The 263,866-nt window shown below is 45.6% G+C and overlaps 2 protein-coding genes and 2 non-coding genes across 4 annotated transcripts; all 4 read right to left on the bottom strand.

The window, feature by feature from the left end:
- Window positions 1–16,230: 16,230 nt before the first annotated feature.
- On the bottom strand, window positions 16,231–16,301 carry Trnag-gcc. Its single transcript has one exon. It is a non-coding gene; the product is annotated as a tRNA-Gly (tRNA).
- A 4,228-nt stretch (window positions 16,302–20,529) lies between these two features.
- On the bottom strand, window positions 20,530–38,806 carry LOC121597069. Its single transcript, XM_041922562.1, has 3 exons — window positions 38,622–38,806; window positions 37,267–37,396; window positions 20,530–22,074 (listed from the first exon to the last, which is right to left on the bottom strand). Exons 1-3 carry the CDS (start codon window positions 38,702–38,704, stop codon window positions 21,745–21,747), a joined length of 543 nt encoding a protein of 180 aa, XP_041778496.1. The 5' UTR covers window positions 38,705–38,806; the 3' UTR covers window positions 20,530–21,744.
- A 1,269-nt stretch (window positions 38,807–40,075) lies between these two features.
- On the bottom strand, window positions 40,076–256,795 carry LOC121597072 (protein sickie-like). Its single transcript, XM_041922567.1, is given in 21 exon segments — window positions 40,076–42,231; window positions 42,305–42,560; window positions 42,645–43,800; window positions 43,880–44,435; window positions 44,509–44,637; window positions 44,712–44,795; window positions 114,518–114,669; window positions 114,756–114,997; window positions 117,820–117,846; window positions 118,479–118,817; window positions 119,047–119,191; window positions 119,279–119,814; window positions 138,967–139,946; window positions 139,949–140,912; window positions 142,696–142,840; window positions 144,197–144,333; window positions 179,425–179,575; window positions 181,225–181,351; window positions 217,289–217,459; window positions 253,705–255,290; window positions 255,332–256,795. Coding segments are annotated over 21 exon segments (9,651 nt in total). The 5' UTR covers window positions 256,500–256,795; the 3' UTR covers window positions 40,076–41,631.
- Trnag-gcc lies at window positions 191,359–191,429 on the bottom strand. The gene has a single exon. It is a non-coding gene; the product is annotated as a tRNA-Gly (tRNA).
- Window positions 256,796–263,866: the final 7,071 nt, after the last annotated feature.

Here is a 263,866-nt window from a genome sequence, read left to right as displayed (position 1 = left end):
CTTTTTGCGAAAATCGCAGAAGTTTTTGCGAAAATCGCATAAGTTTTTGCGAAAATCGCAGAACTTTTTGCGAAAATCGTAGAACCTTTTTGCGAAAATCGCAGAAGTTTTTGCGAAAATCGCAGAAGTTTTTGCGAAAATTGCAGAAGTTTTTGCGAAAATCGCAGAACTTTTTGCGAAAATCGCAGAAGTTTTTGCGAAAATCGCAGAAGTTTTTGCGAAAATCGCAGAAGTTTTTGCGAAAATCGCAGAGCTTGTTGCGAAAATCGCAGAACCTTTTGCGAAAATCGCAGAACTTTTTGCGAAAATCGCAGAACTTTTTGCGAAAATCGCAGAAGTTTTTGCGAAAATCGCAGAGCTTGTTGCGAAAATCGCAGAAGTTTTTGCGAAAATCGCAGAACTTTTTGCGAAAATAGCAGAACTTTTTGCGAAAATCGCAGAAGTTTTTGCGAAAATAGCAGAACCTTTGCGAAAATCGCAGAACCTTTGCGAAAATCGCAGAAGTTTTTGCGAAAATCGCAGAAGTTTTTGCGAAAATCGCAGAAGTTTTTGCGAAAATCGCAGAAGTTTTTTGCGAAAATCGCAGAAGTTTTTGCGAAAATCGCAGAAGTATTTGCAAAAATCGCAGAACTTTTTGCGAAAATCGAAGAACTTTTTGTGACAATCGCAGAACGTTTTGCGAAAATCGCAGAAGTTTTTACGACAATCGCAGAACTTTTTGCGAAAATCGCAGAAGTTTTTGCGAAAATCGCAGAAGTTTTTGCGAAAATCGCAGAAGTTTTGCGAAAATCGCAGAACCTTTTGCGAAAATCGCAGAACCTTTTGCGAAAATCGCAGAAGTTTTTGCGAAAATCGCAGAACTTTTGCGAAAATCGCAGAAGGTTTTGCGAAAATCGCAGAAGTTTTTGCGAAAATCGCAGAACTTTTTGCGAAAATCGCAGAACCTTTTGCGAAAATCGCAGAAGTTTTTGCGAAAATCGCAGAAACTTTTGCGAAAATCGCAGAAGTTTTTGCGAAAATCGCAGAAGTTTTTGCGAAAATCGCAGAACTTTTTGCGAAAATCGCAGAAGTGTTTGCGAAAATCGCAGAATTTTTTGCGAAAATCGCAGAAGTTTTTGCGAAAATCGCAGAGCTTGTTGCGAGAATCGCAGAAGTTTTTGCGAAAATCGCAGAACTTTTTGCGAAAATCGCAGAAGGTTTTGCGAAAATCGCAGAAGTTTTTGCGAAAATCGGAGAAGTTTTGCGAAAATCGCAGTAGTTTTTTGCGAAAATCGCAGAACTTTTTGCGAAAATCGCAGAAGTTTTTGCGAAATCGCAGAACTTTTTGCGAAAATCGCAGAAGTTTTGCGAAAATCGCAGAAGTTTTTGGAAAATCGCAGAAGTTTTTGCGAAAATCGCAGAGCTTGTTGCGAAAATCGCAGAACCTTTTGCGAAAATCGCAGAAGTTTTTTGCGAAAATCGCAGAACTTTTTGCGAAAATCGCAGAAGTTTTTGCGAAAATCGCAGAGCTTGTTGCGAAAATCGCAGAAGTTTTTGCGAAAATCGCAGAACTTTTTGCGAAAATCGCAGAACTTTTTGCGAAAATCGCAGAAGTTTTTGCGAAAATCGCAGAACTTTTTGCGAAAATCGCAGAAGTTTTTGCGAAAATCGCAGAAGTTTTTGCGAAAATCGCAGAAGTTTTTGCGAAAATCGCGAAGTTTTTGCGAAAATCGCAGAACTTTTTGCGAAAATCGCAGAAGTTTTTGCGAAAATCGCAGAACTTTTTGCGAAAATCGCAGAAGTTTTTGCGAAAATCGCAGAAGTTTTTGCGAAAATCGCAGAAGTTTTTGCGAAAATCGCAGAAGTTTTTGTGAAAATCACGGAAATTTTTGCGAAAAGCGCAGAAGTTTTTGCGAAAATCGCAGAAGTTTTTGCGAAAATCGCAGAAGTTTTTGCGAAAATCGCAGAAGTTTTTGCGAAAATCGCAGAAGTTTTTGCGAAAATCGCAGAAGTTTTTGCGAAAATCGCAGAGCTTGTTTGCGAAATCGCAGAAGTTTTTGCGAAAATCGCAGAAGTTTTTGCGAAAATCGCAGAACTTTTTGCGAAAATCGCAAAAGGTTTTGCGAAAATCGCAGAACTTTTTGCGAAAATCGCAGAAGTTTTTGCGAAAATCGCAGAACTTTTTGCGAAAATCGCAGAAGGTTTTACGAAAATCGCAGAAGTTTTTGAGAAAATCGTAGAAGTTTTTGCGAAAATCGCAGTAGTTTTTGCGAAAATCGCAGAACTGTTTGCGAAAATCGCAGAAGTTTTTGCGAAAATCGCAGAAGTTTTTGCGAAAATCGCAGAAGTTTTCGCGAAAATCGCAGAACTTTTTGCGAAAATCGCAGAAGTATTTGCGAAAATCGTAGAAGTTTTTGCGAAAATCGCAGAACTTTTTGCGAAAATCGCAGAAGTTTTTGCGAAAATCGCAGAAGTTTTTGCGAAAATCGCAGAAGTTTTTGCGAAAATCGCAGAAGTTTTTGCGAAAATCGCAGAACTTTTTGCGAAAATCGCAGAACCTTTTTGCGAAAATCGCAGAACCTTTTTGCGAAAATCGCAGAAGTTTTTGCGAAAATCGCAGAACCTTTTTGCGAAAATCGCAGAACTTTTTGCGAAAATCGCAGAACTTTTTGCGAAAATCGCAGAACTTTTTGCGAAAATCGCAGAGCTTGTTGCGAAAATCGCAGAAGTTTTTGCGAAAATCGCAGAAGTTTTTGCGAAAATCGCAGAAGTTTTTGCGAAAATCGCAGAAGTTTTCGCGAAAATCGCAGAACTTTTTGCGAAAATCGCAGAAGTATTTGCGAAAATCGTAGAAGTTTTTGCGAAAATCGCAGAAGTTTTTGCGAAAATCGCAGAAGTTTTTGCGAAAATCGCAGAAGTTTTTGCGAAAATCGCAGTAGTTTTTGCGAAAATCGCAGAACTTCTTGCGAAAATTGCAGAAGTTTTTGCGAAAATCGCAGAAGTTTTTGCGAAAATCGCAGAACCTTTTTGCGAAAATCGCAGAACCTTTTTGCGAAAATCGCAGATGTTTTTGCGAAAATCGCAGAACTTTTTGCGAAAATCGCAGAACTTTTTGCGAAAATCGCAGAAGTTTTTGCGAAAATCGCAGAAGTTTTTGCGAAAATCGCAGAAGTTTTTGCGAAAATCGCAGAAGTTTTTGCGAAAATCGCAGAAGTTTTTGCGAAAATCGCAGAACCTTTTTGCCAAAATCGCAGAAGTTTTTGCGAAAATCGCAGATCTTTTTGCGAAAATCGCAGAAGTTTTTGCGAAAATCGCAGAAGTTTTTGCGAAAATCGCAGAAGTTTTTGCGAAAATCGCAGAAGTTTTTGCGAAAATCGCAGAAGTTTTTGCGAAAATCGCAGAAGTTTTTGCCAAAATCGCAGAAGTTTTTGCGAAAATCGCAGAACTTTTTGCGAAAATCGCAGAAGTTTTTGCGAAAATCGCAGAAGTTTTTGCGAAAATCGCAGAAGTTTTTGCGAAAATCGCAGAACTTTTTGCGAAAATCGCAGAACTTTTTGCGAAAATCGCAGAAGTTTTTGCGAAAAATCGCAGAAGTTTTTGCGAAAATCGCAAAAGTTTTTGCGAAAATCGCAGAAGTTTTTGCGAAAATCGCAGAAGTTTTTGCGAAAATCGCAGAACCTTTTGCGAAAATCGCAGAACTTTTTGCGAAAATCGCAGAAGTTTTTGCGAAAATCGCAGAAGTTTTTGCGAAAATCGCAGATCTTTTTGCGAAAATCGCAGAAGTTTTTGCGAAAATCGCAGAAGTTTTTGCGAAAATCGCAGAAGTTTTGCGAAAATCGCAGAAGTTTTTGCGAAAATCGCAGAACTTTTGCGAAAATCGCAGAAGTTTTTGCGAAAATCGCGGAACCTTTTTGCGAAAATCGCAGAAGTTTTTGCGAAAATCGCAGAAGTTTTTGCGAAAATCGCAGAAGTTTTTGCGAAAATCGCAGAACTTTTTGCGAAAATCGCAGAAGTTTTTGCGAAAATCGCAGAAGTTTTTGCGAAAATCGCAGAACTTTTTGCGAAAATCGCAGAAGTTTTTGCGAAAATCGCAGAACTTTTTGCGAAAATCGCAGAAGTTTTTGCGAAAATCGCAGAACTTTTTGCGAAAACCGCAGAACTTTTTGCGAAAATCGCAGAAGTTTTTGCGAAAATCGCAGAACTTTTTGCGAAAATCGCAGAAGTTTTGCGAAAATCGCAGAACTTTTTGCGAAAATCGCAGAACTTTTTGCGAAAATCGCAGAAGTTTTTGCGAAAATCGCAGAAGTTTTTGCGAAAATCGCAGAAGTTTTTGCGAAAATCGCAGAACCTTTTTGCGAAAATCGCAGAACTTTTTGCGAAAATCGCAGAAGTTTTTGCGAAAATCGCAGAACCTTTTTGCGAAAATCGCAGAAGTTTTTGCGAAAATCGCAGAACCTTTTTGCCAAAATCGCAGAACTTTTTGCGAAAATCGCAGAACTTTTTGCGAAAATCGCAGAACTTTTTGCGAAAATCGCAGAGCTTGTTGCGAAAATCGCAGAAGTTTTTGCGAAAATCGCAGAAGTTTTTGCGAAAATCGCAGAAGTTTTTGCGAAAATCGCAGAAGTTTTCGCGAAAATCGCAGAACTTTTTGCGAAAATCGCAGAAGTTTTTGCGAAAATCGCAGAAGTTTTGCGAAAATCGCAGAAGTTTTTGCGAAAATCGCAGAAGTTTTTGCGAAAATCGCAGAACCTTTTTGCCAAAATCGCAGAAGTTTTTGCGAAAATCGCAGATCTTTTTGCGAAAATCGCAGAACCTTTTTGCGAAAATCGCAGAAGTTTTTGCGAAAATCGCAGAAGTTTTTGCGAAAATCGCAGAAGTTTTTGCGAAAATCGCAGAAGTTTTTGCGAAAATCGCAGAACCTTTTTGCGAAAATCGCAGAAGTTTTTGCGAAAATCGCAGAAGTTTTTGCGAAAATCGCAGAAGTTTTTGCGAAAATCGCAGAAGTTTTTGCGAAAATCGCAGAAGTTTTTGCGAAAATCGCAGAACTTTTTGCGAAAATCGCAGAACTTTTTGCGAAAATCGCAGAAGTTTTTGCGAAAATCGCAGAAGTTTTTGCGAAAATCGCAGAACTTTTTGCGAAAATCGCAGAAGTTTTTGCGAAAATCGCAGAAGTTTTTGCGAAAATCGCAGAAGTTTTTGCGAAAATCGCAGAATTTTTTGCGAAAATCGCAGAAGTTTTTGCGAAAATCGCAGAACCTTTTTGCCAAAATCGCAGAAGTTTTTGCGAAAATCGCAGATCTTTTTGCGAAAATCGCAGAACTTTTTGCGAAAATCGCAGAAGTTTTTGCGAAAATCGCAGAACTTTTTGCGAAAATCGCAGAAGTTTTTGCGAAAATTGCAGAAGTTTTTGCAAAAATCGCAGAAGTTTTTGCGAAAATCGCAGAAGTTTTTGCGAAAATCGCAGAAGTTTTTGCAAAAATCGCAGAACCTTTTTGCCAAAATCGCAGAAGTTTTTGCGAAAATCGCAGAAGTTTTTGCGAAAATCGCAGAACCTTTTTGCCAAAATCGCAGAAGTTTTTGCGAAAATCGCAGATCTTTTTGCGAAAATCGCAAAAGTTTTTGCGAAAATCGCAGAAGTTTTTGCGAAAATCGCAGAAGTTTTTGCGAAAATCGCAGAACTTTTTGCGAAAATCGCAGAACTTTTTGCGAAAATCGCAGAAGTTTTTGCGAAAATCGCAGAAGTTTTTGCAAAAATCGCAGAAGTTTTTGCGAAAATCGCAGAAGTTTTTGCGAAAATCGCAGAACTTTTTGCGAAAATCGCAGAAGTTTTTGCGAAAATCGCAGAAGTTTTTGCGAAAATCGCAGAAGTTTTTGCGAAAATCGCAGAAGTTTTTGCGAAAATCGCAGAACTTTTTGCGAAAATCGCAGAACTTTTTGCGAAAATCGCAGAAGTTTTTGCGAAAATCGCAGAAGTTTTTGCGAAAATCGCAGAAGTTTTTGCGAAAATCGCAGAAGTTTTTGCGAAAATCGCAGAACTTTTTGCGAAAATCGCAGAACTTTTTGCGAAAATCGCAGAACTTTTTGCGAAAATCGCAGAACTTTTTGCGAAAATCGCAGAAGTTTTTGCGAAAATCGCAGAAGTTTTTGCGAAAATCGCAGAAGTTTTTGCGAAAATCGCAGAAGTTTTTGCGAAAATCGCAGAAGTTTTTGCGAAAATCGCAGAACTTTTTGCGAAAATCGCAGAACTTTTTGCGAAAATCGCAGAAGTTTTTGCGAAAATCGCAGAACTTTTTGCGAAAATCGCAGAAGTTTTTGCGAAAATCGCAGAAGTTTTTGCGAAAATCGCAGAAGTTTTTGCGAAAATCACAGAAGTTTTTGCGAAAATCGCAGAACTTTTTGCGAAAATCGCAGAAGTTTTTGCGAAAATCGCAGAAGTTTTTGCGAAAATCGCAGAACTTTTTGCGAAAATCGCAGAACTTTTTGCGAAAATCGCAGAAGTTTTTGCGAAAATCGCAGAAGTTTTTGCGAAAATCGCAGAAGTTTTTGCGAAAATCGCAGAACTTTTTGCGAAAATCGCAGAACTTTTTGCGAAAATCGCAGAAGTTTTTGCGAAAATCGCAGAAGTTTTTGCGAAAATCGCAGAAGTTTTTGCGAAAATCGCAGAAGTTTTTGCGAAAATCGCAGAAGTTTTTGCGAAAATCGCAGAAGTTTTTGCGAAAATCGCAGAAGTTTTTGCGAAAATCACAGAAGTTTTTGCGAAAATCGCAGAACTTTTTGCGAAAATCGCAGAAGTTTTTGCGAAAATCGCAGAAGTTTTTGCGAAAATCGCAGAACCTTTTTGCGAAAATCGCAGAAGTTTTTGCGAAAATCGCAGAACTTTTTGCGAAAATCGCAGAACGTTTTGCGAAAATCGCAGAACTTTTTGCGAAAATCGCAGAAGTTTTTGCGAAAATCGCAGAAGTTTTTGCGAAAATCGCAGAACTTTTTGCGAAAATCGCAGAAGTTTTTGCGAAAATCGCAGAAGTTTTTGCGAAAATCGCAGAACTTTTTGCGAAAATCACAGAACCTTTTTGCGGAAATCGCAGATCTTTTTGCGAAAATCGCAGATCTTTTTGCGAAAATCGCAGAACTTTTTGCGAAAATCGCAGAACTTTTTGCGAAAATCGCAGAACTTTTTGCGAAAATCGTAGAAGTTTTTGCGAAAATCGCAGAAGTTTTTGCGAAATTCGCAGAAGTTTTTGCGAAAATCGCAGAAGTTTTTGCGAAAATCGCAGAACTTTTTGCGAAAATCGCAGAAGTTTTTGCGAAAATCGCAGAACTTTTTGCGAAAATCGCAGAAGTTTTTGCGAAAATCGCAGAAGTTTTTGCGAAAATCGCAGAAGTTTTTGCAAAAATCGCAGAAGTTTTTGCGAAAATCGCAGAAGTTTTTGCGAAAATCGCAGAAGTTTTTGCGAAAATCGCAGAAGTTTTTGCGAAAATCGCAGAAGTTTTTGCGAAAATCACAAAAGTTTTTGCGAAAATCGCAGAACTTTTTGCGAAAATCGCAGAAGTTTTTGCGAAAATCGCAGAAGTTTTTGCGAAAATCGCAGAAGTTTTTGCGAAAATCGCAGAAGTTTTTGCGAAAATCGCAGAACTTTTTGCGAAAATCGCAGAAGTTTTTGCGAAAATCGCAGAACTTTTTGCGAAAATCGCAGAAGTTTTTGCGAAAATCGCAGAACTTTTTGCGAAAGTCGCAGAAGTTTTTGCGAAAATCGCAGAAGTTTTTGCGAAAATCGCAGAAATTTTTGCGAAAATCGCAGAAGTTTTTGCGAAAATCGCAGAATTTTTTGCGAAAATCGCAGAAGTTTTTGCGAAAATCGCAGAACCTTTTTGCCAAAATCGCAGAAGTTTTTGCGAAAATCGCAGATCTTTTTGCGAAAATCGCAGAACTTTTTGCGAAAATCGCAGAACTTTTTGCGAAAATCGCAGAACGTTTTGCGAAAATCGCAGAACTTTTTGCGAAAATCGCAGAAGTTTTTGCGAAAATCGCAGAAGTTTTTGCGAAAATCGCAGAACTTTTTGCGAAAATCGCAGAACTTTTTGCGAAAATCGCAGAACTTTTTGCGAAAATCGCCGAACTTTTTGCGAAAATCGCAGAAGTTTTTGCGAAAATCGCAGAACCTTTTTGCGAAAATCGCAGAAGTTTTTGCGAAAATCGCAGAAGTTTTTGCGAAAATCGCAGAAGTTTTTGCGAAAATCGCAGAAGTTTTTGCGAAAATCGCAGAACTTTTTGCGAAAATCGCAGAAGTTTTTGCGAAAACCGCAGAAGTTTTTGCGAAAATCGCAGAACTTTTTGCGAAAATCGCAGAACTTTTTGCGAAAACCGCAGAACTTTTTGCGAAAATCGCAGAAGTTTTTGCGAAAATCGCAGAACTTTTTGCGAAAATCGCCGAACTTTTTGCGAAAATCGCAGAACCTTTTTGCGAAAATCGCCGAACTTTTTGCGAAAATCGCAGAACCTTTTTGCGAAAATCGCAGAACTTTTTGCGAAAATCGCAGAAGTTTTTGCGAAAATCGCAGAAGTTTTTGTGAAAATCACGGAAATTTTTGCGAAAAGCGCAGAAGTTTTTGCGAAAATCGCAGAACTTTTTGCGACAATCGCAGAAGTTTTTGCGAAAATTGCAGAACTTTTTGCGAAAATCGCAGAAGTTTTTGCGAAAATCGCAGAACTTTTTGCGAAATTCGCAGATCTTTTTGCGAAAATCGCAGATCTTTTTGCGAAAATCGCAGAACTTTTTGCGCAAATCGCAGAACTTTTTGCGAAAATCGCAGAAGTTTTTGCGAAAATCGCAGAAGTTTTTGCGAAAATCGCAGAAGTTTTTGCGAAAATCGCAGAAGTTTTTGCGAAAATCGCAGAACTTTTTGCGAAAATCGCCGAACTTTTTGCGCAAATCGCAGAAGTTTTTGCGAAATTCGCAGATCTTTTTGCGAAAATCGCAGAACTTTTTGCGAAATTCGCAGATCTTTTTGCGAAAATCGCAGATCTTTTTGCGAAAATCGCAGAACTTTTTGCGAAAATCGCAGAACTTTTTGCGAAAATCGCAGAAGTTTTTGCGAAAATCGCAGAAGTTTTTGCGAAAATCGCAGAAGTTTTTGCGAAAATCGCAGAACTTTTTGCGAAATTCGCAGATCTTTTTGCGAAAATCGCAGATCTTTTTGCGAAAATCGCAGAACTTTTTGCGAAAATCGCAGAACTTTTTGCGAAAATCGCAGAACTTTTTGCGAAAATCGCAGAAGTTTTTGCGAAAATCGCAGAACTTTTGCGAAAATCGCAGAAGTTTTTGCGAAAGTCGCAGAAGTTTTTGCGAAAATCGCAGAAGTTTTTGCGAAAATCGATTTCGCAGAAATTCTTGTTCTGCGAAAATTTTTTGCGAAAATTGCAGAAGTTTTTGCGAAAATTGCAGAAGTTTTTGCGAAAATCGCAAAAGTTTTTGCGAAAATCGCAGAAGTTTCTGCGAAAATCGCAGAAGTTTTTGCGAAAATCGCACAACTGTGAAAATCGCAGAACTTTTTGCGAAAATCGCAGAAGTTTTTGCGAAAATCGCAGAAGTTTTTGCGAAAATTGTAGAACTTTTTGCGAAAATCGCAAAAGTTTTAGCGAAAATCGCAGAAGTTTTTGCGAAAATCGCAAAAGTTTTTGCGACAATCGCATAATGTTTTTCGACAATCGCAGATCTTTTTACGACAATCTCAAAAGTTTTCACGACAACCGCAGACCTGTTTGCGGCAAGCGAAGAACTGTTTGCGACAATCGCAGAAGTTTTTACAAAAATCGCAAAAGTTTTTGCGACAACCGCGTTTCCCGTAGTGGAACAAGATGCTTTCAAACGTGCAACTACACATTCGGTAGCATCTTGTTCCACTACGGGAAACACGAGTAGCACAAATACCTGGGTGATACGCTGGGTGTGTTGGTACATTTGTAAGGTTCTAACTAGGCTTGGGCAATTTGATTCTTTCAGTGAACGCGTGCGATGTAGTTCGTTCAGTATGATGAACTGAACGCGTGCGGTAGGTCAGTCGTTCAATTGGAGCTAACTACCCTTTATTTTAAATATCATGTTCAGTTTTATGGAAATGTTAATGCAAGAACAGAAAGTTACTGCTTTTAAGGCTGCATTTTTAATTATAAATACAGTCAGTCTGAGATACGCGGTTTATGCATAACTAGACAACTAGGTTTTTACATTAAACCATTTATGTATCACAATTCATGCAGAATTTTTTAAAATTTCTGGGTTTTAAGAGGTTCTCAAATTTTGACAAAACAGTAATTTATCTTGCATATGAGAATCCTTTGAGCCAATTGTACTGATTGCACACAAGAACTTAGAAAACGTAGCTCGAGAACAGACTGTATAGCCTTAAGTTGATTTGTAATGAAAACTGATCTGAGCGAGGAAAATCTACATGCTATCTCTTTTATGTTTCTGTGCGCTTAACGAGTTCTTTTTGTGCGACTGAACTAACCGAACGCGCGTGCGGCAGTATGCGACAAGAGTTCTTTTTGTATGGTAGTGTGCGACTGAGCTAACAGAACGCGCGTGCGGCAGTGCGCGATAAGAGCTCTTTTTGTGCGGTAGTGTGCGACTGAACTGACTAAACGCGCGTGAGGCAGTGTACGACAAGAGTTCTTTTTGTGCGGCAGTGTGCGACTGACCCAACTGAACACGCGTGCGGCATGTGTGCGAATGACCCAACGGCTATGAGTGTTCTTTCTCACTCAGTGTTGAATCAGTGTGCGGCAGGAGTTCTTTTTGTGCGGCTGAGTGCGATTGATCAATCTGACCACGCTAGCAATATGTGCATTCTTTCTCGCTCAAAGTCCGATCGATCTTCTTGTATGGTTGTGTGTGATAAATTCTGCCGATCCAAAACGAGTGTTTTTTTTTACTTCGTTCAGGCTATGACACCGACAGTTATCTTGCATCTTGTTCGGAGCACATTTCAGTTAGATCTGTATGCGTGCGGAAGACCTACCCGCTCACTTTTTCGCGTGCGGCGATCAACCGCACAATATAATAAACTTGGGTAAGTGTACCAATTATGGCTGTAATATGTTATCTAGATACCGATTTTACGCCTGTAAAAATGAGTATTGGGTAAAATTTAAAACTTCTTCATGTTTTCTTGTAGCTTACAATGTGTAGAACATGAGATTATTTTTTATTTTCACTCAGTTTTTATCAAAATACTAGAACATTTCAATTCAAAATTGCATCTCAAGGTATCAATTATGGCTATAGTGTTCCTAGCAATTCGCCATAGCCATAGCATTAATCGCACGATTGATGAGGCTAATCCTAAAAAAAAATACTTTCGTACACTTTTCTGATTACACCGTGCTTAGACACACGCCTGACAATTTTTCATATCACCTGGAAGCTATACCGAAGCCAGCAACCGTTTCAGCGCTATACGAAGAGGAGCACAAACCAGGGTGGTCTGTTAGAATTTGTTTGAATGAAGAATAGTAGCCGTAGTTCAACTATCGTCTGACCAAGATACTTCCGGCCAAGACTAGCACTAACTATCGCTCAGGGAAGAACAAGAGCGCATTTGGCAATAAGGCGACACGAGCGGCTTCAGATTTCGCTTTCTTCGTATGAAAGTCATTCAAGGCCGTATTATTTTGGTGAAATTGATTCGATTTTATTCTACTAATTATTCCACTGATTACTGATTCGAACACTTTACAAATACATAAATGATGCTTAAAACACAGATTGCGAAAATAACAACGAGAAGCCCGATTTGTTCACTTGTAAACTACGCGCTACGACCAAAACGACAGTGTCAACAAAGCGTCTATAGTATACTGCGATATTTGGTGCACCAAACGTTAGTTGTACCAAATATAGACTTACGGAAAAATGGCATATTTTCGATTGAATAATGGTAAATTTTGATAACAAGTCGTTAAATAACTAATATTTTGCATCAAAATGATGATTTTGAGATAAAATTATGGTTAGGTGCTTGAGAATCGCTAATATCCTAGAGTGCTGCGTTTAGCAAAATGGTAAGAGATACCAAAAATCTTGCCAACACATTTTAAAAGGGTGATATTTAACAAAGGGAAGTGAGCAGCACGGAACTAATGAAGCACAAATGTGTTAAAATGTTCATATTTGAAATGAAAAATCCTTCCGTGGTTTTAGAATGCAAATAGACTGTTTTAGAGCGAAAATAGCGTTCGTTATAGCCATAATTGGTGCTATAGCCACATTTGGTACACTTACCCTATATGAGCGAATAAAAGAGAGAATAAAAAACACTAATTTTTTGGCGCTGTGTTGAAGTAGCCTATAGAATTTAAATCTCCCACCAGGGAACAAACCAGTAAAACAATATGTCAAGGCAGAACAAAACCAGAGGCAAATTTTCTCCTTTAAATTACAGGATGTACAGCTACGAATTATATCAACTTACCACCAATGTTCCGAAAACTTCTGTGCGTAGCATATTTAATAAAAAAAGAATGCATTTTTTCGCACGCACATGGGGCCTGATAGGTGAAATATAATATTACGTGTGCAGCTGTTTCCATTCCGGAAACTAATGTACGCCTGGCGCTATTACTGAAATGGATATCAATCAAACGCTAGAGTCCGTACAATTTTACCAAGAATTTACTAAATGCTGCTCTCAAAAAGGACATGCCCTCACAAAAAAAAAGAAAAATGAAAAAGGATGAAGCTCAACTCGACTGTTTGCAAATTACAGCACCGTGTAATTTCCGTGCAAAGTGGCAACGCAACGTACATTGAATCGAACGCGAAAAGATCACTTTCCAAAAAAGCGACCCAAACGCAGTATTCGTTGAAAATCGATCGGAAATTGGCCTCCATCCATCGCTCCATCCGAAGTAGGAAGCTGCCGGCACAAAAATTTCACCTTTTGCCAATCTGTCATCATTAGTCCATTGGTCGGTCGGTCGGAATTGTCGTGCCGGGCTGTATCGATCGTCCGACGGCGTGGTGATGGTGAGATAGATGGGTTATTACCACCTGCGCCTGAAAGTGAATAGTAATGTCATACCGGGGTACGTACCGAATTCATTCCTCAATCCCCACGGCTCCCATTTCACACAGTCTGCCCGCCGGCCAAACCAACCCTCCCACCCAGGCTGGCCAATTTCGGGCTGATAATGAGTGGGTGAAGCCAGGCAAAGTGAAGCGCCGGGAATTTGGGACCCCCCAAATGAGGGGGGAGTTTCGTCGTATTCGTTTGATTTCGCGGCATCCCGGCGACACAGTAAATCACATCGCCTGAGTGAAGCGCCCCAGCAAAGTGGTCCAAAAGGGGGAAGAGAGTGAAAGCAGTCCAAGGGTGACAGGTACTTCGGGTGGTTTGATTTTCGGATGCGAATGCAATGAGCTGCAGATGGGATGCGTCTGTTGGAAGCGAATGGTGATGGTGGCGGGTACCATGTAATTCGAGTGGGGAAGTCATTTTGTACTGTGAAAGGGGAGCAGAAAACAAGGATCTCTCCATTTGCGGGAGGGTTGAGATCAAAGCAATATATGAAAAAGAAAGGGAGAGGGAGAGTGTAAAAGCAGCTTCGTTAACCCTTACAGTGTACAAAACTCACGAAAAGGCTCGTGGATATTTACACCGAAAATTAATTTGTACCATTGTTTTAACTAATATCATGTTCACTTCACCGCTATACCTAATCTAAACACCATTAAAACATAAAAATAATAGTTTCAAATATCCGTTTTCTATCACTGGTATCCACTAGCAATACAGCCACGCCCAATCAATCGCAGAATGAACGGAGCTAATGCTTCTAACATTTTACTTTCTTACACCTTGCTGATGACACCGTGTTTCGACACACTTCATATCACCTGACAATCCTTTATATCAGCTGTAAGCTATACCGAAGTCAGCTACCGTTTTAGCGCGATACGCAGAGGAGCACAAATCAGGGTGATCTGTTGGAATTGGTTCAAAAGAAGAATCGTAGCCATTGTCCAACTATCTTGAACTTGATACTGCTGGCCAAGACTTGCCTTAACTAACGATCAGGAGCGCATTTGGCAAAAGAACGTGGCGAGCGGCGTTCAGATTTTGCTTTTTTCTAATGAAAGTCATTCAAGACTGCATCATTTTGAGGAAACTTATTCGATTTGATAACACTTTACAAATAAGTGAGACTTAAAACACTGCCTAACACTTAAGCTTGCAAAACTAAATAATGAAAACCCCGATTTATTCACTAGCAAAGTACGCACTACGACCAAAACGACAGTTGTAAACAAAGCAACCATGGTGTACTGCGATATTTGGTACACTGCTGTTCAGTTGTACCAATTATGGACATACGGGAAAAGCACATTTTTGATTAAATAATGGTAAATTTCGACATGAAGTCGTTAAATAACTAGCATTTTGCATCAAAATGATGAGTTTAAGAAAACACTATGGTTAGTTACTTCAGTATATAATTTCCTACAGTGCTGCTCTTAGCAAAATAGTAAGAGAGGCCAAACGTCTTGGCAACACATTTTAAAATGGTGATATTTAACAAACGGAAGGGGCCAGCAAAGAATTGGTGAAGCACAAATGTTTTAAATTGTTCATATTTTTTTAATAAAAAAAATCCATCCGTGGTTTTAGAAAGCAAATACAGTGAACCCTCTCTTATTTGAGAGACGATGGGACTGTCGAATAAGAGGGGGTTTCAAATTACAGAGGTTGAAAGTGAATGAAAGGTCCATACAAGACAAGAAAGAGACAGAACATTTAGTATGCAGCCTTAACTGTTGCTATAGGAAACTGCGAACAGAATCGCTAATTTGAGCATACATCTTTCAATAACCATGGCAGCACCATACTCAAATAAGAGGGACACAGATTTCAGAGGTTTTCCAAATTAGAGGAACAAAAATGTACTGGAAATCAAGGGACTGTGCAATATGTTCAAATAAGAGAGGTTTTTCAATTTGGAGAGGTATCAAATAAGAGAGGGTTCACTGTAGACTGTTTTAGTGCGAAAAGAGTGTTCGTTATAGCCATAAATGGTACTATGACGACGACCGACTAACCGATGTGACAATTGCTTAGGCTGCTTAGATGTAAACAACTTTTCCAAAAATAAATTGCGAAGGAAGTGTGAGGCAAGTTTTTGTTTGAATAATTGGACAAAACACGCAGGAAAATCATTTTATAGGTTTTCAAATAGCAATGGTTTATTTTATACTTCCCTGCAGTTAGTTACTGTTTCTGTTTCGTGCGCCACCTTCAAGGGTTCACCTCTCACTAGCAAGATGACAGCTTACCCGCCAAATCAGGATTTCCGATAATGAAAGCTAAGCTAAAATCCCGCCCGTTCCGTTGCTGCGAATTATGAGCGATCCAGTGGCGAATCCTATCAATCTGCCATTCCCTCCAAAAATGGGGGAACAATCCTTTCGCCTCTTTTGTCCAGCAAGTCCCTTGAATTCTGGCAACTGATTACAACCGCCCACCGGTAAACACCCTGGTACATCTCCGGGGCAATGCCCGCACTTCACCGGTCCACACGCATACGCCAATATGTCAAATCAGCATCCTCTTCGGTCGGTAGGCTCAAATCGGACTCTTAATACCTAACCACGCGCACATGTGTCACTCTTTGTAGCAGGGGTAGGAATTATTGGGGATCGTACTCAAAATCTCCAATAATTCGACCATAGACAGAAGCAGAAACCTACTGACGCATACGCATACATGCACACACAAACACACACGGCAAATTGGCATCCAAAAAGCTGCGGGAGTGCGTTTTCGATCTAGTGGGCAGGAGGCCAGGTGATGATGTGTGGGGTTCAATTCGCGGTCCGTGCATCGATGCGTAAACGCAGCCAGATATGCACTTTCCATTGTCGTCATTGGATGGGGCCCGAACCGTAAAGTGTGGAAAGGAGGGTAGAGGAGCTCACTCACTCAGACAAGCTGGCGATAATGATGTTTGCGAATAATGTTGCTATGACCGGTGTGCAATGATGTTGATGATTATGGACGGTGGAGCAACCGGCTAGGAAGATCCGCTTCCAAGTCAGCGGTATTTGGGTGGCATTTAAGGTGTGTGCAACATTGTTGAACGGAGTTTGGTATCTCTGGTTAGTAAGCGAGACATTCAGGAAATACGAAATAAAAGAATGAATACGAAAAGAGGCAAAACTCGAAAAAAAAATTAAAGAAAAAGGCAAATATATCAACTGCATCGGCCGGGAATCGAACCCGGGCCGCCCGCGTGGCAGGCGAGCATTCTACCACTGAACCACCGATGCTTGTTAGAGAGAGGGCATCTAATTACCGTTTTGGTTAGAGATTACGCTTCCCGGAACTGAGCTCCATCTGATGCGTGATACAGATCGTGACGGGAAAAAAGCCATTAGTGATTACAATGCTTCGGATGAAAAGTTAGAAAGTTAGATTTTTATCATTTTTAAATTAATATATTTGTTTAAGTAATGACACGCTGTACATGTTTTAAAAATTTTTACTGTGTACCTAATTCCAGTATAACATAGAAAAACTCTTTTTTGTCACACACTGTCGTTAGAGTCTATTTTTAACCCCATCTTGCTTCTGCAGTACAAGCTTTCTCTGACTATTGTATTTGTACGGAACCAAAGAAGACAGAAGATATTCGGAAACATCAATTTTAAAGCACACAACTCTCACTCTCTATCTTGTCCAATCCCTCTTATCGCTAGTAAATACATGACGACATGAAATCCCTTTAGCTAATAATCATTTCCTTTCCCCCTTTTCCGATCGTTTCTAGCAGCTGCAATGGGGGCCATAGATATGCGTCTTTCATCGACATCTTGTGGGCATCCGATAAATTAGTGAGCCAGCGCAGCCAGCCAGCCTGCATCAGACAGACGCATGCAAAGGGGACAAACGCCACATCGCGCCTTCCACCGTATGGTGTGATTGATCAATCGGTTTCCGGTTCGATTCGGATGGTGGCTGTGCGAGATAATGTGGAAACACGCGTGTTTAAAGTGAATTGGAAGAGACAGCCAGGAAGACGGTGACACAGCGCCATCAAAGGGCTATAAATCAAGCGGGGATGAGAGGAGCAACCACCGCCAACCGCGGCCATCGAAGGAGCTTTGGGTGGCATCTTCACACTTTGTACCAGGCTGGCTCACGAATTATTCGGTGATTTCCGGTGTTATCATGCATTGTCATTGAAAGTGCACGTCAAGATTCACGCCTTTAAAGGGAGAGCTTTTGAGGAAAAGGAAGAATTACCTGGTCGTATTGTTTGTTTTAAACAGAATTAGAAGTTTTAGAACAAGTGCAATGCAGACTACTTAAGTTAATTAAAGGAAGGCCTTCAGCCAGAAGTTAAGAAAATGTCCGTCAAGTGAAGTAGAAAATATACGTAGGACAGGAAAAAAAAAGTTGAAATGAATTGAGAAGCGAATGAAGCCGTTATGATAATGCTACGCGCTAAAAAATATGTATTTTTAAAATGTTTCTTAAAAAACATTATTTTTCCTAAAATCTCATCCTAAAATACATGAGTACCTGAAGGCTATCATAAATTTAAAAAAATAACAATTTTAAGTAATGGCTTATTAGTTAGCATGTTTGAGTTTTTAGGATTTAACATTTTAATTTATAAAACTGTTCACAACTTTTCGCTCAAAATATTGTTGTAAGAGACGTGAGACTTGAGACATAAGTGTCGATTATCTGATTCAAACGGAAATGTGTCAAAATAAAAAACGCGCTACACGAACTGAAACGAAATCGGTATTATACAAGCTTGTTAGAGACTTCTTTCGTTGACTAGAGACATTGCTACCAAATTGATCTGAAATGGATTTGTTTGTCAAAACAAACTGCAACGCGTAACGCAGGAAGTATCGTACCAATTTATAATTATTTCTACATGTGGCATATTATTGTTCTTTAAATGTGTTTTGCAATGTCATGCAAAGTAGCGCTTGTGGTATGATTTCCTAATTTCTGTGTATTTTGTTCTGAGTAATTTCTGTGTAGATTGTTATTCCCACCCTTTTTGCAAAGAAAAATTACAAAAAAAAACCCTTTGAATGTAATTACATGCAATTCGTGTGGTTTAAATATATGTGTTTAGTAGTTAAACCGTAAAACAAAACGCTTTCCGTAGCTTTAACCAGACGGAAAGATGTTTGACAAAAAACGGTCTCCGTTTGAGTCAGGTAATGCAAATGACCTTCGTTCAGTTCGATGTATCAAACCAGAGACAAATCGAGTGCCCTAACGCGGAGCATAATAGAAAATGAGCATTTTTGCTACTTTTTCTCAAGCAGTTGAGTCACATAATCGGCACTATAATGTTGGAGATTATATAAAAGTAATTTAATAAAAACTTAATTTTAGAAGCGAACCAGACCAATCGGCTTAAAAACACTATTAAATTTGAATTAATGTTTTATTTTTCAACTATCAGTATTTTACGCTTATTTACTGCTTCATAGATTGTTTAAAACTGTAAATTTATCATAAATGAAAAAATATGTACTTATAAACAGACAAAATAATAAACAAAATAAATATGCGTGAAATTGGCAAATTACCGAGCCACCCTGTATTATTACCCTCCCCGAGCACGTGTTGTTGACTGTTTGTTTGCTACTCCTGTAGCTCTCTTTCACTCCACCGTGCGTGACGCATCAACACCACACCGGTAGCAGAGCGACAGATAGTGTCGTTTCCTTTTCGCACACATTCGCACGCACCATGCTGCTCTAGCGCGCAGCCTCCTTTAGTTGCTGCGCCCCTGGTACAAACAGTCACGAGTTTAAGGCGAATTTCGCCGCTGCCGCGTGTCGTCGTCGTTTGCTGTGTGTGTGCGCGCGCGCGCGTTGAACTACCTGCTCCAGCTCATGCGCGCCTGGTGGCGGTGGTCACGAGTTTAAGCCAAAATCCGCCGCTTTCTGCGCACACACACAGCCACGCGCGCGCACACGCACACGCGATCGAGCACGGAAGCGGGTTTGCCGCACTCGAATCCGTTCGAACAAAACCGAACAAAGTACCAGGAGCGCAGCGTTTGCAGGAGGAAGCTGCTCGGTAAGGCACAGCGAGCGGGTTGGTGTGAGTTGTTCAGCAGTTCCGCAGTTCAGCAACTTCCCTATACATCGCTTTCTCAGTGTGCGTGTGTGCGTGCGTGTACGTCGTAGCCCCGCGGGAGGTCGAAATCGCAAAATTTTACCTTAAACTCGTGACCACAAGGAACGGGAGCGCATGGATTTTAGGAGGTAACGCTGATCCGAACGCGCAGCTGGTAGAGTGTGTGGAGTGAGAGAGAGAGCGAAAGAGAGCAAAACGCACACGAGCTCTCGGTTGCGCGTGGAGATGATGTTGCGCTGAAAGCGTGTTCGGAATCAATGCAAACTGTTGTCACTTTCTTTCGGGGGTTTTAAAAATAGCTAAAAAATAGATAATATTATTTACAATTGAAATAAGAAAGAGGTAATGCTTCATTTTCCTTTATTTAGCATTATGGTTTTTTTTAATGTATTTTGTTGTGCTTTCATCGTCAAATAGACATTGTTATGTTTATGATATTAACAGCGCGTATCGTAATTATATATCCATTAGATCTTTTTTTTACAATTAACTTTAGGCCTAGATGATATATACAATGTTTCTACGATATTTGTAACATGCATTTTCATGACTTCACACTTTTTGGCGATATTTTAGCAAACATTTAACAAACATTTATTTGCAAATACCTGAAATTTATACAAATATAAAGCATCTAAACTGTACTTATGCTATGCTGTTGTTCTAGGGTAAATGTACCAGTATTGGGCAGGTTAGTGCAGCAGTTTCACAAAAACTGCTCGTACACTTACAATTTGTATTACTTGTCATGAAAGTGACATTAGTTTGAACGATAAACAATCGTATTATGTTGTGCTATTTTTTATTTGTCAATTTAAATGTATTTTTTAGAGATAGTCGTGAAAAGGCAAACACTGTTTTTGTTCCTATTTTCGGCAGTTTGGTCCTATTTTCGGCAGGCTGTGCTCCTGTTTTCGGCAACGCGTATACGGGTCGGTAAATGTTTTAATTAATGCCAATAGGTAGACAAAAATGATTAAAACAGTTTTACACTCTCACTTTTCTAAGATTGGTGTTGAGAAGTACTTAAATTATTAATTATTATTACCCATTTTGGACATTTTGGTTGCAATTTTTACAGTCATTTAGATTTGAGTTACAAACAAATTAGGCATTGGAGAAATGAGATTGCCTGACGGTGGTAGAGTACGGCTCCGACTGGCTTACAAATTATTATTTTTCTCTCATGTTATTGGATTCTTTAAAGTGATATTGGTGAAATTTGATACAAAAAATGTGAGTTTATGTGTCGACATACGCGTTGTAGTGTTCTGATCAAGTTATAAATGAATATTCAGCCAAATCAAAAATGTGTTATTGTTTCAAGTTTCGGCAGGAGCCTACAGCATTGATCTGTCAAAAATGAACATTTACCGTGTACCTTTTTTCGGCAGCATTTAAAGAAAAAACTAACTTGTTTTTCGCGTTTTTAAAATTCCAAGCGGGCTAGAATAACTGCTGCAGGCATAGAATCTTTCATAAAAACCACACTTTCATTGTGATAGTGCTCTGGTTCTTTTAATAATGAAACCTGCCGAACTATTGGGTGACAGCAAATCTGCCGAAATTGTGTGAAATTGTGTGAAATTGTGAATACCGTTTCATCTTGCTTTAGTATCATTTTCTGTAAAAAAAATTATTCAAATATTTCTATTTCTCATAATTTTAACCAATTCCTCATCTCGAATTTTTGTGTGTTAATTTTGATTGATGCATTGACGGTATATTTCTATCAGCTTTAGTATTCTATCACGAATGCCCAAGCAAAACTCCAAATTTTTGAAGGTCACTCCGATTTCGATTTTGGTTTGTTTTTCGCGCTTGAACTTGAAACTTGAAACATCTCATCTGTTTAGAAGTAAAACGATTACTTCTGGTAAAGTACCCTCTAGCGGCCACAAAGGGGAACAATTCCCAAAGGCATAAATAACAACTTTGTTAGCACAAATCAACAAGAAACCTCATTGCCACAGTATAGTACAGTGAAATCTTACCTCAACAAATTCCGTTTGAGCAGCAAATCAACATTCAAATGCAATAAATTCCCAGCAAAACATTTCTGTACTTGTCTGCGCGGCAGCAGCAGCAGCAGCAGCACCCACGGCTCGTGTCGCATTTAGTGTTATTTTTACACCCATTTAAGTTCTCCCATCTTGCTCCCCACACACACACACACAATCGCTTCCTATCTAAAAACCTAATCCACCCCTCCACTGTGTACCGCACTGTCACACTGGGCTGGCTCTCCTAAACAGGGCTTCGCTGCCCTCCGTAAATGAAGTGCTAAAGATGTCAAACAGCGGCGTTAATGCAACGTGAATTATCAATTAACATTCCTCCACTTCCACTTCAGCTGGCTGGCTGGAGCGGCATTGGGACACAACATTTCAACGTTGGTTCGTTGTTCAATGTCCGTTCGCTTCCTTCGGGTTTAGAAATCCGCCCAGGCACGCTCCCGGAGGGCAAGCGCACTGTCGCGGTATGACTCATAACTCACTGGACAAATTGATCGCAGATCTGCAAAATGAACGGGCGCGCGCGTGTCTTGTCGTGCCGGGCCGGAAACACGGCCACGGAAAATGTGTGTCATAGGCGTTACCGCACCATATCCACCTCTCCCCCCACCGCCTTGGCCCCAGCTTGGCCCCGTTTTTGCACGCCCGCGTAGGTTTCGCTCCGTGGCTCGCGGCTGCTCCAAGTCCTCCACAGGGATGTCCAAACGCTGACCAGTTCCAGTTCCCGAGCTGCCCCGCTCGCCGGTGTGTGGAGAGGGGGTGGGGCTGCAAGCTCAGACACACACACACACAGCGGCCAAACGCGAATCGTGTGCAATAAAGTATTTGGGCGGCATTCCTTCTCCCCCTTGTTTCGGGGCTGCACTCGGGTGGGCACTTCAGCAACATTCAGTTGATTCATTGGCGCTCTCTGCAAAATGAAAATGTTACGCATTAGGAAAGAAAATCAGACAGCGTGATTGAACTGGCCGGGTTTTGTTCGCCCGGATGACGAATGAACCGGATTTCGCGGGCGGGCGCGGCGTCATTCGGGCGGGTAAATGAATTAATCGATCGAACGTTTTGAGTGGTTTGGTGGCTCTGGAGGGACCGAAGGTTGGCAAGAAGGGTCGGTTTTAGTTGAGTGTATGACACAATAACAAAGCTGCATAGCCCGGTGGTTGGCATACATTAATTCGGAATCGGTATGGAACGGTGAATCATATTTGTCCGACTTACTTTCATGATCCATTCTGGTGATGTGGATTTGTTCTTTTGATTTCAGATGCTTAGGCGAATAGTCTGGATTTGGATTTAAATTAAATGTTACATGTACATTTCTAAGGTCTTGGTTCATATTGTATTTTTTCGATTCAATTTAGGAGCTCTCTAAAGTTCCAGATATTGTGCAGGCTGTTCCCCGTAGGTATGAGCGTTCAGAGACATGCGGGTTTTCTATTGGGATAGCTCTTACAATAAATTGTACCGATTTAGTACACGAATTATCTTTTTTAGTGGAGTTATCAGACATTGTTGTGCAAGACAAAAATAGCAAATTGGCTGCAAAAATCATATCAAAAATATAATATTGTGGCTGAAATTATTGATATTAAACAGAAATTGAAGGTACAGGCTGGCATCATCTGTAAGCAGTAAAACTACATTGTTGACCTCAGTTATTGCAAGCCACAAACACAACTTAAAACGGAATTTTATCTCAAATCATCATCAAACAATTCTTGAATTCAACCTAACTCCAATGCTTAACGTCGTCGAACTTTCCTAGCATATATCAACAAATACTGAAGGACTCTAATGACTTCAAATCCGGAGAAGCTACAGGCCTTTCATATGAGCTAATGAAATAAGGCAAATTATCCTTTCATTATTCCAGAACGATCATAGCCCTATGGAATGGAGCTGAATGCTGTTGAAGGCAAAAACGTAGCTTTTCTAAAAAAGTATTTGAGCATACTTTAAGGGTTTTAATGGTTTCAAATGACCTTTGAACACGTCGTTCAAATAGCTTCCCAAGCTATCTCAGGTGATGTACTTTGATGCATCGTATGACTGTAATTTTAACGACTCGTATTATGTCACGAAGACATGCTACAGAAATACGACCATTTTGCTTGTTCAAAGTGATCCCATGAATGGGGCCCTTCACGATTTTAGTCAGTTTTTTATAGGGAGTTTGACAGTTGGAGGCTGAAATCATGTCAACACTCCATACAAAACCACATACAAAAGTAGCCTACGATTTTCATCCTAGATTATTACAGCCTCAAAGTTAGAAATATATTCGAGTACTTGCTCGAAAAAGAGACAAAACAAGGCTTATTCCAAGGTGCATTAAAGAGATCAGATGGCGGAATCTAGAATCAAAGTGTATGTAAAGCAGGTGGTCTCATAAGGCTGGAAATAGACGAATCGAGATCGCCGCGGAATCGCGAAAATCGCGTATGATTTGAGCTGTCAATTCTGTTATAAAATCTGACAAATAGGCGAGATAATCGCGGTTCGTGTATTTAACCATCCGAGGTCTGGGGACGATTGAATATGCTAACATGATTTTTTTTAATCAATTTGCGAATCAAATTATTTATTTCACTTAGTTTATGCAAAATAAAATACAAAACTCGTTTCTCGACATGAGTTTTCACAAAAATCTACCAGAAAAAGTAAAAATAATCGGTTCGCGCTACCGCGAAAATCTCAGCAATACCGATGTTGGGTATCTCTGCGAAACAGCAGGCGCGATTGGAGGTGCGGAAGATTTGACAGCTCAACTGTTCTACAACTGTTATAAACAAGGCGCGAATTTCGCGGTACCGCGACGATCTCGGTTCGTCTATTTCCAGACTAACATGTTTTTATAACCTAATTCTAACATCACTTTTTGACAGGACGGGTGAAAACTTTTGCTCAAACAGGCTTTCTGGTAGTTTGACGAATATGTTGTAGTTAATAGCAACCTCAGAAGTCCTGCAATAGTAAAGTAGGCTTTGGTACACTTGTAAGGCTACGACACAGAATAAATTTAGTCTACATTCTCCTTTCTTACGAACAAGAAGTTCCAACAGAATACACAAAATACTCTTAAAATCAGAAACAAATCAGCCTTCTAAATACATGTACCTGCTTGAAATACATGTAAATGCATGTTTCGAGAGCTGCTCGAAAACTGCTATACAATGCAAACAGCTGAATTTTTGGCCTACGATCTTAAAAGGAAAAGGGGCCCAATAATAGATTTTTTGTTCGGAAAAATAATACTGTGACCAGTGTCCGTTTTCAGCAGCAACCGAGATCGTGCTACCATACTTCTATATCAATCCATTGCAATTGTTTTTTGAGAGTTGAACAGGAAACCGGGATGCATTCATTTCGAAAAAATAGTAAACAAGACAGTATTTCAACATTTACTTATGTCTTAGAGACGCAGTGTCAAGGAACTCGAGTAGTTATATCTACTACTGCGTGGCCATCCTGTACAATGTAGAGCATTGCGGATATTGGAGTCTCTTCGGTAATGTCTTTGCAACACATTAACCGCCTAACACAGGAGTAGACCATATTCTGTGATTATTGTCCACCCAAACGGTCTTCCTGCTCATGATGCCATCCATTATCTTAAAATGTTAAGCTCCAACCATTGGTCATGAAACTTTCATGATAGAGAACCAATCCCCGATGAGCATAGCTCAGTTCCTAGCAGTATTTTAGTTTGGGGTATTATCTAATCTGAAGCCTTCACTGTTTTTACCATTATCTCTATGCCCGGGGGGACCCGTTCTTACCTTGGATTCCGATCCCTATACCCAGTGTTTGTTTCCATTTTAGCTTCTTTCTCAGGTACAAATGTATTTTTAATAACTGTGCCTTACATCATAAACGTCGCTTTGAATACGACTAAGAAAATGCTGAAATTCTCTTCCATAATGAACATTACTGAGTGGAATAAGAACGTCCATCTGACTCCAAAACCATTCCATAAAACCAACACCCTCAATGTCTCTCTTCCTGTTAGAGACTCCGAACATTAGCCCAAACATTCCATCTTTAAGTGCTTGTTTAGAAAAATGCATACGTATTACCGTCGAGGACTGTCCAGAAATTTACCACAAAAGAATTTGGTCCCAGAATTTGGTGGTCTTGCTGCGGGAGACCCCAAACCCCCTTGCAACCTCCAACCCTCTCCTTAGGTGTTGGCTGCTGATCAGCTGCACACAAAAGGGAAAGGAAGTCACGCGTGTGCATAAATCAAGCACGCGTGTGCGCGGTAGGTCCACGGTGTGCAGGAGAGGAAGGCGCAAACCGTGAACCGTAGGAAAATTCCTAACTAATTAACAACTTTTCAAAACGAAAAACTCCCCTACTCAAACGGGAAAAGGTGTGTGTGTGTGTGTGTTTGTGAGTGCGTGATAATAAAATTAGAACACTCGTACGAAGTTTGGAATGCAATTTCCCATCACTTTTTCCTCAATAATATATCGAAGTCGTTCGAAATGGAGCGCGGAAGCAAATATGCAACCGAAAATAAATACTCCCAGAGTTTTGGGGAGGAAAAATATTAATTAGAGGTTTATGCCTCTTGGCGCAAGCAGCCAGAGGACACATGTGTCACGGGGGTTTTAAAAATAGAACTAATCCGTAGTAGAGAGCCACACAAAGAAGAAAAAAAATGCCTTCAGGAGGGGAAATTTATGCGCCTAGCCGTGCGGCCGGAAAGGCATCATTTGTTCCAATTTCGATGTAATCCGCCGGCTCTACTTCTTCATTTTCCTAGTCACCTCGCAGTCTTGGTACGCACAGCAGAAAATTCCCATCCGTACCGTCGATTTCTCGTTAAAACAAGCTTTTCGTTTCCACCATCAGTTTTCCATTTTCGGTCCGCCCGCGGGTACGAATAAACGGAAAAAAATGTACGAAATCCAAACGACGATTGATTTTTGAAGTGCGAGTACACCGACACGAGCCGCAGCGTTTAATGCTCATTGGCCATTAAAAGTTTTGCACATCAAAATCGAGCCTTTCGAAAACTGGACAGGCGAGTGGTGAGGACGAAAGAAGCAAAAAACTGGGTCGATAGGCTGGTGTGTCGGCTGTCCGGAGAAGGCCGAGCGCGCGCGTGGACACAATCCGGCCAAATCGCCCAATGAATCTTTCATTCACTCCCGTCCGCAATCGATCGGTTCAAAGTTCGAAAACGATGTTGTATGTTTGCTTTATTTAACATTCCTCTCTCTCTCTCTCTCTCTCTCTCTCTCTCTCTCTCGCTCTGGCTCTCTCTGACTCCTCAACTTTGTTTCAACATTTTCTTGAAGTCAGCATAAATTGGACTCCTTCCCACCAGCGGATAATGTTCCTGCCAGCTGCCAACAGGAGACTGCGTACAGGAGAAGAACAGGAGGAGGAAAGGGACTCTTTGAAGCTGATTCGTCTCTCCCGCGTTTCACCTTCCATCTCCACCCTGGAGCGCTTTGGAACGCATTTTAATCGAATCGAATCGATCAAAAGCTTCTCGGTCTACACTCAGACGCGAGCGAGGCGAACGATGGATGGATGGATGGGATTATGCGACCTACGGTACGGCATGACACGGCACACGATACCGCTACACAGTCACCCACGGTACACGGCTGGCCCTTGGCGTATGATTTGGCGTGAAATAAGCGCAAAAAAAGGCTGAATGCGTATTGCGTAACGGACTCGTATTGGACACGTGGACGTAAAATGAATATTTGGACAGCAAAGTGAAGGAATTAGGGATAGGAACTTTCAGCAAGCGGGAAGAAACATTCGTAAGGATCGTTGTTTATTCTACTTTTCCCCGTAGCCGCTTTTTTTCATCTACTTTCTTATCGTATTTTATTACCACCCCGCCTCGCCGTCGCATTTTTAATGGCAGAATGGCAGGCTGGCACAGCGCTCGACGAACGGGAAGTCAGGCGCGTTTGCACGCGATTCATCACCGCGGCACCGCGAATGGCAGGCGCACGCAAGGTGCGAAAGGGCAACTTTCACACCATTATGGCCGTGGCGCGCGGTTTTCCATCGCGCGAACGGACCCAACAGCGGACCGCCGCTTTTCCATTGCCCGCCACGACCACGACACGAGAGCGCGTTGGCGTCTTGCGCGATCACGCGATCGATGGACAGCGGCCAAATCAGTTCGGCCCAAATCGGACCGGTTCTCAACCGACCGTTTGCCGAAGTCCGGGCCGTGTGGCCGGTGTGGGAAAGCACATCGACATCAGCACTCCGTTGCCTTTCATCTTTTCTTGCCCAGTTTGCGGATGATGAGAACGAGCGTGATAAGAGTCCGTCCCAAGCACAGCCCAACGCGCAAAGTACACACTGCTGGTGTTGTTGTTGTGGCGGTTTTGCGCTGTGGTCGTGTTCTACAACAAGTCAACGTCAAATGTGTGCGGGAAGGGTGCAGTAAATTAATCTTTTGATGTTTTTTCTCTTGTGCTGTTTAGCTAATATAATCGCTATTGCTTCGTGTAACGGGCAATGAAGTCACTTTATTTGTTCATTTAACATCATTTAGAAATTTTAGTGATTAATTGAAAACGTGTTGCATTGTAGTGTATTTAATTTTAATTCAATTTTAGTAAGGTATTTCAATGTACAGTGTCAATAGTTTGTTTGGACTTTTCAAGCAAAGCATACACAAGAATAAGTTGAACTTACTATGTTTGAAAGAATATATCAGGCCTTCATCAGCATCCTGCCATGAGGCAAGCTAAGGCGGCGCTCTAACACCATTCGAACAAGATCTGTTCGATGTCTTATAGACCGGGCATGATGGCACTGCAAAACGCGCTATTTTTTCATCTTCAAAATCAAGCATTTTCATAGTTTTAAAACATAATCAGCTACTGGGGAGAAGATTCAACAAATAATTTGAGTATTAATTCACATCAATAATAGTAAAAAAAAAATCGTTCTAAATTTATGATGAAAATGTAAACAAACGTCCATGCCAAAACAAATACAGTGCATACACATGATGCATTATGTACACGTACTATTTTTTCGTACGTTTCAAACCTGCATAACTATAAACTTCTTATATTTGGCGTAAACGTCCTGCGCGGACATGCCGGCCTATACAGGCTTTCAAGACTTTATTCAATACCACGTAGCCGGATAGTCAGTCCTTACTACGGGGAGATGGTCCATTCCGGGCTTGAACCCATTACGGGCGTGTTATTGAGTCGTCCGAGTTGACGACTGTACCACGGAAACGCCCTGTATAGTTAATGTTATAACTGATTGTGAATTCCATTAATTATAAAACATTATTGTTAACTACTACAACTACTTGACCAAACATGACAATGCCCGGAATTGATTTTACCTACTTTAGCTTTGCAGCGTTTGACAGTAAAAGTACGAACAGCACAGGCGGGTATCGAACATCACTTACTTACTTACTTATCCGGCGCTACAACCGCTTTGCGGTCTTGGCTTGCCTCAGGAGTGTCCGAAACCGCTCACGGTCTTGCGCCTTCGTCTGCCTGTCCGTTATCCCGGCCTTAATGGCGGACGCCTTCACGCCATCTTGCCACCTCAATTTGGGCCTACCATGCCTCCTCTGTCCTTGTGGACGGCCGTAAAAGACTTTATGGGCTGAGTCGTCCGTTTCCATGCGTACAACATGGCCAGCCCACCGGAGCCTGGCGAGCTTGATACGCTGTACGACAGTGAGGCCGCCGTAAATCTCGTATAGCTCGTCATTATAGCGGCTCCTCCATTGTCCTTCCACACATACGGAGGAGCCAAGTATCCTTCTGAGCATCTTCCTCTCGAACGCGGCTTAGAGGGTGTCGTCTGATTTAGACAGTGTCCATGTCTCAGAGGCGTATGTGAGTACAGGAACTATATACGTACTATAATAGTCCCAGCTTCGTCCGTCGCGGTAGGTTCTTTGAGGTGAACTGATTTTTCAGGCTGTAGAATGACCGGTTGGCAGCCAGCATCCTTGCGCGCAACTCATCTTCCATGCTGTTATCGTTGCTGACCTTTGACCCAAGATAGGTGGATTCTGGGACGTCTTCAAAAGTGCGTTCACCTATCTGTACATCCCGCCTACGTAGATTCTGAATATTTATTGGTATTGAACATCACAGACAGAATCAAAGTGACATGGTCGACACGATATATGTTTGTCTTGTTTGGTGTATGACAGTGCATCGTCCTGATAGCTTTATGAGTTTGTTTCGGATTGGATTGGTGCCAGAGCGCCGCCAACAATTGTCAATCCAAACATATTCCTCTAGTGTGGAACAATGTACCTAATATCTAAAACGATTTAAAGTAAGCATATTTCGCTGACATCTGTTAAGTACATTAAACCACTCATAGGTATCACGTGAGGTATCAACATAACTGCAACCTGCAGTCTGTGTAAGAGGACGTTGTTCATACAACCTATCTCAATCCCGAATAGCCAATTCTGTGCAGTGCCTCTATGAAGCTATACTCATGATACTTTTCTGTTGTTTTTGTAGCAGTTGAAGCGATACAAGAGATTGAAGATACGGTCCAAAGAACACGCATTACGCCAGAAGGTTGGATCAAACAGAGGGCAATGAGGAAATTAAAACATAGACGAGTCATATAGAGTATAAGATATCCTTACTGAATCCCAGTCTCGTCATTCAAAATGATACCAGACAATCAAGTCCGAGTCATTGTTTCGTTCAAATCCCACATGGATAGCCACAGTACATTTTATTTGTGCAATTAGTAGCATACTCACAATGGTGATTGACACACAACGGCCTCAGCTCGAAATATACATTCATCCCATATTTAGTGACCAAAGTATGGCTAAAACAGTTTCAGACGACACATTCATAATTCACCCATAAATGGGTTTAAATGCCCAAAACTCCATGCCTGGACAACAGCATATGGCCCCATTTCTAGTACTGGATGAACTATGCGCTCGACTTCAATTGTTGATCCAAAACGGCTTTAGATGATGGGCATTAGTTACCTTTAGATGTTACCTTGACATCCCGGAATCAACTAAGATCATTGTAACACATTGTCACTGTTCCAACTATGCACTTCATTGCCTGTATGCACTTCCGGGGAATCAATTTTACCCATTTTGAGCTGCTCAGTGTTGTCTCCGGTTTGTCGCACGTGTGCAAATCCCGTTTTAATATTCCTTCCATCATAAGGGATTTTCGCAACTAAACAGCTTAGCCTGCAAATGCTTCATTCTCGCTCAACTACTCACTGCCAGGCAGCAGGATAAGCCATCGACAAACCACAGAGCTGGGCCGTGTGTAAAGGCAGCAGAGGCCAAATTCAATCAAACCACCACGCTTACACTCTCTCCCAACTGTGGTATGTCAACGCATATTGGCGTAGGCCAAGGGAAGGGACTTAGCTTTGAAGCAAGCTTCAATTAATTTACAACAATCCGATCCGTGTTCGGGGCTTCGCATGAGTAAATGGTATTCATCAAAACATCGTCCACGTGTATTGCCCCCCCTTCTTCAAGGACTCCCTCCCTGCAGCCTGAATTTAGGGACGCAAAAAATGGAGAATCGTAGGGGTGCATTCGAAAAAAAAAACAAACGAAAAACAACTGCTCGGTACGAGGTTAACGTTGAGCTGTTCATTAAAAAAAGAGAAGCATTTGGTGCGCCTATCGTTACTCGACCGGATTTCAGCCAATTCTCGTCGCATCAAAGGGAACGCAGTCGTGTGTTTTATAGTACGAAAATTTGTGTGCGTTTTTTCTCCCGTCCAGAATGCGGAATGCCTCTAAAGCTTGTGCTAGGGGCCCTTTTTTGTGCCCCCTCCTCCCATTCGATGAGAGGCCCTACAAACAGAGTTTGATGTGTTTTGAACTCGCGTGTGGTAAAATGTGAATATTTTTCACATACATCCCGCGTGAAGCTTTACTCAACAGAAAGCGTGGGGGGGGGGGGCGAAAAAACAAGAGGACGCATAACTATATCTGCACACACACACACACACACACACATATGCACACGGTCATGTGGATGTGTGAAAAATAACTTTCCTTTTCACATCAACCACCCAGGATGTAGCAGCACGAAGGGCATCCGGCACGAAGGGACGGGAAGCCTGTTTGCGTTGCTTGTTGTCGTCATGCAATTTTTTGATTTAGACTGACACACACGCTCTTGAGGTGCGATTAGAGGTTGCGGGAGCATTGAACATTCCATGTTGGTCTACTTGTTATATTATCTCCAACACCAGGTTGACTAATAAAGTCGCACTTTATGGCGTTTTACATCATTTCCCATCGAATAAAATACTCACAATGAGCTTTTGTTGTTATTCTGGACACAAATTCACGCTAATATTTGGGAAAATGGGGAAAATTGAGGAAACTACACAAAGATACAATTGATTTCTACAGTAAACTAGTTATCGCTAGTTCTACAGTAAGTTATCGCTTGAAGCATGGCATTTTCTATCGTTTGATGTATGAAACTGCATAACCCTTACATAAAAACAAATATAGTGTCACTTTGTTAAAAGAGCACTAAAAAGATTTTCAAAATTTTATTGAAATTGCCTTTCCTAATTATCTGGAAATGAGTGTTCTCTGGGACAGCATTCCGTATTTAATACTCCAGTATCAACAATAAACAAAAAGCTTCAAGATACAGGGTTTCCCACGATTTATTGGTTCTCGTAAATGTTTGGATTTGTCTCACGATTTATTCAACGTATCCTACAGATTATTGGATCGTACCTACGATTTATTGGAAAAAATATGGGATGAGTTCAAAAATTTGTGTGAAACAACCAAACGCCATTGGGCAATCCTGTAGCCCCAACAAAAAATAATTTCCCTTGGATTTGTACTAAATTTCTCGCTTATCGAGATTTCCTGAATATGTACAGGGCGTTCGGGATAATTTTGACAGTTACATTTTTGTTTATAACTCTTGATCGAGTAGGCATAGGAAAACAAGCAATACGTCATTCGACAGCTAAAAGTGTACGGAACAAGCAGCGAAAACATCCCGTGATGATAAAAAAATGCCAATGTACTCTTGTGGAAGCGGATCACATGCATCATGATGATCCGCGCCGGACGCGACAACCGCAACAACATGCATCATGCGTGCAGTGTTCGCTGAACACGGTGAAGGCGCTCCGGAGTGAGCTGGGAAGAAAACAGCGACGACGACGAAGCGGTGGCAGCACGAAAACCACAGCCTCAGCGGCGGGATTGCGTGCGGACCGACGCTTTCCTGGCTGACCTCCAGGTGCGCGTGATTGAAAATCCGGGGATCGGAATTCGGCCGTTGCCACGTGAGATGCGGGTGGCACCATCCACGATGAAAATGGCCCTGAATGACCATTTGAAGCCTTGGATCACGAGAGTGGCCAACGGCAGACCGTTTACGTGTTCCAGCAGGATTCCGCTCCGTGCCATACAGCCTCCAAAACGATAAAGTGGTTGGCGGCCAATTTCAACGCCTTCACCGCGCCGAATGTGTGGCCTCCCAGCTCCCCGGATATTAATCCAATGGATTATTTCGTGTGGGGCGCGGTGGAACGAGACACCAACAGAACCTCCAGCAACACCAAGGTGGAGCTGATGGCGAAAATCAGGTCCGTTTTAGCGGCCCTACCCCGCGAAACTGTCGCCAGGGCTTGTTCCCGGTTCCGGAGACGGGTGGAGGCCGAGATAGAAATAGAAGCCGAGGGCGGATATTTTGAATAAAATAAATAAATTACATGGTAAGCTACTATTTCTAAAACAAAAACAAAATTTCCCCAATGATTTATTTTGCCATAAGTTTTCTTTCTCCGTAGGTGACTGTCAAAATTATCCCGAACGCGCTGTACATATTCTTTCACTTTCAGTTTTATCGCTTACATGCGTCTTTCCGATTTTTGTTAAAAAAGATTGTTAAGTTTTCGAAACCAAAAACGAACACTTCACTTCGGATTTCTTATCCGCTACCTCTAATCACTACTTCAGGAGAGAATGTGGCCTAACAGACCAGCAAGTGTGTATTATATATATATATATATATGTTTTATTATTGCACTAAAAGCTACCCAAAAGCCTTCCGATGCAGCTTTCTCTCTCTCTTTCTCCCTTTCCATTTTTAGCATATTTGTGTACTTTTTATGGCCCTTGGTAGAGCGCGCACACGCCTCTGAGCAGCACTCCCAAAATCCAATCCGACATGCGTTTGACGGGTTTATAGCGCACGACTGCTGCCGAAAAGAAGGGGGGTAGAGAGAAGAGACGGAGGTGGAGTTATGGCAGTAAATAGTAGAAGCCGAGAGTGCCACAGTGCCGCCACTATTTGTACATTCATTCAATAAACATACAGACAGACGCACGCACATACGGTCGCGTCGTGGTGTGCCCGTACACGCCGAAATTAAAACAAATCCCAAAGCGGTACTATAAACCGTCACCCACACCCTCCACGAACCCGAAGTTTGGGAAGGGGGGGGGGGGTGAGATGACGTTTGATGTCCACGACGGATGGGCAGGTCAGTTGGGGGAGGATGGGAAAAGGGGGTCTAATTCTGCATCCCGCACTACCACCGCGTTCGAAAATGAAAAGCTAACAACACCAGACAAAACATCCTCCTGTTTCACGGCTTTCTCTCTCTCTCTCTCTCTCTCTCTCTCTCTCTCTCTCTCTGTCCCCATCCCCATTTACTGGTTTTCAGTTTCATATGTACAGATTTTGGGGCTTTTTTGTTGTAGTTGTCCAAGTGCCAACTACCAATCCCCCCCCCCCCTGTGACACGTGCCCACCACTGACGCCTTTAGCCGCTATTTGAACGGCGCGCTGTTGCACATTGCCCGCGTCGCGATGACTGTTCATTCCTCTAGGTCTCCCCTCACACCCGTCTTTTGTGCACACACGGTCCCCGGCAGCCCCAAAAGCAGCCGGCAGTTTCGGGCAGTTCGGAGTGCTGCGTTCATTAATTCACTCGTACACCCCTCTCCCCAACGAAAAAAAAAAATGACCCAGCCGGTCAATTTTCCTGTCCATGCCATGATGGAAGCTGCAACCCAACCAACACATCGCCCGGTCAAAGCGCCCGTCGGCGCGCAAACAAATGCTGTAAAAGCGATGGCAACGATCGGTCCCGGCCAGTGCGCCATGCACGGGACATCTAAAAACGAGCCACAAAAAAGTGAGAATGAATTTAACAACCTTTACTCTGCACCATTGGATGGCGGTGCCCAACATAAACCCAACAACAAACATGCAACCCCAGGCACATGCAACACAGACACGAGAGAGAGAGAGAGAGAGAGAGAGAGAGAGAGAGAGAGAGAGAGAGTAAGAGAGATCTAACTGGATTGATTGTTTGTTTGTTAAATAATAAATATTTAATCACACTATTTTGTACTACCCAAAGGGGCGGGGGGGGGGGGGGGTAGAGGTGGTGGCGGAAGAAGATGTCGCGCACCCGAAGCTGTCCCGAAATCGAACCAATTTGCCTTCAAATCCCACAGTATGTTATACACTATCGTTTGTGTAGCAGTGTGTTTGGAGAATGAGAATAACCCAAGAGCTAAGGTGAGGGATTGGGACACTTGATGAGGTTGTTAGACTTGGACCTCACCAAGAAGAAGTTCACCTGAGTGACCCGTTCGGAGCAGAGGTGTAAAAGAGCTCATCGAGCTCGTTGTCTATTTCGAGAGCGAGCTCAGTTTGGCTCTGAGATAGGATGTAATCGAGACTGGAAAAGGGCAGTCTTTTAAAGAGGGAAGCCTAAAACGAAGAAGAAGTAGAATAAGAAGAATAAGAAGAAGAAGTATAAGTATAAGTAGAAGTGGAAGAATAAGAAGTAGAAGAAGAAAAAAGAAGATGAAGAAGTAAAAAAGAAGAAGAAACAGAAAAAGAAGACGAAAAAGAAGTAAAAGAAAAAGTATAAGAAGAAGAAGAAAAGAAATAAAAATGAAAGAGAAAAGTGGTAGTAGTAGTAGACGTAGTAGTAGTGGTGGTAGTAGCAGTAGTAGAAGTAGTAGTAGTAGTAGAAGTAGAAGTAGAAGTAGAAGTAGAAGTAGAAGTAGAAGTAGAAGTAGAAGTAGAAGTAGAAGTAGAAGTAGAAGTAGAAGTAGAAGTAGAAGTAGAAGTAGAAGTAGAAGTAGAAGTAGAAGTAGAAGTAGAAGTAGAAGTAGAAGTAGAAGTAGAAGTAGAAGTAGAAGTAGAAGTAGAAGTAGAAGTAGAAGTAGTGGTAGTAGTAGTAGTAGTAGTAGTAGTACTGGTAGTAGTAGTATAAGTAATAGTAGTAGCAGTAGTAGTAGTATAAAAGAAAAACAGAAAATGGAAGATATGAGGAGAAGGTCAAAAAGGAAAAGGAGAATAAAAAGAAGAAGTAGCCGTAAAAGAGGAAGAAGAAGTGTAAAAATACAAAAAGAAGAAAATAAAGAAAAGAAAAGAAAACTGGTAGTAGTAGTAATAGTAGTAGTAGAAAAAGAAGAACAAGAAAAAGGAAAAAATGAGCAGAAGGACGAAAAGGTAAAGGAAGACCATGGGTAAGAATAAAAGCCTGAGCGATCTGAATGAATTTGGCAAATGATTTTACTACCAACGAAGAGTTTTATAACTCGAATACGATTCAGCTCAGGTAGCTCACTGCGAGTGAGCTATACCTCGAAAGAGTGAATGAGTTAAATCTCATTAAATGTTGTTAAATGAGTTGGTCGCTTTGACGCATTTCAGGCTTCGAGAGGAGGATTTTGTTTTGTATTAATATATTAAGAGAGGATACAATATCGTTACAACCGCCCCAACCGACTCAACGCACTGAAAAGAACGAAGATTTCCTAATATCAACTCAACTGAACTGGTTTAAACAGGTAGAAAAGCCCGGAATTAAAGTAGAACTGCACACACACTTCCTTCTTTCAATATAAATTCTTTCCCCCCCAGTAGACCACTCTTCCCAAAGCGTCCCACTCCAGGAACCATGCAGAATACTTCATCTCCCACCCACTCCTCCCATAATATTGTCGCCGCGCCAACCGGGAGATGTTGTGTAAAACTTCTTCTTCTTCTTGTTTGGCTCAACAACCGATGCCGGTCAAGGCCTGCCAACACACTTGTGGGGTTGGCTTTCAGTGACTTATTGATTTCCCCCCATAGCAGGATAGTCAGTCCTACGTATGGCGGCACGGTCTATTTGGGGTTTGAACCCATGACGGGCACCCATGTGTAAAACTAACTGTCATAATTGTTATGGCCACGATGAAAGTTTGCAATATAAATTATAAACTTCCACCACTTTGCCTCACCTTCAAGTCTTTCCCCCCCAAGGGAGAATCTTTCCCTAAAAGTGGGACACACTCTGGCAGGTATGGGAGCAGTATAGAAGAGCGGGCTTTTTTGGAGGACCTTCTTTACCCACCGCAAAAGTTGCCTCCCGCCCTTGACTTTTTATTAATATTTAATCAGCAACTCGATTTGCATTCGAGTTTAAATTTGAATGAATATTATAATCGAGCGATTCCGAAAAGCGCTGGCTGCGGGGAAAATGGTATTTTTCGGTGCGGTTTCTTCCTACTTTCAGCTGGCGAGGTGGTGGTGTTAACATCCCTCCCTCCCCCCGAACATGTAACCACACAATGGTGTCGGTGCTCCTTGTACGTTTCCTGGTGAATTCACCAGGCGCATCCTCTCCATCCAACACCGCACACAGTGAGCGTTCGCCGGGCGTAGAAGAATATTCCATTAGGTGAAACGAATTAAATTCCCGCCGCAGTCGATTTCATCTGCTTTTGGAAATGAATTTTCTTGCCGCAGAGTGAGCTCTGGCGTGCTCTACGAATCGACAAGACGAAAAGGGCTTGCAATCTAGGCCACATTCCTTTTGCCAACCGGAACTGCTTCGCTAGTGGTTGGCCGTAGCCGGCGGCCAAGTCCTTCCGTCGTCGAGCAACAGCTCGATTTTGCCCCCCCCCCCGCCGTCCTGGGCAGGACAGATAAAAACACAGCCAACGCTCCACCACCACACGCAGAGCTCAGCGACGAGCGCTGGGTTTACGACGAAATAATTGAAATAATTACCAATCCATTAAAATTTAATTACAATTTAATTATATTTAGAACACAGAAAATGTTACCTCGCTCTGGGGTGACTGTGACGTTGGTGTCATCGTTTCCGGTGCCCGACTCGGGGGAGTGAGGTCTTCTGAGGGCGACTGACTGCGATTGATGAGGATCGACAGTCGTCCGCCGAACGGCACAGACCATCTGGAGGGCGGGCCAAGAAAAACGACAAATAAATATAGTAACAAACCAACAAAAAAAGGGCGACACAAAACAAAGAAGCTGTTACACAGCCAAGGATCCGCACGGCCTGGTCGGACTCGTTTGGTGGTTTTTGTGGCTTAAATCCGTTGCAGAGGGCAGAATAATCGATAAACTGATTGGTATGCAGAGCTTTCTTGCGTTCCGTTGGGTGGGTGGTGGTTGTGGTTTTGACGGAAGAAGGTGCGGTTCACATGAACGGGGGAAAAGGAAAGCCAGCAATCGGATTGAGGCGCCACTCAATCAAGAATCGGCATGAAGAAATAGACATGTCCACCATTCCACCACCAGCGCCTAGACTACCAAAATCTAGTGGCAAAAAAGCTCCTTTTTCCCTAGACCCGGAGTCTGCTGCCGAAGGTTAGTTCATTAATTCTAATAACGGCATTGACAATCGGACAACTATTTGGTTTGCTTCCCATTTGGAACGGAGGGGGGGGGGGGGGGGCAGTAGATTGGTCATTTTTAACCCACAAACGGATACACACACATTCGCCTAAATAAGAAAGAGATGTGAGGGTTTTTGTTGTACCGCAAAAGGATTGGATACGTTTTTTCTCTCCCCTTGCCCAACCGTCCCTTTTTAATCCACAGACGGGCTGTGTGTTAGGGGAATCACACTGGCTGGCTGGCTACCATCCTCGTATAATGCTGTGGTTAAGGGTGGAGTGGAGTACGTGCCACCCATACGCAAGCGTATTATACAAACGAAGTGAAACATTTGGGCGATTTTTGTCTGCTTTTTTGTCGTCCAAAAAAAAGGGGGGAGGGGGGGAGGGGGAACACACATTGGACTGGCTGAGTCAGGAGTCATCGATACAATCTTCGATCTTTTTTGATTGAGGAAAGGATGTATGAAGATGGAGTCTTTTCTCTTCCCTCCCACCAGCAAACCCTCACCAAGGATTGATTTGCATTTGTTGCCAAATTTAACAAACCCCAGAGAAACAGAAAGGAACGGGAACCTTTTTTCCTTTGTTATATCCTGATGATGTGTTTATCTACTGACGTCCTTTAGATGGATAGCAGCAGGAAGCAGACTACGGCTTTCCCAACACCAACAAAAAAAGGACATATTATGAAGAGATTATTAGTACCGACTGTTTCGGCTTAAAACCTTTTCCCTTTTTTTATTAGATAATAGAATGAAAATGGGGCAAAAGCTTACCTTTTTTGCTTGTTGGAGGACAGCACGAGCAGCACGTTGAAGGAGTAGAAGTTAAAGGTTGATAGAAGCGCCATCTCCATCATTGCTTCTTTGTGTGATATTATCGTTTCCTCATTCACTTTAGTGGACACTTGTTTGCTTCTTTTGTATTTTTTTGTATTCTTTTCTTTAATAATTTAATAGCTGTGTGTGATTGTGTGCTTTCCCGCTGTTCGTTTTTCACCATTTTTCGTTTGAGTTTTGTCATTCTCTTCTCTTTTCCAACTTCTCACTTCGATCTCTTGCAGTTTTTTTTTTGTATTTCATCCATATCTCGTACCAGCTTTTTCTGTGCTTCTTATCACTCTGTTTGATTTCATTTTATGGGGGAAGATTATCTGTTTTTTGTTTACTTTTTTTTAATGTTATGTGGTTCTGTTGCTTTCTTTTAGCATAGTAAAGTTAATTGTTGCGTATGTTGGTACTGGTTTGCTTCCTTTGCGGCCTTTTTTTCTGAAAGGGGTGTTACATACACGTAGTACACCAGCAGTTGTCAGTTTCCACTGCTTTGAATCATTGTTTCAGAGCAAGAACTGTTACTTTTACTTTCAGTTGCAATGTCATTATTTTGTTATCACGAGTTTTATGAGTGTAATATCGTTTGGTTGTTTGTTTTGCTTTGTGTTTTTAGCTTGGTTGAATGATTATCCGCATTTGATGAGTAGTGTTGCTTGGGAGTACGACATAGGTGGCAAAACGAATCCGACGGATGAACCCAGTCAGATAAGAAGATGAAGAAGAAGAAGAAGCAGTAATTACAGCTACGACACAAAACACTTTCGTCGCACGAAAACAAACAAAAAAAAAACTCATTGCAAGCCGGCGAGCAAAAACGAGCAAAACGGGAAACTCCACAGTTAAGAATTATGCTACACTTATTGTACAAAACATGGAGCGCGCAAAGTAACCGAGTGCGTGTGTGTGTGTGTTTGTAAAGCTCCACCCCATACTGTGCTGTTCCCGTCGTAAGTATTGAAAGGGGATACTTATTGGTGGTAGTGGAGAAACGCATTTTTTTACATTAAAGCTTTAAAAGCGACAAACAATCGAACGAGCTTTAGCATTAACGAGAGAATACACACGCAGGAAAGGAGTGGGTATTAAGGGTGAATCCAGGGAAGGAGAGGATTTGTATATGTGTATCAATGTGTTAGCACGTTTCGGTGTTACGCTTTGCACACAACGGCTCCTTAGGAGGAGAGGAGCTTTTTTGTAGGGACTAAATTTCATACAGCTAGCTAGAGATGAAACGTGCCACACGCCAGCACGAGCGCAATTGATTATGATATTATGTATATATTATGTTTTATAGTAGATAGGTAATGTAGGTTACCCCTTTCGTATGATATACTGCTTGCCACTCTACTCCGTCGTGAGTAGCCGCGGTGTGCTTTTTTTTGCGCTGCGCGTGGGTATTTTTAATGTAAAAATGGGATTAACGTTAAAGAATACACTTTGCTGGTTGTGATAGTGCTATTTACAAACGGAAACACATACACCTAATACCCCCTTTTCGCTTAGCTTGCCTTTTTTCCCCCTATTAGGGAATTCCTTTGCCTCTAAAGCACATTCCAAAAGTCTACGGGCGTGTGCCTCACAACAAGTGCACAAAAACGTGGCACCAAACAAACCGAGAGGTTAATTATTTGGGGGATTTTGGTGGTTTGGGGGGAAACGTGCTACAGTAATGTGATGTGTCTGTGTGTATGGTTTTCCTTATCATGCTTAAGCTTACTTTACGGTTACATCCACGCGACACGACATACTGACTGTACAACATTAAATGTATGCCTAACCACACACACTCTATCTCTCTCTCTCTCTATCTGTTCTCATCGTCGTATTTTGAAAAGTTTGTCTCACAATTTAATTATTGTTTCCGTTGAACGCAATTTGGTTGGTGTGTGTATGGCTGTTTCTGTTGGGCCCTGAAACGCCCCAAATCCGTTTTCGCTAATGGGAGGCAGTATTTTTTGTTTCCAATAAATTTCGTTTAACTATTACACACAAAAGTTCAGTCACGCGGCTCCACACAGCGCTTATCAAAAAGTAGGTGGCCGGTTACAATCAATCAAAAAAAGTTTCCCTTTTTCCCACTTCGATCCGATCGCGAAATCAAACGCGATCGGTTTCACCACCCGTTTTTTTTAAAACAGTTCAATTACAGCAATTGCGCCTGCTTTGTATGCAACACGCATTACACGCTCGCACAGGTTGCTTTCCATCCCCGCCACTAGGGTGCGCTGTACACATCGGTGTTTTTCGCTTTTTCTTTTTTGCCTATGACATGATTCACGAAATAAGTGACTCCTTTTTCTCTCTTTCTCTCTACCTGGCACTTTTGCATGCATGACCACCTTAACCCCAACCCCAATCGTCCACGCGCGCGCGTGTGTGTGAAATTGATATCACAAAATTGCAATTTACCACCACGCTCATTTTCCATGTACCCTTACACCCTTCGCTTTCTCTCTTCCTTCTGCTCTCTTCTCTCTCGAGCTGTTTTCGGTGTTCTGGAGTTTGTTTTTTGGTCCTGATTTTTCATCAACCACCACACTCTTCTCCGCCTCATACCCCTGGCTACATTGTTAATTAATTTAATGGTTTCACTTGCGTTAATGAGCCTTCATAATGACACGAAACGGCAATGATGACACAACATTCTCTCTTGCACTGGCCGGGCCTTTTCATTAGCATTACCGATTGCAAACCGGTGTGTGGCCAGCGAAGTGAAATTAATTAATAGCCTTTTTCACGCCTTTTCCACCCACCAACTGTGCGTTTGGGTACATTGGGAGAGTACAAACATGCAGTCCCGCAGTGAGTCTCGGTTCAGAAGGAATGCCCAAATGCAACTTTGTAATCGGTTTCGTGGGGTTTTGAACTCGAAATCGAATTCTCCTTTTCTCTCTTTCTCCTTGGTGTTCTTCTAACTAGTGGTGTGATCATGCAATGCTGGTCCCAACCGCTCCTACTCCGCACCGGCCGAGCTGTCGTGCGTCATGTTCGAGTCCAGGCTGGCACAGTCCGAATCCTGCTCGGCATTCCCATTGTAGTTTGCTGCCTCCTGCAGCCGCATCAGCATGTTCAGCAGCGGGTCCTGATTTTCCGCATTGCCCGGTGCGCTCGCCTCCAGCCCGACATCGTCGGCCGTAATTTGGCGCAGCTGCGGCACCGTCGTCGGTCCGACCGGCCACGGGTACGTCTCGCGTATGTACGTGCACGGATCGACCCAAGCGCCGCCGCGCCGCCCGTACAGCTGTACACCTTCCCGGACCGCATCCATCAGGTACGGCGCCAGATGGTAGTTCCACACGTCCGTGAACCATACCTGCGAGTCGGGCAGATTCATCGGGCAGGAGAGGAAGAGCCGCGGGCCGATCGTTACATCGCTCGAACTGTGCGTCTCGAGGAAGCTGTTAATGTGCTGCCAGACGGTGGGCAACCATTTGAGCACCTTTTCCAGCTGGGGCTGCTGCTGCTGGTTCTGCAGCTCGACCGAGAAGAGCTTGCGGCGCAGGAAACGCCCCAGGAAACCTTTCACCGGTTCCATGTGGTTCGCCGTCAGGACCTGTAGGAGGAGAATTGTGTAAAAAGATTAAAAAAAACCGTTTTTAAGAAAAGTTTAGAGTGCATTTACTAACCCATCGGAAGTTGTGGTGCAGCTGGAGGTTGGTCGTGTTGCAAGTGGCTTGCGACATTGTGCCGATAATGCACGGCAGCTTGGCAGCAGTGGCACTGAGTAGACAGGAGAACACATCCCCCAGGGCGGACGCATGGTGCAGATTGTCCAGGATGATCACTGCCGGCAGCTCCTCGGCCGCACCGTTGGACATTGAGGCCTGCTCCGCGATGTGTCCAAGGTATTGCTGCAGCTCCTTCGAAGATTTGTGGTCGACACTGTTTAATAAGACAAGTAACGCAGAGAGCATTTAGTATAAGTAACTAGAAATATTAATATTCTCAATGAACAACTCCACTTACTTGAACGTAGCGATCGCTTCGATCGGATTATCCCGCCCAGCCCTCGCCACCAGAAACTCGGCCAACTTGCGCGCCAAATAAGACTTTCCAGTCCCGCTCGGTCCGCACAGTATCAACCGCCGATGCTCAGTCAGCAGCGAAATGTACCGATGCACGATGTTCCGCAAAATCAAACTATCAAACGCCAAGCTGCCGACGCCCTGCAAGCAAATGTACAGCGTCTTCACGTTCCCGATAATGTACCCGCACGGCAGCAGCTCGGGGAAACCCATCTCCGGTCCACGCTTTGCCTCCCCCAGATGGTACGACGTGATCGAGTCCGTATTCAGCCCCAGATTCGTGCCCGGATCGATGCGCGACAGATAGTCCTTAAACGTCTTCCGCACAATGTAGTCCAGATTCTGCCAGGTCGTCTTGCCCGAGATGTACGTGTACGCGATCACGAACTCGTTCGTCTCGACGCCGCTGCCGAGCGAAAACGAGCCACCCCGCGGATGGCCACCCTTCTCACCGGCCTCGCCCTTCTCCTCATCGTCCGGCGATGAGTGGTAGTAGTTATCACATTCGTTCATCTCCTCCGCGTACTTCGGGAACGACTCGGGCTGGCCGAGATACACCGCGATCGAAATCTTCTTCCCATCGACCGGATCGGCCACATCTTCGGCGGGCGTGGTCAATATTTCGTTCACCATCGCGGCCCGCTCGATCGTGGGCGACAGTTCCGCGATGATGGCCGGGCTGAGCGGTGCTGGCGGTGGTTCTGGCGCCGGTGCCGGCGGAATATTGTCCTCCTCCGTTTCGTCCAGGTTCTGGGGCAGCTCGAGCGGTGCCCGGCCGATACCGTTGTCGGCCGCCAGGCTGTAGCGGCGCGGCTCACCGATCGAACCGCTCGGGCTGACGGGGCCGAGCGATACTTCGCTGCCGGCGAGCGAACGGGTCGTGACGAGCCGCTGGAGCCGCTCGTTGTTCTGCTTCAGGTTCATCATCTCCTGGCGCATCTTCATCACCGTGTCCTTGAGGCTTTCGAGCTGGGAGGCGGAGCTGAGCGCTTCGAGCCGGATGTCGGTGAGGACGAGATCCTTCTCGCGCAGCTGCTTCTTGAGATCTTCCACCACGGGGTTACCGTTCAGCTCGACGATCGCATCGACGGGTTTGGCTGTTTGTTTGGAGGGGACAAAGAAAAACACTAAATTAGTACAACATTTTTAATACAAAAGGGAATCTTCTTCACTCACCATTGTCAATGACGGTCATCGTTTTGTGCGGACTGCCTTTGGTTGGTGACGGTGGCGGCAGCCCTGCGCCCGGTGGCGGTGGAATGCCGGCCTGCTTCAGCCCCAGCGCGCTCGTCGTGGTGGTCGTCGTCGTTGTGCCATTCTCCAGCACCGACCCATGATGGTGATGGTGGTGATGGTGATGATGATGATGGTTGCCTGCTGCACCGTCCGGCACTGTACCAGCTGCTGCTGCCGTCGCCGCCGACCCACCGCCATTGCTGCCACCCGCCGTCACGTGGCGATTGGTTTTGGAGATTTTGGCATTGCGCGAAAAGGCTTTGGTAAAGGAGCTGCGGAGCCAGCCCTTCTTCTTCTGCTTGCTCTTGTCCTGGGCGGAGCAGCCGGAACTGACCGAATTCAACGAGCACATAGAGTCGGAGCTATGGTGCCGTTGCATTTCCGCACCGGCCGGCGCCGCGGACGATGCTCCACCGGTGGCCGTTTGTCCACCGTTTGTCGCACCGCTGCCACCGCCACCGATCGTGGTCGTCGTTTTCGTCTGCTCAGCTGCGATCTACAATGAGCAGGCAAATCGTGTATTAGTTTTTGTTTGAAATGTAAGCTTGGATTGCATTTAGAACACTTACCGCCGATCCGTTGACCTGCCCATTAACTTGTACGCCCATACTCTGCATATGGGCGGTAGTTAAACCGGCCTGGATCGATTGCTTCCGCAGCAGCTCTATCGTTTGCCGCATGTCCAATATTTCGCTATCCTGTTTTTGGAGCGAAAGCGAAGAAACTCAATTAATGCACACATAATACACACAACTGCTGTTAAGATACGAACCTTTTTCTCCGTCGTCGCCGTCAGCGACTGCAGTCTGTGGGTCATGTTGGAGAGACTCTGCTCGAACGCAGCCACCACGTGAGCCTGCGGTGCGAAAAGGGGAAGAAACGTCAATTAGTGTCAGCCAGGGTATTGATTCGATATTTTTTGTAGCTTTAAAAAAGGGTTCATCATCATGGCCTCAGGGGTGCTTTGTAACCTCCAGAAACGATCACATTATGAGTTCCTCCTTTGTCGTAGTGCTGTAGGATGAAGAAAGAGCAATGCGCGGTGGACCTGTCGGCCTGTTGCATCCAACGACTACAAGAGGGAACTGTTTTGGTGGCCACTTCCGTCTCGTTGAAGGGTGAAAGTTGCATCAAACGATCGATAGCTGACATCCTCCGATCAATTAAAAGATAAATTACATGATCTTTTCCTACTAAGTAACCTTTTGAATTGTGGAATAGCCAATTGATTTCCGACGTAAGACGTTCAAACGACGCTGATAGACAAGATGGAACAAAGCAGCAAGCATCAAAAGAGTATACAGTAAGCACAAAACATCGTAGATGCCCTCCTCCTGGGGACACATGCCCATCGTATCCATGATCATTAAAATCATCGCACACACACAACGGCCCATATCACACAACGAATTGAAATGTGTCCGAGTGCTCACTTCACCGAGCTGTCGGCACGAAATTGCTTACGACCTCCAGAGGCAACCCCCAGAATTGGACGGATTCTTGCGCCTTGCCATAAAAAAAAAAAAACATTACTCTCAATTAGTATTGATGGGGTGTGAGAGAGAAACGATCGCGCTGCTGGGCCCATGATTGGATTCGTTGGTCCAATGGCCCACCAAGACCACAACCACCGTCCCCCGAGAGCGCAACCACGCATTTATTGATGGTGACAGATGTATGATATGCTGGATCGGTGGACCTTCTGCTCTCTTCTCCCACAGTGGACCAGAGGTCCATTAGAACGTATTCTTCTGGTTTTGCTGTGAGATTGAATATTTTATCCAAGTCGGCAACGAAGAAAGACATCCCCCGGCACTTGTGCTGTGATACTGAGGTGTGGGCCAAGGAGAGGTTGCTGGTTGGTTGGTCTTTTCCCATCGCCAACACAACACACACGAGTTGGACGCTCAAACCGCTACAATTGAATTTCCATATGAATAGAAGACATCAAGTGACGGAGAGCATCATCATCATCATCATCATCGCCAGCAACAAATGTGTAAAATGTGACCCTTTAACAACATCCCTTCTCCACCAGCTCTCCATCATCCCCATCAACCAGCTCCAACCTCTTCCGCAATGCACCACAGGCAAGGAAAGGGGAAACAAAAGCATCTTGAAGCCCCGAAAAGGGGGAAGATTATTTACTAGCACAGTGTGTACTTGGACAAGTGGTGTTGTGTAGTGGGATTAACGCATTATTTTTGGGAACAGCATTCAATTTTTGGGAGAGGAGAGTTTACAGGGTGTGGACAGAGCACTGGGCAGACCCACCACAAACACCGAGGGCGAGAGATATCACACACCATCATCTTAATAGGATGTTGTTGTTTCAATTTAAAGCTAGATGGAGAAGGAGAAGGTTCGTTTCGTGCTCGTGGCGCTCATCTTGTAGACCACCAGTCCCATAATAATGATATAAATTCGGTTGAAACTGTTGCCTTGATGGGGGAAGAGGAACTCCAACAACTCCTCAATGGATAAGGCGTCGCCGTGAGAACTTCTCGTGTGGAGTTCGTGGTTTAAGCAATGCACTCACCAAACTAAGCCGGAAGCGGTGTAATCGGAGCGCAGACAAATAGGATTTAGTTTATTGCATCTTCCCCATGCCGAAATTGGTTTGTTGCTTCATGTTTCTATTTATCGTGGGGTACAAAAGGTGTGTGTCCAAAGCTCCGTTTTTTACCTCCCATTTCCTGCAAACAGACAGCTAACGACAATCTACGATCTCTCGCCCGAAGCAACACCTGCTCTTATCAACTTCTGTAGGCGCTTCTCCTCGGTTGAGATAGCATAGGCGTTGCTCTTTTCATGTTTTGTTGAATCGTGTCCCAAAAACACATCAGACTAAAAGGGGTCTACTATACCGGGTTCAAAAGCAGGTCAGTGTGTATATGTGCTTATCTAAATCCTTCCTAATCGCAACGAGTTGCTACATCGCAAAAGCAACACTCATTGCACCGAGGCATTAGGCACTGTTTAATTCAATATTTGGCAACATGATCGCGTCCAGTTGCAACTGTAGCGTGATGGCTAGAAGCACTCCCAAGCGCTTAATAGAAACTTTGCCTAGAATGTACACTTCAGTTCTGCTCATTCTGTGCTCCTCCGTTTCAAAGCTGCTACCGAATCATTTGTCCATTTGAGAGGATACCTAGTGATGGAGAGCGCTTGAGGGAGGTTGTTTATCATATAGTTTCACCACCATCGCTTCCTCGTGTAACAAGCCAGCGAATGCCACCATACGAAAATTAATAACTTTATCCCTCGAGGGGCACACCAGGCCAGCCAACCAACCAACCATCTCTCATTCATGGGAACATATTTCACCAGTCAAACGGTACCGCGACACCTAAGGGCACACACAAAATACCGGCAAAAATCGCATACACTCCCTGCTCTTCTCCCTACCATTCTCCTGCAAAATTGCAATCACTCGCGCAATCTGCCCGGAGTCATTATATGGGACGCGTATTGAGCGCGTCCCAGAGCACAGAGCTCTCTCTGTCTCGCTTTGATGACCCGCTGGCATGGAAGTTACTATTGGCGTGTTCGCTTCCACGGCAGTTCCATTGCTAGGCCGTTTGTCCCACCGAGGGAGGGATGGAAAGGGAAGCCAGGCAATGGAAATTAATTTGCCTGGAAAATTTGTTGCAAATGCAATTATTTGCTTCGGGGCGGGTTTTTCGCGTTTTGGCGCTTTTGGCCCGAGCGCATATGGTTTGGCGGCATTCCGTGCCCACTCAACCGAATGGGCCGATTCTTACCTTCAATGGGCGCGGTAACTATTGGAGTTGAGAGTTGAAAAGAAGGGGAAAGGGAAGCACGATTTCGATTCCGGAGCAGTAACAACAAGCAGCAAAAAATGTGTGAGAAAAGCCGCCAACAATGTTGCCGACATCAAAGCACACGCTACACGCAACCAAGCCCGCCTCGAGAGTTTGGCGACGAATGCAATAAATTGTGTATTAATTTGTTGTCCCAAATTGAAGGCCCAATTTGTGTGTGTGTTCTCGCTCTGAATTAATTTGTCGCATATTTTTCGTACGCTAATCACTTCACGAGACAGAACTACCACACAGCGAAGTGTGATCAAGATGCGTAAGTAATGTCTGTCTCGGTGTATTCTATCCAGCGTGTGTCATGCTATAATCTCCGATGAAGCTGAGAAAACGGGGAAAACTTTTGCCACCCGGATGAAGATTTCACGTGGAAGCCCCCGTGGTGTGTGTTGGTTTCCTGGGGAGTTTGTGGAAACTTTTGCTCAAAGACACCAACAACACGCTCACGCTTGCTTGGTCTGGGGCTCGTTTCGCAGCTCCCGAAAGTTCGACCTATTCGGTGAGCTGGTTACCGATAAGATAAGAACTTTGAAGAAGTCGTTGCAGGTGTGAGGCATAAGCGACACGTTACATCTTGGTAGTTGGGTGCCTAGCAGGTGTATAGCACCCTTTTCGGGGGAATTTAGGCGAAGGTTAACTTAGCTGCGATAAACAAACCACTACGGATGATTACTTTTACAAGGTATGCCGCTCCAAACCTAATCCTGAAACCCACCCAGAAGACCATTTCAGGAGTAGCATTTTGTTGGATGAAACTTTGTGTGAGACACTCGTTGGGAGACAAGGCTTGTTTGTTGTTCAAAATCACGTACGATGAACGCTCTTGCACTAAAGCTGACCTTAGAATTTAGGCATGCAATTCATTAAATGGGAGTCCACACATTTCAAAGAAGAGCTCCAATGGACCTCTCCAGCATAGCAAAAGCTCTCCCTTTTACACGGCTGATTGATGGACCACCGCCAAGAAGAAAGTCGACTCTACAAGATCTCCGCTCTCCCCTTTTCAAGAACCACGTATCAAGTTTAATGTCGTATTTTCCATTGTTGCTTGCGGACACAGGGGGAAGAATCGACTCCACCATCAAGAAATGCATGTAAATGCGTCCCAAATTGTCCGTCTCCTATTTTTCCACACTGGTGAAGGGTCGCGGTCTTCTCCCTCGGAGTGATGCTCGGAATTTTCCCCGTCCCGGTAAGACGATACCTTTCTCCACTTTCGATCGTTGAGCGTCGTCACACACGTCGTGTACATTGCTCCTCTCAAAATATGGAGAGGAGGTCACACAAAACAAAGCGCGAGTCCGCAGGTTTGGATTCCCTTTTGGCCCTTTGAAGCATTCGAACCCGTCGGCAGCGAAGGCGGCATCACATGCAACCACATTCGAGCAGCTGAGGACTAATTGGTCCACGAAGAAGAAATTCAGGTTTTGCTCCTGCAAAACACACATCGGCCGCTAATCAGTGTCGGGTTTCTTTCTGGCGATCATTTGCGTTTCCCCACAACCGATTAGGAGGAAGCCGGGGGGAGAACACACACTGTGCCCTCCCCGGTGGCAGTTGCCCGGAAGATGTTGACAACGAATTACTGTGTGACACAATCGTGTCTCGTGACCTCGAGCAAACAAAGAGCGAAAGTTGTGCGCGTACACTTTTACCTTCGCCGTTTTGTGTTTCAACAAGCCAGGCCCCGAGAGACGTTTGACGTTTGGAGGGACGCACTTTTGATGGTGCAATAAAATGCTTTAGTACTCGCTTTAATCGACAACAAATTAGGTGCTTCTGTTTTTCTCTCCCAACTTTGTTGAAAGCCTTGTTGAAGGCAGCAAACAAACGAGCTCGTGAGTGGTTGAATCGGTATCTTTCCAGTCACATCTGCTCTCGCCCACACGTAATTGTGCGCTACACAATAACCATTTAAATCACTCATCGAAGGAACACACAGGCACACGACGGGGCAGTCGTTTTCGATGGGCATTAAACAAGACTACTAAAACACACTATTGCTTGCTGTTAGAAGCACCCAAGTTGTTGTCGCCAGTTAGCTAGCTAGGAGGAGTTGGCCAGTCGTTCCGCCACCGCTACGCTATTTGTCTTTACAAGCAAAGAAGCGCGCGCATACGAGCGACTCCTCTGGCGTGTCAACCATCACACACACCTCTTACTCTCTACACACACCATTCTAAAAGATGCTATAAATAATGGATCGATAATTCACCAGAGCACACGCCATAAATTACACGCTTACGCGTACACGAAAGGCAAAAGCTCTCCCCGTACACAGTCGATCGGTAGGCAAATGGAATGGAACCGAGATTTGCCTCCACCAGGCCAGGCTCTTGTCTCTCGTGTCTCTACTACTCACAATCGTAGGATTGGAATTATGGACCAACTTTACACCAAAGCCGAACGGTTCCATCCGCACGCCGTTTCCAGTGATCGAACTCGATCACCTTCGATGAATTCAATTTACAACTTCCAATCTGTTTAAACGATTATTGGGCCCGTATGGGTCCCGCGAAGGCGCACACAAACAAAATGGGCAGGGATTTGAAAAGATTCCCTCACCGGTACGGGTGTAGGAGTGCCTAGTCCTGGAGTGCCTAGACAATCTCCAAAGCGGCACCCGCCAAAGGTGGCAAACACATTCCACAACACATGCCACGCCATTTCGCGAGCGCCTCACTTCAACCCCCTAGACAGCGAACAGGAAGGAGGAACTAGGCCGAACTGGGCAGACAGTTTGCCGTTTGATTAGGAAAAGGGAGTCCTCGCTTGCAGCCCACCTCGCCCATCGTCGATCGAAATTCACTTAAGTGAAAATTGATTTATCAAACGGCATATTTGGTGCGTGTGTGCGCGCGATCGTGAAACATCTCACACCCCACCGCTGGGAGAGAGAGAGAGGGATCGTGTACCGCTGCTTATCGCCAATCGATTGAGGTTTTGCGTGCGTGTCTGTACCGCCGCCCGTGCAGTTGGAACTGGTTTAGCGGGCCAAAACAAGGGCCTCTCCACGATATCCACAAAAGCTGTTGAGAGCAGTTTTCACCCCGTACCGCCGTTCGTCACCGTTAATTGAAAAGCTATGTTCGCGATCGATCGATCGATCGCTCGTGTTCGCTGCATATGCGCGCTGCATCGGGCTGTGGATGTCTGTGATCGAGTTACGAGACCTCACGCGGTAAGTCGGGACACCACCACAATAATCATCAGCAGCAGCAGCAACAACACTACCACAGCCACCACAGAAAAACCTATGTTTCCGATGAAGTATTGCAAATTGAGTTATCTGGCACCTCGATTGGGTACGCTTGGGGTGGGAGGGCCAACTCTCCACTGCCCAAAAGCTACAAACGTTCGGGGGGGACAGCATACAAGATCGCACAGGGAAGATATCATAAATTACAAAACGCGAGCACCACACGCAGGGAAATTAAAATATCCAATCTATCTGGACATGCGATCGAACGCTGAACGCACTTCCACAAGAGCAAGCGCGGGCTTTACAGATCTTCCGTCGGTTCGGAGGGGGGGATCAAGCCTCACAGGAACTGTAGAAGAAGTAGAGGACAAAGTGCGATGTATCTGCTATTCTCACTGCAGCGATGCTCTAATGCTTTAAGACCCAAAGAACTTGAGCTCTGTTGGAGTAATTGGAGAGCACAAGGACGGCAGAGTGAGAACTTCTGGAATATCCCAAGGTATTTCTGGTAGTCACGGGCGAAGCAAGTTGTCGCAAGGAAAAGACCCGCATGTCTTTTTGTAAGAAATTGGAGTTCCTGGCTAGACGAAGGTTGACATTCCCTTGCGGTCAACCTCAGAGACCCAGGTCGGGTGTGGTTTTGTACGAGCCAGAACCTTTCTCGTATCTCTCCTCGGTTCTATGTGTGTAGTGTAACTTTCATCAGTCGCATGGTCGCATTATAAATACTCGAACGTATTTGACCCACCACTGTTTCTTGTTGTAGTGACGGGATAATAAATATCATTCGCCTGTTCCCTTTTCCCCGGATGCAACGTACGGGCGTGTGCGCGCACATGACAACCACCCCGAGAGTGGTCGCCGCACCCCGCGTGACTTGACTTATTGTTTTCGCTAGTTGGCACTTGATTGTACGATAAATTAGAGCGCGAGTTCTAAATCCCTGCCAAGTCTTGGGGTGGTGGTGTGGTGGTTTTTGGGAAATAGAATGCACACCCAAATGTTGTGTAACCGCAAGGTCTTTTAGCTCAAGCGATGCAACGCAACACAACAGCGATGACGACGACAATAGCGCGCTTGTGCTGGTTTTGTTCGGTACACAAGCGATCAACACGGCACGGCACCGTTTTGTTTCGAGTCTATCAATTATCCGGTTAGAGCACCCCCTAAAAACTATGCTACTAATCCTTTTCGGTTCAGGACAGGGAGGAGGTTCTGAAACCATTCTACAACAACAACCTCAAAACATTTCGACCGACAAATTTTGAATGAGCCGCAACAGCAACCGCAAATATTGCGCCACACAGCAATTGTGTCCTTCCCTCCCTGTTTCGGGCAGATGCGGTGATGGTGGACAGAAGTTAATTGCTAACAACGAACGAGCATGTTGTGAAGTTGCCTGCTCCTTCTCATCATCCTCCTCCGACGGCCAATGATTCGGTACCGAAATGGTCAGATTATCGGCCGTAATCAAGGATAATGGTCAGCTCCACTTTTCTCTTTGCACACACAACACACACGCACAACAGTGCATTCGGTACCGGGGTATGTGTGGTTGTATGTGACAACGAGTGGGTAATGTTAATGCAAAATGGTCACAGAGCCACAACCTCATCTCTCCACACGCACCTTTCATCGAAAAAGCCAGCTGCTGAATAGTTGAGGTTGGGAGGCTTCCCCAAACACCCAAACATCACAACCAAAAAGGATGTGCAGCATCATCATCATCATCATCACGCTCATTACGATACGATTTTTGGGGTTCAAATGTGGACACACATTCGTTTTGGAATTTGTGGAATTATTTAGTGCAGATTCAGACACCCCAAAACCGAAGTTCCCAAACACACCTCACCCAATCAACGAACGCTAATTGTTGGGTTTTAAATTTTACTGCATAAGTCGATAGGAATGCCTCCTCCTTTTTAATGACTATTTGCATTCTCGTGTGTATCGTAGCCCTTGCACACGCAAATTAAAATGGCAAATTAATTGCTGGAATTAAGCGGATAACCTACAGCAGTATCAGAGCAGTGTGCCTTCTACCTGATCACAGGGGATGGGCGCAATAATGCTGGACACATTAAAATTGATCTAATGACCAAATATCATCCTCCCAACAAAAAAAAATCCCGAAAACAGATACACGCTCACACGTGCAGTAATAATAATAATCTTTTGGCAGGTTGTGCCGCTCTCAGAGATCGGCCGGGGAACTGTGCTGTTGCGGGGTTTGCTTGCAAATAATTACACAGTCTGCGCTCCCGGACACCGTTAGCAGTGGTCAGCTGTTCTCGAGGCGCGTATTTGCGTACATCTACAAGGCCGCAGCGTCACTGCTTGCCTCTCTCTGCATGCTTTCGCGTCTTATCGTGCGCAAAACAGGGCAGCTGCTCTGTGTGTTACGTCGTTTGCATCATTTGCGTTTTTTTGCTCGAATTTCACATTGCATCAGCGTCTGCCGTTTTTGTTGGCCCAACATCCGCACAAGGCGGCACAAGGTGTTTTCGGTGGCCAATTTTATGACCGTTACACACGACCGGTGTTTTACGATGGCATCCGCTTGGTCGCCATCTCATCTTGCGGCTTCTAGAGCGATGATGATGCCGCTGTTCTGCTTCATTTGCTATGGTGACGACTGATAGTAGCGCGACGGCTGTACACTGTGTCACTGTTTACTAATTAAAGGCAAAGGGATGATGCTGCTGGTCGTAAATCCCGTCCAAAAAGGCTCCCAAAAGGCTTCTTCACTGCTTCCATAAATGGAGCGGAGTGAAAATCTTTCCACTCATAAAACCGAACGGTGCATCATCATCATCATCAGTAACAACACTGGACAACATGATGGACGTTTAGCACCTACGGCCAATGCCTAAAACGGTGTGCGCCAGGCATTAGATAGTGTGCCTCACGAAGGTGTCAAACTGAAGCCTTTTCCGAAAGGGAGGCGAGACGTTGTGCGTAACAAAGCGTGGCTTTCCGTAGGTTTGAAAACATCTTCTCTTCGCGCGTAGCAAAACCACACACACACACACACACACTTCACACGCGAATCACGCAACCCTCTCGAGCGGAAAAAAGGGAGCATCGTGAGCTCCGAAATCGTCCAGAGATTTCCCGTTTTGGGAAGGGAAAAAGAAACGAACAATCGATGAATTGGGAGCTTTTACTTCACGCCAATCTTGAAGTCGATCGATGGGATTGATGGATTGGCAGTTCGGGTTGAGTGCTACCCCCTCTGTGTGTGTGTGGTCTCCAAAACACTCCCACACAAACGTGTCTTTTGGTCCGGATAAGGAGGGTGTGAAATGGAAACACTTTTAAACGGCGGTCACGGTGTGGCCCACAGCAAGTGGTGGTGACGAGCCACACACGCATTTAACACCTGTGCCGAGTGTTTCGGAACAAGTGAACCCATAAAGTGAGGAAGGTAGGTGTATTTGGCGGAAAATTGATAGACAAAAATGCGATGAAGATGCGGGGTGAAACGCTTAATGGAAGTCAACATGCACGCGACCGGCAACGGTTATTATGAGTCTGAAGTAGCATTTATCATTCGAGACAATTGAGGTACGTCGATATCATTACGAAATCAATAAAGGATTTTGTCGAGAATTTATTACATTTTTTCCATACATTTGCATCAATTTTTAGGATTTCTGGCGTAAAAACAGACCCAAAACCGTTGAAAAGGTTATACTTTGAAATTGTTTGCATAATCTAAGGCGAGTTTAAACATTAGATCACCAAATTATGCAAACTGCTGTACAAAAACTCCAAAATTTATGCAATTTATTTTAGGAAATTGCCTTTTTAATTATTGTTTAACTGATAATTAACACAGACTTCAGTTTAAAAGCCATTAAGAGACAATTTTGGAACCCAAAACGATTGAACTTCGCCGCAAAGGGCCCATCTAGCTTGTGTAGGACAAATAGATCGATAGTGAGTAACCTTGAAATTGCTTTGTTTACACACTTGTGCCCTTGTTTCCGGTGCGTTTAAAAGGTTCCGGCTGAAAGAAACACACCATTCTCACACGCACCTACCAAACAACCCATTATGAATTGGAAAACAGAGAAAAACGTTGGGCCAGTGGAAGATAGTTTTGTGCGTTTCTCACGCCCACCTTAACACCAGATGACAGCACATTACGGCGCCCATGTTTATCTAGCAGCGTCATACACCAACAAGAGCGACAGAAGAATAATTCCCCTTTTCTCTCGACAAAAAGACAATTAAACAGCAAGACTGAATTGCAATAAAACAAATTGTACAAATTCCTCCCATTTCTTTTCCCCCTTTGGCACAAAGCAACATGGAATGGACGAAACTTTCACATGCTTGCAGGCGAAATTGTGACGATTTTTCCTTCCCCAAGCGCCCTGTGGACACCACGCGTTCGCATCATGGCAAAGACATTAAACATAAAACACACAGACACACACACACACAACCAAGACTGCAGGTTGGAAAATTTTGCACACCAACAGAGCGAACAAACGCGGAAAGATGCGGGTCACGATTTTCATTCCCCCACCACCACCACCATTGCGCTCCCTCTGCCACAGACTCAAGACGGAATTATTTGCACGAAGACGAAGACAAATGTCCCGCCAGTGGATGAACAAAAAACAAAAAAAAAGAAAATACATCACACTGAGCAGTCCTTTTCGGAGGGGGGGGGGGGGGGTATTTCCGGGTTTCACCCGCAGCCGCCTTTCAGTTTCACTTTTATTCCTGTCGCCCTTCGGCGGGGCGGCCCCGTCCCAAAATGGTAGTCGGTGGCGGTCCGTCGTTTGTGTCAGTGATTGGAAAATCGTGTGGCATCTCTCTCTCTCGGCGCGGGTGATTTTTCTGCAATTTTTCAATCCCATCAATCGGACGGAAATAAGGCGGCAGCAGCAGCAGCAGCGCACACTTTCAGCGCTAAAATGAGGTAAAAATAATGAGCCCTTAGCAACCGTGAAGGGCTTTAGAGCTCCCTGAGTGCTTTCTACAGCCTCTAAGCATACAGAAAAGGGTCTCTACGTCCGGTTGTTGATGCCTTTTTTTAATTTAATGGAATGGCTGGACCACTCACAACCAACCCCCTCCAAAGCGGAAAGGGATTTAAATCCGCCAAATGATGACCTCAACCAATATGTGTGCCTATCACCAATTCCTTCTGCCCGCACGCGGTCGGTCACACGGGGTTCAGATATTGGAAATGGAGCTGTGGGTTGGGAACCTAAACATACGTGCCAGCAGCACGTAGGAATGAAACGGAGAGAGTGCGCTCCGGGCGCGTCCCTTTGGCACACGATCTGAGTATTGTTTATTTTCCACTTAACCACCACTTTTCACGCTAACGGTCATTATTCAGAAGCTTAAACAAACATCCCATTCCCGCGCGACTTTCCCATTCCCTCACGAAAACGGGGAACAGCGAGAGAGAGAGAGATAGATCGGCCATTCATTGCGCCAATCGTGCGACACATGGCGTCTCTTTTCCCATCACCCTCACCACCGCCCACGCGTTGCCCACAGCAGCGGGAAGAGCTTTTTCGTGCTACAGATCTGATACCCGTGCTTGTTATGAATCACGAAACGTTGTCTCCACGCTCCCCCCAAGGGTACTCCTGCCACTAGCAGCACAACCAGGCAGGCCAGACAAACACACCATTTTTCATCTGCACGTATGGTGCGCGGCTCATTCCGTCTCCATCTTCAGGAAGATAAATAATGAGAAACAAATCAAAGCCTTCAAAGACCCCCTCATGTACATATACATACACTGTGAGGATTGGTCCATTTCGCTGCTATTACAACAACTAGCTACAAACGACTGATGGCTTTCCTTCGCCTGCGTTGGCATCGCGCGGGTTGGCAGCTGCTGAGAGCTGACGTTGCAAGTATTGCTGCCGTGAGTGAGGTATATAAAACCGTTTAGGCGAATATCACTCGGCCCTATCTAAAACAGGACTTACAAATACGCGAAGGGTTATTAGATTGAGGTCATCCGCTTGGGGTGTGTGTTTTAACAGCACAAAAGGACAGCCTGGGCTTCGCCCGGGTTTTGATTACATTTACAACACACACACACACACCAGTTTTTGCTGTTTCACACCATTTAATTCTTCACAAGGGTAGGGGAAAGGGGAGTTACTAAATGGAGATTTGTTTTACTGGTCTCTCCTTGTCGAAAGCGTCCAACAAACGCACTCCGACACGTTTAGGGTCAATGTTAAAAGCTGGCGACACAGCTCAGACCTTCCCGCTTTCCTTGCCGATAAAAGCAAAACAGCGAATGGGACGACTGCCAATTTTGTTGTCAACCCGTTCCCAACTCCTTCCCAATAACAGCGACTAACATAATCCACACGTCTGGAAAATGGTGCGGTAGTTGGTTGGTGTTGTCTCGTTTCATATTCAAATCACGCGGACACGCACGCTGACTGTGCACGCTTTCACTTTGCACCTTTTACTACCACCGGACCCGGGGACACGGGGTAGAACTTCCTGTGTGGGGTTGTCACTGTGGAGCGCGTTCTAAAAGCCTGAAAGCGTGTAATAAAACTCCGTACAGCGTCGGGGGAGAAAAAGGTTAATCACATTTGATGTCGCGCCTTTAAAGTGCGTTGTGCGGGCAGAGGCAAGCATGTTGAGCACGATTTTTGAAGCCGGATGAACGGTATATACATTTTCCGTTTTTGTACATCCACAAGGTTGTAAAGTGTGCTACTGCTGCCTTTTCAGGTTGCGAGCAATAATTGTGACATTGAACTTCACAGGTGAATGAAGATATATGTAGACAATCACACACAGCAGTGACTTAATTTGCACAGCAACGTTTTATCACACCGAATTTATTGCAATAAATCAAACACGAACCAACCGATATCGTTCATTTCAGTTTCATTTTTTGCTGCCTTTAGCTCCCTCCATACTTGTTTCCCTCAATTTCCTACAGAGTTACGTACAAGTTGGTTGGTTCGCGTACCACTGTTGTCGCAACAGCAACCATTGATAACCGAGTGCGATAAGAAACGATTTCAGTTTTGCATGCAATTTAACAACACAAATCACAACGACAAGACTGATAAGCCCGATTACAGGGGCCCCTTCCTTGTATTGCGTCAGTTCCAACATTGAACCATTGGGTGTGCAAATCGCCCATTCAAATTGCCAATTACATCAAAACAACAGTAAAGCACCCTCTGGGAAAGTTGTGCCGGGGAGCTTGCAATTGGCGTTGGGCACCAGGTCTTACCCGGGGGTGTGTTATGGCAACTTGGCACAGCGAGTGAGTGAGTTTTGTAAGTCGTGACACCTTAGCCTTTTGGGGTCGTTGCTGGTGGCTAATAAAGACATTAGACACGGGGCATCTTGACAGCACCCGGGAAGCACTAATAACAAAACAACAACAAAAAGGTTCACAACTTTCATCCAATTTCTATCTCCCGGGTTTGCTGTTGCTAACATCCTCTCCGAGACATACATTCAACTCAATAAATTGGGAAGGCCCACTTTGTGCTCTCCGTGGCACTTTCAGTCCGAAGTTCCGGATCCGGCAGAGAACGGCTCAGGTTCGGCTTAATTTAGACGAAGTGCCCTCGCTCACATTCCCGCGTGTGGGTCGTAAATCTAAATCACTTCATTCGTCGTGATTCCCGGTCGCTACATCGTATTACTAGATATGCATCCTTCACTAGCAAAGTGCTGGGGAGTGCAGCCCCATCCGTAATGTGATATTTGTAATTCATCCCACTCACACTGTAGAGTGGAACGTTGGGTGGAAATCGGATCACAAGGCGTAGAGAGAGAAGGAGGAGGGTATAAACCACATCCCCGCGACCCGATGCGGCGTACGGCTCAATCATCAGCCTGGATCGGAAACATGTCAAAACAATGTGGCTGCTGGCTGGTTCGGAATAGATCAAGAGAGAAATGGTCTGACACTTCGTAACCGATCAGCCTATCAATCGGTTTTCGATCGCAATCTACACGCAGAGGGAGAGAGAGAGAGGGGAAAAGACTGAAGGCCTTTCTTCACGCATCCGTTCCACTGGCGGATCGGTTTAACATTTTGCCACCCCGCAATTCGGAAAAGGGCCGCCACTGACACTCTCTCAAGTGAAGCGGAACGACCCAAATGCCCCAACTTCCTCTAACTCTAGACTACGGATGTGAAGGGGGGAAGGTTCCGAGGAAGAGGTTCACCTCACCTTAACCCTCAAAGCGGAAAGCGGCACACAATTGCTCGCTCTCTCTCCCTTGAGCACAGCCTCGACGGAGGGGCTTAGGTTGCAAATTTCTAGCGTGAAACACGACGAGACAAACTGACGCGCGAGCGCACTCCGGCGGCATGAACGCAAAGAGGAAACATTAAAAACAAAAGCATTCAATAATACCAACAAACAAGCAATCCAACCCTGCCTTGGGGTCTTGCGTCGGCGACTTCAGAGCAACTGCGCCACCGCGGGGCCGCGATGTTGGTTCGGGATTTTCGTTTTTGCGCAAATCCGTCAAGCGCGCGCATTACGAGCGTGAAGAGATTTGCGCGCGTGTCACGTGGCGCGACGACTGTCACGCTATTGAATCGCGACCGCCGCAGCCACCACCACCGCTGCCAAGATCGAAGACATCATATTAGACGTGTTGGGTAGAGATCGCATACACCTGAAGACACACAGGCAAACACACTTTAGAATGCATGTCAGCTGCAGCGCATTAAACCGCTGCTAGGGGGAACGAACGATCGGAGCACCAAGATACGCCCCAGGAACCACCACCATCGTCGTCATCGGGGTGGCATCGGAATAGGTTGTTTACACACCTTCGGGATATCGTTGGTATGGGTTAGCAGCGCGGCAGAATGAAGATTTCCCCACACATCAAAATGCACACCATATGCATCCAGCCGGTTTCGGCTCTCGGTAAAGCGTGTCTGAACTCTTACAAACTGTGATGATAGACCTCCGCCCAGTCCGCCATGGGTGCGCACGGGGATCGTGTTGATTATATGCAAATGGGTTTTGTGGGGCATTGGGGAGTCTTGTGATTCTTGATTTTTTCACATTGGCTCATCACCTTACAGGCGACCACCAATCACTCCTAAACGACCAGTGTTGTGGAGGTTTTGGAGCACGCTTGATCAAGATTTTTGTTCCGTCCCTTGCAGAACACCGTTTCAGCTTGTGAAGTTGTGACAGATTTCTGAGAATTTCTGAATATGGGGGTCTTCACGATTCTAGTTAGTTTTTTGTATGGAGTTTGACAGTTGGAGGCTGAAATCATGTAAACACTCCATACAAAACCACACAAAAAACTACCCTGCAATTTTCAGTCTAGATTATTCTAGCCGCAAAGCTATAATTAGATTCGAGTACCTGCTCGAAAACACGGGTTTGTTTACATTTATCCCAAGGTGCATTAAAGAGATCTGGTGATGGAATCCAGAATCAAAGTGCATGTAATCCAGGTGGTCTCATAGCATGTTTTATAACCAAATTTGAATATCACTTTTTGACAGGATGGGTGAAAACTTTTGTTCAAACAAGCTTTCTGAAGGCATGACGAATACACAAAACACTCTTAAAATCTTCATTCAGAAACAGAAGCGATAAAAATCAGTCTACTAAATTCATACACCTTGGGATAAGCCCACCTGTATATTATACCCACTTAGATAGTTGCTCGAAAACTGATATACAATGCAAAAAGCTGACAGGCTGAAATTTCAGCCTACGAGCTTAAAACGGAAAGGCCCCCTATGTTGGTTTTTGGTCTACAACATAGTGTTGCTTCTTTATGTATTTTTGACAATTCTTGATGTGTTTTGAGATGTGTGGAGGATGCTCTGTTCTTCATTTGAATTTGAAGTTTGAGGCTCTTCTACGTAGACTTCAAATTCTGATGTTTCTATCTACACACACAAAGTAAACCTTTCCATGAGATGATCCTAACATTCGATTCACGGACCTGTCTTTCACCCTTTTCACATCTCTTGAACCGTTCGCCACATGCACATTATATGTGCTGATGCCCATTATGTGTCTTTCATTCCACCGGGTTGATTATTTTGCACTGTACCTACGCTGTCCAATTGCGAGACGGTCGCGTCATCGCAAGTCACAAGCCGCTCACCACAGTCACACACTAATGAGGTGGAAATTTCGCCCGAAAGCATAATCGATGTTACGATCCTCCAACCTCCCTTCGGTGCCGTTCAAGAGCATCAGCAGAGTGGATAAAAGCAAAAAAAAACCACACCACAGTGTGTGCTACCATTTCGCAGCTTCCAAACGACACCACGGTACAACAGAAATACTCATCTCCACACGCGAAAAGAAAGCCTTCCCATTCTTCTTGCGTTTGGGGGGTAGGGGGACATAGAAAAGTGGGAAAAGAATACAAGATGATGGCTCCAATGGCAGGTTCTCCCTATCCACATTCTGCTATCCTCAAACGGTCCGTCCCTCATGGTGCACACATTGGAGTGTTAGAATGCTATCGCTGTGTATTTCACCATCGAGCGGAACCCAACAACCAACACACTCTCTCTCTCTCCTGCCTTTTAGTTGAAGCTTCCTGACCTTGGAGGCTGCTATTTCCAGCGAGAAATGACTGAGAGTGAGACCTTCCTTCCACCATACACTGCGGCGTCCGAATCGAAAAACTTAAATGAACCATTCCATTCCGTACGACGTACGTATTGCAGAAGATGCCACAACAAAAGCAGGAACCAGATGCCTTTTTCTCCCGCGAAGCTTAACAGTAATCTCGGGGAAAGAGGAGTTGGGAAGTTGTGCTGTGGTCCCCTTTGTCCATAAAACTGGCAAATGGCTATTAGAAAAACAACGGTACAATAGTGCTCGGGATGAATTCTGGGCCCGCGCATGGCACCACACCAGAAGGGCGAGGGCCGCACAAAACCGCAAACCACCAATAGACGCAGACAGACAGACAGTCAGTCAGACAGTCAGTCAGACAACAGCAGCAGCAGCAGCAGCAGCAGCAAAACGCTTCGACATAATTGACTCCATCTATATAATCTCGCCATTATCTCGCGGACGGAAAATCGCCTAAAGGTTCGAGGGAAAAGGAACAACAGCAAAAAAACCAACCAAGAGGCAAACGACGAACCTCACGATAATGATAAGCACGCAAAAGGAAGCGACTGCTGCACACACTGCTGCCCATAAAGCATGAGCCTCAACGGCAACGATAACACACACAAAAAAACACATGACGGATGAATTTGGATTGGCAAAGCCCTGAATGGCCTGAAACGGAGTGGCCCGCCGTTACTGCTGCCTCCGTTCGCAAATAAGATAGCGATTTAATAAGGTTCTTCTCATTCACTTTCGGTCGGATCGAAATTTAAAACATCGCACACGCTCCTTTTTATCTGGATGGAATTTTATAGCCACTGTTGTTTACAGCGGAGAAAAAACACGATTAACTATCGTCATGTAAATAGCTTAATTTCAAACCAACAGCATCTCCAAAAGGATGAGCGCGTGCTATAAAATGATTGGAACGCTCCACGCTTTTCATACCATTTTACCTTTTTCGGGGGGTTTTTTGGTATGCCGGAAGTTGTAAATCGGGCAGTTTTTTTGCTTCTTCGTATGTAACTTCGCGTCTCATTTAACCAAAACACGATTCTCTCGATCGATAATCAAAAGCGATAAAAGTTTATGATAGCAAAAATGACATCATCTTTACCCCCATCGGCTTTCAACTCCCAACGAAGTGATTTTTGCGGTTTAAAATGAAAAGGAAACACCTCAAATGATTCCCCCATCAACACCCGAACCACGTTTGTGGGGTAGGAGGAGGTGCGTAATCTTGCTCACACACAAACAACCATACACGTACCGGTTCAAACCTGCACACAAGTGGCGAAAGAAGTAACAGATTTCCGTTGCAGATTGGTTGCGGTACCAACAACCCAACAACAGTGGATCGCATTCAGAAGATTACCGAAAATAACGTGTGCCAACGAGGCGCGCGCGCTCGCACGCGTGCGTGGGCTAACAACAACAAAGCGAACGGATGGAATGGAACGAACGAACAACACTTCAACGCGGTCAGCGTGAACTTCTTCGCGCGTTCTGGGAAGGGGTGGAATTTTGAAAATAAAACAGCTTTCCGCGAATGTCAGAATCTTCAGAACGCTTGGAAGGAAGTGAAGAAATTCTACGAAAACCAAAGTCAATTAAACGGTTTTGCCAAAAGCCGGGGCGCTTTTAAATGTGAATTCTAAATGGTTTTCGATGTCCACACCAGAAGGAAGGCCTGTCAGTTTGGTAAGACATTCAACTGAAAAACAGGAAATGCCTAACACTGTGTAAAGGCCCGCGCGCGTGTGGATGCTGTAGAAAATACTACATCGCCGTAAAACATCATTAGTGGCAGAAGGCACGCACGCATGCAAAACCGGAAATCGCACAGTGTCCAGTTACACTTGCACAACACGTGTCCGGTGTACTTCCAACACCGCCAAAGCGGTAACTGACACCTTACACCAAAGCAAAAGGGTCAAGTTACAGCTCGTGAGAGGAGTTCGCAGTCCACAGAACCTACCGCGGCTGAACCGCTACTTACAGAGGAGGCACATACATGAAAATCGATCGTTCGGAGGTTGCATTTGGATGATGAAGTTATCGGCACAGTAACTCATAACTCACCTGCGAAAGAAATAGAGAGAAAAGTAGGATATTAAAGACAAGTTCATTAATGTGAAGAGACAGTCTACAGTCTACATTGTATGGTGAGAAGTAACACGACGAAATGTCAACTACACGACGCTTGTTACGAACCACGAATCTCGGAAGAAGATGAGACGGAGGACATCAATTTGTTCCAACACACTCGGTGTCTGCAGGCCTTTGGGAGTCACTGTAGGTTCGGTGACAGCGAGGCACACACGCAACTTGAACATCTTCGCGATCATTATGCCCACTCCCTTTCTCCTTCTATCGTCACGTAGTTCGTAATCGATGGAAGACACTGCACCCTTAATGACGCCATGCAAGATCTGTCTGCTGGCAAGTGTCAAGAGAGTTGATTACCCACGATCGTAAAACACGCAATTGGCCTCAACATTGTGGTGAAACGATACAACACGAAAGGAAGCAATGTATGATCATCATGATCATATCGATCTCGTAGGAAGATGCTCTTCGCGCGGCGTTATAGCTCTATACTCCATTGGATCATACTTGACATACGAGTGCACAACGAATGCAACCTCGCACTCACACACACACACACTTCATGAGAAAAAAACAGCTGATGATGATGATTAAAAAATTGTTAACTGATTGTTTTTGCTGCTATCGTTATTTCGTTGTTCGCGCTTCTGTGGCGCGGAGGTTCAACAATTGCACTCTGCCCACTCTGCAAACAGGCAAAAACCACCAGACGAAGAGAGGGAAATTACGAGCAATCAGCGATTATTGTTCTGTTTATTGTTTTTGATTGCTTCTAATTAGCATTCAGCGTTTATTGGAGAGGAGGGCCTTCGATGTTTGTGTGCGCTTCTCCGTTCGATGCGTTCATGATGTCTAACGGACAACGGCATACGGGCGGATATAGGAGTAGTTACGTAGCAGTGGCGTCCGAGCGATGGAAGGAGAGGTCAAGTCGTCTACGGAACAAACATCTTTAATTGCGTAATGTTAATCGTTAGCTTCCTCTTCAAGAAAACCTCATTTGGAGGCTCGTGTTTCATGCTACTACCCCGGGAGCTCCAATACTCCTGTGTATGGAGTCTGCATGGAGCACAATCCACCTTTCCCGTCTGAACCATGATGGAGATGCAATTTGTTGCAACAAAACAGTATCGCCCACCCGTTCCGGTTTGAGATGAATTTGTTTTAACGAGAGATCTCCCGTCCTATCAGCGCGTACCAGCACGGAAGCGGAAACACCAACGTAGTACACGACACTGTGTTGTCATGTCATGCCAGAAAGCCGTTGACTAGGCGAGCATGATTTGTTGGCGAAAATAGTCCCCCTATCAAGTAGCACTATTGTGTGTCCCCAACCGGGTCGGAAAGTGTTACCGATTCTCCATGATGCACACCACCACGATGCCCGTCCCACAGCTGTGCACATCCTTTCCGGACAAAATTGCCAATCCAAGAAGCACATGCAGCACTGAAGAACCATGGGATGTTGTACTTCTTCCCACGCAACGGCAACTCTCGTGGAACTCATCAACCACGCGACGACCCACAGGCGGGTGTGCGTAGGTATTTTTTGATGGATGGTTTCGGCCATCCAAAGTGTTTGTTACCGCCATCGGGAAATGAAATGACGGACGTTGATACGTTTGTTGAAGCGTTTGAAGCAGCAGCCCCGGGACACATTTCGAAGACGATAAATTGCAACCGTGACAGCCATGCCATGGGTTGGTTTGACAGCTTCCATCATGGGCCGTAGAGGGGAACTGACACACATTACCCGGCCCAAACAAACGGCAACGGCCAATTGACAAGAGCCCTGCAACAGTCCATCCGCCTCGTATGATCTATGGAAACGTCTATGGAGGAGAGCCACAGCATTTTATCGTTTGTGCATTAAGGTTAATGACGTGCCAGAGGAAGAGTGGTGAAGCCAAGCAAAGACAGAATTAGCTTGCAGCATACACACACACTCGGGAAAATGAAACCCTTTGACACTCTCGCAAACCCCAACTGTAGTTGCATCTTCACAGTATCTTCTTTTGACCCAGAAACACACCTGGAATAGCCACTAGAAGCACCTCTTATCACGTTTTTAAGTGTGTTTTCACTACTATTGCTGCCACAGAATCGTTAAATGGAGAGTCATAAATTGCGCCCCAGTGTTGCGTGAGCCTCACACGCCACAACGGAGAAAACGTTAAGCAATTCCTTACTACCATATCTCCAGCCAGTTACAACAGAAATGGACCACGGAGACGGAGGAACACCCCTGTCACCATAAATTACATTCGCGTTTGGATACGCATTTCGTGCCCTTATCTCTGCCGTGAGCTGGCCATCGTTTCTACTGCGATCTGCTCTATTTGCAGTGCTGCTCCAGTAATCATCCTCACCACACGCCCGAGGCACGGGCGAGATTTCAACTGCACGCAAAGGATCGGGTGCATTACGACTTTGCGAGTTCGTGCGTCTATTTCTGCGCGTCTCCCAACTCCTACGCGCTTGCGAGAAGGGGTTTTTATTTGCAAATGGGGAATTAAAAATAAAACACTCTTCACATGCGATGTAGCCTTTTGCTTCACATTCTTCTCTCTTCAGAGTGGACACCAGACTAGAAGATCGCTAGACGCGATGACTACGCAGCATCGTGTGTCTCTATATCTGTTCGCGATCGTAGTCGTAAGTGCCACGCCGGTGACCCTTTAGAACGAAGTGTCCAGAGTGAGAGCGTAACAGCTGGAGTGAGTGAGTAAATTTAGCCATCTCATGGCAGGCTCCAGAAGAATTTAGTGTCTATAGCCCTCACCCCCCTTCACTGCAAACAGCCGAATGCGTAGGGCGAACGCCTCAAGGGGTGATGTCAACAGTAACAACAGCTCGCACTCGTCCACGCGACGCGTATCTCCCTCCGATCGGAAAGCACTCGTGTTCTTAATGTTCTGGCCATTCGGGTGTCACGCGCGCTGATTGCAATTCCCAATGGAACTGACTGTGCTTGCTCCCTCTCCTTACCACATAGACCACATCACATCGCGAGAAGTAACTGACCTCCCTCTACGCCTACCACTTGAAGCTGCTGTACACTCTGTCACCATGCTGGCAGCTAGACCAGGAGAGTACGACCCAACACGTACCTTGGCGTTTCTTCTTTGACCAGCGCGCAAAGGAGTTCGATTTGCCGTCGTAAAATAACAGCCATTTGCCAAAGTGTGGAAAGAAAACGCACATTTGCGCCCTCGACATCTTCTCTGACACGCTTAGATGAGGGGGGAAGACACACACACACCGTGGATCGTGAACAAATAATCAAACGTATCATCGACGTGTGCAGAAAGAAATAATTACTCCCGTTGCCTTTTCTACTGCACCAGCTCTCTTTGGCATCTTTGGAAAGAACGCAGTAGACGAAGGGAATATGGCAGAACGGCAACCAAGACACGATCAAGTCCCACGCAAACTCTTCCAGTTATTGATCACATAGCAAGACCGTATGACAGTGAGTGTGTCCATTTATCTCAGATCCTTGACCATTGACCACAGAGAGTCTGTCCTTGCAGAGGTACTCTGGTTAGTCTCCCCACCTGCATTGAAGCTATTCAGGCGACTCAAAACACACTTCAATGTGTCTGCATGTTCCAACCACATCAGATAGAGCGAGCAAGATCTGTACGGAGATGGAAAAGGCCATTCCGCTAATATGTTGCACCTCCCGATTTGCCGATAATTAATTAAACATAAAGATATTGGACGATGGGGGCCGCATGTCAAAGACAACAAGATCCCGGGCGCTAACCTCCGCCCATCAAACTCAAACTTTTTTTTTCTTATGGATTCGTTTATTTCTCCTCCCGCTAATTTGCCTTCACGAACATGTTTTACGTTTTGAAAGATTTATCTTTGATTAAATAATTTGGCATAACTGATGGGTGTTAGCGTTCAATAAGCCAATCGCCCTACTAGGCTCACTCACGTACCCCAATTAGTCTCGTCAACTTGAACGCTTAACACGGTGAAGGCAGCGCGTTCGGCTCAGTGGACCATACCACCTTTAACACCGCCCCAAAAATATATTTTTGGACCTTTTTTTTGCTTTCTTGGGTTGGCAGCAAGTGTGCGTTTGTGCTGCCTGATCGTGTGTCACCCATCTATGGGGATCGTTGGACAAGATCGAGTTTTATGCTTATGCTACTGGCCCCCGTCTCGTTCGCTACTGTGACGACAGTGTCAAGCGACCGTTAATGTGCACCACACTCAAGCGCGAATCGTACAAAAAAGGCGTATGACGATCGTGCCATTAATTATTTGGTCGTTAGGCATATTTAGGGTGCTTTTGTACAGGCATTTCAAGCATAATTTCCACAGCGTCCTGTCGGTTAGCTAATAAATTTGTGCTTAAGTGTATCAGATCGCAACAACTTTCCAAAACGCATTACGTTTGGTGGCATTGACTGTTGTTTTTGTTAGACTTTAATTCCTCAAACCTGTCCCAGTAGGGCATTGAAGCCATCGAAAAGTTTAACTGAACTTGTTGGGTTTAAATGAGTTTCCTGCCTAAAAAAAACGATCTCCAATAGTGGTCTGGCTTCAGTCGCAAAGGGAGAAATACGGATCGAACACCAACAGAATTGGTAATTTTTTTGGCATCAATGTCAGATTTTCAGGGGCTTATCGGGTCGGTTCGTCGGTCCATTTACCTGAATAAAGCTAATTTGCGGTCGCGGTGTCGCAAAAGGAAGTCAAGCAAGCGGCAGACACAGAGCAACAGTTCTGCAAAAGGTCACTTGACCACCGGCAGAAACCGCACTACATTCGGCCACCAAAAAGGTGCATCGCATCGTGCAACGCAAAACGGAGGCGAACCTTTAAAAACAACGCGAAACCCTCACTTTTTCTCCCCCGGGGAAAGGATTATTTATTTCGTATCATTTGTATAAGCTCGACGTAGGGAGCGATAAACATTGCTCAAAAATGTTCGAACTAACTCAGCACGCGCGCAAGCGCACACACTACACTGTCCGGTTGGTTGATTATTAATCCTTCACAGCTGCGTAGTATTAATCCTCCCCTGGTGTGAAACATTCAACACTGTTTAAAGGAGAAAAGCGGTTAACTGAACAGAATCAGCAAAAGCAATTGCAGTCAGAGAGGGCAGATGAATTACACGATAATTAATTCGATTATCATAATTTCTACGGTTTTTTAGCAAGAACTGAACACAAAAAGAAAAAAAGATGATCACCCGCTGGGCAGCACACTACCGTTGTTTCGTTACTGTAGCTTCTTAAGGAGTATCTTTCTGGTGCGAATGAACTTTTTCTCCAATTATGACTAATTAATGGTTATTTTTCTCTAAAGGAGAAAGGTCAGCCATCAAAAATGAATTACTTGCGCATTTTATTCGATCACCTTTATTTATCACACAAATCACAATCAAATTAAGGAAAGCATAATCGTTGGAGCACTAATTTGAAGCGTTAGTTTAATTGGTTGGAGGATTTTCTTGTGGAAATTGCTTCACATTGAAACCCAACCACCCGCTGGTGTGTCAATTTATTCACTTTGAGGTGCCCCCCAATCGTGCACGGCACCGTTTTCACCATTTTTTTCCTAAGCGCGCATAGATTTGCATTTTACGATGTTTGCCCCACGACAAGTCAATACAAATTCAAATAAAATCATTAGGGACAGATTTCCATTTGCCCTGTCCGAAGTGTGATCTACTTTTTTTTGTTTGTTGATGCTCTAGCACCAAACTCACCGTGATCATCGTGATACAGCTAATTTAACGATCTTTTTTAAGGGCTTTAGGGGTGAGGTCGAAAAGCGTGCCGTAACATTGGCCTCAACATACATGCTAACACTTCTTTTTTTTTAAATACAGCTTTAGTGCAGAATGACATTGAGAACCACTCTTTACGGTCGAGAAACGAGCATGAAAATCATGCATCGCCATTCGATTACCGGGCCACGGATTGGTCATCGAGCGCACGCCTCTCCAAAAAACCATGGTAGATCGTCGTGTGCTGGTGGCGCTAATCGTCCCTAATCCATTCGCGAGGCCATCCCCAATACGCGAGATGGTGTCAGAAGTACAACCTACGGACAGACAGAAACATCTCTGAACAACTAAATCAAAAACACCACATCCGCGTGTTTTGGCCCTTCGGTCCACCGGCTGCTGCTGCCCACTCCGATCGGTGTTTCGTGTCTTAGTGGACTGTGTTTGTTTATGTTTACAACATCGTCCCCACACTAGTGGCCTTATCTGCTGCTCCCTTAGTTACCCCATGATGTGCCGTTCTATCGCTTGTTTTTTTGTTTTGTGAGCGACACCGACCGGGCAAAGTATTACAGTATTCGAGCCCTTGAGCAGCGATCATCCCAACGCACAGATGGTGCTGCCTCTTCTACTTCAAGCAACGCACAGCAGTACCGAGCAATCTGCTACCAAACGGTATTAGACATAGAGACATGGAGACATAGAGCACCGTGGGTCGACATTCGGGGACAATAGCAACACACACACAAAAAAGCGATGGGGAGCGATACAAAAACATGAGCTCACCAACAAAAGATCCGATTATGAAACCAAAGAAATCTGCCCCGTCCACGCACAGGAAAGAAACCTTATGGTGCAGCCTTTAAATGGGAGGAAGCCCTTTGGAAACGAAACCCAAATTAAATGGCCATCGTTAATGCCACCGAGAAATTGCCGCTTTATTTTTTAAAGCTTCATACACACACACACGCACCACTGCTCCTGCTCCTTCACTGCCAAGAAAGTCTCATTACCAAAACAAAGGTTCAAAACTTGTTAAACGTACAGAATATTCCTACACAGCACGCCCATGTTGTGTACGCACGAAGCAATAATAAACAAAACCTCCGCTCCGGGGAGAGTAGATCTGGCACGGGGAGCTATGCTTGTCGAACATGTTGAAACGATCGAGCTAAAACAAACCACGAAGCGCCTTTTTTATTTCCATCTCTCACGCCCAAATCAAGATAAATGAGGAAAAGATCAGCCCATTTTTGGTCAAACACAAACTGCACGAACTTGTTTGGGAGTTTTTTTTATTTTTTACTGGTTTGCATGTTCTTGCTACCCCCCAAAAGGGACCTTCGACCTAGTGCAGTGTGCACACTTCGTCGTTCGTAAAATAGACCGCGGGAAAGAAGACAAGCCACCCAGTTGTGGGTCGTTAAAATCATTTCAAAATTGCTCAATTACGGTGTTTAAGGGTATATGTTTGCGGTGGCGCCACTACGTGGTGAGAGCAAGAACATGCCACTGTGTGGACATCTTGCGGATTGTACAGAGTCTGCTGGAATGCATTTTTATGATCATATTTTAACCTCCCCGCTCTGTTCGCGAATGTCCCCTGCAGCGAATGCATTTTCTTAACTATTTGGCGCCTAAAACAGGCGACCTTTCGGCAGGCGGTGCGCAGTATCTGTGCATGCCAAATTGCCATTGCCGAAAGCCCATGTGTTGCTGCAGCTTGATCTTCCCGGGTGACACCAATAAATGAAGCTGGCAAGCAGGCAGCAAGAAGCGTCATAAAATCTCTGCTTCGTGTAGGTTCGGTACAGTAACAAAATGTCAATGAAAAGAACAAAAAAAAACACACACACGCACGACCAGATGTTTTTCCTTTTTCCCCGTTCCGAGCGGCAGCATCTGGCGCGGTGGTTGGATCGTTTTTGCCGTTCCTTTCTTTCCCATCTCCTTTGACCATGTGTCTTCCTCACCTTCGCGGCAAAGGTTTTTATGAGATCGAAAACATCAACAACAAGAACAACAGGAGCGCATAGGATGACAACTGGAAAATGATACTAGCAGGGGGGGGGGATAGAGCAAGGCCAGGGAAAACCAGAAGCAAACCTTCAATACAAATCCCATTGAGCTGGCTTAAAGGTGGTTTGGAGTAAACACAAAACCACACGTATTTCACATGCACACATACACGTATGCAAACATAGGTGTATGTGGTGCTGTTGCATATAGGTGCAGCCACCAGATGGTTGCAAGCCGCGCGCATTCGAACCGCGCAATAGAGGCAAACGATGGAAGTGAAAACAAACCGATCGGCGATCGACGGTTCAAGCAGAAAGTGCTGCAGCATAAGCGTTCTTTTTGTAAGCAGAGCTGATCGGAAACGAGGAAAAAAATGCATCGCACCGTGAACTGTGGTGAAGCACAGCGGGCAAAAGGTTACGAGACAGCTGTTCTAGGTCGTTTCGGGCCATTTTTTTTTTGGAAGCGCAATCAAGCATACTCTCCCGTGTGCCATACCGCACCACCATGTGCTGACGACAGTATGTGTGAAAATCTTTCACCACAATACCTTTTCACCACCCTTGCTGGTTCGGTTCCTCGTCTACGGTGGCGTTTAACTCTTTGGAGTGTGTATTTTTTCGCACGTCAGAAGTACAAGGTAAACAAGGAGTGGGAATATGCAAACAATGCCCTCCTACAATACTGTCACGTGCTGTACAACGAGATTGTACGGTCGAAAGATCGAAATTATTGCAAGAAAGGAGGAACTCCGTGATAATTTTGAATGCCTTGGGTCTTGGGGAAGTCAAGAATTTTTAATTAAAATTTAGTTAATAACGAGTTTGAAACTGCAAATTGCTCCTAGATCGAATAGATATGCTAGTTACTCCCTCAATCAGGAAGTAAGCCACATAAAGCCTTATTAATGGCTTGTTAAGCACCAATGACTTGATTTCTTGACTTGAATACAATTTCAATCCCGTTAGGAAACGATAGTTTCCTTTCCAGATCAATATGGACAAGTATCTCAAAAGAATCAGTCACTCTGTGTTATCTTACTGCATCAATTACTCTATAACACATTAATTGGTTCCTTCCTACCAACCAGTTTGCTGTGCGAAGGCTCCAAACACAATTATAGCCCCCCCGTGAGACCAATTTTCTACCAGACACTTCCCATGAGCTCCTTTCGGTGGTATGTCCAGGGGTGCCAACCCAACCGAGTGACATATGCAAATGTATCCCCTTTCTTATGTCGCTGTGACATCGACTTCAGGACACACTTTTTTCTCTCCATTCCACAATCTCACACGCTTAGGAAGGAAAATAGTGACCAACGATAAGCAATAACGACGACGCCACCGGGTGTGAAGGGTGAGGCCAGCAATTGACATGCTTTCATATTACCTCTCCCACACACACACACAGTGGTGTCTGAATTACACGCACGATATGGTGGCGGCGCTAGCCGATAAGTGGCGTTCCTCGTATGGCGTCGATCAAGCGGCCCTTGCTCGGCTTTCGGCCTTAAAGGACACGCATACGAGCGTGTGTGATTGTGCATAAACGGTGCGTAAAATGCCACCCCGCGCTATCAGCTGACATGTTTGCGGCCGGTGCAAATTAATGCGTCCCAGGAGAGTTGGAGAGTCGAGCGTATGCCGGGCGGGGCTGGTTTGTGGACTGTGGAGGTTAATGAATTCAATTAGGCAATCATTTGTATCTTTCAGCTTCCTCTGCACCATGCACTCGCGCCTGCAAGACGGCTTCGAGACCTGACGTAAGAGCAACGCGGAGGGGTCTAATACCGTACGCGCATACAGCGCGATCGATCACACTTGTGCGATCTAAGCGATCTGGTGTGTGCGGCCGATCAATCATACGTAATGAGCCGCCCGTGTCTTTCTTGGGCGATCGTGCGATCTCTCGCGCAATCGTAATGATCGAGTCTTATTTCCCTCGCGTGCATGTAATTGTCCAAAATCGTTTTAAGATCTCGCGTCAACTGTCGGAGACCGTGTGTGTGTCAAATTGCTTGACGTACGGCATCCAGTGCACGACATACGTACAGGTCGCAACCCTTCTATGCTGGGAGATCACACATAAAAGCTACCACAAGACAACAACAACACCAAAAAAAATCCCATTAAAATTTCAATAAGCACACAAGAGCATTAAATCGCTCAACGGGGAAGATCACCGGGGTCGTAGAAGCGTGAGCTATTTCCGTTCTTTTTTTTTCGTGTGTCGCTCACACCCTCCCCAAAACAGGGGAAATTTGATGAAGCGATTTCACTAGAAAAAAGGGTTACTGAACTCTCGTTTGTCTCCCTCTTGGTTTCAACTCAAAAAAAAACCTGAAACCACAACAAGTGGAAAACTCCGAACTAACTACCGCACAGAACGGAAATGATCTCCAATTAAACTGCATTCCTCAAGAAAAAACAAATTCCAAAAACGAACGAGCGAGCGCGCGCGCGCCTTCAAGCAAGTCTTGGAAATTGAGCCGACACAGCGGACCGAACGAAAACATAACCTTTCGTGATCATAAAATTCTCCATCGCAATAGGAGTGTCGGGGTTGGGTTTGTTCCTCTTCGCCCGACATTTACACGGGGTGCGAGAAAAATGATTCCGTGAGAACGGAAACGACAATGAGGCAGCAGCAGCAGCAGCAGGAAGCAGTGAGAGTATATTGAGAGAGGACACATTTATTTGGAAAAAAGATTCCGCTGCTGGGAGGAGAATGACACAGTTGCGAAAGAGATTCCAGGGCTTTCAACTACTTTTGATTGTCGATGAGTGACGGATTGGTTTGAAAGGGTGTTGAGTTTCCGAAATGCATCCACGCAAGAGCGTATCTTCTTGGCAGCTAATGAAGATGTCACAATGCACATTATGGTTTGTGCTTCTGAGGCCTTCTCTCTGGGGATCTATTTAGAGCTGCATTGCAAAACGATAAGAGTTTCCCGCGTAGAGTCATGTTTCATAAAACGACCCTAATGACTAAAACGTAAGCGTAAGTTCTTGCGTCAATGATTATCAACCTCTCAGGAATAGGCCCCTATCCATTCATACAGCTCCAAAACTAGTTCCGACCTCCCATATAGATGACTGTCAATTGACCTGCAGCACTCAACAAAGCCACCAATCGGGTAAGTGTATCGAGAGATAAGAAAGCGGGGAAAGCCCCACCAGCTTAGCAATCGAACTAACACACACCGAAACCCAAATCAGCAAACAAAGAACGCCAAGGTGAACCTCGCCCTCGGATGGCCATTAGAAGGTTGGAGCGGGCGACCGCACAACGCGTGACCTTATCTTTCCCTTCCACCATTTCCACAAAGTTGGAGTGTTCCGGTGGGCCTTGATAAAATAGTGCAAAGGAAATGCCTTTTTTGGTTTTCAATTTCCCTTTTCAACCCATAGACTCCACACACACACACACAACCACACTAACACCGACCCCGTTTGAAGAAACGCAGTCTCAGCCTTCGATCGTGCTTGTGCGAAACCACCCGCAGCAGCAGCACCAGCAGTGTAAGCAGCGCGGGGTACCAAGTTCGACACAAATCGAGCTAGCAGCAAAACTGCCACCAAACCGAACAAGACTCCGATAAGACTACTTACATTTCTCGAATGCACTTGAGCAACGGTGCGGTGCGCAATGCCGGAAGAAAGCACGACCCTAAATTGGAGCAAACTCGGGCGAGCTCGGTTTCGGAATGTAATCAATTCCAGTGTGTGTGTCGATGCCGAGATTGCGATAGGTACGGGTAACTAGAGTAACACGAATGAGGTGCAACGAGGAACAAACAAATCGCCACACAAAGAAGGGAAAAGAAAAGAAATACCAAACGGCTTCTTCGCTGTTCAGAGATTCGTTTGAGGTAATTGAGTGCAACTTCTAGAGGGGCTCCTAAAGAGGGCCCATAGCAAACTGCTCCGTGTGCTTGTAATGATTGTGAATTTTAATTTAATTTGTTTGGAATTGAGCATATGCTAATTGCAGCAGTACCGAGCTGTTCCACCAACCAGAGGGAAGGTCAGAGCAGCGTATCGCTGCTTAAAAAGCATCAGTGTTTGGCATCAATTACATTTGCGGAATTACGGTTCCCTCCAAGACCTTTGGCTGTTTTAAGGTACACACTGCTCGCTTGCTTTCAAGTTCTCTTAACCTTTCTCATACGCTTCGTCGAGCACTGAGAGCTGAGTGTTCTCAGCCATGGGGCAGCAAGAAGAGAACACACCGGTGGCCATGGGTCGTTGTGCATCGGAAATTCGAACGGCACACGCAAGGAGCTGGGAGACGACTTGTGGGGAAGAAGCACCGTTTAACCGACCGTGTGTTAGCTCTTCTCCATTTTTCGTAAGGATCGTTGCCAACTTCTTGCTACATGAATATGCATTTGCCAGCGCCATGTCCATGTGGAACGGGGGCTAGCCATTAAGATTCTGCCGCCGACGGAAGAGAAATTATTGGATCTCCCAAGTGCATCTTCCTACTTCCGGATGCTACACACCACGGGCATAGCCGCACACAGGGGACCAGCGCCAAGCGCTCCATCCAAAAACCATACTGGACGTACGCCAGCAGCAACCCGTACCATAGCAGGAAAAGGAAATAAATTACTCCATGGGTCAAAGATTTTGATTTGAATTATTTATATCCCACCACACGGCCAGTGAGTGTGGGCACACCGCAGCACAGCACACAGATAGGTTAGGAGGTTTTTGCAGACAAAAAAAGTATCCTCCAATGAATGTGAAAGCGACCTTCCCCGGGAGTCACAGAGCGCTTGCAGTTCTCCAATTTTCGTTAGCATTTGTGCATGCTCGTACCAGATATGGAGGCAGCGATATCGAGAAAGGTGTACTAACTTCCATTTTTATCCAAATCTTTCACCCCCGGAGAGAGAGAGAGAAAGAGGGCTTACAGAGCCAACATCTTTTTAATCTACGATTGATGGCTTCTTCTGAGATACCTGAGATTTGCTTGGGACCGGCCAAGAAAACAAAACCGCCCACAATGCCTTTTTAGGATGTTTTAGCCCCATCCATAGTTGCAACCATCCGGCGTAAGAAAGTCTACCATATGGTGGAACTTTTCCTTTCATTGTTTTATGGCACACACTGGAAAGTCTCTTCCTTTCAGTTTTTTGGCTATCTTAATCTCTTTACAGCGTTCCAACTACCACTTTGCCGTGCTTGGAAAACTCATTTGCATTTACTCGTTTGCAACGATCGCTTTGTTTTGTTTGCTGCTTGAATGGAAATAGAGATGAAAGACAACGTTGGAAATACGATTCTGCGCTGAGCTCTTTTCGCCTAAGCGTTACGACGTTCAATTCGAAAAAGGAATAAGCTTCTAATAGAATAATGTTTATCAGTATAGGAGCTCCAATAAGCTTCCACTGGTGCTGCTACTGATGGCGAAACAATATCTCAAGGATTAACTTGTCCCACACAAACATACAAAATACAAAATAGACACGCTCTTCTAAACGAACTCGGGCACATCATAAAGCCGTCATAATACCCCGAATAAATCAGATCAAAGCTCTAAACGAGCGCAGAATTAAATCGCTAGACACTCCCTTTTACCTAAGCCTGCCAATATTCAGTCAGCAGCTTTGCCAACTTCATGTATAGAAGCTCTCCCGCGGTGGGAGAAATTGGGAACTCAAGCACGCGCGCACACAGGATTAACACCAGCTCCACTACTCACCTCTTTCATCGCAGGGCAGCTCTGCCGGTGGTCTTTCCTTATAGCCAGCTCGTACCACGGTATAACCGGTTTGCTGCGCAGCGTCGTCTGACAACCGACTTTGTAGTTCAGCAGATCGTCATCCACCTTCACCACCAGATCCTGATCGTTCAGCGATGACGTCGACTTAGCACCGGCACCGAACTCATCCTCCTCCCCACACATACCCCCATTATCGCTCCCAGCTCCACCCGGACCGTACCGCAAGTCTTTCCCCGGATGGCCGAGTGTAGCGTACCGTCGGATGTACCCATTCGGCCGACTCCCCAACATGTTCGTACTAATGTCCGCAAAGTTCAGCAACTCTGCGCTGGCATTCTTGTGAATCTTCAGGTAGCAGGCAACGCCATTCCCACCACTACTCGCACCATCGTAGCTCGAGTCGGTATCGCTCGAGATGCCACCACCGTTCCGGTGCAACATCTTCGGCTCCTCGTAGATGATGTCCGTTCGGGAGTTGGAGTGATTGAACGACTTCCGGTACTGGAGCGAATGAAGCGGAGGTACGGCGACAATCGTCTTCGCAGGGACATCGTACAGAAAGGCCGATCGACTGCTACCATTGCTGCCGTGATGCACCGGATGCGAGTAGGTGGACGAGTTGGAGGACCCATTGTCCAGGCTTTCGGGTGTTGTCGAGCGATAGCTCGAACGGATCTTCCCGTACGACTGTGGACTGTCGGGACGCATCCCATTGGTGTATGGTGGCGGCGGGGCGGCAAAGTACAAAGGCATTGGAGCAACCTGCTCACCACCTTTGCCGGACACGTCCAGGGCACGCGTGCGCATCATGTTGAGCTCGTTGATGTACTGCGGGCTTTTCAGCGGTGGGAGCGAAAAATCGTACGCCAAGCTCTCGATGTACTCGCTCGACTGGGCGAGATTGAGGTAGTTGCTAGTCGTGTCACCGACCTTCAGCTCCAGGTTGGCGGCGCTCCTCGTTAACGGTTTGAACGTTTCGTACGTCAGCGAGGAGGTGTAGTAGATGTCGTCATCTTCACGGTACGGTCCCGTGGGTGGTTGTTGCTGCTGTTCACCGCTAGGTGGCTGCTGCCCATCCTCTACCTCACCGTCACCCACCTCCACCTCGACATCATCATCTTCGGGAGTTTCCACACTGCTGCTCCGATCGTCACTCACCGTCCGCTCGGAGGATGTGCGCGGCGGAACTGGCGGTGGCATTGCGATGGCCGTCGCCGAAGAGCTCTTGTAGCGTAGCTGCTTCTGCTGCTGCCCCTGCTGTAGCTCCTGCCCATTCTCATGGCTCTGCTCGCCGGCAGGACACTCAAACAGTGGCCCCGACTCGGAGGGCTTCATCACCGGCGGCACGACACCGATCATCGTCGAGCGCCGCCCGGACAGCTGGCCCGGTGCCGGTGCATACTGTTCCGCGCGGCTCTTGCTGCGCGTAAGGCCACGGGTGCGTATCGTCGCGAAGCCATCCGGTAGCTGCGACTTCACCATTGACATTTCCTTCTCACACCGTTACACAGCACGGCACGGCACTACTAATCCGGTAAGGCACAACACACAGCGTCGCAGGCACGAAAGAGGACTCCTCGGTTGCAAACATCGATTAAGGCGGTTCATTTGGAGCACCCTAAGACACGGGGGGAACGATTGCCTGCGGCACACACTCAAAGCACACTTGGACAGCTTCCTCAGACACAACACGATTCGTACACTACACTACACCACTACAAGTTGAGAGCGAAAAGAAGATTATAAACACATGCAACGCAATGCAGGAACGACCAGCATCACTTCTAACAAGGCCCCGGGGATCAATGCCTCTCCAAGAGGGATGATTAGTTTCAATTTGATTAATTAAAGCCAATGTTCGAAAATTGTGTCGTGATAGTCGTCTCTTTCCTCTAACGATGCTGTTCTCATTTATTGCTGTGTTCTTCAGCCCTCTGGACATGTTTATTTGGCCACCCAAATCATCAATCAAGCAACGATTACTGTCAAATGTCCACACTGTTGTCCCCTGCCGCACCTTTCGCTGGTCTCTTTTCGTTGGGGTAGAAAAGCACGGCCCATTGTCGGTTGTAACAACAACCAATGGATGTGGATGTGAGAAGCAGCGCAGTGTAAAGTGATCGATTTTAAGAGCCTACTATACAAGCGTTGTACGAATGAACGACCTTCTTCCTTCTGCATATTCACTCAACCTACACACAGCAATGTACGGTGTTCGAGCAGATGTAAAAGCCTTCGTTATCGAATTGATGGATTTATGATCGTCACTTTCCAAATCGAACAGCCCTGGACGGAAAAAAGAAGCATGTGAAGAGAAGCGACCGCCATGAAGCGGGAGCTGACACAACCGAACAATTCAACAACAAGCCCGTCCCCGAGTGGCGATCTTCAATCAATCTTGGTATACTATACTGGGGTTCACCTCTCTTCATGCTTAAATCCGTGTCATGTAAATTAATGATTTGAGCTACTTTGTACACAACGCTGCAGTCCTTTTTTCAAGGCAATAAAGCAGAACAAAACATGCACACACACACACACGGAAAAAAAGGAAATGCATCCGCTTTTGGGTGTTCCCGTTTCGTGCGGTGGTAGGTTTTCGAACCCGAAAATTGGAACGGAAATGACTCGTGTTTCCTTGGGCCTGAAATTCGGAGGCACAAACAACTAGGACACAAGGAATCTACTGCAGGCAGTTTTTCACTGTATAAGGCACTTTGTTGCCATTCGTTTGGTGGTGGTGTCCTGTCCATTTCCGACAGGACCGAAACGAATTCTGTCGATATTGAAGTTGAGCTACTCTCCAAAACAACAAAACACAACACACACACACGTGCTCTGTGTGTCTACAGCAAGAGGCAAGAACGAGCAGTAAACTTGCAAACTATGTAACATCTAGCACGGCAGGTTCACACGAAATGTTCCGAAATTGATCTTTTTTCCACTTCCCAACCAACTTAGACAAATGCTATTTCCTGTTGCCGTCAACTCGAGAGTTTTCAACGTCTTTCTCTCCCTTATTCACACCCTCTGTGTGATTGATGTTGACACTTGTAGTAACACAACGTTGGTGTCACTCCCCCGAGCACACCCATCTGCGTTTGCAGATGTTTGAAGTTTCATTCGAACACGAACATCAGTTTGTGAGAATCTCCCACATCCGACACCAACGTCCAGCGTTAGCATATTTCTTCCGTCAGTTACTGACAACATCCACAGATGTCGAGATTCCTTCATCATTCTTCAATCGTTCCAGCGGGACGTCCCAGCGCAAGCTGCTGATACTGCTTAATCACTTCACTTTGTTTAATCTACGCATGAATCAGACCCATTCTACGTTCACAAATGGCAAACCATAATAACCATAACCATAATTCAAGCCGCAGTAATTTGCTAGTCGTTAGTTTCAAAAGGCGAATCTCGATGGCCCGACCAGGCTCTAATCGATGACCTTGTGCAGCAACCAGCCAGCTTGGTAGTTACTGCCACAGATGTTCTGAGAGCCACGTCTCCTTCTGTTCAGCATAGTCTTAGCAATCATCATCATGCCAGTGACAAATATAGAAATGACAAACCCAACTTCAGGCACGGTTTTTTCCCACATAAACCATGTCCTCTCCCTGTAAGGCGGCTAATATCATCTATTCGAAGGCTGAATAAACAGGAACCCCTTTTTTTGCTTGCTTACTTGCTTTGCTTCTATTACGTAAGACTAGCTACGGTTTGTTTGCATATTGGGGAAAAAAACCCCGCTCGGACTGTGTCCATGCGAAGTTTTGTCCCTGTTCCAACGTGCGACTGATAAGGCTGATATAGAGCGGTAGCTTCACCGTACGCACTACAGTCGCTCTCGCCCTCCGCAACTATTTACGCAGCTGTCAGTGTTCGTCGTGTTCGTCTTATCAGCCGTGCCCCGTCTCTGCAACGTGTGTTTGACCTCTATGTAATCTTACTTCTGGTTGGTGGCGGCTTGCATCTTCCTACCCTACGCACGACGCGACGGTCGATCAGTTGATAAAGAATGGAACATGATGCCCTTTTATAGTAAAAAGGCAATATATTACCGACCGCCTGCAGGATCAATGTTTCACCGGTCGAGCGCAACAACGGAACGAACGCCTCAACAATCACCTGCCAGACGTTAATGTGCGCGATTAACGCACACTCATACTGTTGTGGCAGGTGCTGCTCACCATACTCTAATCTACAGCTGGTCAGCTACGGGAAAATTGATGCTACACCAAACCGTTATGCAGTATCTTTCGCGCTCCGTGGACATTGTGGTTTGAAAGCCACCCTTCACATATGTTAACTGGACTGATCGGACGATCACGCGCGCACATACATACAAATCACATCTTCGTCCAGACGGCCGTATTTATCGCAACCAAACCATCGACTCCATCAACGTATTGACATTCCCACAGTGCGAGAGGAGTTCAACAATTTCACCATGACCGTGGCCCTGTGTTGCAGGCACGCGATCAGAATTACCAAACTACCCAACCACATTGGTGCTCCTCTTTCTTGCCATCGCATCATCTCATCGTCCGTTGCATACAAAGTAACAAAATTGCCTCCAAAGATATCGCTAACCCGCCAAAGGAGGCTCTAACGCGAACGAAACCTTTTACTCTACGTCGGCTACTCGACCAAAACCCGTGGTTATCGCGATGACCGGGACTACATGCGAGGAATTACTTCCAGAGGGAGGAGACGTTGCCACAGGTCTAGGCGCGCTTCTCGGATGCATAATTAATTATGTCCGAGAGTGGTTGGTTCGGAGACCCCGCCTGCCCGGAGGCTTTCAGCTGTCCAGTAGGTCACGAAGAGGTAGACCATTTCTGACGTTTATTGGACGACACTAGGAACATGATGGAGAAGCGAGCGCCTGGATTAAGAGGTTTTATAAACACTAGCTTCTCGCGCCGAAAGGCATGCGCTGCAGATCTGTCGGATCTGACTCGCACTTACTATCACTTTGGACCTCATCTTCCATGCAGAAACATTGCGAGAACACGGCTTTTAATCAGCCTGTCTTTTCCCCACCCGGAACATTCTTGTTAAGTCGAAGAAGCTATCCCAACTTCCCGAGGTGTCGGCCCCTTGGGTGCTTTAGGGCTTTCGACACGCTTTCTATTTAATCATATCCAATTTACGCGCGTGTGTGTGTGTGTGAGCTTGTTCAACCATTTTGCTCGTTCGCACGCCGTTTTATCTTCCTCTCAGGGCGGGACACTGCTGGACACCACCGCCAAAGAGTGAGAGTCTTCCCTCGGGCGAACTCTTCACGACGAGGAGTGGCCACTTCGAACAGAAACAACAGGAATGACAGTGTCGGTGGTGCAGAAAAAAACCCTCCAAAGAGCACACCTCCCGCCGATAATAGACATTAGGAGGGCCGCCAAAAAGGCCGACAGGCGTATCCCTTCTTTTCATATAGTGTGGCTCACAGGAAGGCCTCACACAAACGCGGCCGGCATGCATAAACAAACAAAGTAATTAATTACAGATACCTCACCACCTTTCCATCCTTTGCTGAAGCCCCTTTTCCCTCTAACCGGCCCCTAGTAAAGCCATGATTTCAATCCGTGAGATTGCTCTTACTCCATCGCCGATGATGCTTAAGCTTCACCTTCATCATTATATGCGCTTCATTTGCCTTTTTGCTTGGATCCGGCCGATCCTTCGACGAGGGCCGATTCGGTGCGCAAAACCCATCAAGAAAATGACCACTAATGGGACCTCCGTTTTTCTTCTTCGCTTGCTGTCCGTCCCTCCACCTCGGTTCGGTCGCATCAAAGCCGAAAGCCACACGCAAAAGTGTAATATGCTGGGTTGCCTTCGCTCTGCCTTTCGCTTCCCGAACGACAACCAACTCCAACAGGTTGATAAGAGCGAAGAAGCCACACCGCACAGCACAACATCGCAGAATGCGAATTGACAGTTCCCAGAATGATGTCAGCCAACCAGCGAATGACTGCGGGCAACTTCCGGGGCAGCGGGCAACATCGTCGGCCTGCCGTCCTCATCATCTCTGTCCGCCGTGTGCACTTACAGTCCCGAGAGCTGCGTGTGGTGGTGGAACCGGTTTTTAGGACAGAGCACACAAGATGCTCAATCAAAACCAGTCGCCCCGGCCCGGGCCCGGCCGTACATGGGACCTGAGGAGTTGCGAACGCGAGGCTGGTGTCGAATGCAACTGTTGGCAACTTGTTTCACTCAGCCCAAACACTGACGACCCCCACCGGCAAAGGCAAGGTCGTCCAGCAGCAGCAGCAACACCAACAAGAATGTGTTGTAATTTCGTCACACGGTTTGGTGCGGGCGCACAACCGCCGCGAATAGTTTTGTGAATCATGTAAATTCCCCAACCAGTGGAACAACGGGACAAGCAACTCCAAGGCAGGGTTTCTGAAGTATCTCAACACTTTAAACTCGTAGAAACAATTTCAACAATGTAAATGATATCTTGAATGATCTCTCCAAAGATATTTGGACCTCCATTTGGATGTTGGAAGTTTCCAATGTTGAGTTCACAAGAGAACCCCTGTAAGACCGTGGTATACACACCACCACTCTCTGTATTATGTTTCTTTATGTTGGCCCCCACCCGAAAGGGCAGCACAGCGATATGACTCATAAGCGCTGGTGCAGCGTAATTCCCTCCAAGACTTCTAGTTTCCTTTCATTCTTCCACCGCAACCCCCATATTGGACGTTATCAGGAATTGGTAGCCGTTCGATGACTCCGACGAATTGGTCGACGAGATGCTATTCCAATCAATACATTAAAAGGAAGCTGTTTGTGCTCCACAGCAGAGAATCCAACATCTCCAAGTCGTCATCAGCAAGAAAAAAGCGTATTAATTATTCATTATGCTGCTCAATCACACAGCAGAGCGGCGCACATGAAAATTTTATTTCCATTTCCATTCTTAGACCAACAAAACATGAGCGTTCCTGTTCGTTGTTTGTGTGTTGTTCTGGTAGCAACTCCAAACACAGAGCTGCGCAATAAAAAAAGCACAACCTTGTGTACGTGACTTGTACTAGAGACGGTGGTTTATTTCGAATCGCCCGGTCCACTACCGAACAACGCCCAGCGCCATTGACACATGACGACGTCTGTAGGGCTCGCTTGAGAAGGGGAAAAAGTGAAATAAAATTAGCGTATTTACAACCTCAAGCAGCTCTCTCAGCTCAGAAGTCAAGTAGCCGGAGTACTTTAAGAAAAAAAAGCCTCACCTGGGTGTGAGAACGAGCCAACACATAACGGATAACAATGCTCATTCTATTGCCAACACACGATTTTGCACCTCTTTTTACTTCGGTGTAACCTTCACGGCCCGTACTTTCCCACACCGCACACATGTGAGTAGGGTTGTTGCTGTTTGCTTCGCTATCTAAAGCCCTTTTTTCTGCGCTATCACTCTGTCTGTACGCTCCCGCTTGCGCAATGCTTCCGTTCCCTTGCGAGCTTAATGTTTGCTGTTTGCTGTCTGTCTTCCACTTCCACACTAAAGCTTCAACAAACGAACAACCGAGCACTGAGAACTTGGGCAGTAGTGGTTGAAGAAAAACGCTACGTTAATGAGAAACTGCCAGAGCGGTGTGTAGAAAACCTCCAAAATGTAAAAGGCAAACAACTCGGAAGGAAGGAAGTAAGACCCTAATGAATGGGCATGTTCGGCAAGGCGCCAAATTTGAGAGATTTTTCAGCATCGTCTGGTGCCTGCAAGTCGCCCAGTTCTACGATGATGATGATGATGACGATGGTCGGGGGCCTTCCCCAGTATGAATAATATTCTACTTATTTCAAGCCACGCAGCGCGATGTACGAATGCGTTTCGAAAGACTGCGGAAGCTGCCCATGAATGTACGGGTTTCAGGCCAGAGAGCTGGCAAAGCAACACGCTTTAATTACATTAGCGTCGATACTGACATGAGCGAACGACGTGAATCGATTATTAATTAATCCGTCAACGGACAAAAATAACAAACATGATCGACAGCAGCAGCAGCAGCAGCAGCAGCTACCAAACGGAGGTTCTCGTTTCCTTTTTGCTGATGCAGCTCGAAACAGAGCTCAACAGCAAACAGAAACCACGTCAGAAACCAGTCATGCTCCCCTTCACTGCACAGCACATTGGACACCGAACCAACCGGACACCAAAGACACCGGTCCAACATGGGAAGGGAGGACTCGGTTTATGGAAAATGGACGCGAGCAACGACTCCACATACGCCTCTCGCACGTAGGACGACGACGCCACATTAAAGCTATACATACACACACCTTCCGAATCAATTCGAGAACACATTTTGATCGGGCAAACCTCTCATTTTGTGATCGAAATGAATAAGTTTGTTTGCATTAATGTTACGGCTCCACTCCTCCTCGCTCAAGAACTCAAGGCACACACCACTTTTGCTTTTGTTCGAGCTACAGCAGCAAGGGTCCTGCTGTGCACATAGCTGGCCACACACCATATGGTCAAGCCAAATGAAGTGACCCACAGTGTGTCCGAAAACAAATTCGACATAATTGACTTGTCGAATTCTGCGCTCCTGCCTGCTTGAAGTGTGTGCGTGTGTTTTGCCTCGGTACGACCCAGATACAAGGCCCTCTCGGTCGTAGAGGCGTCGCAGTTTAGGAGGATCACCCCAGGTGTGTCCGTAAGAGCGATAGAGATCGAGCACGGGGCACTCGAATTCTTCCAAACCCAATGCAAATGGGGACATGTAAATCGAGATGCCAACGCACCTTCAGAAGCGCAAGAAAATCAATACGATCGATCAGAAACTCGATCATCTCTCGCACAGCCTTTCCAAGACAAACCCGTAAGCGTGTAACACCGTAGGTTTGGGGCGGGCGTAAAGCCGTGTTTTATTTGAACTGAATAATGTAAATATCAACGACACCATTTATTTGCATTTTTCGTTTCCAACTCCAACAACTCCAGCTTTTTTTCGGTGGGAAGATATCCAGCTGTGAGGTGTGCTACAACATACCACCCAATAAGCGAAAAAACAAAACAAAACCCATCACCCGAGGTGTCGCGCGAAAACGAATTCAATTTCCATACGTATGTGCCCGTCGCGCACATTGCATTTGTGGGGGTTAGTGTTAGACGAGCGCCCATCACTGTATTTAAATGGCTTGCCTTGGCTTGAAACCGGGGAGTGGTCCTCTAGCTCCATCCACCACCCGGTTAGGTTTGTAAGGAGGTTGATTTTAAATGTTTATGGAACACCCTTGAAGTACACATGGCAAATGACGACGTTTTCTTTGTTGTATTGGTTCCGTCGACTCTCAAATGAGGTTGTTTTTTGTTTAGAGTAGCCTCTAGCCCCGCCAAAAAAACAAATGATAATGAGTCGGTTGGTTAATTATGATTCGCTTATCACCATCAAATGCTGCGAGTAAGCAAGCAATCATTCGAATGGCTTCTTATCTCCTCGAAAGACTGCCCGAAAACTTGTGCCCCCATCACGAGCACGATTGACAAACATTTACAAGTGAAAAAGAAAGAAAATATCAAAGAGCACGCAATGAAAGACAAAAAAAAAATACAACTCTAACTTCCATTGACAAAAAAAGCTCCTTCCAAGCTGATTCCAATATCAGCAAACACAAGCGACCAAAAAACAATACCGAAAAGGTTCGTTGAGATTTGACACATTTTCATATTGTTTGCAGCCGGTCCCGCAAGAGTCGGAAAGTTCGCTTCATCTCAGGAATTTTTCATTAAAATATTTGCGCCTCCAGGGGAGCGGGCGATCCATATCTAAATCAATAGCTTGCCTAAAGGGAAATGGAATTATATTTATGCCTAGCTTCCATCGCCCGAAACAAAATCAACAAAATCCAATATTCAACGGCAAATTCCAACGTCTATGGGTCTTATCAAAGCATCCCCGACACCCTTGCATACACTCCGCGAGGTTCTTGATCCGCGAAATTTGAATAATCAGTTTAATATGCACGCTGACAGGTTGCCCCCACTGGGTTCGTAGCATCTCTCCTCTATCTTTCTGTTTATGAATGGGATGTTTTTTTTTTCTTCGGGTTTACTTTCAGGTGCTACCCCATACCCCTTGAAGAGAAGAAACTGATCCAAAGGAGGAGCATGCGAGGTTCTAAGGGATGCGTGGCGGCTGTAACCGGCCAGATGGAACTCGTCCGCGGCCAGATGATTATGCTCCCGCAAACCGAACTGATGTTTATTTGTGTATAAGCAAAGCAATCCATGCTTTTTCCGTACGATTTAAAGGTAACAGCAGTAGCAACACAACATATGTTTTCCAAGAGGGTCAGCAGCCAGAGTGTGAAGTGAGCAGGCACCCTTACACACATAAATATGGATAGACACGCGGTTCAATGACCGAATCAACCACTCGGACGAGTCAAGTAAGGTACGACAGAGCGCGAGCGTAACGAAATCCAGCGCAAAGAACCCAACAGTCTCTACGCGTCTGTATGTCCGCCGAAAGATGGGACACGATGGAGGAACTGTACGAACAGGGAGTGGGTTATAAATCATAAAAATCATTTCAGTTCACTCGGGAAGGGGGAAAAAATCAGCTCTCCCTCAAGACCATCACGATGGAACCAAACGTCAAGAAAAGTGCACTACCGGCTTCTACGATGCTTCTACCCTGATGCTTCCGAACATCACTCCACCGTGTGCAGACGGTGGCGACGAACGGTGGTTTGCAATTATACAAGACCTTAACCTTAACCACAACACCGCACAGGGAGTTGGAGCACAGCTCGGGCAAAGAAGGGCGAGTTGCACAAAGAATTAGAAATGAGTTTTCCTTTGGCTGGCGCCAGACCAGTTGGAGCTTTTCCCCCGTTCCCCATAGAAGGAGAGGCAGCAAAAGAAGTCAAGAAAATGACACACCACACCATCATCAACAACAACCCCTTTCCACGATATGCTTTGTTGGTTTTGGCGAGAGTGTAATTGCTGATTTATTCCGGAGTGTTAATGCGATCTTGAGATACAAACGCCCCTCATCATCAGAAAGCAACACAAAACCACAACAACAAAAAACACAAGAAAGACAATAAATTGTGTTGTAAAACACCGCAATTAGAAGGTCAAGCGCTTCTGGGTTGTGCTGTTGCGATAAAAGAAAAGGCTACAGACGGGATAAATGTTCGATAAAAACACAAAAATCCCAAAATAGATCGACTTGAAAGCTCACGCGAATTAAGACACTACTTCCCGACCCGCCGAAGAGGTTGAACGATATATGAGTGATAATTATCTGTTGTACGTTATGTGTGATTCAAGAGGGAAACCCAAAATAGCACAATCTCTATAATGGAACAACACCATATTTTCCAAATGATTATAAATTGCTATTTCCTTTCAAAAAAAAAAAAGGTCTTATTGAGGGCGAGAAGTTTTGGCGACCCTTATCAACACTTGATCACCGGCAACAAAAATGGTCTTTTGCCCAGAGTGAGCAAACCTTTTCACCGATTTATGGACGCGTGCAATATGAACAACCGGATGCCTTTCATTTCTCCGGGAAGGGATACTATCATCCCACACGTCTTGGGGGACATTCTGGGGGAGAGCTAAATTGCCATCAAACGGACCCTGTCGATACGGACTGCCTGTCATTGTTGATTGTGGAATATAGCGCCAAACATTATCATAACCGTACCATCTGAACCTCGGCCAAGCTCTGTGGTTCAAGTTCGAGTGGTAAAAGTACTTCCGGCGATTGCCTTTCCCAACGGTTAAAGCTCACTGCAAAAAGACATTGGAAGCTCACCATTCGGTTGGCTACAAAAAAAATGAAGCGGAATAGATTGGGCGGGTCTCGGCAGGAGCGACGAAGCGATTTGCATATTGCGGATATGATACACATTATGCTTCGGACCGCAAACAACATACGAAGGAAGGCAAAAACATGCTCTGTCGCCGCTGTGACGATGGTCAAGACATGCACAAATCGGACAAATCGTATCTAAATTGAATGTAAAAAAATCCGAGAGCTGACCCTTTGTAACTATAAAAAAAACGGAACAGGAAACACGGACCGCACAAATGCCCCAACATCTTGGAATTGAAACATCTTCTTTCTTTGACCACTATTGGAGATAGAGAGCAGGAAGAAGTCGGTGGTTTTCTGACGTGTTCGCCTTGCCGCTTGGATGCTGTTTTCCGTACCGTTGATGACGATGATGATGGCTTGCTGCTGATGCTGGTCAGACGTCTTCAGATTCAATTAGCCCATCGTTTCGCTTCATCGCACATTAAGCAACTCCAGATAGAAGCACACACAAACGCAAAAAGACAGGGCAAAAAGAGTCGCGAAAAAGGGGCACTGTTGTCAAGATGAGATGACGGTGTATGTGTGAGCTGCTGTGACCATCCATCTGCGAACAAACGTGCATGTTGGAATAATATCAACCCTTTACATCGCATCCGGTCAGATCCGAATCCATATCAAAAGGTTCTGATGCTGCTGCTGCTGCTGCCACTTAGACATCAGAAAAAGATCAATCGAAACGATACGAGCACCCAAACACTACACGCCCAAGAGTATTGGCAATTTTTCATCGTTTCGATGGGCTGGCGAACAGGAATTCGTTGCACACATCAAACAGTGCTCAAGAGAACGTGGAATATAAAGCCCAGAGAGAGAGAGAGAGAGAGAGAGAGAGCGAGAACAGAGGGTTCGTATTTATGTTTGTAATTGGAATTGTTGCGATGCAGCATATGGTCGCATACGGTCCCGCGGCTGATGCGACCTCAACGCAGCTCGCGATCATGGCGAACACACGAACGCGGATGGAGGAAGATGCGCACAGGGAATGGAATGAATAATGAAAATAAATAAACACGATCACCCTTCTTCACCGTGTGTCTCTGTCGTGCACTCTCCCTGCTGCTGCTGCATCGTTTGAGGCATAACTGCTCGAAGGGAAACACGAAAATCGAGCGTATGCTACGTCAAAAACCCATAAAGCATAATGCGGTTACTGCGAGATACTGTCGACTGTGGCTGTGTTTAATTCCTCTGTGCCCTCGCCCAGTGCCTACTGCATCACACACCCTCTCAATTTATGCGTATCCGGGATATAGCTCTCCCTTGTCATCCTTCTGCCTCACGGTTTATTTATCCTACATCAGACACCGGGAGCCCTCCTGTTTGGTTGCGTCCAGTTGGCCCACCAACCAAATTCCTTCTGACTTCAAAATATTGAATTCTTTCCTCCCAGAGTTTTCCACCAATGAGGCGCAATATTAACGTTTCATATTTGGGTCAAACGGTCTCGCCAACTCGCCCGCTCGCTGTCCGGAAGCGGTTTTCCGCTGGGGTCAGTTGGATATGAATTTCCTTCGGCCGGCGTGGCGACGGCGGCTGCAATCCAGCCTGCCGGAAGCGATCGGTCAATATTTTTCAGGCGCGAGTTGACCACGCGCCTCAAGGAGGGTTAAAATGATGCCGGATGTGAGGCGGCAGTGGAGGCTGTGAAATAGATCCAGGCCACCTTCACCGTACGTCTCGCGATGTTCCCCAAAACGATGTTTGGAGAGGGATGTGGTTTCACCCGGATCAAAGGGTGGCGTCTTCGCGGAGGTCTCTTGCCGCCAAATGGTAAACTAAACCCCCGACGTACAGCATCGTCCGTAAGAGCTTGAATATGATCTTGCGGTGCAGCGAATTGCTCTGAGGGGCAAACATTAAACTCTTTATTGCAACGGCGAACGGCAGCAGCATCCTCTTGTGTGTTCCAAGCATCTATTTTCAACAGCCTTTCCCAAGAGCCGTACATCCCATCCCAAGTCTACAGGGCCTGCTCACAGCTGGAGCTCGAACAAGATGTTTGGATCTTCCGAATGCAATTTGCACACAAAACCCTTACAACTCAGGGCAATATCCAATCGCCTTCGAGGTGATGACTCGTCCAAAAGTCATAAAATAAAGTCATAACACGCAGCAAGACAGAGAGCGAGCAAAGCGAGGATTGCACTTTTCGTGCTGCGTCCATTGACCGATCCGGTAAGTTCTTACCTGGACGGGGCCGATGTGCGCTTTTCGTCAGCACACCAAGAAGCATAAATCATTCGCTCGGGCGCTTGTGGAAAAGTACCAGCAAAGAACCAGGAGAGCACAAAATGCAACTAATAATTGCGGATGAACCTTGGTGTGTGTCTCTTTTAGTTTCCGAACTCGAGCCAAACTTTACGGCCGTTGCAGCTAGCGGAGGACACCAACATGACCTTTACCGTAAATGACGACACAGGAATACCTAAATAAAATGCTGCTTTTCTCCACCTTTTTTTTAATATCTCTACTCAGTTGTGTGTGTGTTTAGGGTGTAAAATAAAGCAAATAAAAGAGCAGAGATCGCGTTAAGGATCTTCCAATAAACCTTCTTTTTTTTTGTTTTTTTGGTTGGAAGACGAGTTCCCCCTTGTTTGAGTTCACCCGTGTACGAAGAAATGATCAATCAAAGACTCATAAATTTAATCGTTTTTCCTTCTACACACACGCACGACACGCATTGGGCAGTTTGAGAAACGCAAACAACACCCAATTCCCCGGAGATATCGGTCTGGTACGATCTTCCACTGTTATACCCTGAACATGATCAATCAGGAGGGGAGAGAATCATAAGCGCGCATTCTACTGAAGCCAACGCTCCAAACTCCAAGACTACCTACCGGAAAAAAAGGTTTATTGTGGTAGACACAAAATAAATAAAACATTACAATGTTCGATGTTCGGTGCTGGACCAGAACGATTATCCAATCTGGGACCAATCCAGCTTCCTGACAGCAGGCTCGTTTGTTCAGGAGCAGCAGCAAATCTGGCTGCCGAAATCTGATGCTTCTTGTTCTGCCGTGGGCCCCAGATTTCAAACCGATAAGCACGCTTCATGTGCTCATGTGATGGAAATCAATTCCTTTGATTTTATTTGCTCCACCAGTTCAGAAGATCTCCAAGCGCTCAAATAGAGTTCCTGAAGGAAGTTATCGCTATCGTAAGCGGTTGGGGATTTTACACTGGAACGACCTCATCATCTGCACTCCAACTTCTAGAAGACCCGGGCTTTAAGGGCCCCGGCTGTGACCAGAGCGTGGTACGAATCGATCACCACACCATTTCAACGGCAAACCGGTTTTAAACCTTCCCGGACGCAGGATCATCAGCGGCCAAGCCACAGGCCAGATCGAACGACCTCCAAAACATCCAAAATCAAAACATTACTCCCCTTTCGTTTTCTGGAGGTTTTCCGTGCGTACGCTTGTAGTCAAGATGTCCGACATACACCGGGGTCGGCTTCCTGAAGTACCTGTCGGCTGGAACGCTCGTCGTGGTTCTTCTTGGACGTCTTCCCTTTTTCTTCTAATCTCTTCCAATTTGAATAATAGTGGTGGCGACGTGTACAGAAGAGGAAGAGCGTTTCCTGCTCCGTAGCACTCCAACTCGGGGTGTATTCCACTTGAATAATTGACCAACTCCTTCAAAAAAAACAAGACGGACGGATGGAAAGGAGATGGAGACAAACCGAACAAGATGTAAGAGACCAAAGAGACAGAGAGAGAGAGAGAGCGACTTCGTATCACAACATAATTTACAATGGCTTAAAGAAAACGCATTAATTGTAGACAGAGCAAAGCGAACTCCAGAAAAGGAGTCCCCTACTTCTAGGCCCTCTAATGATCTGAACTATCCTTGGAGAGGTTGATCGAGACCGGTGGTGCTTGTGCTGGGTCTGTTTCGATAAAGTTGGTTTCCATCTTTCGTCGATTCTACGCGTTGTGTGACGCGCGTGTTCTCGTATTCCTGTCATTTACGCATCACGTACTCGTAGAACCCGCGCACCAACACACACAGCAAACGCGAACGCATAGATCGATCGATCGGTATAGCAGAGTGGTGGTGGCGGTGGTGCGTACACACACGCGCGCTCTTCCACCCCAATCGCCACGTTACACATCCAGGGGTTGTGAACGATTATGATCTTCCCGCGGGACGATTTCTGTGTGTGTATGTGTTGTTTCAGTGTGTGTTTATGTGTTTCTCGTTCGCTCGCTCGCACAACTTCTACGACGATGACAGCAATAAAACGTCGAGCACAGCACGCTGAGAACACGGACGGCAGGGCACAACACACAGCGGCATTATCTTCTTTATCATTGCTCTATCTCTTCCGCGCTCGTTTTTGCTCTCATTCTCCCGCACACTGGAGATCTCGCGCGGGAGAGCGCCAGTATCCGGTAGAATTAATCAGGCGAACGAAGCACGCAGGGTTACGCACAGCCACTCTCGATACGCGACCGATTGTCGTCAATTATTGATGAAATTAACACAGGCCTCTCTGATGGCACCAGACGGGTAGCAGCGTGAAGCAAGGGGCCCTCGCCCTTCCTTTTGCTTGTTTCTTCACCCTTTGTGTTGTTGTTTTTTTGCATCATCATATTCTAAAGCACTCACGGCGGCCTTCAATCATAGGAGAATGATCGTCAGCAAAAAACTAAAAACACACAACACTACACCGCTGTAGAAGAGACGCACGGCTTCAACGCTTCTCACTCAAACGATCCGGAGACAAATCAATTTCAAGGTAACACACGCCTTGCACGATCACGAGCGGGAAGTTATCACGAAACACAACCACCATCGCAGCACCTCTACCAGCGTGCTCATCATCAAACATCAAACGATCGCGCCCTTCGACGACGAGAGCCCTTCAACATTTCAACAACACGCGCTGCACATTCCGACTAAATTCTTGGAAGAAAAAAGCTAGCCAACATTTGAGCCAACACAATGCCACTTGCACAAACAGAAATTTGCGCCTCTAATGCTGCTGGGACCCGCATCACAAAACACACGATACACACGAAGCGATCATTCTAAGAACGCGGGACTTGGAGCGCGATCGCTTACCGCGGCGCTGCGCTTCTTCCAAGAACACTCCGAATCTTGTTTACAAATTATACACAAATTGTGACTTTTTTCTTCTTCACACAGATCACTAAACGGTAAAACGCAGCACCACAACATTACCCATAATCGGCGTGAAAGTAAAGCTTCGTTCTTGAAAACGTAGAAAAACAACGACGCGACGTACAGCACACACCGACGGACCGTGCGTCTTAACGCAAGAAAAATAAGAAAGCGAATAACTGTGTGTACGCTGTGTGCGGTGTACCGGAGCTGTGCCGGAATTGTGACCAGCTGCCCGTGGTCCCATAGTGCAGGGGTGTGCAAGAGAAACAACAACAATATGAGGGCGAAATTTGGCAGTTTATTAGGGTGAAATGTATTATTAATGGGATTTTTTACTCAATTTAATATCAAAAAATAGTTGATGATTTAGAATTATTACAGCAAAAAATTAATGAATTTTAAATATTCATTGATTGATGTCAACCCACGAAATTCTGCTAAATGAAGAGTTGCTAGCCCCTGCCGGTTGATCGAAAATTGAGAGAGCTGTTTCGTTTCTCTCTCGCACGCTCTCACTGTGCTTGCTTGCTGTCCTCCTTGCGCTCAGCAAACATTGCGCTAAAAGGGCATGTGCGCTCTCTTTTTCTCTCGCTTGTTGTTCGAAAGGGAAAAAAGAGAGCGTTTCGCATTTTGCTCTTTTTGGGAAGAGAATGATTTTTAATTCGAAAATATAACACACACACTACGATGCACGACGCTACACACACAGGCTTACAAAACTGCTCTTTGGATTCAAAACAATGCCGTACAGGCGTGTACGATCGTTTCCTGTTCCATTTAAAACTCAAATTAAATCGTTTAATAATTTTTAAGAGTCACAAAGAGTGGAGCTTAAAAGGAATATTATACTTAAATTCCAAACGTTACCAACAACGGAGCGAATAATGGATCGAGTTGTGCATAAAGCATGGTGCACATACATACAATGCAACATACAGTTTGCCACAACACCCTCCGGGGCTTCCCAAACAGAACAAAAGTTCGTCTAGCTGAGAAAGGGGAAAAACCTGCGAGCTTTTCCGCCCGAGTCTAGACAGGCCACAGACGACACACGGGCCATGTCCTTTACTTTTTGCACATAGCAAAAGAAAATGTATGCACACCTCTACCACCCATCCGAGGGCCCACCCGTCGGGGCACCGGTTCTATTATTTACCGGGCAAAGCGACACATAAAAACGAGGGAAAGCAAAAATTAAAAGCCATCCTTTGTCGTTTGAGGGCAAATAGGAGAAAAAAAACCCCATGAAAAGGACTGCAGCAAGAAGAGGAAAAACGCGATCGGTTGTAGAATTTCTACGCAAGTGTCTGTGTGGTACTGCAACATTGTTCCCGCTGGTGGAAAGCTGAAGAAACTCGCCTGCTGCAGTGGGGCAAAAGTTTTATGCAACACGTACACGATGATGGGTCGGACGCGGGCGGCTGTCGCTGTGTGTTTGTGCGGGTGCGCTATGTTCGTTTGGCTTTCGACATAAAATGAGTGCGAGCATAAAATGTGACACACGGTTGAACGGCGCGCAAATGGAAAGAAGACACTTTCTTTCACTACAAATTTTGGGCAAAAATTGGAAAAGATCGACTAAAAAGTAGTTATGCTCGCCGGTCTCCCGTGGTGTCAACGACTTTTGCTGACATGCATTTATAGTTTTGCCTTTGGCAAGCGACACTCTCACGTTGCCTGCAATTGGATGAAAACCCCCCCGCCGCAATTTGCATAATCCGTTTGCCGCACAGCGATGCAGATTAGGTAGGGTTATGTTCTGCACAGGCCAACGACGCCTTGCAATCCAACAAGAAAGGTGGCAATCGTTCGTTCGGGATAGAATTTATTGTTTTACACAGCCCAACACAGCTCGGTGTCGGGGTGAACGGATAGGAAGAAATTGATTTTCTTTCGTGGGGCAGAAAATCAATCCGAATCGTGTTGCTGTCTGGAACGGTTCGAGTGGAGAAATAGAACGATGTGCAGTTAGCCGCTCCAAAGGGAAAGAAAGCGAATGAAACTATTGAAAGAGGGATTTTTTTCCCCTTCTCGCTGTTATCTACTGCATGTACCACTTTTCCAGCTGGATGGGAAATTAAAGTTCGTTTGCCGGTTGCACTATGGTTTCTATTGGATATTTTTGCTTTAAATTATTTTGTATCTCAAAGAATCAAAACTACATTTTTTAATTTCAAAGCATCATGTTTTATAATTAAATATCTCTAATATGATACTAATTGGAACATCATGCTCATCATCCGTTTGTCATTCCACTGCTGACAGTTTGTTCCCATAGTCCAGTAGCGCTCATGGCGCTCTAAATGGTCCGCATGTGTCTGTATTAGGAGGCGTCTTGGCCCTTGCTAGATACGGACAGATCTTTGCCGGCACAAACCACCCCCTTTCTCCGTTTCACGCCCGGCACGACCCTCTCATACACCAACACCAGCATAAACGTTGCGCTATCAGGCAAAGATCGCGCAACGGAGCCCGCAGCAGCGGCAACAACATCGGCGACGACGGCGGCATTCTCGAAGTACGTGAGCGGCAACTGCAATTGCGGCACAGTGGAACTATGTTTTTTTATGTTGTCCCCCGGCCTACCGTTCCCCGTGGCATTTGTGCAACATATTCTATCCGGTAGGGCTCAACACACACACACACACACACACACACAAATTGCTACTGCTGTGTGTGTATGCGAGCTAAGCATATTTCTGCCCTGCGCACCGTACCGGTAGCAAAACAAGAAGCAGCATGTCTAGAAGGTCCAGGGGGAAGGTCTATGAGGCTAGGCGGATATGCTCATGCCCTCGTGACACACACAGTCACTCCCTGCTGCTACTGCTACAACCGTGATCGTGCTGCCAGCAGACGGTTATGCTGGCGGCAGATTGTGTTGGTGCTCGATGCTGTGGTGATGCCAATGCACTCCCACCGCCGCCACCACGTACAATGTGCAGTGCGCAGCGTTTGGAGAAAGTGGGTGTGAAGGTTGTGTTGCGGTCTCAAAATGGTATATCAGATTAACGGTAACACAAACACACAAACAGCCGCAGAAGATATGTGGTGGTGATGATGATGATGAAGATGAAAACTAGACAAAGCTTCTTCTACACCGTTTTTTTGGGGGTAGAGGGGAAAGAAATTGAACGATTAGTTTCTAATACAATTTCATCTATGGCTGCCATCGCGCAAACGCTCATTAGACGCAGATTTGTTTGCCCATACATGGCAGTGATTGGAGCAGAGAGAACACAAGCGAACACAACATAATCGATGCGCTGATGCGTATTAAATCCGAAATGGGCTGTACGGACGATAACAAACATCCATTTTAACAATTCCCTCGTTAAGCCGCGTTCCCGTACTAAAATGCATAAAACATGCGACTCGATCGATCGAAAGACATTTACTGTTTCGGTGCCTCTCGATGGGGCTTCTGCTTTAACTTACCCACCCCGAGACCGGCCTTTCCTCCGTCGTGGTTCGTGTTCGGACCGCTTGACACAAGCGATTCACACGTTCCTTCGAACGCCTGCGGCTACAAAATGCAATGTAACTAGGGCAAAATACTCACCTGGAAAGAGAAATACGAGAGAGAGAGAGAGAGAGAGAGAGAGAGAGAGAGAGAGAGAGAGAGAGAGAGAGAAACGGCATTAGATTACATATCTTACATTTAATTAGATGTTGCATTGAAGGGGTGAGCGGAAGGGGAGAAGATACAATTTCATTCATCGGGAGGGTGGCTGTTTCTAATGCTTTCTTCTACAGTTTTATTTCCACCCCAAGGCTGTTGAGCTGTTGATCGCATAGGCGATCGCCAGCCTAATCTTTAATTGATGTTAATTTACTACTCGAGAAAGCTCGCACACTCGCACAGACACGCTATATACACACACTAACACACACTTATCACGCATAGGGATGGACGCAAAGGTGGTGCGCGGGTTTGTTAATTTGAAATCTAAACTCATCGCTATCACCACCCCGGTAGTCCCCGCGCACGATATTGGAGGCGCATGGCCGAGTTGCTAACGATGTTGACGACATCAAAAACCCGAAAAGGCGGCACAAACACTTCCAAGTGATCGATTTAAGATCAGTCCCGCTTTTTGTGATCGTTTGACGTATGAATGCTTCCATTTGACATTTCGCCGCCGGTGGCCGCTGTTTGTGCGTTTTATTCTTCTTCTTCTTTCGGTTTTGGAAGGGGGACAAACAAATTATCGTCCGCCAGGAATCCATTCGGACAGCGTTGACAGCGGTGGCAAACGATAATCAATCAACCATGTGTGTGTGTGTGTGTGTGTTTCGCAGGCGAACTTTGGGCGCCGAACGTGTCGTTCAAAGAGGCAGAAAGGTTCGTGCCTGAGTCCATATCCTGGTCACGGCACCAGGGCCACATTCGCAATGACCTTGGGAAGCTAGTTTGACAAGATCGGAGCTGCTGCTCGCGCCACTCTTCGTTCGTGCCGGGATGCAATAATTCGATAAAATTGAAACGATTTTATGGAACTGCGTGTGCTTTTGAAAGCTTGCGACAGATGCCCGAGGGCTGATATGAAATCGCCCGCGTGTGTCGCCCGTTGAAGTCTCCAAATTTGATTAGTTGGTTGGTGGGTTTTTGTTGTTTTGCTATAGTGTTGCTTTTTTAAGCTCCTATTCGAAACCACGTGGTACCTCTCGTTGCGCAATGGCACTTGTTTATTTTTTATTCGGTGGGAGTGTAAGTGTAAACACGGAACTGTGAGTGAGTCGATTTCATTGTTCGGATTCAGCCCTTACGGTTCAGCTTGCCAAACACTTATCACATTTGCACCGCTCTCGGTCGACTGTTGGTCGTGTCTTTTTGGGGTGCGCGTTTTTGTTTGTTTTCCTTTGATTTTTTCAGCCTTCACGTCAGCCAGTGGCGCCCAATAGCGGAAATGGTTTCTGCGACCGAGCTGCTCGGTTTTGATGATGTTTGGAATGCTTGAGCACGCACCGGCGGGGCGTTAGTTTGGTCGGTTGATTTTGGTTCGGGAGAGGGCTTTTTGTTCGCATAAATCGTCATCTTGTCTTCACCGCCGAGACCTTCTCGTCCAAAGCGCCCACAAAACCATTCAATTGCGGGCAAGAGATTTGCCGCACGTAATGGTGGATTATTCGTGACCATTATTTACACGGCAACATTATGATGCGCCCCAGTATTTGGTGCCGTCCAACACGACCGGGCGCAGGGTTGATGGTACCGGGGACCGTAAAAGGCGTTAAATGCAATAAAAGCTACATCAAACAAACTCACCTGCAGTGAGACAGAGAGACGACGGGACGGAGACCATGCGATCTCCTAAAATGGGGTTGCCATGGGCCATCGGGTAATTTATTTCGGGATGACAACAAACCAATCCGAGCTCCAAAAACGCGACGAGTCTTTTTTCGCAAAACAATTTACACATTTTCACACGTAAATATTGCGAATTCGCAAGGTATTGTGTGTGTTTGTGGTATGGCTTGATTGTCTGGAATTTGTTTCGCTCGTGCGGTTCGCTTTAATGGGTTGTATTGATTTAAGGGGGTACGGTAAAAGGTAAACTCCGGAAACTTGTGCTTTAATTTTTATATTGAAAGGCAAAATGGAAAGTTCCAGCCTCAAATGAAGCCCTCTGCCCATTCCCGGTAATGAGCTAACGCTAATAAAGTCATTTCAAACGCCGCTCAAACCGCTGGATCGGAAGATCACGCTTTTTTGTAACGGATAACGAATGCAACGCCGCCGCCGCCGCCGGTGGACGACTGCAATTTACAAATAATCCCCAATTTCGACCCAGCGGCGCAGCCTCCACCCTCACCAGGGCTATTCGTTTTCTAGCCACCTTCTTCGTCAGTTTCTTTTCGCAAAAATAAAGCAAGACCCAAAGCAGCAAAGATTTGGCGGCGCTAAAGCGTGACTTTACGGGGCCGGCACGCAAATCGGTCGCCCGAACGAGGTGGTAAAGGTTGGCATAAATGCAAATTGGGCCCGTGCGCGATAGCGAAACTCCGGACATCCACCTTTCACCGACCTTTCGGGAAAAATAAAACACACACAGCGAGCTTTTCCACTGGTTGGGCTGGTTGGGTGCTCCTCGTGGGCCCCAAGGGCGGCACGACCGATGATCGATAGCCGACAAGGAACTGCTAGCAGCGTTCGATAGCGTCCACGCATAATTTGCGCCGTCCAGAGTGGCGCGTCGTGACCGAAGGCTTTCCATTTCGTTGACCAGGTCGCAGGTTACAGCAGCAGTACTTCGAAGCTCCAAGAAGTCTCCAATGTCTGACATTTCATCCACCGTGCGTCCCTGTCTTTGTGTGTGGACTACACTCCCCCGGAGGTGCTTTTTATCTCATCTCCGCGCACTGTGACCTGAGCCTCAGCCTCCGTCGTCTCGAACAACTCCAAGAGCAGCAGGCACACTTGGAACGTGGCAAATTTTCCGCGACTTGTGTCATGAAATATGCATGCGGTGTGCGCCTTCATGCTTTCAGCCTTTCTCCAGTTCGTGCGGCGGTGCAGCACCATTTGCCGTCGTCGTCTTTGCGCGGTAAGAGTCACGGATTTTCGTTACAAGAAGTTAACCACGCGACACAAAGTCGTACACTCTTGTCGGGGTACGCGCGCGGTTTTTGCGCGAATTGTCAAGCAGATGCAAGAGGCACGGGCGCTAGGCACTGGGTGTGAAGATGACATCGTATGAAAATTGTCAACACGGTTCTGTGAGCACGGTCCTTTGGTGGGAGCTGTTTAGTTTGGAGAGCGTCCCCCGGTTGGTGTTCTTGGAAGTGTGGCGAACTTGTGTTGTCGAGCACGGATGACATGTGCTTGCCCTATTCCTTGCTCTTCCTGTATCATAATCTTGACAACATTGACTGGGTATGTTTCACACTTTTGTTCTCATGCACCAGCACTCGAGCATTAGCATCAGCGCGAGATGATGCACGCGAATGTCTGGAGATGTTGTACAAGCAGAACAACGGACGACTTCGTTCTTATGCCGTGCTCTTATGTTTAAGAACAGCAATCATATCAGTACGGAATTCAGCACACACGCGAGAAGGCAAATCAGAATATCCTAAGCACAAAGGTGAGACACACCGTAACCTTGCCCACCTAACAAGGCGTGACCTCCAAGGCGTTGCTTTTGCGAGTCATCCATGGTCATAGGTGCAATTAAGGAGCAACATTACTACTGCTGCTGCTGCTGCGCTCCGCGCTCCAATGATGCATAATTAATGTGAATGATCTAAGCCGGCACACACACGGTGCTCGTTCGTGTGAGAGATTTTCCAACACCCTTATCGAGACCTCCCTGCATGATCACGCTGCACATCACCGTGTGCACCGTGCAAGATTGATCGATTGTTCAGCCCGCAGGGGCATGAGGTGAGTCGAATCGGTGACCTCATCGTAGCTGCATCACATCCCAGCGTACCTACCGCGAAGGGGCGCGTTTTGTGTCATTAATCTTGGATCTCATGAATGAACAATCGGTATGTGCATTGAAGTAGTTAGATTGGATAAAATTAAACTACTACTCGAAGAAGTAGGTTAAAAATAGCTCCAAAAAAACAAGATCCCAGCATTGCCAGGAATTCCAACATCACGCCAGGATTCACACCCCAAACGCAATCCGATGAAACACACTAAATATGTTTATGTGCTCCCTCTTTGCTCTCCCTTAGTTGACTTTATTCGAGCGATTCGTAAGGTCTGTGGCATTTGTCATCTGTCGCAATGTGTGCCAAAATTAGCATTTCATATATGCCAACGGTAATGCTTCCACAGTGTGTCAAAGTCCCCTTCAAAAAATCCTCGTTCGGGTTGCGTTACAACGCTGGTAGGTACCCGTCCAAGACCTTTCTCTCTCTCTCTCTCTCTCTCTCTCTCTCTCTCGCGGTGTCTCGACATTCATGATCTTCATTCAAACGGGCATTCCCTATACAGCTAATGTGCTCTTTTGCTACGGAAGAGATGGCCGTTTTCCATGTTTCATTACTGTACAGTGCCCGCACATCAGCACCACCGGGCTGCTGCGGGCGATGAAATTGAGCCAAGCGTATGGGTGTGTGAACGGATAGAGAGAAAAGTATGTCTTTATAAGCAGCGTGATAGCTTGCAACGAAAGATCCCTATCACATTACAGTACAGAAACAGGTGCATCCCGCTGGGTAACCCCGCTGGGGCGAGGATGCTCCCCGGGCACGACCACGGGACGCTGGGGAAGATCTAATCGAAGAGCGCCGCTGCCGGGCGACAACGCAATGCAATGCAGTGCCGTCGCCTAATTTTCAGCAAATCACCCCCTGTCGTTCACACGAGCTGGCGAGTTCCAGATGTAGCGAGGCGAAATGAATTTGTTACCGCGGCTGATCAAAAGGTGTGGGTAAAGATATACCGATCGATACGAAGGGGAGTTCACCTCGCGCGAGAGGTAGATTGGATTAAATTTTGATTAAATTTGTACGTGATAGTGAAGAAGTTCCATTTAATATGCGCTACATTGGCTATGTGCAAGAAGTAATTTCCATACGGTAATGTCATCTATACCATAATGAAATTACAAATGGATTTAGGAATATCTCACTTTAATCCATTATGCAGAACTTCCAGAGCATCGTTGTGTCATAATTCTCACAAAATAAGTCTCCCAACAGATGATCTATAAAATAACTTTACACCCGATCACGATGTACGATTGAATTTCCCAGCCCAGCAAACACGACATAAACACATCACTCTGCCAACCATCATCTCGTCAGCCACTCCAGGAAAAACCGACGGAATGTAGGTCATACACTGCCACACACCACCCTCCTCAGGGTCCAGCGATGCGAGACGAGTTGGAAAACAACGAGAGTTTCAATTTTCCACGCACAACGGCACAACGTAGACAATCATACCACCATATTGGCCGGGTGGATGCGGACAGGAAAACAAAACGTCAGCAAAAGTAATCACGCCCAGCAAACGCATCCCACTACCAACGCCTGAAGGCGAAATGCAATCTGTGCTGCTGGAGTACAGATTTTACTATAATGCTGCCATTAGAGCAGTGGCATGTGTTGCGGACTAGGGTAGATGCAATGGGAGACAGAATGCTAACGATGCAACCAGGGGGGAGGGAAAGGAGGTGCACAATATGGGAAGCTAATGTAGAAACCATTCGGTAGCAACTCGGTTCAACAGCTGGAGGGCACTCCGAAGAAGCGGTTCGATAAAACTTTGATTTGAATCTCGCTTGACGCTGTGTGCTCGAGGGTATCATCTTTGGAGCAGGCAAACAACAACGAGCGTGATGACACGACCCATCAGCAGAGATTTAAATCGCGGAACCCCTTTTAAGGGTACTTTTCGCGCCGTGAGACAATCGTGAACTTTTTCAAGATGTTCAACGATAAGCTTGAATTGAGGTTTGAGCGCGCGTTTTTCGTGCATGACGAGCAGCTTGAAGGGAATGCTTTTACACCAACAGGTTTATGAACACCGGTAGCAGATATAGGAAACAGATTAGAGCCAGAAACTATTACACCTCACTTTGCTCTAAAAGCTCCATTCCAGCCAATCGATCACACCCGTCAAAGTGAACACAAGTTCCCGTCAACGACAGTGCCAATTTTCCACTCATTTGTCAACGGATGTCGTTGTGTTTCGAACATCATTTCCTGTCTCTTCTGCCTTTGCCTTCCGGATGTATGCGCTGAAGGATTATCGGAAGCCAGTCTAGACCGGTGGCCGGTGGAGTTACGATGCAGTCGGGGCATGCCCAAGAGTTTATGTAACGATTATCTGTTACATCAGCCCGCGAACATCAAGGCAGCAACAAGGGCAGCTGATTATCGTCGACAGACAACACGCGCGCGCGTCACGAGTCCAAAAAGACGGGATAGGTTTTTGGCACTGTTCCAGAATGTCTGCCCGAGCGGGGAAAGGTGAGGTGCCAATGCTTGAAATAAACCAGACACATACACGTCTTCCCGACGTCCGATTGACAAGTCACCGGGGGGAGTGCTTTCATGCTGTTGCTTCCCTTCCGATGCTGCTTTTCGTGTGCAGTAACGGACATTTTCCCACACTTTTCGAAAGCGCAACAGGTCAACGATCAAACTGCCGGGCGCCGGGTGGATGATGTGGTGGTGATTGTGATTATTTATAAAACTGAAACCTCATCCCGGTTATCATCCCTGTTGTGATGGCAGCGACTACTTTCCTTCCCCAAAAAATTGCACCGATCGGCGGCGGATTCGATAGATGGATGGGCCTAATGATTATGGTTCGCCAATCTCACCATAAGGGGAGAAAATCATCGTCAACCGTCAATTATAGACGTTAAAGGTGGAACACACATTGCACATCTACCAGATGCATCGGCAGGTATCGTAAAATAGAGACGTGAAAGTGTGACAGGACAGTACGTTCGCCCTGTAAGATGTATTTAATTGAGACGCTTGCTATTAGCTTGAGACTCTCACTCTCTCCCTTGTCTTTTTTTGTAACGAAAAGGCCTTTAAAATGTTTTGTATCATCGTGGAAGAAGAAGGTGTAATTTTCACTTGATGAAAAATAAGACTTCCTCAAGATGTCCATTCTGCAATCGTGTGCGATTTAAAAGCTAGTCCCAATCATTACCACACCACACTGTTGCACACCTGCACCAATCACGGCTCGAAAGGAGATCTCGGATCTAGGCGCTCCGCTAGGGGGCGCTCAAAATGGTAAAGGCGTTTAAGTGGTGCATTTATCATTCGGCGTCCGCTTAATGGCCGAGTGCTACAAAGTGTGTGTGTGTGTGTTGCAAGTGGAATCAGTTTCTGCGTAGGGCTTAGGGCATTAGGGCCTCCCCTGATTGGCGGAGATAATCCGCATGCCAAAGTACTTGCGGGTTGTTGAAATGCGGCCCTTCCGGAAAGTAGGTCAGGCCGGAGTTTAAAATCCCGAAAGGGTTCTAATCCACCCGCGGGTGTCTACCGGTTTTTATCTTCATTTCGGAACTCTCACAAACTCTCTGAAGCGTTCATATGGCACCGACCAGGCACGGAATGAGCAAATATACACACACCCATTGGACCGGATTCGAGGAGCTTACAAAAGCCTTGAATTCCAATCACACAAAAACGGTAGGACCCGAGAGGCCGCACGGTGTGGTGTAACGCGATCAAAATGCTCAGGTCGCCTTCAGTTGTTAGTTGAACTGTTTGTGACCGGAGTGAAAATGTTGAACAATATTGGCAGCACAAAATTGCGGCAGTGTGAATTGAATTCATTCAGCTCGGCTAACCCTCAACCTCCACGGGATAACTCACAGCTGTTTGTGCTGGGGCAGGGCTTTGGAGAGTTTGTGAAAAATATTTACAAAACCCACCTGGGCATTGGTAAGCACAGGTGAGCGATCAAATGACATTCGATTAGCACCTGGGAGTGAATTATTTGGCTTGCCCGGTCGTTATTTCGATCGCACAGAAGACCTTGAACGGGTTGCGCATTTCAACGTGTGGATGCGTGCCCGGGGATACAAGTCACCTCATTGTGTTGGCATTCGCAACCGGTAGGAACTACTCGATGGCTTGACGATTGACGACTTCCAGTGAGCGTAATGAGATCTCGTTTGCACAGAACAGTATTCTTCATTCATTCATTTGCAGTGGTCGATTGAAGATACGGGACATCACAAGCGATGTATGTTATTCCCAAGATACCAAGATGCAAGGAACATTATGAAGCATCATTGAGGCTTTGCTCCTCTGAACCGGCTGCTTTGTCCCCGTTTCCATGCTGACCAGAAATGGGAGAGCACCGGGAGTGCAGCGATGTTCTCGTCCTCCAATCCCTTCCTTTATTTTAGCTGCCTCTAACTCTAATTCGAAAGCATTAGTCGGATCGATAGTCATCGATGGTGGAGACAAGACCAAGACTCGTTTTCTCGCGTGTCCTTCGTAAAGCATCGGAACGCGCAGCACAAAAGCGCTGACCGTTATAGTGACATTATCAGTGTCATGGTGGCTGTTCACAACTCTTCTCTTCGTCCCAGCAATTCGCGTGCCTGCGTGATAGATGAACAGCCTCACGGCCGCACCACAGCTGCAATAAAAACGGCACTTTTCGCGTACGCGGGTTTCGGCGAGTTCGTGACGCCTCGGTACGGGTCGGAAGAAGCGATGCTGCGCGATCACAATGCACTTTGACAAAGGTATGCGATACACACGGTGTGTTTGGCTGTTGGCTGGGCAGCAACGTGTGCAGCACCGTTTATGGGCAATGCTTCTAATGCTGCTGGTTGGGATGCGGAATGTGAAGTAGGGGCCGTTTAAATGACCATCCAGGGAATGTTCGCCGTTTGGGTGCGAACAGGGAAAGGAGTGGGAAAGGGTGGCAAAAAATGCGCGACTGTGCGTTTGCGTTGTATGATGTGAATCGATCAATGACATTTATGGCCGGATGCAAGTACACGCCGGTGAGAAACCGGCGGAGAAGGGAAGCGCTTTGGTGTGTCTTTTTTTCTATTGAATTCTGTTGAATGCTCCGTCTTTGTACCTCTCCAAGAAGGAAAGGTGCATTATGCGAAACTGCAACCTACTTCCTGGGATTCTTTTATAGGTTTCAGGTTGTTTGCTGTGAACAAAATGTCTACGTTTTTCGCTAACGGAATTAATCTTTATATTTTGAGTAACTGAATGAAAAAAACAAAACTGGAACTTTTTGATTGTGATCAATGATAACAGTTGATTAGCTTGCAAAATGATCGATAATTTATTGAAAGCTTAAAGACACAAAATCTTGGAATCAGGCGATCACCAAACGACTTAACTAATGACCATTTTTTAAGATCTTACCAGCAGACTTATGTAAAATTCCATTCCAATTTGGTCGAAATGGAACAAAACCCTCAGCGTCATTTGTGGCAGTCAGGGCGCGCAAACCATTAGACGGAGAAACATATAACCAAACACTAATGCCTCCTTCAGACTAAACGAAATAATGATAAGCCTCTGGACGATTTACGAGACCCCAAATGGGCCAGCCAAGCGCTTGGCGTTCTTCGCTACCGGTTGGAACCGTTTTCCTGCCACATATGCTACCCGTACAAGTGGTGCGCGCCAGCAATGCTGTCTTTCCAAAGGATTACGAAAAGAAAGCAGTCGATTGAGAAACGGACTGTTAGCAGTGCAGTGGGAAAGGAGGAAAAAAACCTTCCAACTGGAAGTGGAATTCCAACTCGTGCAAACTCCCCCGTGCTGATCGCGCTCTGCCCTCCGAGAGCTCCGAGTGCTGAAGTGCTAAATTAAGCGTTCGCTGAAATCAAAGAGCCCCGGCACGATTGAAATGGAGATAGAGAGACGCGAGATAGATGATAGATGGGGAATTGATTTCATAACTTTTTGGGACGGCTGTGTGGGCGGCCACGCAGCGTTTCGATTTCGATCGGCAGCTGGACGACCGGCGCGTGCAATGTTTGCTCAGTGGCACGCTGCAAAACCGCTTCCGTGTGGTATAGTTTAGAATTCCGGTACACAAGCGGGTTTATGGGTGTTATGGGAGACGGCAAATATTGCCAAAGCCCACTACAAAATGCGTAGCAGTGGAGCTTAGGCAATGTTTGATGGCATATCTGAACATGAACGGAGAAGTTCATTTAATGAAGAGACGTCCAAATAAACTAGATATGATACATATAGTAACATATTGCATGACAAAGCGCCCTCAAAGATCTTATTCCTACAGCATACATGAAGACATGAACAGTCTAGCAGGGCTAAGAGTATCGTTAAAAGAGAAGAACAAAAGGCAAATCAACAACTTTATGCCAAAACATAAATCAATCATAGTTCATCGCAGCTTGGTTGTAGTTCCATCTGGCGTTGAAACATAACAGAACTTCAGGATGCTTGGACATTTCAGGGATTAGCAACCATTATTGAACCATTTTGATGTTTTAATATTTATTGATATGGTTGTTATTGTGTTTTGAAATTGGGATTCACTCTACGAACTAAGTAACATATAATTGTTCTTTTAAACAATTTGCAGCATTTTAATCGATTTTGAGATATCTGGAGATATCTACTTCCAATATTTCAACATATTGAATCCAATTTCCCTTGAACTTGAGAGATTGTTAGCTCATCCTGAAACCATCACAAAACGATGGCAAAACACTGTCCGCTCTCATCATCAGAACGAGATCAAAGCGTATGTGCTACACCGCAACCGGCTGTGACTATTTATTGACAGTTGTTGAATAAATTAATCATCATAATGCTGTCCTGTTATCAATAGCCGCAGCCGGAGCAGCAGCAGCAGACGGAGAAAGAATAACATCCACCGAACATGACACAAGTGTGCTCGGGATCTCAGATCACTACCCCTGGCTACCCTGGGCGGTATATTGCTGTCCGAGTTGCAAATGTTGTGCTCCCCGAAGCGGAACATCACAACTTCGATCGATATCACGCTGATGTATCTTCTTTTATTGCCGGTGGTAAAAATGTTACTTCTGCTCCGGTGAAAGCTATGTTTAGCGAATTCGTGCTGCGATTGCGCTGGTATCTTCACTAGAAATCACGAGAACGAGAAATAGCGAACACAGCAGCTGCCCTCCCTTGACAACCTTCGGGGGAGCAAAATCGCGATAGATTTCTATAATGCCACCTATAACGATGCTTCTGTTCCCCTTCTATTTTGCACCGTCATCGGCGGTAATGCTGTCCGAGCGACCGATGCCGATTGGATTGGGGTATTATTGTGACATAACCTATGACACCCACATCTTTTCGACAAAGAAGAGGTGAACCTATCTGCTCCAACCTTGCCTCAAATTGCATCCGATCCGATCGGGCTTTCTAGTGGAATTTGAACCATGCAGTTCGAGAGATACACTCGAAGAACCTTGAAGTTGACGAGAGATATGTCGCCTCCATTTGAAGCAATTTGAACTGCAAAGATTGCGCTACACTGTTTGCAGCTTGTTGTCGCCCGGTCGTCATCGGTTGATTGATTGAAATTTCAAATTAGATCATGCGCTCGTTACGATCACGATCACCACGAGTGCGGTGGCTGTTCGGTTGGCGATTGCTTTGATCTATACAGTTTTTTTTTGTCGGCTTGAAGGACTTTGCCAACGATTACCCGGTAATGGTAGGGTGAGAATGAAACGGCCCCTCCACTAATGCTAGGCAGAATGCAGTAGCAATCCTTTGGATGACCTTGGGCTTCTATCCAGCCGAAAAATGCTAAGCGCTAAGAGGGGTGGTCTGAGACAGTTCGTGCCATTTCGGTTGGGAATGTTTGTGCCTGAAGGCTATCGGTACGTTTTATGGGCACTTTTATTAAACGTTTTAATGAGCGCTTAATGTGCTCTTGAGGAATGCTATCTTCGTGATAGAATGGCATTTAAACGAGACTTGTAGACTGTTGCAAGTTGAGTGCAAAAGAATGACATTTTACATGCTAATTTCAGCTTCAAATACTCAACGCTCATATAAAACCGTAAAATTAATGCAATTTTGCATTCACAAAAAACAAATTGCATAACTTTAGGCGTTATTTACATTCAAAATTGTTTCAGGATTAGCCAAACGACAACTTAGCATTAAAAGGGTAACGTAGAAGCCAACAAAGCTCGTTTGTTTAAATGTATAATAATTCAACCTTGTTCAATGCTGATGCATCTTTGCTGCCGTTTCCTTTAATTGACAAACCATTTCACCTGTCAAATTAAAACAAAAAAAAAAACACATCCCTCCATCGGCAACCATCCATCCAATGAGCTGCATCTGTCGCCGTATGTAGCACCAAAGTACAGCAACATTTACATTTCCATCACCATAACCATCACATCGTGTAGGAAAAAGGGGAACTCCCCAGGAAAAAAGGCCACGCAGGTTCCAAAACCAACCGAACTAATTGCGAAAAGCACCATGACCATACTCGGGACGTAGCGGAAGGCACCTGTTTTCGCCCCGTAACCGCCAAGGTCAATGTGATGGTGTTTTTGTTTTTTTGTTTTTGTTTCGCCAGCTCCATACGCAATCATTAACGGTCGCGATACGGACGCGAATGTTAGTGTCCCCTCGGGGGTTAATAACAACATCAACAACAACAACAACAACCACCAGAAAAAAGGCCGTCCCAAAAAATGAGAACAACGCAATGCCAAAAGCGAACCAAAAGGGTAAGATAAATAAAACGGTCAATTGAAACGGAAACCCGTTGCGAAACATTGACGACAGCAAAAGGGAAAATATTGTTCAACCACGCAACTGGGAGACTGTGGTGGGGTTGAGACGATCAAGCTGACCAAAGATGGTCGTCACCCTCGGTTCGGGCTGAAATGCGATTTATGTGACATTCCATGCTTGTGTGCCGGAGCACTGTTTTTTTTTTATTATGACTTTCATACTTATGCTCATGCCCGTCAAAATCGGTGAACCGGTTCGGGAGGCCGATGTTTATTCAGTAAAGTTGTTGCAGGGTGCTCGTTCATATGTCGTGTGCAAGTTGTCACCGAAGAGTCTTGGAGGTGTTTATTGGGCAAAAATGTGTCCCCCCCTCACAAGATAAAAATGTGTTTAAATTCACAAAAATAATACGATAGCCCGGGGCCAGCCCATCTGTTAATGGGCTTTAAATTATCGGAACGTGGTGCTGGTGTTCCCCTTTCCTTATGGCGAGCTCATTATCGATGCGAAGAACTACCTAAATCTGTCCGAAAACCCTTCGCCAAAAAGTGCTGGCAGGAATTTACGTGCACGCACTCATAAAGCGTCGTAAAATCATAAAATCATAAAATGAAGATATTGCTAATTTCAGCGTAATTTAAGTGCAATTTAATTTTGCAATCAACAACAACAACCGCTGCCCGTGTGTGACCGGGGCTCGAGCATCTCCCGCTGTCACTCGAGCATGTGCTGGCGTGCGTTTGCGTGTCTCCTCTTCCTTGTGTCCTTACGACAAAGCTTGCGAAAATAACCCACCCAAAGGGAGATGTGGTGGCAGCATGCGAAAAGGGATTTTTTATTGCTCCCTTCCACTCATTACAGCGTCGTCCTCAATGTCTGACATTGCTGTGCGTTTTTTTTGGGTCGAATTTTACCATTAATAATGCTGAATGACTAGGTTCAGCGCGTGCATTTCCAACACCTTTTCTGCGACCGTGTGGAGCAGCAATCCATTGAAACAATGCAGTGCTCCTGCCCTGGGTGTGTGTGTGTGTCCTTTCCCCGAGGGCGTGTGTTTCGTTTTTTAAAAACGTCACGGAAATTAAACATTCCAGCCTGTCCCGCACAAAAGGATGCTATAGCTGAGCCATTCCTTTGCAGGTTAACCGTTCCCAATGCGTGGCGGGAGGAAAGAATGTCCAAGAAAGCACGAAATACCTGAACGAATATGAGTTCGGAGCGTTATCGTTCGTGTGCATGGCGCACCGGTTTCCGTTATTCGTGGTTCGATCGCCCCAAAAGCCCTTTCCCGCGCACGATAAGGGACGATCGATTCGATGAATCCCGGACCCGCGGAAACAGGTTTTTGTTTCGGACCGGCGGAGCAGATTGTCATCCGCGTTTTATCAGTGGCCGGGTGGCAAAAACCCAAACGGGGTCACGCGAAAGAAGCACCAGAAAGAGGCAGTTTGGGGTCAGTTTGGACGGCAAAAAAAAAATCCCCCGCATCATTAGGCCGAGCGTGCAAGTAGGTCGAATTAATTACGTTACGGAAACGGGGGTTTTGTTCTTCTAGAAGTGTGGCGAGTTAACGAGCGTTGACTGGGAAATTGACCCATCGGTGCTCCGTAGCCATCGACGAAGTCAATCAATCAATCGGGCAACTAAAGAGTGCCGTTTGTGGATATTAGAAGGATGGGAAGGGCTTGGCACGGTACGCGATGGTGCGCTGCAGTCCCTTTGGTTCAGTGGAGGAGAATAAAGGCCTTCGCTGAGTGACGTGGATAGAGCAAAAGGGTCAAAGCTGCATAGTGCAAGTGCAGATGGCGCAAGGTGCAGGGTTTGCAGGGTTGGTTTTGTGATTCATTTTTTGTGTTTTATTTTTATTTTCTGTTTTATTTATTGAGACTATGAATCAATTTACATTAATTGGATTAAAAAGGGATATTTCTTTATCACATTTGAATCAAAGTAGGTCGACAATGTAGCTTAAAGGCCGGGCTACATTGATCGTACTCCGTAGTGTAATTTCGATTTTCACTAGCGCATCTGGCGGCGGCTGTCGGAAGCATTTTGCCAAACAATTTGTAGCCGCTTCAGAAACTATGTTGTTTTTCCTTGTTTTTTACTAAAACTGGACTGAAAAAGCTATGCAATTGATAGATGAATATGTTGTGCAACTATTTCATCCATTTTCGCTTAAAAAAATGATGAAAAAACCAATTTAAATTTGAGATTCGGTACGACCATTCCCTCGACGGCCAAAAAAAGGTTCGGTCTGCCGCCGCCAGATGCGGTAGTGAAAATCGAAATTACATTACGGAGTACGATCAATGTAGCCCGGCCTTAAGAACTAGTTTAAGCAATTACAATATGTTAAGGCCGGGCTACATTGATCGTACTCCATAGCGTAATTTCGATTTTCACTAGCGCATCTGGCGGCGGCTGACTGAAGCATTTTGCCAAACAATTTGTAGCCGCTTCAGAAACTATGTTATTTTTCTATGTTTTTTACTTAAATTGGTCTGGAAAAGCTATTCAATTAATAGATAAATATGTTGTGCAAGTATTTCAGCCATTTTCGCATCAAAAAACGATGAAAAAACAACTTAAATTTGAGATCCGGCATGACCATTCCCTCGACGACCAAAAAAAAGCTTCCACCAGCTTCCGCCAGATGCGCTAGTGAAAATCAAAATTATACTACGGAGTACGGTCAATGTAGCCCGGCCTTTACAGTCATTTACTCAAGCATTTATCAGTCGTTTATTGAAGAATTTGAAAAGTAAAAAAATAAAAGGTATTTTTGTCATAATAATCTTAAAACTGCTCAAAAAGATTATTTTTAAACATTAAAACCTACAAAATGATTTTGAAATGGTAATTGGTGATTTTTTCCCTGAAACATGGATGTCCTGAAAAACCCTTTAATGTACCACTTTTGTTTACTTACAGATATTAATGATTCTCTTTTTCTTTCCAGCCATTGGTATTATATTCGCTTTTTCGTAACATATTGACCTACAAGTTATTTACTTAGAGAAAAAAAGCCAACACAGGGCAAAGTGTTGGAGTGTAAAACTAAAGGTCAATATACCCATTCCCATAACGTAACGTAAAAAGGGATAGAAAACGTTAGTATTGGAAACCACACAACAAACAAAAAACCTCAGTAAAACGTAAAGTCAACCTAGAAAACATGTTCAAATTTGTGTTGCAAAGCGATTGAGAAAGCAGCACAAAAAGAACTGCCTTCCCCCTTGTGCAGGAGAATTGCATGTTCGCATGTTGGCGCAAGACGAACGATAAATCTTCGTTACCACGGCCCAAGTACAAGCTGGCTGCGCTGTGTTTTCTGTTTTGGGGCGGTTTTTTCACTGAGTTGTTCTACTGAACCTAAAATATAAAAAAAACCCTCCCCTCGCTATGCTCGATTAGCAAGCGGTCAGCTCAAATGGTTTGGGCGAAAACGAACGCTCTCCCTCCGCAAGAGAAAAAGCGGTGGAAAATTAAAATTTATTTTCACCCCCCAAAAAGCTGCACTGCCCTTTGTGTTGCTTGCAAAGATTTATAATCTGATGTGATGTTTTTTTTTTGTTGTACTGTATTTTGCACTGCACTGACCGAGATTGAACTTGGGAACAAGGCACAAAAAGCCCCCCCCCCTCTCTCTCGCAATACGTTTGTCTTAATATTTTGCTGACAGCCCGAATTTAAACTAGAAATCTTTATTACGGGCGAATTTACGTTAACGCCGAAAGCTTTCCATTCCAATTTAGCACATTAAGAGTGTAGTGGCCGTTAAAAATTAGCCAAGCCAGGGTAAGGCATTCCACCACACGCGAAGAATGCTTCGCCAGGTGCTTTTTTACGCCTTCCATTAGCGGGTGAAACTTTCCAACTTTTCACCAACAAAAACGGTGAAAAACTCTTCGCAAACAAAGCACGATGCTTTCTCCTGCGAGACGCAAAACTAGGTCGAAGGATATATCCGCATTATGGGGATGTCATTTAACGGGAAACTAACAAAGCTCCTTTCTCCGACAGCAAAACTATTTTTTAGTTCCTTCTCAGAAAAAAACTTCAAAAAACTTGGGAACTTTGAACCTGAACGTCAGTTTCCTGTGCATTTTCAAACTTTCGAAACGGAGTTTTAAAGCCCGCGAGAGATACTTACGTTTGTTGACAGCTGGCTGGAAAGACTCATGACCTGGTCCCGGGCGTCCGCTAGTTCGCGCTTGAGTCGACGCACCTCCCCTGCCTGCCGTTCCTCGGTCGACCCGTACAGGGACGAGCCGCCCGATAGTAGTGACGCCTGACTGCCATGCACTGGGCAGAAAAAAAACAGGGGCAAAAATAGGATCCGATTAGAACAAAATGACGATCGAACGCACTTCCGCACTACCAACGCTTACCGTCATCGTTCTTCTTCGGGTAGGTGAGCCGACTGCCGGCACTGTTGCCGGCGTGGGTCGGCGAAAGCAGCCCACCGAAGCCGCGCGTCGGTGGTGTCGGTGAGGTCGGCTGACTCCACGGTACCATGCCACCGTTGCCCGGATGCACGACCGTCCCCACCGGCAGACAGTAGTACGGTTCAATCTCCACGTCCGGGCCGCGGCTCAGCATCGAGGGATACATTTTCTCCGACTTGGTCGATCTGTATTGGGTGGAGAAACGGGAAAGCGTGAGGGGAGCATGTAAGTTGCGGATGTATTTCGGTGTTAAGAAGTCGATCTCGCGGTTAATGTCGTTACGGGTATTACGCGCATGAACATGATACACACTACGCAAGAGGTTGTCATATGCAGATTGCAATGGTTAGGAGAGATAGCGAGAGAGAGAGAGAGGTGAAACCCTCCATAATAGAGATGGAAATGAAATGTGTTTAAACGGCCAAGAAGATGGCATATGAAAGCTGGACACCAGAGGACAGATGGATTTAGTAGATGGCATGCAGCAAACAGGCACCACAAACGATCAACATTCGACTTGATGGAACTGGAAAATGGTCTTTGGAGGAAGGTTTTGAAGTATGGGGCAGAGCAGCAGCAGTGTTAGCGAGTTGTGGTTGTTGGTGACGACGGTATGCGAATAAATATTTAAATCGCAAACAGTTATTCAGATTTTGAACTTCTGCTGCGCTTTGCACCGTTTCCCAGGGTAAAGGATCCTGGGGCTTGAACTACCACGACGACGACAACCACGACGACGACAACCACGACGACGACGCAATGCGACGCAAACATCTATAAATGGTCAGAACGAAACTGGGGGGGTTGAGTCGTAGCATTTTCCTCCGGTCGATGTAGTCCGTCCCGTCCATCACCCAGCGAAGACCGGGCATGGTTTGGGTCACTTTGGTTGAGGTCCGCTCGCAGCTCCAATGTCCAGTGGCACAAACACAGAACGGAGTTCACATCTCGAACTTCTCCGTCCAGGCGACTGTCAAACATCTCTCTCCCTCTCGTCAGCCACATTTATGATGTGGCGTAATGTAGCGTGTATGCTGGCAAACGGAACCGGCCACCGTAGCCCACCATCATCGGTACGTAAATAAGCGGCCTCAAACGGGGCGAATAAATATTAAAGTGACGCGACATTAGTGACAAGGAAGGGGGAGGGTAGGGTCAATATATGCGAAACGTGTGCACGGTCGTGGTGAGTGTTCTGGGCTGGTTGCGGGTGGCTGCGGGTTCCGCTTTTGCGTTTAATGAGAAAGTTAATCGGTGTCGTGCAGACACCCAATATGGGACGTAATGTTTTGCGTTTTGGCGCAAGGCTCTAAGTGGAAGCTTCGATGCTCAGCTCAGGAGCCCCATTTCGCCCCGTCTGCTGTTTGGGGTCTGTTGGGCAAAAGCTAGCCAATCAATACGTTGGCGGACGAAATAACTTCATCAGACGCCCTAACCTTTCCAAGGGGCAAACTCCACCTCCAATAGTCTCATAAAGCGCCGACAAGCCCGTCTCCGGCATGCAATGTGTTTTTTGTGATCGTCAGCTACTTAATACGATTTTTACGACCCGATGAGTTTTACGATGACTTTAGCTGCTCGTCTCCCAGCATCTTCTCGGGGAAGTTACATTAGCGTCCATTGTTCATGTAAAAACCGCTGAAACCGGGAATGCCGGAAAATTCCAGCCCATAGCCAACGGTTCAGCGCACAACATTGACGATCTTTGGACGATGGTGCGGCAAAAATGGCAATAATCTGCACAGGACAAACTCAGACATTCTTTCCAACATTTCATGCCACTGTCCACAAGTACCGATGCAGTGTACGAGTGGAGAGAGGAACAAAATGCAACCCAGAAGAGAAGAATAATATTATCCAACTCATAACTGGGAACGGCACGGCAAGCGAGTCGGGAGCATCACGGAGCAAAAAGTAGAAAAAACCCATTTAATTCCTTCCATTGTCTTATCACGCACTGACTGGACCGGGCACACGGCCGGACGGTCGGTCGTCCGATGCACAATCCCGTCCGTCCGTAACAAGCCAAGGCCACTCAAAATGCAATAAAACAAAGTAAATTTAATTAAAAACTTTTTAATCTTATCACACCCACAACACTCTGCTGCTCCGTGTGCCCGTTTTCGTATGATGGGAAAAGCGTAAAGTCTTCATAGAGGAGCGGAGGTCCTACTTTAAATTCAGCTTCCACGGAAGACTGAGCAGCAGTCCTTTCGCAATGTCTTCATTTTGTAGGTGCTCAAACACACACACACACACACACACACACACACACACACACACACACACACACACACACACACACACACATACACCCAGTTCCGTTGACTAGAGCACGTTATCGATCAACCCCCCTCACAGTGTGCGGGCAGTCGAGAAGAGCAGGTGCGAAAGGCGAAAGTATTGGGAGCTGCTGGATATTGATTGGAACGCAGCAGGCACATCACCGTCACGTGCCTGTCGTTTATCCTTTTTGCGTGTGTGCATAATTCATAGCCCGATAGTCAGTACACCTTGGCGGGCGTTGGGAGAGTGCGAGATCAGTGCGGAAGGCGCATCGCCATAATGACGGCTGTCAATCGGACTGCCAAAGGTGGGCAGGAGAATGAAGGCAATGCGTCGGTTGTGCGAAAACAGAGTAGTTGATTAAGTTCCACACTTCAGGAAGCAAAAAAAAACTGCGAAAAAGAAAACATCCCAAACATCCCAATCAACCCCAAAAAAAGCCTGCCATACTGCCACGTCCTGCTGCAGTGGGAAATACATTTTTCCAACAGTTGCCACACGCTCCTGCGTATGTGTGTGAGTGTGGTGAGCTGTGTGAGAAGGTCTGTGAGTCGTGTGAGGGGCATGCTATGAATGTTCATGGACCATATATCGATTTCGGTGAGGTCGTATGGGGTCGTTTTTTGTTGTTGTTGTTGTTGTTGTTGGTGAATGCTGATGATACTACGACCGAGTTGGTGTTTTTTTGTTGGTTGCAGGTAGGTTAATAAACGGTATGTACCTGGGGTAGGTCCTCTCTTTCAGATAGCTATCCAAGGGAGGGCGTGAGAAGAGAACGAAACAAGAACGGCATATTAAAGGTGATGCGAGTGGTGATGACACTTGCAGAAGTCTTTTGCGGACGGAGTCCACGGCACGCGTGACTAGTAGATGCAAAGCGGGAAAGAAGCGGACAAATAAAATCCACACTCTACGACGGTGTCATCTAGCTGCCGGAGCAGCAGCAGCAGCAGCAGCACCAGATGGCATCCGGTGGAGCAGGTAAGCGAACCGAACAGAATAAACATAACCATAATGTGTGACAACACAGCCAGGCGGGTGGAGAGGGAGTACACTAGGAGTTTTTGGAGGTCCTCCAACGAGGACACACGAAGTTGGAATCGATTTTTTGGTGAGCAAAACATACACAAAAGATGCACAGAGCTTAGGAATAGGACATCGCAAAGAAGCAAAAGAGAAAAAGAGTATCTTAAATGAAGCAACAAAACACGTTTAAAGCGCAAAGAATACATTGAGAAGAACCTAAAATTGCCTTTTCTTCCAGAAGACTGACGCTGGCTGAATGTCTGGGAACATCTCCCAACAACACTTATACTCCTTGGGAGACTAAACGAAACACACAAACACAACCGGAACCACACCTCGGACGCGGATAATTACCTGATGCTGTTGCTACGGTTCAGCCGCGGACTGTTCATGGTGGCCGACTGTTGATGCAGATGCGGCTGTTGCGTTTCGCCGCGCGTATGATGCAGCAGCTTGTGCGGCCGGGTAGCTGGGCCGGGCGAACCGGTCACCGAGGCGGCCACCGCCGACGACGGGGCCGTCCCGTGCGCGATGGCATCGAGCGTGGTGTCGCCCTCGGACAGCCGGCTGCTGGCCGTGTTCGAGTGCTTGAGCCACATCGCGTACGAACCGTAGTCGGGCTTGACCTCCGCGTACGTTTGCGTGTCCGAGAGGCTGCCGTCCGCTAGCTTGGCGGAGGCGCGATTGGACATTCTGGTATGGTTAGGACAGTAAGGATACATAGAAAGTTGAGGAAGTTGTCGTCGCAAAACCAAACAGCGAGTCGTTGGAAAGCCGTATCGGAGTGGAGTTCGTTTAAAGGGAACGTTTAAAGGAAGAGAGAAAAAGAGACAATGATGTTAGTTCGGTTAGGTTGTGATGCAAATGATGCCACTCGGTTAGCAGGGTGAAACGGGATTAGTCCAGGACAGAACACACAAACCTATGCTGGAAGACATGCATATCTAAACCGGGCTTGGGCAAACTGTGCGTGCCGGAGCCAAACCTTTCTTTCACCGACTGGCTGAGCTGGGCCGCGCCGGGTCCCGTGAGCGAGAAGCTGCGATATTGGGGATGTTGCTGGACTTCTAAAATGAAACGGTCGAGAGCGAATAGAAAACGGATTAGAGCTCGGAAGTTGTCAGCAAAAGAGTGCATGCGACGACTAAACTTACTAGCTTGGAAGTCGGCGGTGGTCGTTTGGGTGCCGCCGGACACCTTCAGCTTGCTCGAGCGCGGCACGGCCGAAACGTGGGCCGTTCGTCCACCTTGAAGCAGATTTTGTCCCTGTTGCTGCTGCTGCTGTTGCTGCTGGTGCTGTTGCTGGTGTGGATCTACACCGTTCGCTCGTTTAATGTAGCCGAAGCTTTGCGGTACACCGGCCGCCGATTTGGCCCGACTCGAGCCACTCTTCGACGATGGCGTGCTGCGGCGTGACTGGCCCGGGCTGGATCCGGTCTTGTCCTTACGGCCGCCGGTCGGGCTGGGCGGCTGGGAACCGTGCTGGCTGCCCCCGTTGCTGCTGCTGCCACCGTGCCCGTGCCCGTGTGGGCCCGGTTCCGGCAGCTTGCCCCAGTACTCGCGCCCGTTCGGTCCGACCGTGCTGCCGCTGCTGTGCCGCGCGCTCTTGCCGTTGACATGTCCGGAGTGCTCCATTGCCGGTGGGTTCGTTCCCACACTGTCCAGATGGTCGCCACGGCTGCTACGACATCTGGTGAAGGGGACAGAGAGAGAGAGAGAGAGAGAGCGAGAAAAATCACATTAGTTATATGCACACATCGCTGCACTTGTCAAATGGGGCATGAAACAACAGGAGAATGGAGTACACGCGCGCGGGTTATAAACGATATCTGCAGAAAGTGAATTATCCTTGCGAAATAATTAAACGCCCGGCCCAGGATGGAACCGGAACTGCTGGAAAAGGGAAACGCTGGCATGCATCGGTCATATGTCTTCCGCCCCACGGAAAGCCGCCCAGCTTTGGGTCCAGCCTTTCCAGTTGTTTTGCATACGAAAACACAACAAGCGCCTCGGGCAGAAGGAAGCGATAGTGGTCCGGCGTTGAGCGTTCTCTGTTTGCTGTGTATGTGGTACTTATTGCCTTCACTGGCCACCGTGTACGACGGCTCGTTTTGATACATTTCCACCGAGTCGCGACTGTCCACTGTCCTTCCCATACAGGCCTGGCAGGCTGTGTGTCGTTGTGCTAGCTCTTTGAGTGGAAGATTTAATGCCATTTCGCCTGCTCCGGTGTATGGAAAGTCGCGGGATGTTGTTGCGCTGATAAAGCTTAATTTAATTTCCCCTCCGGACCGTGCGCGAACATTGTGTGCGCCGTTGTTTGCATGTGATAAAACCCGAGTTTGTATGAGTGAAGGCAGACACATTAGGGCCGTCAAAAACGGCAAGCTCGGCTCGTTGGGAATCATATTTGATGGCTTGTAGAAGAAGGTAGGACCAAAATTATGGGAAGAAGTTTTGCTAGTTAGTTTGAAGATAAAGCAAATTAAATAAAAATAAAATAGTTCATGTAACTATTTTTAACTCGATACAAATTCAAAACATGGAAAACAAAATCGATTTTTAGGTGCTTTCTATTTTGAACCCTCCTTTTTGGCACCGAGCACTGTACTCCAATCAGCCCGAGCGCTATGCAATCTGCACAACACACAATCACCATGGGCTGTTTGCTGGACACTGGGTTGCGATTTTAATATTGCATTGTTGGTATGAATTTCACTTGAAACTTTTCATGTAGAATCTTAAATAAATGATTTCTTTTCCACCGAAGGAAAGAGGATCGAAATTAACTCTCTAGACGGAAATAATAGCACAAAATGACAATGAAAGGATAAAAGACTGGCCCGTGCTGGCATGGTGACTACAGTTACAGTTGCTACTCTGGAAGACGCCGACAGCAAGCGGTCGATAAAACGTCGTACCGAACACGCCTTTCCCCATTGATGAATATTTAAAACCGACACTGTGTGCGCCTGGCCCTGGGTATTGCCACTATTTGCACCATCGGGGGGGGGGGGGGGGGGTTGGACGAAGCCGCCGGAAGACGTTGAACGACGAACCACGGCTTGCCGCCGCTTTTCAAACAACGACAATCTGACAATCATGCTTGCCGGGTGGCAGCATACTAATCAGTGCGATTTACATGCGGTAAACAAGCCGAACCATGATGCCGCTCGCGATGCGATGAGATGGGTCGTTTGCAAATGAGATATCGGAAAGTGATGCCCGGGATCCGTTTCTTACGGCAATAGGACCGAGTGATCACGCATACACATTTGCATGCATTACGAGGTCGGAAAAGCAAATCGATCCGCTTTTAATTGCAAAATCACTTTGACTTTCAAAGTATTACAAGGGTGAACGTGAAATGTTTCATCGGAAGTGATTTATTCGAGGATTTAATCGAGCCTGGTGTCATGTTTAAATGATCTGTGATGTGATGTTTACCTAGGGAATTCTGGTATTAAAATCAATCAATGACATTAAAGGACCAAAAAGAACCACAACGTTTTCGATACATATTTCAACAAAAATCCTAAACCAAAAGCTTCTCGGTTGTCCCAGGTCAGGAGCACGGGCTAAAAACTCGGTCAACAGCCACCTCCATAGCTACACCTCCAATTCTTCACTCACGCCATGACGATACAAAAACAGCGCAGCAGGCGTCTGGTGGTCTTTTATTTACAACCAACCGCAACACACCCATTTCACGCGAATGATGGCCGTGCCAAAACGCAACCGAACGGGGGTTGTACCAAAAGCCGCCGCTCCGGAACACGGAACGAATTTATTAATGCGGATAATCCTTCAACCCCGTCTTGAAGCCATCGTGTTGGCTTCTTCTTCAACGGAGCTCACACAGCTCAGCTTTGTTCCGCCTAGACACATCCCCCCCCCGCCCCCTCTGCAAGCACCAAGAACAGTTTCTGACGAGACGGATTAAATCGCCTGAAGAGTTGCGGGCGGAGTAAATATTGACCTGCACAACGGCTTTGCCGCAGCCCAACGGCTTCACGGAGCAATTCCCTTTAATTAGTCATCCGCGTGACAAGCGACTCGCGTCTGCCCTTCAGTTCCAAGCTCCGCCACATTCTTAATTGAAATTAATGGAGACGCATGGTACGGTGCGCGGTCTCCTTGTCGCTCGATTGCTTTGCCCCAGGAGCGAGAGGAGTTCGTCTTATCACTATCGGTTCCTTGAATTGTGCTGCATATTTTTCAATTCTGTCATTCATTTTTTTTGTATTTGTATTGCTTCTCTCCCACTTCTCTGGTTGCTTCTGCTCTGCTCTGGCCACAATTCCCGAGGCAGGCGCGTGTTGTTGTCCGCCGGCCACCACCAAATGGAATTGGTTCCAATTAGGATGGAAATAATTTAGATTACATTGGTGCGCCGTCTTGTTCCCGCTTCAAGAGGTTTCTTCTCTTTCGTTTTATAATTCCAACCCAACACTTCGATCGTAAAGCATGGTTGAAATTGAAATGTTTCTTCAGATTGCCAAAGTGCACTTTCCCAGGTCTTTCTTTCTCTTCCTCCCGCTGCTGATTGCACTGAAGTGCATTGGCCAAGTGGATCCACTCATGGGGCAAGTCGGTCGATAAAGTGCATTACGTTGGTCTGGCCTTGTAGAAAAAGAGCTGCACAGAAGCTACCGTCCCGTGGCTAAAATTGTACGAAATGGAAGGAATCTTAAGGAGGTACGTTCTTGCGACTAGATCTACAAGTTCGCCAGGCAAATAGTCAAACGCTACAGTCGACCGATGTTTCCCATTTTTCCTTTCGCAATTGGTAAAGCAATTTTGTTACGCGTTTTATTTTCACGCACGCGGTGAAGTTTGGGCAGGCCGGGGAAGCGCACAGGAAGAGATTCTTTGATTCGACCAATTTATTTCGCTCATCACGCCACCCTTAAGTGCTGTGGGCTGGGTGGACACTTACTTCCCCCAAACTACCTCTGATACTCCACCGTGTGGTTCCAGATTCGGTTGAGCTGGAAGTGGTTTTAAAAATGAAAAGTGTCTTTTGAGTTGTTGTGGCTCGTTTTTTCTGCTTTAAAGTATTGCTTTACTCGTTGCCCGAGAGCGAAGTTGGCCAAAGTTGTCAAGTAGCGGAATGTAATTTTCAATGAAACGGTTTCAGCGTTTTGCTCACACAGGCAGAAGTTTGTTTGAGATTTAGAACAAAACGAACCAACTTTGACAAAAGCATGCGGGCACAGCGTTACGTTTATGGGAGGTTTGTAAATCAAGGCAGATTTTCGGTCCTTAACAAGCCGAAGTGCGGAAGAGATGACAAGAAAGTATTGATTTTTTTTTTATTGGTGTAAAAAAAGACTCTGATTTTGATTTAAAAAGTAAATTTGAACAAAATAAGTAAATATTCATTTTAATGTATGCATCCTGCATGACAAAGCGCCCTTAGTTATGCAATTTGCTAAACAAATTAGCTCTATCGAACTCCACTTTGAAGGAAAAGCAATTAAAAATAGTAAATTCTATCTAATTTGATTGCAAATCGCTTATGGCGATGGTTACATTTTAATTGTCTTTCCTACCAACCCATTGAAAAAAGCCAAATCCTCTCAAAATAAAACTCTAAATTCATCGATTGCTCACTAGTCTGGGCATAGCGTTAACCCACACCAGACAGAACCGTTTGATTGGATGGTTTGGAGGGCTTTTCCTTTTTACGATCCCGACCAGCATCGATTTGACACAAACCAGGATACTGCGATGCGGTACATGGTCGTCGAAATGCTATTAAATCTGAAAAAAAAACGATGTCACCAACCGTGTGTGTATTCTGGTTGGTTAGAGCGCGTCTGTCTGTAACTTCCTCTCAATTTGTTTCTGAATTGGTGAGCGATGTTGTAACAGACGACGGGGAGGTTTTGGTTTGGATTTGCACATTGTCCGAATGGGTAGTTAAATTAAAGTGGTTTAGCTGTTTTTAAATGGAAGCAAAAAATGGAAGAGACTACAAACCACAACACTTCTCAATAATCTCATATAGGAAGGCTGTAAAACTCATCAACGCGCACAACGGTGGAGCAAATCGAACGGCAGCTTCCCCTTCCGTAGTGTTCGTATCGTTGGCGCTCCCCTCAAAATGGATCAATAAAAATCGATACCTCTCATCAGTAGGTAGTTGACTGTGTACAAACACCCTTTTTATAGAAAAAAATAAAAGAGCAGTATGCAATAATAACATTTTATCGATAGCTGCTACATTTCCTTCCGTCTGCTTCTGGAATGAGCATTTGAAGTGCTAATTAAACTCGCTCGATGCATTGATCCTCATTGGTTTTTGTCGGTCAGCAGGATGTTTTAAGGAAAAGATTACAAAAAGGATGCAAAAGGATCGGGTTGTTTATGGTGCAAAGAACAAAAGGCAGTAAAGTGTAGCGAAACGGCGGGAAAGACCAGGCACGGTTAAATCCAATTAACGGCCAACGCCGCCAACGAACCGGCTGGATCCGGCGTCATAAATCATATGCAATTCATGCATACAGGATAATCATGTCCACCGCAAACAGCAAGCGTGACACACACACACACACACACACAGTGGGACACTCGAGCCAGCCAGCCCGGATAATTCAATAATCCGTTCACGCGTTCCATAAATCATAAACGAACGGTCCACACACCGTCCAGCGACTCCATTTCCATCGAGCCGGGCAGTATCCATTTTCCCGGGGTGAAATTTGCCGTAATTAATCGATGCTGCGTGTTGCATCGGCCGCCATCCGACGTCGACAAACGTCCACAAATTGAGCTGCAAGCAGGAGGAAAACACATGGCAAAAGCGTGTAGCGGAAAGCGTGACATAAATCATCTCGAGAATGTTATTCCATTTTCCACTGCAAAATCATATGTTTTTTAAGCGCCTTTTGGAAAAGAAGCGAAGGGCTTAATCTGTGTTGCTGTGGCTTATTGCCACAACATTAAACATTGCCACGGTTGCCAGTGCCCACCCTGTGCTGCTGGCGCTGCTAATCGGGTTTGAAATGAAGCCGGTCGGTGAGATAAATTTTCGTTTCATTTTCCACGAGATTAGATAAAGCAAGGCAGGGTACGGAGCAAGGGTGGCGTAAGAGGAAAATCAACAACAGAGCTGAATTGAAAATAACAACCAAACACTCTTGCTCACTCATTCTCCCTTTAGCTTCACGTGGGATAAAGCGAAACAGCTGAAACTTCTTTCCAGAAAGGATCATAGGCTCGTAAAATCCTTGCCGCTGGTCGGACAAGGTTGGTTAAAAATAGGCCAACCGTTTGGTCCAGGTCCGAGGCTCATGGGAAAATTTTCACTCCCACCTCCCCCAGTCGAGATCGCTTTCGAGGGATTTGTGGTGGACTGGTGGGTTCCGTTTTTTTCCCCATTTCCACCGTTTATTGAAGTTCAATTTCGTACCTAGCGCTGCTGCGCCGGCCGAGGCTATCGACCCGAACAGGATGAGCCTCTCGGCTGCTTCATAATCGAGAGTGAATGATTTGACTTTTATGCTTCGGCTGAGGCGACCACCGTCTCGGAAGGATTGGTTTCGGCCGGTTGCGGTTGTGGCAAAGGATTAAGGAAAGGAGGTTTTTTTTGGTTTGGCCTAGTATCAGTGGCCCGTCGGTGTGAATTTGTGCAAGTGTCCGATCACTTTATGACCATGGAGCATGGGGGTTGAGCTTTTTTACGATCCAATTGGGGGATTGGGGTTTCGGTGCTGTTTGGTGCTGTCCGACTAAATTCGAGAGAGCTTTAAATAAACACTCGGGATGCTTTTAACGAGTGCGTAAAGTTGAGGGAAAGGGTTTTGCGATAACGTAACGTAAGCAGCATAAAACATGCAGACAATTTAACAGCAACATTAACTTGCGAGCCGGGTTTTTGCTTCAGGATGGGGTTTTAATGGCTTAGAAAGTCTTATCCTTTTGGTTGGAGATAAGCAACCGGTAGACGAAACTGCGGTAAGACAGTTTTGTGATGCGGATTGCATAATTGTACGGAATTTCTACTTGAACGCTTGAAATAAACGCCTTAGGTTATGCAATCTGCTCATATATTGCTGCTTAACTATACAATCTTTCCTGTGTTGATCCTGTTCGGCGACGAATGTACAACATAAATGTGTTAAATAATGGCATTAAACTTCCAAACATGATGAGTAACGTCTTCGCCCAATCGGTAAGTGTTTTCTACTCGAAATCTAATCCAAAAAAAGATGATTCATTTGATTTGCGTACCATATTTGGCAACTGTACGCTCCTGGCACGATTTATGAACCAAAGCCATAACGCTCTCGCTAGACATGATACGGCCAGCGTCTCCCTTTCTCACATTATGAAGCTGCAATTACGAAGAAAAACAAGCTCGAGAGAGAAAGCACCTCAGCCAATGGCTGCATAAATCTACCTTCAAAGACGTTCTTGCCGTTCTGGGGGCTTCAATCCCGCGGAGGACAGCAGTATGTAAAAGCTTTAAATTTTATTCGATTGCCACGAAGCCACCGATGTCTCGAAAACAATGTTGCCACAGCCAAATTTTATCGCTGGCCTCAAATTTGATCACACTTTGACAGCACACCTACTGCTCTTCTTCACTCGTGGGAAGGTATGTTTTTATTTTGTAAGAATTTAAATAAATTTACTCCCAGCCCTTGGCTCATGGCACCGGCAGTAGTCCTTCCGGACGACACTCCATATTGGCGGGTGGTTCGTGGTGTGAAGGTGACGAGCTCGACGAGTCATGCGGCCCTTTTTCCCAAGCACCACACATACACACACCTGGGCGCTAGGCCGGTGGTTTGGGGTTGGCTAAAATATACACCAATCTTATTTACATAGCATAATTTACCAGACCCGGCTGCATTCTCCCTCCCGTCTCACCACGGCTGACTCACGCTGGCGATAATAGGGCTCCTGGGCAACCTGGTAGACCAAGCATTACCGTCTTGCCATGTTTACCGCCTTCAGCGGTTTGACGTACTCCTTTCGTGTGTGTGTGTGTGTCCTACGTGTCTGTATACGTGTACACACGGCACAGAAAAACGATCCTCGGCCGCCGCAACGAAAGGAGCGAGAAGCAGCGTTTGCAATTAAAACTGGGTACAGTGTTTTTAGTGGAAAAGAGTTTTCCACCCGCTTTGAGCGTTTGGTTGCATTGCCGGTTGTTTTGTGTGTTTGGGTAGGTAGGACGACGGTTACGTAAATGTTGTTAGGATTAAGTGAAATGATTTAATACTGGATACTTAAGGGAATTGTGGGGATTGTGGAACACGGGGGCAGTAACTACAAAATGTGCAACTGCTTCCTCATTAGCGCTGCTAATTAAGGTAAGCACAGAAGCGACTTCAGGTTTGCTTTTCCAAAAAAAATAACACGAAAAATAAAACAAAACAAGGAACTTCTGCGTTGCCAATAGCATACATTCAGGCGTTTTCCTTTAAATCACTACTAATTTTATGAAAGTATGCAATATGCATTGTAAAATACCTTGAATTAGGCAATCCGCTGGGTATTATAAGTTCTTTAGAATCGCATTTAGGGCTTATGAAGAGCAGTTTCACAAAATAATACCCCAAAGCAGATAAAAGAAATGATAAAAATATTCGTTTCGATCGATTTTTGACTGCAAAGAAATGCCAGTTGCTTTTCCTAGAGCATCGCACAATCCGACCATTTGTTCTTTTCTTCCTTTTTGAAAGCACACCCACACACGCTCTGCTCAGGAACTCAGCATCGCTCGGGTCCAGGTCTTCTACCATCTTGTGCGATTTTCCTCGCAACTTCTCGCAATCGAACCAACGGACGCAAAGACGTGCCAAGAAGATATGGAAACCGTGTCGTTGGCGAAACTGAGCAGCTCGCTTCAAACGCGGCGAAACGCTCGGGGAATGGATTTCATTTCCGGACGCACATCGACTCACACACACACACACAAATTTGCACATTCACAACCACAGACCACCACAGAATGTAAGAAAAGGACGAACCAGTATACACAACCAAAGCGTGGGGGAAGAAGGCTGCTTGGTTTACGAGCAACAAAACAAAGCTATAATTCAATTCCGGCGTCGACCCGAATGCCTCGCGCTGCTCGACTTTCAAACTCTTGTGCCTTTCCTGCCACTTCTTTCCGATCTCCTCTATCCGATTTCCATCTGGCGCGGAGTACAATTTGGTGTATTTGTTTCGCGTAGTTTTTTTTTATCCCCTGCCTTTGTTTTTCACTCAATTTGGTGGCCTTGTTCCTGTTCGAGTCGATTGGTACGTGATATCCTATCCCCGGTACAACATACCCTTTAAAGCTGGCGTCTTCTGCTGCTGCCGAGGAGTTGGGCACGTACCGAGCACTGGACCGAGCTATCGCACTTTAATCCAACAACGGCAGAAGCGCTTTCGGGTATGTTCGGGGGCGTGTTGTCGTCGGCGCTTCCGACGTTGGTTTTATCCGGCTCGAAGGACCGAAACGTGCGGTGGTCCCATGGGAGACCAAAGGTTAGCAGTAGAAAGGCAGCAACGAAATTTGTAAGGCAAGCTACGGTATGCACTTTTTGATTGGTTTTCCTTTCAGGATGAAGCGATGCAAGTTTTACAAACTGACAGTATGAAACATTTCACTTTTATCACATTACGGTAGGGAGTTTGCTGCTTGAGAATAAATTGAACACATTAAATAGTAGAACTAACGCTTTCTTTGTAGCTTATTGTCGGTCCACTAGCGCTCGGAACACCGCATTAGGGGTCCGGTTAGAATGATCAACCCCTTTCTGAAAACGATTTTCTATTACAACATTTGCTTTTGTCAATCAAATTGCTTTCCGTTTTCCACAACTGCCTTTTGATCACTTCCCGCAAGAGGGAGGAAATGCATTTTCACAACTGAAAACGGGGAAACAGGCTTTTCACCGCACCGGTCGACGAGCGAATGCACTTTTCGTTTTGGAAGGGAAACGAGGGTGATTTTTCCCTTTTTTATTTTTTTACTCAACCAATTCTTTGCTCTAATTGTTTCGGTGGTTGCAGCAAAATGCCGGATGCATTGATGGTGGTTCTCAACTAGTGCACCAACACACACACACATGCACAATCAGGATCACATGAGTGAGCAATATGGGTATACACATTCACGCAACACGGTCACACATTTGCACTCACACTAAGAGGTGTAGTCTAGTTGAGCCACGGGACCACCACAACCGGTGGTTGTTGGCAGCTGGCCAATTCATGTCGGAACTGGATTCTTTCAAAAGGCTCTCGAAGGGATGAAGGAAAATCCGGGACAAAAGGAAAAGTCAGGTTAAGCTGTACTTGATTTCTTACAGTGTTTTAGTCCTTGTTTAGCCCTGCTTCTAGCTCAAACAAACTCACTTCAGCTACAGCCGGCTACACTACAACGGCAGAGCTGTTCGGGCGGGGTGCCACCGATAACAGGTTGGCGGAGGCTTGTCGATTCCGTTCGCTGGCGCTGCCGAACTCACCACTTGCAGGACCGACGGACTGATTCACACTCACGCGCGTGCGGCGACGGGTCCTGTCGGTTTCTCCTGCACGTTTGATTGCGTTTTGGGGCGAGCCCGAGCCGTGCGGAAACAAGTGACCGCGTGCGCGTTCGCCACACAATGGGTAAAAAAAGCGCACCCGACAAGCGAAGGCACCGTGTATCCCTTTGGCCGTGCCCGTAACGAGTGAGATTGGGCGGCGCGTATCGACCGTGAGCGTGAGTGCCAACGGTATCCATTCGGGCTGCTCGGTGGAAGCAGCATGTTGGGTGTAATCGAAAGTTGATGTTTGCGTTGCCGATTGCTCAATATTTGAAATTACAGGCTTGTCCGATTGAATTTCCAATGTCAACATTACTTTCATTGCTTGCGAAATGTTATATTTGCATCACAATAATTTTTCTATCCTTCCATTTCATTTTCAACACTTCTCAAGCTAGATTGAGTATGACAGTTCTAGGTGATGAGTTCAAAATCGTGTGTAAGATCTGAAAGTTTATTGTGGTGTCTTTACATTATGTGACAGCTGTTGAAAAATATCTTGCCAGCAGTGAATCGTGATGTATACATTCAAAAGGAACTTGTGACATTTATTTTTAAACCATCCATCATCATCCACCATAATTGCCTCGAGCATATTCAGTGCATTTTGGCAGATTTTTGTTACTGTTTACCTAACAGGCACATCAAATAGAACTTTATGAGGGCCATAGTTTTAAAAACTACTCAAAAGGTGTTGATTAGGTTGAATTTTTGAGCATGGAATTCTTCATTATTCACAAAAATCAAAAATATATTGATAATATATTGAAAAAATCAAGCAATATATGAATGTGTGACAAAGTGACGCTATAAGTACATACTAAGATGCACAATATTCTCTATTACGTGCATCGATATAATCCTGCTTCATTCACTGGCAAAATATATTGTTGTTTAAATGAAAAGCCTATTTTAATTGTATTATCAATTTCATTGAATTCAAAATTATCTGTGCAGATATAAATTGCATAATAATTAATACAGCTACCTTATAAAATTGGTAGATATCTGTAATAATTGTCACCTTTGATTGATGGTTTAAACATTGAGCATTTCTAGACGAGTCGAATCAATTGAATCTTTGATACTTAAAGAGCTCCCTTTAAGCCGTACTTCAAAATGATTTAATTCCAAAAGAGCATAATAATTCTTATAAACTCAATTTTAGCCATGGTGCCTTCAGTACTTTTACGACAACCTAACTGAGTGTATCGTTCTCTCCTTTAATTTCAAGGGAGAAAATTCCGTTTCGATCCCAGATCTCACTCTCAATTTGGGTGTGTATCGTATGTCTGTGCCAGAACAGATGACGGACCGTAGTAGTTATCGCGACGAGGGTTTCCAACCGGCTGTGGCAAGAATGTTTTGTGTGTTAGTGTGCGTGTAGTTGGGGAGAAATGAAAACTTCCGATTTTCGAACGGATTCTCCCCCGGTGCCGTTTGCGTAGAAGTGTCCTTTCCCCCTTTATGTTTTTTTTTTTGCCGACAACCGATCCCTTTCCGTATCGTGCCGTGCGCGTGTATATGAGCAGCACAACGGAAGAGATGCACGTTATGACTCATCGACACTGCACGGCACACTGATGGCGCCTGAAGAAAGCACCCAACCGCGGTTGGCAAGGGCAACAGCAGGAAACGAGCTGTCACTACTACCAAGAACAACAACATAAACGCCGACAAAAAGCAGATAAAGGACGCGCTCCGTGGGAAACAGTCTTCTATTATGGAAGGAAGACACCGATGCGAACTACCAGGAAACGGGATTCACTCTCCAGGAAAAGCGAGACTAGAAATGTTGATTGTGCAAAAAAGTTGTCCCAGTGATAAGCGGCCATGGAGAAATGGGGCTGTTTTCCATCGAGACGATGGGAGGATGTGCCTATTTGCACCCGATCCAGACAGACTGGCGTTATGTTCCTATAGGAAGCCGGGAAGTTCACGCTCTCTGTCTCTCTCTCCAATAAGTTTACAGTTGGAGTATTGGAAGTATTGAAGCTACCCGTTGAAAGGCGACTGGGTTGGGCTGGGCCGATGGGAAATATTTGGACCGGCAGAAACTGTCCAAGTCGTTCCTGTGGCCCAGAGACCAGGCGACCAGGAGACAATTTAATTAATTGAATTTGATTTGATTGCCCTTCCGTGATGGGTTGTTTGGGTTTGCCGGCCGAGTGTGTGGTTATAATGGTCGGGGTTTTGCCGTCTTTGTGGTTTGCGAGAACGGCTGTTGAGGCGAAGGATTGCAATTACGGAGTGGAGATTTTTCGCGGTTTCGTTGCCAGTGGAGTTGAATTAATAAATGAATGGGAGTTTCCTGCAAGCTAATCATTGGCAGTGGTTTCAGGCACAGTTGTTGAGGGGATATTTATGTTATTGATGGTCATACTGGTCGCTTTGGTACATAGATACAAGGAAATTGGATGATTGGAGTCGTAACAAGATAGTGCTGTGTTTTATACTACACTCTTAGTCATGTTTTGAGCTGTGCGTTGCATAGCTGCAGGCGTATTCATGCAGTTATCATACAGCAGCTCGAATGTAATCTTTCCCTTTATATTACGATTTGAAGATTCACTTCAATTAATCTTTCTATTATGGGTAAATGAGTGCCTTTTTATTGCAACATGGAAACAAATTCAGAAAGAAATGGGAAAAAAAGGAAATGAGATAAGCAACAGCTTCTGACACTTAATATTGGGTACTTACTTACTCTTCTCCCACTCTGCTCTATACCACACAAAGTAGCACCAATACATGATGGTGTCCTACATCGACAACGGTGGACTGTTAAGCAGCAGCATCAATTTCCATTCGCTTCCCCGTTAACCTCCTTACCACATCGTCGTAACTTCCAATTTTCTTCTTGCGTTTACTGTGTACCGAAACACCAAATCGTACTATCACTGCATCCCAAGGGTAAGGTTACGGATGATACCTAGCCTCCTGGCCATAGCTTACGGTGTATTTGGACACGTTTGAAGCGATGGAAATGGGGGAAAAAAATCCACACATTACTTCCCACCCGTTCTTATCGCTTATCCCGAAGCAATGTTATACTTCTGAGACAGCGAACATCAAACGCCACTGCTACACAGCTGGTGGCCGGCGACGCGTGTGTCTTGTATTTTGATAAAATATTTACCAACTTTGCTCCCTTGCGAAGGCAAGAATTACACCCTCACACAATCAAAACCACCGGGCAGTCGGGCAGCAATCGTTCGGGTTCAAAGACCGTGCAACGAACGCGTTCTGGTTTGATGGTGGTTCGACCGTTCCATCAACAAAAACCAGATGTTTCCATTTCCCGACACTCTCTTTTCCCAAACCAAACCCGTCGAGGGTGAAGAGATAAAAACCGCAAACATCTCGCCTACAGTACAGGTCAAGCTGTGGCCAACTGTGGAGTGCGGTAAGGAGTTTCCGGAAATTGTTGTACACGGTGAACTCGCACGGGGTATGCTTTTCCTACAGCAAGGCCATCAATGGGGTTTGGTAGATTTCCCGACTAGTGGCAAAGTGCTTTTTCTTTTTCCTATAAATCTCATGTCGAATGGCGTGTGATACAAGATGTCCCAAAATTGAATTTTAATTTATTGCCTTCTGGAAGGTATTTTGTGCACCACCGCACACACACACGCACACACTTTTATGCAAAATGATCCTTTTTTGGGGACAGAATTTGCTCCAATTTTCTTGAGCGCCGCAACCTACGGAGAAAGTTCTTTAAGGTCTTTGGGACTAATTTAGCGACAAACAATGAATTACGAGGCAAAGGTCGCTTGGTTGTTGCGGTGTGATAAATTGCTTTTGCTAAATTACGGATACACTTAATGAGGTTGGGCCACGGGTTTCCTTTGGTATTGCTTGTCCTAAGAATATCACGAGTTGTTTCGGTAGATTCGTTTCTTCTCAAATAACTCAAACATAATTTCAAAATTCAGAAAAAAATTTGACCTGCATCGACAATTTAATTGTTATCTTTTGGTTTAATATCAACTTGAAGATTTACTATGAAAACGAAAATTTGGTAATTTTTCCTGTTGGTGAAGTTCTTTGCTCGATAAAAAAGTCGAGCTATAGTCAAGACACAAACCGTGCGAAGTTTGCTCGAATGTTCATCGAGCAGAACTGTGAGCTTTATGCTCGATGGCCATTCGAGTAGTTGGAATAACTGCTCGAACACTGCACGATTGGTTCGGGTTTTGGAATGGACGGCGGAGCTTTTGAGAAACTTTGATAACGGTTTGAAAATTCAAAATGTTTGTGAGCTTATTTTTTACATATTTGTTTGTTTTCTTCATAGATAACAAGTAGAAAAAAATAAGAAACCATATCAATAAGCTTTATAGTTTGTAAGCATCTCTTGAAGACCATATTCATTCGCCTTATTAGCAAGACCAGACAGCGGAACAGGAGATAAATTATGACTGCAGCACATCATATTCCCTTGATTAGTTGATCCAACTCACCGATGCGACACGGTCTACCTAATTCCATAAGCCCCTCGGGAGCGACTACTACCTTATCTCGGCAGTACTCGTTAAAGATAATGGGCATCGGTTAAAAGGAAGTCTACTAATGGATCTTCCAACTCCAACGGCGAGGAGACACAACGCACGAAACACACAAATCGGAAAATGATTTACAACCATATCAAATCCCTCCCGGGAATGGCAACAAACTCAAGCCCCTGGGTGTGTGTGCACACGCGGTCCCATATTGGTGTGATATGAAGTGATTGCAAACAGTTTCTTCCTCCTGTTTTGCTTCCGAACAAGCACCGCGGGTTCAAATTTGTCCCCGAGTCCGGGTTTAGGCTCACTGTTTGAGTCTGTGAGATCCTGTTAAACAAAAGCACCCAAATATGAAATGTGCGACCGGAGCCCGAATTCCCCACTGTGTGCTTGCGTACATTAAACGGTTCGACAGACAAACAATAGCTTAATGTGCCCACGGTGATGGGTGCTACCTGCCGAAAAGAAAAAAGGAGGGAAGGAACGCAGGACTTTTGGCCTCTGGTGCTGGGGTCATCTAACGTTTCGCGAATGTGTACACGTGCGGATAGCCCAAATGGATTTCTTCACGCTGAGTTTACACCCCGAAAAATGGCACGAGGGAAGCAGTGCGCGGGTTGCCAGTGCGTGTGTGAGGAAAATCGCGTCCCTTATAACGGTGAAAGGATGAAGCGAATCCTTGGGAGGGTAGTTAGTCCCGTGCGATACATGGAAGTGATTCATATAACGGCCTACCGTGCAGTGGTTGGTGCTAATAACGCTCTTTAGGGAAGCGGTTTGCGCGGAAGAGAACTGCTTCGAAGAGTTTCCCTTGTGTAATTTACGCAACACAGTCTACAGGCAGGGGGAAAAGCTTCACATTGAATAGAGCCGCGTTAGTGTTATGTTGTGCATTAAAACCCAAAAATCCATCAAACTTCCCAGACAGTCAAGCTTCGCTCAGCGAGATCGATAAATTCCGGAAATATTCCGCTGGTATCGATTCATACGTTGCAATTCACTCGCTGCATCTAGACACGACAACCGTTCGAGTGCCCATTTTCTATGAATAATATTATAACTTTAACCGTTTTGCGATACTATTTTGCTTGCAATCGAGCTGCTTATAGCTATCGTTCCCGAGCATCGAGGAATGGGAAACATTCCACCCATTTGACTGCATTCTCCAGTTGGCACGCTTTAAACAGAGCATAAAAATGCATTCTTTGTCGTTCGATCTACCCTGATGGGTGAATAATATTCTGGATGGATGTGTTTTTTGTCACCCTCTGCTCTCGTCGTTTTCACTTCCTGCATTGCACGCAGCGCACACATTGTCAATGCGACATTTTCAAGCTATTTTGCTGTTTCGTCTCGTCTTCTCGAGTGGACCAAAAATGTTCCCTTTACCAAGGATATTCTGTCACGACCAGGGTGTGAATAATGTCACCATACAACCCATCCCCCCTTCGGAATAATGCTTGTTCTTGTTCGCTGCAGGAAAGTTTTTCAATCGCTTTGATAAACTATATCGCCCGGACAGTGTGCGTTGTGTCGTGGCGGGCAGCATCCGACAGCGGGAAATAAAAGGGAAAAACTTTGTCTCGCTATCGTAATTTCCGGATCCGGTGTAGTTGCATTCTAGTTATCAGCACCGATATGCCAGACTGAGGAAAGCACAACAAAAAATGAATACTATGCAGAGGGAGAGTTTGAGCCATGGACAGGACACAGCAACGAAACAAAGACCACCTGTTGGGCGGACGGTTTTATCGTAGTGGGGAAAATTTAGCACCTAGCGACAGCCAGCCAGACACTGATTTCGAGACAAACACAGAAGCGTGCACCTTTGGATGAGATGGCTGGCGAGATAAAACGGGACGATAGTGGGAAAAAGTTTGTTTATTTGTTGCTCCAAGCGTTGGCAGAAGAGAATTATATTCGCTTGAGAGAAGCGATTCTTAAAAGAGCTTCGGCAGCTTAATGGAAGGAAAATGATTTCAATTAATTTGACTTTGCGATAAGCAACGGCGGCGATGATTGTTGCTAACTGCTTCATCAGTTGCCAATCACTTTGCAAGGCTACTTGCTAGGCTTGTTTAGAAGATGATCCTTTCTACTAAACGGTATTTTAATTCTTTAGCGCGATGGTCCGGTGGAACGGGGGCTGTAGGAGGCTGTTAATGTTTAAATTGAGATGAAATGAGTAAGACGAAGAAAGCATTTAACTAATTTGCATAAGCGAATGGGCTTTCCGTTTTAGGGGCTAATCACTCTTTGTTCTAATCGTAATTATTTTACTAATATCGTGCAAGGAATTCTGCAATCAAATCTTCCATGTTATCTCTTCTAGGCAATTTGGACTCACACAGTGAAATAATGAGTAGATTGTCGATAAATTGAAGATAAAGAGCGATTAGAAGCTTCAGAAACCGTAACGAGTTCTAAATAGTCAACTCCCTTGACAACAGATCAAGCATCAACAAAAACTGTGGGAAACCTTACAAATTGACAGCTGTCACTTAATAATTGACGTATGTTTTAATTTTTTTCTAATACAATCTTTCTAATTCTTCCTTTCCCGTATGGCCAATGTTTGCATTTCCGATGGAATGTAATTCTTCATATTAGGAATCCCCCAAAGCAAAAAATAGCACCGTAACGAATCCTTCGCTACGAGCTGTCAGTGGTTGTGGTGCTCACAAAAAAAATCCAATAAACATCCCGATTCTTTGCTTCTCCGTCATCTTAGGGTAAGTTTTGTATTCTTCCCGAAACTCCCCACTATTCTTCTGCTCTTTTGGTTTCCGTTTTTATTTTTGTTTAGCCATGTTGCGCTTCGCTGTTTTCTTTTTATTCGGGCATTATTGAATTTCCTGCCCTGCTATTTACACCGTGCACATATACTTATCAACGTAACCTTTTATTTCACCCCTTTTTAACAAGGAAAAAACCCACCGATACACTTCCAGCACTTTCTACGCTTCAACCATTGAAAAAGTGCCATCACCTGCTTGCTCACAGGATGCTCTTCCGTAGGATGCAACGGGGGGCAAACGATATTTATATCAGGAGCTCTAGCGCAGCAGTACGGGCCGGTACATCAGAGTTGGAGTATCTCCAACGGAGACGGCACACAGGAAGGTCAACTCATCTAAAAATATGGCTTAGCTTGGTGGTAAATCCCTAAACCCATACTACACCAAGTACACGCGCGCACCACAAGAAGTGCAACAATATTGCATCATTACAGCAGAGTAATTTAATTTCCATCTCCACTCTTTTATGCGTGTGTGTGTGACCGATGCCCTCATTTTGGTTGTCGGAGCTGTGTCGATCCAGGAACATCCCATCCTTCCTCGTTTGGAAAGCAGGAAGGATGCATGATTCGGTTCGATTGTATTTGAGCTCGTAACAATGGAACCTTCTTACTCATCGCCGACACACAAACACATACACGCCGTTCGCTAACCAAACCATCGAAGGATGGTTGTGTCGCTAAAACCTTATTTTATTCATGATAGTCCCTGCCAACCAAACAGTCTACAGAGTTTTGGGTGAAGTATTTCCCCCTATTTATAATAATCTCTCCCACTACTACCTCGCTCCTCCCCTGCAATCCACTGAATAGAAAGCATAATTATGAGTTATGCGACTAGACTGGTGTGGTAGCGCCAGGAGCGCCTGTTGGGTAAGCGACACGACTACAGCGAGAGGCTGTGGTGTGTTTTAGTGTTTGAAGAATTAAATAAAACATAAAAGGGAGTTGCCCCGCTATCCCAGCTATTGCCCGTTAAGGTTGGTTAAGCCCGAAAAAACGGCGGACCCCTCCGTGAAGGGGTCACCGTGTGAAGCAGGACGCGTTTTCTATGCGTCAGGCTCGTCCCGGGCGGTTTTTCCCCCGAGCGGATCGATACCGACGGCAACGCACGCTGTGAGGCGTTCGTCGTCTTTCATACGGACACACCATTTGCTGAGTGTCCCGAGCGGTTATTCTCGGCGGTTGTTCACGGTTGTGCCGATTAGATTATTTCAATGTGCAAGTAAATTAATTACTCGTAAGGAGAATAACACTCAACGTCTCTCTGTCTCTCTCTCTCTCTCCCTCCCTTCTCCCAACGGGCTGCGGAAAATTTGGGGCAGCCTGAATGCTCCAACCGCGCTCTGTCTTTTAATTGCCACTAAAACTGGCTCCCTCCAGTCTCAGGATCGTCCAAAACACGGTTCCTCGAGTGTGAGGAAGATGAGAAAATTAAACCACATTAAACTCGCATATACACACACACACACACACTTGCACAATATAGCTCCATGCACAGGGGAAAAGGTTCGTTTGGAGGATTGTGGTTGGAGATCTTCCCCATCCCCCACACTTGTCAAGTTTGGGATCACATTACGAAACACCCCGGAGCGGAGGTTCAATTATTTCGGGATTTGCTCGGGAAATGGACCCGGGTTTTTAGACGCAAACACACACATATCTCCAGCTCACACATATCTTTGCGCCCGGTGCAGTACGTGATTAGGACGAGCAAATAGGGCGTGCGAGAGTAATAGCTGGAAAGCGATGGAACAATCTCATCACACATCCGAAGAATTCACCATTAATCTGACCCGTCACCGAACCGAAGAACTGAATCGGGGAAGCAGCAATGCCTCGCCTGTCAGCGGCATGTTCGACGGATAAAGTCCCGCTGTCCAACCCATAATCTTTCCACACGCACACAAGCACACACATTTTTTGGGGGGGCAATTGTGGCCTAATCCGACAACTTGATGCAGCGACATGACCCTATCCGCGCCCGCATTACTCACCGTTCTTCGATGGTCGTCGGGAGCTGCGTACGGGCACGCAGCGAGCTGATGTAGGAGGCGTGCTGCTGCCGGCCTGCACTTGTCAGCATGCTTACACTGCCACCACCGCCGCCACCACCCTCCGAAAGGTAGCCGTTGTCCATGTTGTCCGAGTAGCGGGCCGGCACCTTGCGCAGTGCGTCACCGTCGCTACAGTAGCCGCCACCGGCAAAGTCCTCACAGTAGTCGGCCGCCATCAGCTGCTGCTGCTGGTGGTGATGGTGCGGATGATGCGAATGATGACCACGGGTACCGCGCGTCGGCAACGTCACGTGGCTGTTGTACCCGCGGAGCAGTGGCCGCATCGGCAGCACCGTGATCTGCTTCTCCTCCTGCTCGTAGATCGTCGTCTGATGGCCGCCGGGAGATTGAATACCTGCGGCGCTTGTGTTTAGCAGCTTCGCCGGCACGGTGTGGAACTTGTTGAGGTTGTTGTTGTTGTTGGCAGTGTTGGAGCTGTGATTGTTGTTGTTGCTGCTGCTGCTGTGGTGCAGATTACCATTGTGGAAGACGTGTCCGGGGCTGGCCGTACCGTTGCTGTTTAGGTTCACATCCGGCTGGCCGTTGAAGACGAGCGGACCAGCAGCAGCCACCCCGTTTGCTGGATGTAGCTTCTGAGGCGATTGAAGAAGCTGCTCCGAGCCCGACTCGGAACTGGGCCGGTAAGCAACCACACTGGACGTTTCGCTCGAGTTGGTCGAGTGTTGGCCAATCGAAGCGCCCTGCGTGGAGTTCGAGTGCATACTATCGGACAGCCCGTTGCTAGCGCCATTCGTGAGCAGCTGTTGCTGCTGCTGCTGCTGCTGCTGCTGTGCTGGAGAAGCTGCCCCATCGTGGTGTTGTTGTTGCCACTGAGACTGATCGCACCACCGTTGGCGTTGTTGTTGTTTGGCACCTGTTGCGGCTTGCACACCGTCAGCTCCTCCTTGCCGGTGACAACGCTCGGCGGCTGGGACGACGGCTTGCTCGTACCCTTGATTGCAGCCATCGGTTTCGGGATGCCGGTGCCTACTGCTGGCTGTTGCATCTGTTGAGCCTGCTGCTGCTGCTGTAGCTGCTGCTGCTGCGGAGGCACCATTGGCGTCGTTTTCGGTGCACCGATCAGCTGCAAACTTGTTTTACTTTCCGATTTCACGTCCAGCTTGCGACTGCCGCCTACGGCGGCTAGCTTAAGACGGGAGGAGGACGTCGACGGGTCCGGCGACGGTTTGGCCATCGCCGACGCACCCGTCGCCAGCGAGGTCGTCGTTACGGTTGTCGCCATCGGAATTTTCTGCGCCTTCTGCGGTGCGAGCGGAATGTGCGTTTGCGGCGGCGACTGCTCCAGCGGCGGTGCGTCCCGATGGCGTTGCTTTTCGGCCGCCGCCGCCGCCGCCTTGGCCGCCGCTTTGGCGCTGCTGCTGTCTTTCGAGCTCGATTTCGACGAGATGAGCTTGGCGGTGGTGTTGGAGGAGGGCTTGGTGCTGCCGGGAGCGGGCGATGGCGATTTTACACCCCCTTCAAGCTTCTTCAGGCCCGATTCTTTGATCTTTGCGCCCGGGATGGCGGACGATGGCTGGACACTTCCCTGGTGGTGTCCATTGTCCAGGCTGAGGCTCGAATCGCTCCGTTCGCTGCGGGCCGACGAGAAGCCGCTGCTCGAGCTGGTACGCTTCGAGATTTGTGACTTTTGGGCGGCCCGGTCCTGCTTTTCCTTGCTGTTGAACAGCTTGAACTTGTCCAGCATGGAGTGCTTCTGGGCCGAGGGGTTGTTGGTGGCGGGAATGTTGGTCACGTTACCGTTCGGTATCAGCGTGATGGTGTTGTTGTTGTTGTTGTTGTGGTGCTGATGATGGTGCTGCAGCGTGCTCGAGCCGGAGTACGGGCTGGCCGGGATCTTGCAGTTCGTCGCCTGCGGAAGACGTAGGCTGTTGATGAGGCAGAAAAAGAGAATAAAATCAGCGTGAGTCATGCGGATGCCTACATAAAGCGATAACAAAATTGAACGCGCTGTTTGGCGCTTTAAATCGTAAATAAAACCCAAATCGAATGCCAATGACATTCTTTCATGCATGGAGCGATGGAGAGGGCTTGCTCCTTCTGATCGTTTCGTACAAATCGGAAACCAGAGTGCGAACACACCAAAACAATAACCTCAACCATGTTTTATAGCAACACACACAAAAAAAAAACGCCCAGAATTTGTACTCTTCTCATCCCTTTTGGCATTCTTGTAGATCTCCCTCCACCGTTGGCACCTTAGAAAGGGAGGCACAAATCTCGGGTGCCTTCTCGACAGAGCGTAATTGACAGCATTTGGTGCGTAATACCGAACGAAACTGCACGACCACTTTCACGCACGTCCTTCGAATTTGACTTTTGATTTATTTGCACATACACACACCAAAATCGGAGACTCCGGTATCGAAAACTTCTTCGGTTTTAACTTCTCTTGGGTTCGGCTTGCCGCTCGCATCCGTAGGTGCTGGGAGTGTGACTGTTGCTGTTGTTGTTTTTGTTGTATGATTTACGGCACAAGTAAGTGTTAATTCTTGTTCATGTCCGAGCTGGCGTATCCTGCTGTGCGTTTCGCGCAGATGCCAAAGATCCCCATGTTCGAGCCTGTTCCATATTTGGGCGTTCGATGGGCAGGACGATAGCATGGGTGAATAAATTGGTGCGTGTCACTTTTTTGTTAACAGAAATATCGGAGGGGAATTGTGAGAGTAGTGAGGAAGAGATGGGGATTTTATTGTTGGGGTTGTTTTTTACACTTTATAATACAAATTGTTTCGAAAACGATTACAACAGTGGCAAGGGAGAAAGACAGACTCTCATGTCGCGTGATATGTCACGTTTGCTTTTAAATGCCAATAAAATAATGCAGAAAATTGTCCCGCCCATGGTAATTGTAGAAGGTAGGACGACGCTACGGAGACGTTTAAGCAGCGAAAAGTAGATGAATAATTAAAAACCGTCTCGTCTGCACCAACTATCGCCGCCAAATCCTCTTAAGAGTGATTAGGAGGTTAATGTACGCTTGTCAATGGGCAAACTAGCAACGCCGCTCGGATTCTTTATTGTGCCGTACATTCATTCTCCATGCTTGTGAAAGGAGCCATTCTTCTATTCAGAAAAGTCCCCGAGCAGTTTCCGCACGAAACGACTCGTCATTGTGGGTACCGCGAAACTATTCGCCTTAAAAAAAGGGGAAGACCCAGGTGATGTTCTCGTAAAAACAGAGTTAGCAAAGCGGTAACAAGGTGCTTCTGTAATGCAGCGTGCATACCTTTAGGCGTTTTTATATCAAAATTGGAAAGGTTTTTGTTTTTTGTGTGTTGTCAGCGATATTTTAAGCAACTTTTCTAAGAATGGGACGGTAAACAGATCCGTTATCCCTTTTTTTTATAAAACCGTCACCTGGGAAACACCTTTTCTTTAAGCCGTTTAGCGAAACTTTGCACCCCAAACCACAGGGTTTCGTCAACAGTACCCGCGAGAAGTGACCGTAAAACTAAGCTAACCGGTACAATGGTCGCGGTTGGCAAAACAGTTCCCTCTTTATCACTACTTGGTCTGGGACGGTATCATTCCCTTTTTTGTTGCAAATATGGCGCCATCCACTTATCCCGTGGCGGACGGGTGGCTCTGGCAGTTGTTGTTTAGTTCGCCATCGCGCGGTCAAAACTGTGTGTTGCACGGATTGCTTACCTATTGTTTCCCTTCGGGATTTGGGTGATAATCGCGGTGCCGTTGTGGTGCTGCGGGCTCCCAGGGCAGCTATTGCCATCGGAGGGTGTGCTGTTGCCGATGCCACCCGCACCGAGCGTATGCTTCTGCAGCCCGCCATGTAATCCTGTGTGAGAAGGAGAAGGATGAATTTTTAATTCCAGCTAAAGCAGCACCATTTTGTTCGCGCCGTAAGCTTATCTGGTGTGTATATGTGTGTAGGTTTGGTAATGTGACATCGAGGTGGTGAGAGGAGACGAGAAGATGGTAGTGCCGGGGACATGAATTTAAAATCTACAAATAATGAGAAATGGTTCGCATACTACAGGAGCCAAATGGTGGTGTAGTTAAAAACGGTAGAGCATCATCCAGCATCGAATGTAGCATTAACTCTCCATGAACCATGAACCCTTTCGAGGACGAGTGTTTTCGATTCCGTTACTATGAGTCCCGCAGGGGCACTGCAAACATTGGCGAGACATGGAGATGATGATGCTTCACCGAACATTTCCGAAAGGACTCCCTCTGTTCCGGCTCGGAATTCGAGAGTTCTGGCTGGATAATTTATTATTTAGCTTGATGTTTCGAAGCTGCCTGCCGATACTGTGCCGAGCGCTGTAAGGGCACATCAGACCTCTAAAACACCACTAGCCTTTTGAGTAGGATCAGTTTGCCAAAGTTTGAAATAGGAGATAACTCCATGCCGGTATTGGACAACAGTAGTAGCAGTGGGATAAAGTTTATCTTGCAGTAAAACTAGCTACCATGTGGAGCTCCCAAAGCGCATCAATGCTGACCTACGAGCTGGAACTCCTAACATGCTTGCAGCTCGCCCTCTGCTGGACGTGCGCTTGCGTTTCGTACGGAGGCAGTCGGAGGAACTTGTTTATAATTAATTTATAGGAGATTAAACATGCTGTATGAGCTCGTACGGATGCAGTTACGTTCTAATTGGACTTTGGTGAGACTTTTATTTCACAAAACCCCTGCTTCTTCAGTGCAGCGGCCGGACTACTGTCCGTGCGGGCTGTGGTGCTGTTTTTATCCTGTAACCAACGAGTCGGGCGTGCGTTCAGATAAACGATGAATTTTAATCGAATTTCATTTTAATTGCCATTTGTGGGCTTTGTATGCTATTTGTCCCGTCCTTGAAGCCTACTGCAGATGTATTAGCAAATGAAGGCTATGCTCTATCATAACTAGCATACCCACAGAGCAGGCACAAAGCCTGGGAAATATGGGTATGCAAATGGATTTGCACACGACGCGGGGTTGAAAAACTAATTAACAGACCAAGCTCGTTCTTGTATTCTATTTCTGTAAGAAGCTGCTGATGTGTGTTAGAAGTCATCATCATCGTCATCAAAGTTTTCAAAGAATTGTTCCAAGTTTGCAAAGACACAGCGGCATTGTTGTCCACCATCGATTATCTTCTCTCACCACTCGCAGTCACAGCGTCGGAGAAGGCCTTCGGCCCACTTACCCGTCTGCTGGTTCGGTGTCGGTGGCAGCGGGCGCACTTTGTCCGGTGGACATCGCCGCGTGACCAGCACGGTCGCCGGCAGCGGTATCGCTGTGCCGCCATTAACGCCTGCCTTCGCGTACGGTACCGGAAGTTGTCTGCAAAGAGAGAAGAAGAGAAAGGAATCATAAGCAAAAGGTGTTTCAGAGGTTGATGAGACGCTGTAAAGTTTGTTTGTTGTCCCGAAAAGTCAATCATCCTCTGTGGAATGGTGGTGCAAAGTGACCAAACTTCCACGGGAAGGAACGGGGAAAGTTTGAAGCTGCTGAAACTATCAAACCGTTTCGGGAAACAAATTGATATCGGAAAATGAAATGGGACAGAGTTTATGCAAATGCGTGCTCGATTATGTAGGAGGAGGCCGTTGATGGTCGTAGCACGGTCGGGCGGTTCCCCTTTGCAGTACACAAACGCAAGTGACCCAAACACGAAACGAGCGACCTTCGATGCAGTGGCATACGCTCGTACGGATGCCTACACAAGAAGAGCCTCCCATCATTAGCATCATCATCATCGTTACGATCGACAGAAGCAACGGTAGCATCAACCGAAGCACATTTGCATAATTAAATTAGATTCAACCCTCGGCAGATTGGACCTCCGATGTGCCGTTTCGTTGGCGTTAGCGATGAAGAAGCAGCAGCCCATCCCTTCGCCGGTATGATGGAAGCTTAATCTTTCTCCAAAGACTTTCGGTGACTTCCCGCTGCACAGGGAACCGTAGCGGCGTGAAAAAGGTGTGATAAATTTGACCCATTAACGGGATCCGAAGAGAGTGTGGTGTGTTTTTTTGCTCCCAATGCTCTGTCAGGCGACGACATGTCGTGGTGAATGTTTTGCTACCGGGGTTTTTCTGTCTGAGAAAAGCGGTCCAAGTGTGGTGCAGTGATTGCTAATTCTGGTCCTCCACTCTCCCCGAAGCACCAGGTTGGTCCAGTTCCAGCTGCATTGGTGGTTGCATGGCGTTGCAGCAGACGTGTGCCAGTGGCTGGTGTGTTTTGCGTGTGCGATGGTAGAATATTAAATGAGTCCTCCACTCCCCTTTCTGACCTGCACGCATCTTCTCCTCTCGCTATTCACCTCCAATCGTGGTGGAAACGAGATCAGGGAACGGGTTTTCAGGTTCGGTTGGTGGGCGTTACGGGCCACAGCCACTGCTTACCATGCTCTCCAGGCCGCTTTAAATCATCCCGAGTATTGGAAGCTTCTAGTGTTACCAGAATATGAAGCAAAGTGGCAACACGAGATGGACAAAACCCAGACAGCTGTTGCACATCTATAAACCAGCAGGCTCGCTAGTACCCGCCGTCACAACACGACTGCCCCCGCTGAACTGTCAACTGTTTACCCATTCGAGACCTTACCCCAGGTTCCAAGAACGTCCGATTGCACAGCTGGACAGCCGTTAAGCTGACCCCAACCAGGCGATAGAGTTCAGCGAACAGCGAAACAATCAGTAAAGCAAAAATAAAGAGCCTCACCTCATCGAGAGGACCCGCCCGCGAACTTCAAACCGCTGAAGTTCATTGACAGAACCGCGCGGAAACCGCGTTTCGACTGAACCGACGCGAATCACACCGTGGCCGTGGCAATTAGTGCCGAACGGTACCTGCTACTACTACTGCCTGAGCGCAATAAATTATTTATGAGTACCACCAGCACCTCCACAAACTACGATGGTCAGTTTCACCTCCCAAGCTCGATTATTAGTGCGGACAAACGGATGGAAATGGCACCATTATTATTGATAACCGGAACCTGCTCTTCACACATTGCGCTTGTGCCAGTGTGATTTGTAGAACGCGACAGTGATGGAGTTTGTTCTTGAAAGCATTGGACAGAGGTTTTGCGTGGAAAGTTTGCATGATGAAAGCGTAAACTTTGAGGTCTTTGAAGAAAGCAAACCAACAACTTTCACTGGCCACCACGATTCATCCAGGAAGATTATCAGGTGGCATGGGCCCACTGGAACGGTGTCTTGCGGTTGACACATGACACAGGGAGCGCTGTGGATAATGCAAGACATTTCTCCAGGGTTTTGCATATGTTTCTTAGTGAGGCTTTTCTACTCTTTGGACGGACCAATTTGTCCGCACGCCGAAGGACGTTGGACTACATAACCCTTCTCTGCATAGCTCAGAGATCGCTTTCCCGAACGTGGCAATGCAAAATTACGTACAACACGGTCCTACTTGAACGTGCAGCGCTGGTCATAATAGAAGTTAGTGGCTGGTAAAATAAAACTAAACCCGAAAGAAAACTAGCGAAACGCTCGGTGCGGTACACTTTTACGAGCATCACACAGTCTCTTGCGGTTTGCAGGCCCGATCGGCTTCACGGAAAGCAGTGTCCAACCTTCAGCTCGAAGAAGAAGTTAAACATTCAATGTACTAACCTCTTTCGTTTGTGTACACCTTGTGTGTCCACATGTAAGGCACTTTGGGTTCAATAATTTATGCTCTTTATTTTTAGGTTGCATCATCATCACTGGGGAGCAAGGCGAGCGTTGAAAAGCTGTTTGAAAATGTTGGCAACTACTGTAACACAAGACAGTGCACAAGATCTTTCATATCAATTTACTTTGCAACAGGAAGTCAACGCAATTTTGCTTTGCGTACAGTCACAGCGATTCGTTGCAGAATGTCATCCCCTTACGGGATGCTTTCTCTCTCTCTCCCAGTCGTGTGCAGTTTGATTCTGGACATCCTCTGGTGGGTCTTTTCATACGAGAGCGAAGCGATGATGTATTTAATTACGTTTCCGCAACCGAGGTGTGAGAAATTGCAGAACGAAAGAGGTGAATGTGGTTTCATGAAGAAGTAGAGTAGAAAAAAATGAAGATCTTCAAAGGTCTCGGCCTGTAGACTATGCAGACTTGTGAATGATTTCAAGATGGGACGCTGAAGATCGCCTTCGGGGCGATCGTCGTTCCGTTCGAATCGAGCGGACGACTCTACAGCAGCTGTTTGTTGAACATGTTTCTAGACATCATGCGGAACGAATCTCGATGTCAGTGCTCAAACACAAACCCAAGGTGGAAATAATCCAGCAGCTTCTTTTCACAATACTCCATTTTTGGACCTAAACAAAGCAGTTGATAAAACAAACTTTGCTGCCTCCACGGAGCAGCTTTGAGTACACTTCGGAACAACTGCAAGACGACAAGAAAATCTGCCTAAAATTCTGGCAACTGTTTGCTGCCCACATCTAAACAACGCCCAATCGTACACACACGGTACCAAGCTGCACAAACAACCACCAGAGAGAAAAGAACACATCGAACGGTTCTGCAAGTGGAGACAAGCTCTGTAGCAGCGACTTAAAAATAAAACTTTGTTGTGAGTTTCGCCTTCGATTCATTCTTTCTCGTTCTTGGGATGTTACAGTCCTACCCACTGGCTCTTCTAGCGAGCTGACACATTTCCGTGCGACTTCCAGCCGGCCAAGACGAAGGCGTTGAGAGAAAATGAACCCAAGCCATCAAACACGCTCAGACACACAATTAGATCGATGCTGCCATCGATGCCGCGGAGCTGGGGAGGAACAAAAATGTCACGTCTGTTTTAAAAATCAATCGATCCGTTTGACAGCACCGAGGAGCCGGGGATGGCGATCGTTTTGCGTACGTCCGCTGATCGATGGATCGATCTTTGAATCGATTTAACTTAACCGGCGAGTTGAAGTGTGCGTGTGTGTGTGTGCCCCGGGAGCGAGGTGATTAGTAGCCGGTGCTAATTGGGTCAACGGCGCAGTGTGTCGGGACGGAGCAAAGCAGATCGATGTCTTCGCTGCCCGCTGGATGGATGTGCTGTTTGGCTCGTTAATTAAGGCAACCAGGCTTTAGAACGCACCGTGGTTGTGCCGTGGCGAGAGGACGTCACACTCGTTGGAATGTTGAACTCGTCTCATAATTGATGCTAATCTTTTTTTTCTCCTGGGCTTAGGATTAGAGTTTGAGGGAAGAATGACGTAGAATACGTTGTTGGTTAAGGTTTACCGGGCGGTTTCTTTTCCTTGTTAACGTTGGTGTGACAATGATTAGGAGGTTAAGAAGGATTGTTGTCCTACATTTAAGTGGAAGAGGCTTACGCTGGAATCGATATCTCAAAATTATATAAAAAATAGAATAAACATGGAACGATCTTTTCATAATGATCGAAGCTAGAGAAAAGGTTCATTCTTCTCTAGTTTAATAGAATTTGCAATGAATCTCTAAATGATGCGTGTTTGTTTGTACTTCCAGAATGTCTCTAGCGTTTATTTGTATCAACGCGTGTTTTGCATACAAAAGCTGGTATCCAAACGATCACAAGAACATAAAAATACAATTTTCTGTTTTACGATCGTACGTTTCTCAATTTCCGTCTCGATGAATTTTTCAACAGCTACAGTAGCGTACAGCACACTCTATCCAGCATTTTCATCTCCACGAACGCACCACAATCAAAAATCTTGTGTTGAACAAACTTCGCACTGAACGCACGTTTTGTCGTCCACTGTAGCAATTCATTTGCGACAACCATTTCAAGAACCGGCCGGACAAACCATCGAAAGCGGCCTGCGAAAAGTGGAAATTACCTATTTAGGAAAGGTGCATCGGTGGTGGCGCGTTTGGCGTAGCCTCGGCGAAGGTAAAATCCAATTCCACCCATCGACACACGCGAGACGCACATAGAACGAACCGGTCCAAGAACCACTTTGCAGAAAAGGAGGTTAAAGGTTGAGCATTTCTCCATCACGCAGGGTCGGTGTACGTGTGTGTGTGTTTGGGTACGGGCATTCGATAGTTAGTGCATCGTTTGAGCGAACGATTGAATGGTTGCATAATTTATTTCTGTTTTGTAGTAAAAGTTGATTAAAGCCGATGCGGCTGTGCCCTATCAAACTGTGCGTTTTAAAGAGAGACAGCAGAAGAGGGCGTACGATACGGTTTGATTTGTGTGTAAGTCGTAAAAAACCCTGAACCCCTCAAAAGCATCACAAGTTGTCAGCATGAAAACCTCATCTTCTAATTCACATTCTAATTTTCGAAGGTTCATAGAGAGAGAGAGAGGGAGAGAGAAAAAGAGCAGAAAGAGACATTCCTTTTCCCCCACTCTTTGATGTTACTCATTTCGTATCTAAAAAGGGCGTTAATTATCATAAAACCCACCGCGGCTTTAGAGCGCCAGGCGATTGTTTGTTGGCGTCCCATGTTTGTGTGGCGTTTAAATGCTCCTCTCCATTCCAAATGATCTATTGCGAGGCGGCAGAAAGAAAGTCACATTCAACAACGAAGACGAGCACGTGTCGGGAATGGTCGTCTATCCCCGAAACTGGCAATTCGTTCCGATCCAGTTATCGTGCCTACAAGTTTTCACAAAGATGTGTTCCATTTGCTTTAATAACCATCGTCCAAAAAAAACCTAATGCCCGCTTGGACATAAATCTTTAAAATGTACAACAACACCATGTGACCGAAGTAAACGGCTTGAAAAGCCCCGTTCCGCATTGGGTATGAAATATGTTGTGGTCTTTTCAGCTTTTTGCTACGATCGGCATCGTTTAGGCGACTTATTTGCGGGGTTTGATCGTGACTTACTCGACTTTTGTTTGTCACACTCGTTTGGATGGGTTTGGGACGCGCGCGCCTTAGCCCACGGTTGCTCCAGTTCCTGCTCGAAGTAAGCCCCAAAGCGACCATCCGAGAGGTCCCTGACACACTCAAAATCCATTTCCGAGATGGAAATAGTCCGTTAATGCATTGTCATTAATAACTGTGTGTATATGAGACCGCCTACGCTCTCTGTGTGTGTTTGGAGTGGCGAGATGATCTTCAGTTCCTCATTCTTCAGGGACGCTTGGTGAACTCTTTTTTATAGCCTTCCCGGGAACCAGGTTGGGGCTCCAGTTGCCAAGCGCTACCGGTACGCGATCGAAACGGTTTAGTAGCGCCCCTTATCCCCCTTTCAAGTTGATTGATCGAACTCGAACATCTTCGCTGCAGCAGAGAGCATGTGGGAATGGTACCAGCAAAACCAGAAGAAACTGCCTGCAAGAAGTCACTCGAAGTATCACGGCCCACCTGAATAAAAACCTTGGGCGGGAGATTATGAGCCAGACAGCGAGATACAGGAGAAGAGAGCGAAAAAAAACCACACACCCAGACATGCCATCCCGAGTTTTATGCCATCGCCGGATGACTCCACCGAGCGTGCCACCTTTAGGTACAAGGGAGACTTCATTAAGGTACAACCGAGCCGTGCCCCGACACCTACGCAAAACCGTCGCGGTATTCGTGGTGCATTCGATGTGCAACAAGAGAGAGAAAAAAAGAAGCCTTCAGGCTGCAAAATCCGCTGGGTACGGCTTATTAATGCTCCGTTTTTATGAGTATCGTGTGCGCAGTTTTCCAATATTTATTGCCTCTCGTGCAAACCTCGCGAGACATGATGACTTCTTGCGATTCTTGCGTTTTAAGGGCATTGCTGTGCACGAAACATTGGGGCTTAGAGACTCCCTCGCTCATCGAGTTAATTACAGCCAACGGTATGATTATGAGCGAATGTCGTCCGTGTGGGCATAGAGCAGGCACATTGTCTGACAGACCCATGTCATTCAGTCTCATTGGCACGAAGGGGATGCATTTGATGACTTGATCAATCTGCCGTTGAGAAGGGTAATCACACCGTCATGCGGTGTGATGTTTTAGTAAAGCGAAATCCCCGTTCATAATTTACAGTCTTTTTCCAGGCGAATCAGCAATTTTAGACGGTTTGGTTTTCTCCACTTGAAAAACTTTGAAAATATGATACGATACTCTCAAGATGCTGCCAGTTTCGAGTTCAAAATCGTCCCAAAAGGTACCCCAAGCGTTCAAATATATCATTCTCCAATGCATGAGGCACCAAACCTAAACTGAAATGCGTCTTGCCGACTGCTCCAAGCCGATTTTCCCACTCAACGACGGCGAGCGTCAGAAGTTCAAAGATCATATGAAAAATTGGCAGCACAAATTCAAAAACTTGCTCTTCTCAGGGGTTTCTTTTCGCTTCTGCTGCTATTGATCGAATAAAGTTTCGATTGTGAGCGCGTGAGGGAAGGGCAAAGTATAACTTTGTCTCTCCCTTCCTTCGTTTTGTTTTTTTGGACGCAAAACAGCATCTGTTTTAAATTGAGTTGCGTTTACGCGGCCAACGGGATAGCAAAGTGTGATTCCAAATATATCGAAATGGATCTGAAGTTGTGTTTTTTTTTCTTCACCCCCTCTTAGCACATTGAAACATTGAGCCGGAACTAATTGCCACAACACAATACGGAGCCGTGCTTGAATAAATTCCCGTGCTTTTTCGATAAAGTTTGGCAAACTTTCTAGTTGCAATTATTATCGCGCACTTTGACCCAACCAAACAACGCTTGGCGGGAAGCGAAGGAAATGGCAAGGAGAAGCGAACACGGCATTCAAAAATCGGGCAAATACGAAACCGGCCTCAGAACGCGATTGTTACACGCTGGATCGATCATTTGCCGGAGGCTTCCCGCTTCTCCAAAAACCCCCATTCCAAAAGATCCATCAAATACGGAGAGCAACCGAAGCACTTTTGACCCAATGCCTTAGGCTACTACTCGCAATCGTCCGCGTGTCTCCTTACGACCGACTTCGATATAGGTAGGGCGCACTGGAGAACCGCGGACGGGAGAAGTTATTTTTACGGGCTTTTTCGGCAGAATTGTCGGCGAACGTTTGGCCATCCGGTCCGGTCGCAAGCGTTAGAAGCATGGCACGGTACGACATAACCGGTCGTTGACGTCTTGGTTGGACATCGGGGCGAGTCCGACTCCAAAAACCGAACACTGCCCCTGCAAACGTTGTCGGTCGTAAATCGATGATGATGATGATGGTGATGGTGACGATGATCGGATCGTAACGCATTGCCTGTTTGCCTATTTCTATTTCTGATGACAGTTTGAGAGGTGGATTTGGTTGTGACCAATAGCAATAAACGGCGGTCGACAACTGTCTTTTTTTGATGGCCGATAGCGGAAGCGTAGTTAATAGTGCTCGACCGTCGGTGTATTTGGGGACGAATGGAACATTCAGGTTCGTGCTGGAACGAGCCGGAGCTCGCTCGAAACTCATAAAGCAATGATTGTAATTTATGTCGCAGCTAGGTGCTGTATCTTTTTTGAAGTTCTTAGAATTATAGGAATAGTTGGAAGCAAAGATTTATCGATCATGGAAATGAAGAGAAGCATGACTACACTTTCTCGCGCTGTTTTTCTTCTTAGTGAAGAGCTTGGCGAGAATGTGGAACAATATCGACTACACCATTAGTGAGATAATAATATCTGCAATGCTTCGTACATCAACACAACAGCGTGAAAAAAAAACATTCCAATCTAACCACCATCAGGGTCACTTATTCAGCTCTACACAAAGCACACTTCCATCACCATCAAAACATGATGATTGTCCAAAAAATGTGTCAATCTTGCAGCTGATTCATCCAACCGTTTTTTTGCTCCCACTACTGCTGTTAGAAACTGTAGTTGACAAATGAAAATGCACCTTGGCAGCATTGCATGGATGTTTTATTTTTCTCTTGCAACGCAAACAGCAAAACCTAAGCACACGGTATGATTCAGCACGAAAGGATGCATCATCTTCTGCGACCATTGCAGCCCCACCGGCCGTGAACCATGCACAAAGAACGATATTATTATTCAATCGGGAGAAGCTGCAACCGCACCACGCGCGCCCGTCGTCGTAGCGTTTGGGAAGGCTAATTTTAGCCGTACCCGAAACTCCATAAAGGGTCTAGTACGGGGTTTGTGACAGTCAGCTGGTCGTGACTCGTTCGGAAGTTGTCGGGAGTGGAACGTTCTATTTCTTACACCACATTTCTTCCTATGTTTTATTCCTGGTTGGTTGTGGAGTTACATGGTGTAGACACTAAATTGTATGAGACAGCTAATGGGACGTGTGAAAGATGATGTGATGGGGACCGCGCACCGAACGGGCATGCAAGTAGATTGATCATTAATAATGGTAATGAATAAATTGAATTTTAATGGATGACAAATAGGAAAAACTTGTACCCACAGTACCCCATTATCTGCTTCACTCACAAGAACATTACAAGAACCACAAGAACATTGAGCGAGGTCACACTGGAAGAGATCGTGCGTTCGGAGTTAATTAAAAACTTGTATGCCTTTCGTTAGTCTCATGTAGGGAGGATAAAGTCCCACGCCTTAACTGCGATTGGAAACGGAATGCAAAATAGTGAAACGAAAAATGTAAAAGTCTGGATATTCGACACCTTTGGTTTGGGGCGCCCACCTTTAAAAAAACACTTTCCACTATGGCATTGCTGATGATACAATCCGTACAAAACCCGCACTGACCATAAAGAAGCCAACGCCGTTTGGAGGCGTCTCCGTTTGCGTGAATTAATGCCATATTTTGACCACGGTGTTTCGGGTGGGCAGGTGCCAAAAGTCGGCCCCCGATTTACCGTTGGGGCTGTGTGTTTGGAACGCCAAATTTTTTTGAAACCCCTAAAAACCGAGGGCGTACACTTATACAATCTCGACCGCTCGTCATCTGATACGCCAATGGAACCCGACAATTATGGGCTAATTTATTGAGCGCGGATATCCACCAGAAGGTAGCTCCCAAAACGGGACACAAAACTATTGGAAGGGTCACGGAGAGTCATCTACTTGCGAGCTTAAAAATGTCGCTTAATTGCACCGATTGCGCGACATCAGGTAAAAACTTCACACAGAATCACACCGAACCAAAGAACGACGATGGTAGATTGGTGGAACAATGCACTCATTAGCGTACCTTCCCTTCTTCGCAATTGGGTGTGAAGACGGGGATGGTGGCAACTTGTCCCGGAGGAAACAAGTGACAACCAAAACGGGTTGGTGCCCTTTTGGAGTTCGGTGGCGTCGCGAGTACCATTCCCCGCTGGAGCTGATTTGATTTGTGTCGTGATTCATTGGGCCGTTGTAGGCGACACGGCGACCTCTCGCTCATTACCATTTTGCCATCATCTTCCGGAATGGTGGTGGTGGAGCGCGTTTGTTTTGTTGTCTGATGAAATTAGCCGGTAATTGCAGCCAGCGTGATCGTTCGGTGGGTGAAGAGCGTACTTGCACTGCAGGGTCATTGAGCTGACTTCGAAGGTAAGGTGGTAATAACAGTCGCTTGGAATTGAACTGAAACCGAACCGAAGGAGGGTCCTCCAGACAGATGGAACTGCAGACTGTGCACCTGAGGGTGGTGCAATACAATCGTCAGTAGGAAGGATTCGGTTTCAAGCTGAAATCGATCGCCACGAGTTGAGTGTCGGTGTGGTAGTATAGGCTTTGGAGGCTTTAGTCTGAGGTGGCAAACATTAACAGCAAGTGCGAAAACGTTTGCCGAACCGTGCCGGCAACCGCGCGAAGAGCACTGAACCACGGTGTTAATGTGTGGTGATTTGAGACATCGTGGAACAAATAGGAAAAGCCATCAATCGGCATCATCCACTCATCGGCAAAGTGTTTAGATAGAAACGTGAGATCCAACACTTGGGAGTAAGGTCGAGTACCCGCGCGCAAAAGAAAGCCGGAATGGCGTAAAACATGTGATCTAGCAGCACGTATCGTTGAGGGGGGAAATTAAAGGCGTATCGTTTTCCTATAACATCTCCCAACATAATCACGTCTGAGTGGATGTTTTAGAGGAGGTAAGAGAATATTCATAACTATTGCAGTACGTGAAATCGCTCTCGGTTTGCAGGTTGAAGGAGTGTAGTATATGCAAATTTTTGAAATTTATTTCCTTCCGCTTAGCTTCAGAGTGCTCTTCTGAATAATGCACATTCGTTTCAGCATCATACTCGTTGGGGCCGTTCACCGGAGACGGTATTGTTTGAGCTGCAAGTGCATGAAGCACGATCCAGACGACAAGGCATACAAAGAAATAAACACATGACGAGATATTAATATGGTAAATAGAGAAAACTGTCAATAAAAAAACGGGTTTATACTGAAATTTTCACCCAAACGCGCCTTAAAGTATACAATGTGCACTACCGTACCATACTTTTAACGATATTCTTGATATTCTAAGTCTTTTATGAAGAAAAACTCCTCATCGCATGAATGCACTTCTTTGGCACGGAACATTCTTTCTTAAAAGCATGCTGATAAGCACAGCCAGTATTCCATCGGGTGTTGAGAATATTGTCTTTTGTGTCAATCATGCGCTGGGCAAGGAAAAAGCACCATCTCTCGGTAACTAACGTTTTAGACAACAGCAAAGAAGGGGTTGAGAAAAAAAAGCGCTGAACACTGTAAACGATTTACCTTCGTACATCCGGTGAGTTCGGTAAGCTGCGACACTTTCGTCCTTTTTCGTTGCGTGACGACGACGATGACGACGAGTTTCCCATCCTGCTATGCGGCTGCACAGGAAAATGCACAAGAAAGCAAGCTTTCCCCCAACTTCCTCCACTGATCACTGAACAACACGCGGGTTTCTAGTAGAGCACTTGTGCCGGCATTGTGTCTGGTCTGGGAACCGTGCGACCGTGAGATTATTGTTGTCGGATCAGCTCACTATCGTCGAACGGCACAGAACAGGCGTACACAGCACATCGTACGATGTAATGCTTTAATGCTTCCGTGGCAATCACTTCGACGTGAAAAGGATTTGTTCACTTGGCTGTTTTGTGTGAGTGCGATTTTTTATTTTATTTTGGGAGATAGAGATTGCTGTAACACGTGTTTCGTACGCCCCCCGAAGCGAACGGAGTCACGCACGGAACATCACGGTTCACGGTTTACTGGCAGGCGTGTTTTGTGGCAAGCGTTGATCACACAGTGTAAAGCCGAGCCTTATTTATGCACGAAAAAAAACCAATCAAAATTTGAATATCCATTTCCTACAACTAACGTTGAGATCATAAAAAAGCCTCCATCAACGAAGAACCTGTACCAGTGAGCAGATAGTATCATTTAATGCAACTTTGTAACACTCTCCTCTATTAGCCTTCCGTACCCGTTGCATCGTTCAGTGTGGCGCTCGGGAACACAAATCGAACTCAAGATTAATACTCCAACTACCAGACTACCTCTCCCCCTTCCCCCGGAACCAGATGATTCAGTTTTATCGTAGGGCTTAATTAATTTCTATCCAACTGCACCGTCTCACACCCAGTCTAGCCAGCGTTTCAAACACTAGAAGCTTTCGCGAAGCAGGATACGGGAGGTTGGTGGGTCTCGGGCTCTCACAACCACACAGCGAGCTCCAGCCTCCACGCGAAGACGATGAACAGCGGGATCGAGGCGTTAATTAATATCGCCATTTAATGGGTAAGACTTTGCGCGGTGCCAGACATGGCAAACATGCACCGCATGCAAGGGGACGCTGTCTTGAAGGTGCAGCCTTAGCAGACGAATCCCGCTTAGCCTAGACTGGAGAACCGATAATTGCAGCTCCAAAGCTAAGAGGATTAACATTTATCAATTTACGCGCTTGGAGCTTCTACGCTTACAACGACCCAACCGACTCTTGTCGGACTACAAAGAGAAGGAGGGAGAGAGAGAGAGCAAAAGAAGGCAGGAAAATTACATATAATCGCTACACGCCCCCCATGCGCCACCAATCTTCAGCAAACCAATAAGTCTAGGAGTCGCGGTCGTTTAAAATTGATTCCGCGCTGTGTTGGCTGCTACGGCGCTATAAATAAAGCTTGCAGTTGTTTGTCTTCCGAATGCAATCGAATGTCACCGTGACGTCACCTAGTGGGGGAGATCGTGCAGATTCTCTTCGTTTGATCTAACGAACACAATGTCTTCTGGAGCAATGTGGCAGCACGACTGCACAACCAATCGCCCACGTTGAATCGAGTTTTCGGAACGAACGAGTTACTCAATCCGCTTAGGAAAGACCGAAAAAACAGACCACAACAGGAGAAAACATTGTTTATGGTCCCTGTTTTGGATATAGAGCCTTAACCTACATGTGTTCAAAAGGCTCGTGAGGTTGTACGGTGGTTCCCAGCCAAAAAAACTGTTTTGCTGATGCGTTATCAGTTGGAGACGATCAATCGATAAAGTTGAGATGTTTTGAGGGCCCAGCTCTAGCGCAGTAATTCGTCTGGCGATTCAGATGAGTGGCAGACAATTTGGCAAGACTTTGTAAATGAGCGTTTAAATTGAAACAAATAAGGCGGTGATCAGAAAATCTCAAACACATTAGACATAAAATGCCGACCGCTGGCAGGCCAGGCAAACTGAACGACCGCAAAAACGTGTTCTTGCGTTGTCTTGGGCTTTGGAGTGACCGAACGCAACTTGTACATGTCCTTGTTTACCCAAAAATGGAAGCATCCTCAGCGCGAACGATCAGCACCAAGCAAACTCCAACAACCAACCCGCCCAGCCTGCCAGACATCTCACGCGCTGAGATTTGGTGGTGTTTTTCGTTCGTTGTTTGTCAAATGTTTGGACGTGATAATTTTACAGTTTTAACGGATCCTCATCAAACGCGGGGCTGAGTAACGCTGGACAGCGGTCAAGAAAAAAAGAAAACCTCCCCAAACCAGACATAAACTTGTTAACTTGATACACCGGCACACCACGGCTGATAAGATCGAACCAATTAATTTTGACCCTGTTTGCGAAAACGATCAATCTTCGGGGCAGGTCCACGGCCACGACGTTCCAGTAGCGTTCCTGTCCCGATTTGGATGGTTTCCCGGTGGCTTATCAGTGTCGCTTGGGTGTCGAGCAGCGCGCCCAGCCCTCAGAAGTCACAGTCAAACCTGCTGGCTTAGCTTGGCTATGATTAATTGGTACACTGTGGATGGTACAAATGGTCGACGCATGAGCCACAGTTTTGTCGCAACCGAAAGGCGTACGCAGCGGCTCATCGGCTTCTGGTCTTTGGAGTTCAACCCGCACGCACGCAACGCGGGGACTGATTAATTGACCGGGGCCCCGAGTGGCGCATATGGTCCGGGTGTTTAGCGTGATCGTATTCTCCCCTCAAGAGGAGGGAGTTCCCCGATTGCATCGTCGTCCAAATGTGACCACGTTAATGACACTGCCACTACCATCACCACGACCAGCAGCACAAGCGACGAGGGATAGGAGAGACGCAATTCTACGTCCCGGATTTTCTATTTAGGTTCTCCATTTCAAACGCGCATCGTGGCGGTGTACGGTGTTTTGGGGATGTTGTGATAACGACCAAAAATAACACACCACGGCACGTTGGTAGTTGTTGGCTGGCTTGATGATCTCCCTTCTGCCAGCGCATATGCTGTGAAGATGTACGCCTAGATGTCAAATAGTCAACTGCAAACGATTAGAGTGTTTTGTATTATGACAGATTTTTGTTTTCCTTTACATTTTGCCCTAGTTTTAGGGGTAATGTAAGGGAGATTTCGGCATTCAAACGCTTTAGTTGGGCTGTAAAGCAGTGTTGCAATAGTAATGTTTCAGAATACATTAGCATCATTTGGCAAACAGAATCTGCCGGCCTTAAAATGTCAAAAAAAAAAGGCCGGAAAATGTATTTTAACCTAATGAGCAAAGCCACCGTTAACTAAATGTGCACGCACAAAGTTAATAAAAATCCTTTCCATCATGAACGTTTTCCTCCCCCTGGTACCCGAGAAACGATGAAAGTGTCGTTAAATATGGCGCTCCACAACTGCTTCGCGGGTGGGAAAGATAAAAGAATTTCGGAAAAAAATCGTCTAATCAATCATATTTACTCTAGATTTATGCCAGCGGTAAGCGTCTTTGAGGTGCCGGGAGGCATTCGTTCGCCCACGGCCCGCTGTCTTCCCTGTTTGGTGGAAAATCTGATTAAACATCCCAACAAACAGCCGTCTGCGTCTAGGCATAGACATAGGCATTGCCAACGGCAGACACACAAAGAAGCAAAAAAATTCAACCTTTTTCGCAGCGTTTACAGTTCTTCGTCGTCCGTGTGTCTTCTGGGAGATTACATTCAATTTTTCACCAAATTACTCTGCTCTAGATCGTTTACGGGCGGAACTCCCGTTTCTTTGAAAAGCAACAAACCGCAGCGCAAAGATGAGAAGCTGGGTTGCAAGGTTTGAGGGGTGAAAAATTTGACACGCAAAGAACACTGTTATCTTCACGGTGGAGTCTCCCGAAAATAGCTCCCAAGAAGAAAAAAAGGCATTTAATCGAGCTAGCGGCATGCTCAGTTCATTAGGGCAGACGGCAAAGACGTACAGCGCACATTGCACAACACCTGCGCGCGCCAACGTTTCGCCTGGATGGCATTTTCCCATTGGCATTTCCATTTCCTTTGAAGAATTTCACTCGCAGCCGCCCGGGAGTTGCAGCATGGTACGAATTCCATGCCCTTCTCCCTTGGGAGGAGAAATGAATAAGAAAAAAACTCATACATTCGTTTACTCTGACTCTTCCCATTTGTAGCATAGGATGAAAATTGCGAGCAGAATGCAGAAGGAATGATAAAAGCTAATTTGATGAAGTTTGTCTCTGGGCGGTAGGGAGTTACAGGATTTTCAAGGTGTAGGCAATTTCGGCATCAGCTTCTGTGTGTTCTGCTGGGGCAAATCGCTTAATCCTATGGTGGAATCCTGGGGCAGCTTAGGGACCGGGTTGTGCTACCGTGCACACAAAGAGCCGTTAAAGGGAATCACGACTAGTCTCATGATGGAGAGGATTTGTTGATTTTTTTTTCAGTGGAGTTTGCTTTTGTGGTAGTTGGCTTAGAAGTAATTCATCAAATTCGGCTGACAAGGATTTGCTTCATTGCATACCAGATGTCTTAATACAGGAGACAGTAGACGATGCTTTGGTGCAATAAGTGTGATGGGTAAATGTCTTCTTTTTTGGCATCACAACAAGGGAGTGGCCCAGGAGACAAAGATAAGAGATGTAAAATCTAAACAAGCTGTCAATACAGGAATGAGACGAACGTTTTGCACTAAGGCTTGCATACTGTAAGGCGTTTTTAACCAAGTAACAAGCAAAAACCGCCCAAAAGTATGCTCTCGGCAAGACAAATGTAGCTCAACAAACTCTGTTAAACAAAGCTGTGCCCTGGGTTCATTCTTTCGCCGCTCCCAACAGATGAAAAGTCATGCGAAAGAAGGATCCTTTTCTTTTCTCCTTTCTTGAGAAAGCAAATAAGCGTCGCACAAGCGAACGCAATCAAGCGAAGTGTACAGTTTCAATTCTTCCACCTAACCGTCTGTTCCTAACGTCTTTGCTACGTCTCCGCCAGTGGAGTTGGCTGTGCTTTCATCTCTTCTCCATGCTGGGTGAAACTGTTTTTCAACATTAGCCCCGCCGTCGGTCGTTGCTCGTAATGGAAAATAATATTATCCCTAAGCAAATAAGAGTAGCGAGCTCGGGGCAAGAGAGTGTGTGCTTCAGAAAACTAGCGCTGAAACTAATCCAGCAACAGTCTGGGAGTTGCTCATGCTGCCCCGTACGATATTGAATCATCCGATGAATAATAATCATAACTCCATCGTTTCGCTGAACGCGCAATGGCACTTGGCGAAAAGTGATGCACCGTAAAAGTGGTTGCTTCAAGCGAATGTTATAGCGCACACTGCGTGGAGTTTGGGAGCGGTAAAATGGGATATAAGAATTCAATTTTCAATCGTTCAACTAGTCCCTCTTCTTAAGCGAGCAAAACTCTGTCCCGTCGATCAGTGACATTGGTTCGTTTGGGAAAGGGTTGTCGTTTTTGCTAGCAAATGTAGCAAAACGCTTGCAAAAAACATGCTTTCTGGCCAGCTGGTTGATGCTCAAAACGGTGTTTAACAGAGCGCCGTTCTGTTCGTATGCTGCGTCTAAGCGCTCTTCAAACGAAGGGACGACTCGTTGTTTCCATTCGATTAGTGCTGATGATGATTATGATGAAAATGGTTCAACCATGAACGCATCAAGCGCCAGAAGAACACAAACCATAGTAATTACACGTTTGCTCTTTCATTATTCGAACCAGAGACGGTGATGGGACGCGTGCTCTTCAAGAGAATGAGGGAGTGGTCGATCAATTTGAAGAACGGTTTTGCCACACGTTTACTTCTCATTTGGGGAAGCTCTTTCTACGCGACAAAGTCATTCATACTGGCCGTTTATCGATGTCAGAGCCAATGTCACTAGCAAACAAAACGGCAACTGACGTTGACAAGTTGCTGGAGATGGAACATTGGAACACTGGAAGCAGTTTCTAGGGAATAAAGAGAGATTGAAACAACAATTTCATTGCTTCTCCTCTTCCTACTTAATTTGCACTTTATTTCATTGAAATTCTGACCACATTTCGCCTTGCCCGTTAAACAACAAGCACCACTCTCCTGGCTTTGGAAAACTCTTTATCGCATGTCACTGTAAGGCACGCTGCCAACCAACCCTGTCAGACACAAAAATTAAACACCCTCATCGCAGCTCGCATCATAATATTCAATTACGGTCAGCGAGTGTCAGCTACACTTTTCCAGCCACTCATCAACATCATGAGTCACAAGATTCGGGGCGAATCTCTCCAGGCTGGCGTTAGGGCGGCGGCGATACTTCTAATCCACCGCTGCCCATTTTGAGATATGCAAAAATGAAAACTCAAAAACCGTCGCTTCTTCCCCTTCATTTTATCGGGCTGTTAAAACACACGATGGAAGTGAGTAGAGCCAATTTTCGGGACACCCTCGCACGGTTGAAATTTGTCTTGCAAAAAGAGAGAGGTGTGGGATTTTTCGGACGACGACGACAACGACGCCGCATGTACTGAGGTGTGTCATCTAAATCCCGTGCTTATCCTGTGGAAGCGTGACTCGACGACGGTCGTCAATCAGTGGAAGTTGATTTGCTCGCTCCCTATGCTCCGTAAAAAACCTGCCTTAACTCATCAATCTAGCCGTGGCAGGACCTAATCCCTTCATGTCCTTTCTCACAACGCTTCTAATCCCGCGAGGAATGCGTTGTTTTTTTTTTTGGTGAGTTTTTGATGGTTTGTTTCTTCGCTGCCAGTCCATTTATTTCCATCATAAAATCATGACGTGCAAATGACACGATCATCATCGGAGCGGTGCCATGCACCGTCATGATGCATCGCTGGTGGAAGGTGCAATTTATTGTGTTCTGTTCCGAAATAAAGCAAACCGATCCAGTCGAGGTTCGAGCCAGCCAGCTGAATGTTTCCCGTTTTCCGCACGATTGGACGTTGATGTGGTGATGTGTTGTTGCATGTTTTCCCCGCGATTCGATTTTCCATCTTCGTACGGAAGCTGCACGAAAGCTGCAGCAAATGTGCAGCCAGGAGATGAAGACATGCACCAGACCGTTATAAGTGGGAAAACAAAAACCTCCGACAGCGAGTAGGGGAGCGAACTTTTTGTTCAACAACATCGCACGTTTCGGACCACTTTCCACTTCGATTTTGAGAAGGTTATACATCATGCTGTCTCAAGATTCTACGATCAAACTACCAGAAATGGAGAGATGGGGTCGGAAAGAAAACAATAGAAATACACACACGCGCACAGAAGAGGAACGCTCCACTTGCACTCTTCTCTTGCCTAATGGTTCTTCAATCGTTGCCTCTCTAGTGCCACTTCTGCACGCAAGAAGCGAATGGTGCTGCTTTTTGTGTGCTGGCAGCGTACCTTCTCTATCGAGAGATTAATATGGCTAATGTCGATTGCAGAATTTTCGGTTCGGTACAGCAGCAGCCAATTCACCAGCGGCAGGATTAATATTCTGCAATTCAATAGAGGAAGAAATGTTCGCCGACACGCGGGCTCCAGGTACGTAGCTCATTACAAAAACAGAGCAGGATAAAGGTATGGAAAGGAGCCGGATGAATTGGATGCCGTAGAAATGTTGTTTGAAATTAATCCGGACGGCAAAATACATCACAAAGACCGACCGACCGACCGACCGACGAGAGTAGTTGGAAAGGATTGCTGACTGGCACAAAGGGGTCGAGTTGAGTTGAGCAGGATCTCTTGAGAGCATCGTGGCAGATGGATATTGCTATTTTTTGTTTTAGAATATGAGTTAATTCTCCATTTACTTGGGATATTGTATGTTTCTTGAATATTTTCAGGATATCCAAGGACATAGTTTCCATATTTGCAAATCCAATTATCACATTAAGCCTGGTGTTGAACTACCTCAGCAAATATCAGAATAAATTCCGCCTTATTTCAATATTGGTAATCCTTCCGTCCTGAAGGATTCCAGGTTCAATAACCCATATCTGCAAATCGGCAAAAGAGGTGTCGTATTGGAATTTTCCAATACAGTAGAACTTTTGTAACGTTCAATTATCACGACTTCGGCCAGCATAACCGTCACCCTCAATCAATGCAGTGTGTACACACACCAGAGTGCCACTGTTTGCATAATCATTTATCATCGTTTGCAGGCCGCCGTTCCGGGGGCGTTCCCATTTTCCTCCCTTCCTAGACGTCCTTTGCCAGCTCAAACGTCATATCTTCCGTCCTACCCCGCCGAGCAAAAGACTGCTGCAGACGACAGCTGACGCTTTTGGGCCAGTTTTGGGCCTGCATTCGACAAGTTTCCGTTTGCGAGGAATCGGCTTCGATCGCTCGCTTGGTTTTTTTGGTTGGTTGGTTGTTCCGAAAACGATTGAGGCAGCGACGAAGCAGGGAAATTAACCGACAGGATGCAGCCAATAGTCTGGAAAGGAAATACGTTCAATATCAGGAGCAGCGCCGAAGCTAATCGAACGACGGGCGCACTCACTAGTGCCGAATTGCTTTTGCACGTTGTGTCGGAGGTCGTTGACTTTTTGTATAGTCCAGCAGGGTTTGGGTTTGGGAAGCAAACGGTAATAAATCAAACAGTCTGGCTTGCAGAAAGCCTGGTGTGGAGGAGGGAGTGAGTCGTGGGACTTTTTTGTGAAGACAATTAAAAAGTGCCAGGAACACTGGGGCGCTCAGACCCGGAGCCAGACGTTAGATTTAATTGAGAAAGACGAAAATGCGTCACCGATGTGGACCATATTCCAAGATGTGGAGAGTTTTACGATCATCTTTGTGACTCCTCTTGGTTCTTGAGAACGCGGCGACCTCGCACAGATCTGCACCTACGCATGGATCTGTTGGGTTGCAAGTCGCCAAACTTGACAGTTTGATAGTGTGTCGTCATCCAAGGTGCGTTTGGTTGCGAAATGTCACCACATGGACGCTTGGACGAGAATCTCCCAAAAGGCAATGAAAGCGACCGTCTGTGACGTCTTTGAAGCGGGTTAAGCTAAATCCCAAGAGTTGTGGTTTCTTGCTGCTTGTTGACTCGATGCCAGACACAACTTAACCCGACCTCTGACCAACCCGGTCGCGGTGGTACAGAAACATAAAAATGCAATAAATTGCATCGCACCGATGTGGCTATGCATTACGCGAGCCGGCACATAAAGCCGTGTCTACGGTGAAGGCTACACTGGAGGAATAGCTCAACGAGGATCTTGTCTTGGGGATGCAAGGGGGAGACAGACAGCAGACTAACCGTGCCGTTTGGCTACTCGAAAGGTGGAAACTGATGCCGCGGTAGGAAGGTGTGTGCAAAGCAAACAGAACAAATGTACGGGCAAAAGGCAAAACAAAATGCGAACGCTTGCAATAATCCGTAAACGCAGCCGATCTCTGAGGTCCAGATATTTGTTCGATTATTCATCCACTCTGCAGGAACGTTTCCGCATTCGCCGGTACGTTTCCAGTGCAGGAAACGGCTGGACGCGCGATGCCACACCTGGTCCGGGGTCAAACCGGACGGTGCCGGTCAGTTTGTTTTGAGGTTAAATGCGGCCCCAAGGAGGTTCCCTTTGCGCGTGGGGGGGGTGACAAAACAAGTTCCACTGTGTGCGCACGTTTGGTGTGATTGTGGAAGAAACAGCAACGCGAATAACTTTCATCATCGTTTCCTTTCTCTTTTTTTTCGTTTGTCGGTGCTGGTGGGGAAGAAGTAACAATCGGGAAACGGTGGAAACGGTATGACAAATGAGGTTACAACAATCGGGATAGAAGAGTGGTTGCTTGTGCGAGAAGGTGCAAGAAGGGATGCATTGGTGTGCATTTATTTTACGAGTCGCTTATTGCAACGGTAACACATTAGTGTTCCCTACCGTTACCGAGCGTTATCGTGAGGAGAGTAGGCTTGGAATTAAAAAGGAAAAATGAAACGGTAAAAGGCGCTTAAATATGGTTGATTATGGTTCGCGGAACGTTTAATGAGTTCAATTAGGACAATCTGATAAGCAGAGCTGGGAGATCGGATCACCCAAGAAAGGAATTATATGTTGACTCGTATGCCGAATGTTTTTGGGGAGTTTATGGATTGTTTTGTAGTTCATAGTAATTCTTTAATATTGAGTTATGATTGTGATTATTTAAATAACCTCAACGTTAAGGGAAGTTTACTGATCCTACTCATCATAAACGTTCTCAAAAGAAACGTTTCCCAGTGCAATAAAACATGAAATATTGCCCGCCTTTTGATGAGCGATGCCTTACAAAGCAAGAAAAAAAACGCACCATTAACGTAATAAGCTTGTAAGCAAACATTCGTCCAGATAACGACTATCTTAATGTGCAAGTTCACTTAAGTGAGTTCATGCCAATGAGTGAAGAGTGCATTTACTTGCCGTTCCCGTTACTTTTGACGAACGTAATGCGTGCGTATGCTTACTTCACATTGCTGGCCATACCAAAAAAAACGCGAAATCAGTTTAAAACAACGAGTTCGAGGTGAATCATCCATCCATCAGTGGTTCTATTTTAAAAGCTGCACCACCATCTGCACGGTTTACGTATATTTGCAAATCCCCCAAAAAATCACAAACACACGACTCTGGATTTATTGCGAGATTTCTATTCACCCGCCACAAAATGTGGATTGCGAATGCAAAAAACTGAAAACAAACAAGAGGGGGAATTAATGTGATTCAACAAATTGCACTTTGTTTACGAATTTGTGAACCTAACCTGATGACTACCCCTTCGCCACTTAGGTGTCTGTTTTTTTTTTTTTGGTGTTTTGTTGGCGGCTGAGGAAGCGAGTTTGTGTGAATGCGATTTATGCTATTTACACCGACGCGCGCGACCGACCGACTCCTAGTACCGATCCAGAAGAGTGCCAGAGACAATGCATGATTGTGTTTTTAATTTCTTTCGGCTCATTCCCGAACGGCGGCGCGAAAACCGGACATTACTGTCCACTTTATTAATTTACACACTTATCGCTGGCGCTTGCGGGGCCGGCTGGGTATAAATTCGTTTGACCTCTCTACACGAAAATTTCACCGACTCTAAAAGTGGAGATGAAAGCGGGGAACAGCAAAGAAAGGCAAAGAAAACACAAGTTTTCAGGCTTGTGCGCGCGAAACTTAGCCATCAAACTGTTACCGAATAGCAGTTTTTACTCTGGGAAAGAGACACACACACACAAAAGAGGGTTTTCCGTGGCGCACAAGCCCCAGTGGGGTTTGTGTTTTTTTGTTTGCCCGTCCCGTCCGGCTAGACCTATTTTTGCCTACATTTTTTCCGGCCTGCCAGCCTGTGTTGATACATAAACATTAAAATGAAATGAAAACAGCAAAAGGAATGAAACTGATAGGAGCAGCAGCAAAAGCAGCAGCGGCAACGTACTGTCTGGGCAGCATAGAATCAGGAGGAAAATTTCACCAGAGCGGGAGGGGGGGGGGTTTCTTTTACTACGCACTGCTGGAAACTCCGGACCCTGGGCCGTAAATGTTTTCATTTTGCCAATGAAAAATTTATGATACTCACTCAGCACGCCTAGATAAATGGCCATTGGGAGCAGTGGGGGGAAGCGCGACCAAAGATGCACTCTAATTTAAAGCATCGCTTTTTAAAGCCAGACAATCGGCGGGAGTGACCAAACAACAACAAAAAAAAGGTAATGAACAACAAAGGAGGTAAATTGGTTGTGCAAGCGCACTTAGCTGTTGTGGATTGTTGTCAAAACAATGTTTGCGAAAATATGTCTTGATGGTGGGTTTTTAGTAGCAGCAACAAAGCGGATAAGAGAGGAAAAATCATTGAACAAAACAATACATTTCCCTTGCCGCAAGGTAAGCGTTTGTTTGGAAGGGTGAGGATGGCTTCAATTAATCATGATTTACGAACAACAACCGGGAGGGATTTGTGTTCCAAAAGACAGGGTTTGGTAGTGTCAAAGTAGAAATGCATCAGTTGAAATTGCAAAACCGTTGCAGTTGATGCAGTTGTTAATCAACTTTCATTCTTTTCATTCTAAAGACTCCAACTTCACACACCATCACGTACGTATGACTCGCAAATATTGTCTAATTTATCTAGGCAATGATTAGTGATTCTGAGTAACTCTTTCTGGAGCATCCAAAGGAACTAAAACATACAAAATATCGCCTTACACCCGCGTCCATATATCAAAAGCCGAAACTTCAGCCACACATACAGCTTATACCCTTTTTTCAGATGCAGTTTTCATCTTCCCCCCCACAAAAACTTGCAACCGAAAACAAACTGAAACCCTTTTACAGATGAGGCAGACAAATTGGTTGGTTTTACTTGGAGCGATCCTAGAGCCCGTGCATCCCAAACCGGAGTAGATGGTTCACATTTCATCCGGCTGACTTCAAGAGTCATCCGCCACCCGGTAAAACCTCCCCAGTATGCTGAGATGTCTGTGGCACCTTGCGGATTCGGGTCTTTGTCGCCAAACAAAGTGTCCCTCAACATGAAACAAAGCCCAACTTCCCCAAAAAAATGGTCATCCGTGTGGGTGTGTGTGTTGCGAGGTTCAAGGGAGGGAAAAAAACGTTGGAATGCTTTAAAAGCGACAATAAACAATCGGACATGAAAGGGCTCGCGAGAGGAGCCGGGAGTGTGTACGTCATTTCATCTCCGAAAAAGGAAGAGAAATGGAAGGTGGAAAAAGTTTTCCATGTCATCACGTTGCCGGTTTCATGCCTTCTTGGGACCTGGGTTTTTTTTCTGTGGGGTTTATGTTTCACCCTAACGCCTACAGCTCGCTAACAGTTCCGTAGCATTAGTCGCATTTCCGTCGGATATACGAGTGGAAATGTTTTATCGAAATGAAAATGATAGCATCTCGTGTGGCAAGGTAGATGGATGAAAAAGGTGTACGGCAGGAAACAGCAAACAATGTGCAGAAGTTCTAAAATTTATAAAAATAGTGCTCCCGGATAGCTGCTGTCTGGTTTGTTCCTTTAAGTTGCATTTCAAAGACGTTATATCTTCGATTTTAGGTACGAGATAAAGGATCCTCGAAAGGTGAAGTTTATCATATGCCTTTTTCTTTCAATAAATATCGCGCTTTACTTGCCCACGCTAATGGGAACTTATCCTCAGAATATTATTTGCCCAATGTCCCATAACTCTTCACGAAGCGCACAAAAATAAAGCTTCCCAGCCATCCGAACAACATACTGTTTGCAGATAATCATATATTCATTGGTTTGATCTTTGGCTGTGTGTGTGCTAACATTGAGAAGATTGCAAATTTAACATCCCATCATTTTGGGGTGCTTTTTCTCTCTCCTTTATCCATTTCCAATTTAATCAACCTTATCTTGCCTTAAAAAACGAAGGCACGACCATCGTGTGTCCTTGTCAAACAAGAACAAATTCCATCAATAGGGAACATTGTTTATCAACACTTACAATACATCCTTCGCTAAACAAAATGGCTGGCACTCGAGAAGAGGAATAGGTTTGTTGTTGTTGTTGTTGGTGTTCTCTCCCTCTCCCCCACTCATGAATCTTTATCACCTATCACAGAGGGATCACACAGCAACCCAACCCTCCACCCTTTCTTTTCGTTTCGAGTGATGTTTGCATAATCCTTTTCGCATCTGTTATCCACGCGGGCGGGTTTTTCGATTGCCAGAGAGAGAGAGAGAGTGTGTCTATCTTGAATGTTGCTTTATCCAACAATTGACAAATGTTTATCGAAATGGCAAACAGGAAAAAAACACAACAACAATCTGAAGGACACACCTTCAGAAAGGAAGCGTCATAAATTCAATCCACCAAGATCCGTAGCGTGCGATACGGGGAAAGCGCAGTTTAGTCGGGTGACCCGGCACACATTAATAGGGAGTGTGCAGGATTGCAAAAAGCCCTCCTCCCAATGTTGCACCTTTGTGAGTTCTTCCTCACAATCCCAATCCCCCTGGGGTTTCTTGGTTGATTTGCACTCAACTATTTGCAGACTACGGGTACCGCTACCAAGACACAAGCCTGCACATCTACTGAACAGAAAGTGGAAGAAAATTGCCACCGGCTGCTGTTGAATGCCAACACCCAGTACCTCTCACAGCCTGCCATAGCCCCCCCCCCCCCCCCCCCCACAGTACACAGGCGGCGGGAGCCGCGTCTGACAGATCAAAAAGGGATTTGTTTACACTTTTTCGCCAGCGGGCCCCTGTTGTACTTTCCGTGCACACTGCACACTGTCCACTGGGGACGTAAAGGGCCGCATGGGGGAAAGAGGGGGAACAAGTCATTGGCAGAATCCATAGAGTGTCGTGGCTGTGCTACAGCCCGCGTTCAATTCCTGGGGGGCAGTTGGGGGTGTTGTTTGCCGTTATGTGGTTTCTGTTTACACTTGCCGTTCCAAGTGGACGTGTGTGGAGAAGTTGTTGGTACTAACTAACCCGAGAAGTGGTATTTGCAGGAGCAGCAGCAGCTGGAGATGTACCAACGATCATACCAACGTCAATGATTCCATTGGAGCTCTTCAAGCGCCGACAGACGGCAGACGGTTGGGTGAAGCTTCCCAAGTGCCTTCCTCCTTGGTTTGCCCCGGAAATAGAGTGAGAGTTCACAAAGTTGCAACAAATTTGCACGATATCAACCACCGGCAGGATCACGCTCAGAACCCTATCACTGAATTAATTCCACAAATGTACAGACAAACAAGCGGCAGCGGGAGGACTGCCGGGGTTTTTAGGATGTCTGGTTACGGGAAGGATTATAAATCACCCTCAGAGCTAAACGCCACGACCATGTCGTCAGGATACGGGGTACGGCAGATTTATCTATAGCGGGCTGTCCCGAGCACGACTGACAATGAAATAGAGAGAGCGAGAGAACTGGAGGAGGACACACTGGTCATTAATTTAATTTCCAATGGATTTCAGCGTGCTGTTTAATCCCATTGCTTGCTTGCTCGCTCTGTTGTTTGCTGGCGTATAAGTCTCACCGCACACACTCTGCCGGTTAAAACGCTCGTTCATTAAGTGTTATTATTCCATTAATTGCAAATGCGTAAATCAAAACATTTCCTGGAATATTCCCGCAGCCCGTGTCCGCGGGTTGTGCGACCGGCTCGTGTGAAGCAGTACCTCAGGCTCTTATCGCATTGGAAGCCTACAAATCACGATCGAACTTCACAACACACAACACTCAACACCCAACTCTCCTGGGCGACCTCGAAAGCCGTAGCCTGAAGATACGGCCTGAGACCCACGCTCGTGGTCCCGCACAACAAAATGCACTTTACTTTCGTTTGATGCGTTGCAATCATTCTGATTTGCTGATTTGTATAATTTATTTTTATTCTTCACACACACACACACACACACACACACACACACATGTACACAGGCACACATTCAACACAAAGTAGTGTGATAATGGAACGCACACACACAAGACTCACAAGTACAATGGCAGACACATTTTTTATTGGAAAATGATTCGCGATCGGGCTGGACGCGTGGACGCGCACGGGGCTTATCTAATCGCGCCAGTGATTGAAAAACCTGCCCCGGCCAGGCACGAGCCCGGCATGTTTTTTGCTGTCCGGGCGCACCGCACGCATTCGCCAGATGTGTGCTCGCGTGTTTTTTTTTCGCCTCTTTACCAACACAACCACTAGGGAGAGGACACCCTTCTGGAGAATTGCACTCACGCACGCCACGGTGTTGCTAGTGTTGCACCCCTCCGAAAATGTGTGCCAAAGAGATCCTTTTCACAAACACAAAGGGCACACGGGAGTACAGAGGAGGATACAATAAAATACACAAAAAAAAAACGGAGGGACTTTGTGGGTAACTACCGGAAAGCCTGCTGACGGTACAAACTCAACCGGCCTGGGTCGTCGACGAGAGTACGCAAACTACGCGAACCAAGACCGAGAGAGATATGCGGCCGCACGTACGTCCGTGCGCTGCTAACGTTCGAACGTAAATACACGCTGCTAGTGGCTTGCCGGTTTGTGTTGCGGCCTGGAAGCCAACAAGTTCTCACTGGCTCACCCCTCCCTGGTGATTTGGCTGGCTAGAGAGAAAGCATGCGCGAGAAATGCTCTCGTTGCGTACGAGACGAGGAGAGATCAGGGATTGGTAGAAAACGTTTGGTCATTAGTTGGTCATGATGAACTCAACAACATGAACATGATGAAAATTTACGAAAACAAATACATCAATTTGAGGTCGCAATATCTCGGTTTAAAGAATAAAATACGCTGGATTGTATCGTTAAAAACTCTAAATATTGTAAAACAATATTCTCTAAATATTTGGACCAACAAACAAATTCGGAGATTCGATCATTTTGGTGGGTTTAACGACAAGATGACTTTACCAAGAATTTAGTCCTTGTTTAGTAACTCAGAGCTTACTTCAGGGATTTCATTAAGCGAAGTCATTGCTGATAAACGATTTAATTAACGAACCTATGTTTTAATGAACTGAGTTTCGTTTATCATCTCTTCTCATTCAGTTAGTGCCCCTGTACCATGACCAACATAACTAACATAATTTCAGAAAAGATGCAAACTGTCAGTTCAGTTCAGTTCAGTTAGGAATATTGTTTCAGTTTTTTGGGTAAAAATAACGAAATTGCGTAGTTAAAGCGATAACTACTCCAACCATCATAACAAATATCAGATTGACAACCCCTGCAAAAAGCGCGTCTCTCTCAGAAAACCCGTAACCTGGCAACCAGAGCACAAATATGCTCACCTACTCTCCGTGTTTCAGTCCAAAAGGAAAGAGAAGCGCTACCATTGTAAAAGGAAACTGTTTTCTGTGTTAGGGGAAGAATTGGAAGGGCTAGGGTAGCCGAAGGGAGCGGGAGGGGATTGTTGATGGTTTTTTCGTGCGTGTGTAGGTGGCGCTTTAAATGCCGGTTCGCCGTTGTTCCCGAGCAGGAAAATGTATTCGATGCGAGTATTTTGTAGGCTTACTTTTTTTTCTTTAATTTAAAATATAAACAAAAAGGCATGGTTATGTTTGAAATTATGGAAATGTTTTGAGGTGAAACACTTTAAGGCGGTATTTATTTGCACACCTTCCGAAAGGTTTCACGCCGAAAAAATATGCTAAACGGCTTGCCAAAAGTAAGCCGCTTGTGACGTTTTAGCGGCCTTCACATTGAAATTCTCCATAACGAGATCCAAAAAAAAAATCACTTCCACCGACAACAGAGACGCCACCGCCAAACTATTTAGCACCAATTTCAAAGGTATGAGAGACGCGACACATTGTTCTTGCCTTTTTGCCTGGGGCCCAATGGTTTTGACTTCCGCCGTACAAAAGCATTCAAAAAAACGTTCCTCGCTTGGCTGGTGGAAGTTCCTTTTGTCGGCAAAGAAAAAGCATATGTAAATCTAAATTGATTTTCAACGGCTCGGGAAAACCCCCGTTTGGCACCCCGGGTGGTGGTTTTCTTACCAACCAACGAAAGAGAGAAAAACTGCTCCCCAACCAACCAGCCAAACAACATGTGTCGACGGAGAAGTGTGTGCGTTCCGTGGTTTTCCTCACCCGGCTGAACGTTGGAATAAATGCATGCCGAATGCTGTGTGTCCGTGCCCGGAGGGCGAGTAGAGCTCGTTTCACCTCCCTCCCGGAATGCGTTTTCAACCGCAAACAGAACAAACGGTACTGATCTGGTTAAAACTTCAAAAACTTCATCCACACTTCAACGGGGAAAAGGCGCGATGGTGCTCCAGGTGTTGGTGGAATAAATGCAATTTAAGCTGGAATTCAATTACCACACAAACAATGCGCTCCAAAATGATGCTACGGGCGATGTTTTCATCTTCTTGCTGTGACGAACGCGAGGATGCTTCTATACGTATGTGTCACATATGCTGTTCGACCCGTGTGTGTTTGGTGGAATTGAATTATGGTGCTTTCGGGGTCGGGTCGGTCAGCCCAAAGGGGTTCATTTCCGGAACCATATGTTAATTAGCTCGGGTCGATCGTTCAGTTCACGTGCATTGTTCACGAGCTGTCAATAAGAGGGTATGGGGAGCAGAGTGTCAAAAATGAAACCAGACAGAACGGGCGTGTAACAAAGAAAGGCCCCAAAAAATGTCACGATTGTTTCTGTTCGTTTGATGGGTCGCGATGGGCCCAAACCCAAGCTCCAAGTGGCCCAAGTTCAAGTGCAGTTCAAGGGAAGGTTTGTGTTATTCAACTTCAAAGGAACGATTAATCGTAGTTCAATAAGAAAACAATGAAATAATGTTTCCAGACTCGAGTGCGTCCCCAAGACATAGTGTAGGAGTGCGGGAACGATTCTCAACCAGCCCTAGAAGACTGATTTATGATGTTGGATGTAATAAAAATTTCCATATGCCCTTTTTATGATCCAATTGTGATACGGACTTGGATAGAACGAATTCCATCATTGGGTTTTTTGAATGACGTTCTTTGAAGATATACTTCAAATCCATTATCAAGCTTAGCTAGCGCATTATGGAGCCTATGTTCTTTGATGATCGTCTATTTTGGATTCTAAAACCCGAGTAGATCTTGAAAATAGTGAATTTAAATGCAAATTGCATAACTTATGGCGTTTTTATCATTTAATTGAATACATTTAAGAAAATATTTGCCCAATTATCAGCAGATTTTCTGAAAAGGACAGTGGAATTTATTTAATTGGTAGTATTTATCTTTCGATCTAACATAAATTTCAACAATTATTTGCTATTTTTGATAGAAGAAGTCAATTTGAGCATGAAACTGAAAAATATGTTACACAAAATGCATAGATATAGGCGTTTTTTTGTAATAAAATAACATACTTTCTGTAATTTACCGGTTTTATATAAGTTATCATACTTGAAAATATTGAAATTATTTGAATGATTTTATAGAGAATCTTCAGTCGTTCGCTTCAAACCCTTTCAAACTGCTTGGTGCGCAAAGCAACGCATAACAACTAAATAAAATAATCATGATAGTGACTTAATAGAGCAGGTCCAAGTAGATTCGCCTTTTATCTGACCTTCGAGGATACAATTTTACGGTAGTGTAACGCATTTTCCTGATAAAGAGCACTAATGAATAAGTAGGGAAAACGACAAGCCGTCTTCCTCCTCCTCCTACAGCGAGGAAATAGGAGCTAAACACGCCCCGCAACGGTGGTTCCAGATTACATGGTGGCGATAATAACTGCACTAATTTGACCTTAAAAATCTCCTCCGAGAGTTAGCTGCACGTGTCCCGTGGGAGGTACTGGTCGAGGAGGCGGAGGGAAGGACAGTGCGTACATTTATCAAAGGCAAACAAAAAACACACTCTTTAATAATCTACCCCTTTTTCTACTTTCGGTCGTTGAGAGTGAAGGCTTTAAAGGTACTTAGTTTTTCGGTAAGAAAGAAAACTCCCTCCAATCACCACCTTTCGGGTTGACAAAATTTGGGGAGCGAAGAGGCAGAATGACCCGAACTGAAGAACGTTTGGAGGGCCCATGCCACATGGGACATGATTTACGGACGCGGCCTGCTCGTATGAAGGAGATCTCACCACACCACGCCACGAATATCCTTTTTCACGCATCAAATAATACCGGCAAACGGGAGCCGAAAACTGATGCTCCCTTTCAAAACCGGGGAGGTTTCAAAATTCGGAACATTAACAGTATCTTAGTGAGTGTGTGTGTGTGTTTGTGTGCGTGGGGACACACACCTACACTGACGCTTCCAAACAGTAGTATGAGTGTGCGCGTTCGACCAGTTCGGTTGTTTGTTTGTTTGGGTGCGTAAATGGTTGAGGATTTTCGTGCGGGTTACAAGATTTATGTCCTTGCTACCACTTCCAGGGCTCCCTGTGGACTTCTCGTTTGTCTCCCACCATCAAACGCACAAAAACAGCCGAGTTTGAATTTGCATTTATCCTCTCTCTGTTTCTCTCTCTCTCTCTATTTCTGTTTCGTTACGTTGACACACCCCCAAGCGCACTAGTGTCGGTTCTAGCCGCGCCGCTTTGTAGCAAACACCTTTAGGGATAATGCCGGAAGTAATGCCGGTTCTAGGATACAGCGAACGAAAAAACCCCATCATGCGTACAGTGTAGCGTGTAGTCAGTGTAGTCTATATGCTCCCCTTGTATTCCAGAAACCATTAGAAATTATTTATCGAGCACACAGGATACACCGCGAGGATCTTCCGGAGTTACTGTGCAAACGTGTGTCTATATTTTCGTTCCAGAGGCACTCTAACGAGGTCTACGAGGCACTAATATTCTAGCAAAAGTCGTCCAGGATTCTTAGAAAATCGATTCTTTCCTACAGAATGCGTCGAGGGTGCGTCTTTCGGACGAAACCACACCGTACCAAGTAACAAGACACACCAGCCACACACCCTTAGAATCAACCACCGAGACTGGGCCAATATTTGTCTTCGTCTTAGCGTACACGTGTCGTGCGCTAAGATTTTAAGTGTTTCCTTAACCACCAATCTTTAGCAACTTGTACTTGCGGGCAAAGTTTTTGCTTCGTCCCTAACACCCAATAAATTGGTAGCCGCCCTAAGACAACCACCAGTGTGCATAATTGACGAATCTCGAAACCACCATTTATCACACCGTCGTACGTTAATCAATCAAGTCTGAAACTTATGAAGATCGATCGTTACGGGAAGGATGAGTTTCAAACTTTCAAAGCCGGTACACTAATCACGCTGCGTTCGTGGTCAATACTTTTGGGATTGGGGCACGTGGCACCAGGGTTCGTATGAGTTATAACAAACGCTGCCGCCTGCCGATGGCTGATGGACCTTCTATGCCGGGTGCAACACGAACCCTCCCTCCAAGCTAAACGCGTGTGTCGCCATTTAGGTGTAATAAATTTTAACCTCACACTCACAGCCAAACTAACGCTATGCAGAAGGCGTACGCTTCCCCCAGTGAAAAATACCGAAACAGAACAGCACCCGGGACTCCGGGAAGCGTGAATGCCGATGAATAAATTTACATTTTTCGACTGTAAAAGCCATTACCGATCCAGTACGACAGGATGTGGGGGAAACGGTCGGCTCGTTTTTTGTGTGGCCGCCTTTTCTACATCGACCTCGAACGAGTATCTGCTTCCGACAATCTATATCTTCCCGGGAGAAGGATTACGGCAACGCTTTTAATTACCATGTCCGGGGTGTGCAGTTTACTTCCGATCATCGTCCTGCCGATGGTTGCCGAAGTCAGCTGGGTCAGCTCTATCGACAAGAAATTGTGTGTTTTTGTGAGCTTTCAGTTTTTTTTTGCTACCGTTTACGGTACTTTATTTGTGTTTTTGGAGGTAAACTATAGAGCCATTTTTATGACCAGTACAACCGTTTGGTCTCATAAATAAAACTTTTAAAAGCATAACAACAGCTGACATAACGCTCCTGGTGCGGCGAGGGACTCTAATCCTTTTCGGCCATCATATTGCAATTTTATGACTGAATGGGGCGATTCTAAACGCACAGCAAAAAAGTGCAACATTGTGTCTGGTGTATTAATTTGTTGTTGAAAAAGAACTTGCAAAACAAACTCCGATTTGAAGGGTTCCTCGCTTGCGTTGTTTCTACTCATTGCTTCGAGTGGTTTGCGCCTAAAGAGCTGCAATCCGCATTGCAAAACCATATTGAACGATTGATTTGTGTTTTTTTTTCTACAATTTATCTCCTATTATGGTTCAATTTCAATTTGTACATCTTTGCTCATTTCCATTCAGTTTAAAATAAATAAGAACCAAACTTTATTTACTGCACGGTTTTAGATTTATCGCTTTCGTTTCCCCCATTGCTCCTGCCCAGTAACAATGTGCGCTGATTATCAATCGATAATCGTGGTAACACATTGTCCACACAACAAAAACTTCCCGTTAGCATCGTTTCATCCTTACTCCAGAATGTTGGGGACTCCCTCCTTAGCAATCGTTTACGAGTTTAATATCTTTCTTTGTCACTGATGCAGCACGAATGTCTTTTGCGTACGCTTGATGTAGCACGCAGTAGTTGTTCTCCCCAAGAACATGACGCCTGGTCGCTCCCCCGCCCCAAACAGGAACGCAAAATGGTGGCAGCAAAAAAAAAAACAGGGAATATCGGAAATTATTCCAACGAGGGGATAAACTTTCTCCCCAAAAAAAAAAAAACACACGCTCTGCGGGAAGTCCAAGAATACTTGCCACCGAAATGACACGCACAAAAAAAATCATTTTCCTTTCGCTCATCATCATCGTTCGATACCTTTTCCGACGAGTTTGAGCCCACGAGGTAAACACGCGCTTGCTACGCACCCTCCGAATCAGGCTTTCGATCATTCGATGGAGCCCCCGTGGCTAACGAAAGGACAACATTGTATCACCTTTTGCTCCCCTACAGCGCCTCTTTCCCGGTGTACGCCAAAGTAGGATTGTCACACTCAATTTTCCCTTGCAAACAGCGAACGGTACGGTATTTTCTTACAAATGCGTGTGGAAATACAATTTAAACCTCTCTCTCTCCCCAAACCGAGGCAGACAGGCCCGACCTGTCCGAGCACGGGAGGTTCAGAACCATAAACTACAAACATCTGCGTCCAGCAAAGACCGGCCGTCTTGTAAGGGGAGAATGGTTTTTATCGTCCTGCTTGTTGGACCGTTTGAGGTAAAAAAGGAGCGTTTTGTTTGTGAGTGTGTGGAGGTGTGGTAGGCTCGTTTCTACGCTCCCCAAATCAGCACACAAGTGTTTGTGTGTACTTGGGAGGAAGAAAGTGTGGCTCAACACAATCCAATCACGAAGCACGAAGGACGGTCGAAGGAAAATCGAAAGAAAATCACATCAGAACAGTAGGATGCTTCTCTGCCTCGGCTACTTTACGCAGCGCATCAGAGGGAAAACCGGCAAAAAGGAAATGGTTGTTTGTGTACGGTAAAAGCATAATCCGTATGGTTTTTGCCCGGTGTACGTGAATGTAGGCGTGAAATTAGTTTGTATTCGTTTAAGGTCCTTGCCAAACGGTTGCAATCGTTACCGTTGAAGGTTAATTAAGCGTAATTGATGCAGATGTTCAGTGTGGTTTGGTGTTTGATGGTATGAAGCCTGAAGTTCCCTTAATCGATGCAACAAGGTGCCGACGAGATGGATGGCGTAGATAGTGCATTGATTCTACGCGGATCCACAAAACCAGACCAAGAACCATTGGAAGTAACACCAGGAGTTTGGTAGGAGGCTATCGATGGCATGCAAATTACGTACAGCAGAACGATAGAAACGATGCACACTATCGTCGATCTAAATTGCAGCTACATGCCGGAAGTAACTGCATGCCGCAAGGAACGTGACTTGCAGCGAATAGTAGCTGTAATATAATTTTCCAATCGCAGTATGTACAAAGAAGTGTTTCGAACTGAAATTTCCATCAACACATTACATCAAAGCAGGGAGACGATAAACGCCACTGAAACTATCGCGTGGGTCATCTCTCCCTCGAGAGCAATGCTCCGATGGGAATGCTTTTCAACTTGTTTGAAGGCAAAACTTTGCACCATCGGAAAACCACAAAACGACCGAACGAAACATCCTTTCATGTCCTGTTGTCGCATTTAAATCGTTTTGTTTTGCAAATATCCAACCCCACGTCAACCGCTAAGGGGTTGCCAATGGAGAGCATTGTTCGTGTATGATGCTAACCACGGGGGAGAAGAATTTCTATGCATCACCAGCAGACCAGCGAAGAGTATTGTTTGTGGAGAGAAAATTGCTGGAGCTGTGTTTGGAGTAATCTCTGGAGAGATTGTAGTGGTATACATCCCTTCCAGTTACAACATAATTTGCATTTCAAACTCATTCTGTTCATTTGGTTGTGTGTTTTTATTACAGCAGATACTGCCAGTATCTAGTAGTTTAATGAAAATGCTATATTCACTTACCGATTCGTCATTTCGGCTGGGACGGCATGGATTTCCACCTTCGTTTGATGCTGCTGGGGCGGCTGCTGCTGCTGCTGCTGCTGATGCTGGTGCAGTTGCGGTGGTTGTAGCTGTAGTGAAGATTTCTGCTTCGTCGCTTGTTTGTATCGACCTATGGAAAAGTAGTTGAAAATACGGTTTTAAATAACAAAATGATATTACAACAAAAATAATTAATTTAATAAAAAAATTATAAACAAAATGATAAAACAGCCGCCTAGATTTTCCTTTTTTCCAAATTGTTGCCGAACGGGAGGCTCTTGTCTTGGCTAAATATATACACTAGCGCCACTGGTGGATTTTTTTCAAATGTGTAGCTTTTTTGAATCGACTACAGAGGGCGCTTTCACATTGGTTTGCTGTATTATCGTTTTTATCGTTTGACGCCCTGTTGTATGCAATGCGCATAGCACTGTGTAGTTCAGATTTTACAGTAAAATTCAAAACAACACGAAGAATTCATTTTCGAAGTACGTTGTTACAGCCGTTGCCGTCAAATTTTGGCTCGAAGTCACCAATTTTTGACAGTGTGCATCAATTTTTGTCTCGAAGGCGTCAATTTTTGACAGTGTTCATCAATTATTGTCTCGCATGCGTCAATTTTTGTCAGTGCGCGTCAATTTTTGTCTCATGGTCATCAATTTTTGTAGCTTGTTCATGAAATTTTGCCTCTTTACATATCAACATGAGTTTACCTGATTTGACGCGTAGTTGGGGTTATTTAATTGTAGTAACATTTAATTTCAATAAAAATCTGTGGTTTATGAATATTTTATTGGGATTTTAAGGAAAATGCTTCAAATTTTTTGACTAAATTTCAGGTACGTAGATCAACACAGCTGATTGCTTTTGAACAACGAATATACTTTGTACTCCTCAATCGAAAATGGCAGTACAATGATAAACCGTACGGATTGCGAGAACTATTTAAGTAATTTATTTAACTATTTGCCACGATTGCCGGTCTCGTAATACAGTCGTCAACTCGTACGACTTAATAACATGCCCATAATGGGTTCAAGCCCCAAATGGACCGTGTCGCCATACGTAGGATGGACTATCCTGCTATGGGGGGAAATCAATAAGTCACTGAAAGCCAAGCCCACAAGTTGTGGTACAAGCAGGCTTTGATCGACAACGTTCGTTGAGCCAAAAGAAGAAGAAGATTTGCCACGATGCCAAAATGAAGAAATAATCGAGAATTAATCTTTTCTAAATTGTTTTGATATTATTATAAATAAGACATAACACTATGTGAAATAAACAAACTTCCTGAATTAATTCCTTTGCATTGTATAACCGCTCTAATTTTGTTGTGCATTCTGCAATTATTAAAATATTAAAATAACGAAAAAATACCAAGAGACAAAAATTCGTGACCATGAGACAAAAATGTGTGCCTTCGAGCCAAAAATTGATGCACACTGACAAAAATTGACGCATTCGAGAGAAAAATTGATGCGCACTGTCAAAAATTGACGCCTTCGGGACAAAAATTGATGCACACTGTCAAAAATTGACGGCTACGAGACACAAATACATGACTTACGGCCAAAATTTGACGGCAACGGCTGTATGACAACATAATAAAATTATATAAAATATAATAAAATTAATTACGTAATTTGCAATATTTAAATAAACAATAGATCCAACAGAAAATTGTAACTCTTATAAAATCGGAATCTAAATCTAGTTTAGAAACTATTCAAGTTAAAGAAATGGGAAACGTAATACGATAAAAAAAGTTTTAATACTTACTCAAAGCGAAGAAGAGCGACAGCACCGCCTTTAACCGTCCGCTGCAGATGTCATTCGGGGTGACCGATTCCAAGCCGCCAACTTGATGCAATTTCAGAACCGTGAGGCACGCGTTCACGTTATCGTACTGGGGGGAGAGAGGAAAGAGAACGAGAAAGAAAACAAATCGATATTAGAAGCAATGCATTAGTTATGATTTATTTGGGAAAATAAGATCCAATTGTTGAACCCCGTACACAATTGCACCAAATGTGTGCGTCGGAGGCGGACGGAGAGCATGAATCATTGGACACGCACGGCTCTACTGTACTGTGTGCATGCTGTCACAGCGATCTGTAACGAATTGGCCATTGACTCATTTGGTGTGGCTGCTAGAAAACATGTGGCTTTTAATTGTGTTTCCCTAGAATCTTTTAATGGCATGAGCATTGTTACTCGCATCGTGTGTCAGATTGGTGTAATTTGTGTGGATGACGCAAAGCACCGAGCTAATAAAGGGTTTTGTTGGAAGCATGAGTGATGACGTTAGTAGAAATAACAGATTAAAATTGTTTGTTTGTTACGTTGACATTCAGCATTTCAAGGCATGGTCAAGATATGCTCAGAACAATAACCAAATTGAACCATAAAATATAATATTTGTCCCTTTTCTTGATCAGTACCACGACATCAATGCATCCCTGAACCAATTCATCGTAAATAAAGTCATCCAGCACCGCTACAATGACTCAATGTACTGCTGCAGTCGATGATGGAGTTGTAATTATAAAATATCTCGCCACAATTAAGGCATGGCTGATTGACATCTAACGGGCACTGTTAGTTCGGCATAAGAAACGGAAAAAGCACGGAATTCCCTCACCGTTGTTCAATCAACTTGATGAAGATTGCAGTGACAACTGTTGCAAACACACTTCATTCTTCATACGCAAGCAAAAGAGAAAATCCATCATTCTCACACACCGTCGCAACGCCCTCGCCTCTACTCGCATTACAGCGCAAACGGGAGAGTGCACCAGATGCGCGTTACAAGAAAGGACAAAAAAGTACAAAATCGAACAAGTTGCTGACAACACGCATCCATCCGTGTCGTGGTGCGTGGTTTTTCTGTCGCCACTTCTTTGCCACACACGCATACTTTTTCATGGGACAATGGGAGCCAGAAAGCGGAAGACAGCAGTCACCACGAAGTCATGAAGGGCGAGTGTGCGAGCTACAACACTAATAATCGTTCCAGTACGGATCACGCGTGAAGGTGGTAATGGCAAATGCAAAAATGACACACTCGGTACTCGGCATTCTTTGCTGTGCGGTATATATACATCATCTTGTGAGTGAGAGCTTGAGTTAATGACGATCATTGTTGGAGCAGACTTGCAAACAAACAAACTGCTGGGGAGATCTACCACGGAAGAGTGGCGAGAGTGTATGCATCTGAATTGCGGACTTAATTCATTAAAGCATGCCATGAATTTCACGCCTCGGTTAGCGCGAGATGGAAATCTAGATTGGGGCGGGGTGCGCGTTTTGTTTTGATACAATTTTGATTACATTTAATTTTCACCGGCGCGATGCGAAGTGCGATGAGATCTTCATTAGCGATGGCAAAGTGAGCAACGTTGAGAGTTGGCGCTGATGGATCCGTTGGCTTATCAGAAAATGGGGAAATTTGAGGAAAGCCTTTTTTTTTTGGAGCAAAATTTGAATGTCTAGAGGACGAATGGACGTGTTTTGTGGTGGACTTGGAAATGTACGAAAGGTGGTCCCGGTTCGTTGGTTTGGAACTACAGTGAACAGTGACTTCAATGTCACACGGGCAGTAGATTATTCAATGAACGTATTCCAGCACACAAATGAGTTGTGATTAGCATCATAACATTATTCAAAGGCCTTTGAAGGTCAGGTTCATGGTAAATTTTAGGTTTTACTTCAGCCAGAAGTTGACAGTTTTTGGCTTTAAACGCGTATTTGAAATGCAGACATCACCAAATATGTTATAAGCATTTAAGCCTCATGCCTGATTGACACATGCATTTTGATGTAGATGTATTCAAATCACTTCGAATCTTTGCTCTAGTTCTAAGAAGGTACTTTTACTCCGCCATGGATATTATTCCTAAATTTCAATCCACAAAAACCCTATGATTATTGTCTACCCCGTACTGCCAGTTTGTCCGCATCCAAGAGGCAACTCCAAGGTAGCAACAAAAAAAATCGGAAACGGATGATGGATTTCTATACGCCAGCGAGCAGAATCGGTGGCGTGTCTGGTGCTCATTCCGTTTAGCGCAGCAATGCAAAACCACCCCCCGCGCAAAAGATCGCTGAAGCAAACCATCAAACCCGCACCAACTATTCCATCGATTACGCTTATGAATCCAATCTGCGGTACGCCGTTTCTGCCGGGGACAGGTGAGAACCAAATTTCGCTCTTCCTAAATACACCTTTTCCGGTCAACGGACAGCCGGCTAAAGGGACGTGTGGTGTAATGGTATACCTTGATTCTATGCAAAAAAAGAGCTCCCACATCGATGGTATTTCTCCATAGTGGCATCCTTTTGCCATTCGTTCGTTCCGTCTACCTGCAAAGTCAATATTATACCAACAAAAAATACCTTATTTTTGGGTGGAATTTCGTTTTTGGTTACCCCGAAAATTCACCTCCAAAAAATCGTATGCCATTGGCCGATGATTGCGCTCATAAAAACGAAAGCACTGCCAGGGCAAAATTGCGAGCGCACGCCGAGATGTGTTTGGGCGCCACCGTTCGCCAAATTAAATGCCCGCAATACCTCCAATATGGCATTTGGCACATACTTTTCGGAGTCGTTCGGTGGTGGCGCTCGTTTTATGTACGCATAGCGTGACACAGATTTGCAAAAAACGAAAAAAAAACCTCTCCAAAATGGTCTCTAGTGAGAAGTATTGCCGTTACTATGCGTTAAGAAGATTTTATTAGCTTCCTTTGTGCAAATAGTTTAATGAGCACTGGCATGCACAAACATATTGCCAGCGTATTGACGTAATAAAGTACGAAGTTTATGGTCAAACCTCATTGAACCCAACAAGAAAACAATTTGATTAACAAATCCAATGAATTTATTACAAACGCAGGTAAAAAGGGGATGCCACCGATCGCTTACCCCGAAAGCGAACTTTGATGAATGGTTACGAATTAGCAAAAGCCAACCATCACGGGGTGATTGATTTCAAACCGACCCAGCCGACCCTTTTTTTCCTCACCTCCATCAACTGGAGAAGGGTAAGTACCGCAAGGGGTGAAAAAAAAACAGGCACAGATCGCTTGTTAAATAACATCAAACATGAGTTCCTTTTTTGATTGGCTAAAGGCAGAAAGATCCATCATGCCCCATCACGGTATGCAATAATAATCAAGCAGACAAAAACGATCCATTGCTTCCAGGGGTACTGATTTTCTGGGAGCAATATCCGCTTGAGAAAAGAATGAGGAAGGAAAAAAAGACAAGAATATAGACACTTATTTGTAGTAGAAATCCCCATTTTACTCCCAAGCTAAACAGACGCGCGTCGTAGTGACGAAGGCCCTTCCTTCGAGTCGATCGTCCATTAATCTTCCCGCGAACTGCGCTTAGAGACTTGGCTCATGAATGAATTGCCCCGCCGCGCACAGGGAAGGTTCCTGAGTGCGACTTGAGTGACAAATTACCACCATCGAGAACCAAACAAACAAACATGCTTTTGGGGTTTCGCCAGACTCGTGTTTGAATGATTCGGGCGCTAGCAGGAGATACTTCAGCAGTTGTCTAGACACGGGGGCTGGCTCTCGCCCGTACCCGAAGAAAGCTTTCGCGAAGGAGTCGTGTGGGGGGTGGGTGGTATCACGCAAACTGGAGCATGTTTTTGGGGCGCAGTTTTTCCATAATCGGGCTCGTTTTGTTTGCACACCACGAAGCTGATGGTGGCGAGAGATCGCGATCAAGCCCTTATAAGGATGCTTTGGTGCTGTACGGTACTTGGCATTTCTTTCAGTCCAAGCTGGTGGGGAGGGTTTTCTTGTGTAAAGGTGTAGGGCGACAATTGTTTGATATTGCTGTTCAAAGCAGTTGTACAATTCTTGTTCTGTTTTACCAGGATTAAAAAGGATGTAAAATCAAATAGTTAAATATTCATAATATCTTAGGCTCTTGGCTGTTGTTGGATGATGTTGCTTTCACTGCACCGTATGACATATGATCTGGCAAGTCTTTCCTTGTAAGACATCATGCTCTTATAAGGGGAGCAGAGTCTATTTTTAGTTCACCCAACTAGCCACGATGCACCGCTCACTCCCGTCAGGCATTCTGGGCAGACAACTGCAGCAGCGTTGCTGGTCCCCAAAAATGGACCTTTCGGACACGAACCACGTGTCGAACGATGGTCATTCACGAACCATAACCAGAACGGTGCCTCCCGCTGCAAGAACAACGGCCAAGAATGTTAAACCGGCCCAAGGGAGAGCAACGAGACAGTTGTCCCGAATAAGGGAAAACACTTTCCGAGAAGCGCTATCACATTCGCGATCCCAGCCGCATCCAGGCGACCTTCTACAAATGGGACGAAACCGATGCTCCAACAAGGGCGCGTGTGATATAAGATGTCACTGACCGGTTCGGATGACGGTGCAGGAACCGGTGGCGGGTTTTTTTTTTTGCCGACACGATGTAAAAGGGATTCCGATCCGACACGACCGGGGGCGCGTGTATCGGGCGGATGGAATGGTGAGTCACGGCGAACCAAACGACTACAACCATCGGGTCATATACCGCCACCACGCCATCAGAAATCAAAATAAGATGAAACATTCCGGCAGAATGTGCACCACACACCGCAGGTCCAACCCAAACTCTGGCACTATTAAGCGCGCTCATGAGCGCTCCGCTTTGCAACAGATCGGCATGGTTGGGTCCGGTTTGCAGAAATTAGAATTACAAATGCGTACACCACCATCGCTCCTGCCCATGCGGAAAGGAATTGCATCGCTGTTGGAGCTCTGCATTCGTTTCAGAAGAGAGAGAGAGAGAGAGAGAGAGAGAGAGAGATAGAGAGAGAGAGAGCTTTTTGGAATTGACAACTCACGATTGTTTGGAGGGGGGAAAAGATGCCGCAGCTCTCAGGTTATACCACTCGAGTAATCCAAGAAAAAAGATCCACTAAAGGACACACGGACTGCGTCGTGGGAATCCTTTTTGGTGGGTATCACCAAGGGACAAGCAAAGATCACAGGTAACAACAACCCCAACCCGCCCCAGCATTTGACGTGACGATGTGCGAACAAACCGGAACGCCAATCAATCTCAGTTATGCGTTCGTAAAAGCCGCCCATCAGCATTCTTGTGCTGGGAGGGGTTCTTTTGATGATAATTAGATCTGAGGTGGCTACATCATCGGCAACAGCGTAAGCAACCGACCTGCGCGGCATCAGCGCACAAAGAGTGATCTTGAAGTCACGTTCTGAAAGCGTTGAAGCCTCTCGGTTTCGGTTCCCAAGCGGTGTTGGAAGTAAATTACCAAAGCTAGGTTAAGGTTCGGTGGTGATACGCATTTGGGTAATTCATGATGTAAGGTGTCACACCAACATAGACATCACGAATACGCAACAGTAATGCTGCTCTGGGACATCCGTACGGTTCTTACAGACAGGAGAATCCTCACAGGCATTTTCCCCGTTACTACATTAATTCCACCCCGGCAAAGCGAATTTAGGGCAGGACACATCCTTCCCATTTGCAGACAGGCTGGAATGTATGGGTGTTAATTCAAATTCGCTGGTGGATGATGAGAGCGCTCGCGCCATCGTGGTGCGACACAACTTCCGCACGAAAGCATCATTTGATGAGGTCACGCTCGGGCGACGTGACCTGCACCACCATCGCCGAGAATTGACACAGATCTGAGGATTACTTTGTTGCTAGTGAGGCACCAACAGGCACGAACCAGTGGGGAGGAAGCGTGTTCTGATTAAATCATTTTGTTTAACTTCCTCACCAATGAGACAGATTGTTATCGGTTGTTGGCGGAAATATAACTTAGCGACTGCTGTGGTGAGAATGGAAAGATTCGTATCGTTTGAACGAATGTTCAATAATTGGGTTCCTACTGATTCGGCAGAAACATCCCACAAATGAAGACGTTAATTAAGCTCTGAAGGAAACACTGCCAGATAAGGCAAAGCGCGGTGCACCCTTTGGAGAGGTTTTGATGGCTCCATTTGCCGTCAAGTTTCGCCGGAACACTGTTTCACCTTCGTTGAACAATATATTTCAGCACAGTTTTACCCACCCTTAAGGAGCAATCTTTGTGCGACATTTCGGTTATGGTTATGGCGAATAATGATGCAGGGATTGAATTACAGCCTCCAAGGTGCGAACTCCAAGGCAACAAAACCCCAAACCCTGTACGTGCGCTTTTGTACGATACGTATCGGACCAAGAGTCTCAGACAACCCGATTTCAGCTTGAACTTGGTAGTGAAATCACACCGAATCACCGCCGAAACAGGCTCCGAGGCTTGATCAGTTCGCGATAGCGATCTTCGATCGAGTAAGCATACCCTTCGGAATCGCTTGTTAATGTTGTTGGAGGTGTGTGAGCTTCAAAGGTTGATTGAATGGTTTAGCTGTCTCGCTCGGGAGACGGGAAATGTGGGTCACCCGGTCATTGATCACGGGCCAGCGAGTCCGCGCGCACCCGATTAAAGAACCATTAGAAATGACCGTGGCCTTTGGTAGCGGAGCGGATGGGATGGGCGAGTTGACAGAATGATTATACTTAACTTAGGGGCCCTCGTACCCTTTACCGAAATTTACTACCGTCCGATAATAATACCGGGCACGTGGACGCTGGGACTTTAGCGCGACTAGTTAGCGGAACTCCAAAAAAAATAGCGCAGAACCTTGGAGTGAGGTTTTTTTTTTTTGGGCGTCTACTTTATCGTCAAACGCGAATAAACACATTTTTGTAGCGTCCCAAATTTATAGCCACCTAACCACTTAGAAGGCATCAGTAGTGGTATGAGGTATATGGACTGTTAGTTTAGTACCGCTAATCACCACTTCTCCAGACATTTACGAAAATCCCGCCCTTGTGCAAAAGGTCTCCAAATGGCGCCGTCCACCGGCTACCCCGTTTGCTAATTGAAAGGCTACTCATTGGTTCGGCTTAACGAGCCAACGTCCCGAGAAGGAAGTGGGCGTCTTTGTAGCACGCGTTCGTTTTTTTTTCTTCCTCCTCTTATTTGATACATTATAATTTATAGCCAATCGTTTGAGGAACTGAAATAGGTAAAGTTCCAGGCGGGATCTGCGGGAAACAAAAAGAAAAGCAACTTTCCTTCACCTTTTGCTCGTGGTCCTGAAGGTTCAGCAGCAGGAAGCAAAGTTTTCCAGGGCCCGAAACCCAATCCAAGCTGCGTTCGGAAAGGTCTCCTCTTGCGCAACGAGCATAAGGTACACGCCAGGAAAAAGTTATGCGCGGTAATTAAATAAAAGCAATTTGCATAATATTAGTTTTGCTTCGAGTCGTTCTGTTTGCTGGCGTTAAGGCGAGCTTCAATGAGCAAAAGAAATTTGATGTTTATTCAATGAAAACAGTTTGTTTGGGGGTAAAGCTCGCTCAAAAGGTACGACCCGACGACGACAAGTTTGATGGAAGCCAATATATTACGATTCACAAAAGCCACTATTGCCCTGGTTCCGATGGTAGTTTGCTAAAGTTTTCCTTCCCGCGTTTCCCTGTCACACAAAGTCACGTAGATGAGGATAGGGCCCATTCCTCCTGTAGATCCCAAGTAGACCACCCGAAACGAAAGTGCGGTAGGGCGAACAACATTGTACAGCAAGTTTGTTAGCCAGAAACTTGTTTGCTGGGACGGAGTGGAGTTCGATTGGATTTGATTGGGTTGTGTAGCTCCAGCGCAGGAGCAGCAGCAGCAGCAGCAGCAGCAATAACAACAGTCACGTAAATTGTACTGATGACCCGTTCCTGAGGGACACGACCTTCGCCCGTGGGGAGGGGAGGTCACCGTTGGGTGCAGAGTTGATTTGATCAAGCACAATAGTACACGCGCCTACGACCGTTTCTGGCGGAGAGCCTCTCCCGAACCACTCCAGAAGTCGTCAAAAGACACACGAAGAACAAAACGGTAGCCAGGCGAAAGTGCATTAATTGAATGGAACGAACGTTGATTGAGCGTGATCCAAGCGATCGTTCCCAAAAAAGAAAAAAAAAGTGACCAGAAGCTGCAGCAACGGTGCAAACCAAATGAAGTATGGCTTTATTAAGCACTTTAATTGAGAAACGGCCCTCGGTCTGTGAGGACATCGGCGCTTTGTGACTGTCCCCAATTCTCCAATTCCTCTGCAAAGCTCTATTCAGCTGACAATCATCCTCACTCGCTGGTGATAACCTTTTTTGGGGCCGAACTTAAAGAAAATATTTTATTATTTCTTAAGCTCCGGCCACGTCCACCACGCTCTTTTTGGGTAATTTCGGAATTCGTGATGCCTCTGTGACTTTGCAGAAATCAAAAGTGTGAGTGTGTGTGTGTGTCCCGTTGGGTTTCTTAACGGTACCTCACACGGGCGGCAAATTAAAAACCGCGTCCAGCGACACCTTCTCCCTGTTGCCTATAACCTTCTCTCCTTCTTTATGTCTACCAGGGGTATATGAGTAACAACAACAACAGAGCTTCTGGTAGATATGGGCACACTGATTGCACCGAAACCAAAACCATCGCCCTTTTCATACCAAATACTCTCTCTCTCTCTTTCTTTGCCTCTCTGAAGCTTTGTGACTTCATCTTGCGAACAGCAGAAGGGAGGGGGCGCCCTGTTGTATCCTGAAAATGGGTCACGGTTGCTATAATTGCGCACACGTCGACGGCACATCGCAAGTGTGTGTCCTTCCCGCTGGCAGGCGCTATATGCGCGCGCAGCCCCTCGGTGTGAGTGACGGACTGGTTTCTCGAGCCGGCTCAATGCGCCGAATCCCTTTTAAGGAAATATCTTTTTTGCATGCCTCTGCTAGTCCCCCCCCCCCCCCCCCACAGTGAAGGCTCTGGCTTTGGGCGCCGGTCGTTCAAGGGAGAAAGGGTCGCCGCACAACGGTGAGGTGGCGGCCGGTGATATTGGCGTTGCGAGAACACCACAAGGTGACGAAAAGTCCTCTGCCACCGTCCTCCAGCAACAGCAGCAGCAGCAGCAGCATCAGCCATTTGGAGAGGGGGTGTTTTCTACCCTTCCAAGCGGCATGTTAATGAAGCTCTCCTGCAGTCCGTTAAGCTTGGAACTCGGGAGGAACAACAACCCTTGCAGTAAATAAACAAAATACGCAAATTATCCAGCCGGCTCCACCAAAGCGAAGTCATCCAAGTGCGCGCTCAGCAATCCGTTGGATTAAGCCGACTCACCACACGCACACGCAGAGAGGCTAGCGGAGAAGAAGGTCAACCGGGTGATAATTCGCAGTAACCGGGTATGCTACTGGCGGGCGTTTTAACGCCACCGTTGTTCCACAAACAGACACACTCACACACACTGTCCACTCCGCGATAATGAGGCAAAGGCGCGACAATTAAAAACGCTTTTCGGGTGCGCGCGAGATACGCAGCAAGCCATACCCGACCGTGGCCGACAGGGGGCCGCTTAATCGTTCCCGAGTAGTGATTTCTGATGTGCTGCGCGGAAGGAATGCGTGGTTTTTGTGTTTTTTTTTTAACTGCCATGTGAGGGGGTCCTGAGCGAAAGACACAGTTCTACACCGGGGCCAACCTGGGAGATAATGACAGAAGATCGGTAATTATGTACAGTCGTAATTTTTACTGGCACGAATGGGAAAGGCAAAATTACCTGACGAAAGGCAAATTTTACGACGCCTTCGGGACAACAAATTTGTTCCCGAGAAAATGGGTAAGTAATGCGCGCTGCACAGGAAATAGTAGTAATTAAAGCTTCTTTTTATTTTGCTACGTCTAGAGAGAAATTGACAGTAAACACATTGTAGTTTTGTAACACTTAATTTAAAGAACTTCATATTGATTTTTTTAAATTATTTTAAATCAGTATTGTACCTGTAAGCATCAATTCTCTCCTCAATTTAAAAAAAAACCTCCTCCAATGCATCGGCCGGGAATCGAACCCGGGCCGCCCGCGTGGCAGGCGAGCATTCTACCACTGAACCACCGATGCGCGCTGAAGAGCCAAGTAGTAAAACTTCTTTGTTGCTGTGCGATAAAAATAAACCATCCCGCATCTAAGCTCCACTCTGCGATGGGAAAGCATCTCTACCACATCTTTTTATAGAGCTGCCAAACCGATTGCTTCCTTTCACAACAAGGTTTATTGTACTGCACCTCACCTGTGTCATCGATCCTAAAAGAGTTTGTCTTCCATTTTTATCGTTTTGATTGTTTATATCGCCATACCAACTGACTCGTGCCCGCTAATTTCAGGCTCATAAAGAATTCGAAACAGCGAGTGTTAACGAGCTTACGACCTTATCGAAATGCGTTCTTATCACTTCTCCCCGGCTGCAGCTAATGAACGCTTCAAACTGCTTTAAGACGGAGGGAAAACATGCATTAAACCTTCTTCAAGATATCCCAAGCATTCTTCCCCTTGGTGTCGCCACACGAAACAAAAAGAACCATTTAAATTATACACGGTGATTAATGCAAACTTTCCAACATCGATTTCGACCCATTTTGGAGTGGGCAGACGGGTAGCAGAGGGTAGAAGAAAAATGGTAAAGAAATGTTCGCGTCCTCGATATTCGTCGTCGTCTTCCTCCCCCCCCCCATTGCCAGAGCTCGATTTAATGCATGCTAATTGGCGTGTTTAACGTCGCCATCGATTACCGATTACGGCCGAAATGATGCGCTTGTGCTCGAGGCACTCAAGTAGTTTGTTTTGTTTTCATGCTCCAAAACAAAGACCTGCCTTTTTTATATCCTGCTGCTTTTTTCTCGACGCGTATAATTAATTTCCCAACTCTCGGGATGAAAGAATTTGTGGTACCAAACTGATAGGGAGCTTATCAGGTGAAATTCGATGCTTAACAGGCGAGGGTATCGAACCAACTCCCCGCTTTTGAAGAGGTGAGGTGGATTGATATCTTTTAATAGCGCTATGCGGAAAAGAGGACAAAAGAACACAGCTTGGGAGTTTGATGTTTTTGTCTTTGTCTTATGATTTAATGCTTTGATCGATTGATTGGCCCACGTTTTACCCGCCAATCTGTGCCGCTGTCCGTAGGCGGTTAATCCCATTCTGTCAAAGGCTGCCGGCCCGGTGTCAATCACAGTCTCGTGGGTACAACTGTCACACACACGAAAGCTACGATTTCGCACAATGACATAAGCCGACTGGCAAACAGGTGAAGACGTGTTCTTCATATCAGCACCGGCACCACTATCAACGCCGAGCGAAAGTATTTAAAAGGATTTACGAACGGAGCAATTATAGACCGTTTAGGCCTGTTTCTGAGCTCGTTAATAAGCTCATTTAGCAGGACGTTTATTGACCAGCAACCAGAATGCGGTTGCTGCGCGGTGCGATGGTTTATCAAATTTACGATCGAATAAAATATAAATAAATTTGGTAAATAAATAAGATCGAATAAAATATAAATAGCCGGTCTCATGGTACAGTCGTCAACTCGTACGACTTAACAACATGCCCGTCATGGGTTCAAGCCCCAAATAGACCGTGCCGCCATACGTAGGACTGACTATCCTGCTATGGGGGGAAATCAATAAGTCACTGAAAGCCAACCCCACAAGTGTGTTGGCAGGCCTTGACCGGCATCGGTTGTTGAGCCAAAGAAGAAGAAGAAGAAGAAAATATAAATACAACATCAATTGCCACCACCCACACGACAGAAGTGCGAGCGTTTTACGAGCACCCGTTACCGGAACAACTTTCGGCAATATAAACTCGGGAAGTTGTAGCTTTTAGGCCCGAATATCAACCCGGACTGGAATCAGTTTTCGCTTCGATTTATACGCTCAATTTAAAATGGCTTTTATCGGAAACGCGAGTAAGAAAAAAATTGCTTCGTGATGGTGAGATCTGCGGCAGAATTCATTCATGTTTGTCTGTTTTTCTCTGTTCACTCTCAATCGGTTACCTTTATGGAGGCAGATAAAAGTATACCAATAAGGGAACAATTGCACTACATTGTGGCCTTAGAGAAGATCCCGCGCCTGTGCACAGGAAGTTATCCAAATGAACTTTGTATCCAGTGTTTTTTTCTCTCCCCTTTTCTGATTGTCGTTCTGCTCTCACCCACGATAAATGCCACAATTTTCTGCGCCGGCAAGGAACTACAAAGAAAGTCTTTTAGCGCAGCTCGATTACGGATATTGTAGCTGCAAAAGCGCGATCTCATTCCGTGTCTCATTTTTTCTTTTGCTTGCTGTATGTACGTTGGTTGTACAACATAAATGCCGCCCGTTGTGTGATTGTGTGTGTGTGTGCACACTGATGTCGAGAATGCCCTATAGAGCCTGTTCGATCACAAATTGCATTAGCACAACAAGCGGCTGCTGTACCCACCCCTAATACGGAAACCACACCGCGCGTGGATCTATGTGTGGTCCACACTATCGCATCGCTTACACATCGCCTCTCCGTGTGTCCGATCACCCGCGGGAGTGTATCGAATTGCCTATCACACTCCAGTGGCGCTTTTTGGGAAACACGCGTTTTTACCATTTATCTTAACCAATTTACAATGACTCCCGGGGACCCCAGACTCGGGTGTGTGTGTCGGTTTTGGCCGGTCGGTATCCCGCCGTGCGTCCCGCAATTGCATCGCAAAACTACACGCTTGCCACAAGGCTCTGTTTTTTGTTTGTACCGCGGTTAAACGGATCACGTTTTTGGTCGACATGTTGGTGGCTAAGCGATATCGCGCGGTTACAGTTTCCAGCAGGCCGGTTATCGACGGCGATCCGCCGAAAGGTGGTGTACAAGGTTTATTTTGAAAGCCATTTTGCTCGCCTCGGTTTCACGCAGCAACCGTGGCGGATCGCGCGTTCTGGACCACGTTTAGGGGTGGTCTCGTTTTATCCAAATTGCTCTAAAACTCCCCTTGTCGCCCGGAAAGAAGTCCTCCGCAGACCAGATATATTATTGGCTGGCTGATATATCGGTGCATTGTTGCGGGATCCTTTCATTTCCCTTCTGCTTCCTTTGCCGTTTCATCGCAGCATTCATCTTCAGCTCGTCAGGAGGTGGTAAAACATTGCTGACAAAGTGTGAAACGGTGATAACCAGCGTGGCCGTCCGGGCGACAGAACAAGCGTTGAAAGGAGTCTCGCGGGACCAACCGACACACGCAGCACAGCAAACGTCTTCATTGTGGGGAGAAGAGGCAGATGAGATGAACAGGGGGGAGGTGGATGAGTTTGTGTACAAGGAAGGTGGAATGAAAAATTTGCATTTGTCTCGGTTAATAGAATGGAGCATAAGAGCATTTGTTTGCTGTGGTGATGGGGCGGTGATGTTGCCGCCGCTAAAACGCGAGTCTCTGGTGCTTTATGGTTGATGATGTGGCGCGCGTAAAATGCACGGCTGATGTATGTGTCCGTTGTGGTGCTGTGCTGTGCAAAACGGGTGGTTCAACATTCAATAGCATCATCGGACGGGTATTAATGGTTCACCGCGGTGCGGTGAAGGACGATATAAAACATTATATGGCAAAGAAAAGAAAAAAAGGTCGTTACATTTGTTGATGCGATGTGGGTTTTGTTTAAGGTTATGACAGCCCGGGGTGAGATAGCGGATGATATGTGAGTGTGTGTGTGTGTGTGTGTGTATGAATTGTTAGTTTTGAGTGGTGTATGAAAGGAGTTTGAGCTATCCTTTGGCGTGGTCATGGAGAGAGTGCATCAGTTCATATCACAACATTTGAAATAAATATTGCAAAGCTTGGAATGATATTGATAGTAAATTACAAACCATCAACACAGAATAAAAGCCATGGGCATGAGAGTGAGTCAGATGAAATCACATAATAACAAATTCTTGATTTGAAACGATTAGTACATACTAAAAGCTAATATCAAAAGAGGGATTCTATTAATATCACAATTTATTAGTTGAAAATTACAAAACATTTTAAAATAATACTGAAATCCCCAACAAAAAAAAAATTAACTGATGACATCAAAATTTGTTAACTTGGACCATTTTAAACGACGAACATATAATACAGGCAGTTTACTAGCAAGCGTTTCAGTTGATATCACAATTTTCACTCAATATGGCTAAGATTCTTATTTGAATATGTCTACAAAACCTCGTGACTTCACCGAGCCTTACAAATATGCTGCAAACACACTCCAACGCCATCCAATGCTGAGCATCCAATCCACTGACACCGCTATCACGATTTCAATAGTATCGACAGCGGTCCGGAAATATATTTTACTACCGTCGCGCCCGAACAATGTCGTTCCAGAATAATAATCTCTCTGTTGCGCTATGCACAAACTCCACCGAGGTAGCACGAAAAGCTCGAAAAGCTCAGCCGAAACACACACACACACTAGAAGATGCAGTATAAATTTATGTCCGTACCGTGTGTGCATCATAAGCAGCGGGCACATGCAAAGTCCGCTAGGATCACGACCGCAACGAGGCGGCAAAAATTTCGCGAATGTTGATTTGCAAACGGTGAATAAATATTTCCCATTCCTCCTTGGGTCTGGACACTCCACCAACCAACCAAAATTTGCAAAAGAAGGCTAGAAGCGGCAGCCCGTAGTGAGGCGGCAGAATAGCAATAGACAAATCAAACCGCTCGCGCACTGTTTCTGCATTCTATTCATTCTTCTACCCGCCGTGCCGACAGACAAAACTTCGAATCGGCTGGAGGTCAAGGAATGGTGAAGAACGAAAGAACTCCCGCCACAGCTAGGCCACCGGGCGTTGGTTTCGAAATTGCCGGCCGAAACGGTTTCCCGCGTCTCACGAAAGGTGAATTTACAATAAGTTATTGCCTATTATTTCTCTTCTCTATGACACTGTCGATAAAGGGCCGGTAAAGAACACACCGAAGCAAACGCTGGAAAGAATTGGAAGATGCATTTTATCCAAGACGTCAGCGTGTGTTTATGTTTTTTTCTTATTTCACTCTTTATACCAAACAGATCCTAAACAAGCAACAGTTCCCCGTGTGAGTGCATAGGGAAACATGTTGAATGCAACGGCAAGCCAGAGCAAGATGATAATAAACCCCCCCCACGAGATGAGCCGTAATCCGTGGAAAGCGAACGAGGTGAGATAGCCGAGAGAGTTCGAGAGGTCGCTATGGATATGCTGGATATGCTATTCCCCTTCCTTTGCTTTTCTTTTTTTTTTCGATAAACATAACAAGCACACTCAGCAGCATTATGGGTCTACAACGAGCGGTTGCTACAACATTGTTCGAGCGGGATTCGAAACAAAACATTTGGTCTCGCGATCGTAGGACGCTTGCTCGCTCGCTGAGGCTGGTTATGATTCATCCGCGGGAAGAGGTTTCAGCTCTTGGGATAGTCCCTTGTTTAATTCGACCATGAAAAACGGTGCAAAAGGGGGTTTGAATGGTGTAGAGAGAAGTGGGAAACTATAAAAAGGCACTATTCAGCCAACAACAAGTACAGAATCTGGTGGATAGGAAATTCCCAAGCAACGTGCCTTATTACTCAGTAGAAAAAGGCCCTAATATTGAGGTTATTCTAAGAGTTTTCATCATTACTTTTTGTTTAGACACACTCACCTAAAATTATGCAATATGTTCACTCAATAAGCCTAAAATTATATAATACGCGTAACATTAATCTGTTTTTAAAATCCAGTTTATATCTTTATTGCCTTTTTTTCCATTCGAAAAACGTCACCTGGGCTGGAATTGAACCAGAAAAGAAAAAGATCTCACTTCATCCACGACGATCCAAGTGCATCTTCCCTTGGGCCGACAGCGCAACGAATAGGGGTAACTTATGTCTTTTTAATGATGTTGAACAATATTCGATTGCCGTTTAATAATGCCATTACCTATTGGGCTTATTTTTTCATCCAACCGTCTCGCCAAGCTCCCTCCACTACAACCACTATAGATGAGTAACGAAGGCTTGCGATGGAATTTATTTGCCTACATTAAACTCCTCGTGGGTGGGTCGTAGCCCGTGGGTCCACTGCTGCTGCTGTGTACGAGGCAAAGACAGAATTCTCACGCAACACTGTCATTGAGGGTTGGGACGCTGTGCGGGGGCCAGCCGCTTGTGCCAAGAAGTCAATACTATTATCATTAACATTTTAAACGAGCGCGTCTCGAGACGAGTGATCGCAGGGACGCATAAACATATGTTGGCGTATAAAGAATGAACAGAAGAAGAAAAAAAAGCGTGTGTTTGTGTATAAATAAAGCCCGGGCGTTGTTGGGCGTGTGAGATCGAGATCCGTTTCGAACGGAAATTGCTTTTCGATGACCAATAGAACGACTTGAGCGAAAGAAACTGCGGCCGCTGCGTTTGCGACCAACACGAACGGGTGGTCGCGATCAGTGCGAGCTTAGCAGTGGAAGCAGCTTAGAGACTTTGGGGGTTAATAAAAATAAATTGCTCCGTGTTCGATCGATAGCGTATCGGTTTGGGGTGGAGGATGTCACACATTCTTGGAACAACCTAAACCATGCCACCCTGCCACGCTCATTAGTATGACCCGGATGGTTGTCGCACCTCTTCTTATGATAATAAAAAAAAAGATTGTAAAACGTTTTTCTTCCCCAAAAAGGACAAAAGAGGCAACAGCAAATTTACTGTCTGCTTTCTTACTGCCCATCTTCACACCTGAACCTTTGGGTGCTTTATTTGGCACGGTATTTTTGGTACGCAGCGAAACAAACGCAGGATAAACGACCACGATCATCGCTTGCTTGGACGCAACGCGCGGTGTGTACACGCGACCCGTAGCAACAATGTGTTGTCGTGTGGTGTTGTGTGTGATTGCGGAATGTTGAACGATTCTCCTTTTCTTCTGTTTGCGCCCGTTTTGTTGGACATGCAAGAGGCCCTTACAAAAAAAAAAAAAACGTTTGCCGTACCCAAGACAAATGGTTCAACGCGACTTGGTGGTAAGTTTGTCACCGGTCAGACACCAACAGGTCCACCGAAAATGCCATTCGCCATATTTGGCAGGGCGGAGGAAACAATAGTGTGTACCAGGAGTGTGCCATACGTGGCCGGTAACGGAGGTGTAATTGAAATAATATTCGCCGGGCAGGAGGAGGGTTTGCTAAAAACTTATAAGCAATAATTTAAGTCCCCATTCATTGGCTCATTACGTAGCTGAATGGTACGGGAAGAGGCTACAATATCTGTCCCGGAACCGGCACAGACATTACACGAAACGCAATCAATGTCGTGGCGAGGTCCAAACAAAAAGAAAACTCCCGAATACCGTTCGCTGAATGGATATGCTCACGTTCGGCACGTGATTCGTCGTCCACAGTAAGTCCTACTTTTGATCGTAGATGTTCGATAGGGGATCGCAAATAAATTAGTATCATTATGTTAGATTAATTTTGTATTGTTCGGGGTAATAGCATATCAAGGAGATTGGCAATCATTTAATACAAGTTGTGTTCAACATGCATTATTTCAATTTCAATGCTTTAAAATCGTAGTTTGAAGGACTTAAGAGAATTGGATTTGCATTAGTTGTTATTTGAAATCTTTCAAAATTCCCAACAAGACCTTCTGCACTAAAGCAATAACAAGAGCTTGTTAAAGGGCATTGCTTATTGCTATATAAATCAACGAACAAAATAGATACATTGAGCTTCCTTACACCGCTCGGTAATTGCTTTAGAAACGGTTGTCAACCGAACAAAACACTTCACCGCGTGCACGGATCGGCTGCATTAACAAGTCCCGATTAGATCGTAATCTCGTGCCCATAAGCCTAAGTAGCATTAGATACGATCGTTTCATCCCACTCACAGCAAACGATAAAAAGGCTACAACAAGCACTACAACCGTCTCATGTACCACCGTGATCGTGAGTGATATATTTTATGCAATCTTTTTTTCACTGCCGACACCACCGAGAAGACCTCCGCGTTACATTGGACTTCTCTTTCGCTGCATCATTATTTGCTTTCGGAAGCAGCTGGAGACTTCTAATAGCCGCCACAGCAAGATGCGCGACTGAATTGAAATCCGACACGCTTCATGAAGCGTCAATTTAGATCACTCTCGCCTGTACGATCCGATCTCCTGCGGGTGGCTTGCGGGCGGCCAAACCATTAGCGATTATTTCTGCATCATTTCGGTGCAGCCAAAAGGCACCGAGCCAGTGACTGGGCGGGTGAAAGCCACCAGACGACCAACAGCAGGCACCAAGAGATCACGACCTGCCGGAGTAAGTCAAACAATAATGGACGGAAAGGTAGTTGAGTTTGGGTACGGTTGCTGCTGCAACACTGGCGCTGGTTGCTCGTAAACTATCTCATGCTGTGACTTGCGTGACCTGCGGTGCATACGGCACACGGACATTGTGTCCGTGTCTCCGACGTGACGCGAACAAAGGTGTGCGAGACGAAAGGCTAAGTCCACAAAGGCGAATAGTTCCGCATCCGACACCGCGCAATGAATTCGGGGAGGTAAGAAATTGAAGCTACAAATCCCTAGCCCAGGAATTGGCTTTGTATAAAGTTGGATGATGGTCTCCAACCGGCAGAGCATTCAATTGTTTACTTACACTCTTCTAAGCTCCAACCGTTTGCTGCGTCGATGTCCCAGTTGGCCCGTGTAGTCTTGGAGTGGAGCCGTGTTTAGTCACACTAATTACGAACACGATGGGACAGCAATTGTGTAACAATTTCTTCTCCTTCTCCGAGCGCAAACACCACTTCGTCTTAATTGAAACACGCGATGTGCGATCGTGAATGGAAGATTTCACTGATGATCAATTTCAAGCACTTTGCGTTATTGGAAAGGCTGGCTTTTAATTACTGCACAGTTGACCTCCGCGAAGATGACGCGAAGCATTAAGCGCTCTCACTAGCTGCACACAACCACACACGAAATGGAATGAGATATGATGGCTTTATTGAACCTTGTTGTACCAGACACTGTTGCACTCGCACTTACATCCTACACCAATCCGAGTTTAACACTCCGTAGGTTTATTGGAACTTCTGCTAACGTTTACAAAACAAGCTGGAGATCAACAGGCCGACAGGACAGATTGGCAAATGCTTTACCGAGCGCGCCAAGATCACTGAACTGATTAAGCCAAATAAACAAATCTTCATTTAACACTCTTATTTTTTATTTTTTAGTTCGCCGTGACGTTCCGATGTGGCGCGGACAACGAGCGGTTGATCACGCGATTTGTGCTTTTTTCGGGGGAATACCCGAACGAGGCACATCAGCGCAACGCTGAACATGCGCGAAAAGGCACAAACAACAAACAATTAACTGCAAGGCCATAAATCACTCCTCGGCCTTTTGCGGGTGTTTGCTGTTGCGGTTGAGGCGGACAAAAGCAATACCATGCAACTCGGGCAACCTCCGATGCACTCGCTCGCTGTCGGGCTCGATCGTCAGCGGCAGACGTTGGCAGAAGATTTGTCAATTTCTGCCAACAGCTCCAAAACCGAAACCCTGTGCCAGACCAGATGAGTGCCTCGTGATGGATCTTTGGACGGGTTCTACTTCTTTTCTCTCTTCTTAGTTTCCCGTGTCCTTGCTGGTCGCATCTTCTGAGGCGGGCAAAGACAACAGCATAATGCAAACAGCGTTTCAACAAAACCGGGTCGTGTCTGCTGCAAGCAGCTCCGGCGCGTGGAGTTGGGCTTTTGGACGTCACAGTGACCTTGGCCATTAAATGGACCCACTTATTGCCCTTTTTTGCATACTGCTTCATGCACTGGCGCTTGTAAAACGTTGCCGTAATACTTGAATGTATGTATAAGTGTGTGTGCGGGGATGGAAATTTCATTGACGCGAGAAATTGCTCCAACAAACCTAAAAACCAAAAGCGCTCTCGGGCACAGATAACCACCGGTTGCAGTTTGTGCAGATTATTTTATGACCCGTCTGTGTCGCTGTGTGTGCGTGTCTGAGTAGACCTTTTCAGACACATCAGTAGACGGAAAAAACCTTATTTTTGCACTCGCGGCCGCATTTACCGTGAGAATGTAGCAAAGAAGCGGTAAAACAAGACTACAAGCTTATGCTTGCTTTTTTACGATCTCAACCACTCGCGACAAGTTCGGCGCACACTAAAGAAAAGCCTGGAAATAACCGGCCGGCAGCTGATTGTGAACGTTGTGCGTTTGTGGATGGAATTCTAATCATTCGCACATTGGCCCGGTGTCATAAAAGCTGATCAAGTTTTTCAAGTTGAATACGCGAACAATCAAGTAATCGGGTCAGGCCGCGCGCGCACTTCCGTCCAGCAAATGGATCCAGGGCGAAAAGGAGGGATGCATTAAGTTGATGCAACTGCCAATTTTAAGTATAGTTTTTATGATCGCACGACCCTGAAGGTGCGATCCTATGTTGAAAGATATTGAAAACGTGAAATCCTTTGCAAACGAATTGAGTTAATAACACAAAATGTCATTAAAGAGGGTCAGCAAAAGGTAATTTCAAATGTCTGTACTCTAAGATCATTTGAATGATTCAATTCTACAACGTCTGAGAGAACTTAACACAAGAACGTTTCATCAAAAGTCTATGTCGAAAAGGGAAGCATCTCTACATAAATCATGAAGAGCAAATCTTCTCCACATTCCTAGCAGTTATTCCAACACGTTGCTCCAATAGGAATGAAAACATCAAACTTTAACGTGTGATACCTCTCTAGCCTGTTCCTACCGTGTGTTAATCTGTGCCAAAAATCTTCCATCCAAAAATACCGTGGCTCGCTAATTAATATTCCAAACCGATCGAGCTGAACATAAATCACACACGTACCCGAAACCTGTCATAAGCGCTGGCCATTTTTTGGAGTGTTTTTTTGTGCATTCAATCCTCTGAGGAATCAATCATACTCATATTTTTCTCTAAAGAAACAGAGATTTGGAATTTAAAATTGTCGCCAAAATCCCAGCCAATACATTATAAACACAGCGCACGCATTTCTTTCTAACGCGTCCCCAAATCCAAAAGGCATAGCTGCGAAAAAATATTGAAAGCAAATGGAATACAAAAAAAAGCATGGAGGTTGGCTATTCTAAAACAAGAAGTTAAGCAATAATAGTTTTTCTCAAAAAAAAAAAAAACAAAAAAATATACAACCTAACAGCACACGAGCTCATTAGTACTGATTGTGACCCGTAATAACGAAAAAAACCTCTAAACCGGCTAAAGCCATAAATCTCCATCAAGATTTGCATAACCGTGAGTTCTGATTACGAAATGACATCGTTGTTAGCGGTTTGTTTTGCGTGGCTGTTTTGTGTTTAGCGAATGCTTTGTACCAACAACTTCCCGAAAGCTGCATTGCGTGAACGAACGAACTCTTTGCAAACTCCGGTCGAAGAACTTGTCGCCGCGAAATGTGCAATGGCAATTAGATAGGCGGAAAGCGATTGGAAAAGAAAACCCCCAGCAATCGACAGCGACATCGATCAACTGCCATCCCGCTGCCCGCCAGCAGCAGCAGCAGCAGGTCGTCTTCCTGGTGCAGCTGTACTATTTGGCTGGAAGAGGTTTGGGTAAAAAGACACCACCAAGAGGCAGCATATAGCGTCACAGCACATAGGCGCACAAGATCACTCTGTCCCTGGGGGAGATTTATGGACCTTGGGTTAGGTTCCCGTTGGAGCAGCGGCCGATACATACGCCGCAGCTTCCACCCGCTCCGTTTCCGAGATGCAGACTTGTTTTCACGCCGCAAGAAATTGGGAAAACAAATGGGGGGAAAGGAAAAGTGAAGAGCTCGGACGGCTAGTAGCGGAACAGGAGGGTTGGGTGATAAATCTTTCGCTTTTTTTGTATGGCTCCTTCCGTGGAGGTACCGTTTCGGGTGGCGTGGTCAGCGATCAGTGGAACGTGTCATAAATCAGCTGATCTATGATTTGAGAATCGTTTTTCCCTCTAGGAGATGCCGATGTTAACAAGATCTTTTTACGAGAGTTTTTCTTTTTTTTACTGCTCTCTCGCTTCTTTAGCCTTGAGGCAAACGAAAAACGCAACAACTCTTCACTTGGGCGATAATTTTGACGACACACTTAGCGGCTATTACGAGCTCGTAAAGCTCTGACGCAGCAACGCACTTTAGACACTTGTAGGAAGAAAAAATCTTAGACACAAAGTGACACGGTAGAACGCAATTGGCCCTAAACGCACCGAACTCTCAGCCTCTAGCACAACAGAACGTGTGAACGTGCACCGTCATAATTAAGATCACATTTGCCCTTACAACCGTTTGCAGGGCTCTGGCTCTGCCTTGTATGGCTTCCAAACACAATTCCCCTTCAACAAATTCTACACACACACACATTTACACACACAGCAAGCGCGATCGATTTTCCACGTGACGCAACTTGATCACACAAAAGACAATAGAATCACGTGGGTGGGTTTTCCCCCTCGCTTGACGGGCCGGAAGATACCATTCTGGCTCACACTTGTCACAATGATCTCGCTCGCCCGTCACTCCCAGACATATGACACCGAAATCTATGATATTAACGTGCGCAGGGGTGCACGTGTGCCTTGCCTTTCGATAAGATCACTTCCACACACCCCGATCACTTACAGTCACAGCGGCAAGCCGGTTCGACGAGCGTCCGCCCGCGATTACAAAACAATGACAACGGAATGGTCGCGTAAAGTTAGTCGCGAACCCGAATGCGATCTGCGTCCACCTTTCGAGTAGCGCGGTTCAATGAGAACTGACTGCACTGTCAGCTGGACCCGTGGTATGGTATCGGTTGGATCTCTAGGCAGGGTTTCACTACCTGACGAAAACGTGGATAATGAGAGAGGTAACTTTTTTGAGTAAAGAAGGAGAAAACATTAATTGAAAAGGGATTGGTGCATTTCAAATCCATCAAGTTATATACATCTTGAATATTTTCATTTGGCGTTCATATTCAGATTATTGAACTGTACCCTAAGTTTTTTCACTCGATTTTAGTTATGAATGATTTATTTGATTTTTATAATTATTTTTGAATATTTGGATCATTAAGGATTGAACGAATTGATGAAAAGCAATATTTTTATACATTTTCTTTTTAAATTTAGGTAAATTAGTTTGAGTTCCCTTGTCTATGTCAGCAATATCTAAACAATGCCCGAACAATAACAATAATTATTTCTATCAACATTTAATTCTCAACTACTGCTTTGATGTTGCCACCTAAACTTAGCAATTCATTTAAATATTTCAATAACAAATTTCTTACAATTCATAAATATTCAACCAAATGACAACCGATGTCAAAGCTATACTAGATATCTTACGAGACATATACGCTTGAGAATAGGAACTCCAGTAACATTGTGAGCATAGACACTCTAACCCTGCATCGGATATGTGGAGAAGAATGGAGAAAAAATTCTCTCGTTATCGATCCAACCAGTGCTCAACGTGTGAGAGTTTCAGAAACAAAGATCCAGAGCAAAAAGAGATCAGCATCTCGCTTTTTTGTGAGATGTTCAGCAACAGGTTGTTGTCAATTAAAAATTAAATGTAAGTTAGTTCGGAATTCTATTCAGTACATTTTCTGATTTAGAATCTTTAAGTAAATCTTTTAAATAAAAGTTATCTTAAAACAAGCGAAATTCTTACTTTTTTTTACTCAACAAGACCACAAGATCAACACTTCTCTCTTGCCGGATGCTGGACGCTCTCTCGCGGAGCCCACAAGAGCCGTGGAGCCCTAAAGAGAGTGAGTGCCCGACCGTTCGCTCACCGCTTAACAGCCGGCAACCGACTTAAGCCGGTCTCGTCAGCCTTGTTGCCGGTGACCCTTGACTTGCTGTCCGTCATTTTTCATCATTACCTCCACTCGCAAACGCTCTCTTTCTCTCTGCCACGATCGTATTCCTCATATGACTTTACACACATACATGTTTGTTTCCGTTCCCTTCTGTCCTGTTCGTACATTTATCTCTCCATCAAACCGAGTCAATCGACTTTGACTGCAAAGCGTGACGTGAACTCACGTGTAAGGTGATCCATTGCTCCAGATATACATTATTTCCTCTCCACCACCGCCAACTCCCATGCAGCCGACACCCCAACAGTGAAAAAAAATAAAAACAGCAAGCTTCCGTGACGTTATTTCGGGAGTGTTTTGGAGCTGTTGTTTTGTTTTACTTCTTCGCTTCACATCGTTTTTGTATATAAAATTCACAGCATGCAAGCATACGGGTGAGAGGGGGGCTCGAAGCTTTCATGCACGCTCTGTTCATGCTGTGCCACGAGCCGCACGGAAAACCCGTTCGTCGGCAGCGCACTGATCGGTTCGGGCTCGATTTATAATTCACACCTCGCAGTTGTCGGACCCGATCTCGATCTGACTGACCGATCGTTTCGGTTGCATCCTCGTCCACCGAGAGTGGAAGGAGCTGGTAATTGATTGGCTTTAATGCTGTTACCTGCCACTTGGGGGCTGCCAAATGGGCCGTGATCTTGTTCGAGGGTCTGTACTCCCTCACCTTCCCTACCTTCAGTGCTCCTGGACAACCGAAATGCTTTCTCCCGTATCACTTTACTTCAGGCGTAGCTGCGGTAAAGCGTCTGGGTTCCGATCATAAACCGCTCTTTTAAGTTTGTTTTGCACCCCCCGTGGCTTTTGGGGGATGAGGGATGGCAACTGTGGCGTTATGAATTTGTTCCCTCGTTAGTACTGGTTTTTATGCTGCACGAATTGACACCTTGCAACCTTTAGCCGGGGTGCTATGATTAATGGGCCCACGTAAACGATCGTGTGCAACAATGCAAACACTTTGCAATGTTGAAGAATTCCAAAGGAACTGAGAGCAGTGGAGCTTTGGCAACTCCAATAAAATTCCTGAATATTTCGTAACAACACGACCACTTTGCATATCAACAAGATCTTGAAGATCTGAGAGGGTTCACACCTTCAATCACATTCCGACTCCGGAGTCAAAATTAGTGTCTCTATCTTAAATCCTCCAATCAAATTCCAGAAAATATCGTAGAACTATGAACACTTTAAACAGCGACGTCTTTTAGTCCTAAAGATATTAGAGTTCTCATCTCTAATTAAATTCCAACGGTTCCATGGAGTCAAAACATAAAATCTCAATTGATGGCTCGATCTCAAGGTGTCGTAATGACAAAGATCCTGATATTTACACGCCCAACAATACCCTGAAGCCTCAATTGATCCAATAAAACCCACTCAGCGTGTTCACTCCCCAAAAACCTTCCGAAATTAATACATACCAACCTCCTGATCACTTTCAATCCTTCCCTGCACACACAAAAGATGCGGGCCAAAGATCGCCCAACCAGTGCCCAAACTCTCCATCCCGCAATAAAATCAACCTGTCCAAACCAGTTCGATCGATCGATCGATTTTGTGTCGCTCATCAGCGCGTGGTTTGCAGCCCACCGGTTTGCGTGCCGTGAGTTCGGGTCAGGGGCACAGTGATAAATAACTGCATATTAATCATAAAACGGTGTTATGCTAGTTACAGCCAGTACAGCTACCGTGTTGGCCACTCAATCGGCCGTTCAATCGGACCGTTTTTGGTCGATCGGTGGTCACCTGATCAGCATAACAACGCGCGAGGGGTAGGTGTGTACCGTTAAAACGATGGTTTTTTTCTATTATTGTTGCTCGCACATGCGTTCCAATGCAGCTGGAATTAAACTTTCATTACCGTTCGCCAATTTGGGGTATCATTGTCTCGGTGCGCTGGTTCCGTTCTCGGGTATGGGACGCACCAACTAGTTTCTAGTCGGCACAGAACACTGCTAACATTGATAGCTTCTTCCGGCGCTAATCACGACACTAATGGAATTGTATGTGAAAGTTTATTTAGGTTATAGTTCCTTCTTTTTTTCACAGCGCCCACACACAAACCTCGTTCCGCTTTGGAAGTGTGTTCTTCATTTGCCATTAGCATCCGCTGGGTTGTTCGTGAGAGAGTGTATTTAGCGCCTGTCAGACGTTCGGTTTAATTTTATTACTTGCAAAAAAACTATGCCGAAGCTCGTGTATTTGCCCAGCAACCTGATCATTATGGTTTTTCCCCGGCCAAAGTGGTCTTGGTTCAATTACGTTCCCAAAAAGGGTCCGGATCGAATTTCCACATCCCGGGGCAAACGCACACGGTTGTTTTGACATCGCACGGTGCACACATACACACACCCGCTGTCAACACGTTTGCCATTTGCCGCACAGGTACCTCGAGACAAGGTAAGTCCACAGCTAGAGCCGGAGGTCGTATCGAATATCCCGGGTGGGCACACCGACTGCCCGTGGCGAACGTCGGGGCCGAGCTGTATGACATTTATTTGTGACTGCCTCGGAATCGTTGTCATCTTGCGTGTCATCATGAAGGCAGCAGCAGATACGTGCAAACGTCTGCTTGCGTTTGCTGATTTCAATCGCCTGCGAGAGTAACAAAGAAGCAGTTTAGGCATCAAGTTTCCGGCCCACTTAGATCATGCCCGGACAGGTGCGCCCGTTTGTTGATTAGGACGGGTGTTTGGAATCATTAAAAAAGGCTATGAGACGCAAGGACTGTACCGGAAATGCAACTTTGGCAAACAAAGCGTTGCGCAGGAAGCTTCTAATGGTGGTAATAACGTTAGAGCATTAGCCGTTGCTTCAAAGCACTAGAAAGCCCGACCCGGGCGCCTATACAAAGATTATCAATTTTCACAACGCTTTTTTCGTGAGAAACCTTTTCGGGAAAAAACCCGAGCCAATCAATGCTGAAACGCAATACGAAACGCAACTCTTGATTGCTTTTGGCGCACAGAAAGCCAAACAGAGGAACAGAAACAAAAAAATAAAGCCAGAAAGTCAAACATCCTGAAGTCATAACCGCAAACGCTCTCACACCGCACACATTGACCGGTACCGCAAATAATGCAAGTTGCATAGGCTCTTTGTGGAGAATTCTTCCCAGCAAAATGGCTCTAGGAGAGATTGTTGTTCTGTTCAAAGTTGTGTATGCCTGCCTGTTTGCATACCCGAGGATGTCTTTTTTGGTGAATAAACAGAGAACATTTCGCTATCGGATATCAGGTCTTAAATACACAGGAATATGGGAACGTTTTTCAGGATCGTTTCAAGAAAAAAGATAAGAAATATTGAAAACACGATATGGTAATAGCGAATATTTCATTTTCTTATTATGTGATCCTGCGAAGTGGAAAAAACGAACTTTTCGACTGTAAGGTTTCAGGTATTGTGGGTTTTTTTTTCCTCAAAGAACTAGGTGTATGTGACGATACCTTATAATATGTGTTTCAATTTTGTGGTTTGGGCGATAAACCGACAAATATGCGAGCGTGTTGTGTTGATTGGTAGAAAATGATCTCAAAACCATTTTGATTACTCCCTGCATAAATGTCTCATCTAAAAGACGACAACACACAATTGCCATTAAAGTTGAGATACTCAAAATTGTAATAAAAGCAACGATACGCTTGCTTCCAATACATCACACATTAAAATAATGTCCTCGCGTGTAAATATTCACGACCTACTTTTCCCATTTTGCCACCTTTCTTTAACACCAATTCCCATCGTGCCACCCTGCGCTATCTATTCGAATGTCATAATATTTTGCCAATAAGCAAAACAACACGCGCCCTGAGGTGCGCCTTCTTCAGCAGGAAGCAACCGCCGAATGTTGTTCGCCAACGTCACAACGTTCGTAATTTTACGAGACACTTCACACAAACGCGGGAAATTCATGCCCCACCTCCGAACCAGGGAACATCACAGTTGATGGTTATTGTCTCGATTAAATTTTAAAAATTAAAACCACCTTCAACGGTGTGGGGTTCAGGGGACGTTTTGACGACGCCACCGCAGAACGCCGCTCAACAGACACAGGACGCCAACTGTGTGGTAATATATTCCCACAAAAAACTCCCCAACAGTGAGCGGATCAAAGCGGTCCTTCGTCTCCCAAGATTTGAAATCTTCATCGACCATTCGGGTGTGCTGGTCCCCCGTTGTGGCGACGGTCGTGGTTTCAGAACATTTAGTATGATTTATGCAACGCTTGCTAATGTTGATACCGGGGCTTAGTCTTGGGTCTGAGATCGGTTAGGTCTCGCCCGAAACGTTGCTGGGCGAGAGCTGTAAGGCACTTTTATTTACCGACTAATTGGGAAGAAAAGGTTATGCTACCGGTTGGCGGCAGCTTTTAAATTGCATCTGTGATGTAGCTGCGGTCAACGATACCGCGTGCTCTACCCGTGTGCATAGTTCTTAGCTTGTGCAGCCAAGGATGGTTAAACTGCGGGCTTAGTATCACAAAGGATCAAGGAGCCGCTTCGTCCGGAGCTGTCGGCGCTGCGTAGTGCTTAAGAGCATTTTGTCATAAATTTTCTCGCCTTCTTAATTCCTCACACAGCTGTGGTTACTTCTTGTTTCTCAGTGGAGAGGAGATTGAGATGCAATCTGAAGCATCGCCGCTTTAAAGTGCAACAAGGTTTGAGCACGGAAGAGCATGAACCCACCTCAGAACCTGGAGGAGGTTGGCAAAAATAGGACAAGCTATTACATAAGTGCTATTTATAGCCGAAGAGCGCTCAAGTACTCGCGCTCAACTCCGGAACTCCACATTGTCTAATCGACGGAGCAGCGCGAGCGCGAAATTCTATCCGCTGCCGTAACCGCTTGCTTCATCCACACGGGTCGGAAGTGCATCTTCTGGAGGAATGGCCGACCCTTCAAACCGCCCACAATTTGTGAACGGCGAGAATCGAAGCGTACATCCAGAACCGTTCTTCACAACGTCGGCCAAGCATCGTGGGGGCTTTTGATGGTTGAGACAGCATCGATGGGTACGAAAGTAGGTCGCAAAATGAGGTCTTCAGAAGTGTGTCCCGTGCTGGTTGAGTGGTTGTTTTGGCTAGAGAGAGAGAGCGCGAGAGTGCGAACCAAGAGCAGTGACTCAAGAACTGAAGAAAACTGAAGTCATGCAAAACCATAATTGCCTTACACGCCCTCCCCTGCAGAGGAGATACGGGCCCGATCGGTGGTGGATTGCAGTTTAAATATTGAAACACCATAAATCAACTGACTAATGAATGTCGTCTTCGTCGCGTTCGCGTGGCGCCTTGTGACCGCCGTGTGATTGCCGATGCTACAAGCCCCGTAGCGCACGGTCACGAAACCTCTGGGATATTCGGGGCTTTAGTTGACGGTTATCCCGGTCAAAAGTATGCCCGGCCAGCTGTCACACGTCCGTGCGACGACCGCGGTGGTCAAACTCGTGGCGGCGGTTTACGGCGGTATATTTCATCGACCACCGAACATAAATTGGCTATTTATAGAGCGTGTCGTGTCGGCAAAGGCCTGGGAAGCTGGGTGGTTCGTTTATGTCCCGTCGATGATGTCCACCTGCGGGTTTGTCACTCTTCATTTGGTTGGCCACTTTCGACGAGGCGACGAATTATTGCCCTCGATATCGCGAGTGACCACACACTTGCACGCGTGTTCTACGTGGGGCAGTCAACCGGGCAGTCAACCGAGCTGGAATTTGTGCCGGGACAGGGAGGAATTTCTTTTTTTTTCGGGAGGTTATTTATCTAAATTTATAAACACAGCATCGTGCGTGTAGAGCTTGGGTTCTTGTTAGTGGAGTCATAATAAAGCATATGTCTTGGTTTAGGTAGTAGGTTTATGCATGTTGAATAAATTGTTCAGAAGATGCCAGACGACAGAAACTCAATTAGCTATCAATCTTTACAGCTTTCTGCAAATAGTTTTGAATTCCGTATAATACTCTACGCATTACTCAAGCCGTGTTGGCTACAAAACCAGACTTTAATATCCATTAACTTCTTGGAAGTAGCTCCAACCAACTCCAAAACACTCCAAAACACTCCTCTCGTCTAACAGGACCTTGAACTTTGGCAGTGTTTGATTCTGGAATAGTGGAGCTCTGCTTTCGGGTTTCATTTTTGCAGCCTCTAATAGCCCCGTCCATCTCAACATTCCCAAGCACGGACAGCTTAATAGCTAAAGTCACGCAACTTCCCAAGCTGTTCCGTATTGCGGTGCGCAAGCTGTTCCGTATTGCTCTAAGCGGTTTATCTTTGTACCAAAATGTGGTATGTTTTTTTATTTTTCTGCACGACAAACACAATTTCATCCATTCATTCATTTGCAAATGCTTGCAAATGCGGACCACCATCAAACGCAAAAACCATTCACGAACCTTCCCAATCAGTTGGACTTGGGTGTAGCATAGTATCACACATTTGGCAGCTGGAACATCGTTCGAATCGTAGACCCGGCAAGATGAGAAGAATTCCATCAAAGCAATAGCGCTTGGATTGAGTTTTTCGCTGTTTCATTCCATCGAAAGCAACCAAAGCAACGTTAAAAAACATTTGTTCTACCCGCTGGCGGAAAGATCGCTTGCTCAGGGGGTTTACGATCGCGCCTCAGCATCGAATCCGGCAGCATCGAACGGGGGCACCGCGCGTGTGTGTGATGCCGGAAACGGTCACGCTAATCCATCTCGCCCCGTCCGCACCGGAGACCGGATGGCTCTAATTTACCGTACCCGCACCACCGAACCGCCGTGTGGGAGCGCGTGCTATCGGCCAGGTCAGCTACCAAACCCCATCGCCACCGCGGCCAATGACCGAAACAATATAATGCCCGCGAGTACAATAGAGATTACCCGCCTGCCTGTCTGTCTGCCTGGTGAATTGCTATCGAGAACAAACTATTCCAAAAATTCTACAACACACAATTCACAGCGGGCAGGAAAGCAGCAATTAGAAAATAGTCTAACGGTGGACCATAGCGCATATGTTGGGTTTGCTATCACTCCGTACGTAATACTTCTGGTCTGGATTGCGTTTATTTAATTGATCATCATTAATCTTTCTTCCCTCTTTCTCTCTCGCTATGGGTGGTCAGAACGTAGGTCGTACCTCTATCACGCTGCACTGTGCACAAACTGAAAACGAATGCATGCCCCTGCACACCGACATCCAGTCCGATACTGTTGCGTTGTGTTAACAACATCAATAAAATACATTTATCCACAGCACAAGCGTAGCGAAATGGCGAACGCTATGATTTGCATCGAAGCGTTAGCGTATGACGCCACCGCCGTTGGTGCCACTGCCAAGTTCATAAATCGCATCTCTACCACGGCACGGCAGCACTCACTAAAAACCACAATTATACACGTACCAGAAACGCGAAACGCACCAATCGTGCGGGCAAATAATTACTAAGCTTAGAGCTAGTCGCTAGTCGAGGCCAGCGCGATAAGATTGATCGCGGGGCAGTGTGTAACAGTGTACGTGCTGTGAATCATCAAAAGCGGAAACTTTTCTAATGTGTTCTAATGCTTTGCCTATCAAATATTCAATAAAGAGCCTAACATATTGCTCCCATTGCACACGGCGTCTTGATTTACTGCTGCTGTTGACCTATTTACGCAATGATAGAGGAACTATTTCGAAGGTATTTGCTCTACAGAATACGGATCGGCGTTTGAGTTGACTAAATAAAGTGTATCTGCTTTCCTACCTACTACAACTAAAAGCATTCTCGCTCTATCCCCAGTTGATCCAAGTTTCTATTGATCGAGAATATATATTACGCATATCTTTTAATCCCAAGATAAACTAAAAATGCAACGCGTGCATCTGCTCCACCCTAAGCGTACGAGTCACTCAACGCCGCGGGCAATCTCGGAACAGAACAGCGTCATCATCATTTACTGTAGCGTCCGATTTGACCTAATTACGCGTTCTCCCATCAACCAACACCCGTCCCGTCCACTGCAGGAGTTAATTAAATCGCTCATCCTCCTCCCAAACGTGGCAATGCATCCCCAAAAGGTAAGCAAATCCACTCGCCACCGCCGCCGCAGCAGTAAATGCACTCGCCAGTAATGCAGTGCGGGAATAGTTTATAGAGTGCGCAGTGGCGATGCTCAACTCTCAACTGTCCGAACACGGCATGCCGACACGGTACGGTCCACCAAACTGACTGTTCCAGCGAGTGGAATCTAGAATAGACTTTTCTTGTTTTTAGCTTCCACTGCCGCCCACAGCCCACAGTGTTTCTCACGGAAAATCGGAACACATCTGGTGTCGAGCATTAGCATGTGTTTACATGCCAGCGCCGACGTTGGCCGAAACTAGCGCAGCAACATAAGCGAAGGTTGGGCCACCTTCACCTAGCGCACACAAAGGCAAATAAAGGCACGTTTGATTCTTTTTTTTTTTTTGGGAAAACGTTCTCCAGCCCGACCGCCGAAAGGCAACACCGAATTTATTGATTTAAATATCTTCGCGCACGGAAGCAAAATTGGGTGGCGGCGGTGTCGGCACGTAACAAAGTTAACCCCGTAGAAACGATAAATAAAAACATTGAGAAAGGCAACGCAAGCAGCGCTGGTTGCTGGAATGTGTGTTCACTTTTATTTTACTACGAGCTGTTGTTGTTCTGGGCATAGGGTGGGAAGTAAATGTTGTGTTTCTAGGCACCAGAAATATAGAACTTTTTTATAGCCAATGGAAACGATAGAGATATGAGTTGGAAAGAGCATATGCGGGTAAAATAATCATAAAAATGAACTTTTGCTGTACACGTTGCATACATTCAGGCGTTTTTCTCAAGACGAACAGTTTTTGGAGTAAAAGCTTTTGTTAAAATACGTTCGAGGATGAAGTGCATTCTATAAAATCGTTCTAAAGTAACTTATCGTTTAACTCTTCATCATTCCAACACCGACAAAACATTTCCAAACTATCTTTCAGATTCACCGCAGCTCTGGCCTGTTTTTCGCTTCCGTACCCGAACTTCATCCCGAAAAAAGGCATGCCTTTCCACGCGCGAAGAACACCTTCATGACATAAATTTTCCAGATTGGGAAAATATAACATATTGCACCCTTTGCCTTACATTATCATACCTTCAATTTATTGTTCCTCGAGCGCAAGCAACACGCTCCATCGCCAGCACCGTTCAACTTCACACCCAGCAAAGTCGTAAACCAACACCAAACAGTAGCGCTAACAAGGTAGTGAGAGAGAGAGAGTACGGTCGTGTTGTACATTCCGCTCACGATTGGTCGTAAATCAGGGCAATATTTCGATGCAAACGGAACACAAGCGCAAGATGCTCCAACGGGGAAGACGGGTTTTGATTTTCTGGCGTGCGGTCAAATCATCATCAACGTCAGAATCGCTCACCGTCACCAGTCACGATGCGTCCGTTTGAATCTTTTGCCTCTATTTTTCAAAGGGGTTTTCCGACGCAATCAGTGCACAAGTCCACCCACAACGAGTCCAACGAGCGCATTGCTCGCACTGGCGCATTCTCGCTCGTTACTTCGGGTGACTTTCCATTTTAAGCTAGCGTTAAGGTTCATCTATGCCGCCTGCCTTATTCTTAGCACTAAGCAGCCTGGATTCGCATGAATGAGCTCACTCACTTTCAATTACGCTGCAAGCGAGGATGTCCATTGAGAATTTATGGCGTCTAGTCGCGGCCCAACACAAGCCGACACCAAGAACCGGTGACAGTGAATCGTGCTTCAAGTGCTGCGTGGATTATGTCCGAACGCTCTTTGTTCGGATAACGATGACGCGTCTGCGTCTGCGGACAACGAAACTGTGTTGCATTTTCATCATGCTAATGAGCACGTAACGGCGACATCGGTCCGGCCTCGGGACAGGACACAACTGCGTGTTCGATTAAATATTGGAACCCGCATCCGCAGGCCAGAGCAGCCCAAAATTCATTCGCTTAATCAAACATTTACGTGACCGGAGATACCAATTCTGACACTCTTCGATAAGAGTAAGCGATGGTGTCAGATTTTACGACTGCAACCATTCTGCATCCGCGGGGTTGGGAGGGGGGAGAAAGAATCGAAACACAATTCTCCCGATCCTCAGGGTTAGAATTGTGATTTAATCGGCGTGCTGCACAGGACCAATGAGAATGCACCATAAATCATGATCCGTAAGGAGGGCTTTTGAGGGACCGTGCGCGCGCGCTCAATTGTTACCCGATATCGTGTTCAGCATTTAGGTTCATTGAGCGGTGGTTCAATGGGGACGAGGCGTAAGATGGCTCGGCAAATGCAAGAATACTCCCCCGGACCCCGGCAGCCTGACAACGTTCACATGCAATCTCATCGTAACCGGGGCGCTGAGGTGGGCGCTTTGCGCTTCACAGCACGCCTTTCATCGACAACATTTATCGGCGCACAAACGCATCGACCACGAGGAGCCCAACGCTGAAAGAACACTAAACCCACCCGCAGTGAGGCTACGTAGAGCAGACAACAACACAACGCGCTGCGTACACTCTGTTCTTTTCAGAGGCGCAGCAGGACAGCCAACTCCAGGGCAATTAAATAACACACCCGCACGCCCGCCCGTGAGCCCAACGACCGATAAAGTCCACCGATGATAACGCGATAAAATGCCACTGCCAAACCGTGAAAGCTGCCCCACGTTCTTGGTGGAATGCGTAAGCATTCCCGGCCGGCCTCTGCTGGACCTCAAACAACGAGAGCCACAAACACACACACAAAGCGGCCAAGCATGCGGTAATCGAATCGCATCTAGTTGCTTTTAGAGCGAATTATTTTCAATTTAGATAGAACGTTGATTAAATTGATGATTACTCTCCTACTCGCCCGAGGGTGGTTCCGAGAAAGAAAGTCTTGTCCGCCACCGTACCCCCCGGGGAGCGTCATTCTTCTTTCGAAAAGCGAAGTGCAATGATAGAGCAATTTTTCATCAACCGCTTAGGTCCGGCATCATCTTTGCTTGAGCCCGTGCGATCGAATGTCCGTCGATTGGCTGGTGGCACACTTAGTGCGCTAAAATGCTTTCAACGCGTTCAACTCCCTAGAGGAAGGTTCTTGATTTTGGTCGACAATAAAAAAAAGGATCAAACTCACCTGGGAGAGTGAAATGGAAAGGGATGATTGCAATGATGTAGTGGAATCTGCTTAAGGATTTAGTGAGCTTAAATTGCCACAGTCGATTTTTTTAGGTAATTTATTCTCCTAAAGATACTGATTTGTTTAGCCAATTGCATACCTTCAGGCGTTTTTTTTTTTCAAACAGTATGAAAGCTTTATGAATGTAACTATTTGGAATCAAACTTACATCTGCAAAACATAAAATTCAACACAAAAAGATCCTTAGGATAGGAATACAGACCAAAAGATTTAGTGTGTCTTGATAAAATAAATAAACGAAAAAAAAACACGAACACTACAAATCCTTCATTCTCGTTTTCCGGTACGCAAACATTATGCTTATCATAAACACAATGTACCGAACGAACGCATGCAACAATTAATTATTCATAGAATAAAATAGCGCACGTAATGCACCGCCGCACATTTCTTCTCGCATTGGATTGTTTCTTTTGCATGCGGTCATCGGACTGAGTGAGTCGCAGCGTAAGCTAGAGCAGACATAATGGAAAACGGAAAACTCAAAGCCTGCCATGGACGAGTACCCATTCCTTCCCGGCGCCATACCGCCATACACTTGGGGAATCGACCCGCCACCACCATCGTCGCTAGTGATGATTTATGGTGAACTGATTGTTATTAATAAGTATGATTTATGGCGGTAATTGATTTATCGCTCTTTCCGTCTTTCGTCAAGAGTGGTTGCTTTCTTGCTTGGAAATGGGAAAAGAAGGGAATAGTTTTTTATCCGGTTGCGACAAGCTCGGATTTTGCATGAAAAATCTCAAGAATGTCGAGAAAAAGTGTGTATCTCCCAGTGCTGGGATTTGTTCCTCTCTTTGTCTCCGTTAGAATATAAAATCCCCAGCAAAGCTGTAGCAAACGGGTACTCACCATGTGTTGGGCAGTTTTTGGTTTCTTCACCAAATCAGGTACTTTGAAGGTGGTGACGGCTTCGATCACCTCGGCCAGCAGCAGCCCATCGCGACAGTCGGCGGACAGGTCGGACACCTTCTTCTTCGACTTTGCCCGCTCCAGATAGTAGTTGGCCCAGTCGGTGTAGATCTGTGTGAAAGGGAGAGATATTGGAGCAAAACCGAAAGAAAGGATCAATATTACGTCCCTAGTGGAAAATACCGGACGTCCGGGTACGGCCGGCCCGTGAAAGGTAACGATGCACATTAGTATTATTAAATTTATTCTACGTCCAGTGACAATCGTACCGTCTTGGACGAAGATATGATTCGTTTGTTTGGATGGACCAGAAGCTGAAGTAACATATGGTGTGTGCCCAATGATCAGGACGCATGTGCCCGATGACCGGATAGGCTAGCCAATTTCACTTGGAACCTACAAAATCACGTAGCAAATGCTGCAGGACGACACGATGGCAGCAGCAGAAGACACTACTCGTCCAGATATTGGTTGGATTGGCGCTGGAGGATCTCTAAATGGAAACATAAATTCCTTGGAGAAATCGGGGAGCAGTCCTTTACAAGCTGGACTATCCCTTGTAGCCCTGGGGGTGATATGCTCTTTCCAGGGAATCATCGTCCTTCCTCATGCAATATTAACGTGCCATGCGATGCGTACATTGTGAGTCATCTGGTTGGCATCGTTTTTAGTAGCCGGACTGTGGACATCACTGTACGATGATTTCTGACAACTGTTAGCAATGTGAGTATTGTTACAGTACAACCAAAAAGCGCAAGATTTGTAACCGAACGGTCATAGGACGAGTTTGTTAGAGTGTGCCGCCATCCGCTCTTGGCACGTGCTCTTAACCAGGCTCCTCGTTTGCTCCGCAAAACAAAGACTAACGATGTCCAATAAAAGTAGGAAATTTTGGACCATAAATTTTAAATCATCCAAAAATTGTGCTACGAACTTCCTGGAGCGTCCTTTATCCGCAAAAAAAAGAGTAGAAGAAGTCTACAAAAAGACGTCCAGAGGGAAGGAGATAAAATTGCAGTCTTGCTTCAACACAGGCTTTATGGCATTGCTCAGTAGGAGTCAGCAGTTTCTTGGAATGTAACAAAAAAGAACAAGCTCTAGAATTTTATTTTCCTCTTTTGCAGACTGGCATTAATCCCCGAACGAACTGGTAAGTGAGCATACAGCAATTTGGCACTGCTAAAGAAGCTATTTGTTTTATTGGACGGGATCTTCCGCTTTGATTGCAGTCGTGTGCTCCACTGCCAAGATGCACTCTCCAAAAGTACTGCCTCTGTTTACACTTCAGACTCTTGGGAGGTATGAAAATGAAGCAGTAATAGCACACTAAATGGCGCGCCACTAGTTGGATGGTACTTCCCGGGCCAAACTCCAAACAAAATGAGGCTAACGATGGGATGTAGGCCAGCTGTTTGGCAGGGGTCCATCGTTTGGAGTATTAACACTCTGCTAAAGGAAGCTTCTATGATGCTGGTGTTTGATCCATCAGGAAAATATTTTCGCACTTACTGGCACTGTTTGTGTGACTTTCGACTTTAAATATGCACCTTCTAGCATCGGCTTCATTAACCAACTTCAAAGCCCTCCGTTCTTGAGATGAAGCGTTCTTTCGGCACCTTACAGAGGCGGATAAAAAAGCAGTGACACGCAGGGTGAGAAAATAAATAAACTGCTAAATCAAATCAACGATTCATCGTTGGGCAATCAACATTGCACCGGGTACGGGAGAGGAAAATTGTATCCCCCCCTCCTCACTGTCTAATGAAGCATAAGTCTTCCCCCATTTCAGAGCGCACTAAGTCGCCAAGACATCGGCACGGCATGTTTCATTTTCCCAATTAAAATCCATCTGCCGTATCATGGTATGTAGCTTCCTTCCCTCTTTCTTTGGAGTTTTGAGACGGGAAAATGATGTAAAGTTGATGAAAAAAACCCTCCTCCGTATGATGCTGGAAGAACTCCGATCGCGGGTTTACCACGTGCCATGAACCGATTATGTCGCACGACTTGGAAAATCTCTTGATTTTTCTCTTCCCAGCTACGCACCAGCTACGCACTTGAGTCTGTGTGGAGCGGGAGTGTAAGGTGCTGCCAGCAGCAGCAGCATAGCTTCATAATGTTCCTTTTCGGTTGGTAATTTATCTTTTCCCGAGTCGCGCGTCGTGCGTCGGTTTCGTTTTCCGCTTCAACGCCCGGCAGCCCGGCAGATCGGAAGAGGCGCGTCGTTTTAAAGAGATGATTATTTTTTATCTGCTCAACATATTTTCGCCACCTTTTTTTTCTTGTTGCGGGGGACTTTTCTTGAAGCACACAAAGGCGAGAGCTATGCTGTATCGTGCTGTGGTATTGTTCGCTGCCTACGAAATGATGCGTTGAGCTGTGCGTGTGCATGGTTTAGGATTAATCAGCTGTGAATGACGCCAAGGGAACAGAAGGGCCTTCATTTTTTCGCCAAAAACTAATTGCCTTTGTGCGTGAATTTGGGAGGAGCATTTTAATGCTTTCGCCCCGACAAAAATGGCGTAGCGTAATGCATTGTAAAATGAAATTAGCTCTACCTTCTGTGTCCACCATGATGAATTGGTTGTTGGTGAACGAAATTAACGTTTCAAGCCCAGTAGACCACACTCAAAAAGCATCCCGCTGGGAGGCGCACTCAAGGGCAACCATCGTTAGGTTTGTTTCGCCTTTTCAAGAGCACGCATTAATTTAATGTCGTCATATAAAAACGTGCTTAAAAGTGTGACCATACTTGATACCTCGTTAAACGTCCCTTGAAAATGAGTTGCAAAATCCCTCTCCCCATTGGGGAGGTGAAAACTCCAGCTACGTACGGCAAGCGCAAAAGCAGTTTTCCACAACCGCTCCAGGAAAATGGCACCGTTTGGATGGAGTTAGCGTTCGCACATTGCAGCGCTTCCACTCCAGAAAGGGCACGCTAAAGTAAGACACATCCTAACGCGAGTTATTTATGGTTATGGTTCGTGTGTGTGTGTTTTTTTCCTCTCACATTTTCCGACCTTTTTGCCGCTGCTCTATTCCTAGTTTGCACTCGTAACTTTATGCCCTTTCGCGTGTCTTAACGCCGCCAAGTAAGCGAACACAAAAAAAAACTGGAATGAAAACCTCACAACACTCCACACACTACTAACAACATGAACACCAGTGCTGTGTAGTACAAGTCTATTCGACCATATTTTTTTCATCGCAAGAACAATATTTTTGTACGAAAAGTTTCGTTTACATGACTCCAGCACAGAACGAGAGTCCGATGCTAAAAATTGAAGCTGATCATAGAGCATCAGCCACGAACACATCTCCAAAGCGTATGATAAAAGACGAGCTGGAACGGGCAAGAACAGAACAGAAAACAGAGGCAGAGCAAACGAGAGAAGAGGAAAAAAAAACTGCAACATAATTAATTACCTCCCGAGTCGTTTTCTAACTTTATGGGATCCCCGATCTTATCCCTTGCACCCTTTGCTCAAGCCCCAAAAGGGAGCTCCGCGCCGACGCGTCAAATACGCGTCACAAAGGTCGATCCCACTTGGCGAAGCGGCACACGTACCCGATGGAGTTTCGTCCCTTCATTACGTGCATATACGTGTGTATGTGAACTCTACTAACTTTTCCGACCGAACGATCGTGCCTTGCCGTACCTTTCTTTTTTTGTTTTTGATTTTCAGTCTGGCTGTCAGTGAGTGGTTTTTGCACATCGCCCAAGCTACTACGCTTCCGGTCTGTGTACGTGCGTGTGTTTGTGTGTAGTGTAGGGAAGCTGTCGCCAACTTTGAGAGCTGGCAGGTTAAGCGGTTACACACTAAGGTCAGTAAAATGGTTTGGAGGGGCTGTCTCCGTGGGTTATTTTAGGAAATTAAATTGCCAGTTTACTGTACGCGTGTGTGCCGAAGGGTGTTAGCTAATGTTGTCAGGAGAAGAAGCTGAATCTTAGAATATGGATGCGTTCTAGCAACATTATTATGGATGTACGTTAAAAGAACAATTTAAAAAATGGTTTAATATAATGTTAATGATTCAAAATAAATTAATTCTGTGCGTTATCAGTGTCTGACACGTTAAACAAACGAACTGAATTATTTAACGCCTAAATGTAGGCAATTCGCATCACAAAATCTGACTGTTAGTAAATATTACTCTCTTGTTGGCATTTGTTCCACCTATATTCTTACCTGCGATAGATTTTTCGTCACAGAAAGATCGTCGCTCGATCCCTGCCCACTAACACACCGGCCCAACATTATGCAGCTCACTCGTTACAACAAACGCGCCACAACCCCAGAAAGTTGGAAACAAAGTCAAACGACTTTGTTGATGATATCTCGTAAATCAATTCGCACCCGAATTCAAGCCGAGAGTCATTTCCGCCGACCGGACCTAGGCTTGGTGTGTGTGCGCCCATTCATCAATCATTTCACCATCACCTGCACATCGGGCGAATTAGTTTGCTTCCTTCAGTTCCTTTGATTTCATAATCACTCACAATTAGAGCAGTGGCCGCAAAACCAACACACTTTCGGTGGGGAGCAAAAGCTTAAGCAACTGACTGGTCGGTTTTCACTTTTTACCTTTTCCTTTCAAGCATGTACCATACACAAGCTTCATCCACACTGTAGTTCACTGGGATGCTAATTGCTGCCGTTTGCCCTAGAATACACACTTCTGCCGCATCATAAGCCACCGTGCGGTCTTACGCGTACACACAACACACTTCAAACGCAAACAAATAAGCAAATTAGAGACTTGCGAGCACCGCCACACATCGTGTGTGTGTGCGTGTATGGGTGACCGAAAATTGATGTGGTCAAAATATTATGCCTTCGGCAAAACTGGTGCCCGCATTCGCGTGTCGAGCCATAATCCATCATAGGACTGTGGTGCGGTTTTCCCACGTGAAAATGGAAACAAACTAGGTACTAGGTGCTCCGTTTTCCCCCGAATGGATCCTTTGGAGCTAAAACCACTTCAAAATAAACATTTCATTTTGTACCTCTTAATGCAATTGCCGTTGAGTGTACACTTTACGGAAAATAAAGGGAAGAATTGGAGCGCGTCAGGAGCAGGGGAAGAATTGTGTAATGCTACGGCAAAGAATCAATTTCCATTTTCCGGTGGTGATTTGTTTCTAGCGTGGCGCATTCCCTCTAACAAACACCCCAATCCAGAAATTGCCACCTTCACCTGTGCATAATAGATTTATTTGTCAAACCACCGGTGATGACGTTAAGTTCTCGTGCTACCCCGAAATAGTCCGCCAACGAAACTGGCGTCGTTGAACGGCATGGTTTTTGTACATTACAAGCGGTTGTTTAGAAGAGCATAAAAATAGTCCCGAAATTAACCCTTCGCTGCTGATAGACAGTGGCGCCCCATCGTCCGCCTCACTGGACCAGCGCCACTGTCTCGTGGCCGTCGTGGCCCGTAAGAGCACAACACCTTTCGGTGGTCTACTGTATGGTCCTACGCCAGGGCACCTAGAGCACTGTTGTTGTGGCAGTAGTAGCATCACGACAGCGTCGCGGACTCGGCGAGTAAAATGGTACGTTATTTATAGACGGTTTGTTTTCCCCCGTTTTGTTTCTTTGTTTATTTTCCATTCGAGTTCGAAAGGGTTCAAAGGCATTTGGACAGAGAGAGAGAAAGACAAGGGTTCGTTCTGTTGTGCAGTGCAGTTGTGGTGCAGTTTCGGAACCACCAGACCAGACCCGGGAAGTTTGTCTCTCGTCACAAGACCGCTGTGTCAGCTGGGGCGGCTGCACCTCGGTTGCACCCGTTTTCCAGAGGGTCCTCGGTGTCGTCTGGTGTTTTCCTGGTGTTGATGCATGACAAATGGATAATTGCGCTTTGACGAACTGTCAGACACGGTGTGTGTTGTCGGGATTTACACAGATTTCCGTGCATAGCGCGCGATGAGCGCTGCACTATTATTATGTTCTGCGGAATTGCGGATCACTTGAAATATTGAAGTAGCATTGTCACCACAGTGAATGGCATAAAGCTCAAGCTCAAAGCGATTTTAAACACGCACCTCAATTATGCTTGTGCTTTAAAAATGAATCCACAAGTCTGCAGGTAGCTGAAGGGAAATTTCGAACCTCCCTTTCGGCACCTTTTGGACGTGTTGCATATCAACGATTCCCCCGCGTGTCACGTGGCTCAAATTTGTTGTCGTGCATAATAAATGAGCAACCCGCAACCGGTACTGAAATCGGTGTTAGGTGTTATTTGATGCATTCATTAGTGGAGCTGAACCCGTAATCGACGTCAACTCCGGACCACACAGCGGAGTGCAAGCGGAGTGGAGATATTTTGGAAACCCGTTGGAGTTCTGATTTGGTTTACAGGATTTCCGGTCGCTTTACCATGTATTCTGTTTCACAGCTAACGGGATAACTTCGTGGAACTCGAACAACAATAACCTCGGAACATTTTACCAACAGTTTCGTGGAGCTAATTTTGAACCAGAGGTTCTTCCTAGGAACTCCAGGCGTTTTTTACGGAAAAAGTTCTCCAACGCTTTGGAAATGCTTGGGATAATGATGGAACGAGCTTCTAGTGGAAACTTTTAGCATGTTTATGAACCGTTCATTCTCGTAGAATTTTAAGATCCCGTTCATTAACTAGGAACCCTTTTCCGGAGTGCTTTATCCTTGGAAGGGTGAAAAATAATGAGCAAAATTGATTATCGAAATTGGGAATCGCATTTCAGCCTTTTCGGGCTAACTTGTTCCATTTGCAGTTCAACCAGGATCCATTGGAGGAAATATGCGGTGCAAAACAAGAAAGGGACACTCCAACGGGTCAAGACGCTACTAATGAAGCGAGTGTTTGGTTGGAGAAGAATTCATAAAAATAACCTAATTAGCAACACATTTCCTTCATAAATATCCTCGCCCTTTCGGATGGATGTTGACTATCGTAAAGCAGTCATTCACACCCCGAATTTCGAGAGCGAGAAACAGAAATGGGCTAAGCTAAGTGCCAGCGGGTGAGAAAAAGCGATCCACAGCCATGTCGGGACCACCGCACTAACCTAATTTCAATTCCATCGGGTCAATCGCGGGCTTTCCCCAGTTTCTAGTGTCAGCATTTCTTCTATCCCGTCCCGAATATCGGAAACGGAAGCGGAAATGGAAACTACAGTGCCGTCCAAAACCTTTCAACAACATTATCAGGCACAGGCGTTGAAAAGTTTAGTTACATATCATCATCAACCGTTGACAAGCCCTTTTGGGAGTTTGGGAGGGAATGGAAAACAACAACAAAAAACCCTCAGAACCCTTCACCAATTTCTTCCCTGCTTGGGGTTGGGGAAGGAACACAGTTCAAGAACTGACGAGTCCGTCAGCATTCGTCGATAAGCATCTTGATGGCCGGACGATTCGTGGGCGCCCTCAGCTTGACTGACAGCCCGTGGTTGCGTGGGCTCTCTCGCATTGGTTGCTTTATTCTCTTTAGCTTTGATTTAATTTTCAATTCGAACGAGCATTCAAACTCCCAAAAGGTCACGGAACTCTGAGTCACACACAACAGTGGCATAATACACAGACGCAGGCCTAGCGGAAACCCACCGTGTGACGTAAGAAGGTCGTACCGTGAGCAACAGGGAACGCATTTGTTTACATTTCGAGCCGAATTCCTTTATTTAGGATACGCCCCGGAATCCACTGTTGATGGTGGCAAAGGTTGTTTTTTTAGGGTTGTTTTGTTATTATCTTCCGTTTCTTGGGTGGCTGCCCCGTACATTTCGGTGCCCATTGCAATCGGAAATTGTAGCAAACAATCGATGATGGTGGCATAAAGAAATAACATTCAGTGCGCCAACAGACTCCGAATGGTGGAAAATCAAACCACCAAGGGAAAAGGCAAATAGGAAATATGAAAAGAAAATAGAAAACTCCCCAAAAACTGTGCTCCCGCAGATGCTCTCGTTAAGGAAGAGGAACAAAAAAACAACCGGATCCTGGGATGTTAAAAGTTTGAATAAATAAATCTCCTCCGACAGGGAGATGTGGCGTGTGCCACGGTCTCTTCCCTGCCTGCTGATATTCCCTACCGGCTGCTGGTGTTGTCTATTCGTCGTCTATATCCATGAAACGCTAGCCTCAAAAGGTAGCATAAATGTTTAATGTTTGATGTGTTGCAGAGGGGATTTTCCCACCCGGGTCCCAGGGATCCCCAGTAGACCATAACTTCTGAGCTGCCTCCGCACCTAAAAGCACCGACTGCTTTCAAAGGTGCAAATCAGATTGCGATCAATCGGATCAGGCAAAGAGCTAGCCGTTCTCCATTTAGGATGTTCTACAACGGGCGGTGTCGTTTGAGCGAAGATTTAAAATGCCCCAGACACCGGACGACCCTAACCAGGGTGAGGGCGGCCACGGCTACGGTACTCCGTAACTCCGACTACCAGTGTTGAATCGATTAAGGAGGCGAGATTTACTGCTCACCTAACACGCTTAAGTGTCGCTTTCTTTTCAAGTCGTTTTGGATCGGGATTACAGATTAAGCGCTGAAGAGCAAGAGAAAAAGGTTGTTCGGGTGGAGATGGTCCTCCGGATGGCAGGCAAAATAGATGACGTTCGATTCTTCGGCACGATAGTCACTGACCGGGGGTGGGTACACTAATCCACTGCAGTTGAACAGATGAGTGTACATTATTCGCTACAAAACGGGATGATCATTCATCCGGTGTGGCACCCACCGATGGGGGGAGGACATCGATCGATCAAGCAGGCAAATGCCAACCCGCTCAGAAACGTTTCGTAAGTATGCGTCTAATTGTTTGTTCCACACCACTTGGCTGGCTTAAAATCAGATAATCCAACTTCACAAATTCGATTCATGAGCTCGGTTGGGAAGGAAAGAGAAACGAGCACAAGAATACATCCACACCTTTCGCTTCGCAATGTGCTGAGAAGATTACTTTTAAAATTCCAAATTAATTTCCTTCTACATTGTATCACTTTATCCATGATTCAGTTCCTTTTCTGTCAAGATTCATACTTGTTTCTTCCATCTTTTTGATGGTGAGGATTCTCGGGGGGTAGTTTCACCCACGGAGATGAAGAGCCCGTAAATTGTAAATGCATCCGAGCGCGAGCGCTGTCTCATCATCGGATGGAAGTGAATTCTGCGAAATGCACGCGCGCTCGTTTTCCCCTTTAATTGATTCACCTTTGCAGCGGCATTGCATGGGCGCACTGGAAATGTAAAAAGAGGCATTGCTTGCTCACGGCCGATTTCAAGAAACGATGATTTTACGTCCCGGCGCAGTTCACATTAACGTCAAGAGGATATAAATAACTGAAAATTAGCGAACCAAATATCGTTGGCCCTCATGCCAGGGCGGAAGGCACAACAAAATCGTTTCATTCGAATTTCATTTCCTCACCCGATATTGCGCGCACTTGAAAATACGGGGCAATTCGCGTGCAATAATTTATTGCAAAATTTTATGCACAGCAAAACGAAACGCATTTATATTTCTGTTCCCGGGTTTGGGGCAAATTAAACACCGCTCTCGAGTGCAGCAGCTCGATTGAGAGTGCAATAGGTTCTTGAACCTGTTGGAACTGAAAGGCGGAAAAACGGGGGCGTTGCGAATCGCATGAGATGTGAATTGTGAAATACGCGTGCATAAAAATTGGTGAAATCAAAAAAATTGGTTGCTTGAAATGCAGGGGCTTTAGTTCTAGTTGAGGTACGTTCAAGAACTCTTGGAGCATGAAATTCAAGCGGATTTGTTTTAAACTCAATGTATTCTAATATCCGAAATATTAAATTAGATGTGCATTCGACCAACTAGTTTGATCTCCAACATCTTTTTGATAAAAGATATATAACAGAAAAAAAATCGTTCAAGTAAGATTGCTCGTGACACTTCCTTCCCACTGCGAAATTCACGCCAATGCACTTCTTTTCTTTATTCTCCTTCCCGCAGCAATCAATCACTCGTTGCTTTTCGACACTTTTCCACCATCAAACAAACATACACACACACACGCACCACTCTTCCCACTTGTCAAACGGAACATCTCTTTTCACCCGCGCACAACCGAATGATTCACTGACAGCAGCAAACTCCGCCGGGGGCGAGTTGAGTGCAATTTACAAACCGATCCGACTTCTTCCCGACACTTGTAAACAAATGCACTGCGCTTCCTTCCGGCATGTAAGGTTGGTTGTTTTTTCCTTTTTCCCGTATTTCTTCCTTTCCATTTTGTGGGTGTGTGTAAATCACTTTAACTGCTGCACAAACACTCCCGGAAATTTCCCACGCACTGCGCAAGAGGTGATCATTACGATTTTATATCTGTGAGTAATAAAACCACATCACACAACGGCACGTGATTTGTGGCCGATTCGCAAATAATAACAAAACTATCAAATTGAATACACCTTTTCTGAATTGAATGAAACACTCACAGCCTCCCGGTTCGTAGGGAGCGTCACAATTTATTCTACGCCAACATCAACCGACGCACATTTACCCGTAAACCTACAAATGCACTACGCATAGCATAACTTGCTTGCAGAATTATGCACAAACACACAGACACTGACACACCTTGTGCACAGCTCCTCGGAGGACGATGTGATGCATCCGTTTCGCAGTATCAAGCCATCAGATGCATCTAGGGAACTATTTTTAAAAGCAACACTCCCGGAATTAATCGCCTAATAAATTGCCAACCTTCCGCATGGGGCGCTACACTCTCACAATCACTGCACTGTTGGACTCCGGATTACTATCGAACTACCGTTCACTAAGCGGCACACGTGTGCATGCGTCAAGCGACCAGCAGATTGAAGACCAGCCAACGATCGCACACAAGCCAGGACCGTCGCCGTCGGTACGCCCGTCCCAACGCCAACACGATCGATTTCTGAGCCGCCCAGACGGGAACGCGTGCGCCATGACGCCCTATTCTATGCTGCACGCACTGCGCATGACGCAAACCGATCGGGGCCCTGGCGGCACACTGTATGCACACGTTCGTCATCAGGCACCCCCGGGTTCTTGGTACCGCGTCTCTGTCGCTGCCTTAAGCTGGTGCGTTCTTGAAGGTGCGTTCTGTCGTACGAGCGGCTTTGGCGGCGGCTCAGTACAAACGACTACGCCGTGCGCTGACTTATTTGGCAACGGTGTTCAATGGGAAATCAGCGCTCAACGGAGGTGGTGGAGGTGAAGGTAAAGAAGAACCTTCCCACTCGGAGGGAGGGAAAAAGGGCCAACACGGTGACGATGACGCATAAATAACGGACGCGTTCGTACCGAAGCATCTATTCGCTTTGTCTTTCGACTTTGCATTTGATCGGTTGGTTGCGTTACGATTCCCATTTCTTCCCTTCCCCGGGAAATTGTCCCAAAACCAAGTGGAAGGCGGCTGTAAGGTACGCACTGGCAAGCTTCCGCAAACAGAACACGGTGACGGTATGACCTTCGCGCAGCATAATGGCGTTTGGTGCTGCCTGATACCCAGCAGTACCCATCTGAAATGATGGCCCTGGTGGCCGTTACGGATGTTTACGTAACAGTGCCAGCTGTTCTTGGGACGCTTTCTATGTTTCAACCATTTTTGGGGAAGAAATAATTCGGTTTGACAGTCTCCGTTCCAGATGGGTGGCGGCGTGTGTTGAAGTCGGTTGAACAATTTTGGGAAAACATTTGTTAAAAGCAAAGCGCACACACAAACACATTTCTGGAAGGGAGTTGGAACATAAATCTATCAATACCTCGCGTGTGTTGCTACAAATTAACACGTTAAACGAGACCGCTCATGCACCTGACGGGGAGAAATGGGTGGAGCAGATTTATTTATGATGCAGAAAATTATCTCAATTGGAAAGGAGACGTCTTAGTTAAAGTATCGAAAAAGGGGTTTTGGATGGTTGGGAAAAATATGAAATGACTCAATTTGTTTTCAATTTTATCATAAAACATCCACAATCATTTGTTTATGATACACTTAGTTAAATAAAATAGAATTATTAATGCGCATTTGCTGTGCAGTTTGCATAATTTTAGGCGTGATTTTACATTTTATGCAGATTTTAACTCTAATATTGATGTTATATGCTAATTAAAAAAAAAACAGGAATAGTTACTTTAAAGCTGCCACCATTTTCGTAAAACAAAATGGCTTGTAATAGTGCACTTATCCCAATCCTTAGTGGTTTCAATCAATGTAATATCAATCAACAATAGTACGCGACTAACAATCTATTTCATTTGAATAATGTCCCTGGCAAGCAACCGTTTCAGCCGCCATTCAGCCGCCTGATTTTCAATCAAGAACAACTCGCGTGTCGTTCGATTGAATAATTCATGCTCATAACTGGGCTCGCGCCATCACCGGTGTACACCAAATTTGTGGTCCCAGCTTTGATATGCTGCTCGTGTGTTGTTTTGCATATTTTTGAACAGCAGCAGCACGATCACCATTGAATTGATGGCCATGTAATGGATATTATTTTTGCAGCTTATCAATAAGCGGCCGTATTATGCTTAGTCAATTACCATACGAGCTGTGGCTGTTCGCGTTTACAAGCCTTCCAGCGTTGGGATCGGTTTTGGCATTCTAATTTGACACAGACACACACCACAACTCAAAACCACCTATCAGCGCTGGTTGCAGTATTTTAGCATGTTCGGTTTCTGTATTTTCTCCTCCACCAAGCATCGGTGACATCGGTATGAAATATTTGGCAGCTGCCAGCTCTGGAATGTCCTGGACCCGTGTCCCTTGTGCAGCGAACGCTTGTACCTTTCCCACCAGTTTCATGGGCTTTCGGTATCGATTATGGGAACAAATGTTCATCAAACTCTCTTCCACCCGAGAAAGCCACTCGAGACCGACGACACATGCTTGCTTGTGCTGGTGCCAGACAACCACCATTAGCGCCGCCGGCGATAATAATACAACCCATCAGCCACAGCAGCAGCAGCAGCACCAGCAGTACTACCCGATCGATATAGCCTGCAACATGCAGGGAGCTCCCGTTCTGGAGGGAGGCTTAGGCCAAAACCGGGAAGACATTAAAAAATCCCCAACCTACCTTCAACCAACGGACATTGACACTGAAACCATTATCATTTAGCCTCGCGGTTTGCTCTTTTTGGACAGCGGATCGTCCAAGCAGAAAGAAAAACAGGGGGAAGTGACTCGATCCTGACAAATCCACGGCCAGGCAGCGAGCACGGTCGTCCCGATTTTCGTCGACGCTATGGTTCTGCCATAGCCAATCTGAAGCAGCCATCGACCCAACCGCAACATAATTAGTGCAGCCGGCCCGGCCCGCACAGTGCACCGACGATGGTGGTGCGGTGGAAGAGCGAACGTTTTGTTTATGATGCAATCGGCTGGTGCACAGCGGCCGCACAGGCATGGGAGCCAATGGAGCCAACACAAACAAACACTGGCCCATGCACACAAACAGTGCAGTGCGGAAGGCAAGCAGTGGTAAGGTTTTATGCATTTCCAATCGAGAAACAATTTGCATAATTTAATAACCTTCCTTTTTTCTCTCTCTGTCTCTATCTCTCTCGATTGCATCTCGTGATAGTGCGCTGTAAGCGCGTACGGTAATCGTTTGTCGATTTTTGTCAGCTTGTGGCAAGTGGTGGTGATTATAATTTGGATGAGTGTATTATCATATTTTTCGTACATAATTTCTCCATTGTACGTACGGTTGTTGCTTTTTGTTGTTTTCTTTTTTTATATAAAAATGATGCGACAGCTTGCACCACAGATCTTTGAAGCCAGAAGGTAAAATGTGCAGGAGTTAAAGTTACGAAGAAGATAGATGATGTAATTAAAAATGCATCGCTATAAAATCGGAAGGCCCTCTAAAATGCTGTTTTTGAAGAAATGATACCAACATAATTTGATATAATGAACAATTACTATTATGAAAATAAATATTTTTTAAAGGTTATAATCAAAATTTTTATTCATTTTCATCATTTAGGTTAAATGAAATTGAATAAAAAAGCAGTCAAAAATTTATAACAATTTAGCAAAAAGTCAAAGAAATTTGAGAAGTTTGCGACCAAAATGTTTGCGACCAAGAAGTATGCGATCTAGAATTTTGCGACCAAGAAGTTTGCGACCAAGAATTTTGCGACCAAGATGTTTGCGACCAAGATGTTTGCGACCAAGATGTTTGCGACGATGATGTTTGCGACCAAGAAGTCTGCAACCAAGATGTTTGCAACCAAGAATTTTGCAACCAAACATTTTGCGACCAAGATGTTTGCGACCAAGTTGTTTGCGACCAAGAATTTTGCGACCAAGATGTTTGCGACCAAGAAGTTTGCGAGAATTTGTCATTTTACATCTGTGATATCATCCCATATAAATATCAATTTAGGAATTCGTTACATAAAAGAACACCATTCTTGAACTGAAAGTTTAAGAAAATTCACAACTGAAAATCCACAACCACATAATTTCATAGCACCTCTATTTATACACAAAACCCCAACCCATCAAACGACCAAACCAGCTCATCATTAATTGCCCCCCCAGCAAACCCGCTCCATCGCTTAACTGCATCGATGCAACACGTACGCATCTGTAACGGTTGAAGCACAACATAATTTCCCTAATTGAATCATCTCTAGCCCTGTTGCCTCACCAGAGCGTAGACGCGTAGAATTCTGTAAACAATTCACGATCAGCTCTTCAAACGTCACGTTCCTTTTCCTTCTCTCTCTCTGTCCCTGTCTCTTCCTCTCTAGCTTCCATCGTTTGTGTGTGTGTTTGGCATGTAAATATTTGCAATTTCACTTTTCATCACCTCGATGCAAATGAAACGCATCACAAATGGAAAAGAGCCCATGGAATCCGTTCGTGAGGATCAATATTTAAACCCATTTCGATTTCGCCAGATCGGCATCTAGAACGGACCACGCTAGAACAGTATGGCGCCAGGGTAACCTGGGGGAGATGGAGGAGGGCGAAAAGCCGATTGAAACAACATTGACACTTCCGTAAACAATCCAGCACAGCGCGTGAGCGTGGTGAAAAACCAATCGATTATTGTTCAATGGTGACAAGCGACTTAACCTCACTCTTACTCTCCTTGCCCTTGGCAGAACGACACGCTGTTGTTTGGATTCGGAAAATTACAATTTGATTAAAACAAATGATGACATTTATCATGTTCGAACACCTTGCACTTTATACATACAAACACGCACAAACACGACGCCGGTAAAGCATTGTCTGCCGACTGACCACCGAACCAGTCACCGCATGTTGACTCCGTCTGGAACATTTCAGGATGGGCGTGTTGGGCTGGGGGATGGAACACGGTTGCCCCGTCATACCGATTTCAATTCGGAAATGCAATTACTCATCGATTGCACGGACCAAGGGTCGACCGGCTCTTCCTGCACGGTGTGCTATCGTTTCACTCACAGCGTTGATGTCAACAATTTCCCAACACTCTCCCGCACTCACTCGTGCAGCACTCAGATCAAACGGGGCGCTCTCGGTGCAGATTGCAGGACGTGACCTCCAACCGGGCAGCAGCACTGGAGTCGATCTGTCTGACCACGTTCACGGGGAAAACAAACAGTCGAATGCAAACACAGTGCTACAGCCTACTGGAAAAGTGAAACCAGTTGCAGCCCCGGTCGTTTGCTGGTCAACGGTATGTTGTGATTGAGCAATGGTTCACCAGTGCAGTTCGTTTTGATGTTGCATCGGAGTTGTGCATTTGAGAGGTCGGCATGTGTAGCAAACAGAAAGACAAGGTTTTGTTTTGGTTTGTTTGGTTTTTTTTTCGGACGAATAAACAAACAGAAAAATCTGGGACTGGGCATCGAAAAGCAATTATGGATGGAAAACTGGAAACGAATTGCATCTACCTCTGATGGTGATTTTACTTTCATTTTCAGAAGCAAATTTATGTTTCTGCCCACAGTTTGAATGTTCATGTTTAAAGAACATCCACTGGGAAGCAACAACTGTTTTTTTATAAGGTTAAATTCATAACAAGCTTAAAATCTTTGATAATGCACACCCTATGTAAAATGTATCTATAAACGCCTAAAGGTATGCAATATGCATTAAACATAACCAAATTGTCGAGGTAATATAAAATTGCATACTTTTAGGTGTTTTATATTTTCCAACACTGTCCGTGATTATTTTAAGCATTTAAAGCTTTTATTTTCAGCAACCAACAGTTGAATTACACGTGAAACCTCTTAAAACCATTTGCTGATGAGTAGATTTTGAGTACAAAACCTTTTCCACTCTACCCATAAACGGTAAACACCCGTAAAAGCAGGAGTTAAGTCCGGCCGGCAGGACATCGGTCAACCATATTATGGCGAGCGCGTTGTCGACCACCGGATTTTCCACCTCGCAAATCACCCGGGATTACAATCCAAATCATCCGATTATCAGCTCCGGAGGTTTTCCCGGCCCCTTTTCTGAAACCGTGTGCTGTATGCTGAATTCGTGAGCGTGGTCAAACTGCGCCAACATCACCGGCAGAATGACGTCCCAAACGCGTCCCCTCAAAAGAGAGAACGTATCATGTCATCATCGAAGCAGCGAGGAGTGTAAAGAACGCACTGGGACATCCCTGGACAAGCGTGAAGCGCATTGAGGAAGCTATTTTCACACCACACGAGCCTTTGTTTGGCTGTTGTCCGCGCAAAAGGGCTCACTGTTTTCCGATCGATGGACGGTGCGGACGGTGTATATTTGCATAGCAGCATTTAAAAGTGTAATCTAGTCCATCCATCTCATGTCAATAGCGGATAAATGAGTCGTTTTTCACGCGCCGTACCATGACGATGTTCGTACGGTGACGTGTTTTGCAGGCAGCATGTTCGATGTTTCCTGGTGTAAGTAACGACCACGAGGGATGGTACCTAGACGGTTTCCCTAATGGCATAAGGTGATACATACTACCGACGGAGAAGCAACGGTGAATAATTGGAAATGTTGTGCTGAATTGAAGTTACGCAGATGTATTTGTATGAACTTAAGGGGAACGTATGATGCTTGTTCAATTTCCGCAATAAGTTAGCCTTAAAGTATGCAATCGGTATGTCAAAAGCATGCTATTAGAGAGCATGATTTTGTTTGATTGGAATGATAAAAAGGAAACAGTTAAAATCCTAGAACCGAAACATTTCTTTAATTTCCAGACACTTCAAGGTAGCATTTTCTCAATGCTTTGATGGACATCCTTTTCTTGAGCTTGGCGAAGCTCACACTTTCTTTGTTCCCGTTTGGTAGGTGCAAATCTCTCTGAAAGCATCATTTTTGAGACTTCTTTTCTCGTTACATTTCGAAACATTCATTTGGTAAGAGCATAGAACCAGTTTCTCGGCCAACGACCACTCGCTCGATAAGTACACTTTCAATTCGGGTAAATAAAACGCTCCCTTACCATCAGGAACAGTTCGTTGCATAACCCATCCACTAAAGAACAGTAGATATCAGGCCACAGTACCAGTGCCACAATGCATGGGTAAACCATGCAGAAACTCTTTCTCCTATGCTTTCGCTAGCAAGCTGACAAATACAATGGACAGGATGTGGAAGTATGGACGAGTTCCTTTCCAATAGTGTGGCATCCATTGGGGAAGTTCAGTGTGTGTGACGATAGAGTTTCTCCTCGCCAGACACTTCAACTTCGGCACCACCGGGGGCAGATCGATACCGGCCGAATAGCGGCAGTCTGAACCGATTCAACAGCAGCACTGTGCTTCTAGGGTACTTTTATCAAGTGTTTAGCTATATTGGACACAGGAATTCCACAGCGAAGCTCACCGTGCATGCACAACAAAAACTGAAAGGAAAAGCAACAAGGAACCCAGGTTATTGCTGCACCGACCACAAACCACTCCACCGTTTTCGACAATAGTTGTGTTTCCGTTTCCGGGCCGTTGAGCGTCCGGTTTTGTTTGTGGTTTTTCTCCATTCGTCCTTCTCTTAAGGTGCATCATCGTACAGCAAACAAGCTGCACCGTTGCACCGCGTTTGATGGTTGGACGGTGTTTCTCGTTTGAAGTTTTGCCCAGCACCACAGCACCAATCTCTTCGGTGAGTGTGATTGCACTCGAAAGATGGGGATGAATGAATGCTGGGCAGGGAATGGGGCGAGCTTGTGTGCATACTTTACGGACAAATTGTCTCAGTGTGCTGCTCGCAGCAAAAGGACGAGAACTTCACTTTATTGACCACAGTGTGGGCCCGAGCGGTCACAAAGAATGAAAAGGTTCAATTATGGTTATTACTTTAGCATGATTGCAAAACTTCTGCTCTTCCTCGGTCACTACTTTGGTTCAATACAAATCGGCACAGACATTTTAATCTGCTCGTAAATAATTCCAGTTTGCAAAATGCACAGAAAGCAGAGCTTTTTCTTTTGCCCGTATGCCAAAAGCCTCCAACTGTAGGCTCATAATAAAATCAACACATTGTCGATGGCACCGTACTCAGCATAATCGGATCGGAGTCCGTATCCAGATCCTGTTCGCTTCGCCAGCGCTCGTGAGCAAACTCAATTCCCCTGATGGCCTGCAGGGTGTTTCCGCCCCATTTCCTGCCCCATTTCCTGGCAAGCTTCCAAGCGTCCGGCCTTAAACCGTTGGCAATGATGATTCTTCCACACACAAAATCGGAAGCATCGGATGCCTTCAACTGCTCGACGATCATTTCCGAAAGTGATTCGACACATGCACAAGCCGGTGGCCGGACGGTGACCACAATTTCAGATGCGTTTTCTGGAGCACACGACAGAGAGAGAGAGAGAGAGAGAGAGAGAGAGAGAGAGAGAGAGAGAGAGAGAGAGAGCAGAGACAGGGTGGAACCCTGTTGAGCCATCTGGAGGCATGTTTTCCAGCCGGCGGGTGCTCGGTCCTCTCTCGCTGTGGATTGCGTCTGAATATTTATGCGTGAGCCAAAGCATAACAGAGCAACGGTCGGGGGAATAATTCCGTTGCGCGTTTCGGTTGTTGTTTTAAGGTTTGTTTGTTTGTGCCAGCCGATATCCTGCCGGTTGACTCTCGCTCTCTCTCGCTGGGGAATGATGACGGTTTAGCCAACGGGGGTACATATTGGATATCAAATGTGATTCAGTTGAAATAGTTCCCAAATGCGCCGAACAACACGGTAGAATCAACATCGCTTCAAGTGGTTGGAATATACATTTCAGCAGCAATAACACTCCAGCCAAACTCCACCGAGTGTCATCTTCATTGCAGCTCCAAAAAAGCACCAAAAGCCAAACGCTACGCTTTTGAGCTCGTAAATTTTCAATCCACTGCCCATGTCCAGTCAAGCGCCGCTCAACATTTTCATTCCGAAGAACTCTCACATTCTAATCCACACCCAAAACGGGGACCAAAGGCTGCTTCTTTCCCACTGGTTCAATGGTCAGTGTCATGTTACCAGCTTCAAACCCCTGCAGGTTTCTGAGCCCTGAGTCCGGTGCCTTTGTCAGCATAAAATAAACATGTATTAATTAGTCCGACACGCAGGAACGTCCCCAACACTCAGGGACGGCGGTGTGTCCGATCCCAACCAACCGAACCCATGTCAACGTGTCGCTTTTGGTGACTTTGACCTTCGGCCTTCCTTGTAGACCTTTCTTGTACCGAGGGTTTTTCTCTCCATGGGCCGAACAATTCCATGGCTTCCTGCCCAATGGGTGTCATCGGACGGTAGAACAACGTACCATACCAGAAGGATCTTTGCTCTGCCCCAAGCTTAGGTCCCTACGGTCGGTCACCTGAGCCGGACGATTGACTTTTGGGCCAAAAAAGCCAAATGCCACCTTTCACCGGGCGATTGTCATTAGCAGACTGTGTCGTTCTGTTCCAAAAGCGATCGCGGCGTTCTATTCGAAACGGGAACAGGTTTGATAAATGAGCTGGGAGTTTCGGTCCATGTTTTCGCTTGATTAACGTGAAGATGTGTTGGTTTTCGTTTGGCCACGCTGGGAGCGGTTTTAATCGATCGCTTCATTAAAGGTCCTTTCACCAGAAGTTTTGAAAGTTTAATTTTAGTGTTTGAATCGCTAGGGCGCTAAGTGACAAAGAGTAACAATTGTTTTTTTGTTTTAATAAATTATTATATAAAAGCATTTTAATGAACCGTTTACAGCTTCCAATTAAAACAACAAGACATATGGCCCAAAAACATCAAGCTTTCTGTATATATTGTCGTTAAAAACGCCTAAAAATATGCAATGTGTCTCTCAAAATTACAGTTTTAAAACGTTTTGACAATTTTTCAATTTTTTTCTTTAAAAATGTTGACGTCAAAAGCACACAACTCGATTTGTAACTTTAATCTAGAGCCTCAAAACATCGATTTTTTCCATGAAATCAATATACATTCGCCTCTACCGTGCAAAGCGGTTTTCGTTTCACTTTAGATCTCTTATCTTTACAAGAGTAATGCATCTTTACTGCCCCATTGCCCCATCGTTCCTGTCGACTTTTAGAAGCAATAAATGTCTGCAGCAGACAGGAAAGCGTAACGGACGAGTATCGATTCAGCATTTTGAGGCGTTTGATAGAATTCAATGCAGTGAGCAAAACCAGCCGCATGGTGGTATGGGTGTAATGTGCAAGGAAGCCGAACCATACTAACGAGAACCAGATCATCCAACCTAAGGACAGACAGCACACGTCCGGTCGATTCACTTTCTTCCACTCGGGTGGACTTTCACTTTAGCGTACTATCATGGCAAAACGAGGAGAAAAATTATTATTTCAACTACTGTGTTCGTTTTTTCTGCTTCTCATCGTCCATCGTCATGCACTAACCGTACTCAGTGAAATGAAAACATGTTATACTACTTACACGCACATCGAGTAACGAAGGGAGTGGTAACTGATTGGTTGAAGTTGTTCTATGTGGTATACCTCATGGTTTTAGTCAGCTCAGGTGTTTTCAAGCTTTGTCTTGTTTTGTAGAAATGAGAAAAAAGTTCTTCGTTCCCCGTAGCTGAAACCGCATGTAGTGTATGTAATGAAAAGAAAATATTCTACCCTTATTCTACCAGACTTTAGGCATTTTTTGTCTGAACCATCCAAACAAAGGACCAATCAAGATTTTTTTTGTGTGTGAGTGCAGGAAACGGAAATTGGATCATCCCAACGATAGTAACGTGGTGTAGAAAAACAAGCATCAGCACCCCATCGCTACGAAGGAAGAGATAGATCATGAGTGTACCATGCTGTTGTGATGGCATTTTCATCAAACATCATTCAAGCGGTACGATATCATCACACACACACCATTTTCGCAACCAGAAAGTGTTGGTGGGTAATATTGCGTTCCATCGTCCTGGGAGTGAGGAAGGCTGGAGCGAAATGCCCATGCACTAAGACAATGGTCCGATACGATCTAGCGCAGTATTGTGTCAATGTTGTTTTCCCCCTGGCCATCTTCTGGCACTGCTAACGACCCTGTGCTCCCGGCAGATGCCAAAACGAATGGAGACGAATGAAACTTAATTAGCCAACAACAAGGCTTTTGCCCAACAGGCAAGACAAAGGAAATGCATCACATCCTCCAGAAACGGCCTACTGACGAAGATGGAAGGAAACACCATGATTGGCAATGGATTATGCTCACTCCCATAGGGTCCACCGTTCGCAGCAGCTTTGATTTTACTTCCGGCTATTCGGCACATCTGTTGACTTGAACCCGGCACAGCAGGCCAGGATGGCTTTGTAAGTCATTTCGGCCATTAGAATAGAGCAGGATTTGTTGCTCTATTGCAACTGCAAAACGATGGAACACCTTACAATAGCAAACCTTATTCCGTTATCTGATGTTCCTGCTTTCTCCAACGAATTAAAATGTCACTTCATTGATCCAGCTGAGCTATCTTGATTTCTGTCGCTTACCTGTGAATGTAGAATGGAGAAAAGAAGAAAAAAAATCCCATTTAGTCATCAATATGCTGACGAAGTTAGACAGTCGATTGAAGAGGTAGCTTCCATAGCTTGAATGTAATAGATTTAGTGGACTTAATAGAACATTGATTATGGAAGCTGCAACCACTAATTAATTGATTGATTTGTGTGATGAATCCGACAGATAACGATTCCCAATTTGAAACCTTTTTTCCTGGGATAATTGAGCAGATTGTTGTGAAGTGAGGTACATTTCCAACGTATTCCAAACGCAAAAGAGGACCCAATATCCGAAATGAAGCAAATTGCTATAAAATGGCAATGTTGTCATGCTAAATGCATACATTTTGGCGCTTTCTGCAATGCTTGTCGGAAGGTTGTTCTAAAGTGCGAACGGTTCCGAACGGATCATAGCTTTCCAATCACCATTAAATGAATTTTCTTGTTTAAGCCTTGCAGACAATCGCTTCGTTCTTTTTAACAAGGTTCCCTCCGGGCCGATCCGTGTCATCGCGTGACGGAAGACAAGCAGCAGTGATGTAATTACCATATTTTAATTAAATTTTTCTTTCACCACCGCTCATCCTTTCGCGTGTCAGCGAGACAGAAAATTCATCCATCCATTCAATTCATCTACCTTGTTCACTAAGCATCCTTTCATTAGCAGGGCGCCTCAAATTGACGCATTGACGAACATTGTACACTTCTTACACCTTTTTTTTTCTTCTCCCGCTTGAACACTTTCCCTTCAGGTCAGGATAATTGATTTCCAGTCCATCCGGTACACGCACCGTGATTTCCGCTGATGAGGTGTGGGGATCGTGCTGTTCCGGATTTCCTTCAAAGGTGCGCGCTCCACCCGCCCAGTGCAGTAGTGTCGGTGTGAATAATGAATCATGACACCCTTTTTCATGGTCTTGGGCGGTACAGGGTTCTTTTTATAGGCGGGAAACCCCCTTTTTCCCTTTAACCAAAGCGTTAATGTTTGAAGGTGCTTCGTACCCCTCCATTATGATGCTTATCGCGCCATCGGATGCCATCGGCACAATTGGAGATGACCTAGTTTGGTAAGTGTTTTACTCTTTGCACATTTTATCATTTAAAGCTCCAACACATTTTCTCGTAAGTGGCTGGTTAAATGCAAATTTATCGAACATGCTTCAAGCAGATGTTTTATGTTCTTAGAGGGAGTTTTGGGGAGAACAAGAACGAGCTGGCTGTCTTGTTCGATCCTTTAACGAATCATTCTCTTTCCATACCATTAGCCAGCAGCGACTCGATGTTGCGTATCGGAACGGAAGGTCAGACTTCCGAACCGCAATGAACGCTTCTACCCTCCCCCGGCGCATTCATTCAATGTCAGTCAACCGGTCGGCAATCATCGGTCCCGTTTGTGTAATAGCAATAAAATTTACATCGGTTTCGATTACACGATAAGAAAGACTGCAACATCCGGTCGATTCCAAAGGGCGAGCTTCAAGGGGCGTCGCTTGTTTCCCACTGCAGCCTCGAGACGAACAAGACAACATGCATCGGCGGAAGTCAGCTAGGGAAAACGAGCGAAGCAATTTTTCCTCACCATTTTCTTGTTTTTTTGCTCGTTCGATGTTCATAAATGTCAAATCAGCTTCCAAAACGAGAGGGCCTGTATCATGGTTCTGCCAGTTTTCTGGGATCCGTTTTCACTCCCACCGACGGCCTTCAATGATGATGAGGCCGGAAGCACTCGCACATTCCGGAAGCATCCCCTCGGATAATTTATTAAGGAGAATAATTACTTTTTTGGCATCATTATCTGCCTCACACACACACACACACACAAGCACAACACAAGCAATATGCCACCATGTGACTGATTCGTACAAGGACTACCGAGCATGTCTGTACTGCTAAGGATTGCTTGTAAGAACAAGACTACCAAAACTCATCTCAACCTCTCAGTACATTCCCTTTAATGAGTGCTAATTTGACCACAGAAGGCCCCGATGTGCTGATTGCAAGCGAGGGAGAAAGTGTACACAATAGCCGAAAAGGGAAATTGTTTTTCGATCTCCCGCTGGGCAGCGCCGCTCGGAGACAGGAACTGACAGAGGCAGAAGTCTCATTTGCATGATAATTGGATTTTCTCACCCACAACTTCGCACTGCGCTGTTGTCTGAGCATTTGGGGGGAATGAGGCACACCTGGAGCACTGTTATCAACAGCGAAAACAACACAACAACAACAACACGATGACAAGAGGTTTTGTAATTGTTGTACAGGCAGCAGGCTACTGGATTAATTAATCAACTGATTCTCAGTAAGATGTAGCTACTTCGCCGCGAATTGCCAATAAGACAGGAATTACATTCAAGAATAACAATCGTATTCAACTAAAATGACGTCATCACGACTTAACTGAAGCCCAGAGCTGAATAAAGTACCCCAAAAAACGTGCTACCGTTCCCATAATGCTGCTCGTTAAAATCCTTCATTCGTCTAATGTGTCCTTAATTGACACACACACACACACCCTCCAAGCTAGTTGATCATTTTCAGCTCGAACAGCAAATATTTACGCTTATCCCAATGCAAAACCGCTTTAGCCGTATCGGTTCAGCACAATTGCTCAATTATAATTTATTCATCCCCCTTACGGCGATAACGTTCCCCAAATACTGAGAGCGCGCCGAATGCCAAAAACTCCAACGCCATCGGGAAGAGTACAATCTACAACGGGCACCCGGCATCCCGCATGACATTCGACCCCTTCGGAAAATATTCCACACAGGCTGGAGGAGGACTGGTGACGAGGTTGACGGTTGATTGTAACACACTTTTACACTCTGGCAACACTCTGGCTGTGCCTGAGCTTCCCCTTTACTGCTTTTGTGCCGAACATGGCCAGATGTGTCGGTAAGTGACTTCATTAGCAGAGAGTACACAGCCTCCCAATTTACGCACGCTCTTTGGAACTCCAGGCCAGCGGCAGGCTGCTGGCGTTTTATGCAAAAATAAACATCGCTCCCTGCACACACACACACTGCTGTTCCACCACAGCAGAGGTACTATACAAACATATAAAATTTCATACGTAAAGCGTAACGCTGCGTAGCGTAGACAGCATAGACGCACCCCCCAAAACCTGGATCAGGATCTTTTCGCCAACGTTTATACCCCCGCAAAAGTCCTTATGCGTTCAGTGCCTCGGTAGCGCTATCAAACACGGGCACGGGTTAAATATTTAATGAATTCCAACCAGAAGGGAAGAGCAGTACCGCTCCGGGGGAGAATATGGTCGTCTCGTACCACATTGCAACGCAACTCGAAACGGTAACCCGTTGCTGGGGAGCCTGTAGGGATCTTGATTCTGAGCAAACAAAACGTTCTTCCCCGCCGTTTCGTCCAAAAACACTCGAGTGATTGTGGTTTGTTCCTGAGGATATCCTGCCACTAGCTCAGCAGCTCGTGTAGCTCACCGGCTTGCAAATGCTTCCTCCCCCCCTCCCTACTGTCATAATCATTTCCGGTACATGGACAACTTGTTCTCCCCATAAATCAACGGGGAAAGCCAATTTGCATCAGCTCATTTCACCGAAGCTGAGCTGCCATTCGGTGCAGGTTTGGAGTAGCGACAGCAACCCAAAGGAGAATAAACAATCGTTCGGAAGCGAATGACAACATGTTTGGAGTTTGGAAGCAGGCAATGGAATACATTTGTTTCGTTTTTTCAAAAAGCCGTACTCCAATGCAATTGACTCCAATGCTGACCGTTTCGAAGATATTCCAGAAGAATTGTACACCTAGAAGCTTTCAAGTTCTCCGTATTTCCGGCAGAAAATTGACATAAATCTCCAGAGTACTCGTGTTTCAAACGAAACGAGTCTTCCATTTCTATCAGGCTAACCGGTGGGCCTTGCATACGGAATATAACTTCCCGGCAAAGATGTCCAGGAAGCTAGATTAGATTTGCCGTAGCTAATCCTTCCCTGGCACGAATATCCATGAACTGGTTTCCGTACTTCACTTCCGGATTGAGGTTGGAGCTCCTAGAGCTCCATTCGAATGCCACTAAATAATAGCCTACGAGTCCCCAAAGCAACACGACACGTAGGTCTTACTCGTCTGTTTCTCCAAACCCAGCACACAAGTAAAGGGCCTGCCCGTCCAGTGTCCTACCGGTAGGCGAGTAGCATGAATGTCAGTTGCTCGTAAACTATCAAACCCTGGCCTTTCGTCTACTGGATCAACATTCCAGCAGCAATTCTCTGTGTTAAATATCCATAAAATATTTATGTTCATCATTCCCCGTGGAGAGCAGGATATCTCCCCGCGTGCTGGTACTCCACCACTTCCACTTCTTGTTAAAGGTCAGACACAGGGAGCGCAGCGGTGACGGGGTGAGAGTGTGATTTTATTTACGCTTTAATCTGTATGGTTTCAGCAGCACACCAACGCCATTGGAAGAAATAATCATTTCACGAGCTGCATACCACCGAGCGCACGCCATTCATCATAATCCGAGCGAAACAATACACCACACGAGCAGGGGATATGCCTTCACCGAGGTCCTAAAAGCGTCACCCACCCATCCAGCAGAGGCCGTTAAAATACGGACGAACATTTGTCAAACGGTGAAAGCGAAACTAGTCGACTCATGATAGTGGTGATGATAAAATTCATATTAGGAAACCGTTTACGACTGTTGGGAGAGTGCAAGCAAGCTCCTGGAGTGTTCGGTTAACGTGTGTGTGGCCTCAGTCCCACCAGTACCTCAACACTCTCATTTCTAGCATCTCTTTTTTCTTCTGTAACTCCCTCGCTCTCCAAACGACCATTTTTCCGGAAGTGTGATCGTAAACCGAGGTACAAACCGGTGAGAGAGCGGGTTTCCTTCCAAACCGGATGTTTTCATGAAATTACTTTTCACTTTCCCCCATGAAGGTGGAAAAGAAACAAAGGGGTTCCTTCGATGCTTCGGGCACGCCACACGGTACACGTTTCGGGTGCAGGCATTAACATTTCCGGGTATGCAAAAGGTTGCCCGGTTGTCCTCAATTAGCGTAAGCATTGCGATAAGGAAGCACACTCATTCGGGCTTCGTTTTATGGAATGATATCCCGTTTGATTGCTGTGCTGTAAAATACTTATCACGTGGTTTTGTAGTTGTAAAGCGCCGGGCGGTCCTATCGCTCGAGCGCTGGACTGTAAATTACGGAATAAATATTCAGCTTCTGGGCAGCAGCGAACGGTGATTACATTTCAACAAATTATCATCAATGCTGAATTCGGAATAAGTCCTTTTTTAAAATAAAAACTTATTTAAGACTACTCTTTCTTAATTCAATCACTAAAACGGATGATGTATGAAGATTTTAAACGAATACTTTGTGAAGTGTGGGAAGTATAACTTCAGGCGTTTAGCTCTTTAACGCTCTATAACGCAATCTTTTCGCCTGCTTGTATGCAATCTACTCAACAAAATAAGCCTTTTTGAAGGGATTAATTTTAAAATTAGAAAAACAGAGCACAAAATGCATAAATCTTATTTTAATCCATTCCAAGAATAAGTACCTCTTTCATTATTTTCCTGCTGGATTTTATTTCTCTTCCAAACAGTGCCAAGTTCTACTTTTCTCTGTACCCTTATCCTGTACCAGTGTCCGGTGAAAGTATCCAACCAACGTTGTTGGACACACCTGGAAAACCCGCCTGGAAGGTGATTAAACTTCCCATCCGAAATGGCACAATTTTAGCTTTATGACATTCCACAGCCACAGGGACGCGAGAAAGGTCCCATTTCTTGTCGAATAAAAAACGATAACCTGGCCGCAGTAAAATACGATTATTGCAACTTCCGGGTGCCCTCCTCCTCCGTTTCGCTTTCGGTCTGATTTGTGCGTCGCTAACATCGGGGTCCACTGAAAAACATAAAGCACTGAACCTTTTTCCCCCCTGGACGGGGACCAACATTTCATAACTCACTTTGTAGCGAATATTTTTGTTTTACCGACCGGCCTCCCCTCTGGCCCCACAAGCCGACTAGCATAATCCCTAAGCCCGGGCGACCAACATGGCGTCACGTTTTTAATGTTTATTGCTGCTCTTTTTCCTCATTCTAAACCACTTTTCCATTCAGCTTAAGCATGGAACCCACCGTGTGAGAGGGAGCAGAGTGCTGGTGGAGCATTGCAAAGTGAAAACTGAACAACATTAAACCATGCCGCCTGGTGCATGCCACTACTAAGCACTAAAACGCCCGCCCCGAAAACAACAAAGAAGAAGGAGCAGAAAGGAGAGCGAACAAGACAAAAAAAATACAAGAACTTTGTGGCGCATTTTCATAAAAATTTATGACACCCTCTTTTTATACGCCCTACCCCTTCCTATCCTCCAGAGCTGTGGCACGCGAAAACGGTTTCGGGGAATTTATGCTTCATTTTATGCTTTCATGTTTATCAGTCTCTAATTAACTAAATAAGCAGCAGGGCGGCCGCCTCATCTGTGCCGCTTTGAACGTCCGCAATCGGGCGGGCGGGAGAACAGACAAGCATTAGAATCAAAATTACTTCATCACAGTCGCTCCAAAAACATTCAGTCCGTTGCGAAATGCCGGTGGAGAATGTACATGCTGCCCAAAGAGCAATTCCCGACCAGTTTTTGGGAGATAGGCCAACGACCCCTTTTTCCCCCCATTCTCAAACAAATGCCACAACAAAAGCAGCGCAACCAGATGCGTCCTTGTAATGTGAACTTTGATGCGATTCTTCTTATTCTTCTCCAACCGGAAGCAGCGCCCTCGACGAGCGAGCGAAATGCCTCAAGGGTTATTTGTCTGCCAGGCATCGAGCGTTAAACTCCGACCTTTTTGAAAGAGAATGATGCGAAACCGCAGAAATTTGATTTCTGCTCCCGTCCAATTCATGCGACGCAAGGGACGAAATATCTCACGGAACTGCTTACAAAAGGAAGAACAAAGGTCGTTCTTTCCGGGTTGGTGAATCTTTTTCTCCTTTTTTCCTGGAGAAGATGAGCGGAGAAGGATAGGAAAATCCAACGGAAAAGTAATTTGTTTTGCCACTTTTTGCTTAAACTATGCTCGCAAAAGCTGAAGGCTGTTAGGATACGTCAATTACACACGGTAGTAACGAGGAGGGAGGGGATAGATAATGGAGGCCGTGAGGAACTTTTAATAAAAGGCCGATTTTCTTCCCTGTTTCCTGGAGTTGCTTTGGAGCATTTAACCGAGGGGCACAGTTGACTCAAGAGGACGATGTGGAAATCGTTTGCAAGTACTCAGGGTAAGGTAGGCTCGCCTTTGTAACAAATCCTGGAAAAGGACCCAAAACGTCTTTTCCTGATAATATTGTATTCATTCTTGGGAGAACCTTGCGATACTACATCAGCAATTATCACACATTCTGCCGATGAGTTTATTTATCACAGCACCTTATCTCGCCCGGTAATGGATCGAAAATTTGATTTCATCCCACCTTTACTGACACTCTGTTTGAATATTTCCCCATTTCCGCAACAGCATTTCAAAGAGATACCAAACGAAGACTTTAAAGCAGCGTTTGATGTCATACCTAACCTAGAACCCGCACCGAATATCACATCCCTCGGCTTCGAGAGCAGTCAGGCTCACAATACACGGAAACACCTATAGAGCTGCCGTTCGCTGTGCAATGCCATGGCGATTGGCCGCGGGAGAAGGAAAACTTCTCCAGCAAGATGTCATGTGCGCCTAGTAGTTGTGTGTCCATAGAGGGGGAAATAAATTTATTCCACCCAGTCGCTGCAGGGTGCAATCTCCTTGCCGGGGCCAGAAACTTATGCCGACTGGCAAAATGGTGGAAAATGGTCGTACGGTTTCACGCGGAACGCAGGCACGCATTGGCGTGAGGTAGTGTGGAATGCTTGTTTGCAGACTTTTGTGCGTTACATGTGTAATGTTGGCGCACTGTTGCCCTGTGGCGCTGGTAAATGCTGATGTTGGTCCCCAGCCGCGGTCGCTGCCGTGAATGTGCGCTTCTACCTGTACTGCGTGAAAAAAGCCGCGTAACTGATGTTCGGGCAGCGGGATGGAGGCTAATCAAATGAGTCGTTTGCTTGTAGTGACAAGGATCGCTCGTGGGGTTCACCATATTGATAACTTTCTTGGGAGGAAAAAGGAAAAAAAGAATGAAGGCATAACATGCTATGTACAGCAAATACAATTCTCCAAACATGGTTTGGTTTAAACCGTTTGTTTGTTTTCCTTGAAACGTATGTGAAATGTTTTCATTATTCTTGTAAAACAAACCCAAATTAAATGTCTATTTTGAAGACAGCAAAGTTCATCCAGAGAACGCCTATATGTATGCAATATTTATGACATTTTAGTAATATTTAGAGCTGTTAAGCATTGATAAATAACAGTAATTTTATACTTCTTCTTAAAAACAGATTCAAACGCCTTGAGTCTTTATTCAAGAGTCCTTTAGTCCTTACATTGTAAGAATATAAAAAACAGGTTTACCCTTCAAATGATATGGAAAGAGAGCGCATGCAGTACTCTCTTTGCAAAGAAAAACAGAATAATAACAGCCACAAACAGGTTCGCTTTCATAATGTCTTTGCATTACACACTTGTCTGCAGTTTGAGTTCGGTTTTCTCGTTAAATCTCGCTACCCGATGCGACAGGTCCCATTCTCCTCAGCACAGTGGTCACGTGCCGACTGACACTTGGCAGAAGGCTCATTCGGCTGTGTGTGTGTCGCTCTCTCTCTCCCACTCTATCCTCTTCAACCCCCACTAGTTGAGTTAATTTTCCGCCTGCCGGAAAGAAGCATCCCAACGCAGCGCACCGTAACCGTTGCGATGACACGTGCCACTAATGGGGGAGGTAGTGGGTCAATCTTTCGTTGCCAAGCGAGAGGAAAAGTAGTTATCGTTCTGATGCGATTTTCGATTTCAACCACCACCACCACGATTGTAGGATTATAAGGTGGCTTAGGTGGCAGTTCCAGCTGTCCCCGTCGCCGAAGGACGTTCTTTCTAAAAGCATCCCTGGGCTTTGCGTGCGAGAGAAAATTAAGCCAATGTAGAGAAGTTTACACTGCAAGTGTGCAGAGCGGGGAGTGACAAGATTTATCGACGACAGGTGTTGGCACGTGCCGGGCACAGTGGTGTAGCTGGACGTCAAAGTCATGGTCGGAACGGATGCATTTGCATTTGAATAGCACAATGCAGAAAGTGGAAGTGTTTAAGTACATCCGGCAAAGGGATGAAATTGAAAGTGGTAAGATACGATAAGCAGGATAATTAAAATCAAGGACTCAACCAAAGATTACTGTGACAATTGGAAGTTTGAAGTCTTCATTTTTTAATAATGGATGGAAAAAGGATCTTTTGGAAATCTTTAAAGCAGATCTCAACATGGAGTATCTCTCCAAATGTAAAAAGAAAAATGTAATTAAAAGATTTTCATAAATACGCCTGAAAGTATGTAAAACGCATCACAAAATGGATTAAAAGGAATTCTATTGCATTTTAATTCAAGAAAATGCCGCCCTAACACATCCAAACAACGATCGTCCTTAGATTAAACTGTATTTAAATGAAAAGTTTGAATATGCACCTCACCCAATCAACTGTAATCTGCCCAAAGCCGTAAATCATCCTGGCTAAGCTTCACATATTTTAACATTTGCGTAAATCAATTCCAATGATAAATCGTTTGTTGAAAACAACAGTCCATAAGAATATGGTGGCTCATCCGCTACATTGTCCATGTAATAGCATCGTGACCCCCTTCGAAGCATTATAGCGCAGGTTTACTCCGTCGCGTGCATAACACACCAACACCGATGGCCTTCTTAGCCAAAGTGCCACCGGTGGTTGTAAAATGGTCTGTAACAATTTGCTATATGTCATCGGAATTGCCCGACAGTGCAGAGCACCGACTCGCCGGATGCGCATATTAATCGTTTTTCGTTTTTCAGCCACCCCTTCGACACTTACAGCTGTGCTGCACCGCAGTCTACAAGGGGGTGAGTGTAATAATTTTCCCCGATAGTCACGATGTGAAAAATTGTCTCGCAGCACTAGTTCCATTACACACGCAATCGAATTCCACGAGGGATAGGTACGGTGGTACAGTGCAAGAACTCCCGAGAGGGAATAATATGTTACAGTCGAGACCCTCATTCGACCGGGAGGGTTGTTATGCCGCACGCTTCTTCTCTGCATCCCCGCGCGTCAATCGGTGTCGATGCGGCTCGTGCAATCATTAGGGAAATTCTGTCGCACCCCTTATGTTCTGCCACTGCTGACAACGAACAAAAACGGCCGAAGGGTTCGGCCATCTAGAGTTGTAAGATTGGCCGCTTTGCAGCCCGAACGAATCGGTGAGGGTGGGCCCAGTGTCTTGGAATTGGAATCGATGGAATCGAGGGAATTATTTTAATGTCCTCAGAGACACACACACACACACACACACACACACACACACACACACACACGGCAGCGCACATGGCGGTGGCTGTAGTCCATTTCGATGGATTGACGGTAGGATGATGACGATTCATTCTGCGGCAGCCCGAAGGTCCCGCACCCTACCAACAACTGTGCCGCTACAGTAGCATCGGTGAATCCCCCGAAGCGAAATGATAACGCGCTGTATCTGATTAAAATCCTAACCTAAAAACCCCTCGCCACCACAATCTCTTAGCTTGACTCGAGGCGTTTGACTTCTGTTTGACACTCGCTAGTTGACGTAGCAGCGAATGCATCCCAAACAGGGGAAACCACCAGATACACTCGGACCCTTCTGCCCAGTCTACATGCCACGGGGTGCACGCATGCACGAAGCAAAAACATTATTAACGACATGATTTATTTGTTTAATTTATTTTTTAATAAAAGTGCTCGCCCAACCGTAAAAATGCGTTCGGGTTCGTGTGTGTGTGTTTGTATGCTTACAGCGCTAAAAAATCCGACAAACAGCAGGCCTTCGAAAACCACTGTTTTAACTACTGGTGAGGTCAAAGCTTTACCCTATCCCACAGCGTAAGGGTAGTTTTCGTAGCGGAGGTTTGTTTTGTTTTGCGCTACGGTGGTGGGAATTTTTAATTTAATTGAAACGCTACCAAACGCTGCCACCGAGCTGGAGATGCTTTGGAAGAGGAAATTAGAGTAATGACAGTAGGATAACACATTAGCATATGGTGTGGAGGGTGTGCATGGGAAATTGGAAAGCAAACAGACAACGAAATAAAATTCCACATCGAATCCTGCTTAATGGTTGGAGGATGAGTTTGAATATTTCTGCCACATCTAATAAATCATACAGAAACAATCTAATAAATGTCAAATTTAACGTAGTCCGTATGGTACAGGGAACGTCAAACATCATTATAATAAAAGAAAATCATACAAAGATGGAGAACTCATTTTTGGTTTGATGATAAGTGTTAAAAACCAATGTAAATGCCTTTAAAAAGTAGCATAATGTGTGTAAATTGCATACCTTTAGGAGTTGCAAGTGTAAGCTTTTACGCCTAAAGCTATGCAAATGAAGAAGCAAAGTTTTGTCTTACGCTTCTGAACCGTTTTTATAGCCGTGTCACCTGGCACACTCCACGAACAAAAGTATCTCTCTGTTCTTCTTATCCGTCAAGCTTATCAAAATTCAATTTTCCTTGGACAACGGGGAAATGGAACTTTTTTCATTGCTCAAAGTTTAGCCATCAAGCCTGTACCACACGATAAGTATGGGATAATAAAACTGCTACAAGATCACCTTCCCAACGCTTCAATATATTTTTCTCGAGTGGCATAAACGGGGACCAATTTACGTTGCCAACGGAACGCACTCACAAATACACCGCATGGTGCTTCGCTAACTTTGTTACCATAACACGTTCAATCCGTAGCATAAAGTCCGCCCAGTGGAGCTAAATTTCAATCTTCGATTGGATAGGCGGTTCCACAGGGCGCGTGTAAACAGCGCAAAGGAAATGCAATAAAATGTACTTTAACAATGTTTCTTCATTAAATGGCAATGATCGTTCGAGCCGCCCTCCGTGTTGGGGCGTCCTCAGCGATGTTCTTGAAAAATTCGGCACAAAAAAAAGTAATTCTTTCGTGTTATCTAAAGCGGTTCAATATTGGACGGCGCCAGCTAGCTTTCATTTTAAAACAAACACAACAAAAACCTACTGGGGAAAATGGAGCTCCATTGAAAGGAAATGTAAATATATCCCACCCGCTTGAAGAGGAAGAAGAAAGCAACAACACAAAGCCCAATAAACAATGTCCTTTTTTGTGCCGTGATAACACGAATTGCAATTATCTCGTTTGGTCGCTTGTGTTTTGCTTTTTGGGGAAAAAAAAACGAGCTCCCACTTGCAACCCCAATCTGTATTTTTTCTGCCACTAAGGTTGTAGATATTGACCGAAACGATGCAAGGAAATAGAACGGATACACGATTATCGGTGTTTCGGTAACAGCCTACCCTTCAGAAACAAAACCCTATGGTGTAAACCGCAGATGGGAATCAAACAGAGCCAACAAAATAAGAACTTTTCTCCATTGCTTTCGAAAAACTTTCTTCCCCACCGTGTGTCGATTGGATCCAAATAAGAAACCGAACGGACAAAAAAACAATCCGGTTCTAGTTGAATGATTCTCACTTTTGGGGAAAACTTACCACAAACAACTGTTTCCCGAACTCCCAAAACCCGGAACCAACTGCCTACAAACGAGCATACAAAGCATATTCTAACAAGAAACCACGAATTGGCTGTACCCTTCCACCTTGGGTTTGTACTTAATAGCTAATAATGATTACTATTTACGATTATTGCTACTCGAACCCATCGGAAACCGATCCCCCGAAGTAGGAGTCATCTTTCGAACATCCAATAGACATGTTCTGAAGGTCGGAAACGACCACACATTTCCTACCAGCGCTGGCAGTAAAGCTCTTCAGCGGTAAGTGAGTCGGAACATTCTTGTGCTTGTGGCATGTAAACTATTCCAACGACCAAGCAGCAGCAAATTGGTATCGAATCAATTATCAATCTAACGATCAGCACACGGTGTTGTTGTCGTCTAATTGATTACTCGTCTCCGGAGAAGCAGAAGCCCCGCCGGAATGTGCTCCACTAGGGGGAGCCATAATTGTATCGAAATCTAATCACAACAACGTCCACTTCAACATCAACTCCTTTCTCCCGTCAAGCCACATTAGAGTACCACTTCACGGAGTGACCACTTCTGGAGGTAGAGCGAGCATGGAATGAACTCCTCCAAACCTCCTCTCCAAATGTTCCGTTTGCGGAAATTATGGAAATAAATTCAAATTAGCACTCGCCCAGCCCTACACGGTCGATTGCTCGCAACAGCCAACGAACCGTTTCGAAGCGCGGGCCGAGCGGGAATGTGCCTAGTTTTGGGGCGGCAACATTTCAATCGTTTAGTGAGGTCTCGGCGCCATAATTAACTTGTAATTGAAACGCAAAATTTATGAGAAATTTACATTTTTCTACTACATATATTTAAATGATGTTTGCTCCCGTGTTTTGAGCATTCCAATGCCCAGGAGCACGGGAAGATTCACATCCTGCTCTCTACAGCTATCGACAGACAGCACACAAACATACATCGTTCCATCATAGCGAACAAATTAGTCAGTGCAGTTAAAATATGCCCAAGGGGAGAGTGAAGTGAGACGAATTTACATCCAGTTCGTTGGGTTCGTCGCTTGGGGGACGTTTTGGAGTTCAATCTGCGGTGTTCCTGCTGCAAGAAAATCGGTCGGCAGAATGTGTCGAAAAAATACGAAATAGAAACGAAGCCAATTTTGGAGCTTTAATTACCGGAGCAGCAATTTCATGCCACCGGAAGCGATTTTTATTTCATTGGATCTTATGACATCACTCAGCCACCGAGACTCACGCTGGTGCTCGGGGCTAGTTGCAACCAAAAGGGTCCCCCAAGGATCTACAAACGGTGCGTACATCTGCAAGGCTGAAATCCAACTCGTCACAAACACTGCCGAATTTATGAGCAATACCAAGGGTGAATTGCTAATATGCATTTTCCTTCCAGCCTTCTATTTATTATTGAAATTGTCTACACCGTGGACGTAGAGTTTCGTTGTGCTTGTACCGAAGGAGAAATGAAATCGGTTGGAAAACTGGGGAAAACAAGGATGAATTTCACTTTTCCCTGGTTCATATTGACATACAGAAGTTCCTGCAGAATAATGTTATGCAGTCGAGAGATTGTTTAAAGTGCTCGAAATAAGCAACAAACTTGCTGTGCAATTTGAATTTCAAATCTTCGAATTTCTCTGACATTCATCCCAAACATTTATCATTCACTACTTCCCGACGGCTCCACGGTATGAATCATTTACCCCAGAGCGAGTGGAATTATTTTAAATGAATTGAAGCATTTACCTGTATAAGCTCCTGAATGCTGTCGCACTGCTCCAGGACGACCGCATCGGCCGTTGATTGCTGTGCTGTGCCGGTGCCTTGTGCTGCCTGAACCATCACGTCTTCGCAGGCTGCCAGAATGGACGCTCCGTTCGAGTCGGGCGGTGTGGCAGGAGACAGAAAGCCACTATCGGCATCACTATGGTTCGACAGCGGCCGTTCCCGTTTCCGCAAACGGTTAAACAACGGCGTCGAATCAAGCGAACCGTTCCGCGGTTGGTGAGGCGCTATCGCCGATTGCACCTTGCTGATAGCTCCGGTGGCGCTACTGCCACTGGCACTAGCACGACCCGTTGAACCACCTCCCGTCGGAAGCTGGGGCAGCGAAAAGCTGGACTTGAGCGGATCCAGCGCAAAGGTGCTGCGGAGCAGGGGAAGAAAATTAGCCACCTTCCCAACCTGGTGGTTGCCACCGAGCACACTCGTAACGGATTTCATTTTTGTCACCTTCTGAACGGACATCTTGTCCTGCTCGGTGGCGGTGACGGTGGATGTAGTAGCGGACGAGGCGTTGATTGCCTTCAGTGTCCCTTGAGCTTGCGTGGTGCTTTCTCCTACAAGCGTTACCGTGCTGCCGGAGCACGTGAAGGTGTTCTGTCGGAGAAGTGATGCTCCTGGCGGGGCTGTTCCTTCACTGGAAGTGATAGGAGGAGAAGTGGTTGCAGAGGACGAGGACGATGATGATTCATCACATTTTCGGTGCTGCTTCATCGCCTGCTGCTGCTGTTGTTGTTGTTGGAGGCGATGTTGAATGAGGGGAGAGTTTGGCAGCGACACTGATTGCTGCTGATGAACTCGCTCGAGCCGTGAGGCGGTGGTGGCGGTGGCAGGACCTGCTTTCAACACTACACCATAATAGTCGGAAGATGAAGAGGGTGCAACCGTACCATCTTCAACCAATTCTGCCTCCTCGTCCGGTATTTCCTGCACCTCGGCATTCTCGTCCGGAATCGAGCCCGAAATAGACTTCGGCACCAGCACCTTCAAATTCTCCATCAAACGATTCCGAAACCCGTAATCACTCTCATCCGTTGACTCCAGGTTTGAGGACGGCGTTTCTATGACCGAGTTAAACATGGACGGATAGTCCGGGCTCGATCCGCTTGTGGAGCTCGTAGAAGACGACGAAGCGGTGCGCGTTTTGTTGAAGATCTCATCGATCTTTTCCTCCACCTTTTCCAGCGACAACCTATTCTTCACCTCAATCTCCAATGATTCCGGCTCGATCGTGAAGTAATTGTCCGAGTCTCGATCCACCACCGCGTCGTAGATGAGATGATCCTGATACAGGACCTGATCGGCTAGTTCCACCGCCTCTGGGATGGCGCGCATTTTGTGCTCCTTCTCGTTGAAAAAGTCCACCGACGGGTCAAACAGACAGTAGTTCTCCAGATGAGGTACCGTGCCCTTCTTCTGGCGCACCGGAAGGTTCTTAAACAATGAGGAACTAAACTCCGGCTTGGAGAGAATATCGTCTGGAGAGCGTTGACATGCTTTTTCCTGTCCACCAGATGCTGTTGGGAGTGAACCTGCTCCTGCCGTTGGTACTGAAGTAACCTGAGGAATTGCTGGCAGCTCACCCCCACACACGGCCCCTTGGAAGACATTGTTTTCGGTGTCGCTTTCGGTGACGGGGGCAAGGTGACGTAATTGTTAGTGTTTCGCCGCTCCTGGCCGGTGTGGGACGATATCAGCTTACCTAATCCGAAGCCCTTCAGCTTGGAGCGGACGGCCGTGCTGACATCTTCATTTTTGGTGGGTGGTTCAGGTTGTTGTTGCTGTTCGTCGTATATCTGTTTCGTTTCCGGTCGTTGCTTCCCAATGGTTCCTATGTTGGTGGATGCCGGCGGTGCCGGTGGTGGATCACGATAGGGCGGTAAGGGCAGAGGGTAATCGCGGTACAGTTCTTTGTACTCAACGGTACTGTCCTGCTGCTGTGATTGTTGCTGCTGCTGCTGCTGTTGTGCTCGAGTGCGTAGAATCGTTTTGACAGCGCTAGTGCGAACGTTGCCACCAGGTGTCGTGACCGTCGCGGCACTCATCGACAGGTTCGGTATGAAGGAAACTTTCTTCGCTGTACGTCCCACACTCGGCGGCTCGGACGCGCTAGGAGGAGAGCTAACCTTCTTCTCCCGCTGGCCAACGCTCACCCCAGTGCTGCTCTTCATCACCCCAGGGGAACAACCTTTCACATCACCCTTGGAAGACGTTAAATTCGATGCCCTTTGTAGAGCGGTCGGCGGTTTGAGTTTGGACTTTAACCGTTCGTCCAACCGTGTCGTCTTGGTAGCGGGTATCTTCGATTCGTTCAGCACTTTTCTCCTATCAACGCTCGTTTGCTGGATATGTGTGGAAGGGGGGGAAGATTTGATTGCCTCCGCGCTTGGCGGACGGTCGGGAGATTTTTTCGAACCCTCGCGCCGCACCACACGGGACGAATCATTCGCACTACCCTGGTTGGTCCCCTGGTCAGGATGCTTTTCATCTTGCTGCCTCTGCTGCTGCCGCTGCTGCTCGATGTTTTCTTTTGTGTTGGAGGAACCTTCAATTTCTATTCCCCTCTGATGTGCACTGGTCGGTGAGGGCGTTTTCTCCTTCGCCTCTAGTGAGGTCGGTCGTCGCTTGACCGTTCCCGTGTTGATTTCAGCAGCGCCCGGGCACGACGATGACGACGACAACGACTCCCGTGGGACACCACCGGTACAGTCGCCGGCCGATGGTGGTGCGTTCGCTCTAACACTCTCGTTCGCTATCATCTGGCCGGTGCTTGATGGCAACGACGCACCGAACTACACATCTCACCGTTTGGGTACACGAAAACCTTTTCTTTATGTTTTACAATGATATCACTAAAAAGGCTAAAATACGAACACCTTGAAGGTTAGGGCATGGGATAGTATATCACTTGAATTATTTGCTTTCTTTGAATTTAATACTGCTCCAATATTGGAAGATCCTAACACGTCTTGAAAGCCACAAACACAACCACTGACAGGCCTACTTTGAAGGGAATTGGGACATCACTACACATCCAAATATCAACACTCCAATCCAACATCTCACCGGCAACTCAGCGCCTACTTTAGAAAAACGTTGCTTTGATGTTTTTTGAAGAAGTTTGCTTTCTTTTCACTTTCACTCTCGGTCAAAAGCCACTCCAATCGAAATCATCCACTTACGGCAAGCAAAACACAAACACACATAAAACTAGAAAGGATATGAGATTTGATGGCCACTCGACTCGCACGACAGACAAGTTATCTTGCACTTCTTGAAGAAAAACGCTTCCCATCAAAAGTTAGAGTTGGTTCAGATTTGGGTATGGTCGGTTGAATTTTAAATAAGACGCTCAGGGCTTTTCTTTCCCCCGTTCCGGAAACCCGGGGGCGCATCGCTTTTCCTACCCGGTGTGTGATGTCCCTTTTGTTGGATTCTTTCGGACAAACGATTTTACGTTTATCGTTGCAGATTATCCAATCGTTTCTGTTTTGCCCCGTTCGGCTGCAACACAAAACGCCGGGCCCGGTTGAAAAACGGTTTGCTCCCTTTTGCTTCAACTCATCCGTAAACGAAATTTGAGAATGCCGCTGTTTTGCGAAAACGCTTGAAGCGTTCAAATTTGGATGCTCCGGGTTTTGATTGCAAATGGAAGAAGCTCGAGTGTAATTGAGAAAGAGGGCGGATGGTGTAATGTTATTTTTACGGCACGAACGTGGAATTTGTCGCATTGGAAAATGAACCGAGCGCAAGCGGAGCTGAGAGAACGAGCGCAATGATGTAGAAAATGCTACTCCGCATGAGGTATGCGCTGGTGTGTGAATGGAATTTGTATTTGGTGAGAAGTGGCCCAGGAATAAACTCTAGGAAATAGAGTGAATTTGTGTTTTTTTTAGTTCTGTATGGTGCTGGGAGTTTATGGATTAAAACAAAGCTTCAAACGTGTGGTTCAAATGAGAATTATATATGCAGACGTTATACATTCTTCATCCCTTCCTATCATTATAACTATTATTCATCACTGTGAATAGAAACATCATAGGCTCTTGAAGCTTGAAACGCTCGAGTACCTCTCCATACGATACTGATTAATTATCTAATCCTCATCCGTTGATTTGCAATCAATCAGAATGGCGTGGAATCCTCTCCATCCATCGGATGATAAATATTTGCATAGCCTCTTGTGGACAAACAAAGCCTGGTCCTGCTACGGTGCCATCACGCTAGCCTTTATGCTACAAGAATACCCAATGAATGTCTTTGATTACAGAAACCATAAGCCCTGCTATAAACCCTTGCCAACTCACATACAAGCAGCTAGAGAGCTCGTTTTACTCTTCTATTTACGGGAGATACATTTGCGCCCAAAGGTATGCATCCTTTGGTACAAAATAGACTTGTTTAAAGTTTATTCACACTCTGCGAAGAGTCTGGTGGGTAGAGCGTCATACACACACAGCCGTCTTTCAATAAACGACTGCTCCCAGCACCAGCAAAACACCACCAAACACAATAAATCACCGTGATGTGACCGTGCAGAAGTTGGGGAAGGTTATCTGCCGCCGTTCAGACAGCAAGAAAATTGAAAGAAAATCCTTCCACATACTCGGAAGTTGGAAAGAAGGCAGAAACCAAGATAAGGAACATCCAGTGTCATACGTTGGCGTATTTTAATTCCTTTTAAATGTCTTGTGCAATTAGAGAGTAGCAGACCAGGTTTGGATTCACGTTCGAAGAAGGTTGTGAAAGTGAAAGTCGTTTTCGGTACCTCGAACTCGATAACGGTAATGGAGGTAGCAGGCATACGAATCTTTTTGCAAATGCAAAGGTAATGCTTCCGAGGACGATGTGAGGCCTACCAAACCCTTATCAGTCTTTACTGTGAATGTTTAAACAGTGTTTGTGTGTTAGGCAGTTGAGAAACCGCGAAAAGATACCCGTAACCCGGAGTATAATCCAAGGCCAAAGAGTAAACATCAAAACCCTCCTTACCGAAAGTCCTCGTTGTGGTTTCTTGGAAGTAGAAATTCCTTGCGTAGTGCAATTCCCACCATCCAAGATAATCACAAAGCGTGGCGGCCAATCGCACAGAAAGCAAAGGAATGCTAATACCTTTTTTCCCGTACGTTTAAATTACACATGGGACATAAATAAACCTTTACACTTCGGCTTCGGCTGGGGGGGAAAAGGTTGTTGTTGCTGTGAGCACCGTAACGTGTAACCGCAGCTTCCACGAAGCGTCGTCGTGTGGTTCTTAGTAAAGGACAAGGGAAACATTTCGCGCCCTTAAGAAACCGCAGCATGTGGACAAAGCGTGTAGCAACAACCCCTCGCTCTATTCTCTTTATCCCACCTAAGAACATTACGTGCCAAAAACACCAACAAACCAACCATTTCATTCGGCGCTCTTGAACCTGAACCTTTCACCGGCGTTGTACGAAACGCCGCCTTTAACGGACAGACGGATAATCCGTCTTAGGACATTTAAAGTAATTTGTACAGCTCCTGGCAAGTACATGCATGTTTGTGTGTGTTTGAATGTGTGTGTATGTACGAGAAAAAGGATTATAGCCCTTCGGTAAAATGTAGCGCTACTCAAACGGGATGGAAAACACTTTTCTCTACCCTTTGGCTCCTGTAATTAATACGACCAGGCAGAGCGACGCTTTCAAGACGAACGCTACAAACCTCCTACCGCTTTCCTTTACGCTGGGAAAATTGATTTAATTACACTACACAGCAAAGGTTTACCTTACACATCGAAAGACGAGCTGACGAGATGGGGCGGTCACGGTTTCTTGTGCGCGGTGTAATTTAGCTCCCGCTACGCCACGGAAACCCAAACGGGAGAGAGGAAGCATATTTCGATGATGAAAAGCACCTCCATGAATCATGGATAAAGTACTTGAGTTAATTGCAAAAACTCACACCGTGTTTTCTACGTTCGAATGGCCTTGCCCGCCAACCTTCGTACACCGGTATCATCGGCACCTTTCCGGTTCCACGGTCCGGGAAGCGAAATGGAAACGGGAAATAGGACGCAAAGTGCTCAGTTTTTTCCCCAAACAAATTGACTTTGTGTAAGTGAGTGTGTGTGTGTGTGTGTGTGTGTGTTTCACGTGCTTACGCATCGTCTCTAGGCCTGCTTCTACCAAAAGCAGCAACGCTTTTCCAGCCTTCCAAACCATCGCTTTTGAGCGGAAATGAAAATTTATGAAAACACGCCAGCAAAGGACGTTCGAGCCTATGGCGTTCTCCTACAAAGCCAAAGGCAAATAAACTTCCATCTGACCATAGTTCAAAGTAGGGAGAGGGGGAGGTGTTTTCTCTCTCCCTGTTGTTCTCCCCAACCAGTCCTTCCCCCTTTCCTCATAAGAGCTTTCCTCAGTAACTTCCGTTTAGCAAGGGAAACCGGTTCCCTTTGGTGATGGTGAAATGTTTACCATGCAAATATTCTTATTGCCAGCATTCTTTTTCTTTTGACGCTGCTCCGTAAAAGGTTTTTCACACTTTTTACACACACACACAGACACACCAATACACCTTCACGGAAGCAGTCCTTCGCCTTGCGCTTCGTTAGTTCCTGCCACCCCCGTTTGGTGAAGCAATGGCCCGGGGTTTGCAGACTCATAAAACAATGGCAGACTCCCTTCCGTTTCTCAGCTTCACCTCAGACACACACACACACACACACACACACACACACAGTAGGCTGCGTTCCAACCATAAAGAGAGGACAATGCCCTGCGTTCCCTTTTCCAGGAACTTCATCGAACCTCCAGTAGAACACGAAACTGGAAAGGCCTTGCCGTGTGTGAATGTTATTTGCCCAACGGTACACAGCACGTGCCCGCTCCACCCCGGCAAGAACGAATATGAATGGAGAAGGCTCAAGCGGCGTTCGTTTTCCGCGTGGAAGAATTACAGTCTGATTTTTGCCACCCATGCTGCTGGGCCGCCGCGCCGCAATGCGTTTATTTTGAGGTTGCGACTGAGTGGGAGACTCCCAGGGAAACCCTTTTTGCCCCCCCCCCCCCTCTTAGATGGGATCGTAGCTCTCCCGTGCGACATGCGGGAAAGGGAACATACGTTCCGCATCCCCGGTACGACCACTAGGGAATGGTCCTGGACATTACACATGGACGGCAAAGTTCCAAAAGGAACGGACGATGTATGAAAACCCCTGCATATGATGTTCGGTTGCGATGCCCCAAGCTCGCCACTGGTAGTTTTGTGACGAAATTTACAACAAAAGCCGTAACTTGTGTGACATGAAGATGTCGAAAGTTTTCAGCTAATTGTACAACATGGTGTTTTTGGTGAGCTCATAATGTTTTCGGTCAAACTTTTCACAATTGAGTCATCTACATCTACGCTCATGTAAAAAACTTCATAATCAAGCTACAAAAATGAGGAATTGCAATTGCTTTTGCATAACTTTAGGCGTGTTTTGTTCTCAGTGCATAACTTTAGGCGTTTTTTCTATAATAAATTGCATACCTTTAGCTTTTTTTTTAATTTTAAAAACAAAAACATTTTAAAACCAGTATTTTAACTTTTTTTATTTTATGGCAGTTTTTACTTCGCTTTTAATGAATTCCAATAAAGCATAAACTATGTTCTTAACGAAAGAAACATAGCTTTCCATTATCAACTCATTTGAAAGCTATTTCTAAAGCCATCAACAATCCCATTTGTTTAATGGAGCAAGATTGAGTATGGGCCATAATGTATCCTTTCTTGAATGTGTCATTTAACAAATCTTCATTGAGTAACACACACTCTCTACTCTAAAAATTCCCTTTATTGAACTTCCCATGGATCAAACAGGGCTGGAACTTCCTCCAAAATCCCATTGTGATGTTTTACTGAAGTGCAGGCTCTTAAAAACTCTCAATCCCAAACTTCCCACCGGAATGTCTACTACTTCATCTCCTCCATCGCACTACATCATATACAACAAATCCGGGGGTAAAAACAACCTCTCCATCGTAATCATGACATGAAGCCCTCATCAGATGACGATTGGGTCACCGAAATGATGGCACAACCCCGGCCACCAGGAAATGGGATCAGTGCCGGACGAGTGATTTATTAATTGTATTAAATGACAAATGAAAGCAGGACTGCTGCTCCAAAGACCCCTCCCCTTTTGGTGGAGTCGTGATTTTTTGCGTTACATCTCCCCTCGATCAAACCGGCTCAGCGGCTGGGTGGCCGTATTCATCTTTGGCTCCATTCCCTTTTGGGAAGGATATCTACCAGCTTACGAGCACAGGAGAGGATATAGATATGAATCGTTATGATCTCCATAATTGAGAGTGGACGTACGCTCCCTGTTGCATGGACATACACACACACACACACACACACGACAGACATTCGTTTATTCAGAAGGGGGAGAAAGGACATCTGTCCTGCATGGAAGGACCCACCAGCACCAGATGTATGGGTGGGACGGTATTTTTTGTGCGTCCCAAAACTCCATCCATTTGTCGTCTGGCTACTGGCATCGATTCGATGGCTGACACGGCAATGAATCTCTTCCTCGCTCACACTCCCGTTTTCGCATGATGTTACAAACGCAGGATTACACCATTCCCAGCTAGTCCAGTGTACATGGGCTAAGTGCATGAAGACTCCACACGCTTGCACTTTCGAGTGTGTGTGTGCTGAGTGTATGTCTGCAAGAGTGCTTTCCAAAAACGCGAGGGGGATTAAGTACTCTCCGGACGTGTTGAACGGTCAAAAGGGACTTCATATTTCTCTTCCCCAGTGCCACTCTTCAACCGGGGCAAAAAGAGAAAGAGATAAAAATCGATTCCAAAAAAAGTGGATAAAATCGACAAAAAACGATAGTTCCTTTTGCTCCCACATTTTCCCTATCAAGTGCCCTGGATAAATGATTGTAAAAGGTATTACTACTTTTTGCGGAATTTTTCCTAGAAAGCATGCCAAGCAGTTGTCATAACTTGCCCAAAACAAAAAAAAAAACGACGACCCATTTCAATGCCCGTTTGATCCTGTGAGTAATTCTATTTGCCCAACTGTACAGTGCTCCACCGCTTTCTCACAAAAAAGGGAAGGAAACGCTTTCGAAATTGGAAAGCCCAGAATACGGCCCCCCGGGGGAGGATGTTTAAATTTTAATTTCATTTCCAAATAATTCCTCTAATTAATTGGTTCGGCGCTAAAAACAATGCTCACAATGCCCAATTTAGCGAGACACACCGTCAGCAACAACAACAACAGCCGCTGGGACAGTCGCCCGGGAGGATAAAAAGCTGTGTGTGTTTTAACGGGAGGATAAAAAAACGGACAGCACCCGTTTGATCTGGGCCCAGTTTTTCCTTGTACCGCCGGAAGCTAGCGAATGGAACTAAAAACACGAATCAAGCGAGACGGATTCGAACGGTGGAAAGCGAAAATTTCCATCCCAGGATTTAGCAACAGGAATTGGAGATTTCGTTGCTTTTACTAAGCCGGGTTGGATGAAATATTAGGGATCAAGCTAAAATCACCAAACCGAAACGGAAGGTAACCTAATGGCTAGTATGGGGATGGCTAGCAGTACACTTCCCTTTTTGGTAGTGAGAAATGGGTCAGAGCAACCACGACCGAATCCCGAATGTGTTTGATGATGCGTAAGTAAACATTTGACTGCCCGGGAGGCGTGTTGTTCCACACCGATCAGGGCCAGATATCGTTCGCCCGACAAGAGCCTGGGTAATTACAAATGGGCGTTTGGTGAACTTTTTTCTCTCTCTGTTTGGCTGCACAAATCTCAGATCAAAACAAATCCCCGCTTAAAAGTAGGTTAAGGAGTGTGGTGATGAATTGCCCATCGCGGCGAATCCAAGCCCGCCTGAAGGCGTTCGAAAAGGACGAGTTGTATCGTACGGAAAAGTTGACACACACACGTAAGAGCAAGGATTTCATTTATCTCTGTCGTGCATCGTTATTTATTGACTTTTTTGCCTAGCGAAACATGCAAGCCTTGGTGGCACTTTCTGTCACACTCTCTCTCTCGTCTTTGAAGTGAGCGTTCAGCTGCCTGTCAGCTGATGAATATTTATGGTGGGTCCGACCTTTACGATCCTGAGCAGAGCCTGAGTGACAGTATTTT

The sequence above is a fragment of the Anopheles merus genome, chromosome 3R, assembly GCF_017562075.2.
Source record: "Anopheles merus strain MAF chromosome 3R, AmerM5.1, whole genome shotgun sequence".
Classification (NCBI taxonomy): domain Eukaryota; kingdom Metazoa; phylum Arthropoda; class Insecta; order Diptera; family Culicidae; genus Anopheles; species Anopheles merus.
Note: the sequence above shows the minus strand (reverse complement) of the source record. Positions and strands in the feature narration are given on the sequence as shown.

Coding starts and splice junctions, on each gene's coding strand:
- LOC121597069 (XM_041922562.1), bottom strand. CDS start 38,704: ATGATGGAGATGGCGCTTCTATCAACCTTTAACTTCTACTCCTTCAAC. Junction 37,397..38,621: donor TCCTCCAACAAGCAAAAAAG/GTAAGCTTTTGC, acceptor CCCGCCCTCCAG/ATGGTCTGTGCCGTTCGGCG. Junction 22,075..37,266: donor CACAGTCACCCCAGAGCGAG/GTAACATTTTCT, acceptor TTCATTTTGCAG/AGAGCGCCAATGAATCAACT.